General features: G+C 47.9%; 8 protein-coding genes across 19 annotated transcripts; 3 read left to right on the forward strand and 5 right to left on the reverse strand.

Annotated features, from left to right (window-relative positions):
* Nucleotides 1-31,149: 31,149 nt before the first annotated feature.
* PC (pyruvate carboxylase) lies at nt 31,150-58,661 on the forward strand. Its single transcript, XM_064287726.1, has 20 exons — nt 31,150-31,285; nt 31,420-31,604; nt 32,064-32,229; nt 32,373-32,518; nt 32,701-32,818; nt 33,382-33,533; nt 34,940-35,058; nt 37,363-37,525; nt 39,618-39,800; nt 54,235-54,379; nt 54,617-54,706; nt 54,795-55,016; nt 55,380-55,536; nt 55,878-56,118; nt 56,268-56,517; nt 56,748-56,992; nt 57,085-57,264; nt 57,339-57,587; nt 57,761-57,901; nt 57,978-58,661. Exons 1-20 carry the CDS (start codon nt 31,150-31,152, stop codon nt 58,224-58,226), a joined length of 3,537 nt encoding a protein of 1,178 aa, XP_064143796.1. The 3' UTR covers nt 58,227-58,661.
* On the reverse strand, nt 43,679-46,412 carry LRFN4 (leucine rich repeat and fibronectin type III domain containing 4). Its single transcript, XM_003419555.3, has 2 exons — nt 44,763-46,412; nt 43,679-44,240 (listed from the first exon to the last, which is right to left on the reverse strand). The coding sequence occupies exons 1-2, from the start codon at nt 46,109-46,111 to the stop codon at nt 43,679-43,681; spliced, it is 1,911 nt and encodes a 636-aa protein (XP_003419603.2). The 5' UTR covers nt 46,112-46,412.
* Nucleotides 58,121-63,301, reverse strand: RCE1 (Ras converting CAAX endopeptidase 1). 2 transcript variants are annotated; one of them, XM_064287724.1, is made up of 8 exons: nt 63,117-63,301; nt 62,906-63,008; nt 62,732-62,815; nt 62,420-62,498; nt 61,710-61,877; nt 61,517-61,588; nt 60,504-60,566; nt 58,121-60,220 (listed from the first exon to the last, which is right to left on the reverse strand). In XM_064287724.1, exons 1-8 carry the CDS (start codon nt 63,299-63,301, stop codon nt 59,985-59,987), a joined length of 990 nt encoding a protein of 329 aa, XP_064143794.1. In that variant the 3' UTR covers nt 58,121-59,984. The 2 variants fall into 2 exon arrangements, with proteins under 2 accessions (XP_064143794.1, XP_064143795.1); XM_064287725.1 differs by lacking the exon at nt 63,117-63,301 and having other exon boundaries at nt 62,732-62,811; nt 62,906-63,002.
* A 1,775-nt stretch (nt 63,302-65,076) lies between these two features.
* Nucleotides 65,077-156,244, reverse strand: TOP6BL (TOP6B like initiator of meiotic double strand breaks). The gene is made up of 14 exons (XM_023559554.2): nt 156,169-156,244; nt 153,842-153,983; nt 141,796-141,849; nt 114,772-114,881; nt 108,529-108,612; nt 100,610-100,665; nt 100,173-100,244; nt 97,341-97,536; nt 93,944-94,091; nt 86,933-87,079; nt 82,984-83,105; nt 81,107-81,217; nt 77,166-77,261; nt 65,077-71,667 (listed from the first exon to the last, which is right to left on the reverse strand). The coding sequence occupies exons 1-14, from the start codon at nt 156,196-156,198 to the stop codon at nt 71,401-71,403; spliced, it is 1,635 nt and encodes a 544-aa protein (XP_023415322.1). The 5' UTR covers nt 156,199-156,244; the 3' UTR covers nt 65,077-71,400.
* Nucleotides 156,245-156,387: 143 nt separating this feature from the next.
* SPTBN2 (spectrin beta, non-erythrocytic 2) lies at nt 156,388-228,288 on the forward strand. 4 transcript variants are annotated; one of them, XM_064287728.1, is made up of 39 exons: nt 156,388-156,721; nt 157,619-158,033; nt 174,548-177,638; nt 186,052-186,230; nt 192,319-192,470; nt 192,904-193,077; nt 194,327-194,418; nt 194,921-195,001; nt 195,336-195,451; nt 197,354-197,466; nt 197,596-197,783; nt 200,449-200,566; nt 201,446-201,604; nt 201,938-202,240; nt 203,711-203,864; nt 204,093-204,963; nt 206,433-206,570; nt 208,378-209,134; nt 209,644-209,846; nt 210,223-210,313; nt 210,553-210,699; nt 212,619-212,882; nt 217,304-217,528; nt 217,824-217,913; nt 218,226-218,486; nt 218,568-218,698; nt 221,020-221,224; nt 221,818-222,192; nt 223,667-223,911; nt 223,991-224,129; nt 224,386-224,470; nt 224,742-224,938; nt 225,245-225,387; nt 225,478-225,553; nt 225,629-225,679; nt 225,859-226,079; nt 226,278-226,451; nt 227,071-227,113; nt 227,429-228,288. In XM_064287728.1, exons 4-39 carry the CDS (start codon nt 186,074-186,076, stop codon nt 227,660-227,662), a joined length of 7,173 nt encoding a protein of 2,390 aa, XP_064143798.1. In that variant the 5' UTR covers nt 156,388-156,721; nt 157,619-158,033; nt 174,548-177,638; nt 186,052-186,073; the 3' UTR covers nt 227,663-228,288. The 4 variants fall into 4 exon arrangements, with proteins under 4 accessions (XP_064143798.1, XP_064143799.1, XP_064143797.1 ...); XM_064287729.1 differs by lacking the exons at nt 156,388-156,721; nt 157,619-158,033; nt 174,548-177,638 and adding an exon at nt 178,364-179,094; XM_064287727.1 differs by lacking the exons at nt 156,388-156,721; nt 157,619-158,033; nt 174,548-177,638 and having other exon boundaries at nt 178,364-186,230.
* An 8,229-nt stretch (nt 228,289-236,517) lies between these two features.
* Nucleotides 236,518-246,722, forward strand: LOC100676082 (RNA-binding protein 4B). Of its 5 annotated transcripts, none has more exons than XR_010322393.1 (4): nt 236,518-236,624; nt 237,278-237,701; nt 243,014-245,452; nt 246,079-246,722. XR_010322393.1 is itself a non-coding variant. In XM_023559556.2 (4 exons), the coding sequence occupies exons 2-3, from the start codon at nt 237,290-237,292 to the stop codon at nt 243,679-243,681; spliced, it is 1,080 nt and encodes a 359-aa protein (XP_023415324.1). In that variant the 5' UTR covers nt 236,518-236,624; nt 237,278-237,289; the 3' UTR covers nt 243,682-243,690; nt 245,232-246,721. The 5 variants fall into 5 exon arrangements, 3 of the variants coding, with proteins under 3 accessions (XP_023415324.1, XP_003419604.1, XP_064143805.1); XR_010322394.1 differs by having other exon boundaries at nt 246,160-246,721; XM_023559556.2 differs by having other exon boundaries at nt 243,014-243,690; nt 245,232-246,721.
* A 76-nt stretch (nt 246,723-246,798) lies between these two features.
* On the reverse strand, nt 246,799-266,460 carry LOC100676365 (RNA-binding protein 4). Of its 3 annotated transcripts, XM_010599014.3 has the most exons (5): nt 265,825-266,460; nt 264,457-264,880; nt 260,636-261,329; nt 250,976-258,794; nt 246,799-247,917 (listed from the first exon to the last, which is right to left on the reverse strand). In XM_010599014.3, exons 2-3 carry the CDS (start codon nt 264,866-264,868, stop codon nt 260,644-260,646), a joined length of 1,098 nt encoding a protein of 365 aa, XP_010597316.2. In that variant the 5' UTR covers nt 264,869-264,880; nt 265,825-266,460; the 3' UTR covers nt 246,799-247,917; nt 250,976-258,794; nt 260,636-260,643. The 3 variants fall into 3 exon arrangements, with proteins under 3 accessions (XP_010597316.2, XP_064143802.1, XP_064143803.1); XM_064287732.1 differs by lacking the exons at nt 250,976-258,794; nt 260,636-261,329 and having other exon boundaries at nt 265,825-266,442; XM_064287733.1 differs by lacking the exons at nt 246,799-247,917; nt 260,636-261,329 and having other exon boundaries at nt 255,967-258,794; nt 265,825-265,941.
* A 7,049-nt stretch (nt 266,461-273,509) lies between these two features.
* Nucleotides 273,510-281,999, reverse strand: RBM14 (RNA binding motif protein 14). 2 transcript variants are annotated; one of them, XM_064287731.1, is made up of 3 exons: nt 281,552-281,999; nt 274,609-276,073; nt 273,510-273,834 (listed from the first exon to the last, which is right to left on the reverse strand). In XM_064287731.1, exons 1-3 carry the CDS (start codon nt 281,886-281,888, stop codon nt 273,627-273,629), a joined length of 2,010 nt encoding a protein of 669 aa, XP_064143801.1. In that variant the 5' UTR covers nt 281,889-281,999; the 3' UTR covers nt 273,510-273,626. The 2 variants fall into 2 exon arrangements, with proteins under 2 accessions (XP_064143801.1, XP_010597317.2); XM_010599015.3 differs by lacking the exon at nt 281,552-281,999 and adding an exon at nt 281,072-281,330.
* Nucleotides 282,000-284,935: the final 2,936 nt, after the last annotated feature.

The following is a 284,935-nucleotide window of genomic DNA, read 5'->3' on the forward strand; positions in this document are numbered from 1 at the left end:
AATTTTTTTTGCCTCTCGTCTCCCCACACACTCAGCTCCCTCCGAAGAGAAGGCCAGCATAGGAATGTTAACGGCAGACTTGGTTCTCGTGGATTCGAGGCATGGTGCCACGTTTCCTTCCCTTCCGCAGAGAGCTGGTGGCGGGGGGGGGGGGGGGGGGGGGAGGAATTCTCAGTGCCTTGCACATGGATTTTTCTTTACTGCAACGTTCTTTACGAGGAGGAAGAGGGTTTCACCTGCTGTTTCTCTCAGGCAGCTGTGAGGGAAGGAACTTGGGCGTTTTGACTACAGATTTTGCGCTTGTTGGTAGGAGCTCCATAAGGGGTAAGGAAACGGCTAACTTAGGACAAAGCTGCCAAGCTCCCAGTTTCTCCCCTTCCTGTAGCAGGAGGTCCTTCTGTACAAGTCTAGGCTCTGGGCAGCCCCTCAGTGGATGTCCCCGCGCCCACCCTTTGCTGGGAGTGCTGCAGGCCCAGAAGGCTGAGCTCACCGTGTTGGCACGCTTGCTTCAGGTTGCCCAAGTTGGAGCCAAACAAATCTCTCCCTGACTGCACAGAATGCCACCAGTGTTCCAGACCCTTTCCTCTCGTCGGTGACTCTCTCATTCCCACCAGAGCAGTTTATATGCATTTATTTATTTAGGTGTTATATGCTCTGAAGTTTAAGTCTAGCTCAGGGAAAACACGCACATATACGACTAAGCCTGAGAACAATGTGCAGAGCAACAAACGCAACCACTGTGAAATGTCATCGGTCCTCCCTGCCTGTTCTGGTTGTCCTTGGAGCTTAGTTCTGAAATTTCAAACATGATCTTTTTTCTTAGCTTATCAATTCTCCATACCCTTAAACTCGTTTATCCCAGGTGGGAAAAGGCGAGGGCTACCTTTGCGAACCTACACCTGTTTGCATCCATCCTTAGGGAAGCAGAGTATTAGCACACACACTCAGGCCTTTTGACACTCCTGACAGCTGTGAAGGGGGTGGTGGTCGGTGTGTGCCGTTGAACCCATTCTGACTCATAGCGACCCTATGGGACAGAGTAGAATTGCCCCATATGGTTTCTCTGGCTGTCATCTCTATGGGAGCAGATTGCCAGGTCTTTCTCAGAGCCACTAGGTGCGTTTGAACCAGCAGCCTTTCAGTTAGCAGCAGGCATTTGACCTTTGCGCCACCGGGGCTGGTAGAATAAGTTTTAACAGACTGGAGTGGTGGTTTAAAGACATGCGGTGCGTTTGTTGGTAGGGCTTGAGGAGGAGGCCTCTAGCAGAGATGGGTGGGTGGTGTGCAGAGCATGGAGGGAGGACTGAGCCAGTGGGGGCAGAAGGCTAATTAGTGCTTTGCTTGGAATACTAAGAGGTGTGGGCAGTAACTGGTGTCTAGGAGAGGAAGAGGGAAATGGAAGCCCATCGGGGGGCCTCCCAGGATTGCCATCAGGTGCACCGCCCCCCCACACTTGTGCCTCAGGGCCTGGGCTCCTGCCTAGTACCCTCTCTGGTCATTTAGCATGAGACTCCAGAATGTTTGCCATGGAAATCCAGGAGCCTGGCACATTGCCTCCAGAAGACTAGCTTTCTGGGAGGCCTGCTGAGGTGTGACCCTCGGTCAAGGCATGGGCGTGCCACTGGGCCATGAACGTGCCCCTCTCCCAGCAGCACCTGCTCTGAGGGATGGTGCTCAGTCGCCCTGGGACCCTTGGCCTCTGTATGTTGGCTGGGCACGGAGTGGTCTGCAGCTGGCCCTCAGACGTCCCTTTCATCTGCTTCACAACTATCCACTTATCAGCCTCCCTGTTCCGGGCCCCATGCGACAGGCCAGAGACACAGCAGGGAACAGGAAGGACCAGCCAGGACTTCATGTCATCAGGGGAGCAGGCAGAAGGCCACTGCTGTTGGATTACAGCTGTGATAAGGGAGTAGAGGGAGAACCCAGTGGGTGAGGAGGGTGCCTTAGCCACGGGGCTGGCAGGGCAGGGGGCCTCCCTCCCTCTGGCGCAGTTATCTGCCTCCACAGCAGGCAGCGTGGGGTGTGGATCTTGGCAGAACGCAGGGAACCTTAGGCACGTTTCAGAGTCTCAGACTCTTTCCCAGAAGTGGGGCAGAGAACTATGGCAGCCACCTCCTCCTCCCTCCCTGGCTGGAGTCAGGTTGCTAAGCTGTTTATCTGGTGAGCCCCTTCCTATTGGCGTACGCTGTTACCCTGAGTCGCACTACTATTAACCAGCCCCTTATAGTGTCCTTGGGTGGCACAAGAGGTTTGCTCTCAGCTACTAATCTAAAGATTGGCGGTTTGAACCCACCCAGCGGTGCCACTGAAGAGAGGCCTGGCTATCTGCTCCCGTAAAGATTATGGCCAAGAAAACCCTGTGGAGCAGTTCCACTCTGACACACATGGGGTTGCATTAGCCCTGGGCATGGGTGGCCCTGCTAGGACTCTGTGCCTCAGGTGCCCCCACACTTTGGAGTGCCTTCCTCAAAAATGTCAACGTCCCCCACCAGTGCCTGGCACCAGCTGGGGCTCCGACCAAGGTGTGGGATCCACATTGACCTCTTTGGGGTGCTCTCCAGCCCTCCACCCTGTGCAGGGGCAACCGGATGTCTTCTGTGGTTCTCCTGGGGCCCCGTGTCCAGGAGGCCAAGTTCCAGGAGGCAGGCCCTGCTGAGATCGGACCACTGGCATGGTGCTGACACACTAATTTTGAGTGACTCGTTTTTTAATGTAGACAGGGCCCCCACATCCAGAGATGGCCCTGCCCAGGGGCTACCCATTGGGCCCTCCAGCTTTGCTTTGTAGCAGTTGGCCTGGATCAGGAAGGAGGATAAGGGCTTATTGTGTGTCCCTGGGGCCTGAATGGCACTTTGTTTTCTGCATTCAGCTACACGGGCCGAGCGGCCCCACTGCTGCTGCAGTTGTAACAGTCTCGCCTTGGTGAAAAACTGGCTCCCACCCGGCTCACCCACTTCACATTGTTTCACCAAAGATCCTGGAGGACAGGCTCTGCGCCAGCAGAGGGGCTTAGGTTGGTCGCTGTCGTGGGGGCTAATAACTGCGGTGCTGAGAGAAGGGCCCTCCCTACCAAGAGACCTTTGCTATGGGAGAAGGAAAAGGGGGAAGCCCCTTTGCTAAAACTGAACAAAGGGATTGCTTGATGAGAATCTAGGCCAGTCTGCGTTGGCTGGGAGGGAATGTGAATTGGTGGGAAAGCCCCTCTCCCCACGCCAGGGGAGCAGCTGGGCAGAGGGGGTAATGATAGTGTTTGCTGCTCTCTTCCCTTCCCCTGTCACCTTCTTGCTGTCCTCCAACGTTCTCCACTTGCCTCTCTTGGGTATGGTGCAGGAAAAGACTCCCGAGAGTTGAAGGTGACTGTTTTGTGTGGAGAGGTCCCTAGGTGGCGCAAACAGTTGGCTTTTAGCTACTGACCAAAAGGCTGGTGGTTTGAGCCTGCCCAGGGGTGCTGCAGAAGAAAGGCCTGGTGACCCACTTTCATAAAGATTACAACCAAAAAAACCCTATGGAGCAGCTCTGCTCTGTCACACATGGGGTCACTGTGAGTCAGAATCGACTCCCTGGCAATGGGCTTGGTTTTATTTTGTGTTGAGGCCGAAGGAATGGAAAGGTGGCGTAGGGGTAGAGAGAAAACAACCAGTGAGCTTGTTTGTTAGCTTTTGACACTCCAGGAAGCAATCTGTTCAGTTGAAACTACCAGGCCCTTTAAGACTGTTAAGAGCTGAGGTCAGCCCTCTGACCCTAGTCAGTCCAGGGATCACATCCTAGTCTCCACTTTCCGCTTCAGATGTCACAAAGTGAAGAAGGTTGTTGTTGGTGTCCCCCCCCGCCCCCCGCTTTAAGATGGATCTGTCTTGCCCCAGGCCAGCAGGGAGCGCCCTCTGAGATCAGTAGTTCTCAGGTGTGTTTTGGCTCCTGAGGGTCCATGACCATTTCAAGGGCGTCTGTGAGTTGAAATGACCTTCAGAATAATACCAAGATGTTACTTGCCTTTCCTGCTGTGTTGACGTTTGCACGGATGGTGCAAAGGCAGCGGTGAGCAAAACTGCTGGCGCCTTAGCGGGAATGGGGCCGTGGGCCCAAAGTACCCGGTGGTCATGGAGCCCATCACCTCCACACACTGGCAGTGAAGAATGTCCTTCACTGGACGGAGGTAACAATTACTAATTTTATTCAGTCTCTATGCTTGAGTATGTTATCAGGAGGGAGTATGTTATCAGGAGGGACCAGTCCCTGGAGAAGGATATCATGCTTGATAAAGTGGAGGGTCAGTGAAATAGAGGAAAACTGTCAATGAGATGGATTGACACAGTGGCTGCAACGATGGGCTGAAACATAGCAATGCTTGTGAGGATGGCGCAGGACCAGGCAGTGTTTTGTTCTGTTCTACTTAGGATTGCTATTGGTTGGAACCACCTTGACGGCACCTAACAACATGCTTCAACATGTCTTTTTAATATTCTCTGTGAGATGGGAAATAAATATACTACATACTGAAGATAGTGGTTGTCTCAAAGGAGAGCATTTGTGGGATAGTTTGAATCAAAAGCTGAACTAGCCTTTTTTTTTTTTTTTGCTCGTTTTGTTTTGTTTGTTTCAGGGAAAACTATTTTTACTTGAAGACAAGTGACAGACAAACTCTGGCTATTCAGACTTGGATCTGACAGACATTTTCCTGAAAACGAACATAGTCTGTCATTTCAAAGGGAACAACAACAAGGTAACAGTATTTGTTGCCAGTGGTAAAATTAGAGCTTTTAAGAAAAAAATTAGGATTTTTGAAAACCTGAATCCACCCCTGTGAGACTATTGTTTCCCCACTGAGTAGACCACAGATGTATGGGTTTATTTTTGGACTCTCAATTCTATTCCTTGGAGGTGTACGTGTATCCGTATGCCAGTACCACACTGTCTCAATAACTGTAGCTTTGTAGTAAGTTTCGAATTTGAGAAGCGTGAGTCCTCCAACTTTGTTCTTTTCCCCAGAGATGTTTTTGGCTGTTCTGGGTCCCTTGTATTTTCATATGGATTTTAGGACCAGCTTGCCAATTGCTGGAATTTTGATTGGGATTGGGTTGAATGTGTTGATCAATTTGGGGAGTATTGCCATCTTAACACCATTAAGTTCATGAGCTTGGAACGTCTTTCCATTTATCTAGGACTTCTTTAATTTCTTTCAGGGACATTTTGTAGTTTTTAGTTTACAAGTCTTATGCTTCTTTTGTTAAGTCCATACCTAAGTATTTTATTCTCTTCGATGCTGACATTGATTTAACTTTATGCTGTTTAAACCTCTTCCCCACCTCCTCCTCCTCAGCGAGACAGGACAGGAGGGTATCTCCACAGAGCACCTCCATGAGACAGTGCACTGCAGTACATGTTTTGTGGTTTTATTTTGTCTGCACTGCCCTGTGCAGGAGCCACAGTAGCCGTTAACCTACGGTGGTGGTGACCTGCCTCTTGGTGCAGCGCCGGTTAATGGTAGCAGCCTAGGGAGGACCTGGCTTCTGGTCTGATTCACGGCTCCCTGTTCCTTGCAGTCATCATCCTGCAGGGGGCAGACATGCTTCTTGACTTCCCTGGGCTTGTATCTGGGCCTTTGCCTCCCTCATATTGAGGCCCAGGGCTTGACGGGAGGCGAGAAGGATTAAGGCTGCTATCACAAAGGGTGACCCTGGGGGTCATTTCTCTGGGTGTCCGTAATTGCCAGCCTCTCTGAGGTATTGCAGAAATACACCACCTCCTGGGTTCTCATAGCCACTTCACAAGAAGACACGCGAATCCTTCTGCGTTGTAGAGACCAGGAAACTAAAGCTCAGGTTACGTAAATCCCCAGGTCAAAGACTGAATCCGGTGTTGGAGCTGCAATCCACACAGTTTCCCAAGCTCACGGCTGTGGTGCTGGAAGAGGGGAACAGGGGCTGCACGTGAGCTGGCAGGAGAAAGGGAATGGGGCTTTCCTGGAAACTACAGGGCTCTGTCAACACCAGTTGCCATGGAGTCGATTCCGACTCATGGTGGCCCCACATGTGTACTCCACAGGGTTTTCAATAGCTGTGACCTTTTGGAAGTAGATCACCAGGCCTTTCTTCCAAGGTGCCTGGGGGTGGATTTGAACTGCCAGTCTTTCGGTTAGTGGCTGAGTGCTTAATTGTTTGCACCACCCAGGGACCCCCTGTTAACACTAGAGTTGGATCAATCCAGGAAGAGCTGCTTATTGGCCATAGCTGGTATCACAAAGTAGTTGGCTTGTTGCATCTTTCTGGGGGTTGTGAAGAGACAGTGGAGGCCTGGAAACCTTAGCCCATGTGCCCCTTACCCTGTGGCGTTATCCTGTGGAGGTTTGCTCTGGGGGAGGCAAGACCTGCATGTGGTCCCCCAGCCACTTGGTGAATTCTTCACGTGTAGGACCCATCACCCTCTCTCTTCATTTGTCCATAGCTAGAGCACCTCACATTCTGTTGCCTAGTGGCCCTTCCTTATAAGCTTTCTGAATACATGAAAGATGGCCTGTCTGCCTGTTTTGCTTCATAGAAGTTGTACAACTTCTTGGCCTCCATGGCTGGGTCCTGAATGCTGAGGAGAATGAGGGAGCAAGGCCCTTAGGGGGTCCCGATGCCCTGGTGGTCAGAGTGCTTACGTGGGATGGACCATTGCCAAGACAAGGGAGTCGTCTGGGGTACACGGACTGCTGTTTGTCATCTATGTCCCCTACCCGGGAGCCAAATGCAGACCAATGTCATTCTCCACTTGGAATCACTAACTGGAAGATGGCCTGTCTGTCACACCCAGGCTAACAGCATTGTTTTAACAGCTGAGCAACCCGTTAAACAGGACAGCCAGGAGTAACTTTGCCCCGTGGCTGTCTCCCTCCTCCCCACTTCGTGATAATTGTTGGCTTTGAGGGTACTTTACAACCGCGTACAAAACTAATTGCTGGGCTTTTTCAGGGCTGGGTTTTCTGCACCGACCATTAAGTTTCTGTATGATGCTGTCAGTGGTAGGGGCCCTGCCCTCCTCCCCAGCCTGGTTCTCGCGCTGACACTCCAGCGCACCAAGCCGTGCAGTTTGTGAATACCCCATGGCCAGATGGCACCCCTGTGATGCCGCCCCTCCTCCTGGACTGTCCCCCTCGTGTCTCTCCCCCAGCCCACCTGTCCGTCCCCTTCTCATCTCTGAGTTCCACCTCCATGCAGCTTTCCTGGCTACCCCCAACTTGGAGCCGCTGGTTGCCTCCTCCAGGCCCTGGCTCTACCTGCTGTTTCTCCTTTCACTGTTATTGACGTGTTGGCCTCTTCCCACCTGAGCTCCTGGAGGGCGGGACCAGTCAGCTTTGTGTCCCCAGTGGCTGATGGAGACTGAGAGCAGCAGCCCTGGACTAAGCAGACATGTGGCATTGCCCCTGGTGATGCTGATGGTATCTTCGGTACAGTCCACATCTAGGCAGTGCCCACTCTCGGCAGAGCTGAATAAGGTAGGGCCCAGCTCTCCAGCAGTTTCTAATCTAGGGGGAGGAGTAGAGACACCTGTTCAGAAGGTAACTGTTCTCTTGTGTGATCTCCATGAAGTGAAGCATGAACGGAGCTTGGGCTGGCCCATGAGGAGGGATCCATGGGGAGTGGCAGTGCTGTTGTCCCTGGCCCCCTCCAAGCACTAGGGAGCTCCAAGCAAAGCCTATCCGCTCAAGGACTTCCACCCTCTCAAAACACAGGTGGCTGTGTGCTTCCTGGGGCTGTCCCAGCTCCAAAGCTGGCGACTTCCTTCATTGATCTCGTCCCAGACGCCAGGTGCCATGGGGAAAAGTACCAGATTACGCAGCGTCTCTGGGCTGCCAGGAGCAGATTATGAGGACAGGGTGCGTGCCCAGCCAGCTGAGCCTGTTTGGCCACAAAACACTCTCGGCCTCTCACTTCTTTGAGTTCTCCAGGGCATGGAGACTTACCACAGTCAGGAAACAGTACAATCGTAGGGCCTGCTTCTCCTTCCTGTCTGAGCCCCCACTCACGAGGAAAGTCCTACTCCTAGGAGAAAAATTGGGAGCCATTGGGAATGGAAACTGGGCATTGACAATCATCTTCCTCATTTACTGAGCCTTCACACACAACCCTGAAAGGTATGTGTTATTCACCCCCATTTCACAAATGAGAAAATTCAGACCTGGAGGTTAAATGACTTGCCCAAGGTCACACACATACGTCAGAGTTAAGACCCAAGCCCAGGTGTGCCTGACACCAAAGCCGTCCTCTTTACTCTGTGTCCTCCATGAGCACTGAGTGTCACCAAGTGTTGCCAGCATATTGAGAGCATCTGGGAGGGATTCCCACCCTTCTGGATGTAGGCCAGTTCCTAACCCAGGGATAGCCACCCCGTAGCTTGTACCTTTTCCCAAGTAGACTCAGAGTGTCAAGTCCTTCTCAGACCTGGACTTTGGGTAACCTGTTTTCTATGCTCATGTCTGAGGACCCTAACACTCCTCTGCACCAAACCCAAGAAGCAAACCCACCGTTGTCAAGTCTGTTCTGATTTGTAGCAGCCCCATAGGATTTCCAAGGCTGTAAATCTTTATGGAAGCAGACTGCCACATCTTTCTCCCGTGGAGCCGCTGGTGGTTTCGAACTGTGGACCTTTCAGCTAGCAGTTGATTGCTTTAACCACTGAGCCACCAGGGCTCCTTCTCTTCTGTACAGTGGGGACAAGTGTCCCTCCTCTCTTCTTCCCAGTGGTGAAGGGAGATGGAGGTAACACGCCTGAAAGTGCTTTGAAGAAATAAACTAAAATCTCATGCCACAGAAATGTCTCCCAGCTATGGCCTTCCTCTCAAGCTTGGCTCCAGGCTCGCCCCTGGAGGAGACTTAGACCTGTGTGCAGGCCTGATGCTGGCAGTTCCCTCTGGCCTATCCAGCAGTTCACCAGACAGATGGCGAGTCTCGGTGTGGGGGATAGGGAGCCAGTGGGACCTCAGCCTCCAGTTGGGGAAACAGCACCGATGCCTGGCCGGATGCCGGGGTGATGACGAGGATTGTCACAGCTCAGAAGGTGTGGCACTTGGAGCAAGGAGTTTATGCTGGCTTGTCACCTCAGTGTTCTAACTGACCCCTGTACTCTCCCTGTTCCTGGTAGGAGCCTCTGGTTTGTGTACCTGTCTGGCTTCCTCTTCCAGGACCTCCGGCCACCCGCCTGTATCAGAATTACTAGGGGCCAGCACATCCTTGGTGGGCTGGAGGGGTGGCAGAAGGCTGCCTGTTGTCAGCTCTGGGAAGAGATGGGGAAGAGGTGGAAACGGAAGTGCCTGTGCAAATAGGGGTATGCAGGCTCCTCCCAGGCTCAGGAGACTCATTCGCATAGAGACCCCAGCCTTAGGAGCCCTACCTGGGTCAGGCGTACCTGTATTCCATTAGCAGGCTCTGACCCGACTTCCTGGATTTTGCCTCCCTATCCTGCAGTGATGGAAACCCTGGTGGCATAGTGGTTAAGAGCTACAGCTGCTAACTAAAAGGTCAGTAGTTTGAATCCACCAGGCATTCCTTCGAAATCCTATGGGGCAGTTCTAGTCTGACCTATAGGGTCACTATGAGTCCGTATCGAGTCAATGGTAATGGGTATGGTTATATGTCCTGCAATGAGTGCTCTGAACTAAGAAGGTCCCCTTTGAGTGATTAACCTTGGGTGCAGGAGGCTGGGAGTCCCTGGGTGGTACAAATGGTTAATGTGGGCTCAGCTGCTAACCAAACAGTTGGATGTTCCAGTCTACCCACAGGCACCTCAGAAGAAAGGCCTGGCAACCTACTTACAAAAAAAAGCAGCCACCGAGAACGCTGTGGAGCACAGTTGTACTTTGACACACATGGGGGCGCCATGAGTTGGCTTGGACTTGACAGCAGCTGTTTTGTTTTTTTTTTTTCTTTTTGCAGGGGGCTAAACAAAAGGTGGACAGTGACTTGTTCCAGGTGCTTCCTCCCCTCACAGCTCAGCCTGTTTCGTTGGTGGTGGTTGGGGGGTGGCATCCAGTGGGTGGGAATTTTATTCCTGTCCTTGACCGAGTGGCCTTCAGGCTGGCTCTACATTAAACTAAGTGAACTGGGTGGGTTTAATAGTACGTCTGAGCGTTTAAAAGCCTACTCGCTAATGGAATTATAGCAGGCCAGCAGCTCAAAGGAGACACTAGTCACATACACCTTCAGGAGGAAATCGGTCACCTGTTCCTGTGGGGAAAGAGACCACACGGTGACCAGTTTGTTGGTGGACAACCTGAGTGTAGGGAAGTCTTGGCAGGAAGGAGGAAGACAGTCCCCTCCTCCCACTTTTCCTTTCTGTCAGATCCTCTGCTCCTTCCTGGGCCAGACGCCCCATCCCTCTCCTAGCTGGCCCTCCTGGCCTGGCCCTCCCTGCTCTGCCGACACCCAAACACACTGCCCTTTAATCCTCCACCAGTGGGTTTGGACTACCTTTCTCCCAGCTTACCCCTGACCTGTTTTGTTTGTTTGTTTTTTCCCTTCCCTCAAACAAATAGTCTGCCTGAGGCCCGCCCTGAGCCGTAGACTGGCTTATGAGCAGCCTCCCTCGTGAGCTGCAGGGGTGGGGGCAGTTCTGGAAAGTCGTTGACAGGGGCTTAACCTGGAGCATCAGTTATAAACAGGCAGTTGAGGGGGGCCCACATTTGGGTGTTCCAGCATCGGGAACAGCATGGCCTCCCGGGGACTTTCCAGACCAACTGGCAGGGTAAGAGGGGTGGCTTTTAGGGGCCCCTAGGCACATTGTCCTGGGCAGGGAACATGCATTGCAGCTGTCATCCCTCTTCCCTTGGAACCTGGCAGCCTTCTAATACTTGGAAAAGGAGTGGACAGGGATTCTGGGAATAGGTCCTTGGGAAACGTGAACCCAGTGGAGGATGGGGTCGTTGCTCTAGTGCCTTTGTGGACAGTCTGATTAGGGATGGGCAGAACCAAGGACCATGAGTTAGGCAACCCCTGCTCGGCAATGAAAGGGGTTCCACCAAGACCTGGGGACAGAGCAAGATGGGCCAAACATGCCTTTGCGTGGTGGTGGCAGGGGGCTAGGGGAGAGGCCATGTGGTTCCCTGTGACCGCAGTCCGCTGTGAAATGGTGAGGCTGCCAGTGGTCAGAGGAGGGTCTGCTGTGAGTTCAGGACCAGGCCGGGTGCCCGGGGTACAGAGGTGCCATGCCCCAGCTCCACGGCCAGCTTCGGCTTTCACGAAGTGCCTCGGAGCCCCAGGGCAAAGGCTTGCCTTTCCTTTAGGAACCTGGGAGATGGGAGGGCCACAGTCAGCTGTCTTCAAGATCTGGATTTGTGATTATATCCTAGAGGGGATGTGGGGAAGCACGTAACTGCCTGTGTTTTGGGAAACAAGCGCCTGACATTTGAGTAGAGTCACTGCTCAGATCTAAAGGGAGAGAATTTCGCTTGTTTGCTTAGAAGGAAACCTTTCCCTCAGTTCAGGGGGAGGAGGAACTGAAAAGGCCCCGAAGGGCTCCAAATTCTTTATCTTAGAGGCAAGCAAGCCAGGCCAGACTCTTCTCCAAGTCATGGGATAACGCCTCAAGGAGAAGGGAGGCTCTGGCTCTGAGTGTGTGCTTGGGGGGCAGGGCAGGGGGACACCGGTGCTTCCACTGTATTTTCCTCTGCCTGGTCCCAGCTTTCTCTGAGATCAGAAGTTGACAAGGAGTGTGCCTTTTACTCCCTGATATATTTCTAGACGAGGAGATGGGCACTGAGCTGGAGTTAGCCCCTCAGTCAGCCCTGCTGACTTTGATCTCCGTAGGTACCTTTTCTCCCAACACCAAGGGGGACGTAGCATCAGGAAGGCTTCTGAGTCGAGGAGACGACCACACCCGCTGATCCGGGTGGATCGGGAGCGATCCGATGTGCGCACTGGCTTTTTTCCGGCTGCTCCGCCTAGGAAGTCAGTTTCATGAGGCCAGGGAACTCTCTTGTGTCCAGCTTATCTCCAGTGCCCAGCAGCACCTGGCATGTGGCAAAGGCTCAATCAATATCACATGAAAGAAGGAAGGAAGCTAAGGATTGGTTTTTTGCTTATTATTCCATTAAACCTCTCCAACCATGTCTTCTATTGGTTCCATACTAGTCTTCCAAGCTGGTCATCATCTACTTGGTGCCACCTTCCCATGGCCTTGAGAGTTCCCATTACCACAGGGGGCACCACCCTGGTTCCCACCTGAATCTTCTCCTTTGAGTTCCTGGACTATATCATACCAGTTCTATTTGTTCCCCCTCCTCAGACTGTACCTTCGGTTTTGTTACTGACTCTGTTCGTCCTCCTCGCGTTTCTATGGGTCCATCCTTACCCTCTGCTCTTTTCTCGGAAGGGTTTTGAGAGAGGGCATGCCCGGTAACAGTTTGGTTTGGGGCCTGTGGGTTTTCAGACTCTCAGGGAAGTTAGTTCCCCTGAGTCACCAGCTAATAAGCTTCACGGGGCCAGGACCAGGATTTGAACCAGGTCCACCAGGCCCTGACACTAAATAGAACCAGGTTAGACCACATTCCCAGGGAAGGGTGGTGGGCCCTGCTGTTCCCACTCACCACCCATCCACATCACCGTCACTGTGAACGTGAATGTGAACAAGAGTGTGGGGGTCCTCTGGGCCTCCATGACACTCTAGTTGACGCTCCTTCACTGCTCTACCCTTGCTTGGCTTCCTTTGCTTTCAGAGGTCTACTTTTGGGTATAAAAAACACGTTGCCTTTGAGATCCTTCTGACTCGGACTCACAGTGATGCAGTAGGACAGAGTAGAACTGCCCCATTGGGCTTGCAAGGCTGTAAACCTCCACAGATGCAGACCGCCACATCTTTCTCCTGCGGAGCAGCTGGCAGGTTCGAACCGCTGACCTTTCAGTCAGCAGTCAAGCGCTTAACCACTGCACCACCAGAGCTCCTCTTTTGCATATACTAGGGGCTTAATGTTGACTGAGTGATTGATACCTTAGGTTTTGAGCATACTCATCTTGCCTTCTCAACCAGGTGTAAGTTTTTGAAGACAGAGACCACTTTTTATATTATCCTTCATCCCTCAATGCATGTTACTGCCTATAGGTACTCAATAGGCACTTTATGGCTTTGACTGATAGCCAATCACAATTCTTGGAGTATGTCTTGTGGTGTACAGTTTATGAAACCAAAGGGAGAACCTGAGGCTTCACATCTAACAGGCTCCCGGTTGGCAGCCCTCTGGGCTGGGTGACTGTAAAGTGGTAGTAGCATAAAAAACCTGCCGAACTTCATGGGGAGAGAGGCGAATCAATATCACCATCATCCTAAAGCTGATTCCTGTGAGGCAGGGGTCAGACATACCTCCACCCTCCAAACTTTACACCATTTCCGACGCCAGCCGTCCCTTGCACGGCACTCTGTACGTCTTTGCTGGTTGGGCAGTTTGTTGCAATGGCCACACAGAACTCACAGAGTATCCTCAACAATTATGGGATTTATTAGGGAAGTAACAGGTTAATCTGAAGGCAGTTGCAGCAGTACATCGATAGGGAACTGCCACAAATTCCAGCTGGATTCAGAAGAGGACATAGAATGAAGGATATCATTGCTGATGTCAGATGGATGCTGACTGAAAGCAGAGAAGACCAGAAAGATATTAACCTGTGTTTTATTGACTATGCAAACGCATTCGACTGTGTGGGTCATAACAAATTATGGATAACTTTGTAAAGAATGGGAATTCCAGAACACTTAATTGTGCTCATGAGGGACCTGTCCTTAGATCAAGAGGCAGTCGTTTGAACAAAACAAGGGGATACTGCATGGTTTAAAGTCAGAAAAGGTGTGCACCATACCTATTCAGTCTGTATGCTGAACAAATAATCTGAGAAGCTAGACTATACGAAGAAGAATGTAGCATCAGGATTGGAGGAGGACTCACTGACAAGCTTCGATATGCAGATGACACAATCTCGCTTACTAAAAGCGAAGAGAACCTGAAGCACTTACGGATGAAGATCAAAGACCACAGCCTTCAGTATGCATTACACCTGAACATGAAGAAAACAAAAATCCTCACAACTGGACCAATAAACAACATCATGATAACCAGAGAAACTACTGAAGTTGTCAAGAATTTTGTTTTGCTTAGATCCACAGTCAAAACCCATGGAAGCAGCAGTCAAGAAATCAAACGACATACTGCATTGGGCAGATCTGCTGCAAAAGACCTCTTTAAAATGTTGAAAAGCAAATATTTTACTGAGGACTAAGGTGCGCTTGACCCAAGCCATGGTATTTTCAGTCGCCTCATATGCATGCAAAAGCTGGACCGTGAAAAAGGAAGATCAAAGAAGAATTGACACTTTTGAATTATGGTGTTGGGGAAAAATATTGACTATCCCATGGACTGCCAGAAGAATGAACCAATCTGTCTAGGAAGAAGTACAGCCAGAATGCTCATTAGAAGCAAGGACGGCAAGACTTTGTCTTGCCTACTTTGGACATATTATCAGGAAGGACCAGTCCCTGGAGAAGGACATTGTTCTTAGTAAAGTAGAAGGTCAGTGAAAAACAGGAAGACCCTCAACAAGATGGATTGACACAGTGGCTGCAACAATGGGCTCAAACAGCAGCGATTGTAAGGATGGCACGGGACCGGGCAGTGTTTTGTTCTGTTGTACGTAGGGTCACTGTTAGTTGGAACTAACTCGACGGCCCCTAACAACAACAACAGTGTCCCAAATATTGCTGGGGAAATATTTATGCTAAACAATTTTACGTTGTTTATCTCAAATTCAAATTTAACTTAGCAGTCTGTGTTTTAATTTGCTAAATCTGGCAACCTTAGAACAATAGCTTTATCTTGCTTGAGAAGAGAGTTCAGAAGCATTGGAAAGGAATTCTGCAGCTGATTTATGTGGGAAGAGATTCAAGTAACAGCCTTGCCGTTCACATTTCTCTGGCCAGGTTGTGCTAAAGAGTACAAGTCTCTGATTCCCGGTACATTTTTTTTTCCTCCCTAAAGAAAAAATATTAAAACGACATTCTGTAGAAACTTGCCAAAACACAGCTTGAGAACTGCCTCGTTTCTCGTCCTCTGAGGTTAGGTAATCACAACAGAAATTTAAGAAATCTCTTATACCATCAGTCTAACATTTTGCTATTCCAGGAGAAATCACTTGCCCTAAACCAACTCATTCAGAAAACTAAACTCTTTAAAAATTCCCTCGGAGGGAACTTCCACTGTGTTTTTTCATCTGTGCCTTTTGCTGCTCTGAGTGGCCAGACAGTTTTCTTAAAGCTTGCTCTCAATCCTCTTTGATGCCACGTGAACTCATTCCTTCTGGTTCTTCTTGGAGCAGCTGTGGCAACCCAGTAACCTGGATGTCAACAGGAGGCCTTGCCATCTCCAGATTAACCTTCCTCGGGCCGCCGGCTTTGCTCTTTGGGTTGTGCCTCCTGGGATGTGGTGGCTTCTCGGCCCTGAAGAGTCGGAGCGAAAAGCTAAGCGTCATTTTGGGCTTTGGCAGGCAGTGTCTGTATCCCAGCCAGCTACGTCTTTGAAGTTGCCTGTATCCGAGCACGGGCTGTTTTAAACTGGGGCTGTCCCGGAACACCTGGGCTCTTCGGTCTTGGAGGAGTGAGTGTACCTCATTCAGTTTGAGGCCAGGCTTTCACCTGAGCTGGAGCCTCGACTTGGCTCCATCCCGTGTCCTCTTCCCTCACTTCTTAGGCCTCTTTCCCCTTCTTCTTCCTAAACAAATAAACAAACCCTGTTGTCATCAAGTCGATTCCGACTCATAGCAACCCTGTTAGAGTAGAACTTCCCCATAGGGTTTCCAAGGAGCAGCTGGTGCATTTGAACTGCCAACCTTTTGGTTTTCAGCTGTGCTCTTAACCAGTACACCACCAGGGCTCCTCCTCCTTTCTATAACTTGCTAAATGCTCTCTCATGTAGGGTATCTGCCACACTTGAATGGATTCATATCTGGTATACATAAAGAATGATTACAATTCAGTAAGAAAAAGACAAAGGAGCCATGATAGCACAGCAGTTTAAGTGCTCAGCTGCTAACCGAAAGGCTGGCAGTTCGAACCCACCCAGCAGCTCTACGGGAAAAAGAGCTGGTAGTCTGTTTCTGTAAAGAATAAAATCTGTTGCCATCGAGTTGATTTCAACTCATAGTGACCCTTTAGGACAGAGTAGAACTGCCCCGTGGAGTTTCCAAGGCTGTAAAGCATTACAGGGGCAGGTTGCCTTATCTTTCTCCTTTGGAGGGAGAAAGGGTTCAAACTGCCGACCTTTTAGTTAGCAGCCAGTCACTTAACCACCGTGTCACCAGGGCTCCTTTCCATAAAGATTACAGCCTAGGAAACCCTATGGGGACAGCTCTACTCTATCACATGGGGTCACTATAAGTCAGAATCTATTTGACAGAATCCAGCCACAAGAAAAAGACAACCAACTCAGCAGAAAAATGGGCAAATGATATGAACAAGCAGTTCACAGAAGAGAAAACCTAAAAATATATCCTCGATTTTGAAGAAATACCCAACTTCACTAATGATCAGGGAAAGGAAAGTTAAAACAAGATACCATTTCATACCCATGAGATTGAGGAGAAATTAAAGTCTGACAATACAAGGATCGGCAAAGATGTGGGGAAGGAAAAATTCTGTGGTATTACCCGTGGTGCAAGAGTTAAGAGCTTGGCTGCAAACTGAAAGGCTGTCAGTTGGAACCCATCAGTATCTCTGTAGGGGAAAGACCTGGAAATCTGCTCCTATAAAGATTTCAGCCTAGAATAGCCTATGGGGCAGTTCTACTCTGTCACATGGGTCTCTGTGAGTCGAAACTGACTGGATGGCCGCCAACAATGACCACCAGTGGCTGCAGTAATAGTAAGAACAACTACTTTGGCAATATTTGACAATATTGACATTTAAAACACGCCCACTATCTGATGCAGCAGTTCTAATTCTATGTCTATACCCTGGAGAGATCCTTGCACATTTTGTATATAGGGCCACAGTTATTTGTTTTAACCTTTTTAATTGACTTTTTATCATGGCTGTTTTCAAACATACACAGAAGTGGAGTGAATCGTATAATAAACTCCACGTGCCTGTCACCACCCTCAACAGTGACCATTTCCATAAGGAAAAAGGGTTTTTGCAGATGTGATTAAATTAGAGGTCTTGCCATGGGGAGATTGTCCCGGATTGTGTAGGTGAGCCTGAAGTCCAATCAAGCGTCCTTAGAGGGTCAGAAGGGGAAGACACGAGGCGACGACAGGCAGGCATTAGAGTGATGTGGCCACAAGCTAAGGAACCTGGGCAGCCACCGGAAGCTGGAAGAGGCCAGGAACGGATTCTGCCCATGAGCCTTCAGAGGGAGCACAGCCCTGCCGACACCTCGATCTTGGACTTCTGGTCTCGAGGGCTGTGAGAGAATAGGTTTCTGGTAATTTGTTACAGCAGCCTTGGGAAATGCATAGAGGAAGCTGATGGGATGCCTCCCAGTCCTTTCCAGGTGGGACTCTTGTCATCACGCGGAACCCTCAGGGAACCTTTCAGCGCAGGAGTGCCTGTCCCTCAGTTCCAGGAACCTTTGGTTGATAGCTCTCCTCCTCTCTCTTCTCTGTCTCCTCTCTTTCTGGGGCTCTCTGCTAACTGGATATTGGACCCTTGGGCCGAGTCTCTTATTTTCTTACCTTTCCTCATATTTTCCATGTTTTAGTCTTTGAGTTCTGTTCTTTTTTTTTGATGATGTCCTCAATTGTCTTCTCATTCTTCTGTTTATTATGTTTAAAACGTCTACAACTCTATTTTTAATTTCCTAGAGCTGTTTCTTGTTGCCTTTTTAAAGTAGCTGCCACCTTTTACTTAGTGGGTATCATAGCTTCTCTTCAGTCTCTGAAGAGATTATAGTTCCTTCCAGTATCTTACTTTTCTTCTCAGCCCCCCCACCCCCATTTGTCTTGGCGTCTATCTTCAGGTCAGAGGCTTTCTTTCTTTGGGTACCTGGTGATTTGGGGCTGCTCGCTCCTATGGGGGAGTGCAATACTAATGCACAGGTGTGGGAGCTGAGGTGCCAGGCAGGCTTGTTTTGTGGGGATTCACTAAAGGCCAGTGACTGCAGGACTTCTGTCTTGGGTTAGTGAGTTTCCCAGAGAGGAGTCCTCTGGCTCACTGCCTGGCTGTGCTTTGTGGAAGCTCAGGGCCTCTCAGTCTCCCAATTCAGTTTTATCCCGTGTCGTCTGGAGCCTCACTCCCCGAGCCGGGCCTGATGGCCGTCCTTGGACCTCTGCAGGGACCGAGACTTTGTCTCCCGAGAGGTGCCAGTGCCTGATGGTAAACAGCAGGCCTGGACCCTGGTGGCCGGGTGTGCACCTGGCTCTGATACTTTCTAACACAGGTGACTTGGCCCGACCTGTCTGAGCCTCAGTTTCCACAATTGTAGAGCCGGGAGCAGCAGGTGTGCCCATTGTAGAGGGTGATTGTGAGGATTCAGATAATTAAAACAGAGAACGGCCAGAGAACCTCGCCGGCCGAGCCGTGGGCGTTTGCTGTGGACCTCTGTGGGGCCTGGTGCCAGCTGGCCACCTGCAGAGAGGGGCCTGGGGGGCTAGCTCCCTTCGACTCTGACCGGTCTTCTGCCTGCAGCCCCACCCCTCACTCCCACCATGTGAGGCACCCTAGCCGATATTTCTGAACTTGCCAGCAGTCTACAGCTTCAATCAGCTTCTTCCTCCACCGTGCTCAGCCATTGCCATGGGGCCGCTTGCTGGCCATCCAGAGTCTATTGCCCTCTCTCATCTGCTGCTGCCCTCGTTCCCATTCTTTGTTCTTGTGGGTTCCTACTCTTAAAAAAAAAAAATTCGTTTACCGGATGTTTCAGTGGGATTTCGGAAGGGGTGAAAATCAACCCCCCTCTTCAATCCATTACGTCTCAGGGGACCTGTTTCTTAACATAAAATGTGAAGCAAATGTATCAACATCCTGACATCTGTTTATTCTGGGAGAGAGGCGTGGGTGATATATTGATAGCTGTATTGTCTGTAGTTTTCAAATGTTTTACCCCAAAACAGAACATTCCATTTTTTGGGGGACCAAAAAAAAAAAAAACCAGTTGCTGCCTGGCGACCCCACGTGAGTCAGGGTAGAACCATAGGGTCTTCAGTGGCTGTGTTTTCAGAAGTAAATGGCCAGACCTTGCTTCCGAGGTGCCTTTGGGGGACAAAATAGACTGAGGTCCTCACAGTGTCTGCTGAGGGAGGCAGCTGGGTCACTAGAGCATCGTAACATTAGTGCTGTTTGCTGAGGACACGGACGTGAATGTGATAGTCCCTGGCCTCAGGAGAGCCCTTGTTGGGACTTGGACAATGGGACATGGCAAGGACAGTGACAGTGCTGTCCCAAAGGGAAATGGCTGCCTTAGGCCTTCCTGAGCCGAGCCTAAAAGGAGAGAAATTAGGGCAAGTGACCTTCCCATGGTGAGCCTTCCCTGTCTTGAAAGGACCTGGATGAAAAGAATCAGCCAGTCCTTCCATGGATAGTCGCCTTTTGCACCAGGGGGCAGTGTCGGCACTGAAATTCTTGCTGCCTTAGAATGGGGCTGGGCTGGAGTGGCCAGGTCCACACAGTGAGCCGCTCCTGTCCCATTACTCCCCTACAGGCTCCGAGAGCCTTCATGCACCCCCTTTCCTGAGGCACTGCAGCCCCCTAATCCACAAACCCTGCTTTCTCCAAGGCGCCAGTTGTCAGAATATCCAGCCTCCCCCACCGCCTGCTGCCTTTGATCCGGGGTTGCCGGGGTGATGTGGAAACCAACCACTGGCAGTACTGAGTCATCACTGGGGTCCGGCTCAGGGAGAGCAGGGCCCAGGCTGGGGAGGCCCAAGAACACCTGGCCTCCGCAAGCGCCCCTGTTTCTCCTCTGTGTCTCCACTCTTTCTTTTCTTCTTATCTGTCATCATGGTTTCTCTGTTTCCTACTTCAGCTCCCCCTCCCAGAAATCTCATCCTTCTTCCGGTCTCTCGTGGGTGTTTTCATGTTGCCTGTTGAGCCCTGAAAGTCTTGACGTTTTTCGCCGTCATCTGGTCCTCTGGCTGCTGGCCCGGGCCCCCATGGGCCACGTTTAGACCACATAGCGCGGCATGGAGAGAAGGCTCCCTGAGCCCAGCCCCTCCACCAGTCTCTCGTCGGCCATACTGCGGAGGCCTGTGCCAAGAACTTGTGCTTTCTGACTCTGACCTGCTTTTGCTGGCATCTGCTGAGGCCGTGTGTGTGTGTGTGTGTGTGTGTGTGTGTGTGTGTGTGTGTGTGTGTGGAGGGGTTTTGGATGGAGGGGCATCTGGGTCTAGGGGGCTAGGGTTGGGTCTGGGGGAGATAGTAGGAAGTAGATATAGAGGAGCCTTGCTGGGGTTCTTGGGGCCTCACCCCTCAGCTGTTCTCCAACATCGCCACTGAGCTGTGGAGACTTGGGGCCATGGATACTGACGCACTGCCCACCCTGCCCCCAGCAGGCATCCCGCCCACAGCTGCCCCGAGGCTGCAGGAGACGCTGTGGGCAGAGCAGGGAGATGAAGGGTGGAACCTTCCAGGGCCTGCCGCTTGGCGTCCACAGCACTCAGGTGGCTGCTCTGAGAGCAGCTACTGAAAGCACAGTGGCCTTATTTCCTGGACCAGAACCTGGACGACGAAGGCCTGACAAAGGGATTTTGTGCTGCATCGGGTTGCAAGAGACAGCGCAGGAGATGTAGTTTAGGCCTGAAATGGTGTGGTTTCCAGTAACATCTTGATGATTTATTGGGAAAGTTGAAACTGCCCATCAGGCACACATGGCAGCCAGCTCTGTGAGCCTGTCCTTGCATGGAAATCTCAGAGCCCCCAGTGACCCTATCGGAGCCCCAGTGACCCTACCTGAGCTCCAGTGGCCCTGCTGGAGTTCAGACAGTGACAGTTTTTATCAGAAATGGGTTGGTTTTGATCTAGAGTTTTTGGTTTCCAAGTGCCTCTCAAGGTGTTCTTCTGATGAGAACCAGGGTGTATTCCTTTCAGTGGGGTGATGACTCCCTTTGTGCGAGTGGGTAAAGGCACCCACTCTGGAAGCCTACAAATTCAGCTCAAGCCTGGCTCTGCCGTGCTTTAGCTGTGCGGCCATGGCTGTGTCACTCAGCCCTGTATGCCTTGTTCCTTACCTGTAAAAGGGAGGTGGTACGGGAGTCATGAGGATTACATGAGGTAGTCCACATATAGCATCCTGTCTGGAGCTCAGGGCCCCTCGGTGTGTCCTGCTGCATCACCCCCTGCTGGCCCCGCACGCAGGCATGTGGGCAGAGCTCGGTATGTAGTTTTCTGTTGTAGAAACCCAGGGTCTCAGAGACCGGCAGGTAGTGCCAGGACCTCTCCCCTGCCTTGTGCACAGGTTGGGGGAGCACTTACCTGCCCCAGTTATCGTCACTTCTCTGGAAGGGAGGATGCTGTGCGCATTGATCCAGTGCTGCAGGGGAAAATAGTAGCTGGAAGAGAAGGAGACGCTATCTGTGGAGTTACACTGAGAGGTGGCAGGAAGAACACAGGTGTCCCACACGGCCCTCGCTTCGCTGAGGCTCCTGCTCACACAGAGCTGTCGACACGTCCTGAGTGAGAGGCGAAGCAGCCTTATTTCCTGACTCCTCCAGCGCACCCGGGAGGCCCAAAAGGGATCTGTCAGCTGACATTTGCAAAAAATAGCAGACAGGCCTCCCAGTGAACGGGGCTGCCAGCTCTCTGGGGGAGGAAACCAGGGTGTCTTTGGGGGGTGGTGCTCGGTGATCTTCCAGCCACTTCCCCCGTCTCGGAAATTAAACTTTTGCATATGTGTATTGTCAGAACCAAGCAGGTGATGTGGTGCCCCCCAAGGCTGAGACCAGAGCGGGTTGCTGTGTCTGGCTGGGGGAGCTGCAGCCCCTGGGAGGGCTTCCTGCTGAGAGTGCTCCCGGGTGCTGGGGTGAGAGGCTTGCAGCTCAGCACCTGGAACAGGTACAGTTTGGGTCAGTTGATGAAACAGAATATGAGAGGTTTCCATGAATGAGACCCTTGGAGTTTTGAAGGAAGATTGTTAGCCAAACTTGCAACAATTTTGAAGACTTCTTGGCTACCACCTGCCAACCCACACCCCGAAATCTGGGCATGGAGGGGGCAGCCACAGGAGTCTGGCCTCTGGTGGCAGGCTGCTCTTTGTGACTGACACTTCCCAGTGTGAGGAAGGGGAGGAGCCACCGGGAGCCGCCAAGACATGGGCCAGTGGTCTGGAGGGTCTTTATGGGAAAGTGTCATGAGGAAGAAGCTGGCGCTCTTATCACTTCGCACATGGGCTCAGCGTCACAGGCTGGGAGCAGGGAGACAGCTGTTAGTGCCTGAGCAGGCCTTCTAGGGGGCTGTGGAAGGGGGGTTGTTGCTGCCACGAGACAGCCTCACCACCTGCCCTCCGACCTCAGGCACTTCGTTCCCTGGGCTCTGGCCTGGGGCTTCTCTTGGGCTTCAGCTGTGGAGGGGCCTTCAGCAGGTGTTTCCTCCTCCCTCCAGCTTTCCGGGTTGGGGTGAGATTTAGGGAGCAGTGGGAGTCGGCCCTCTCAACGTCTCCCTTTGGACCCCTCAGACTCAACACCCCCAGAATGAGCTCGTCACACACCCCATCACGAAGGCTCTGCTCCTGGGCTCTGTGGGGCCGCAGCTGCCCTGCAGGCTCCTCCAGTGGAAGTGGATTCTGGAAAGGCCTTCGGAAGCCCTGAGTCTCAGGTCTGGCAGGGAGGGGGGTTAACAAGGGAGAAGGCTGGGTGCTGGGTTCAGCAGCTTCTGAGAAGGGAGGGGAAGTCCTGGGGGTAAGGCTGTGTTTTGAGCCATCTTTGTGCCCTCAGGGCCTGGTCCAGGCCTGGTGTCTCCATCTAGGCCCAGGGCTGGTGTGACCTATGACCTCCACATTCACAAGCTGGCTCCTCCTGGCCAGCCCTCCTGTCTCCATGCACCCTGCTGGCTGACTTTTGTGTGCCTTCACCCTCGAGCAGCACGTGTCCTGAAATCAGTCACATGTCTGCACCCCCTGCGCTGCACCCCACCCGCCTCCCAGCCTCAGACCTCCTCTCTCACAGCCCACAGCACCTGGGGTCAAGGGAGCGGACTTTGGGGCTGTGAGTCACTGCTCCCCGAGTAACCCAGCCTCCCCTTCTCTCAGGTGGCAGCAGCACGCCAACCTCCTGTGCCCGCCTCAGGAGGGGAGGAGACAGGAGCAACTCCGTGCCCCTTCCCCTGATTTCAGCCTTGGCTGCAGCCCAGGCCTTCAGCAGTCGGTGCAGAGAACTTTGTGTCCTGGGGCCAGTGACCTCCTGGAACAGCAGTGCTGGTGGGCTGGCTTTGTGGCTCCCTCCTTGGCTCGCCTGGACAGAAACAGCTCTGAGCTCCTGGGAAGGCACGCTGTGACTCCTGCGCGCCCTGGGGTTTGGATCTGCATCGTGGAGCAGCTCCGCTAGAAGGCAGGTCTCTGCATGTGGGGAGCTGATGTCTGGGGCCTGGGTGCCTGGGCCGGGCTGCGGGCGCCTTTGGCTGCAGACTCACCCAGTATTTGGTGCAGCGAGGCCCAGAGTCCCTGCACGGAGCTGCAGGATGGTCACAGTAGGGCAGTGTATGCTGGGGGAGAGCCGGGGGGCTGGGGGGGCGGAGAGTGGGTGTCGACACGGCTCTTGTGGAATCGGGGTTGGCAGCTGGGGCTGTCACTGAGGCTGGTTCCTTCTTGAGCCGTGTGTTCACCTGGGAGCGGGCAGAGCCTGGTGGCAGCTAACACTCGCAGACAGCCCCTACGCCTGGGCCCTGTCTCAGCCAGTCTCTGGGATGACCTGCCAGGATGGGGGTGGTGGTACCCAATTTTACAGATGAGGACACTGAGGCCCAAGTGCATAACTGGGGAGCGTGGAGTGGGGTCACAGGCAGGCCTGCTGTGGGGGCACAGGGAGGGAAGTGGCTGCTTTATGCTCCACTTTCCCCCGTTTGCCCTGCAGTGGAGGGCCCTGACCTTTCCCCATCTATCAACACTTGCCTGGACTGCTGCCCACCGGCTCCAGGCCCTGGGATGGCAGGTCTCAAGTCCAGGCCTGCTTTGCTGCCTCTGCATGGGTCGTGTGAGCTCCTGTGTGTACGTGCACCCCCACTGTCCCAGCTTCAGCTTCTTCATAAAGCGGGAGCGCCAAGGAGCCCTGCCCGCCCAGCATGCAGTCACGGGTGGGTGGGTCACACGGCCCACATTCTGCACCCACTCATGTTCCCCACTGCAGACTAGAGCCCCATGGTGGCCACACCGTGGGGCGGGGCCAGACTTCCCAGGGGCTCAAGGTGCCCAGCTGTTTGACAGCTCCCTCGGGATTCTTTCTTCACCCAGAAAAGGAAGTGAGGAGTGTGTGTGGTGGGAAGAGGAGCGGGGGAATAGAACCGATATGTTTACCCACAGACGAGGGGTAAGTAAGTGCCCAAGTGGTGGCAGGAGCCAGCCCACCCAAGTAGGAGAAAAAAGATTGTGTCTCTTTGGAAATAGTTTGAAACTTCCTTGGAGGTTCTGGAATCTTGGTGCAATGGGCCGGGTGAGCTCCGAGGCTTCTCAGGCTTCTTGTGGCACCAGGTGGAGAAAGTGAGGTGCAGTGCTATGTGGGGGCCCAGGATACCAGCTTCCCCCAGACCCTGCCTCACGTGCAGCCCAGCCCGTTGTTGTACAAGATAGAAGTCAAGTCCTCTCAGTGAGGGCGAAGACCCAAGAGTCTCGCACAGGCTTTTCTGCAGAGGTCTTCCAATCCCCTCTGTATATTTGTTTTCTGATTATAAATAGCACGCCCGATGTGGAAAACCTGAATGGTACAGAAAAGCATACAGAAGACGACAGAACCCACTGCCCAAGCCAGCACACAGTGGGAGCAGTGGTGACCTGCCGGCGTGTTTCCATCCAGCTCTTTTCCTCACTTTTAAAAAATGCACTGAGATCATGTTATCTGTGCACTTTTGATCTTTTTAAATTTGGGCATCATGTTATATAGCATAAGCGTTTCCCATACTCTCAAACCCTGTGCAGATGTGTGGGTTATATTATGTCTGTGTGCATAGGTGACCTCGTGTTGGACCTTCAAGCTGTTTCCGATTATTTGCTACTATAAATAATGCTGTCTTGAACATCTTTTTGCATTTACCTTGGTTCCCATTTTAGAATGTTTCCTTGGGTTGGATTCCTAGAGTGGCAATGCCTGGGCCAAAGGGCATAAATACTTTAAAGGCTTTTGATAGGTTTTGCAAATGACTTTCCAGAGAGGTGCCCCTGATATCCCTCTGCCCCCAGGGCCCTGTGGGTCTATCTCCCCAAGGCCTTACCAGCACTGTTGCTAATATAGTAGGCAAAGGTGGCACCTCATTGTTTTGTTTTGAAACTCTTGCTTTCTAGTGAGGTGAAATGGTTTAAGGTTTATTAAGAAAAAATGAAGATTAAGAATAATCTTCATTTCCCAAGAATGAGGATATTCTCTAACACACACTATTCAGAGTGTCATTGTTGTAAAGTGCCATCGAGTCGATTTTGACTCATGGTGACTCCATGTGACAGAGTAGAACTACCCCAAAGGGTTTTCTAAGCTGTAATCTTTATGGGAGCAGATCCCCAGGCCCTTCTGCAGCACTGCTGGGTGAGTTTGAACTGTCAACTTTTGGATTAGTAGACGAGTATAAACCATTTGTGCCACCCTGGGACCTGGTAATCACAGCACAGTGATCAGAATCAGGAAATGAACGCTGATGTGATCGTGTTATTTAACACACTTACTGTTTGGTTGCTGTGCGTGACCTGAAGCAGTCCTTCGCCTCTTTTTGGTTTTACCATCCGCACGGTCCTCTCCTGGCCAGCTGCAGACCTCTCCTGGGGCCCTGAGCAGGATAGGCATTGGGTCCCCAGGACAGTGGTGAGATTACTGGGTGGGGGCCACAGACCCCCAGCACCTGCCCTATTCCTAGCTGCTCCAGCCAGGAAAAGCTGTCCTGCCTTCATGGGTGGCTCAGATAGCCCACTCAGCAGAGTGACAAAGGATTAGAACAGTCGTTTGTGGATTTGCGAGTGGTAGATAGCAGGCTGCAACATCTGGAGTTGATTAGCTTTCAGAATAATAAGGTGAGAAAGTTACGTGATGCCCCACCCCGAGCTCCTAGCGGGTACCCCCACCTGTGGTGTAGGCAGTGTGCTGTGTCCCCGCTAACAGGATCAGCTACAGGCATGATTCTTTTCTCACTTGTTATTTGGAAGTAATTTCAGACTACAAAAGTTGCAAAAGTAGTACAAAAAACTCTCTTTGACCCTTCACTCACATTCCCCCAATACTCGTATTTACCACGTCCACTTTGTCATTTCGTAATTTTCCTGGAACCCCTTGAGCTTAAGTTGCAGATACAATACCCTTTTACTCCTAAATACTCCAGCGTTTGTTTCCTCTGACATGACCACAGTACAGTGATCAAAGTCGGGAAATCGACACTGATAATGGGACTGCCGTATAATCTACAAACCTGATTTAAGGTTGTCGCATAACGTCCTTTAGAGCAACAGAAACCCAGCTCATCTGGTTGTTGTATCTCTTTAGCCCCTGGAATCTGAAGCTGTTCTTCAGTCTCCGTCTTTCATGACCTTGACATTTCTGGAGAGTGCAGGCCAGTTACTTGGTAGAATTTCCCGTCATTTTGGCTTGTGTGATGTTTTCTCCTGATTAGATTCAGGTTTCTGGAGGGAGGACCACACAAGTGCTGTCCCCTTCTTGGTGCGTTGGATCAGGAGGCACTTGATGCCTGTTGAATGCCAGTGACGTTACCCTTGACCACGGGGTCGAGGTGGTGTCTGCCAGGTTTCTCCACGTTATGATTAATAAGTAAGGACCAGGTATAGGTATATTGTTGTTATTCTCTCTACTTTATAGATGAGGAACTCAGAACCCTGCAAGGTTAACAGCCCACATGTAGCTGGGATTTGACCCAGCGTATCCACCTCAATGTTGAGTGTACTACCTTCCCTTGTCACCGGCAGTGGCCACCTCTTAGTCTTCGTCCGGTTCTGCCTTTCAGCAGTTTTCAGCTCCATCCTCCCAAGAGCACATGCTTTTGCTGACTACTGTGACTCTATGCTCCTGGGCCTTCCGCCTTCCTCCAGGTGGCTCCTTTTCAGCCTCCTTTGCTGGCTCTTCCTCCTCGTCCAGACTAAACGCTGGTGAGTGACCTGGCTGTCCTTGCCAGCTATGTTCTTCCCTCGTGGTCTCCTCCAGACCCATGGCTTCACACACCGTCCGCTTGCCAAGATCACCCAGGCTTTTACCTCTTGTTCCTCTGTGGACCCCATCCCTGCTCCCTGGGGCGGGAAGGTCAGCCTTGCCCCAACCCTGGATTGCTGCCTTTCCTTGCCTTCTATAAGGGCTCCCTCAGCGAATTTTGCCTATTGTACCCCAGGCACCTCCCGAACCCCGGCCCTGCTCCCTACAGCTCCCACGCTTTTCAGGCTGTGCATCCTCTCAGCCTCTCTGTGGCCCACCCAGGTACCTCTTGCAGGTCTTGCTGCTCTGCAGTCCACTCCTATCCCTCAGAGCAGCCGGGAGAGCTTTCCCAAATGTGCGTCAGATCGTGCCTCCCCGTCCCCCCACCCCAACAGCTCCTGAGGTGCTTAGAGCAGACTCCAGTCCTGCCCACGCCCAAGACAGGCCTCCACTATCCCACCGCCCACACTTTCAGTCTCACCTTGTGCACGGGCTCCCGGCCCTCCAGCTCAGGATCCTGGCCTGTTCTTGACCCCACCCAGCTCGTTCTTCTCTGGAGACCCCACGGTGGTTGTTCCTTCTACCTGAGTGCCTCCTGGCAGATCTGGACCTGACCAGCTTCAGTCCCGCTGTGTGGTCCCCCTCTGAGAGGCCTCCTGGAATGTCCATTCTCAACCACTCCCCTCCCGCCCCCGTTCACCAAACATTACTTCCTTTTCTCACCTTCCAGTCACTTGTCTCCATCTGAGATGACCTGCTTCTGTCTCGTGTTTCCCCCACAGGCAAATGTAAAAGTAGAGGCCTTGTTTGTCTGCTTCTCATGCTGCCCAAAGCCCAGAGCTGTGCCTGGAGCAGGGCTAATGCAGTGGGGGCTTTCCTGTCCTCTTCCCTGGCCTGCAGGGTCCTTGGATAGCACAAACAGTTAAGCACTTGGCTACTAACAGCAAGACCGGTGGCTCGAATCCACCGAGAGGTGCCTCAGAAGAAAGGCCTAGTGATCTACATCCGAAAGGTCATAGCTATTGAAAACTCAGTAAGCAACATTGTGATAAACGGAGAAAATATAGAAGTTGTCAAGGATTTCATTTTACTTGGATCTATAATCAATGTCCCTGAAAGCAGCAGTCAGGAAATCAAACGATGTGTTTGTTGCATTGGGTAAATCTGCTGCAAAAGACCTCTTTCAAGTATTCAGAAGTAAAGGTGTCACTTTGAGGAAAGTGTGCCTGACCAAAGCCACGTGTTTTCAACCGCCTCACACGCATGCGAAAGCTGGACAACGAATAAAGAAGACCAAAGAAGAATTGACACATACGAATTATGGTGTTGGCAAAGAATACCGAATATGCCATGGACTGCCAGAAGAACAAACAAATCTGTCTTGGAAGAAGTACAGCCAGAATGCTCTTTAGAAGCAAAGATGGCGGGAGTTTGTCTCAGATGCTTTGGACATGTTATCAGGAGCGACCAGTTCCCTGGAGAAGGACATCATGCTTGGTACAGTAGAGGGTCAGCAAAAAAGAGGAAGACCCTCAATGAGATGGACTGACACAGTGGCTGCAACAACGGGCTCAAACACAGCAACAGTTGTGAGGGTCGCTTTGAGTTGGAACTGACTTGACGGCACCTGACAACCACACTGAAAACCCTGTGGAGTGCAGTTCTGCTCTCCTCACATGGGGTCATCATAGTTGGAATTGACCCCATGGCAACTGGTTTTTCCCCACCCTGGCCTGTAGGCTTTCTCTTTTCTTCTACCTATTTCCTTGCTTCTTCTCTTTTTACTCTGTCTTTATTTCCCCTCCTTTACCATGTTATTGGCCATAATATGACACTGAAGGTTTTTGTAGTGTTTTATTTATTGGATACATTTTCATGTCCCTTACTTAACACAAAATGGCCAAGTGCTTTAAAAATTTTGCTAAGAAATAAATAAAATGTTTAGATAAAGACACTGAAGCAGGGTGAAGACCCTGCTGGTGTGGGCTCTACTGTGCACAGCTGTGTGACTTTGAATAAATCTTCTCTAACATCTGGGACTTGCTTCCCTTCATTCATAAGGTAAGGGTGGTTGACCTCTGAGGCGTCTACGTTTCGGGGTATAAGTGATCCTCGGTAAAAATTGATAGTGATACTTTATACAGTGAACCTTTTGTGGATTGAATTGTGTCCCCCCAAAATGTGTGTCAAACTGGCTAGGCCATTATTCCCAGTAGAGTGTCCACCATTTTGTCATCTGATAGGATTTTCTTATGTGTTGCAAATCTTGCCTCTGTGATGTTAATAAGGCAGGAATAGAGGCAGTTATGTTAATGAGGTAGGACTTACTCTATAAGATTAGGTTGTATCTTGAGTCAGTCTCTTTTGAGGTAGAAAAGAGAAGTGAGCAGGAAGGGGGGTGGGGGGAGACCTCATACCACCCGGAAAGCACAGCCAGGAGCAGAACACGTCCTTTGGACCTGGGGTCCCTGAGCTGAGACACTCCTAGACCAGGGGAAGATGGATGACAATGACATTCCTCCAGAACTGACACAGAGAGAAAACCTTCCCCTAGAGCTGGCACCCTGAATTCGGACTTCTAGTCTCCTAAACTGTGAGAGAATAAAATTCGCTTTTTTAAAGCCATTCACTTGTAATATTTCTGCTGTGGCAGCACTAGATGACTAAGACAGACCCTCACTGAAAAGAAGAGTCTGACCATGTCTGAAGATACTTGCATTTTAACTGAAGGAGGCTTAGCTTTCTTAGAGAGTACATTGGGGAGGATTGGTGGTGCAGTGGTTAAGTTCTTGGCTGTTAACCGAAAGGTTGGTGGTCCAAACCCACCCAGCAGCTACACAGGAGAAAGCTGTGGCAATCTGCTTCTGTAAAGATTCCCCCTCCACCAACACACACACACACACCCCCACACACACACCCCCCCCCCACACACACCCATTATGTCAAGTCAATTCTGACTCATAGTGACACTGTAGAACAGAGTAGGACTGCCCGTAGGGTTTCCCAGGCTATAATCTTTATGGAAAGCAGACAGCCACATCTTTTCCTTGCAGAGCGGCTGGTGGACTTGAGCCACGAACCTTGTGGTCAGCAACTGAATGCTTAACCACTGCGTTACTAGGGCTCCTTCCTGCGAAGATTATAGCTTAGAAAACCGTATGGGGCAGCCCTGCTCTGTCACGCAGAGTTGCTATGGATCAGAATCTACTCAATGGCACACAACCACCACCACCACCACCACCACCAAGCCAAAACCAAATCTGTTACCGTCAAGTCAATTCCGACTCACAGCGACCCTATAGGACAGAGTAGAGCTGCCTGATAGGGTTTCCAAGGCTGTAAATCCTTACAGAAGCAGACTACCACATTTTCCCCCTCGGAGTGGCTGGTAGGTTTGAACCACCGACATCTCAGTTAACAGCCTAGCGTTTTAACCATTGCACCACCAGGGCTGTTTCATGACAACAGCGTCTGAGAAGTCCATTCTTCCCTAGATACCTAGCCAGAGCAGAGCCCAGAGGGGACAGGACCCACGGGGGCAGTTTCCACGGGGGTGGGGGCGTTGCGAAGCCTGGGCTGTGGGTGTGCCCGCAGTGGGATGCCAGCTGAGGGCAGCGAGGGGTCGGGCAGATACCACTAGTGGACACAAAGCTGGGGCGTCTGAAGTGCCTTTAGGGCTAAATGCTGGCCTTGTTAATTAGGGCGTGTTACAGGAAGCATGGATTGAGTTCCGTTGTGTTTGGATTTGCTCCCTTAACTCCCTGAGGGGATGCTGGCCTTGGCTGGGAAGTAGGGTTAGAGATGGTGATTGTCCCCCTTTCTAAGGAAGCTCACGGTGCTGAGCCTCCTGCGACCTGGGCCCTGATTTTCATCCCAGATGCTGAAGCTCCGCCTGGTCCATGGGGGCCTGAGGCTCCTGAGTATTCGCCGAGCCTCCACCATCTCCGCCGCCTCCCCAAATGTCCGGCGCCTGGAGTACAAGCCCATCAAGAAGGTCATGGTGGCCAACAGAGGTGAGTGCTTCCCTGGAGCGCGTAGGAACCAGGCAGCCAGCCCTCCGCCTTTCCTTTCTCTCCATTACCTCCTCAGGCCCCAGCTCCCTGCCCCGCTCCTTCTGACTCTCTTAGGATCTCTCGCACCCTCCCAGGTGAGATTGCCATCCGCGTGTTCCGGGCCTGCACAGAGCTGGGCATCCGCACAGTGGCCATCTACTCCGAGCAGGACACGGGCCAGATGCACCGGCAGAAAGCAGACGAAGCCTACCTGATCGGCCGTGGCCTCGCCCCCGTGCAAGCCTATCTACACATCCCAGACATCATCAAGGTGGCCAAGGTGAGCCAGTGGTGGGGCTGGGGCTGGGAGCTCGAGGGTGCCCGGGGGCTGCTGTGCCTGGGGGCCACTGCTAGCTGGGGTTTCCTGAGGGCAGGAACTGTGTCCCGTGCCTTTCTGTCAGTGGGTGAGCCGGGGGAGCCTGCTCAGGGGAGGCCCTAGGGTTTGGTCCAGGCCCTTGAAGGGTTTTGAGGAGAGTTCAGTAGCCCCAGGAGCCCCTGGGTGGCACAGTTAAGCACTCAGCAACAAAATGCAGAGCATTTTCTCAGCAGTTTGAACCCACCCAGAGACGCCTTGGAAGAAAGCCCTGGCAATCTGCTTCCCCAAAATCACAGCCATTGACAACCCTGTGGAGCATGTCCTACTCTAAAACACACGAGGTCGCCATGAGTTGGAATCAACTTGACGGCAGCTGGTTTGGTTTTTGGTTTTCAACATCCCTGACCCACCCTCCCCTCACAGGAGAACGGTGTGGACGCGGTGCACCCTGGCTATGGGTTCCTTTCTGAGCGAGCGGACTTTGCCCAAGCCTGCCAGGACGCTGGGGTCCGGTTCATTGGGCCGAGCCCCGAGGTGGTCCGCAAGATGGGAGATAAGGTGGAGGCCCGGGCCATCGCCATTGCCGCGGGTGAGTGTGGCAGGCAGCTGTGTGCCCACGCAGCTCCTAGATGGCGGCCTCCAGGGAGGAGGCTGGCTGTCGTGTTTGTTCCTTGGTGGGCTTTGGCAGGGCTCCAGCCTGTTTAGAGCCCCCACACACGTATCTCCCCACAGGTGTCCCCGTGGTCCCAGGCACAGACGCCCCCATCACCTCCCTACACGAGGCTCATGAGTTCTCCAACACCTACGGCTTCCCCATTATCTTCAAGGCTGCCTATGGGGGCGGGGGGCGTGGCATGAGGGTCGTCCACAGCTACGAGGTGAGCAAAAGGCAGGGCTGGGAGCCAGCAGGGGAGCCTAGGTGTGGGGTGCAGGAGGTCACGCCACCGCAGAGCAGACCCCGGCAGTGCTCAGGAGGCCCTGGCAGGGGAGTGGGCAGGGGTCGTAGCAGAGGGAGAGACATGGAGCTGGGGCCGACCTCTGCCCTCGCCCGCCCTCTCAGGAGCTGGAGGAGAACTACACCCGGGCCTACTCCGAGGCCCTGGCTGCCTTTGGGAACGGGGCACTGTTTGTGGAGAAGTTCATCGAGAGGCCGCGCCACATCGAGGTGCAGATCCTGGGTGAGTGGGCGCATCGGTGATAGGGGTGCTTACCATCACCCTGGGCAGCTGAGGCAGGAGTGGCAGCCCTGACCTTTCTTCGGGACAGCCCAGGGTGTGTTGGGGCTGGGATGGGAACCCGGCAGCATTTCTGCCCCACTGCTGGAGGCAGATGCTAGCCGCACCGAGGCAGACGCTAACCGCACCGAGGCAGACGCTGGCCGCACCGAGGCAGACGCTGGCCGCCCCGAGGCAGACGCTAGCTGCAGGCAGACACTGGCTGGCCATGCTGGTCACTTGGGGCTCTTGGGGGAGTCCAGGAGGCATTTGTTCTCGCTGCTGTGTGCCGTCCCATTGATTCTGACTCAGCCTCCCCGTGGGATAGGGCAGAACTGGCCCCTAGGGTTCCTAGCCTGCAGTCTTTATGGGACTAGGTCACCAGGTCTTTCTCTTTACCAGTCCGCTGTTGGGTTCGAACCTCTGACCTTTCAGTTAGCAGCTGACCACTTAACGACTGTTCCACCAGGGCTCCTCTAGGTGCATTTAGGTTCCAGGCACAGCTGAGCCTGTTTCTCTCCCCCCAGGGGACCAGTACGGGAACATTCTGCACCTGTACGAGCGAGACTGTTCCATCCAGCGGCGGCACCAGAAGGTGGTGGAGATCGCGCCCGCCGCCCACCTGGACCCCCAGCTCCGGACTCGGCTCACCGGTGACTCCGTCAAACTCGCTAAGCAGGTGAAGGGCCGGGGCTTGCCTGGCAGGGTCATGTGGGGACAAGGAGCCTGGGCCTGCAGCGCCCGGTGCTTTTGCAGCACTGGCCCCAGGGCTGTTGGTCGCCCGGGGTGTAGAGTGGACAGTGGGTGGGAACAGGGAGGCTGAGGGTGATGGGCTCAGGGTGGGAGGAGGACAGGGCTGCAGCAGGATCCTTGGGTCCTTTCTGGGTGCTATCAGACACTCCTGGCCCAAAGGCTAAGCCGAGACAGCTGAGAAGAAGGAGGGAATGTGACAACCACTCCTCGGCACCTGCTGCACGGGAAGGGAAGGACATTCAGTGGGTCCTATCAAACTAGGGATGTGTTCAGGCACTTCTTCCTCACTCGTCTTGGCTGCCTCCTCCATCCCGGTCATTACCAACCAGTCCTCATGAGGCCATCCTGACAGCCTCTGCTCACTGGAAGGCACAGCTGGAGTGGATGGCAGTGAGGAGATGACCTGCCCAGGCCTGGCCCACAGAGTACAGCTATCACAGGAGGCCTGGGCCTGGGGTCCTGCCCCCTCTTCTTCCTGGGCCTCCTTCCTTAGAACCAAGCCATGTTATCCCTGGGCCGGGGCCTCATCTCCCATCCTGTCTCCTCAGCCCCCACCTTCACCCTCCCTTCCCTGAGCCCCCAGCACCCAGGCATGTCTGCACCCTCTTCCTTGGCGTTATCCTGCGCCCCTTCTGAGGTGTGCCACCCACCTCAGCCTGCTCAGGCGGCGTGGGCCTGAAGGGATGGCCAAGAACTGCTGCTTCTGTCCTGTTCTCATGCTGAAGGCTGGGTTCGCTCTGGGCCTGGGCCCCAGTGCAGTGAATGCCAGGCCTTGATGAGGGCCTCGTCTAGAGCGGAGGCTCACTTACTTCACCTAAGAGTGGTCTTACCCTGAGTGTGCTCTGTTGGTTCAGGCCCTGTCTCATTCCAGCACAGATTTGAGGGAGCTGATTGAGGCCTACCCTGTGGTTTGGGAAGGACCAGAAATGAAACTGGAATTGGGTGAAACTGCAGTTAGAGTATCCTCTCCTGGTTCCTTTCAAATGATATCTCTTCGGATGGTTGCCAGGGGGGAATGACATGGTAGAGTGAGAAGGGAACTTTCCTCCCACCCTCTGAGGATAAAACAGGGCCAGGAGTGGCTGAGGTATGACGGGTGGGAGCTGTGCTGGAAAGCTGAGTAGGTGACAGGCAGGGGCTCAGCTGGGGGAAGGGACGGGGTCTTGGCATGAGGGGCTCTGGGCACTTGTCACAGCAGGGCAGGGGCGAGGGCTGGGGGTCGGCCTGTCTGCAGGGGAGAGGTTGGCAGCTAGACTGCTCTTTTGTGGGAGCCGACCTGAGGGTGAGATGGAGCCCTGCCTTCCCCGCCCGCTGACCCTCCCTGGCCCACAGGTGGGCTACGAGAATGCGGGCACTGTGGAGTTCCTGGTGGACAAGCACGGCAGACACTACTTTATTGAGGTCAACTCGCGGCTGCAGGTGGAGCACACGGTCACCGAGGAGATCACGGAGTGAGCACTGGCCGGGTTCGGGGTGACAGAGAGGAGCAACCTCAGTGGGAAACTCCAGGAGCTACAGATGGCTGGGAGAGCCAAGAAGGGCGTCTCCTCCTGTGCGGCGTCCACATGATGTGCCGCTTAGGGAGCGGGACCAGGGGCCCAGCATCTCTCCACCTGGGGAGGGAGCACTTAGAGCCCGGTGCTCAGTTTCACATTTGTTATTATGAAAGCTCTACACAGTCACCGGGAGAATTAGTACAAAGGAGGAAGTAAAACGGTCCGTGGTCCCACCCTGAGATAAGGATGCTGGCGAGAGCTCTTGAGCCGGGCTCCATGCTAGAGCAGACGTTTCCTGGGACCCTCACAACAGCACTGTGAGAGGGAAACCGAGGCTCGGAGAGGTCAAGAGCGTTGCCCAAGGTCCCACAGCTGGACTGGCACCCAGGCCTCTCTCTAGTCTTGGCTCCAGCTGTGCTGTCAGCCATGCCCACACTTAGTGGCATGTTTCTTTCCACTTTTATTTCATTATACAGCCGTTTCTATAAAACCGAGATGTTTTACATAGGATTTCTGGTCTGTTTTTCTAATATTTGTTGGTGGCATTTCCCCATGCCGTCGTTTCTAAATACTTTTGTCGTCGTCATTAGGTGGGATTGAGTCAATTTTCGCTCCTGGCGACCCCGTGTGACAGAGTAGAACTGCCCCGTATAGTTTTCTAGGCTGTGATCTATGGAAGCAGATCGCCAGGTCTTTGTCCTGCAGATTCGCTGGGTGGGTTCAAGCTGCCAACCTTTCAGTTAGCAGCCGAGCTCTTGGCGGCTACAGAGTATTCCGTTATCTGTATATTTCATAACTCATTTTCGTAGTCTCTGTTGTTAGACAGTGAGGTTGTTCCCAGATTTTGTGATTATTGAGGGTGCGTCACTTCTTTGATGTGAACAGACCCAAGGAGACGCCTAGGAGAAGATTACTGGGTCAGAGGAGACACGGTATCTTGCCTGTAGCTTTCTAGATAGGTTGTTCCAGTGTGTTCTCCCACAAGCACTGAGTATTGACATTTTTAGAAATCTGCCTCTTTTATAAATAACAATTAAAATAGCCTTTTACTGTTTCAAGATGTGTGTTTTGAGCCAGTTTAGTGTCAAGTCCTGGCTTCGGGCCAGTCCTTCCTAGCATGGAACACTCCTGACTCTCTTTGCTTCCCCAAGCCCCAGGTGAGATGGCGGCTATGGCCAGGCCGCCTGCCTTAGCCTCTCCTGCAGGTGTGTGGAGCCCCCAGGTCCCTCACCCTCTCAGGTAAAGGTCTGAGTGGAGGTGGATGGTCCATGAGGCCTTGGCACTTTCCCCATGACGCTGCTGTGAATCGTTCAGTCTTGAGCTCTCCCCAGCTGCTCTGCTAAGCTAGAAATCTCTGCTGCTATGCACAGGGGTTTGTAGTCAGACAGGCTGGGCTTCAGGTTCCTCCCGGGTAAGCATGTGTAGAGCCCTCCTCTGCTGGGAACCACGGTGGCTCTCAGACAGAGCATCACTGTGCAGATAAAGGGCCCAGCCGTGGGCCATGGCGGAGGGGAGACGTGCGATAAATGGCCCTTATTGTCACTATGAAGTAAGGTTAGCGGGAGATAGAAAACAGCAAAATCGCCATGTACTTTCCAAGCCCCCTCACCGCAAGCTTCAGTGACAATAAATTTGAAACCTCAAGGGGGTTATGTCGTTTGTAACAGTTGTTCCTTGGATGTGTGACTGTCCTCCGTAGTGTGGCAGGCAGCAGGGCTAAACGGGGGAAACCAGCTCCCCTCAGAGAGCCTTGTACGTGGAAATCTTCTCTGGGGAGGGTCTCCGCACCCGCCCGGCAGAAACCGGGGACAGTGGCCTGGCTACTGCGTCTCCTTGCGCTGGCCCTCACAGCCCCCTTCTCTGGCAGACCACCCCTAGAGAGTAGCACCTATGAGAATGTGTGCCTGCCCCTCAGACCTAGAGAGCTGACGCTGCAAAGCTGGGCCTGCAGGGTGGTGTGAGGGCCAGGAGGACGGAGGCCCCGCACCCCAGGGAGGGGTGTTTGAGTATCAGGCAGAGCTGTCAGAGTAGGTAGAACAAGCTGGAGCATTGGCCCCTCAGCGGTGGCTGTGCCCCTGTCATTTAGATTCTGCAGTCTCCCACCGCCCCGGGGGGCAGCAGGGGAGGGAATGGGGGGTGGGCAGCACTCAGGTGGGGCAGGCCCTGTCTGTCTGTGGACCAGCCCCTTCTCCGTCCCCAGCCTCTGCTGTCAGGCCTTCTCCTGCCCTCTCAGCCCTCCTGTCTTCCTCTCACCTGCAGTGTGGACCTGGTCCATGCCCAGATCCACGTGGCCGAGGGCAGGAGCCTGCCCGACCTGGGCCTGCGGCAGGAGAACATCCGTATCAACGGCTGCGCCATCCAGTGCCGGGTCACCACAGAGGACCCTGCTCGCGGATTCCAGCCCGACACCGGCCGCATCGAGGTAGGCGGTGTCCCTCCAGGGGGGTGCAGATTCTCACAGGCCAGTCTGCTGCCCAGGGCTGTAGCACCCAGGAGCTCGTGCACCTGTGGTCAGGGGGTCCCCGAGCAGGTGGATCTTAAGCTGGCTTAGAGTCCATGGGAGCCAGGCACTGTCGACGGTGAAGGACAGAGCGTTCCCAAGAGAAGAGACTGCCACTGCGAAGGCTCAGGAAAGCCAGTGAGCTAATCACGTGGGGAGGAGCCCACTTCGCACAACAAAAGAGAGAGGGTACAGCGTGCCCAGAAACAAGCCCAGGCTCCTGGGCCCAGCAACCCCTCACAGGAGGCCAGAGCCTGGCTTCCTGGCCTGTCGCTGGCATCATGGAGGGCTAGCAAGGGCAGGGCAGAGGGGGTGCAGCAAAGGATTGGGGCACAATGTCCCAGGGGAGGGGGCGAGTTGGCCCACGGGGTAGCCAGGAGGAATGGGGTGTCAGGAGATGGTGGGGCAGGGAGGAGATGGGCAGGCCATAACAAGATGTGTGAGGGACTGCTGAGTGTGGCCAGGTGGGCGCCCCTGGCCTCTCTTCTCTCTGGGCCTCTGTCCGCCTCCCCTGCCTTCTCCAGCCTCGGAGCCCTGCTCAGTGTTCCTGTCCCTCCCACTCCGCCCCTCCTGCTGGCTAAGGTGGTTCAGCTTGGGCGGAGGCACTGCTGGCTTAGCACCTGCCCACCTGGCCTGAGCCCCCGAAGGCAGGGCCCCTGGAGGAGCTCAGGGAGAGGGCCAGGTGACCAGGCGAGGAGGATCTGGGACAAGATACCAGCCTTCTCAGACAGTGATGCCAATGAGGGTGGGGCTGGGTGGGTGGGTGCTGTCCGCATTGAGCTGGGGCTTGAGGCAGGGAGCTGACTGCCAGGTTCAGATTCTGGAAGGATCGAGGCTATAGGTGGACTCCATCCATAGGCCTTGACTCCTCTGACCTCGGCCGGCAGGGCGGTCCAGGGCCTCACACTCCCGGGTCGTGCTGCTGTGTGTCTGCACCTCCACTGCCAAGGCCCGGCTCCTCAGAGCCTGGTTTACCACAAAATATTTTTAGCTGACAGCTCCTGCTCACGGCTGAGTGTTCACCCTTAAATATTTTATTAAGTTCCTTTTTATCGAATACAGGCCTGTGCCCCTCAGAAATGGAAGTGAGGCACAATGGGTGCCCCAAGCCCCTCAGGGTGTCCCTCTCACTCCCCGTCTTCCTTCCATGGACCTTCCATGTACTCCCCATCCTGCTCTCTCTCCAGGGGCAGGCTCTCCCTGCTGGAACTGCCCCTGCCAACCGTGGGGGTACGCGTATGCTCCTGTGTGTGTGTGCGCGCGCGTGCGTGCACGCGTGCTTATGTGTGTGTTGGAGTTGCCCACCTGTTCCCCGAACCCCTCTCCCACCCCCAGGCATCCTCTCTGGCGGCCTCTGAAGCCCTCACCCGCCTCCACCAGGCTGCCTCTCACCCATTCATTCTTTCCTTTTTGTTTGCATCTCATTCTTGGGGGTGTGTGCATGTGTGTGCAAGCCTGGCTTTCTGTTTCCCTCCTTGCATCATGTAATCATTTTTCCTTTATCGAATTCTTAGCATTTCTATCTGCTTGCCTCCTTCTCTTCACTTCCTCCCCTCCTTTCCTCCCTCTCCTCCTTCTGGAAGGAGAGGAAAATGGGTGAAAGGTGAGGCCTTCCTCATGGCCGTGTGTTCTAACAAACACACAGACTAAAAGAAAAGCCCTCCTTGCCCTGCCTGCCTGGCGCCGTTCCTTGCTTCATTGTCCCTCAGCATACCTGTCACCATTTGCCACCTGGGGCTTTCCCTGTCTGTCTGTCTCCACCCCAGCACATCGGAGCCCGTGGGAGCAAGGACTCTGCTTCAAGTGCTCGATCCCCAGTGCCTGGCATATAGTGGACGCCCCTTAAGTGTCTGTGGAATGAGTGAATGAAAAATGAATGAATCCAAAAGACATGGGGTGGTCAGGCAGGTAATCTGTGGGAGCCTGGTGCCCACATCCATTGTGCCTGGGGCAGAGCCACGCCTTGACTCCAGCTCCTGACCCGGATCCAACGTCCACACCTCTCTCCTGGCAGGTGTTCCGGAGTGGGGAGGGGATGGGTATCCGCCTGGACAACGCCTCCGCCTTCCAGGGCGCTGTCATCTCCCCCCACTATGACTCTCTGCTGGTCAAGGTCATCGCTCACGGCAAGGACCACCCCACGGCCGCCACCAAGATGAGTAGAGCCCTGGCTGAGTTCCGAGTCCGTGGTGTGAAGGTGAGGGACCGCAGCCCCTACCTGCCTATGCTCTGGTCACATGGTGTCCACGGTCGCTGCCCACCACAGCCCCACGGTGGGGCGGGGCTGGGTTCTGCCTCAGTCCCTCTCTGGCTTTGGCTTTGCTGGGTCAGTGGTTTTCCCAGCTGCTTTCAGATGTGGCCAGGGCCCCCTCAGCATCCCCTGGAGTCGGCCTGGGCCCCAGGCTTTACCCTCAGAGGCCGTAAGTTTGCAGCGGGCTGGAGAGGTACCACCTGGAGTCTTGCCCAGGGCAGACTCGGTTTCCTGCCCACGTGTAACAATCACCTGAGTGTGTAAACCCACACGTTGCCAGCCTTCCCTTCTGGAAGCTCCAGTCCATCAGGTTTGGGTAGGGGCCCAGAAGCCTGTGCTTGGGGCAAGTTCTCCAGGGTATCCCTGTTTCCTGGGAGAGAACCCAAGCTCTGAGGGGAGAAGGTCACATTGTATAGTGTAAGTCCCTCTGCCAGTCCTGCTGCTGCACGACCTGGCTTGGTCAGTGTTGGTGCCTGGGGGACAGGCAGGCGTGGGGCTGCAGCCGGGTGCAGCAGCGTGGGCCAGGGAAGCATGTGGCTCACCCTCTGGGGCGCAGCTCGGCTTACCCGCCTGGCAAGGACTAAGTTCCTGTTGGCCTCTCTGCTAGGCTCCGTCACAGCGTCCATAAGTAGATGTGAACTCACAGCTAAGAAGCGTCGTCTTGTCCTCTGAAGCCGACACCTGCCCACGCAGCCGATGGGCATCCCTGGGGCCAGTGCCACCACCAGAAACTCTGGCAGGGCAAGGGGAGCAGGAGGAGGGGGGCCTGGGCCCGTATGCCCACTGTCCACCTGCTGTGGGGGCCAGCTGCTAGACGGACCGCTCCTCTCCCTCCCTCCTCTGGGGGAGCCCCCCGCCCTGCACGCCATCCCCGGATGTGCAGGGACAGCTGACTGAGCCCCGGGTGGCCTGAGCCTCTTCCCCGTGTCTCCTGGTCACAGCATCACACTCAGCTGCCGAGGTGGGGCATGTGGGCAGCGCCTGGGGTGCTTTCTCACATCTACGGATATGGCTCTGTGGCATGTCCTGGCAGTGGCCCTGGTGGGTACAGAAGCATTTTGGAAAAGCGTGGGCAGGAGATGGGCCCTGGGGCCTGTGCCTGCCATGTCGATGGCCGGCGTCCTGGGCCCTCGCCCACCCCTGGAGGGAGCCCTGTGTCTGGCTGTTCCCTGGTTGCTGAGTCTCCCCACTCTCCCTCTTTCCCGTCAGGCCCCGCCCTGGCAGCAGAGGCGTGTCGCGACTAACATCCAGGGTGTTTGTGCTCAGCCCAGTCCAGCCACGGGGGCTTGCTGTCCCCACACCTGGATGTCCTGTAGCTGCTTCAGTGTCAGGCAGGGCTGTGTGCCCAGGGCGTACGTGACCCCACGGGGTCATGCCGGCCCCGCCCGCGGCTCCGTGCTGCCTTGCTGGTGATCCCGGTCAGCTCCCCTGTGGCTGTGCCCAGGTACTCTGTTTCCTCCTCAGCCACGTGCTGGGCGCATCCCCTGGGCCAGAATCTTCCACCTGTCCCACCCCTGCAGGGCCCAGAAGTAGCCACCCCCAGAGGCCCCACTGCAAGGTGGGAGAAAGGGACACCTGTGCTCACAATGTGGGGACCCAGAGGAGAAGGGGGGCAGCAGCAGGTCATGTGTTTCTGGTTTCTGGGGGTGCCAGTATCTTCCGCAAATGTGACCCTAGACCAGGCCACTGCCTCCCCGCCCCCACAGAGCTCCCCTGTCCACCCCCCGCCCTGCTGTACCTGCTTCCGCCCTGCAGCTCCCAGCCCACCTGCGCTCCCTCACTCTCAGCACCGCCACCCCCTGTTGAGGCTTTGCCATCATCCTCTGTCGAGACTCTGGTCTCCATTCACTTAATCTAGGATCTCGGTCCACCTCCGGGTATGTGCTCCGGGGCTGGGAGGCCAGAGGCACGTGTGACACCGTGTGGAGTCACATGTGTGAGCACAGCCTGAACACGTGTCCACATGCACCTTCGAGCCCCAGTGCTCAGCCCTGCTGCTCTTGGAGCCCCTGTGGCCCTTCACAGGGAAGCCGCTGGGTACCCAGGCAGCATGCCTGTTATGGTTGCCAGGGCCAGGCCCCTCGGCAGGCCTTGGGACACCAGAGCCCAGCCTCTGGAGTGGGGCCCAGGCACCTGCACAGCTGACAGTCAGCAGGGTCAGAACCTCACGTGAGCACGTGTGTAGGGAATGCCGGTTCCTCCAGCTGGGTACCCAGGAGCAAGTCCTGTTCAGAGGCTGCAGGGACAGGCTGGCAGTCCCGGCAGAGAGGCCTTGCCCCGGGTGGTGGCTCACAGGGACCGGCGGGGGGTCCTGGCAGAGAGGCCTTGCCCCAGGTTGGGGCTGGCAGGGACCGGCTGGGCGTCCTGGCAGAGGGCCTGAGCTCTGGGTTGGGGGCTCGCAGGGACCTACTGGGGGGTCCTGCCAGAGGGGCCAGGCCCCAGGTGGTGGCTGGCAGGGACTAGCTGGGGGCCTGGCAGAGGGGCTGAGCTCTGGGTTGGGGGCCTGAGCTCTGGGTTGGAGGCTGGTAGGGCATGGCCAGGAGTCCCAGCAGAGGGACCGTGCCCCAGGTTGGGGCTGGCAGGGACCTCCTGGTGGGGGTCCTGGCAGAGGGGCTGAGCTCTGGGTTGGAGGCTGGCAGAGGGGCCAGGTCTTAGGTTGGGGGCTGGCAGGGACTTGGGCCCAGAGGAAAGCTGTCCTCTCAGGGGTGGGACTACGGCAGGGGAACGGTGATGCATGCGTGTACACACGTGTGCATGCCCCTGTGATGTCTGCCCCCAGTGTCCAGTGCCCAGTGCACCCCCACTGTCCAGCTGTCTCTCCTGCACTTGCGGGAGGCCTCACTGACCGACTTTCCAGGAATGCCCAAAACAAAGCCACAGGGACCTCAGTGATACAGTTGGGGGCAAGCATCCTCGCTCAGGTCCTGCAGTACTGACTGGAACCTTCCAGGGGCTCCCAGGGGAGTGAGATTCCCAGCCCTTTTCCACTTGGGGTGGCATTTTCAAACCCAGAAGATGCGTTGAGGGGGGAGGAGGTGGACAAGGGTGTCACAACAGGAGCCAGGTAACGTTATTACTGAGTTGCATGAAGATGCTGCCAGTCCAGGTTCCTTCTGTCCAAAAGGGCTGTGCTGTCTCCCACCTCCTCCCATCACTAAGTCCAGATGTGCTGTTCTGGGGACTGTGATGCTCCCTGTGGCTGGGCATGTGCCTCCGGCTTCACCTATGTGGGCACCACGCCCTCTCCCCACCCTGCACCTGCTGGGGAACAGGGCAGAGTACTCAGCTCGCCCAGCTCCAAGCTACTACAGGGGCCCTGAGGCCAGCAGACACCATACCAGGCATGTCCCCTGCTCCCCACAGTCCCCTTAGGCCATGTGAGGGGCCCAGGATGCTCAGGCGCCTCCACTGGGCCTAGAAGCTGCTCCCTGACCCCTGTCCTAGTCTGTCAGCCTGCATGTCCCACTCCCCAGCCCTCCCCTCAGGAAGACTGGCAGGACGAGACCAGAGACCAGCATGAGGTATCCTCAACATTTTTATTATAAATAAAAACAAGACTCCCGCTTGTTGGCTGCAGCCCCTGCCGCGGTGGCTGTGAGCACCTGTCAGAGGGACTGCTCCCCCATCCCCGTCTGGAGGCCAGGACCAAGGAAAGGGTCCTTGTCCGGCCAAGAGCAAAGGGGAGCCTGAGGTACCGAGAATAAAAACGGAGGGGCTCCAGGCAGCGTGTACTTACCCAGGCGGGGCCTGCCTGCCGCCTTCCTGCCCCTTGCTCGGGCCCTGTTCTGCACAGTGGAGGGTGCCCCTTGCTGCCCCCCATCCCCTCACACCACACTCTCCTCCAGCCGTTCTGCACTGCCTCCCACCCCCCGGCACCCCACCCCAAGCAGCCCCCCGTGCACAGAATGGCTCCGTCGAGCCCAGGCCCCTCCCAGGCGCCTGGCGTAACCATAGCACCCTCCCGTGTCACCCAGGTCCAGGGAGCAGCTGCGCTGGGGGCGGGGCGGGGGGCTCCGCGGTGGGTGGCTCTTGGGCGTGGGGCTGGGGCCCCCGTTGGTCTGAGATTGGACATGGCTAAGCTTGAGGGGTAGGCGGCCATTCCCGGCCCCCCGGCCCCGAACCAGCAAGGCCACAGTGAAGACCAGTAAGGCGGCCACCAGTACTCCCCCGACGGCCACAGTCAGGGTCCCGCCCAGCACGTGGGCCTGCAGGGCGTGGCACAGGGGCGTGGCTGGCAGTGTGGAAAAGTGGGCACAGCCCAGCAGCCTGGTGGCGGTGAGGTCAGAGGGCCCTGTGGCAGGTGACAGGGCCAGCAAGCAGAGGTCATAGTCTGCGCCGGGGACCAGGTGCTTCAGCAGGAATTGGTGACTGGAAGCTGGGACAATCCTGGGGGCAGGGGCGGGCGGTCAGAGTGCTGGGCGGAGGTCCAGGCCCCACTGTGCGCTCCCACGCCCAGCTCTCTGCACAGCCTCCCCACCCGCGGCACCGCCCACCTTTGTGGGTTTACTTGACAGGGTGCAGAAACACGACAGGCACATGAGCATGGTGACAGTGCAAGGGGGCAGACAGGGTGTGCACTGACACGCGCCCCAGGAGCCGAGACGGGAGGCATGCCAGCAGATGCAGGGGTGGCGTGTGTGCAGGCCTGCGTGCCTAAGCTCAGACAAAACCACCCCCAGACCAGATCAGGAGGGGGGCACCTCGGGCAGGAAGATCTCGCAGGGTGGGCCATCTGCCCCTCTCCCCCCGGTGCCTGACCGCCCTGCAGGCCCAACAGCCAGGCAGCTGGGCAGCCTCTGCCCTGCGCTGGGCCTGCTGCTCCTGCAAGCGCTCAGGAGCCAAGGAGGGATGGGTGGAGGGCCTGAGGGGGACGAGGGGCGGGGTCGGGGCTGCAGGGCGCGTCCTCACCGGTAGATGAGGGTCTCGTCTTCACTGCTGTTGTACTGGATTTGGAACATCCACACCGGCTCGGCTGGCCGCCCAGGCCCCCAGCTCACCAGACCTGAGGTGGCAGTCACCTCGGTCACCTGCACGGCTGCTTCGGTCTCTTGAGTCCCCTCACCCTCAGCGGCAGTGCGAGCTGATGCGGCGATATCCGAGGGCCCGGGGCGGCCACCGTCAGTGCTGCCGTTCCCACCGTGGGGCAGGGCCAGCACCCGCAGCTCCACGCGTGCAGTGGCCTCTCCAGCAGGGTTGGTGGCGATGCAGGTGTAGCCCCCTGCATCCCCAGCACCTGTCACCCCAAGTTCCAGGGTCCCATTGGGGAAAGCCCGGGCCCGAGAGGAGTTGCCAACTAGCCGGTCGTCGGGGCCGACCCAGTGCATGGTGGGCGCAGGGTCACCCAGGGCCCGGCACCTCAGTGTGGCCCGTTGGCCCTCCAGCACCCAGAGGCGCTGTGTGTGGCGGGCAATGAGGGGCGGCTCACAGGAGAACTCGCCCTCGGGCACAGTCCAGAAGTAGCGGCCGGCCAGGCCAGGAGGTGAGGCGCATGTCTCCAGGTCATCAGGCCGCGCCAGCCGCCTCAGCCACAGCAGCTCACAGTTACAGTGCAGCGGGTTCCCGCTGAAGCTCAGCACCAGCGGCGCAGGGGAGGCCTCCGCGTCACGGCCCCGTGAGAAGAGTGGGTCAGGTGCCAGCGTGGCCAGGCGGTTGGAAGTGAGGTCGAGGCGAGAGAGCTGGCCAAGTTGGGCGAAGGCTCCCGGAGGCAGCGCATCGATGAGGTTGTGGTCCAGGTTGAGTGTGTGCAGGGCGGGCATGGCCCCGATGCCAGCCCAGGGTACCTGCCGCAGGTTGTTGTAGGACAAGTCCAGGTCTTCCAGGCTCTCAAGGAAGTCGTCGAAGGCGCCTGGCGCGATGCGGCCCAGCTGGTTGCCACTGAGGATGAGGTGCTGCAGGTTGGCGGGCCCGCGTAGACTGCCGGCACTGAGCTCCACCAGCCGGTTGCCGTCCAGGTGCAGCGAGCGCAAGCTCTCCAGGTCCCCAAAAGCGCGGGCGCCGATGCGGGTGATGGCGTTTCGAGACAGCGTCAGGTCCACCAGCCCCGTCATGTTTCGGAAGTCAGGTGGGCCTAGGGCCTGGATGAAGTTGTCTGCCAGCCGCAGCTCCACCGTGCGCCGGTCCACGTTGGGCGGCACAAAAAGCAGGCCTCGGTGGGCGCACAGGGTGCTAAGCGACTCAGACAGGTTCTGGCAGACGCAGGGCAGCGGGCAGGCGGCCGCACCACTGGCCAGCAGCAGCAGCAGGAGTGGTGGGGCCATGGTCAGCGCCCTGCGGGAGAGAGGGCCACAGCCCAGGCACAGGTGGGGCTGGCACAGGTGCCACCTGTGCCCGGGAGCAGTTCCAGGAGGCGGACCTGGGGAGGGGTGGGGTCAGAGGCCCAGGGCCCCCTCCCCACCCGGGCTGAGGGAAGGCTGGGGCCTGCACGGCCAGGCCCCTCAGGGTAAAAGTCACATGTCCCAGGGATTGGAGGAGTCCAGGCACTGGGGACAAGGTGAGACACGAGGCAGGAAGCGGAGGTGGGCACGCGAACAGGGAGGGTCCCGGAACTTCCTCTCCCAGGCGTCCGCGGAATCGCCGGCCTCCCTTCCCCCGCCCGGGAAGGCCCCCCCCCCGCCTCCCGGTCCCGCGCCCCTCCCGGCGGCGCCCCGCGGTCCCTCACCTGGTGTTCATCGCTCAGGGGGCGCGGGCCGGCCTCCCCCCGGGCCCGGCCAGCCCCCGCCGCCTCCAGGCCGCTCTCCCGCGGGGGCGAGGCCTGGGGCTGCCCGGCCGTCCGTGGCGCGCCCTCCGGCCCATGGCGCTCGGGCCCGCGGCCCCGCTTGCTGCTCTGGCCCCTCTTTCCGGCGCGGCTCTCGGCGACGGCGGCGGCGGCGGCGAGTGGGCGAGTGCGCGCCGGCGGGCACGCGCGCCGCGGACACGCACGTGGAGGGCAGGCGAGGAGGGGCGCGCGGGGTCCTGAGGGGCCCGGCTCCGAGGTCACAGGGACACGCGGCCGCTGCAGCGCCCACGGGTGGCACCGGTCACGCCCGAGGTCCGGGCTCGCAGCTTCCCGGCGCCGCCGCAGTGCACTCACCCTGGCCCAGGCGCGCGCGCCCCCGGCCACCCTGGCGCCCAGGCATCCTGCGCCGCGCGAGCCGTCACTCTGCAGACACTCAGACAAAGCGCCAGCTCGCGGGCCGCTTCACCATCCGAGAGACGGGAGCCTGTGTCACATGTCGCTGGGCATCCTCCCCGCACACCCACACACACCCACACGGCCCCTCAACGCAGGCAGGGCCGGGCGCAAACTGCACTGTTGCCAGGACCCTCGCGATCGCAGACACTGAAGGTCATAACCGTTCTGCATCACTGAGTCACGTGGAGGGTCCCCAACAGTAACGGGGCTGGGGGGGGTGGGCTGGGGTGACGCCCCCGACGGGGCTGCCGGGGGTGGGGGCCGCACGGGTGGGGCCGTGGGGCTTGGCTCCGGGCAGGCATACCCGCCCGCCGGGAGCGACCGGGCTCCGCCGCCGGCTCGATTGGTCCTCACCCCGAGTCCCAGTGAGCGGCGGCGGCGGCACCGGGTTGCAGCCGCGCCTGTGGGCCTTTCCTGCCCACCCGCCCAGGCCGGCCTTATCCCTGGAAGGGTGGTCCGGGGTGAGCTCGGCTCCCCGCGCCCAGCTCCAAGGGCTTCCGGTGGTAGGGAGGACGTCATGGGGCTGGGGTGGGAGCGCCGAGGGCTTGGACCCGGGCAGCCACTCCGGTCCTTCGTTTGTGCCGCTACCGCTGGTGGTCTGCCCATTTGGGAAGCAAGAAGTCCCACCTCTTGCGGGTACTCCTTCCTTGGCTACCCAAAGCCACCCTGCCGTGGTCACTTCCCTCCAGAGTGTTCCGGTCTTGGGTAGGGGTTAGGGTGGAAACTCAGCGAAATGGAGACAGAGTTCATGCCGAGGCAAGGTCGTTAACTTCGGCCAGAGTTTTCCCGTTTAGGCCAGTGGGCACTCACTGCACCTCATGGGGATCAGCTGCCCGGAGGAGGTCACCTGTGTGAGGGTTTAGCTACCAGCAGCTGGAAGCTAGTTTCTTTGCCCCTCCCTGGGCCTCAGCGGGACATTTGTAAAATGAGGGCTTGGAACCTGCTCAGGTCCACTCTGTTGTTGCTCAGTGGCTTCAGATACTTCGTTGTTTCTCAACACACCTGTTTTAGCACCAGGCACTGGCAGCCCTGTGCTGGAGTGGGGTCCATAGTGCGGCCCCAGAGCTGACAGCACAGAGAGGGGAGGTGGGCTGGGCTGGGAGGTCCCAGAGGAGCCGGCTCCTGGTGGGCAAGGCGGTTCTTCAGGTGAGTTAACCAGGCTTTATTTCTCCTTTCAAATGTCCAGTTGAAATGCCCCTATTTCTCTTTTATTATTGTAAATATACATAACATGTAATTTGCCATTTTAGCCTTTATTAAGTGTCCAACTCAGTGGCATTAGATATCACCGTGTCATGCAGCCATCACCACTATCTGTCCAAACATTTTCCTCAGCCCAACTTCAAGTCCCCACTTCCTCCTTGCCAGCACCCGATGACTGCCAGTCTACTGTCTGTCTCTAGGAATTTGTCTCTTCTAGGTGATGCATGCCAGTGGAATCATACAGAATTTGTCCTTTGGCCTCTGGCTTCTTTCACTCAGCACCGTGCTTTCAAGGTTCATCCAGGTTGCAGTGTGTGTCAGAACCTCCCTTCTCTTCATGGCTGAGTAACATCCCCTGGTGTGCGTGGACTCCATGGTGTTTATCCAGTTCAGCTGTTGATGAACACTGAGTTATTTCCACTTTTTGGCTGTTAACGTTGCTATGAACATTGGTATATATAAGTATCTGAGTCTCTGTTTTCAGTGATTTTGGGCATATATCTAGGAGTAGAATTGCTGGTTCGTATGGTAATTTTATGGTAATTCTAAGGGGCTCTGGTGGCACTGTGGCTAAGTGCTTGGCTGCTAACCGAAAGGTCAGGGTTTGAACCCACCAGCCACTCCGTGGGAGAAAGATGTGGCAGTCGGCTTCCATAAAGATGATAGCCTTGGAAGCCCTATGGGCCAGTTCTACTCAGTCCTGTAGGGTCACTGTGAGCCAGAACCCAGGGTCACTGTGAGCCAGAACCGACTTGACCAGCAATGGGATGGTAATTCTGTGTGGGACATTTTAAAAGAAACTGCCAAACTGTTCTGCACAGCAGCTGTACCATTTACGTTCTTGTCACCAGCATCCTGGGTTCCAATTTTTCTACATCCTCACCAACACTTGTTATTATTCTTGGTTTCTCATTGGCGACAGTGAGAGTTTTATTTTCCTCTTCAGAATATTAGTGTTCAAAGACCAACATGTTAATGTTTCAAACGTTAAAAAATTGGCATTCAGGGTAAAGGGAATGGTGTTGTTGTGTTCATCTCCAGTGATACCTCGAGAAAAGGAGCTTACGTGGCAGCTTAAACAAGACATTTGTCACCTTGAGTTACAGGAAATTCTCCAGTGGGCTGGGGCAGACCTTGGCATTTGTCTTCTTCTGGAGTCTCAGAAGCAGAGAGATGTGTCTGGGATGATCTAGGTGTGAATTTAAGACAATTAACTTCATTAATCTTCTTAAACTTGAGTCTAAGCAATGTCCTACAGACCCTAAGGCAGGCCCACAAGAGCCGCGGGAGCACGTAGTTAAACATTCTCTAGGAGAAAACGTTCTTTTTCCCATCTTTAAAAGCAAGCCATCCCCGTGACTGGCCGTCCACTTCTCCTTACCTCCCCATTTCTCTGTCCCCTTTAATGAAAAATGTCCTGAAAGAGTTGTGGAGATCTCTCATCTAATAGCCATCCTAGTGACTTTGAAGTGGTATGTCCTTGTGGTCTTGATCTGCATTTCCCTAAAGGCTAATGATGTTCAAGATCGTTTCATATGTTTATTGTTGTTATTGTTGTCAGGTGCCTAGAGTCAAGTTCTGACTCACAGAGACCCCATGACAACAGAACAAAACACTGCCAGGTCCTGTGCCATCCTCACAGTCGTTGCTATTTTTGAGCCCACTGTTGCAGCCACTGTGTCAATCCATCTCATTGAGAGTCTTCCACTTTTTCCTGGCCCTCTATTTTACCAAGCATTATGTCCTTCTCCAGTGACTGGTCCCTCCTGATAATATGTCCAAAGTATATGAGACAAAGTCATGCCATCCTCGCTTCTAAGGAGCGTTTTGACTGTACTTCTTCCAAGACAGATTTGTTCATTTTTTTAGCAGTCCATGGTATATTCAATATTCTTCGCCAGCGCCACAATTCAAAGGCATCAATTCTTCTTCAGCCTTCTTTATTCACTGTCCAGCTTTCGCATGCGTGTGAGGCGACTGAAAACACCATGGCTTGGTCAGGCACTCCCTTAGCTCTCAAGGTGACATCTTTGCTTTTTAACACTTTATAGAGATCTTTTGCAGCAGATTTGCCCGTTGCAATGCATTGTTTGATTTCTTGACTGCTGCTTCCATGGGTGTTGATTATGGATCCAAGTAAAATGAAATTCTTGACAACTTCAGTCATTCCTATTTCTCCATTTATCATGATGTTGCTTGTTGGTCCAGTTGTGAGGATTTTTCTTTTCTTTGTGTTGAGGTGTAATCCATACTGAAGGCTGTGGTCTTTGATCTTCATCAGTAAGTGCTTCAAGTCCTCTTTGCTTTCAGTAAGCAAGGTTGTGTCATCTGCGTAACGGAGGTTGCTAATGAGTCTTCCTCCAATCCCGATGCCCTGTTCTTCTTCATATAGTCCAGCTTCTCAGATTATTTCTTCAGCATACAGATTGAATGATACAAGGATACAACCCTGACGCATACCTTTCCGGATTTTAAGCCACACAGTATCCCCTTCCTCTGTTCGAATGGCTGTCTCTTGGTCTACATACAGGTTCTTCATAAGTATAGTTAAGTGTTCTGGAATCCCCATTCTTCACAATGTTACCCATAATTTGTTATGATCCACACAGTCGAATGCCTTTGCGTAGTCAATAAAACACAGGTAAACATTTTTCTGGTATTCTCTGCTTTTAGCCAAGATTCATCTGACATCGGTAACAATGTCCCTAATTCCACGTTCTCTTCTGAATCCGGCTTGAATTTCTAGCAGTTCTCTGTAGATGTACAGCTTCAATGACTCTTGAATTATCTTCAGCAAAATTTTACTTGTGTGTGATGTTAATGATATTGTTCGATGATTCCTGCATTCTGTTGGATCACGTTTCTTTGGAATGGGCACAAATACGGATCTTTCCCAATCAGTTGGCCAGATAGCTGTCTTCCAAATTTCTTGGCATAGATGCGTAAGCGCTTCCAGCATTGCATCGGTTTGTTGCAACACCTCAATTGGTATTCTGTATTTTTTAAATACTGGTGGCATAGCTTCCAGCGTCACAGTAACACCCAAGCGGCCACAGTAGGAAAAACTGACAGGCGAGTGGTGGGTATGCTTATTAGCCATCTGTATACAGGTAGTCCCAGACTTACAAAGACACTGATGATAAAAAGCAAATAATAATGAAAACTGAAAAGAAAAAAGGAGCTATTCGACAGACATCAGAACTCACTTACGATGGAGCTGTCGGAATGGGACCCTGCCCTAAATCAGGGGCTACCTGGATTTTCTCTGGAGAAATGGTCATTCAAAGTCCTTTGCCCATTTTTTGACTGAATGGTTTGTCTTTCTGTTGCTGAATTGTGGGAGTTCTTTATATATTCTGGATATTACAGCCTTCTCAGATAAATGGTCTACAAGTGTTTCCTCCCATTCTGTGGGCTGTCTTTTCACTCTCTTGATAGTGTCCTTTGATGCACAAGTTTTAAAGTTGAATGAAGACCCGTTTATTTTTTTCCTTTGGTGCCTGTGCTTTTAGTGTCATGTTTAAGAACCTATTGCCAAATCCAGGGTCATGCAGATTTGCCCCTTGTGTTCTAAGAGTTTTATGGTTTTAGCTGTTTTATTTAGGTCTTTGATCCATTTGAGTTAATTTCTGTATATGGTGTAAAATAAGATAAGGGTCCAACCTCATTCTTTTCTTATGGAGATCTCGTTTTCCCTGGCAGCGTTACTAAAAAGACTGTCCTTTCTGCATTGAGTGGCCTTAGTACCCGTGTTGGGAATCAGCTGACCATGCAGGTGAGGCTTTATTTTGGGGCTCTCTATTCTATGCCATCGATGGTTAGTCCTTCTGCCAGAGCCACACCGTTTTGATTACTGTAGTTTTGGAGGAAGGTCTGAAGTCAGGAAGTATGAGTGCTGCAACCTTGCTCTTCTTTTCCAAGGTTCCTTTGGCTCCTCAGGGTGCCTTGAAATTCCATATGAACTTTAGGATGGGTTTTTCCATTTCTGCAAAAATCGCTGTTGGGATTTTGATCGGGACTGCACTGAATCTGTAGATCGCAGTATTGTCATCTTGTCTGCATCTCTTTGGGAGGGCAGGAGCTAGTCTCAAGGGCAGGAAACATCCGGGGGTGTTTTCTGTTCCCGTCATACCTGACACAAGGCAATGCCGCTGGGTCCCCCAGTGGAACACTGGTGGGGGCACCCTTCCATCCAGGCCACCAGGCGATAGGAGCCCCCAAGGGACAGGTGGATGTTCTTAGAGTAGCTAGGCCTCGAGTCTGGTGAAGATGCACGGAAATCAGGACTGGGCGACAGGTGGAGAAGACTCCTCTGAAGTGAAAGCTATGGCTGGAACAACATGGCCTCCATCAAGGGCCAAGAGGCCTCTGGGTTGGATGTGCCTTGGCCCAGGCTTATGCCATTCACCCTGCCGTTTACTGAGCAGACTGAGGGCCCCCCGGCACAAGGCATGGGACACAGGCACTCAGTGCCCTTGACCCCAAGCTTGTGAGGAATGCAGACTAGTAAACCATGATGAGGCCCTGAAAGACTGAAAGCAGGGACTCAAACAGAAGCTTGTAAACCTGCACACCACAGCACTATTCACAGTAGCCAGAGGTGGAAATAGCCCAAGTGTCTGTCCATCAACAGCTGAACGGATAAACACAATGGAGTCTACACAATGGGCTGTTGTTTAGCCATAAAGAGAAATGAAGTTCTGACACGTGCTACCACATGGATAGGCCTTGAAAACATTACATTGGGTGAAATGTCATCCATAAAAAAACAAATATTGTATGGTCCCATTTATGTGAAATATTTAAAAAAGGCAAATGGATAGAGACAGAAAGTAGAGTAGTATTTGCCAGGGTGGGGTGGGGAGGTGGGCGGAATGGGACGCTGAGTTTCTGTTTGGGGCGATCAACAAGTTGTGGAAATAGATTGTGGTGATGGCTGCAAAACACGGTGAATGTAATTAATGTTACTGAATTATACACTTAAAAATGGCATATTTTGTCATATATACTTTACCAGAATTAAAAGAAAGATTGGGGCTGAGGAATGAGTTTTCCGGAAGCTTCTGCCAGGGGTCTACTTGGGTGGGAGGTGAGGGCAGAGAGCCTGTGGTTGAGACTTCAAGGAGGCACTTAGCAGGCAGGTGGAGGTGTGGTAGAGGTGGCCATGGGAGGGAGCCCAGCAGAAGTCAGGCTGGAGGTGGAGATGAGCAGGAAGAGTCTAGGGACGGCTGCTGGCAGAATCACCCACCCCGACTGCTTCACAGGAGGAGCGGGTGGCACGTGGTGGAGTGTGGGTTTGCTCACAGGGCAGATGGTGAGGTGACAGGGAAAGGAGAAGGCAAGAGGTGGCCATGGGGAGCAGCAGGGAGAGCTGGGTTGGAATTGGGGGCATCCCAGGAGAGATGCCCGCAGGCCTTCCCACCTGTGGGTCTTGGCTCTGCAGACCGGGGCTGGTCACTGGAGTTGGAGGCCCGGGATGAGATCGGGGCAGAGCCCCGAGAGCACCATCTTCAGAGGGGAGAGGAGAAAAAAGCGTCCTGTGGGGACTAGGAAGGAGGAGACTAGAGGGAGGAGAGGCACAAGGGAGAGGGTCCCCAGTTGGGTGCTGTTTGCAGAAGGGTCGAAACGTGCCCACTGATTGAGTCACCGGGGTGACCCTAGTGAGAGTATGAGGGGCTGTGGGGCGGACTTGTTGAGGGTGATGCCTCTTCCCAGGCATTGTGGCTGAGAGGGAGGGAAGGGGTGGCTCTATGAGCACAGAGGTTTCTGAAGGGACGGCGGCTGTGGGGACGGGGAGGAGGTGTCGCCTTAGGGCCTGGGCAACTCAGGGGACGCTGCCTGGGCCTCAGGGTCAGGGAGGAGGAGGGGAGATGCCCTCTCGCAGGGCCTCTGCCTCAATCACACACTGGGACTTGGGGAAGCCGTGCAGCTGGGTGGCAGCTCCAGGTTCCCCTTCTGCCCCATCTGTGCCTCACGGTGACACCCTCTCACACCTCTGTCCTGCAGACCAACATCCCCTTCCTGCAGAACGTGCTCAACAACCAGCAGTTCCTGGCAGGCACCGTGGACACGCAGTTCATTGATGAGAATCCGGAGCTGTTCCAGCTGCGGCCCGTGCAGAACCGGGCCCAGAAGTTGCTGCACTACCTGGGTCCGGCCTTGCTTCTCACCTGCCTCTTACCTGCCTGCCTGCTCCTAGCCCCTCCCCCACCCAGGAACTTTCCAGCACCCCGCCCCACCCCCATCCTGGTCCTGCCCCCTCCTGCTGTGCTTCTGCCCCCCGACTCTAGCCAGCCTCCTTGCTCCTGACCTTAGAGACCCCCTTTCCATCCATATGGCCCTCAGTGGGTGCCCAGCTGCCCTGACCCGCTGCCCGTGGTCTCCACAGGTCACGTCATGGTGAATGGCCCCACCACCCCGATCCCTGTCAAGGCCAGCCCCAGCCCCGCCGACCCTGTGGTCCCCACAGTGCCCATAGGTAGGTGAGCTTGACTCTGCCAAGTCCTGGGGGATGGAGAGGAGAGTGCGGCCTGCAGGCTGGGTACCAATGCCCCCATCTGCCCCAGGCCCGCCCCCGCCTGGCTTCAGAGACATCCTGCTGCGAGAGGGGCCCGAGGGCTTCGCCCGAGCTGTGCGGCACCACCGGGGGCTGCTGCTCATGGACACGACCTTCAGGGACGCCCACCAGTCGCTGCTGGCCACTCGTGTGCGCACACATGACCTCAAAAAGATCGCCCCCTATGCCGCCCACAACTTCAGCAGCCTCTTCAGCATGGAGAACTGGGGAGGTGAGCTGGACAGCGCCTGGCGAGAATTTCTGCATGGTGCGTCCCTGGGTCCCCACCGTGCGGCCAGCGCTGCAGGCCTGGGCTGCTGAGACATCCGGGGAGGAAACGCTGGGGACATGAGCCTTGGGGTGAGGCAGTGTCCGCTCAGTGCTCACTCGTGGTGCCTGCCCTGAGCGAGACGGTGAGCAGCCATTGGCCTTCGTGTTAATCACAGCACAGCTTGGGGCCTGTGTGAGGGGCGCAGGGAGATCACAGGCAGGCCAGAGATTGGAGGAGCAGAAGCCTGCAGGGGTGGGAGGGAGCCTGGGGGAGCCTGAGGAGCAGGCCGGGTGTTGGGCTCTGACCTGGGCTCTGGTCCCTCAGGAGCCACGTTCGACGTCGCCATGCGCTTCCTGTATGAGTGCCCCTGGCGGCGACTGCAGGAGCTCCGCGAACTCATCCCCAACATCCCGTTCCAGATGCTGCTGCGGGGGGCCAACGCCGTGGGCTACACCAACTACCCCGACAACGTGGTCTTCAAGTGAGTCCAGGCCCCGTGGCCGCACCCTGCAGGAAGTGGGGGGGGCCCCTAGATCGTTCGACATGTGGGCAGAGGAGACCCCCGGAGGGAGGTGACTTGTCCCAGGTCGGCAGTGTTGGACAGGCCTTCCTTGTAGCCCAGGCCTCGGGACACCTTGCCCGGTGCCCCTCTGCCCAGGAAAGGCTGCTGAGGCCAAGCGGCCCTGGAGCAGACCTTATGCGACACCCTCCACACCGGTTCTGTGGGCACCAGGCCCCCACCAGGCCAGCCCCTCAGATTCCCCAGGAGCAGGGAAGGGTGTCTGGGGGGGCGCCTAATCCCTCGGGCTCTCCTCACGCTAGGTTTTGCGAGGTGGCCAAGGAGAACGGCATGGATGTCTTCCGGGTCTTTGACTCCCTCAACTACCTGCCCAACCTGCTGCTGGGCATGGAGGCAGTAGGCAGTGCTGGGGGCGTGGTGGAGGCCGCCATCTCTTACACGGGGGATGTGGCGGACCCCAGCCGCACGAAGTACTCCCTGCAGTACTACATGGGCCTGGCGGAGGAGCTGGTGCGCGCTGGCACTCACATGTTATGCATCAAGGTGCGCGGCTCTGCCCCCACCTGGGTCTCCCCTCACCCCACTCTCCCCCTCACCTCCACCCCCACCTGGGTCTCCTCTTGCCCCTCTCTCCCCATTGCCTCCTCACCACACACACACCCCTGCCTGCCTCACCCCGTCTGTCCCCCCAGGACATGGCAGGGCTGCTGAAACCTGCGGCCTGCTCCATGCTGGTGGGCGCCCTCCGCGACCGCTTCCCTGACCTCCCACTGCACATCCACACACACGACACATCAGGCGCGGGCGTGGCCGCCATGCTGGCCTGTGCCCAGGCCGGGGCTGACGTGGTGGATGTGGCAGCTGACTCCATGTCTGGAATGACATCACAGCCCAGCATGGGAGCCCTGGTGGCCTGCACCCGTGGGACCCCCCTGGACACAGGTAGGAATGGCGGGAACCAGGAGCGTCCCCTTCCCAAAGCAGGAGCCACAGCAGGCCCTACGGTCTGCCAATCCTGGTGCCCAAATGGCTACCCGGCCCTGGCTACCACCACAGACTGCTCCCCATCCCCACGCCTGAGATGGGACCTGAGCTGGTCTGGGGGGACCCGGGAGGAGGGCCTGGGAGCTCGGCCCATCCCCGGGTCTGCCCCTGACGCTGGCCTCCCACAGGGGTCCCCCTGGAACGAGTGTTTGACTACAGCGAGTACTGGGAGGGGGCCCGGGGGCTGTACTCAGCCTTTGACTGCACGGCCACCATGAAGTCCGGCAACTCAGACGTGTACGAGAATGAGATCCCTGGGGGCCAGTACACCAACCTGCACTTCCAGGCCCACAGCATGGGGCTCGGCGCCAAGTTCAAAGAGGTCAAGAAGGCCTATGTGGAGGCCAACCAGATGCTAGGCGACCTCATCAAGGTGAGCCAGGCCCCACACTCCCACCCCACCACCCTCCCGCCTCTGGGCCTCCCTTGGCGCCTGGCACCTCACCACCAGGCCCTTCTTCTCAGGTGACACCCTCCTCCAAGATTGTGGGGGACCTGGCCCAGTTCATGGTGCAGAATGGGCTGAGCCGGGCGGAGGCCGAAGCCCAGGCGGAGGAGCTGTCCTTCCCCCGCTCCGTGGTGGAATTCCTGCAGGGCTACATTGGGGTCCCCCACGGGGGCTTTCCTGAGCCCCTGCGCTCTAAGGTAGGCAGGGGCCACCCCAACGGAGGGTGGGCTGGGACAGGAGCAGGAGCAGGCCTGACCTGTCTCACTCCCAGGTGCTGAAGGACCTGCCGAGGGTGGAGGGGCGGCCTGGCGCCTCCCTGCCTCCCCTGGACCTGCAAGTGCTGGAGAAGGAGCTGATCGAGCGGCTTGGGGAGGAGGTGACCCCTGAGGATGTGCTCTCAGCAGCCATGTACCCCGACGTCTTTGCCCACTTCAAGGACTTCACTGCCACCTTTGGCCCCCTGGACAGCCTCAACACCCGCCTCTTCCTGCAGGGACCCAAAATTGCAGAGGAGTTTGAGGTCCGTGGCTAGCTCTGGTGCTCACCCCCATGCCACCCCCACCCCCTGCCCACATCACTGAGGACCCCAGCACTCCTGCCTTAGCACCTCCCACTTCAGGGGCAGGAAGGACCTTGAGACCTGACCGGGGAGGCTTGAAGGGGAGGGGTCAGTAGAGCCTCTGCCCTCCGCAGGTGGAGCTAGAGCGGGGCAAGACACTGCATATCAAGGCCCTGGCCGTGAGCGACCTGAACCGCGCCGGCCAGCGGCAGGTCTTCTTTGAGCTCAACGGGCAGCTGCGCTCCATCCTGGTCAAGGACACGCAGGCCATGAAGGTGCGGCTCCCAGGGCCGGTGGGTGGTGGGTGGGCGGGCATGGCTGGGTCTCATGTCCCCTCTGCCCTGTCTGCAGGAGATGCACTTCCACCCCAAGGCCCTGAAGGACGTGAAGGGCCAGGTTGGGGCGCCCATGCCAGGGAAGGTGATCGACATCAAGGTGGCGGCAGGAGCCAAGGTGGCCAAGGCCCAGCCCCTATGTGTGCTCAGTGCAATGAAAATGGAGACTGTGGTGACAGCGCCCATGGAGGGCACCATCCGCAAGGTCCACGTGGCCGTGGATATGACACTGGAGGGCGACGACCTCATCCTGGAGATCGAGTGACCTTGCCCAGATGCAGCCCTGATGTTCCCACCCCAGGCTTCACCAGAAGCTGTGCTGACAGGCAGGCGCAGGCCGGCCAGTGCCAAGGGCAGGCAGGCCCCACCCTGGAGGCCCTGTCCTACGCCACAGGCGGCAGGGATGGGCCCGGCCTCCAGCCACCCTTCCAGCCCTTGTCCTTTCCCATTGGTGGACCACTCACCTCCTCATCTCTTGCCAAATATGGGTCCCCCCGCCCCCACTGGAGACTACAGCTGGTGGAGAAATGGGCCTGGGATCTAGAGAGAGGTTTGGGGGTCCCGCTCCTGGGGGGAGAAGACCTCACCCCCAGGCCCTGGGAACATGTTCAATAAAGCTGGCTTCCCTCTGCCCTGTCTGTGCCAGGCTGGTCCTGTGCAACCCTGTGCCATGGGGCCCAAGGGCCTGTTCGTCTCACAACCCCGAGGGGGCTTGGAGGGTGGTGACAATGACAGTAGTTCCCTTGATTTTAGTCACTCTTCAGTACCTATTGTATACACACCCAAACAGGGTGAGTTACTTGTTACTGAGCTTCGGAGTGGGAGGGGCTGTTCTAAGCGCTTAACATGTAACTCAGGGAGCCCTCATGTCATCCAGTCTGCAGAGCAGGCAGTGAAATGACTTGTCAGGGACACCACAGCTAGTGGGGGCAGAGGAGGGTCAAGCCCAGGGTGCCACCTTCTAGGAAACAGGTGACTCCCGGGATGTGGTGAGATGGTAAATTACTGTGAATGCCCTGAGAATGAGGATGTTGATGGGAGTTAGAAACGGGCAGGGAATAAGAACCCACAAGGAGGTGCAGGTAGAACACGAGTAGGTTCCAGGAAAGAACCCTAACACCAGTGTTCAGCAGGCCCTGCTGTTCTTGGGGCTGCCGCCTAGCCAGTGTTCAGGTCTCCCCAGAGGGGCAGGCAAGTGGAAGTCTGGGGTGGCAAGAACCAGAAAGCCGCTACCGGGGGTGCCCCCGAGCAGGGGCCTCTCCTATTTCCCGTGTGAGGGAGACAGACTCCATGGAAGTCGTGGTGGAGGCCCCAGCTGAAGTTCTGTCACTGGGCCAGGGCCGCTGGCCCCACTCCGACCCTGGCAGCCACAGAAGACCGCAGGATGAGCTGGGCCCACACCTGCTATCTGCACAGCCTCAGACCCACCTGGACTAGGAAAAGGCTCGGGAGGATTACAAACCCAAGGCAGCCAGAGGTCCCCTCCTGTGCCCTGCTCCAGGGACCTCTGCCTGCTGGGGGATCAGCCAGACATTTAGTGTTCAGGCAGCTGGGACAGGTATGGGCAAACCTCTGAGACCCCTAGTAGGCTGATTCTTAAAGGTCCGAGGCTGTATTACCCAAGTTAAATCTCTTTAATATCCCAGTACAAAGTCCTGATGCAAAAAGAATGAGAAAACCCTGGGAAGATGGGGGGTCTTAGATTCAACCCCTGAGCAGCTTTTCAGAGGCCAAGGGAGCGGAGGGCCTCAGAGAAGGAGGCAGTCCGAGTGAGGGGGGGCACGGCTCTGGGACCTGCCCATCTCCTCACTCCCAGTAGCTCTTCAACCCCTCTGAGTGGGGATGCCCCTGGGGACATCTGCTCCTTCTCTTGGTCCCTGGGAGTCAACTTGCTCTGGCTTCAATCCCCTACAAAAATTCCTGAGATCTTGGGGACCCCAGCCAGCCCTGCCCCTGCAGGGCTTCTTGGCAGGGAGGGGCCGGGAGCCCATTAGAGTTCGTGGAGTGTGAGCTGCAGTGTAGGTCAGGAGCACAGGGGAGCCTCTGAGCCCCCTGCCCGCTCCAAGAGCACACATAAAGGAAGGCTGCCGTAGAGCTTGGGGTCCGTGAGGGGCTGCAGCAGAAGCAGGAAGAGTCCCACGCCCAGGGCATAGCCGGCCAGCAGGTGCCGCCGCTGTGGGTGCTCCAGGGCTGCGCACACAGCGGGGAAGCCCATGTAATTGCAGAACGAGTGGCAGAGAACTGGCCCGATCAGGTGTCCTGAGGAGGGAGATAGCAGCAGCTCACGGCGTGGCCTACCTCCTCCCTGAACCCCTCTACGGCTAAACCCCCTCATTGAAGATCAACGCTCCCCGCCACACCCACCCACCCAGGCCTCTGGCTCCTTCCGCCTCTCAGGACTAGGGCCCAGCTCAGCCTATCTCAAGAACCGTGGGAGAAAAAGCCTCTTGACAATGGCACCTGCTATGAACAGTGCACCCAATCTCCCACCCACCCTGTGGCCCCTGAGCCCCTGGGGACCCATGAGAGACTGAGGACCTACCTGTGCGGATGAAAAGGAAAGCAGTGTAAGCACCGAAGACAGCAGTATAGGAGAACTGGAACGCTGGAGACAGGAGACTGCAAGTGAGCACCCCTGCACATGCTTCCCACCCCACCCCTGCCTGCCCTTCCCGCCCACCCCTGCACACCCTGCCCCAGCATGCATACCCTTCCCACCCCACCCCTGCACACCCTTCCCACCCCACCCCTGCACACCCTTCCCCAGCATGCACTCTTCCTGCCCCACCCATGCACACCCTTCCCACCCCAGCATGCACCCTTCCCGCCCCAGCCCTGCACACCCTTCCCCAGCATGCACTCTTCCTGCCCCACCCATGCACACCCTTCCCGCCCCACCCCTGCACACCCTGCCCCAGTATGCACTCTTCCTGCCCCACCCATGCACACCCTTCCCGCCCCACCCCTGCACACCCTGCCCCAGTATGCACTCTTCCTGCCCCCACCCCTGCACACCCTGCCCGCCTCATCCCTGCACACCTTGCCCCAGCATGTACACCCTGCCTGCCCCACCCCTGCACACCCTGCCCCAGCAGGCACACCCTTCCCACCCCACCCTTGCACACCCTGCCCCAGCATGCACACCCTGCCTGCCCCACCCCTGTACACCCTGCCCCAGCATGCACACCCTTCCCACCCCCACCCCTGCACACCCTGCCCCAGCATGCACACCCTGCCTGCCCCCACCCCCCACCCCAGCACTGCACACCCTTCCTGCCCTAGCATACACACACTCCCTGCCCCAGCACTGCACACCCTTCCTACCCCACTCCTGCGTACCCGCCAGCCAGAGGCCACCCCCTACCCTAGGGCAATGACTACCCACTGCCCAGAGCTGTCTTCTGCACCCCACCATGGCCAGTGGCCCTGCCCTAATGCCCCAGCAGCCCCTCCAATCCCACAGCCCTGCTCCCGAGTCTTCTTTCAGAATGGCCATCAGGAACACCCTCACACCCCCCCAGCCCAGAACCACCCCAGGCAGGCTCCAGGACTCACCCGCAGACAAGACGATGCTCCCCACGCTGCTCTGGCGGAACCGCAGCTGCTCAATAATGTGGTGGAAGTGAGCTGAGAGGAAGGCAAGAGCCACGTCACACCCTCCTGGCCTTCTTTAGGCCCTCCCCTCACCCAAGCCCCATCCTCGACTCTCATGGGAGGCTCTCAGCAAGTCTAGGTTGCACAGACTCACCGACTCCAAAGAAGAGTGGGCAAGTGAACACGGCAGGGCCCAGACCTGTGCACGGGGCTAACATGGGCAGCATGCAGGCCCGGAACACCAGTTCCTCTGTCAGGGGTGCGATCACTTGATTCCGCAGCCAACGCATGTCTGTGAGGCAGCGGGCCCAGGAACGGGGAGCTAGGGAGATTTAGAACAAGCAAAAAGTCACTACCTTGTTGACACTGAAGCCCCAAAGTCCCCTCTCCCACAACCCTTCCCTGGTCAAACTTAGTTAGGCGTGAATACTCTTAAGGTGAAGGTCATCCTTTGTTTATCAAACCTAGCATAAAACAACGTCTCAAGAGAACTGAAAGGGATGAAGACATCAGTAGTTGAGGCAGGAAATGCTGATAATAAACTCTGAAAACATCAACTTGCCCCAAAACAGCTCTGGTTTGGGGGAGCCAAAAGTTAGGAAAAGCAGAGGACAGTGCTCTCGGGTCCACAGCAGGTCCTGCCAGATGCCTAGCAGAGCCTCCTCAGATATCCGGAACCAACACTCAGAGGCCACCCAGCTTTGCATTTTACTGATGACAAAACACACCTGGAGGGACAACTCCTGTCTCACGTCCAACTCACACCATGAGGCCCAGCGACACCCTGGCTGCACCCCACTGGATCCCTTTCCCCTCGATGCTGGAAGGCCTGTGCCCACTTTTTCCTTGGCCCTAAGGACTCACCCAGGACAACCTTCAGCCCATCAGCCAGGTCACAGGGGCAATCCATAGAGAGCTGCATCAGTGGGCCCAGGAAAAGGATCTGGGGGCAGACAAGTGGGAAGCCTTCCACCATAGTCCTCCGCCCAGGCACAGGGCTTCCAACTTCCTGTTCTAGCCAGATTTTCCCACACATGCATACCCGAGGGCCATCTCACAATTCCTGTCTTCCATGAGCCAAAAGCCAGACACAATCAGGATGAAAAAAAAAAACGCCACGAAAGTCATATGATCCTGTACCAGGGCACAGAGGACAGCTCGAGCGGGAGCACTCACCATGGTCAGCAGCAGGGGCAGCAGTGCTGCTGGGAAAATGCCCTCCAGCCTGAATCCCATCAGGGTGAGCAGGGATGTGCCTGGCTGAGCCACAGGAAGGGGGCATCAGTATTATTCCCACCCCAGGCACCCCTGAGAGCGCGCCCCGCAGCCCTCTGCCCCGCCCCTTCGCACCTGGATGCCCGTGAGTTCCCGCCAGAGCAGCACGCACAGGGGAGAGAGGCTGGACACCACCAGCACGCTGGTGAAGCGCCGCTTGATGACGGCGGGGTGGTCCCTACGGAGGGGACAGTAAGTTCAGGGGGCCCGCCCGCGGTCCGCCCAGGCTCCGCCCGCAGTCCCGCCTCGCGGAGGCGCGGGTCCCGACCGCGCGCAGCCCCCGCACCTGGGCAGCTCGCTCTTCCAGACGTAGAGGCTGCCCACGTAGGAGCAGGCGAGGCTGAGGCAGGAGAACACTGACACCCAGCAGCACAGCCCGGGGCCCGGCCCGCCCAGCGCCGCCGACTCGGGCTGCCGCTCCGGCCGCGACACCGACAGCAGGCGCAGCCCATCCCCGCCCAGCGCCGCCATCACGCCCGGACCCCCGGACCCGGCGCGGCGCGCACCAGTGACGTCATCCGCCCCTGCACCGCCCGCGCCTGCCGGAAGCGCGGGTGACGTCGGCAGACCGCGCGGCCCCGCCTCGGCCCCGCCCCCGGACACAGAAGCAGACGCTGCGCGCGCAGAGCGGGTTTATTGAACGACAGGCGCGGCGCCGCGGCTCGGGCGGGCCGTGCGCTCGCGGGGAAGGGTGGCTCAGGGCTGGGGGCCGGCGCTCAGCCACTCGGACAGGTTGGAGACCTCCTGCAGCCACAGCGCGTCCTGCGGAGGGAAGGGCCGGGTGAGGACCCGCGGCGGCCGGGCCGTAGCTCCCCGCCCCGCGCAGCCCCCGTCGGTACCTCCAGTCCGCTCCCGGGGCTCGCGCTGCCCGGCGCCGGGGCCCTCCGCTGCTCCGAGCCGGCCTGCCTTTCGCTGGGGCCCAGGGAGACCGCGGCGGGCTCCGGGCGGCGCGGGGCGGTCTCTGGAGGGCGGGCGGCCCGGGTGGAGCGGAAGGCCCGCATCTGCGCCGCGCCCCTCTTGCGTCTCTTGCTCTCGGCTTGCGCGCGGGTCTCTAGGAGGAAACCAGCCCGCTTCGTCTTACTCCCACGGCCGTGCTGGGAAGACGCTCGGGCCGGGGAAACCCGGGGGAAGGGCGCGGGGGAGCTGGGCTCGGCTCTCAAGCCTCCCTCCTCGGAGCTTTTCATCAGGGCTTGTCCAGATCGAACCCGGCAACTCCGCGGCCCTCTGGACCAGGCTGAGGCTGCAGACCGGTTTCTGTCCCCGCTCCCGTCCCCCCCCCCCGCCCCGGGCCTGGAAAGGGGTTCGGGGATATGTGCCAGGCCCACACCTGGCGCTCACGCCCACACCTGGCGCTCACACCTGCTCCCTCACTCCCAGTTCATTCTTCCAGGAGTCTGAACTGCCAAGCCCCACCCTCCCTGCCAACCTGAAGCCAGACCAGAAAGCTGGCCTCCCTCTCCTTGTGTTGCTCGCGCTGCTGGGCAGTGCCAACAGGCGGCCTTCCTCCTGTTAACTTGCTCAACTGTGCACATTTAAGCCCAGTTGGCATCAATCGATGCTTCCTGAGCAGGTCCTGGGGTGCTGGGAGCAATGCAGAGGGTGTGCAAAGCCCAGGGGTGGAGCAGAGAAGGACGCTGATAACCACCTCTGGGGTGAGGAAAGGATCCCCTGAGGAGATGCCGGAGCTTGAAGGATGAAGAGCAATAGACAAGGGAGGAAGGGAATTTCAGGCTGAAAACACCACGCAAATACCCAAAGGCATTAAACAGCATTCTACATCAAACCCTAGGAGATGAATCTGAGGGGTCAGTAGGACTCAAAGCCTAAGAAACTTGGGCTTTTATCTGTAGGAAATAAGCAGTGAAGAGTCTGGAGTAGGGGAGGTGCACCATCAGTTTTGAATATTCTGATTTTCTGTCACAGGTATGGCTGACTAGAGGCATAAGGTGACAGGGGACAGGACAGCTGTGGGGATGGAGGCCCAGCCGGGAGCCAAATCAACAGGTCGGGTGACTGACTAGATGTGGACTGTAAGTGGGAGAGGCATCACCAGCAAGTCCCACATTTCAGATGTGGAAAGTAGGACAGTGGTGCTATTCCTTGACTGACTAAAGGAAGGAGAGCATATCTGGGGGTGGGTGTGGGTGGAGCCAGGCGTCAGGAGAGAGCTAACAGGTACCAGTGTGCCTCCACGCGGAGCTGCCTTTTAGAGCAGATAAATCTCCATCTGGAGCTCAGGAGAGGCCTGGGCTGGATATGCCCAGAGGCAGTGGTCAATGCCTCCATGGCAAAGCAGCTGGGGAGGAAGTGCAGTGTGAGCGCTGCTTGGGGGTGGCCAGAGGAGGCTGGCTGAAGAGGAGGTCAGAGAGGGAGGAAGCAGAGGAGTCACAGCCAAAGCCAGAGAATTCTTTAGACAGCGTCAAGCTCTGCATGTAGATATGATGAAGTTGTTGCTGTTGTTAGGTGCCATCGAGTCGCTTCCGACTCCTAGTGCCCTTATGCATGACAGAAGGAAACACTGCCCAGTCCTGTTGCATCCTTACAATTGTTGCTTTGTTTCAGCCCACTGTTGCAGCCACTGCATCAGTCTGTCTCGTTGAGGGTCTTTTTTTCGCTGACACATACCTTACCACGCGTGATATCCTCCAGGGACTGGTTCCTCCTGAGAACATGTCCAAATTACCTGAGACAGAGTCTCTCCATCCATGCTTCTAAGAAGCATACTGGCTGTACTTCTCCCCAGACAGACCTCTTCATTTTTCTGGCAGTCCAAAAACCCAAAACCCATTGCCATCGAGTCAATTCCAACTCAGAGTATAGAACAGAATAGAACTGCCCCATAGGGTTTCCAAGGAGCAGATGGTGGATTCGAACTACCCACCTTTTGGTTAATGGCTGAGCTCTTAACCACTTCACCACCAGGGTTCCTCTGGCATTCCATGGTATATTCAATATTCTTCGCCAACACTATAATTCAAAGGCATCAATTCTTCGGTCTTCCTTATTCATTGTCAAGCTTTCCCATGCATATGAGGCGATAGAAAATACCATGGCTTGGGTCAAGCATACCTTAGTCCTTAAAGTAACATCTTTGCTTTTGAACACTTGAAAGAGGTCTTTTGCAGCAGATTTGCCCAATGCAATGCATCATTTGATTTCTTGACTGCTGCTTCCATGGGTGTTGATTGTGGATCCAAGTAAAATTAAATTCTTGACAGCTTCAATCTTTTCTCTGTTTATCATAACATTGCTTATTGGTTCAGTTGTGAGGACTTTTCTTTATGTTGGGGTGTAATCCATACTGAAGGGTGTAGTTTTGATTTTCATCAGTAAGTGCTTCCAGTCCTCTTCGCTTTCAGTAAGCAAGGGTTGGTCATCTGCATAACGCAGGTTGTTAATGAGTCTCCCTCCAATCCTGATGCCCCATTCTTATTTGTATAGTCCAGCTTCTCGGATTATATGCTCAGCATGCAGACTGAATAAGTATGGTAAAAGGATTCAACCCTGATGCGTACCTTTTCTGGTATTAAACCACGTAATATCCCCTTGTTCTGGTCAAACAATTGTCTCTTGGTCTATGTATAGGTTCCACATGAGCACAATTAAGTGTTCTGGAACTCCCATTCTTCACCAAAAAACCCATTGCTGTTGAGTTGATTCCGACTCACAGCGACCCTATAGGGCAGAGTAGAACTTTTGGTTAGGAACAGTAGCTCTTAACCACTGGTGGATTCAAACTTTTGGTTAGTAGCCGCAGCTGTTAACCACTAAGCTACCAGGGCTCCCACCTCCCTGTTCTTCACAACATTATCCATAACTTGTTACGATCCACACAGTCGAATGCCTTTGCATAGTCAATAAAACACAGGTAGACATCCTTCTGATATTCTCTGCTTTTAGCCGAGATCTGTCTGACATCAGCAATGATGTCTCTCATTCCACACCCTCTTCTGGCAATTTCCTATCAATGTATTGCTACAACCATTTTAATTATCTTCAGCAAAATTTTACTTGTGTGTGATATTAATGATATTGTTTGATGATCTCCACATTCTGTTTGATCACCTTTCTTTGGAAGGGACACAAATATGGATTTCTTCCAGTTGGTTGGCCAGGTAGCTGTCTTCCAAATTTCATGGCATAGACGAGTGTGCACCTCCAGCGCTGCATCCATTTGTTGAAACATTTCCATTGATATTTGGACTTCCTCCTTCAATACCATCAGTTCTTGATCATATGCTACCTCCTGAAATGCCTCAACGTTGACCAGTTCTTTTTGGTACAGTGACTGTATTTCTTCCCATCTTTTAATGCCTCCTGCATTGTTCAGTATTTTGCCCATGTTGTGGTTAGGTGCCGATGAGTCAGCTCCAAATCATAGTGCCCTGTGTACCACAGAATGAAACGCTGCCTGGTCCTGCGCCATCCTTACCATCTTTGTTATGCTACAGCCCATTGTTGCAGCCACTGTGTCAGTCCATCTCATTGATGGTCGTCCTCTTTTCTGCTGACCCTGTACTTTACCAAGCATGATGTCTTTCTCCAGGGACTGATCCCTCCTGACAACATGTCCAAAGTATGTAAGACACAGTCTTGCCATCCTTGCTTCCAAGGAGCATTCTGGTTGTACTTCTTCCAAGACAGATTTGTTCGTTCTTTTGGCAGTCCGTGGTATACTCAATATTCTTCGCCAACACCACAATTCAAAGTTGTTGATTCTTCTTCAGTCCTCCTTATTCATTGTCCAGCTTTCACATGCATATGATGTGACTGAAAATACCATGGCTTGGGTCAGGCACACCTTAGTCTTCAAGATGCCATCTTTGCTTTTCAACACTTTAAAGAGGTCCTTTGCAGCAGATTTGCCCAGTGCAATGTGTCTTTTGATTTCTTGACTGCTGCTTTCATGTGAAGTAAGACGAAATCCTTGACAACTTCAGTCTTTTCTCCATTTATCATGATGTGGCTTATTGGTCCAGTTGTGAGGATATTTTGCCCCCATGCGTCTGTCAGTTTGTCATACTGTGGCCGGGGTGGGGGAGTTGTGTGTTGCTGTGATGCTGGAAGCTATGCCACCGGTATTCAGATACCAGCAGGGTCACCCATGGAGGACAGGTTTCAGCTGAGCTTCCACACTAAGACAGACTAGGAAGAAGGACCCAGCAGTCTACTTTTGAAAAGAATTAGCCAGTGAAAACCTTATGAATAGCCTTTTGCCCATAGAGTCCTTCAATATTGTAACTCGAGGCTTGAATTTTCAGTTCTTTCAGTGTGTTCTTCCCTTTTGGTTTTCTAACTCCGGGTCTCTGCACATTTCATTATAATACTTTGTTTTCTCAAGCCACCCTTTGAAATCTTCCGTTCAGCTCTTTTACTTCATCATTTTCTCCATTTACTTTAGCTACTCTATGTTCAAGAGCAAGTTTCAGAGTCTCTTCTGACATCCATTTTGGTCTTTTCTTTCTTTCCTGTCTTATTAATGGCCATTTGCTTTCTTCATGTATGATGTCCTTGATGTCATTCCACAACTCAAATCTGGTCTTCGGTCATTAGTGTTCAGTGCATCGAATCTATTCTTGAGATGGTTTCCAAATTCAGGTGGGATATACTCAAGGTCATATTTTGGCTCTTGTGGCCAGGGGCTGAATGCAAAACAGACCATCAGTGGCTCAAGCGATGAAGACAAGCACACAATTAATTTAGAAATTAAGAGGACTTCCCTAATGACAGACTCTTCATTTTGGAGCCCACCAAGCAGGTTAGGGCAAGAATGAGAGGAAGAAGGGGAGACCAGGGTGCCTCTTGCTTTGTTGAGAACCTTGGCTGAGATAAATAGAGAGAGATTGGAGACTGGGGATGTGTAGAGGAAGTTTCATGGTCATGGGGTCCTTTATTTTTTAATTATGGTAATATATATATTACAAAACATTTACCATTTGAATCATTTTTACATGTACAATTCCGTGACATACGTTCACCATGTTGCACCATGTTCATCATCACCTCTTCATTTCCAAATTTTTTCATCACCCTTAACAGAAACTCAGTGGAAATTTTCCTTCTGAAGAAATGAGAGAGTGACCTAGTGAGGGACAAAATTCAAGAGAGGCTGGAGGGGCAGAAGAAGGGACACTGATGCAAGCAAGTCCCAGAGAAGGCAGGAGGGATACTACCACCCCTGAGCCTGGAGGGACGGGCCAGGCTAATGAAAGTCTGCTGTGAGGGTGTCCGGTTTACTGAAAGAGATGAGTGAGTAGACAGCAGAGGCTGAGCCAAGAGGAAGAGGCTGGGGAGATTTTTAAAAAGAATAGAGTAGCCACCGAGGAGAGGGGGTGAGGAAGACAAGGGGCAAGGTTGGTGAACTGAAGGCCAGTCAGCGAGTGGATCGTGGCCAGGCAGTGGTTTTCCCAGCAGAGGTGCCCATGTGGGGTGTGGGACTGATTAGGATAAGTTTCAGGTCTGTAAGGTGGAGCAGGTCAGGCAATTGATTGGGGTCCCACCAGATTATAAACACCTAGGTTTTAAGGCACACGCTGCACAGTGGAGAATGCACGGGCTTTGGAGGTAGCAAGCTGAGATTCAGATCCTGGTGCTAAGCACTCTTAACACCTGACCTCAGCCTGGGCGTGGAGCCACCCACACCCAAGGGCCGATGAGGACTAGACGCCAGGAGTCTGGAAGAGCCTAGCAACTAGATGCCATAGAGGGTGCTCAGTTCAATGTTGATTTCCTTCCTTCCTGACTCTTCATCTCTCCCCACTGCGTAAATGCTGAATTGAATGTTGTACAGATATGCTTCCATTTTTTTAAATCCCCAAATCTCAGTTTATAAGAACAGATTCTTTGCTTCATACAATTCTTCACTGCAGGATTCTGTTAAGTAGCAACAGCCCCCTCGACATCTGGAACCTGGCTCTGCTGGCCGAGTGGTTTGGGAATACATCTTAGGCCTAAGCACAGACAATATGCAGCCTGCTGTAGTTGTGACCTCGAAGAGTGACTTTACAAACACAACAGCTGAAGTCACAGTTCCTAAATTCCCCCAAACCCAGTCACTGTTTGGGTGGGAGGACTGTGGATCCATAGGAGGGCATCCTTGCTAATTGGGCTCTGCTGCGGCTAAGCGGCCTGAGTTTGAATTCTGGCGGTTGCTTGTTTACTAGCTATGTGACCATGGGCAAGTTTATTAACATCTCTGGGCCTCAGTTTCCTCATTTGGAAAATGCAAATAATACCTACACTTCAAAAAACTGCCGTGTGAATTAGGAGAGTTAATACACTTAAAAAGCCCGGAATGGCGCCTGGCACCTGGCACCTGGCAGAGGCTGTAAGTGCGACCTGCACTATGGTTGCCAGCCTTGCAGGCTGAGGCACCCATGGCTGTGGCTGTTCCCAGCCGCACGCCCTGCCGCTGCTGGCCCAGAGGCTGTTTAGTGTCTGTGTCAGGGGAGGGCGTGTGTGGGGAAAAGACTTCAGCATCATTGCCATCAGAGCACACACACTTCCCCACAACACATATTGAGGCTCAGGTAGTGTCTGCATCCGGCAGCAGCTTCTAGAGCCCAACGGGAGAGCAGCTGCATCAGCCCTGTTGTCAAGTGCTGTCAAATTGATTCTGACTCAACGAGAACCACCTCATGGGGTTTTCTAGGCTGAAATCTTTATGGCACATTGCCCAGTCATTTCTCCCACAGAGCTGCTGGTGGGTTCACACCTCCGACCTTTTGGTTAGCACCTGAGCGCTTAACCACTGCACCACCAGGGCTCCTTATGTATCAACCCTAATGACCAAGAAAAGGTGTGAAGGAACCACCTGCATTCAGGGCTGAGTCAGCCTCCTACCCCTTCCCAATCACATGCAGCTACCTGTGACTGCACAAACTGCCTTAGAAAATTCTAGTCCTACACAGCTTATAAAGAAAATGCTCTACATTCTGTTTTGGAGAGTAGAGTCTGGGGTCTTAAAAGCCTGTGAGCGGCCATCTAGGATACTCCACTGGTTTTATCCCTTTGGGAGCAGGAAAGAATGAAGAACACTAAAGACACAAAGGAAAGATTAGTCCAAAGGACTAATGGACCACATCTACCACAGCCTCCACCAGACTGAGTCCAGTACAGCTAGATGGTGCCTGGCTACCACTGACTGCTCTGACAGGGATCACAGTAGAGGGTCCTGGACAGAGCTGGAGAAAAATGTAGAACAAAATTCCAACTCACTAAAGAAGACCAGACTTACTGGCCTGACAGAGACTGGAGAAAACCCTGAGAGTATGGCCCCAGACAGCCTTTTAGCTCAGTAATGAAGTCACTCCCGAGGTTCACCCTTCAGCAAAAGATTAGACAGGCCTATAAAACAACAAAATGAGACTAAAGGGGTACACCAGCCCAGGGGCAAGGACTACAAGGCAGGAGGGGACAGGAAAGCTGGTAATACAGAACCCAAGAAGGGAGAGTGTTGATATGTTGTGGGGTTGTTAACCAGTGTCATAAAACAATATGTGTACTGTTTAATGAGAAACTAGTTCTGTAAACCATCTAAAGTACAATTAAAAAAGAAAATTCTAGTCCTATCAGAGCAACTTTTGGGAGGGATGCCTGCTGCTGTCCCAGAAGGCCCACAGAGGCACTAAAAAGCCACTAAATCCCAAAGGGACACTGCTGTGGAAAAAGGCAGTGGGACAGTGGAATGCTGAAGTCACGGTTTTTACTTGCACTCCTCCCCAACTGAGTCCAGGGCTCACCCGCAGAGCGAAAACCTCACCTGGAAGGTGCTCCGGGCTGCAGCTCTCACACGCATCCTCAGTGTTCTGGGCCACATCATGTTTCTCGGGGGGTAGCTGCTTAAAAATCAGGAGTGCTGAGTGGGTTTTACCAAAGCGTGAAAGCACCCTAGTGAGACTGAAGAGTGGCTGGCCAGCTTCCCTGGCCTCGAGACTGTCCTCCCTCACCGGGAACACCCTCTTCTTCCTCTTGGCTCATACCAACGCCCCCTGGCCCTGGCCCTGGCCCCAGTCTGGGCCCCAACCTTCGAGGCGTCCTTCCTGTCTACACCGTTGGCAGCTCACTCAGGGACACTTGGCATATCGTTCCTTCTCTGAACTCATCCTGGCCCCTGTCTGCCCGCTCCCTGGGCTCAGAGCCATGTACTGCAGGCACGTGTCCATCACCATGTCGTGTGTGCATGTCCATTCTCTACACTTTAAATTCCTTGACAGGTAAGCGCCACTGTGCCTTTGTCTCCCTGTAGCTAGCCAACTCCTTACACAAAGTACCAGCGAAACATGGACAGGGTCAAACTTGGGAAAGTACAGGTCACACCTGTAGTCCTCTACCCTTTCAAAGCCCTGTCACACTTGTTACTTCAATTTGGACAGAACAGAGGTACTTACTCAGACCTCAGCCAAAGCCTCCACTTCCTTGTTTTCAAGAATATTTGCCCATAACACACCATGCATACCCTGCACAGGCTATATATACATATGAATATATATCCCTCTGTTTAAAACTGTGTGTGTTTCAAAGGACAATGGAGAAAGTGAAAAGTCAACCCACAGAACAGGAGAAAATACCTGCAAATTATATATCTGGTAAGGAACTTGTATCCAGGATATATAAAGAACTCTTACAAGTCAGTAATAAAAAGACAACTCAATTTTAAAATTGGCAAAGGACCTGAATAGATATTTCTCCAAGAAAATATATAAATGACTGGCTATAAACACATGAAAAGATGTTCAACATCGTTAGTCATTCCAAACCAAACCCGTTGTTGAGTCCATTCTGACTTACAGCGACCCTACAGGAAAGAGTAGAACTGCCCCCTAGGGTTTCCAAGGGGCAGGTGGTGGATTCGAACTGCCAACCTTTTGGTTAGCAGCTGAGCTCTTAACCACTGTACCACCAGGGCTCCCGTTAGTCGTTAGGGAAATGCAAATTGAAACCACAATGAGATCCACTCCACAATCTAGGATGGCTATGTAGTAATAATACTAAAAGAATAAAAAGTATTGGTGAGAATGTAGGGGAAAACTGGAGCCATCATCCACTGCTGGCGAGAATGTAAAATGGTGCAGCCACTTTGGCAAACAGTTTGGAAGTTTCTCAAAAAGTTAAACATGGCTTTATTTTCTGTTACTCAAGAGGTCAGCTATCCTACCCTTCCTGTTTTGAAACGGAAACCGAGGGACTGGCCTAGAGGTAAAATCATTTGACCTATCATCCTTGATCTTGTAGTTTTTAGCTGAAGCCACTGGGTGCCACTCTTGTACCATCAGCAGGTCAATCATCACCAAACAGCCATTAACAGAAGGAAACTAAGGATCTTGAGTGGAGAAACGTGGGTGCCACTCAGTGACTGCCAGCTCGTCACTCACCATCCCTGGGCTCGTGACACAATCCTGTACGGTAACAAGTCACTAGACCTCGAAACCAGGAGGCCTCAGTACAAATGCTGTGACCCTGATCAGATTATGAAAGTTCTCCAAACCAGTTTCCTGATCTGTAAAATGGGAAAACTACAACTACCTCATAGGATCTTTGTGGAGATTAAAGTGGAAAAACTTGGCACAGATCAGGGGTTCAATAAATGTTCCTCCTACGACCTACGACTACTGGGGTAAGATCCTGAATTTATCTAGCCATCTGCCAAGTTAACTGGGTTAGGAATGGTCCTGAGGCTATGAGCCATCACTATAGCAACGAAATGGGACAAAAGAGGTCAGATCATTTTTACTTGAGATCTCACAGGGTTACTAGAGAGGGCCAAGCGACAGGACTTTGGAGGCTGAAACACCCCTGGATCCCGAGAGGCCTTTCTGCCCACGTATTCTGGGCCCTGTGATAACGGCACACACCCCCTGAACCTGTCCCTGGAACCAGTACCCATTTGCCAGTTTGTCATACTCTAGTGGCTTGAGTGTTCCTGTCATGCTGGAAGCTATGCCACCGGTACTGCACATACTAGCAAGACCATCCGTGGGGGACAGGTTTCAGCACAGCTTTCAGATTAAAACTGAGCAGGGACAAAGGCCTAGCAATCTACTTCCAAAAATTAGCCAGTGAAAACCCCATAAACAACAGAATATCGTTGGACTCACTTGCTATGGACACGTTATCTGGAGGGATGAACTGCTGGAGGAGGACATCATGTTTGGTGAAGCTGAGGGCTGGCAAGGGCGAGGGAGACCCTCAGTGAGATGGTCTGGCACACTAGCTGCAATGATGGCCTTGAACATGCCAGCGATTGTAAGGATGATGCAGGACCTGGCAACATTTCATTCTATTGTATATAAGGTCACCACGAGTTGGAGTCGATGCAATGGGAGCTGTCTAAGGCATCTATCTAATCTACCTGTTCAGCCATCCATCCTAGAAACTTGGAGCTATACATGGTTATTAGCTTAATAAAATTCATGGGCACCAACTCTTCATGTTGGAGGAAAACGGCAAGAGTATCTGCAGTGAACCAGCTTAAGGGACCAGCAGACAGACTCCTGGGAAGGTGCTTCCTAGAAGCCCAAGTAGCTGTGAGAAAGGCTGTGGAGAAGGGACAGTTACAGGTTTTCACTGTGGCCCTGTGCCTTTCTAGCCACGGAGCAGGGAAGGATGGACAAATCCATGAGATGCCATGATCTGTGGACACCTGGCACCAAAATGTTCCCATCCAATCAGACAGAGGTGGGAGATGGAGACAAGATGCAGAGAAAACGCTGAAGGCTCTGTTATTCTCCCAGAAGCAGTGTCCCTAATCCTTTTCTATAAGAACTTCATTGAGGTATAACTGACATACAATAACTGCACATATATAAAATGTACAATTTATAAATTTTGACATATATACATACATGTGAAACCATCATCCCAATCAAGATAATAAACATATCGCCCTCAGAAGGTTCCTCCTGCCCTTTATCATCTGTCCCTCCTGCTCTTCTGTCTCCCATTTCTAAACAACCACTGACCTGCTCTCTGTAACTATATAGAATTTTATATAAATGGAATCAAACAGTACATATCCTCTTTTTTTCTAGATTTTTTCATTCATCATAATTATTTGAGATTTTGTTGTGTGTGTCAATAGTTCATTCCTTCCATTACTGATTAGTATTCCATTGTACAGATAAACCACAATTTGTTTATCCATTTGCCTGTTAACATTGGACTGTTTCCACTTTGAGTCCATTACAAATAAAGGTGTTATGAACACTCATATAATCTTAGTATGGACACATGGTTTTATTTCTCTTGGGTAAACATCTAGGAGTGGAATGGCTAGGTCATAGGAGAGGTGTATGTTTAACTTTTTAAGAAACTGCCTCCAGCGATTTCACTCCTGGGCGTACACCCAGAAGACTTGAGAGCAGGGACTCAATCAGACGCTTGTATACCAACCTTCACTGCAGCACTAGTCGCAGTAACCAATAGGGGGAAACAACCCAAGTGTCCATCAACAGAAGAATGGATAAACAAAATGTGTCAGATTCATCAACGAAATATTATTCAGTCACAAAGAAAAATGAAGTTCTGACACATGCTACAGCATGGATAAGCCTTGAAAACATGCTGCTGAGTGAAATCAGATACAAAAGAACAATGTAAAAGTGACACAGAGGAGGAATCACCAGCTGCATCAGCCCAGGGTGGACTCCTACGAGGCGGGGGTCAGACATACCTCCTCTCTCCAAGCTTTTCACCAATTCTGACATGACCCGTCCCTCCCACGGCACTCTCTTCTTTGCTGGGTTCAGTAATTCGATGCAATGGCCACACAGAACTCACAGGCCATACTCAGAGTTTGGGGTTTATCAGGCGAGTAACAGGTTACAACTCAGGATTAGGAATGCTCAGTATACAGTTCTTTGACCAGGATGGTTTCCTCTCAGCAGTGCTGCAGGCAGGTCTCTCTCTGGCCCTTGGCCCCTTGGCCTGGCCTCTGCCTTGCTCAGGCAAGTGTTACAAAGCTCTTTAGCTCCACCAATAAGTGCCCAGGAGCACCAGGCTCCACCGGTGAGCCTCGGCCCTAAGGCGCTCAGCTCTCTCACTCTGTGGTAGGCATGCTCACTGCAGCCACCTTGCTCTGTGGGCCGGGAAGTCCACCGCGCCGTCTCATGCTGGTTTTCTGGTTTTGCTGCCGCCATTTCTCTGCCACTGCTTCTCGCTGTCTTGCGCCATCCCCAGTGTTACAGCTTTCTCTGTATCCTGGGCTTAGGAGGTTCTTAGTGCAAGGACCCTGGTCCAAAGGATGCGCTCTGCTCCTGTCTCTTTTTCTTGGTGGTAGTAAGGTCCCCCCTTTCCACCTCTGGGATGGTTCATTTTAAGCCCAGCAGGACGGCAAAACTGACCGATCCCCTCACTAGGGCTCCATACACCTTATTTGCATGGCCCTACCCCCACAAGGGTGCCATGCACAAGACCATGACGAGAAAGCCACATAAAAGCGGACTATCTCACCATAGACAAATATTGATCCCACTGATATGAAATATCTAGAATAAGCAAGTACATAGAGACCAAGGTTTATTAGGAGCTAAGAATATGGGGAAATGGGGAGTTCCTGCTTAAGGGGTGCTGAGTTTCTGACTGGGGAGATGGAAAACATTTGGAAATGGACAGTGGTGATTATTATACAACATGACAATGTAATTAATGTCACCTAGTTGTACGCTTAAAAATGGTTAAAATGGTAAGGGTTTTGTTATATACATTTTACCACAATTTAAACCTCCACATCCTTGCCAACACTTGGTATGGTCAGTCTTTTTAATTTTAGCCATCCTAGTGAGTGCAAAGTGGTATCTCATTGTGGTTTTGACTTTGTATTTCCCTGATGACTAGTGATGTTGAACATCTTTTCTTGTGTTATTTCCCCCATCTGTACGTCTTTTGTGAAGTGTGTGTTCAAACCTTTTGCCCGTTTTCTTAATTGGGTTGTTAATTAAGCAAAACTTAACACTAGAATTCCATCATATCATCACCATTATAATAGTAGCTACGAGCCTGGCACTTTGCATACAACAATCGCAACAATCTTTAGTTGTGTATCATTCCTATTTTACTGATCGAGAAACTGAGGCTTCGATAGGTTAAATAACTTCCACAATAACGCCACACAACTCGTTAGTGGCAGAAATGGAATCCAAGTCATGTCTAACCACGCCCTTAACCACTCTATAATACTGTGGTCCATGAAGTTCTTTCACAACCACAGCCTTCCTCGCTGAAATGCTAACCTCAGACTGTGCCATCTAAAGCGCTTGCACCTACCACCCCGTCTCAGGTTTCCCTCCATCAGTATGGAATATTTCCACCAGAGTTCTGATAGGTACTTTACACTTACCTGCTTTACCCCACCTAAGCAGTGAAGAAATCGGTGCTGGGTAATCTCGTTAAATGCTTTGTGCAGTTTGGTCCCAAACTCTCGTGTGTCAGCTGCCTAAAATGGGCCAGAGATAGAATGTGCTGAGTTCCAGTACTGGAGACCAAGGGGGAAGCGCCCTCAGGAAGTTAATATGGGGAGAAGATGAGGCAGATAGGAAGGCAACCCCCTGACATCTCACATGCTGGGAGGAGTTTCCTTACTCCCTGTGGAGACAGGAGAGGTAGAAAGGCCTGGGACACTTGGTATGAGACAGGTAGTTGTGGCTCCTAGGTGTCTTTCTGTTTCTGTCATCTGAGCAAGGCCTTTCAAACAAGGTCTTTATTTCCCTGTCCCTACAGGAGATATCCCCCATGCGTCTGTCAGCTTGTTGTACTGTGGGGATTACGTGTTGCTATGATGCTGGAAACTATGCCACTGGTATTCAAATACCAGCAGGATCACCCATGGTGGACATATTTCACCCAAGCTTCCAGACTAAGACAGACTAGGAAGAACGACCTGGCAGTCTACTTCTGAAAAGAATTGGCCAGTGAAAACTATATGCATAGCAGCAGAACATTGTCTGATACAGTGCTGGAAGATGAGTCCCTCAGGTTGGCATTGCATTTGTTGTCAAAAAGAACATTTCAAGATCTACCCTGAAGTACGCACTGTCAGTGATAGGATAATAGCCATACGCCTACAAGAAAGACCAGTTAATATGAATATTATTCAAATTTACGTACCAACCACTAAGGCCAAAGATGAAGAAATTGAAAACTTTTACCAACTTCTGCAGTCTGAAATTGATCGAACATGCAATCAGGATGCATTGATAATTACTGGTGATTGGCATGTGAAACTTGGAAACAAAGAAGAAGGATTGGTAGTTGGAAAATATCTCCTTGGTGATAGAAATGATGCCGGAGATCACATGACAGAATTTTGCAAGACCAACAACAACTTCATTGCAAATACCTTTTTTTCCACAACATAAATGGCAACTATACACATGGACATCACCAGAGGGAATAAATAGGAATTGAATTGACTAGATCTGTGGAAAGAGACGATGGAAGAGCTCAATATCATCAGTCAGAACAAGATCAGGGGCCAACTGTGGAACAGATCATCAATTGCTTATATGCAAGGTCAAGTCGAAGCTGAAGAAAATTAGCACAAGTTGGCGAGAGCCAAAGTCCTTGAGTATATCTCACCTGACTTTAAAGATCATCTCAAGAATAGATTTTTGACATGTTGAACACTAATGACCAAGGACCAGACGAGCTGTGTAATGATATCAGGAACAACATACATGAAGAAAGCAAGAGGTCATTAAGAAGCCAGGAAAGAAAGAAAGACCAAAATGGATGTCAGAAGAGACTCTGAAATGTCGAGTAGCTAAAGCAAAAGGAAGAAATGATGAAGTAAAAGAGCTGAACAGAAGATTTCAAAGCGTGGCTCAAGAAGACAAAGTAAAGTATTTTAATGACATGTGCAAAGGCCTGGAGGTAGAAAACCAAAAGGGAAGAACACGCTCGGCATTTCTCAAGCTAAGAGAACTGAAGAAAAAATTCAAGCCTTGAGTTGCAGTATTGAAGAATTCTATAGGGAAAATATTAAATGCAGAAAACAACAAAAGAAGATGGAAGGAATACACAGAGTCACTGTACCAAAAAGAACTGGTTAACGTTCAACCATTTCAGGAGATGCTGTATGATCAGGAACCATGGTACTGGAGGAAGAGGTCCAAGTTGCACTGAAGCCATTGGTGAAAAACCAGGCTCCAAGAATTGAGAGAAGACCAATTGAGATGTTTCAACGAACAGATGCAGTGCTAAGAGTGCTCACTAGTCTATGCCGAGACATTTGGAACACAGCTACCTGGCCAACTGACTGGAAGAGATCCATATTTATGCCTATTCCAAAGAAAGGTGACCCAACTGAATGCGGAAATTATCAAACAATATCATTAATATCACACATGAGTAAAATTTTGCTGAAGATCATGCTAACATGCCTCCAGCAAGTACATTGACAGGGAACTGCCAGAAATTCAAGCTGGATTCAAAGAGGACATGGAACGAGGGATATCATCGTGATGTCAGATGGATCCTGGCTGAAAGCAGGGAATACCAGAAAGATGTTTACCTGTGTTTCATTGACTATGCAAAGGCATTCGACTGTGTGGATCATAACAAGTTATGGATAATGTTTCGAAGAATGGGAATTCCAGAACACTTAATTGTGCTCATGAAGAACCTCTACATAGATCAAGAGGCAGTTGTTCGAACACAACAAGGGGATACTATATGGTTTAAAGTCAGGAAAGGTGTGCATCAGGGTTTTATCCTTTCCCCATATGTATTCAATCTGTATGCTGCACAAATAATCCGAGAAGCTGGACTGTATGAGGAAGAACGGGGTATCAGGATTGGAGGAAGACTCATTAACAACCTGTGATATGCAGATGATACAACCTTGCTTGCTGAAAGTGAAGAGGACTTGAAGCACTTACTGATGAAGATCAAAGACCACAGCCTTCAGTATGGATTGCACCTCAACGTAAAGAAAACAAAATTCCTCACAGCTGGACCAATAAGGAACATCATGAAAAATGGAGAAAAGATTGAAGTTGTCAAGGATTTCATTGTACTTGGATCCACAATCAACACCCACAGAAACAGCAGTCGAGAAATCAAAAGATATTTTTTTGCCCATTGCATTGGGCAAATCGACTGCAGAAGACCTTTCTCAAGTGTTAAAAAGCAAAGATGTCACCTTGAAGAGTAAGGTGCACCTGACCCAAACCATGGTGTTTTCAATCACCTCCTATGCATGCAAATGCTGGACAATGAATAAGGAAGACTGAAGAATTGATGCCTTTGAATTACAGTGTTGGCGAAGAATGTTGAATATACCATGGACTGCCAAAAGAATGAACAAATCCTGCTTGGAAGATGTACAGCCAGAATGCTTCTTGGAAGCAAAAATGGCGAGACCACGTCTGACATTCTTTGGATATGTTATCAGGACGGATCAGTCCCTGGAGAAGGACATTGTACTTGGTAAAGTAGAAGGTCAGCAAAAAACAGGAAGACCCTCAAAGAGATGGACTGACACAGTGGTTGCAACAATGGGCTCAAGCATAACAAGGATTGTGAGGATGGTGCAGGACGGGACAGTATTTTGTTCTGTTCACCATGAGTCAGAACTGACTCGATGGCTCCTAACAACAAGAATTTTAAGTTTTGTGTGTGTCAGACAATGTTTTCAAGAAAAAAAGTACATAAAAATGGAATCGATGGGTTAAAATACTGATAATATCAATCGATCAGCACACGCTTCTAAAAGAAGCTAAAGGAACAAACATTTATCGAGAACCAACCATGTGTGCCATGTGCCTTTATGTTCACCCCTCACCCTCACGATAGCCCTATCATGTTTTCCAATTTGTAGATGAGGCTAGGGGAAGTACGGGCCTAAGTTCTTGTAGCTAGTAAGTCAGTAAGGCAAGATTTGAGTCTAAGCCTTTGATTCCAAAACTCTATACCATTCAATACTGTAGTAATTGTAGTTGCTCAGTTATTTCTAAAGTATTCTGTCACCACAAGGTCGTAGCAGAACATCTTTTGACCAGAAATTGGAATCACTGCTCTAATCTTAGCTCTGGTCTTAACTAGCTGTGTGACCTAAAGGAAGTAGGAATTATAAATAGCTTGTTTTCTCATTTATAAAATAAACACGCCACTATTCATTCAACAAATATTTCTTAAACCACCACAGGCCTAGTACTACGTAGGGTCAGAGTAGGATCCAATGAAATAATGTTTCTGAAACCACTCTACTTATTATGAAGATGGGAACTAGAATGTCATTCAAACATTGGCATTTTTAAGCATCCCCAACCTCCTCCTAACCTGAAAGGCCTGGAGACACATCTTCCGGAAGGTGCTGTTGGTGCTTCCGACCACAACACTCATGATGGAATTCACAGCCACAGCATGGGAGGCCTGCAGTTTCTGATGAGCCTGGGGAACATAAAAGGGGGTGGGGGCCTGTATTTTACAGGACAACAATCCCAATTGCTGGCTCAGAGTTTCCTAAAACGGCTGCAGTGTGATGGATCACTCCCGTGTGACTTTCCTCACCATAGCCTTGTAACCCCCACCCAAGTGGTTGGATGGGACTGTGCAAATACGGCAATTGTGGCCCACCAAGGGAACTGGTCAGTTTTGCCTTAAAAGAGAGCCAATTCCAGAGCAGAGGAAGGATCCCACCACCAACAACAAAGGATAGCCAGGAGCAGAGAGAGCCTCCTTTGGACGTGGGATCCTTGTGTTGAGAAGCTCCTGGACCCAGCAAACAGAGAGTGAGCTGTAACCCTGAAGAAGGGGAGAGGCATGGCAGGAGACCACACGGTAGGTTTCCTGGCCCAAGGAGAGAGGAGGCTGAGTGCCTTTGGGCCAAGGTTTACTAGAAGAGTGGTGTGCCTCTGGGCATATATATTGGCAGGGGCTATAAGAGCTTTGTAACACTTCCCCAAGCAGGGCAGAGGCCTAGGGCCAGAGAGGTCAGCCTGGGACCACAGCTGAAAAGAGGCTGTCCTGATGGAAGAACTATATCCTGAGTGTTTCTGAGCCTGAATTATAACCTGTTAAAAAAAAACCTGTTACTTCCCTAATAAACCCCATGATCATGAGTACGGTCTGTGAGTTCTGTGTGGCCATTGCAATGAATTATCGAACCCACAGAGAAGTAGAGAGTGCCGTGGGAGGGACAGTTGGTGTCAGAATTGGTAAAGATGGCAGAGAGGAGGCATGTCTGAGCTCCGCCTCTCAGGAAGCAGCTTGGGTCTGTTGATGTTGATTCTCCTTCCCCCTTGTGAAGAGAAAGGAGGTCAGACTCCACCCCTACACCATTTTTACAGAGGCCTAAGATTTCAGTCAGAGAAGGGTCTCAACACTTCTTCCTCCTCCACCAACAATACTTACTGAGATTATAGCATATACATGACATTTAAGTCTTGAAATAAATCAAAGAAATGTTCTCTCCTTTCCTAAAAATGATGTGTTGACACAGACACATCCAGAAAAGACAAGCAAAAAGGGACTGGGCAATAAAGCAGATACACTTACTACCTAAAAACTAAAACCTTCATGTTTTGCTTTTAATGTGGTTGTTTTTACCCTGGAGAGGGGGCCGTACGGAGTAAGAAATGTGTTCCCAAAAGTATGCAACAAAACCAAACGTGTTGCCATCAAGTCAATTCTGACTCATAGAGCACAGAGTAGAACTGCCCACAGGGTTTCCAAGGACCCACTTGTGGATCTGAACTGCCGACCTTTAGGCTGGCAGCCATACACTCAACCACTGTACCACCAGGGCTCCACAGGAGTACACAGGATGGAGGAATTCAGAAAGCCAGCTAAGAAGAAAGTGAAAGGGGGAAGGATGTGAGATTTGGTGAAGCAGTAGCCCCAGAAATGCATGTGGGAAGGGAGATGGCTAGGTAAGGAAGGGGCACATTACTAGTCATTTTTCTCTATTCTTTCTTTCCCTATTTACTCAAACTCACCTGCTAGGAGGTAAGACTAAGCAAGCTAGTTAGAGTGACCCGTGTAAGTTTAGGCTTGAGTTCACAGGCTGGATGCAGGAACAAGATCATCCAGGTGACAGACAGGGAGAGCTTCGAAGGGGCATTAAGGGGGCAAGGGCTCTGGGGCCCTGTCTGCCATGCCCTCTAGCTGTCTTCTCATCAGAGTGAGTAGGGAAAGGAAGCTGTAAGCCTCATTACCTTAGCAACCTGGTGATGCTGCTCTAAGGCCTGGTCCACAGCGATCCGGACAGAGTCTTGTACCACTCGATGGCTCTCCAGGAGGATGGCATTGAGATGAGTTGTGAGCAAAGCATAGACTCCTGAAGGGAGGGAAGTGAGCCTAGATGACCACTCAGGACTGCTGCTTATGTGCTCTGAGTCAGGGCTGGGACTGGGGAAGAGGCCTTATTGAAGGAGAGGTCACTTCTACTGGTCCACAAATTACTTTTTTTAGACTGAAAAAATAAAAAGCACCTTAAAAACCCACACAATTCTCACTTACGAATGAAAGCATGCTCAATTAGAGAATATTACTTTTGAAGATACAAGTGAGGGATCTTGTTTAATTCATACCAGAAACAGAAATATATACCACATATTTTGCTGTGGATAAAATATCAAATAATAAAATAATTTTTAAAAATCAAAGAATACAAAAACAGCTGCTGCTGAGTCAGCTCTGACTCATGGCAACCCCACATGTGTCAGAGTAGAACTGTGCTCCACAGGGTTCTCCATGGCTAATTTTGCAGAAGTGGATCACCAGGCCTTTCGTCTGAGGTACCTCTGGGTGAACGCCAGCTTCCAATCTTCCAGTCAGTAGCCTGTGTCCAACGTTTGCACCCCCAGGGACTCCCACCAGGTAACAGGCTACCTTTTAATGATTCCGATGCAGGAGACACAGGAAGACAAATTCACTTTACAGGGCACCTGAAGAAAATGCTATTTAATCAAACTTTCTTTGTTCCAAATTTTTCTGTTCTCCTGTGGATAGTGTGCTCAAAGGTACTATGATGAGGCAGCCTACCAAAAAACCAAACCAAACCCATTGCTGTCGAGTCGATTCCGACTCACAGCGACCCTATAGGACAGAGTAGAACTGCCCCACACGGTTTCCGAGGAGCACCTGGTGGATTCAAACTGCTGACCTTTTAATCACTAGGCCACCAGGGTTTCTGAGGCAGCCTAAGGACTACATTAAAAATGATGCTCCCCTGGTAGGGAAGGTAACATGCGGTCAGCTCAAAAGGAGTCTGCAACTGGAATCAGGAGAGCATAGGTCCTTGGGTCAATTCTAGCATCAACCAGTGGTGGTCACTTTTGTTCCTCTACTTCAGTACAAAAAATGGCTTTAAACCACCTGCTCTCACAGGTATCCTGTGTGGAGAAACTGGTATAATGTATGAGGTGTTCTGAAATGTACAACACAATATTTTAAAGCAAAATATTGCTATTGCTATAATGACAGCATCTAGATTATTGTATCCTATAGTCCTGTCCTAAGAATGGCCTCAAGAAATCAGTTGGCCTGAGACAGTTACTTGTAGTTCCTAGACATCTTCTCATTTCTGTCATCTATGCAAGACCCTTTAAACAAGGTCTTTACTTCTCCGCCTCTAAGGAGATAAACACCCCAGAAATCCATGGTGAAGAGGTCATACAAACTGTTCCCTCTAAAACCAGTTCAAGAAAGGAGAGGTTCTACTGAAGGACTGACCACACTACCTTCTAAATAGGCCCCTCTGAAAGCAGACATATAATTAAGAAGCCACCAGTTCATTCCTAAAATGGCTGATACCACCAGATGCTTTTGACGCTGCAGCAAAAGAATGAGTTAATCATAGAAAAGTTACCATGACAAGGTGGGCAGAAGGCCAATTAAGCGATTTTTTAAGACACATGGAAACAGACTGTAGTTCCGCACAATCTGTTTCCTAAAGAAAGAACTTGGAGAAAGCTTTCAAGGATATAAGAAGAGGGGAAGGAGAAGGTGAAATTACTGTATCTTTATCTATCCATCTACCTCACACCTGCTGACCCTCACTGTGCGCCTTCTTCAGAGGCCGGTCCTAGACGGCCAGGTGTGTGAGCAGATTTTGAAAGACTGTGTTTACCAATGCAGCGACAGGTTTCTTTTTAATCCAGTCCTGCGTACAACCACAGAGATAACACAGGCCTTTGGAGTCAAGCTACACAGAAGCTGTAAAAATTATCACAGGACTACAAGAACGATACGTAAAACTGGTTTCTGAAGAATCAGGCTTCAGTAGATTTCAGAACATGCTATCAGACTGTGTAGTAACCTAGGGAAGAATGGTTGAGCTAATGTTCCCTCCGGCAGGCCTCAAAAAAAACGCCTGCCGGAAGACAGCAGATCTTAAGTCTTAAGAGAGCCTTTAGACTTGGAAGGGTCTTTGATATCATCTGGTTTGACAATCAATCGCATGTTAAAGATATGAAAAGGGAGGCTCAGATGACATATGTGACTTGCTTCCCAAAAACCACTCAGGAAGCTGGCAGCAGAGCTAAAATTAAACGCAGGTCTCTCGATTCTATCCTGAAGTCCCTTCTACAAATACTAAGCCGACTCTCTCATCAGCTTCTGCCTGTGAGGGCCTGGGCCTGGTAACAACCTTAGGCACCCTCACCTTAGACCCCCTTGCTGGAAGCCTCGTTAGTTTGGGTCTAATCACCGATCTCGGAAACCCTGGTGGCACAGTGGTTAAGAGCTACAGCTGCTAACCAAAAGGTCGAAAGTTTGATTCCAGCAGGTGCTCCTTGGAAGCTCTATGAGGCAGTTCTGCTCTGTCCTGTAGGGTCACTAGGAGTTGGAATCGACTTTACAACAGTGTGTTTTTTTAATCATTGACCTTTATCAATGGAACAGCGGGAACACCAGATTCTCTAATCAAGAGCCGCAAGCCAGAGTCCAGGAAAGCAGGGCTCCTCTCCAGAAGAGTGTGTATGTGCTGGGGAAAGGGAGGCAAGGCATGGAAGAATCCCACAGCTGACGACGGTCTGTTCAACAAATAGCTGGCACCAGTCAGTGGGGGCTCTTCTGATGCTGGGGTTGGAAGCCATCTCACTTCTCCTACGGCTCAGTGGGAGCAGGGCCCCATCAAACAGCACTGCCATGCCTGGAGAGCAGGGTCCCCAGAAAACTCCTCGGCCCACAGAGAAAGGAGAACACAGAAACATTTCAGGAGCTTATGACCCCTTCCCCAAACTGTTATGAACGCCACTTCTCCCCGCCACTCCCCTGAAAGTAACATTTCAATTTATGTCCCAGAGTTTATTGGGTTAAAATGCATAAACCAACTTCACTCACACTCAGTAGTTTTCAAACTTTACTATCTTTAAGGATCACCTGGGAATCTTGTTAAAAATGCAGACTCTTGAGCTGCACCAAATTCTGACATTATAAAAAATACTCATGGGCCCAGGAAGCTGCAGACATTTCAGGTGATTCTGTCGTATATGCTTAAACCATTGCTTTAGCCTTAACACAGAGAACCTTTCTGATAACAGATTGTCCCCCTTGCATGTCTGAGCAAGAACAGTTTGCCCTTTCCAGAGGTCTGTGTGACAACCACATTATGCCATTCACGCCAGCGCACTCCCACACCTCCTCACGCTGTATTTGAGATGTAGGCCCAAGGCCAGGACAGGCTGATGACATTCCTTGATTCCACCTGGAAGGGCAGTATGGTCACAGGTAGTCGTTCTCAAACCTGGGTGCACATCACAATCACCTGGAAAGCTACCAAAACATACCAATTCCTGAGGCCCAACTCGGTCCAAGGAGATCAGAATCCCTGGGATTGGGGCCTGGGCATTTTTAGAAGCTCCCCGGGATTATACTGTGCAGCTAAGGTTGAGAACCACTGGTCTAAGGTAATATACTCCTAGAGAGCACTGTAGGAAGTATCTGCCAATCAAACTGGAATGTCACTTAAGTGTTGGACCAAGTTATATATCTTTTCCATATGCTTTGTTTATTTAAGCAAGGTTTTTCATTGAAAGGTGTTATTTTACAGGAATATGTACAGCAATAGTTCAGATATATGCATCATGCAATGTCTCCCTTTCTTTATTCCCTTAACATGTAAGGACACCCAAGCTGGCAGCCCTATTCTCTTATACCTACCCCAGAGTTCCATTTGCTGGACTGGAAATCCACTGTGGAAATCCACAAAGAGGAAGAGCAGCAGAGTGTGTCCCTGAGGGTCAATGATCTGAGACTGGTCCCCATCACAGGATTCCACTCGATAACTCACATCTGGAAGCACCCAATCTAGAGGACAAGATATTACACAGTATTCTAAGTACCACACGAGAAACCCATTCCAACTCATAGCAATCCTACAGGACAGAGTAGACCTGCACCACAGGGTTTCCAAGGCTGTAATCTTTACAGAAGCAGACTGCCACATCTTTTTGCTGTAGAGCAGCCGATGGATTTCAACCACCAACCTTTCAGTTAGCAGCCAAGGGCTTAAACCACTGCACCACCAGGGCTCCTCTCTAAGATAAGTAAAGCCCTCTAAATGCTAAGTAACTAAAGAACCTATGTCCTGAACAAAGAGAATATGAGATCTAAATTCAAACACTCCCTTCTCCTCCTGAACCTGATTCTCCAGCCACATGATGGAAGCAAGGAGCAGTGACCCACAGGAGGAACAAAGTAATAACTGGGCTTCACAGACCTAACAATGCTCCTTTTGCATTTACTGAGCAAGAATTATATATTAAGTTCATTTATTCCTCATATAACTTTCTAAGGTAGATCTTACTTAGATAACAGGTAATTGCTAGTAAAAGGCAGAGGTAAGGTTCAAACCTGAGTGATGATGATGATAACAGCTAACTTGTACTGAAAGCTTACCACATGCCGTATTAAATTCTTTGCATGTGCTCTTCCATCTTGTAGACTTTTCAGCTACATTATGGGGTAAGATCTATTCTCATGCCCATTTTACAGATAAGAAAAGAGGCACGCATAGGTTAAATACCTTGCCCAATATGAGATAGTAAGTGGTGGGACTGGGTTGCAGACTGACTCTTAACCATGTGTTCTTAACCGCTGTGGTGCACCTGACCCAGCTAGCTACGGTGTTTTCAATTGCCTCATATGCATGTGAAAGCTGGACAATGAATAAGGAAGGCAGAAGAAGAATTGATGCCTTTGAATTATGGTGCTGAAGAAGAATATTGAATATACCGTGGACTGCCAGAAGAATAAACACATCTGTCTTGGAAGAAGTACAGCCAGAATGCTTATTAGAAGCAAGGAGCAAGACTTCATCTCACATACTTTGGACATGTTATCAGGACGGATCACTCCCTGGAGAAGGACATCATGCTTGGTAAAGTAGAAGGTCACCAAAAAAGAGGAAGACCCTCAATGAGATAGATTGACAAAGTAGTTGCAACAATGGGCTCAAGCATAACAACGACTGTGAGCACGGCACAGGACTGGGCAGTGTTTCATTCTGTTGTACACAGGGTTGCTATGAGTTGGAACTGACTCGACGAAACCTAACAACTTCTTTATGACACTACATGCTGTTTACACTCCCAAGTAATCCAGTACCTTACAGTAGCGTTAGAATGCAATCAGGACAGCCCAAAATTCCAGATTCATACAGAGAAGTACCTCCATTTGGATCCTGATCCTGTCTTTAGAGTAATGAGGGAGGGAGACGAGGGGACATTCTCTACATTATTCATTTCTACAGTTAACTGAGCAAGTTCAGGCTCACAAAATGGCGAACCATGAAGGAAAGCAATGAAGCTTGAAAACGAAAATGAAAAAGAGATATGGAAAGCCCTGGGGATTCAGAAGCAAGACTGAAAAACAACTAATGCGTTTGAATTATGATGCTGACAAAGAATACTGAATACACCATGGACTGCCAAAGAACGAAAAAATTTATCTTGGAAGAAGTACAGCCAGAATGTTCCTGAGAAGTAAAGATAGTGAGACTTTGTCTCCCGTGTTTGGACATGTTATCAGGAGGGACCAATCCCTTAAGATGGACATCATGCTTGGTAAAGTGGAGGGTCACCAAAAAAGAGGAAGACCCTCAGTGAGGTGGATTGACACAGTGGCTGCAACAATGGGCTTGAGCATAACAATGATCATGAGGATGGTGCAGGACTGGGCAGTGTTTTGTTCTGTTGTATATAGGGTCACTATGAGTCAGGCCTCCACACAGCATCTGTAAGTTTGTCTTACTGTGGGACCTTGTGTGTTGCTGTAATGGCGGAAGCTATGCCATTGGTATTCAAATGCCAGCAGGGTTACCCATGGCAGACAGGTTTCAGCTGAGCTTCCAGACTAAGACTAGGAAGAACGAACAGGTGGTCTACTTCTGAAAAGTATCAGCCAGTGGAAACCATATGAATACCGGCAGAACCTTGTCTGATATAGTGCTGAAAGATGAGCTCCCCAGGTTGGAAGACACTCAAAAGACGACTGGGGAAGAGCTGCCTCCTGAAAGTAGAGTCAACCTTAATGACATGGATGGAGTCAAGCTTTCCTGACCTTCATTTGCTGATGTGGGATGACTGAAAATGAGAAGAAACAGCTGCAAACATCCATTAGTAATCAAAACCTGGAATGTACAAAGTATGAATCTGGGAAAATCGGAAATCGTCATAAATGCAATGGAACACGTAAACATTGATATCCTAGGCATTAGTGAGCTGAAACGGACTGGTATTGGCCATTCTGAATTGTACTTTTTTTTTTTTTTTATGGTCTACTACACCTGGAACTACAACTTGAAGAGGAATAGTGTTGCATTCATCATCAAAAAGAACATTTCAAGATCTATCCTGAAGTACAACGCTGTCAGTGATAGGATAATATCCATACCTCTACGAGGAAGACCAGTTAATATGACTATTATTCAAATTTACACACCAACCACTAAGGCCAAAGATGAAGAAACTGAAGATTTTTACCAGCGCTGCAGTCTGAAATTGATCGAACATGCAATCAGGATGCACTGATAATTACTGCTGATTGGAATGCAAAAGTTGGAAACAAAGAAGGATCAGTAGTTGGAAAATATGGCCTTGGTGATAGGAACGAAGCCGGATATCGCATGATGGAATTTTGCAAGACCAACGACTTCTTCATTGCAAATACCTTTTTTCACAACATAAACAGCTACTATACACACAGACTTTGCCAGATGGAATATAAAGGAATCAAGTCGACTACATCTGTGGAAAGAGACAATAGAAAAGCTCAAGATCATCAGTCAAAACAGGGCCAGGGGCCGACTGCATATCAAACCGTCAATTACTCATATACAAGCTCAAGCTGAAACTGAAGAAAATTAGAGCAAGTCCACAAGAGCTAAAGTATGACCTTGAGTGTATCCCCCCCCCGAATTTAGAGACCATCTCAAGAATCGATTTGACGGGCTGAACGTTAATGATCGAAGATTAGACCAGTTATGGAATGACATCAAGGACATCATACATGAAGAAAACAAGAGGTCATTAAAAAGACAGGAGAGAAAGAAAAGACCTAAATGGATGACAGAAGAGACTCTGAAACTTGCTCTTGAATGTTGAGTAATTAAGACAAAAGGAAAAATTGATTAAGGAAAAGAGCTGAACAGAAGATTTCAAAGGGCAGCTCCAGAAGACAAAGTATTATAATGACATGTGCAAAGACCTGGAGGTAGAAAACCAAAAGGGAAGGACACGTTCAGCATTTCTCAAGCTGAAAGAACTGAAGACAAAATCCAAGCCTTGAGTTGCAATAGTGAAGGATTCTACGGGGAAAATATTAAACAACACAAGAAGCATCAAAAGATGGAAGGAATACACAGAGTCACTATACCAAAAGAATTGGTCGATGTTCAACCATTTCAGGAGGTAACATATGATCAGGAACCAACGGTACTGAAGGAAGAAGGCCAAGCTGCATTAAAGGCATTGGCAAAAAATAAGACTTCCAGGAATTGATGGAATACCAACTGAGATGTTTCAACAAACGGATGCAGCACTGGAAGTGCTCACCCATCTATGCCAAGAAATTTGGAAGACAGTTACCTGGCCAAGCTACTGGAGGAAATCCATATTTATGCCTATTCCCAAGAAAGGTGATCCAACCAAATGTGGAAGTTATTGAACAATATCATTAATATCACATGCAAGCAAAATTTTGCTGAAGATCGTTCAAGAGCAGCTGCAGCAGTTTATTGACAGGGAACTGACAGAAATTCAAGCCAGATTTAGAAGAGGACATGGAACCAGGGATATCATTACTGATGTAAGATAGATCCTGGCTGAAAGCAGAGAATACCAGAAGGATGTTTACCTGTGTTTTATTTACTATGCGCTAAGGCATTCAACTGTGTGGATCATAACAAATTATGGATAACATTTCAGAGAATGGGAATTCCCGAACATTTAATTATGCTCATGAGGAATCTGTACATGTATCAAGAGGCAGTTGTTTGGACAGAACAAGGGGATACTACGTGGTTTAAAGTCAGGTAAGGTGCGCGTCAAGGTTTTATCCTTTCACCGTACCTATTCAATCTGTATGCTGAGCAAATAATCTGAGAAGCTGACGATGAATGCGACACTATTCCTCTTCAAGTTGTAGTTCCAGGTGTAGTAGACCATATGACTGTACAATTCAGAATGGCCAATACCAGTCCATTTCAGCTCACTAATGCCTAGGATATCAATGTTTACGTGTTCCATTGCATTTATGACGATTTCCGATTTTCCCAGATTCATACTTTGTACATTCCAGGTTCTGATTACTAATGGATGTTTGCAGCTGTTTCTTCTCGTTTTGAGTCGTCCCACATCAGCAGATGAAGGTCAGGAAAGCTTGACTCCATCCCCGTCATTAAGGTCAACTCTACTTTCAGGAGGCAGCTCTTCCCCAGTTGTCTTCTGAGTGCCTTCCAACCTGGAGGGCTCATCTTCTGGCACTATATAAGACAGTGTTCTGCTGCTATTCATAAGGATTTCACCGGCTAATTTATTTTAGAAGTAGACTTCTTGGTCCTTTTTCCTAGTCTGTCTTAGCCCCCACGCATCTGTCAGCTTGTCATACAGTAGAGGCTTGCATGTTGCTGCAATACTGGAAGCAATGTCGCTACTATTCAAATACCATCAGGGTTACTCATGGTGGACAGGTTTCAGCTGAGCGTCCAGACTAAGGCAGACTAGGAAGAAGGACCTGGCAGTCTACTTCTGAAATGAATTAGCCAGTGAAAACCTTATGAAAGAATCAGTATGGATTACACCTCAACATAAAAAAAAAAAAATCCTCACAGCTGGATTAATAAGCAACAACATGATAAACAGAGAAGAGATTGAGGTTATCAAGGATTTCATCTTACATGGATCCACAACCAACACCCACAGAAACAGCAGTCAAGAAATCAAAAGACGCATTGCATTGTGCAAATCAGCTGCAAGAGATCTCTTTAAAGTGTTGGAAAGCAAAGATGTCACCTTGAGGACTAAGATGCATCTGACCCAAGCCATGGTGTTTTCAATCACCTCATATGCATGCGAAAGCTGGGCAATGACTAAGGAAGACCGAAAAAGAATTGACACCTTTGAATAGTGGTTTTGGTGAAGAATATCGAATATACCATGGACTGCCAGAAGAATGAACAAATCCATCTTGGAAGAAGTACAAACAGAATGTTCCTTGGAAGCAAGTATGGCAAGACTGCATCTTGCCTACTTTGGACATGTTATCAGGAGGGATCAGTCACTGGAGAAGGACATCATGCTTGGTAAAGTAAAGGGTCAGTGAAAAAGAGGAAGACCCTCAACGAGATGGATTGACATAGCGGCTACAACAATGGGCTCAAGCACAGCAACAATTGTGAGGATGGTACAGGACCTGGCAGTGTTTCGTTCTGTTGTGCATAGGGTCGCTATGAGTCGGGATGGACTCAGCAATACCTAACAACAACACAGATTCACCTAGGTCACCCCTCTATTACAAAATCCTTAAGGCATGATATCCCATCTGTTAAGGTCAAACATTCTTTCCTCACAAAAACCACTTACCTCCAGAGACCCCGTCCCAGGGAAGCCTTCTCTCATACCCACCCTCTGAAATAACTGCCGCTTATGGGAAAAGAGCCTTGCCCTGAGGGCTACCTCCTAGATGAAGAGTTGATTATTTCCCAGAGAGGCTGCCTGCCCTAGTAGGTTCCATCTTTTCAGAGCAGTCACAGCCCTACTGGTCACCTTCTTCAGGATTCAAGTGACCACACTACCTTCTAAATTTCAAAGGATTCTGGCTAGCTAGAGTCAAGCTCAAAACTGTAAACCTCCTAGATATCAGCCCATGGCGGCATACTCCTTTTTCTAAGTTTTATCTGATGGTCCAGTTATTAACCATCCAACTTTCAGCAAGATTCACCCAAAACTAATGTGGTTAGGCCCTGTGTGAATATTACACACAAGCTTCCAGGTTTATCACCACAGTGAGAGCCCAGACTTGATGCGACTGCCTTGTCTTTCTGGGTCTCGCAAGTTTTCCACCTTTGACAGGGTGCAGTCTTATCACTTTTCTATCACTTGTTTTAGTGGAAAACATTTGAGTTTTCCTTCTGACAGGTTTCCACCTAACATAGGTTTTGGCTTTTGCAGGTTTTACTGTATTATGTTTTATACTCCCACCTGACATTTATGCAGTGTTTTAATTTTTCATAAGTAATTTTATGTGGATTTTCCCATTTTACTAGGAAACGTGATATCATTTCTCTTCCACAATAGTTAAATGGAGTCATTGCTCCCTTATCTTTCTAAAACCCTGAAGTTGAGAGATTAAGGTACAACAGAAAGCCCCTGAACAAGTCCCTAGCAGATGAAGGCCCACGGACTTCCCCCAGGAGTACAGGTGGCAGCCATGGGAGTGAGACGAGAAGCAGCATCAACCTGCCATGCCCAAACAGCTAGGCTCTGATGGGGCCTCCACACCTGTCTGCTTCACTCCAAGTGGACTCTCAAACTCATCTAGACGTCCCCGCCCCCAACTTGAGCCATCAGACCACTGGGTCCTATTTTTATATATAGCTCCTATTCATATTTCCTCACATTTCTCTGATGTTTCCCAAGTTTCTTCATTCTGTGCAGAGACAGTGAGATATACCTCTATCCAAATTGGAATCCAAATTGGGCACCACACATAAGTGGTATTTCTTCCAGTCAATGAAACAAGAGATGTCTGCGAAGACAGTAGTTGGCTGCTCCCTACTTGGCAATATCAGAGGCAGACCTGAAGGTCCATAGAGAAATACGTATAGATGCTAAAGAAAACTGCCAAATTTTAGTTTCTAATGACTACATATTCACTTGTATAAAACAAACAACACTGACCTGGTTTACATTCCTGGAAATAAACAAATGTGCCAGACAGTTACGTATTAAGCCTTGTCCACACTGAAGCTAGGTGCGAAGCATCAGAGTTGAATCCACCGGGATTCCTAGAAATTGATTCTGGGTTTAATGAGTGTGATTTACAAGTACAGTATTGGGACAATGAGCTTATTTATTTATTCTATTTATTCAACTATAGATTTAAATGGTGCCATGGGCCAAACACTGTGCTAAGTTCTGGAGATATCAAGAGGACTATCCAGATTTAATAACCTACCTTCTTTTATCTTCACCACACTTATCACTACCTGATATACATTTATTTGTTATTTTTTTACCACTAAAATATAAGCTCAGAGAGGACAGAAAATCTGTCTGTCCTATTCCTTCTAGAGAGTGGGATAAGGAGGAAGAAACTTTTACTTTACACTCTTCTGTACTGTCCAGATGTTAAGAAAGAACATTTTTAAAATATAAAACGTCCACACAGTCTTTACTAATGCCCTGTTCCTTCTGCCTTCCTAAAAGATATTCTCAGCTGACATCTATCCTAAAATAACCTTGGCCCTCTTCTGTTCTTATTCTTTATACTCTCCTATAACTTCATTTACTCCCATATCTTCAATACTCTAATACCTGATATTTATGGAGCACGTATTATGTGTCAGGCAGCATCTAGGACCTTCACATAGGTCATAAACCCGTTAAACCAAACCAGTTGCTGTCGAGTCGATTTCAACTCATAGCAACCCTACAGGACAGAGCAGAACTGCCCCATAGGGTTTCCAAAGAGTGGCTGTTGGATTTGAACCACCGACCTTTCAATTAGCAGCCGAACACTTAATTACTGTGCCACCAGGGCTCCACATAGGTCACAGTTAATCCCTAAAATAAACAAGAAACCTTTGCGAGGGAAAATAGATACATTTACGAGGTAGGTATTATTATCCCCATTTTAAAGCTGAGGAAATAAAGGGTTAGACTGGCTAAGTAAGTTGCCTACAGTCACACATCTAATCATCCCTGTGAATCCAGCATTAAACTCCAGTGCCATGGCCTTCACTATCGCACAGTACTATACTGACCCAGAGAGGAAACTCTGAGACTCTAAAATCTCAGTCTCTAGGTCTGACCACTTCCAAGTTTAGACCAGAATTTCTACACAGCTGCTTGCATCTTCAAAGGTGGTCCCGTAAGCACCATAAACTCAACATGCTTCAAGCCAAACTCATCTTCTATATCTCCAAATCTGCCATTTATGTTTTGTATCTTGCTTGGCAGCGTTATGATTCTGTCAGCCATCAATGCTAGAAATTTTGATATCAACTTCAGCCCTTCCTTGCCCCTCACTATGTTGATTCCTTCCGGCGATAAGTCTCTCCTTTCCATTCCCACCACACTTTTAATTTAGATACTCATTATCTCTTGCCAAGCTCATTTACTTATTTACTTACTCATTACTGGTTGCTCTTTCCCATCCATCCTCCACAATGCTGCTGGAGACTCTTCCTAAAACATTCATGTACATTCACCTCCCACTATGCTCTACAGGCACTCTAGCTCTACCGTACTCAACTGCAAGTACTTTCCCAGCCTCCTTTTTCCCTCCTGCACCATTCACACTTCAGTAATATTATGTTTTTTATACAATCATACATATCTTGATGGAAACCCTGTGGCATAGTGGTTAAGAGTTCAGCTGCTAACCAAAAGATTGGCAGTTCGAATCCACCAGGCACTCCTTGGAAACCCTGTGGGGCAGTTCTACTCTGTCCTATAGGGTGGCTATGAGTCAGAATTGACTCAACAGCAGTGGGGTTTTTTTTGTTTTTGTTTTATACACATCTTTGTACATATCATTCCCTCTAACAGGAATACCCTCCTCCTTTCAAAATCCTATTTATTCTTCAAGACCACCTAAAATGTTAACTCCATCATTTAACCATCCATGATGCTCTGCTAGTCAGTCTTGTGATTGTTACTCCCTCTTCTAGGCTTTCAAAATACTTTGCCTGTCATAGCACTTAACAATATATACACCTTCTTTTTACAGTTATTTGAGTACGTGTGTTTCTTCTATTAGTCCACAGACTTTTTAAAACACTGCCTGCCTCAGCACTAATAAAGTCTTACACATACTAGCCCATTGCCATCGAGTTGATTCTCATAGCGACCCTATAGGATAGAGTAGAACTGCCCCATAGGGTTTCCAAGCGGCACCTGGTAGATTCGAACTGCCGACCTTTTGGTTAGCAGCCGTAGCTCTTAACCACTGCACCACCAGGGTTTCCTTACACATATTAGGTATATAAAAATGTTTGTTACACAAATGTTTATTAAAAATAACAATTCAAATAATTTAAAATCAGAAACATGGAGTTTTTAGAGCTTGAAGCTGAGGTTCAGAGAGGTTAAGTAATAAGTTCAAAGTTAAACAGCAAGCCCTCTGATTTCAAATCCAGTGCTCCTTCTACTACCTACAAAGTTAGGTGTTTATTGTTCTCTTCCTATAGAACTTTTAGTCCCTTACTACAGCTAACATTCTTAGGCTAGTATGATCCATGAGATGAACCCATATAGTCTCTGGATAATAAACCAATTAATCCTGATTAACCTATAATTTAAAGGAATTTTCTCATATTTTCTTAAGGAACTAAGGCACTCATCGGATGAGCTGTAACTCATCAGTATTACACTTTAATGAATTAGCCTTCAAATATATGAGCATTAATGGTCCAACAACCCTGAGAAGTTGAACAATGAAGGTCAAGCAGAGGGGTCACTGAATAGAAAATGGAAAATATGAGTTCTGTTTCCACTTTTACCACAACAAACTTTTTGTGCTTCACTTTCTCTGAATTTCATTTTACTTCCTTGTAAGTAATGTTAGAAATTTGTTCTCCCAAATGTTATAAAGATAAAATTTTATATGTGTCTGGCTTTCTCACACCTCATAATATCAGAAAGACTGCATTATTTCCTCCATGTACAAAGAGAAACTTGGGCCAACAGAGCACATGTCAGACTCTGAAGGGAAACCTGGTAAAATCCACGGGGTCCTGTGCTATATGCATCTAGACACAGAGTTCATATTCTAAAGGCTTTCTCAGAATTTGGAAATAAAAATCCATTTTTAAAGACAACTGGACAGACTGTCATCAAAAGGATATGGAAACTGAAGAAATCCTGTTCATCTGGTTGGAAAAGGCCTTCGGGCAGGGGCAGAGAGCAGCAGCTGGTGTCAGTATCAGTTCCCCCAACAAGCCCACGGCAGCCACGTCATCAGGGATGGAAAGTGTTACTGGTTGTCCTGGCACAGGGTGAATTCTGCCGCAGAGTAATTCAGTTACACCAAATTTTGGTCTACTGTCAGAAAACAGGGGAGACAAATTTAACCTTTTTTCCCTTTTAAGAAATTACTTAATGCAAATCATACATTTAGTAAGAACATAGTATCCAGAATAAAGATCTGTTACAACTCAACAACAAAAAGGCAAACAACCCAATTAACAAACGAGCAAGGGAGTTGAATATTCTCCAAAGACGAGGTATGAATGGCCCAAAAGCACATGAAAAGATGCTCAACATCATTAGTTATTAACCTGTTGCCGTCGCGTTGATTCCAACCTATAGTGACCCTATAGGACAGAGTAGAACTGCCCCATAGGGTTTCTAAAGAGTGGCTGGTGGATTCAAACTGCTGACCTTTTGGTTAGCAGCCAGATGCTTAACTACTGCACCACCAGGGCTCCCTCATTAGTCATTACACAGACACACACACACACAGACACAGACACACACACACAGAGACACACACACACACACCCGTTGCCGTCAAGTCGATTCCAACTCAGTGACCCTACAGGACAGAGTAGAACTGCCCCATATAGTTTCCAAGGAGCACCTGGTAGATTCGAACTGCCGACCTTTTGATTAGCAGCCGTAGCACTTAACCACTAAGCCACCAGCGTTTCCATCATTGGGTGTGAAGTGGTGGTATCTCATTGTGGTTTTTTGATTTGCATTTCCCTAATAATTGGCCATTAAAAAAACCAAAAAACCAAACCCAGTGCCATCGAGTCGATTCCAACTCATAGCGACCCTATAGGACAGCAGAATTGCCCCACAGAGTTTCCAAGGAGCGCCTGGTGGATTCGAACTGCCTACCCTTTAGGTAGCAGCTGTAGAACTTCACCACTATGCCACCAGGGTTTCTAATTAGCCATTAGGGAAATGCAGATCAAAAACCACAACGAGATACCACTTCACATCCACTAGCGTGGCCGGCATGGGACCACTAGTGTTTTGCTTGGCTGTGCACAGGGTCACTATGAGGCGGAACCGACTTGACGGCACCTAACAACAACAGTACGGCTATAATAAAAGTAATACAGTAAAACTCGCAAAAGCCGAAACCTTGTGTAAGGCAGAAAGCTGTCAGAGAAGCACTCATACATTTTCCACTAACAGAGAGCAGTAGAAAAATGGTAAGACTGTACTCTGTCAAAGGTGGAAAACTTGCAACACCTGGAAAAAAAACGCAGTCCCATCGAGTTCCCGCTCTCACAGGTTTCACTATAATAACAAGTATTGGTAAAAAGGTGGAGAAATTGAAGCCTTCGTGCATTGTCTTGTAGGAATGTAAAATGGTACAGCCACTGTGGAAAATGTTTGGTGTTAAGTAAATTAAATTTACATAGAAAGTTAAGCAGGTCTACCATATATCCCAGCACTCTTAGGTGTATACCCGAAAGAACTGAAAATGGGTATTCAAACAAATACCGTACAAAAATGTTCAGAGCAGCACAATTCACAATAGCCAAAAGGTGAAAACCATCCAAATATCCATCAACAGGTGAATGGAAAAACCAAATGTGTTATATCCAAACAATGGAATATTATTCACCCATAAAAAGGGATAACTTTCTGATGCATGCTACGACATGGACGAACCTTGAAAACAGTATGTTAAGTGAAAGAAGCCAGACACAAAAGGCCACATATGTACGATTCCATTTATATGATGTATCAAGAACAGGCAAATCCACGGAGAAGCAGATTAGTGGTCGCCAGGGGCTAAGGCAGGAGGGAATGGGAAGTGACTACATGATGGATACAGTGTCTCTTCTGGGGGTGATGAAAACATTTTGGAACTAGATATTGGTGACGGTTATACAACATTGTGATAATGAGCTACCTACCTGTAAGGACTGTATGATACTAGAGGAGTACTAAAGAAAGGTATGGGGTGGGGACTTTATTATCTGTATACATAAAAGAATAAAAAATATTCTAATCTGAGGTGCAATTTTGGGCAAAAGCGAGAAAACAGACTAAAAGGCCCCGCGCAATCTCTTCAAGCTTTAAGATCTTATGAGACTGCTGGTGTTGAATCTGGGCATCTAAATGGAGGCAGAAACTATTGAATAAAGAATAAATTAGTTGGACTTATGCATAAGCTAGGCCTTTTCTTGCTATAATTCAAGCTATTTGAATTCTGTGGTAGCTGGATAATACAGGAAGGCAAGGCAGTAATTACTTGCCACCTCTTCCATGGATTAAGTTTTTAAGAGTCTGAAGAAGGTGCAGGTGGGAAGAGAGATGCTGACGCATAACAAATCACATACATAGAATTCCTTTGTGGTCACAGTATCTCTCTAGCCAAGAGTTCACACACCTTTTACCTTCACAGTCCTCTCTCCTCATGTCTAAGTGGAATGGGAATTGGCAGGGTTTGTTTTATTTCCTTTACAGAAGCAAATAAGGCTTGGAGAGGAGAAGGAACATGTCCTTCAGTCAATTAGAATAAACTCAAGGAGCCAGGAATAATAACAGCTTTTAACACAAACAGCTTAAAAGTTTTACTTTTGCTATTCTTACAGAAAAATTGACACCTGGAACTAAGCAATGGCAAGTGAGATCATTTCCAACTTCTACCCAAATGAATACTCATAACAGGAGAGTAAAAAATGGAGAAGCTTGACAATTCTTTTCCCCTTCACCTCACATAACGCTGATAGTTTACGACAAGAGCAATTCCATTTGGTTGGTTCAAAATGGGTTCATTCTCTGCCCTGCAAAGCAAAGAAAAGTGAAGCCAGGTGTTAAAGATTCTAAAAATCCATCTCTGCCTGATAAAATTTTGGCCCATGAGCCACTACCACACCCCAGAAATGACTGGAATTCAGTACCCTATTCACCAAGCGAAAAAGGGCAACTTTTAAGTTCACCAACGCCAGTGAAAGGGAACACATGAAAGGTTTGGGTGAATCTGCTTATTTATTAAAAGCTAACATAGAATAAGACAGTGTGCAGTCTCCATAAATTGGTTTCAAGGTGCGTTTGGGTCAAGAAATCAAACAGTGAACCTACTGGCAAATGGCCGATAATGGCTGAGAAAAACAGCAAAGCCGTGGTGTCATCTCAAGCTAGGACTTACCCAAAGATCTCCTCAGAGAGGGTTCCATTCACCTTTACACTGAAATGAAATCTGATCTGCAAAACAATAAATGGGTGTGAGAATTAACATAAACCAAGACAGACACTGAAAACTTCCACACCCAGTTCCTAAAGGAAAAGATATTCTTTATCATCTTTTAAAAAATCTGTATTTGTTTTATTGTTGTTGTTGAGGATAGACACCGCAAAACATACTGCAACTGAACAGCCTGTATGCGTACATTTTGCCAACGGCATGTGCTCATATCCTGTTCTCTGTCACGTTTTGGTAACTCTCACGATATTTCAAACTTTTTCATTATTATTATATCTGTTATGAGGAATCTGTTATCAGTGATCTTTGATGTTACTACTGTAATTGTTTTGGGGCACCGTGAACCACGCCCATATAAGATGGCAAACTTAGTCGATAAATGCTGTGTGTGCTCTGACTGCTCCATTGACCAGCTGTTCCCCTGTCTCTCTCCCTTTCCTTGGGCCTCCCTATTCCAGGAAACACGACAATTTTGAAATTTGGCCAATTAATAACCCTAAAATGGCCTCAAAGTGTTTAAGTGAAAGGAAGAGTCGCACATCTCTCATTTTAAATCAAAGGCTAGAAATGATTAAGCTTAGTGAGGAAGGCATGTCTGAAAGCCAAGGTGGGCCGAAAGCTAGGCCCGTTGTGCCAAACAGTCAAGTTATGAATATGAAGGAAAAGTTCTTGAAGGAAATTGAAAGCACTGCTCCAGTGGGCACACAAATGATAAATAAGTACAACAGCCTTACAGCTGACATGGAGACAGTTTGAGTGGTCTGGATAGATGATCAAACCAGCCACAACATTCCTTTAAGCCAAAGCCTAATCCAGAGCAAGGCCCTAACTCTCTTCAATTTTATGAAGGCAGAGAGAGGTGAGGAAGCTGCAGAAGAAAAGTTTGAAGCCTGCAGAGGTTGGTTTATGAGGCTTAAGGAAACAAGCTGTCTCTATAACATAAAAGTGCAAGTTGATACAGCAAGTGCTGATGTAGAAGCTGTGAGCTAATTGATGAAGGTGGCTACACTAAACAACAGATTTTCGGTGTAGACGAAACAGCCTTATATTGGAAGAAGATGCAATCTAGGACTTTCATAGCTAGAGAGAAGTCAATGCCTGGCTTCAAAGGACAGCTGAATCTCTTGTTAGGGGCTAATGTGGCTGGTGACTTTAAGTTGAAGCCAGTGCTCCTTTTCCATTCTGAAAATCCTAAAACAAAAGCAAAAACCAAAACCCATTGCCGTCGAGTCAATTCCGACTCAGCAACCCTACAGGACAGAGCAGAACTGCCCCATAGAGTTTCCAAGGAGCAACTGGTGGATTTGAACCACCAATCTTTTCGTTAGCAGCCATAGCTTTTAACCACTATGCCACTAGGGTTTCTGAAGGGCCCTTAAGAATTATGCTAAATCTACTCTGTCTCTGCTCTATAAACAGACAACAAAGCCTGGATGATAGCAAATCTGTTTACAACATGGTTTACTGAATATTTTAAGCCCACTGTTGCAAACTACTGCTCAGAAAAAAGCTTCCTTTCAAAATATTACTGCCCATTGACAATGCACCTGGTCACCCAAGAGCTCTGACGGAGATGTACAAGGAGATTAATGTTGTTTTTATGCCTGCTAACACATCATCTGATGAAGTAAAAGAACTGAATACAAGATTTCAAAGGGCGGCTCGAGAAGACAAGGTAAAGTATTAAAATGACACGTTCAACGAGCTGGAGATAGAAAACCAACAGGGATGAACACGCTCAGCGTTTCTCAAGCTGAAAGAACTGAAGAAAAAATTCAAGTCTCGAGTTGCAATAGTGATTCTATGGGGAAAATAGTAAACAACACAGGAAGCATCAAAAGAAGATGGAAAGAACACACAGAGTCATTATACCAAAAAGAATTAGTCGATGTTCAACCATTTCAAGAGGTGACATATGATCAGGAACCGATGGTACTGAAGGAAGAAGTCCAAGCTGCTCTGAAGGCATTGGTGAAAAACAAGGCTTCAGGAATTGACTGAGTATCAATTGAGATGTTTCAACAAACAAATGCAGCGCTGGAGGTGCTCACTCGTCTATGCCAAGAAATTTGGAAGACAGTTACTTGGCCAACTGACTGGAAGAGATCCATATTTACGCCTATTCCCAAGAAAGGTGATCCAACCGAATGTGGAAATTATCGAACAATATAATTAATAACACGGAAGCAAAATTTTGCTGAAGATCATTCAAAAGCGCCTGCACCACTATATCAACAGGGAACAGCCAGAAATTCAGGCTCGTTTCAGAAGAGGACGTGGAACCAGGGATATCATTGCTGATGTCAGGTGGATCCTGGCTGAAAGCAGAGAATACCAGAAAGATGTTTACCTGTGTTATTGACTATGCAAAGGCATTTGACTGTGTGGATCATAACAAACTATGGATAACATTGCGAAGAATGAGAATTCCAGAACATTTAATTGTGCTCATGAGGAACCTTTACATAAATCAAGAGGCAGTTGTTCAGACAGAACAAGGGGATACTGAGTGGTTTAAAGTCAGAGAAGGTGTACGCCAGGGTTGTATCCTTTCACCACGCCTATTCAATCTGTATGCTGAGCAAATGATCCAAGAAGCTGGACTATATGAAGAACGGGGCATCAGGACTGGAGGAAGACTCATTAACAACCTGTGTTATGCAGATGACACAACCTTGATTGCTGAAAGTGAAGAGGACTTGAAGCACTTACTGATGAAGATCAAAGACCACAGCCTTCAGTATGGATTACACCTCAACTTAAAGAAAACAAAAATCCTCACAACTGGACCAATAAACCACACCACAATAAACAGAGAAAAGATCAAAGTTGTCAAGGATTTTATGTTACTTGGATCTGCAATCAACACGCATAGAAGCAGCAGTCAAGAAATCAAAAGATGCAGTGCGTTGGGCAAATCTGCTGCAAAGGTCCTCTTTAAAGTGTTGAAAAGCAAAGATGTCATCTTGAAAACCAGGGTGCACCTGACTTAAGCCATGGTATTTTCAATCACATCGTATGCATGTGAAAGCTGGACAATGAGTAAGGAAGACCAAAGAAGAATTGACACTTTTGAATTGTGATGTTGGTGAAGAATACTGAATATACCAAGGACCACCAAAAGAACGAACAAATCTATCTTGGAAGAAGTACAACCAGAATGCTCTTTAGAAGCAAGGACAGCAAGACCGCATCTTACATACTTTGGACATGTTGTCAGGAGGGATCAGTCCCTGGAGAAGCACATTATGGTTGGTAAAGTACAGGGTCAGCGGAAAAGAGGAAGACCCTCAATGAGAGGGACTGACACAGTGGCTGCAACAATAGGCTCAAGTATAACAACGATTGTTTAAGGATGGCACAGGACCGGGCAGTGTATTGTTCTGTCGTACATAGGGTCGCTATGAGCCGGAACCAATGGCACCTAACAACAACAACATCCATTCTGCAGCCCATGGATCATGAAGTAATTTTTTTAATTGTACATTAGATGAAGATTTACAGAACAAACTAGTTTCTCATCAAACAGTTAGTACATGTTCTACGACTTTGGTTAACAACCCCACGACATGTCAACACTCTCCCTTCTCAATCCTGGGTTCCCTATTACCAGCTTTCCTGTTCCCTCCCGCCCTCCAGTCCCTGTCCCAGGGCTGGCGTGCTCCTTTAGTCTTGTTTTGTTCCATGGGCCTGTTCAGTCCTTGGCTGAAGGGTGAACCTCAGGAGTGACCTCGTTACTGAGCTGAAAGGGTGTCCAGGGGCCATATCAGGGAGTAATTTTGACTTTCAAGTCTCTATTATTAAGAAATACATTTTGTATGGTTATAGCTGCTATAGATAGTGATTCCTTTGATGGATCTGGCAAAGTAAATTGAAAAACTTCTGGAAACGATTCACCATTCCAGATACCATTAAAAACATTCGTTATTCATGGGAGGAGATCAACATTAACAGAATTTTGGAAGAAGTTGATTCCAACCCTCATGGATGACTTTGAGGGGTTCAAGCTTCAGTGGAGGAAGTAACTGCAGACATGGTGCAAACAGCAAGAGCACTAGAATTAGAAGCAGATAGGACTGAATTGCTGCAATCTCATGATAAAATTTAACAGATGAGACGTTGCTTTTTTTTTAAATATTTTTTATTGAGCTTTAAGTGAACGTTTACAAATCAAATCAGCCTGTCACATATAAGCTTATATACACCTTACTCCATACTCCCACTTAATCTCCCCTTAATGAGTCAGCCCTTCCAGTCTCTCCTTTCATGACAATTTTGCCAGTTTCTAACCCTCTCTACCCTCCCACCTCCCCTCCAGACAGGAGATGCCAACACAGTCTCAAGTGTCCACCTGATACAAGTAGCTCACTCTTCGTCAGCATCTCTCTCCAACCCATTGTCCAGTCCCTTCCATGTCTGATGAGTTGTCTTCGGGAAGGGTTCCTGTCCTGGGCCAACAGAAGGTTTGGGGACCATGACCGCCAGGATTCCTCTAGTCTCAGTCAGACCATTAAGTCCGGTCTTTTTATGCGAATTTGGGGTCTGCATCCCACTGATCTCCTGCTCCCTCATGGGTTCTCTGTTGTGCTCCCTGTCAGGGCAGTCATCGGTTGTGGCCAGGCACCAACTAGTTCTTCTGGTCTCAGGATGATCTAAGTCTCTGGTTCATGTGGCCCTTTCTGTCTCTTGGGCTCATAGTTATTGTGTGACCTTGGTGTTCTTCATGCTCCTTTGATCCAGGTGGGTTGAGACCAATTGATGCATCTTAGATGGCCGCTTGCTAGCATTTAAGACCCCAGACGCCTCATTTCAAAGTGGGATGCAGAATGAGATGTTGCTTCTTAGGGATGACCAAAGAAAATAGTTTCTTGAGATGGAATCTACTCCTGGTGAAGATACTGTGAACACTGTTGAAGTGACAACAAAGAATTTAGAATATTACATAAACTTAGTTGATACAGCAGTGGTAGGGTTTAAGAGGATTGACTTCAATTTTGAAAGTTCTACTGTGGGTAAAATGCTATCAAACAGCTTCGCATGTTGCAGAGAAATCTGCGAAAAGCAGAGTCAATTGATGTGGCAAACTTCATTGCTGTCTTATTTTAAGAAGTTGCCACAGCCACTTCAACCTTCAGCAACCACCCTCCTGACCAGTCAGCAGCTATCAACATCAAGGGAAGACCTTCCATCAGTAAAAAAGACTATGCTGAAGGCTCAGATAATAGTTAGCATTTTTAGCAATAAGGTATTTTCTAATGAAGGTATGTACTTTTTTTTAGATATACTGCTATTGCATACTCAACAGACTACAGTATAGTGTAAATAACTTTTATATGCACTGTGAATCCAAAAAATTCTTATGACTCTTAATTTCGATATTCACTTTAATGCGATGGTCTGGAGCCGAACTCGCAATATCTCCCAAGTATGCCTGTACCACGGACAGCCAGAAGAACAAACAAATCTGTCTTGGCAGAAGTATAGTCAGAGTGCTCCTTGGAGACAAGGATGGCTAGACTTCACCTCACATACTTTGGACATGTTATCAGGAGGGACCAGTCTCCGGCGAAGGACCTCATGCTTGATAAAGTAGAGAATCAGCCAAAAAGAAGACCCTCAACAAGATGGATTGACACAGTGGCTGCAACAATGGGCTCAAACATAGCAGCGATTTTGAGGATGGCGCAGGACTGAGTAGTGTTTTGTTCTGTTGTATATAGGGTCACTATGAGTAGGAAATAACTCAATAGCAACTAACATCAACATATAGCATATTTAACTGTGTGTACCTTTATAAACATATCTAAATACAGACAATAAAATTTTAACACTCCAAAGTTCAAAGTATTTTATCAAAATTTCCTTATTTGTACTTACAGTCCATTTAGAAAAGAAGGCAATCAGCAAAGTTTATTACTCAAGTTGAGACCATAAAGCAGTAACAGAGTGAAAATGAGAACCCAAAAGAAAGTTTTCTCTATATTCAGGGGCCTTTCAACTATGTCACATCACCAACATTAAAATTGCCTCAGGGATATAGAAATCAAATCAATTCAGTCTTAAAAGTTTTAATCATCATCACTGAAAGGAAACTAACCAGATCCTTCCAGGTCTCACAGAGTAGCTGTTACAGTTGTTAGGTGCCATGGAGTCAGCTCTGACTCATAACGACCCTATGTACAACAGAACGAAACACTGCCCAGTCCTAAGCCATCCTCACAATCATCGTTATGCTTGAGCCCACTGTTGCAGCCATTGCGTCAATTCATTTCATCAAGGGTTTTCCTCTGTTTTGATAACCCTCTACTTTATCAAGCATGATGTCCTTCTCCAGGGACTGGTCCCTCCTATTAACATGTCCAAAATACATGAGACGAAGTCTAGCCATCCTTGTTTCCAAGGAACATTCTGGTTGTACTTCCAGGACAGATTTGTTCATTCTTCTAGAAATCCATGGTATACTCAATATTTTTCAGCAACACCACAATTCAAATGCATCAATTCTTCTTTGTTCTTCCTGATTCATTGTCCAGCTTTTGCATGCATATGAGGGGATTGAAAATACTATGGCTTGGGTCAGACATGCCTTAGTCTTTAAAGTGACATCTTTGCTTTTCATACTTTAAAGAGGTCTTTTGCAGCAGATTTATCCAATGCAATCCGTCGTTTATTTCTTGACTGCTATTTCCATAAGTGTTGACTGTGGATCCAAGTAAAATGAAATCCTTGACAACTTCAATCTTTTCTCCGTTTATCATGATGTTGCCTATTGGTCCAGTTGTGAGGATTTTTGTTTTATGTTGAAGTGTAATCCATCCTGAAGGCTGTGGTCTTTGATCTTCATCAGTAAGTGCTTCAAGTCCTCTTCACTTTCAGCAAGCAAGGTTGTGTCATCTGCATAACACAGATTGTTAATGAGTCTTCTTCCAGTCCTCATGCTGATGCCACATTCTTCATACAGTCCAGCTTCTTGGATTATTTGCTCAGCATACAGATTGAATAAGCATGGTGAAAGGATATAACCCTGATGCATACCTCTCCTGATTTTAAATCACAGAGTTTCCCCTTGTTCTGTTTGAACAACTGCCTCTTGGTCTATGTCCAGGTTCCTCATAAGTACAATTAAGTGTTCCAGAATTCCCATTCTTCTCAATGTTATCCATAATTTGTTATGATCCACAAAGCCAAATGCCTTTGCATAGTTAATAAAACACAGGTAAACATCTTTCTGGTACTCTCTGCTTTCAGCCAAGATTCATCTGACATCGGCAATGATATCCCTTGTTCTATGTCCTGTTCTGAATCTGCCTTGAATTTCTGGCAGTTCCATTGAGGTATTGTGGCAACCATTTTGAATCACCTTCAGCAAAATTTTACTTGCATGTGCTATTAACGATATTGTTCAATAATTTCAGCATTCTGTTAGATCACCTTTCTTTGGAATGGGCACAAATATTTGTCTCTTCCAGTTATTTGGCTAGGTGGCTGTTTTCCAGATTTCTTGGCATGGACAACTGAGCACCCCCAGTGCTGCATCTGTTTGCTGAAACATGTCAATTGGTATTCCATCAATTCCTTGACTCGTCTGTCAGTTTGTCATACTATGGTGGCTTGCATGTTGCTGTGATGCTGGAAGCTATACCACTGGTATTTCAAATACAAGCAGGGTCACCCATGACAGTCAGGTTTCAGCAGAGCTCTCAGACTAAGTCAGGCTGGGAAGAAAAGCCTGGCGGTTTACTTCTGAAAAAATTGACCAGTGAAAACCTTACAAACAGCAGCTACATAGTAGAAAGTGGTGTAGAGGCCTCTGGAAAACATACGACTTAACAAAAGAAGCACTGCTGTGCAAAAGAACAGCTCACCTTAGGGTGCACCATGGTGATTTTGTGTAAAAAATTCTTTATAGCCAGACAATCTGTCATCAAAGTTCTGGGCTTTTCATCAACCTGCAACAACACAACAAAAACACCACCAAACATACACAAACCCACGAGCACAAATGAATCAAATTATGGTATTGCTTCCATAAAGTAACTGCATCTCAGAAAGGTTTCTGGATATCCAAGGGGAAGAAGCATCTTTGGGGATAAGAATTAGACACAAAAGGGAATCTAAATAGCCATCATTTCTTAGGTTAGAGTAGCCTTTTCATGGACCTTCAGGAGACACTTGAATAAAGATCAGAGTATACCAACAATCTCAGAACCACCTTTTGGAACAAATTCAAAGTACTTCAGATGGGAGCTGAGAACAGTATCTCTGTCTTAACTCTACTATCTTAATGTGTTTTGGGACAATCTGTATTAAGGATCTGAGTGGAGTCAAAGGAGCAGACACTAAAAGGAATCTTATTTTTTAACATCAACCCATTCATTCAAACATTTATTTATAAAGAAAAGCTGCAGAGCAAAAAGCTCCAAAGTCAGAAGGCCTGTGTTCTAGTAATGACTCTGTAAAAATCAGTTAAATAACCACGAAAAAAAAAAATCACTTAGCTGCTCCGGTCCTCATTTCCTAATCGGAAAAGCAGGGATTAACGTACCCTTACTACCTCATAGAATTGTTTTAAGGATCAAATAATATTATGTAAGTATGGTGTATCTTAAACACAAGAATATCACCTGTTGAGTGCCTACTATAATACCACTTGTTGAATGCCTGATATGTGGTAAGAATTATGCAGGTAAAGAAAAAAATTTATATATATATATATATATATATATATTACCTCATGACAATCTTGGAAAGTAGCTATTACTAGTCCCTCTTTATAGATAAAGAAAAATGAGGCTCAAAGTAGCTAGGCAACTTGCCTAAGGTCACTCAGCTGCTCAGCGGTAGAGCCAGAATTCAACTTTATTCTACATAATGCCAATTGCCCATGCTCTTTCCAATATACTATGCTACTTCCCCACAAATACAACATACTCATACCCCCCATTTTATAGATGAAGGAAACGAGTCTCAGAGAAGGTAAACAACTTGCCCAAGGTTACCCAGGTGGATCTGGATCCAAAACCTTAGTCTTAACCACTTTCCCATATTGCCTCCCTCCACTTAATATAAACCAAAAACCAAACCTGTTTCCATCGAGTCGATTCTGACTCATAGTGACTCTGTAGGAAGGCAGAACTGCCCCATAGAGTTTCCAATGCTGTAAACCTTTATGGAAGCAGACTGCCACATCTTTCTCCCTCAAAATGGCTGCTGGGTCCAAACTGCCCACCTCTTGCTTAGCAGCCAAGTGCTTTAACCACTGTGCAACCAGGGCTCCTCCTATTTAGTACAGTGCCCATAAAATAAATGTTAGAAAGAATCTCCTGGAAAACAGAAAAGTCCAGGAGAACGAGAAGAAAGGAATTACGAAATACAGTCAGAAATCAGTAAGCTCTTAATAGTGGCTCAGAGAATACAGGGCCGTGTACTAGGTACATGTTGAAGAAAAGAAATGATCTCAGGCCTCAAAAGCTTCTAACACAATAAAGAAGAAAGATACAAATATCTAATAATGAAGAACAAACCATTACAATACTTTTTAAAGTACACTGAAGAAGTGGTCAAGTACTGTGCAATTATTAGAAAAAATATTAGAAAAATAGGTCAGAATTATGAGAAAATTCCTAAAACAAGTCTAGGTTTATTCATGCATATAAATAGCACTAATCAAGGAGTAACTGCAGCATGCATATCATTGTCATATCCCTCATTAAAAAATTTTGGTATAAACTGTTCAGTAGTAGAAAAGCAATGGTCTCCTACAGGAATTTTCTGTACTTGTAACACTCCCAAAACTTCTTGGAACGGTTTCAAACCTCTGTAACTTTGGTGATTACAGGGTGTGTTATAGAACAGGCTAATTATATCTTAACAGCAAGGCAACCAAACGAGTGAAAATTCCTTGAGCATCTACTGGAGAAGGGCTGCAATTACTAATGATTTACTGAACACCAAGCAGTTTATATGCATTCGTTTTCTTAAAGCTCTCACCAATATTGTAAGTAAAAAATAACCTCATTTTATAGATGTGGATAATGGGACTCAAAAAAGTTAATTTGTCCAAGGTCACACAGCTAGTTAAATGGCAGAACTGGGACTCAAACCTAGATCTGACTAACTCCAAACCCCCATTCCGTTATGTGTTGCTGCCTCTCCAAGTACCATCATTTTCTGGGCACTGGGTTGTTTTTTTTTTATGGAGTGTGACAGGCAGTGCTTATGTACGTCTACTGAATATGTTTTTATTTGCTTAAAAAACAGTTAATGTGGCTTATTATATACATGGGCCTACAGAGATAAACAAGACAATCTCTGAATTCGCGGAGTTAACAGTTCAGTAGAAGAGAAAGACAGATGGTGACACTGTGGTTAAGAGTTTGGCTGCTGACCAAAAGGCTGGCAGTCTGAATCCACCGGGCACTCCTTGGAAACCCTATGGGGCCGTTCTACTGTTCTACAGGGTTACTATGAGTCAGAATCAACTTGATGGCAATGGGTACAGGTTTTATATGACAACGTGAGAAGTTTTATGATTTAGAAGGACTGGAGAGGATAAAGTGACCACATGTTACACAGAGTAAGGAGCTCCTTTCAAGGTCTACTAGTAGGATTATAATAAACAACTAAAGAGATACTACAAAGCCTTTTACAGTTGGGTGTTAGAAACCCAGTAACTCAGCCTGACATGCTACCAAAGCAATGAACCTTCGTAAGTGATCTTATGAAAAAAATAGATGCTGCTAGCCCTGGGCAACGGAAACCACAATTGAATCACATGGTTTCAGCCTTCACCTTGGACTACGAGCCTAATTATTTGATGGGATATATAACTGTTTTATATCTACAAACATGAACCTATACAGTCATGGGCCCTATATCACTTTCCAGGAGAAAGTATCCATTCATCCACCCATCCATTCATCCATCTATCTACTAACTATACTATCTACTTACGTATTTACAAAAAACACACAGTTGCGGTTGAGTTCTGACTCATGATGACCCCATGTGTTGCAGAGTAGAGCTGCGCTCCACAGGGTTTTCAAGGCTGCAACCGTTTGGAAGCAGATCACCAGGACTTTCTCCTGAGGTAACTCTAAACAAAAAAAAAAACTGAACCCATTGCCATCGAGTCAATTCTGACTCACACCGACCCTACAGGACAGAGTAGAACTGCCTCACAGGGTTTCCAAGGAGCGCCTGGTGGATTCGAACTGCCGACCTTTTGGTCAGCAGCCACAGCACTTCACCACTACGGTGGGTTCAAATCGCCAGCCTTTCTGTCAGAAGTTGAGTTTTTAATCATCCGAGCCACCCAGGGATTCCTCACTCACACACATATACACATGCACAGGTATATACACACAGATATGTATGTGTGTTTACATGCAAGGAGCCCTGGCAGCACAGTGGTTAAGCCCTTGTCTGCTAACAGAAAGGTTGGCAGTTCAAATCCACCCAGCAGCTCTACAGGAGAAAGACCTGGCAATCTGCTTCTGTAAAGATTACAGCCTACAAAACCCTGTGGGGCAATTCTCCTCTTTCACATGGGGTTGCTATAAGTTGGTATCGATTCAATGGCACCTGACAACGTTGCTGTTGTTGTTAGGTGCCGTCGAGGCAGTTCCGACTCATAGCGACCCTATGCACAACAGAACGAAACACTGCCCGGTCCTGAGCCATCCTTACAATCGTTATGCTTGAGCTCATTGTTGCAGCCACCGTGTCAGTCCACCTCGTTGAGGGTCTTCCTCTTTTCCACTGACCCTGTACTCTGCCAAGCATGATGTCCTTCTCCAGGGACTGATCCCTCCTGACAACATGTCCAAAGCATGTAAGATGCAGCCTTGCCATTCTTGCCTCTGAGGAGCACTCTGGCTGCACTTCTTCCAAGACACCCAACAACAATATATACATACACATCTCTATCCTTATTCTTAGATAGCATTATTGTAAAAATAAACATAAAACAGATAAAATGGTCAGAGAACCTTGTAAAGTCAGAATGATTTTGGAGAGACGTGTTAGTCAGCCTGGCATCCCTCCTAAATGAGGCTCTCTTCAGTCTTCCAGGGATTAGCTCTCCTCACATGTCAAATCATGGCTGATTTACTATAGCTTTTTCACAGAAGTCTCCATTCACTAGACTTTGCTATGAACCTTGCCACTCGACCTTTCTCCCCAACTGAGCCATATATGGTGAACACTTTCACCATCTCTTTTTCTATTCTCACTCTCTTCATTCAAATACCTGTTAAATAGCTGCACAGTACTAGAGACAGTGAGACGCAGTGTGCAAACACTTTAAGGACATTTTTGTTCCCTCGAAGTTCATGCTTTCTGGCTGTACCAGTCTTTTCTCTCTCCTCATCTCCATCACAAGCTGACCCCTGGTCGCTCAGCTCCCTAGTACTCCTCTGTACTCCATCATCTTGGGAGACATCCACATCCAAGTAGATGGCCAATCTAAGAAACAAGTCTCAGAGTTCCTTGACCTCTTCAACTCCAATGACCCTGATCTTCACTGCATTCCAGCCATATTTCCATGGCCACAACTTGGAGCTGTTCCATTCTGGAAACCTTAAACCGAAATGTCCCACTCTAATTTTTTTTTTTTTAATTTGAAAAGATATACACCAAAGTGTTAATGCTGGCTACCCTGAGAGGTGGAGCTAAGTGTGCTCTACATGTTGCCTTGGGTCATACTTTGAATTTCCTTACAGCTTTTTTGCAATAAGGAAAAAAATAGTAAGAGCAACCTTAACACTCCGATAACAGCTCCTATTCTTTCAGTCTCTGACCCCCTTAGATCCAGTAAATTGGTTTTTCAGTTTCATCAAGACCTCTAGACCTTGTCGCCTTCCCACTGGGTTAGGTGCCCTTCCTCTATGCTACCAGAGCGTTCAGTGCTTACCTTCATCACAACACATAACTACACTGTATTATAATTATTTGTTTACTTGTCTTTCCCTTTAGATTTCAAGTTCCTTGGGATCAGGCAACATGCCTTAGGCCTTCTGCCTCCAGTACACAGTCCAGTGCCACTGCCTGAACAAACACAGGTTTCTGAATCTATGAGTGAATAAATATTGAAGCAGCACTGATGTATATGAGTATATGAGACACTGTTTCAAGTTCTAATTCTGCCAATTACTTTCATATGACCTTGAGAAAGTCAGTCCAATTCCCTGAATCTCAGGTTTCTCAGCTGCAAAATGGAGTGATAATCCCTGCCCTAGCCACTTCATGGAGTCATCAGGAGCCTTAAATAATATATATAAATGTTAGGTAAGACAATTATCATTACTTGTTCAGACTGGCTAAAACACATGACCTCGTTTCCTTGAATTGCTTGCTTTGGTTTACCAGAATAACCTTTTTATTGCCACTTGACATTAAAAGTTTCAGAGCTGACTAGCCATGAATTGTTCCAGATTGTTTACCCACCATTCCCCTAAAGAAGATAAGGCACAGCCAGGAATACCTGTTGTCCCAATACTGTACCCGTTCCTTTCAGAAGGAGCATATCATTGTTCAGACGTGGAGAAAGGCCTCCCAAGTGCTTCCTGGGAGAATGTTTTAAGTATTCTAATTCTTTACGTCTCCACCGACTCAAAGGAAGGAAGGAAAGGGGATCGGAAAATCGTTAAAGGAATGAAGAACTCACATATCTCTCTCATAACTCTGGGCTAGAAATAAATCAACAAACCCACTAACCACCCAAAGACATCTGTAAACCAACTTAATAAAAATGGACCCAAGTAGGATCTGCACTGGGAATCAACTTTTATTTTTCTGGAGCTCCAAATTCAAAGAAGGGCTTATTTCAGTGGTTCCTAAACTTATCTGCACATTAGAGTCCCCTGCAATTTTTTAAAAATGACAAAGCCCAGGCCACTTCCCAGACCAATTAAATCACAACCTCTTGGAGTATAGGACACAGACATCAACACTTTGGAAGTGTCCAGGTGATTCAATGTGTGCAAAGGGAAGTCTGAGAACCAGTGCCTTATTTCATTTCAACTTCAGGCAAGCTTTTCTTTCCTGCTACCAGATTTGTAGAAAAATGATCAAATCATCAGTAATTTACAGACCACAACAAAACTTGCCTCAAAAATCATCTGGAAGGGTGATACCCCTGATGTGTTCGGGGAAGAGCTGGTTTCCTCTAAAGTCCACATCAGCTTCGCAGACAATCCCGGCAGTATAGACTGTATTTCTGCGTTGAGAAGAAATGGCCATAAAGTAAAACATAGTTTGGATAAGCACCAGAGTTTCTAGAATTGTTCATAAAACTGATGAGCCAAGAAAGCTTTTCTCTGATGAAAAGATTATCTTCAAAATTTAAAACATGATTTGAAATGGCTATGCATCAGCAAACTGCTTAAACATTTGGAATTATATTATGAGGTTAAGACATTTAATCTCATGTTTTCAATTTTTCACATTTGCTAAATCAATTTGCATTCTCAGTTAATTTCCACAAGGTCACATCCAGTGCTGGAAATCTCCAGGGTTGATAGCTTTAGCTGATATTCTTTGTTTTTATTTATTTTTTTAAATAAATCAGTTCATTATTTAATAAGCACAAGTTTAGTAAGTGAGCTAATTGAAAGCTGAAAACAAAAATTCAAGAATGATCCTTTAAGACCTGTACCTAATGAATATAATGTATTCTTTACTGAGGTAGTCTTTAACAAAGAAAAGCAAGCTCTTGCCAATTTAATTCATGAATTAGCCACTTGGTACACTGTTACATGTTGACACAGAATTTCCCACAAAGCACCAGCGAGTCCTGGGTCATCAACAACAAAAAGGACATCAACGTATGCACCATCCTTCTTCCGCGTCATATTCTGGGACTCATATAATAAAGGAGAGAACAAATCTACCATTTTACAAAAGCCCTGCCCCTTCATTTCCCCCCTACACTAGAATAACAATGGAAAACTAAATATTAATGTTGTTGTTAGGTGCCGTCAAGTCAGTTCCGACTCATAGCGACCCTACCTACCTACCTACGACAGAATGAACCACAGCTCGGTCCTGCACCATCCTCACGATCATTGCTATGTTTGAGTCCACTGTTGCAGCCACTGCATCAATCTATCTCATTGAGGGTCTTCCTCTCTTTATCATCGACCCTCTGCTTTACCAAGAGAAGATGTCCTTCTCTGGGGATTGGTCCCTCCTGATAACACGTTCAAAGTACGTAAGACAAAGTCTCACCATCCTCCCTTCTAAAGAGCATTCTTCCGAGACAGATTTGTTCATTTTTCTGGCAGTTCATGGTTGCCTTAGTCACCTAGTGCTCCTATAACAGATATACCACAAGTGGATGGCTTTAACAAACAGAAGTTTATTCTCTCACAGTCTAGGAGGCTAGAAGTCCGAATTCAGGGCGCCAGCTCCAGGGGAAGGCTTTCTCTCTTTCAGCTCTGGAGGAAGGTCCTTGTCATCAATCTTCCCTGGTCTAGGAGCCTCTCAGGCACAGGACGTGCTCTGCTCCTGACACTGCTTCATTGATGGTATGAAGTCCCCGTGCCTCTCTGCTTGCTTCTCTCTTTTATATCTCAAAAGAGATTGACTTAAAATACAACTTAATCTTGTAGAGTCTTGCCTCGTTAACATAACTGTCTCTAATCCCACCTCATTAACATCATAGAAGTAGGATTTACAACACATAGAAAAATCACATCAGATGACAAATGGTGGGCAATCACACAATACTGGGTACGTGGACTAGCCAAGTTGACACACATAATTTTGGGGGACACAATTCAATCTATAACAATAAAAAAAAAAAGTATGTTCGATATTCTTCGTGAACACCATAACTCAAAGGCATCAATTCTTCTCTGGTCTTCCTTATTCATTGTCGGGCTTTTGCATGCATATAAGGTGATTAAAAATACATGGCTTGAGTCAGACGCACCTTAGTCCTCAAAGTGACATCTTTGCTTTTTAACACTTTAAAGAGGACTCTTGCAGCAGGTTTGCCCAATGCAATAAACCCCCACCCACTGCCCTTCAGTTGATTCCAACTCATAGCAACCCTACAGGACAGAATAGAACTGCCCAATAGAGTTTCCAAGGAGCACCCAGTGGATTTGAACCGCCAACCTCTTGGTTAGCAGCTGTAGCACTTAACCACCACGCCACCAGGATTTCCGCCCAATGCAATATATGGTTTGAATTCCTGACTGCTGCTTCTGTGGACATTGATTGTGGATCCAAGTAAAATATAAATATATATATCCAAAACCCAAACCCAATTCCGACTCACAGCACCCCCATAGGACAGAATAGAACTGCCCCATAGGGTTCCCAAGGCTGTAACGGAAGCAGACTACCACGTCTTTCTCCTGCAGAGCAGCTGGTGGGTTCGAACTGCTGACCTTTTGGTTGGCAGCCAAGTGTTTTAACCACTGCACCAGCAGATTTGAAAATTCTACCTTGTAAATGAGGCTGACAACGTTGATGCTAATCAAGAATTCAACTTTAACAACTTAATACCAAATATATCCTAAAATAATGGTACAATTTTTTCCTAAGGTTTTCATACTACAGATCTAATAATGCCTTAGTCATCTCAAAAAAGTATGGACAATCCCAAGATCAAGCTTTAGTTGTCAGTGTTAATGGGTAGTATTGTTCTCGCCATTAGTTTGTTTTTCCAACCTAGTTCAGTCACAAAGCCCCAGATCATGTGAAAGCGTGGTTATGCTGCAGCTAAGTTTAATGAACTTGATGCTGAATCAGGAATGTCTTTCATCAATCTTCAGTTTTGCCACTGACTGATTTTCTGACATAAGGTAACCTCCCCTCTTTTCTGTTATTCAATTACCTTTCTGTGAAATAAGGAAAAATTGTTCCTGAATCCTACTTCTTTTCGAAGTAATAAAATAGTACAGAAATGGGGAAAGCATGTGAATACATGAGGAAAAGGTTTGTAAATTAACTTTGAATTCTTCAGAAATTTTAATAATAATTTTAAATCGTGTAGTTGTGGAGGGGGATCAATTTCAATTGTCTTACTCTGTATACCAAAAAAAAAAAAAAAAAATCCTTATGGACCAAATAGAGTTAAATGTAAAAAGGTGAAACAAGAGAAATATATAAAAGCCTTCTACTTCAAGATAAACTGAGCACACGCTGAAATCCCCTCTTTCTATTCCAACACATAAAATGAGAGAACAAATATTTTTTAAATCTTAATAAATGATCAGAAAAAAACAGAAATCTTTATAGACCAGGAATTGGGAGGTATTCTTCCCCCACCCTCAGAAGAAAAAAAAGAAAGCCCATGTCTGGGGACCATAGTTCCAGGGGACATCTAGGTCAACCAGCATAGCAAAATGTATTAAGAAAACATTCTGCAACCCACTTTGGTGAGTGGCGTCTGGGACAGAACACCAAAGACACAAGGTAAATATGAGTCCGAAAGACAGAAAGGGCCACATAAACCAGAGACCAGAAGAACTAGATGGTGCCCAGCTACCACCAATGACTGCCCTGACAGGGAACACAGCAGAGAATCCCTGATGGAGCATGAGGACAGTAAGACATCAAATTCTCATAAAAAGACTAGGCTTAACAGTCTGACTGAGACTAGAGGGACCTCAGAGGTCATGGTCCCTGGACCTTCTGTTAGCCCAAGACTGGAACCATTCTCGAAGCCAACTCTTCTGACAAAGTTTAGACTGGACTAAAAGACAGAAAATGATACTAGTGAGGAGTGAGCTTCTTGGCTCAAGTAGACACATGAGACTATGTGGACAGCTCCTGTCTGGAGGCAAGATGACAAGACAGGGATAGGAGCTGGTTGAATGAACACTGGAAATACAGGGTGGAGAGAAGGAGTGTGCTGTCTCATTAGGGGGAGAGTGGCTGGGAGTACACAGCAAGGTGTGTATAAGTTTTTGTATGAGAGACTGACTTGATTTGTAAACTTTCACTTAAAGCACAATAAATAAAAAAATAGATTAAAAAAAAAAAAGCCCATAGTTGCAAGCAAGGATCAAAGATGTACCACATTTGGGGCCTGCGCTGGGAAAAAACATGGAACTAATATTATAATGCCCATAAGTTTAAGAGCAAGAGCCACACAAGCCTTGTACACATAGGAGATCTAAACAAGGGACCAAAACATGAATGAAGACCAGAGATGGGTCACCTGGCTACCTGAGGGTCACGTTAAAGCCCAGTGATATACTGGTAGCTGCATCACTCAAGCAGGACAAGGGGCTCAGAATCAGGTCACACAAGTGGAGACAGGACACAGAACTGTACAATTTGTGAAGATGCAGGAGCTTTGTGTCTGTTACCCAGGCAAAGTCTAAACCAAAGATAACACACCATGCAGGGCTAGGGCTTAGCAACCCAGAGAACCTCCTACTGGAAGGCTGTCATGTGTTTGTGTCCAGGAGAAACAGATCATGGACAATTAGCTCTTAAATAAAAATTACCAAGCAACAAAGATCAATATCCTTAAAAACATATTTCAATAGAAATTACACCTGAGGAAAATGATCTAATAGAGAAATCTGAAAAGAGACTTTAAAATAAGTATTTTATATTTTATAATCTCAAAGAGAAAAATAAAACAAGAATATGCTGTTATAAATCAAACAGAAAATAATGGGGGATGGGGAGGAACACACAAAGAAAATAATGGGGGGGAACTATTGGAAATCTTGAAAATTAAAGATATAGTGTTTCAAATTTAAACTCTGTGGATGGTTAGAGGACACAAGTAAAAAGCAAATTTAAAAGAAAAGTAATACGTGAATGTTCATAGCAGCAGTACTCATAATAGCCAAAAAGTGAAAACAACACAAATATCTATCAACTGATGAATGGATAAACAAAATGTGGTATATCCAAACAATGGAACGAAAATACTGATACATGCTACAACATGGATGAACCTTGAAAACACTGGGGCTGTCCAGTCAGTTCTGACTCACAATGACCCTCTGTACAACAGAATGAAACACTGCCCAGTCCTGCGTCATCCTCACAATTAATGCTATGCTTGGGCCCATCGTTGCAGCCACTGTGTCAGTCCATCTCATTGAGAGTTTTCCTCTCTTTCGCTGACCCTCTACTTCATCAAGCATGTTTTCCTTCTCCAGGGACTGATCCCTCCTGATAACATGTCCAAAGTACATGAGATGAAATCTTGCCATCCTCACTTCTAAGGAGCATTCTGGCTGTAGTTCTTCCAAAACAGATTTGTTCATTCTTTTTTTTTTTTTCTTATGCTTTAAGTGAAAGTTTACAATTCAAGTCAGTTTCTCATACAGACACTTAAACACACACTGTTATGTGACCCTAGCTGCTCTGCCTACAATGTGACAACTTACTCCTTCTCTCCGCCCTATATTTCCCGTGTCCATTCAACCAGCTCCTGTCCCCCTCTGCCTCCTCATTTCACCTCCAGACAAAAGCTGCCCAAAAAGTCTCATGTGTCTACTTGAGCTAAGAAGCATACTCCTCATACCATTTTATGTCTCATACTCCAGTCTAATCTTTGTCTGAAGAGTTGGCTTCAGGAATACTTTCAGTTCTGGGCCAACAGAGAGTCCAGGGACCATGACCTCTGAAGTTCCTCCAGTCTCAGTCAGACCATTAATTCTGGTCTTTTTACGAGAATTTGAGGTCTGCATCCCACTTTTCTCCTGCTCCATCAGAGACTCTCTGTTGTGTTCCCTGTCAGGGCAGTCATTGGTGGTAGCCAGGCACCATTTGTTCTTCCAGTCTCAGGCTGATAGAGTCTCTGGCTTAAGTGGCCCTTTCTGTCTCTTGGGCTCATATTTTTGTGTCTTTGGTGTTCTTCATTCTCATTTGCTCCAGGTGGGTTGAGACCAACTGAGTGCATCTTAGATGGCTGCTTGCTAGTGTTTAAGACCCTAGACGCCACTCACCAAGGTGGGTGCAGAATGTTTTAATACACTTTGTTTCTGATCCAAACTCCAATGACATTTTTAATGAGATGGGGAAACAAATCACAAATTTCATATGGAAGGGAAAGAGGCCCCAGATAAGTAAAGCATTACTGAAAAAGAAGAACAAAATAGGAGGCCTCACACTACCTGATTTTAGAACATATTATACCGCCACAGTAGTCAAAATAGCCTGATACTGGTACAACAACAGATACATAGACCAATGGGACAGAATTGAGAATCCAGACATAAATCCACCCACATATGAGCAGCTGATATTTGACAAAGGCCCAAAGACAGTCTCTTTAACAAATAGTGCTAGCATAACTGGATATCCATCTGTAAAAAAATGAAACAAGACCCATACTTCACGCCTTGCATAAAAACTAACTAAAAGTGGATCAAAGACCTAAATATAAAATCCAAAACAATAAAGACCATGGAAGAAAAAACAGGGACGATGCTAGGAGCCCTCATACATAGCATAAATAGTATACAAAATATTACTAACAATGCGTAAACACCAGAAGAAAAACAAGAAACTGGGAGCTCCTAAAAATCAAACACTTATGCTCATCCAAAGATGAGGGGTTTTGGAGACCATGGTTTCAGGGGACATCTAAGTCAACTGTCATAATAAAATCTATTAAGAAAACATTCTGCATCCCATTTTGGAGAGTGATGTCTGGGGTCTTAAACGCTAGCAAGCAGCCATCTAAGATGCACTCAGTTGGTCTCATACTACCTGGACCAAAGGAGAATGAAGAATACCGAAGACACAAGGTAATTATGAGCCCAAGAGACAGAAAGGGCCACATAAATCACATACTGCATCAGCCTGAGACCAGAAGAACTAGATGGTGCCCGCCTACAACCTATGACTGCCCTGACAGGGAACACAACAGAGAACCCCTGAGGGAGCAGGAGAGCAGTGGGATGGAAATCTCAAATTCTCATAAAAAGACCAGACTTAATGGTCTGACTGAGACTGGAAGGACCCCCAAGGTCATGGTCCCCAGACCTTCTGTTAGCCCAAGACAAGGAACCATTCCCAAACCCAACTCTTCAGACACAGATTGGACTGGACTATAGGATAGAAAATGATACTGGTGAGGAGTGAGCTTCTTGGATCAAGCATACACAGACTATGTGGGCAGCTCCTCTCTGGAGGGGAAATGAGAAGGCAGAGGGGGTCAGAAGCTGGCTGAATGGACACGAAAATAGAGAGTGGAGTGAAGGAGTGTGCTGTCTCATTACAGGGAGAGCAACTACGAGTATATAAAAAACCGAAACCCAAACCCGCTGCCATCAAGTTGGTTCCGACTCATAGCGACCCTATAGGGCAGAGTAGAACTGCCTCATAGGGTTTCCAAGGAGCTCCTGGCAGATTTGAACTGCTGACCTTTAGGTTAGCTGCCGTAGCACTTAACCACTACACCACCAGAGTTTCCAGGAATATATAGCAAGGTGTACATAAATTTTTGTATGAGAGACTGACTTGATTTGTAAACTTTCGCTTAAAGCACAATAAAAATTTTTAAAAAAAAACAGAACATTTTGTTATGCCAGTTGATCTAGATGTCCCCTGAAACCACCGTCCCCAGACCTCCGCCCCTGCAACTCTGTCCCTTGAAGTGTTTAGCTGTATTCAGGAAAGTTCTTAGCTTTTGGTTTAGTCCAGTTGTGCTGACCTCCCCTGCACTGTATGTTATCCTTCCCTTCACCCGAAATAATTCTTGTCTACTACCAATTAGTGAATACCCCCTCCCTCCCTCCCTTCCCACCCTCATAACCATCTAAGAATGTTGTCTTCTGTGTTTAAACTAACACAAACAGAGATAGAACAACTAAATAAGCCTATAACAAAAGAAGAGATTGAAATGAAAAAAAAAAAAATAGGTAGCTTAAAAACCCCCAACAAAAAAACGCCCTGGCCCTGACGGCTTCACTGTAGAATTCTATCACACTTTCTTGTCTACTAATTAGTGAATACCCTTCTCCCCCTTTCCCACCCTCGTAACCATCTCTGTGTTAGTTAAGGTAGGTAGTGTGTTTCTAGAAATTTGTCCGTTTCCTCTAGGTTTTCAAATTTGTTAAGAGTACAATTTTTCATAGTATTCTGTTATGATTATTTTAATTTCAGTTGGGTCTGTTGCAATACTGCCCATTTCATTTCTTATTCGGGTTATTTGCTTCCTCTTCCGTTTTTCCTTTGTCTGTTTGGCCAGTGGTTTATCGATTTTGCTGATCTTTTCAAAGAACAAGCTTTTGGTCTTGTTAACTCTTTCAATTGTTTTTCTGTTCTCTATTTCATTTAATTCGGCTCTAATTTTTATTATTTGCTTTCTTCTGGTCCGGTCCCCGAGGTCTTCTTTTGCTGATCCTTCTATTTGTTCGATTTGTAGAGATAATTCTTTGATTTTGGCCCTTTCTTCTTTTTGGATGTGTGCATCTATTGGTATAAACTGACCTCTGAGCACTGTTTTTGCTATGTCCCAAAGGTTCTGGTAGGAAGTGTTTTCATTCTCAATTAATTCTATGCATTTTATTCTGTCCTTGATTTCTTCTATAACCCAGTAGTTTTTGAGCAAGGTGTTGTTCCGTTTCTATATGTCTGATTTTTTTTCCTTGCTTTTTCTGTTATTGATTTCTACTTTTATGGCTTTATTGCCAGGAAAGATACTTTGTAATACTTTGAAGTTTTGTATTCTGTTAAGGCTTGCTTTATGACTTAATATGTGGTCTATTCTGGAGACTGTTCCAAGTGTGTTGGAAAAGGAAGCATATTTGGCTGCTGTTGGGTGGAGTGTTCTGTATATGTCTACGAGGTCAAGTTGGCTGATTGTGGCATTTAGATCTTCCATGTCTTTTCTGAGCTCCTTTCTGCATGTTCTGTCCTTCACCAAAAGTGGTATATTGAAGTCTCCTACTATTATCATGGAGCTACCTCTCTTTTCAGTGCTGTTAGAGTTTGTTTTATGTATTTTGGAGCCCTGTCATTGGGTGCGTAAATATTTATTATGGTTATATCCTCCTGGTATATTGACCCTTTAATCATTATATAGTGCCCTTCCTTATCCTTTGTGGTGGATTTTACTTTAAAGTCTATTTTGTCAGAAATAAATATTGCCACTCCTGCTCTTTTTTGATTGTTGTTTGCTTGATATATTTTTTCCATCCTTTGAGTTTTAGTTTGTTTGCGTCTTTAAGTCTAAGGTGTGTCTCTTGTAGGCAGCATACAGACGGATCTTTTTTTTTTTTTTTTTAATCCATTCAGCCACTCTCTGTATCTTTATTGGTGCATTTAGTCCATTTACATTCAGTGTAATTACAGACAGGTATGAGTTTAATGCAGTCATTTTGATGTCTTACTTTTTGTGTTGTTGACAGTTTCTTTTTCCCACTTAATTTCTGTGCTGAGTAGTTTTTCTTTATATATTGTCTTTTCCTCTTTTTCACTGTCATTGCTTTTGTAGTTGCTGAGTCTTTATGTTTTTTATTCTGATGCATAGGATTGTTAGTTTCCTTTGTGGTTGCCTTAATATTTACCCCTATTTTTCTACGTTTAAACCAAAATTTTATTTCTTTATATTGCCTTGACTTCCTCTCCTTAAGAAAGGTCTATGACTACATTTTTTAGTCCCTCTTTTTTGATTTAATGTTGTCATCTTTTACTTAATGACGTCTCTGTTTCCCTGTTTTGAGCATTTTAGCTTTGATTTATTTTGCTGATTTCCCTGTCTGGATTGATATCTGGTTGCTCTGTCCTGTGTTCTAGTCTGGAGTTGTTATCTGATGTTATTGATTTTCTAACCAGAGGGCTCCCTTTAGCATTTCTTGTAATTTTGCTTCGGTTTTTGCAAATTCCCTAAAATTCTGTTTATCTGGAAATGTCCTAATTTCGCCTTCATATTTGAGAGACAGTTTTGCTGGATATATGATTCTTGGCTGGCAATTTTTCTCCTTCAAGGCTTTATATATGTCAGCCCATTGTCTTCTTGCCTGCATGGTTTCTCCTGAGTAGTTCGAGCTTAGTCTTATTGACTCTCCTTTGTGGGTGACTTTTCATTTATCTGTAGCAACTCTTAAAATTCTCTCTTTATCTTTGGTTTTGGCAAGTTTGATTACATGCTGATGACTTGCTGTTGGGGTCTACCTTGTGCGGGGTTTGATGAGCATCTTAGATAGATATCGTCTCATCTTTCACAATATCAGGGAAGCTTTCTCCCAACAAATCTTCAACAATCTCTCTTGTATTTTCTTTTATCTCCCAGCCCACGCCCCATTCTGGTACTCCAATCACTCGTAGGTTATTTTCCTTGATAGAGTCCCACATAATTCTTAGGGTTTCTTCATTTTTTTTTAATTTTTTTAAACTGATTTTTCTTCAAATATGTTGGTGTCAAGTGCTTTATCTTCAATATTACTACTTCTGATTTCTATTGCCTCAATTCTGCTCCTATGACTTTCTATTGCGTTATCTAATTCTGAAATTTTATTGTTAATCTTCTGAATTTCAGATTACTGTCTCTCTATGGATTCTTGCAGCCTATTAAATTTGTCCTTATGCTCTTCTCTAATCTTCTTAAGTTCCTCTAATGCTGTATCTGTGCATTCCTTGGCTTGTTCTGTGTTTTGCCTGATCTCTTGGAGAGTTCTGTATATTCATCTTTTGTATTCTACCTCTGGTAGTTCCAAGAAGTTCTCTTCATCCAGAAGATTTCTTGATTATTTGTTTTGGTAGCTTGCTGAAGCCATCATGGTCTACCTCTTTATGTGATTTGATATTGACTATTGTCTCGAGCCACCAATAAGTTATTGTATTTATTTATTTTATGTTTGCTTAGTGTGTCCTAGTTTATTTTGTTTTGTTTTGATATGCCCAAATAGGCTGCTTTTTTTATTGTCTCGAGCCACCAATAAGTTATTGTATTTATTTATTTTATGTTTGCTTAGTGTGTCCTAGTTTATTTTGTTTTGTTTTGATATGCCCAAATAGGCTGCTTGAGTGAGCTAGTTTGATTACTTGTGCCTTTGAAGCTCTAACGTCCTGTCACCAGGTGGTTAGAGCTATTACTAGGTATGTAAGCCCAAGAGTCCATTCGCTTTTCTTGTATGGATACAGCTCAGGTGTCCAGGTACTTGGTCACCAAGTGTGTGGTGCAAGTTCTCACCTACAGAGTTGGACGAGTAGGGGTGACTGCTGTAGCACAGGTATCTGGCTACTGTAGGGGGTCACGCACTGAGCAAAGCAGGGGACTGAAAATTGCCCGAGTGTCTGTGAGGAAAGTGTGTCCCTGTTCCAGAGAGCACCTAGGTGGGTGGGTTTTACAGCTGGACTATTGGCATGCAGTGCTGCTGGCTGTAAGGACTGGGAGGCACCACTTATCCTTGGATATCTGTCAAGGGCAGCTAGGTGGCATGGGTGAAGCCATCAGTCCTCAGGCCCCTGATGTGGGTAGGCAAGGACCCCGCTTTATAGGCAGAGCAGTGTCAAACATCACAAACTTGCCTCTCCACCATATAGCTGAAACAGTTGAAGTTAGACTTCAGGTATGTACCCTGTCCTACTCTGCTAATGAGGGCCTATGCTGTTGAAGTAGGCCCATACAGGTCTATGCAGGGGTGAAAGGCATTCAAAGCTCGTGGACTGCCTATACCTTTACCTAGGCAAAGGAGCTGTTTCGCCCTGAGTTCCCAGCTTATGGGAGCCAGTAGATTACTTTTCCCCCACTTGTTAATTTGTTCCTTCTCTGAGGCTGGGAGGATGGCTCAGGGCACAAGACAGGTCTTACTTCCAGCCTAGGGAAAGTGTTTATCACTGAAACCAGCTCAGGATCTGGTGCAGAGTGGGGGGAGTCAGTTAAACAGGAGAGAGTTTTTTCCAAAAGGGTGTTTTTTTGTCCATACAGTAGATTAGACACAAGCACTTATCTTATGTCAAGAGCACCGCTCTTCACTGACCCCGGAGGCATGAGTAAGCTCTCCACTGCTCGGTCTCTCTGATGTGGAAAACATTTCCTGAATGCCACTGCTTGTCACTCCTCACTGCTTCTGAACCATCTCTTCCTCTCCCTGCCACTGCGTCCAATTCCTCAACTTTGCCTTTGATGTTCAGGGCTCCTAGATTGTCATATATAATCGATTCACTTGTTTTTTCAGGTCTTTGTTGTAAGGGGGACTGATGGAAGCATCTGACTACTCTGCCATTTTCACATTTGTTCATTCTTTTAACAGACCATGGTATATTCAATATTCTTCACCAACACTATAATTCAAAGGCCTCAATTTTTCTCTGGTCTTCCTTATTCGCTGTTCAGCTTTTGTATGCATATGAGGCAACTAAAAACAACACGGCTTAGGTCAGGTGCACCTTAGTCCTTAAAGTGACATCTTTGCTTTTTAACACTTTAAAGAAGTCTTTGCAGCAGATTTGCAGGTACCAATTCTATAGACTTAGTCAACTCTTGATGTGAGAGTGAGAAGTTTTCAAGGGAAGGGAAATTAATATCTGTTCATTCACAGAGAATAAATGGAGAGCTGGTTATAAATGGAGCCCTGGTAGCACAGCAGCTAAATGCTCGGCTGCTAACCTAAAGGTTGGTGGCTTGAACCTGTGGGAGGAAGACCAGGTGATCTGATTCCATAAAGATTATAGCCTTGGAAACCCTATAAGACAGTTCTACTCTGTCCTATAGGGTCACTATGAGTCAGAATTGACTTGACGGCAGTGGCTTTTTTTTTTTTTTAATCTAAAAAGCTAATAAAATTGGTAGACCTCTAGCAAAACGGCATACTATAGAGCAACCAAAATACTATGGAACAGTGGTTAAGAGACAGCCTCTGCAATCATTCCGTCTGGGTTCCTAAACTCTACTTTACATCTAGATTTATGACTCTGAGCAAGTTACTTAACCTTTTTATGCTTCAGTTTCCTTAGCTATAAATTGGAGATGATAATAACCTACTTCATAAAATTGATGTTAGGATTAAATAATCTATTGCATATAAACTGCCAGAACAAGTCTTGGCATATAGTTTATGAAATTAAAAGTAAATGAAATGTTTGCTATTAGTATTATCACTATACCACCATCAAGAAAAAGAGAAGACATGAAAACAAAAGAAACCCAAAAGAGATATGAGTATAAATATTTTTAAATTATGGAAGAATACTATAAATAACTTCACATCAATTACTTTGAAAACTAAGAGCAGGTACTCAATAACTGAACTGAATGAATGAACCGAGGAATGAATGAAAAGGAAGGGGAGAAACAATTCCTAAAACGTATATATATTGCCAAAATTAATTCTAGGAGAAAAAGAAAACTTAAGCCAAACACCATTAAGGAAAACAAGTTAGTAATAAAAAATACTCCCTTCTTCACCTCCCCCCATGCCAAGATATCAGGTTCAAATGTTTTTTACAGGTTGGCTGTACTAAATCTTCAAAGAAGAGATTAAAAAAAAAAAAAGTTCCAGAGAACAGAAATGGATAAATCTACCCAACTCATTTTATAAAGCTAATATAATCTTAAAACCAGGATAAGGACAATATAAACCAACCTCATTAGGAACACAGATGTAAAAATTCAGTCCAGAGTATATAAAAATTATACCATGACTTAATTGTGATACAAGTGTGGTTCATTAGGAAGTCTATCATCTTACAGACTAAAGGAGAAAAACCATATTGTAATCTCAAAAAATGTAGGAAAGGACATTTTAGAAAATGCAAACTCATTCATAACAAAAACTACCAGCAAATTAGGAATAAAAGAGAATTTCCTTACCCTGACAAAGAGCAGGTACCAAAATACTATAGCAAATATCATACTTAAAGGTCAACTTTCGTAAGTAATCTCATTAAAGGAAAGCAAGACACAGATGCTGAACATCACCCTTGCTATTCTACAAATACTCATATTGTTCTATCCAATGCAATATGACAAAGAAAGTAACCCGTATAAGGGCTGAAAAAGATAAAACTGTCACAATTTAGAGGTGCTTTGATTGCTCATATAGAGGATTCAAGAGAAACTACAGATAAGCAATCAAAATTTTTAATAAGAGTGCAATGAATGCCATTCAAGAGGATTCAAGAGAAACTACAGATAAGCAATCAAAATTTTTAATAAGAGTGCAATGAATGCCATTCAAAACAACAACAAACACCATGAGACACCAGGAATTAGTATAACAAAAGCTATATATGTAAAACCTTTATAAAAAGAATTATAAAAGAATCGAATAAATGACAAGATAGATCAACTCATAGAAACAATGAAATGTCTGAATACCTCGAAAATGTTCATTACTACACCAAGTTAACATATATAAGTCCAATGTAATACCAATCAAAATCACAGCAGGATTTTTCAGGGAATTTAGCTAATTATAAAAATCACAGGCAAGAGTAAAGATTTTAAAAACCAAAGACAATTCTGAAAAAGAAAAACAAAATATTAGACAGCGAGATTTATTCTAAAGCTTTAGGAAATAAGACTCTATGGTACTGGCTCAGCAACAGACATAAAGACTGGAGCATACAGAGACAGACCTAAGCATATACAGAACCTCAGTTATTGATATAATAATAAGACTAACTACTGAGGAAATGACTATTCAATAAACTGAGCTAGGATAAGCAGCCATCTACTTGGGAAAGATTTAAGTTAGATCTCTAATTTGTCCAGAAATAGAAGTAAACTCCAGATTAATTGTAATAAGTATAATTTTTAAACTTCAGAACTATTAAAAGAATTACATAAAAAATATCATTATAGCCTCAGCGTAGAAAAGAAGAAAGGTCTCAAATCAATGATTGCAGCTTCCATTTTAAGAAACTAGAAACCGAAGAGCAAATAAAACCCAAAGTAAGCAGAAGAAAGGAAAGAGTAAAGATCAAAGTGGAAATCAATGAAATAGAAAATATCAATGAAGCCAAAAGCTAGTTCTAGCCAGACTGATCAAGAAAAAAAGAGAGACATATACTACCAATACCAAGAGTGAGAGAGGTGGTATTGCTAAAGATCCTATAAACATCAAGAGGATATCAGGTGATATTATGAAAAATTTTATGACAATAAATTCAACAACTTAGACGAAATGGGCAAATACCTTCAAAGACATAAACTACTTATGGTCACTCAACAACAACGACAACCAGATAATTTGAAAAGTTCTATAATTATTAAAGAAATTAAATTTGTAGTTAAAATATTTCCCACAAAGCAAAAATCAGGCCCAGATGGCTTCATTGATTAATTGAACCAAATATTTAAGTATAAAATAATTCTGATTCTATACAAATACTTCCTGAAAATTGAAGAACAAAGAATACTTCTCAACTCACTCCATGAGGCCAGCATTACTCTGCCATCAAAACCAGGCAAAGACCTTATAAGAAAAAACTACAAATATCCCTATGAACATAGATGCAAAGCATCTAAATAAAATTTTAGCAAATTGAATCCAGTAATATATAAAAAGGATAATACAACATGACCAAGTGGGATTTACCCCAGAAATGCAAAGTTGGTTTAATATTTGAAAATATTAATTAATAATTCACCATACTAACAGACTGAAAAAGAAAAACCTTATGATCCTCTCAACAGATGCATAAAAAAGCATTTGACAAAATTCGACATCAATGCCGGATAAAAACTCTCGGCAAACTAGGACTAAAAGAGAATTTCCTCAAACTGATAAAGACTATCTACAAAAACATCTAAAGCTAACATCAGACTTAATGGTGGAAGGTGGAATGATTTCCTGTGAAGGACACCGTTCTCACTACATCTAATCAACATTGTACTAGAGGATCTAGCAAAGGCAATGAGGGAAAAAAAGAAACAAAAGGCATCCAGACTAGAAAGGAAGAAGTAAAACTCTATTTGGAGATGCTATGGTTGTCTATGTACAAAATCCTATGAAATCTAAAAAAAAGCACTTAGAACTAAGAAATTAGTAAGGTTGCATTTCAAATACCAGCAACAAACAAATGGAAATTGAAATTTTTTTAAATACCATTTATAATAGCATCAAAAATATTAAATACCTAAGAGTTAAATCTGCAAAAGAGGTGCAACGCCTGTGCAATGAAAACCACAAAACACCGCTTAGAGAAAATAAAGAAGACGTAAAAAATGGAGAGAGATATTGTGTTCATGTATCAGAAGACTCAATATTGTTAAGATAAATGTTAATTCTCCCCCAAATTGATCTACAGATACAAACCGACTCGATGGCACCTAACAACAACAATACAACAGCCAAAACAACTTTTAAAAAGAACAAAGTTGAAGGACTTAACACTGACTTCAAGACCTATTTTGAAGCTACAGTAATCAAGACAGTGTTGGCATCAAAGACATATAGATCACAGGAACAGAATCCAGAATCCAGAAATAGACCTACACACATACGCTCAATTAGTTTTCATCAAAGGTGCAAAGGCAATTTAGTGAAGAAAGAATAGTCTTTTCAATAAGTGGTAGGGGAACAATTGGGATATTCATATGCGAAACAACACACTTCAATCTATACCTTACAATGGAAACCCAGGTGGCTTAGTGCTTATAAGAGCTACAGCTAAACCAAAAGGTCAGCAGTTTGAATCCACCCAGCGCTCCTTGGAAACTCTATAGGGCAGCTCTGCTTTATCCTCTAGTGTTACTACGAGTCGAAATCGACTCAACGGCAATGGGTTTGGTTTTTGGTTTTATACCTTACACCATACACAAAAATTAACTCAAAATGAAACACAGACCAAAATGTAAAACCTAAAACTTCTAGAAAAACACACAGAAGAAAATCTTTGTGACCTTGGGTTAGGTAAAAATTTCTTAGATGATGACAGCAAAACACAATCTCTAAAACAATAAATTAATAAATATGACCTCATAAAAATTAAGAACTTCTGCTCTTCTAACGACACTCTCTAAAGAATGAAAAGAATAAGCCAAATATCAAGAGGAAATATTTTCAAATCATATATCTGATAAAGGACTTATATTCAAAATATATCCTTTAAAACCCTCAAAAGTCAATAAGAAAACAAAGACCCAATTTAAAAATGGGCAAAAGATATAAATATACACTTCATCAAAGAAATATATGGATAGAAAATAACCACATGAAAAATTCTTAACATCATTGGTCATTGTTGTTGTTCTTAGGTGCCATCGAGTCGATTCTGACTCATAGCAACCCCATGCACAATAAAACGAAATACTGCCCGGTCCTGAGCCATCGTTACAATCGTTGTTATGCTTGAGCTCATTGTTGCAGCCACTGTGTCAATCCACCTCGTTGAGGGTCTTCCTCTTTTCCACTGACCCTGTACTTTGCCAAGTATGATGTCCTTCTCCAGGGACTGATCCCTCCCGACAACATGTCCAAAGTATGTAAAACACAGTGTTGCCATCCTCGCTTCTAATAAGCATTCTGGTTGTACTTTTTCCAAGACAGATTTGTTCGCTCTTTTGGCAGTCCATGGTACGGTCAATATTCCTCGCCAACATCACAATTCAAAGGTGTCAATTCTTCTTTGGTCTTCCTTATGCATTGTCCAGCTTTCACATGCATATGATGCAATTGAAAACACCATGGGTTGGGTCAGGCGCACCTTAGTCTTCAAGGTGACATATTTGCTTTTCAACACTTTGAAGAGGTCCTTTGCAGCAGATTTGCCCAATGCAATGCGTCTTTTGATTTCTTGACTGCTGCTTCCATGGGTGTTGATTGTGGATCCAAGTAAAATGAAATCCTTGACAACTTCAAATTTTTCTCCATTTATCAAGATGTTGCTTATTGGTCCAGTTGTGAGGATTTTTGTTTCCTTTATATTGAGGTTCAATCCATACTAAAGGCTGTGGTCTTTGATCTTCATCAGTAAGTACTTGAAGTTCTTTTCACTTTCAACAAGCAAGGTTGTGTCATCTGCATAACGCAGGTTGTTAATGAGTCTTCCTCCAATCCTGATGCCCCATTCTTCTTCACATGGTCCAGCTTCTCGGATTATTTGCTCAGCATACAGACTGAACAGGTATGGTAAAAGGATACAACCCCGACACACACCTTTCCTGTCTTTAAGCCAAACGGTATCCCCTTGTTCTGTCCGAACAACTGCCTCTTGATCTACGTAAAGGTTCCTCATGAGCATAATTAAGTGTTCTGGAATTCTTGTTCTTCACAATGTTATCCATAATTTGTTATGATCCACACAGTTGAATGCCTTTGCATAGTCAATAAAACACAGGTAAACATCCTTCTGGTATTCTCTGCTTTCAGCCAGGATCCATCTGACATCAGCAATGATATCCCTGGTTCCACATCTTCTGAAACCAGCCTGAATTTCTGGCAGTTCCCTGTCAGTGTACTGCTGCAGCCGTTTTTGAATGATCTTGAGCAAAATTTTGCTTGTGTGTGATATTAATGATATTGTTCTCTAATTTCCACATTTGGTTGGCTCACCTTTCTTGGGAATAGGCATAAATATGGATCTCTTCCAGTCAGTTGGCCAGGAAGCTGTCTTCCATATTTCTTGGCATAGACGAGTTGGTTCCATGTCCTCTTCTGAAATCAGCCTGAATTTATGAATATATCCATACATTATGAATATATCCATATATTGCTGCAGACGTTTTTGAATGATCTTCTGCATTCGGTTGGCTCACCTTTCTTGAGAATAGGTATAAATATGGATCTCTTCCAGTCAGTTGGCCAGGAAGCTGTCTTCCATATTTCTTGGCAGGACAAGCGAGCACCTCCAGTGCTGCATCTGTTTGTTGAAACATCTCATTTGATACTCAGTCAATTCCTGAAGCCTTGTTTTTCACCAATGCCTTCAGAGCAGCTTGGACTTCTTCCTTCAGTACCATCGGTTCCTGATCATATGCTACCTCTTGAAATGGTTGAACATTGACTAATTCTTTTTGGTATAATGACTCTGTGTATTCCTTCCATCTTCTTTTCACGCTTCCTGTGTCATTTAATATTTTCCCATAGAATCTTTCACTATTGCAACTTGAGGCTGGAATTTTTTCTTCAGTTCTTTCAGCTTGAGAAATGCCCAGTGTGTTCTTCCCTTTTGGTTTTCTATCTCTAGCTGTTTGCACATGTCATTATAATACTTTACTTTGTCTTCTCAAGCTCCCCTTTGAAATCTTCTGTTCAGATCTTTTACTTCATCATTTCTTCCTTTTGCTTTAGCTGTTCAACGTTCATGAGCAAGTTTCAGAGTCTCCTCTGACATGCATCTTGGTCTTTGCTTTCTTTCCTGTCTTTTCAATGACCTCTTGCTTTCTTCATGTATGATGTCCTTGATGTCATTCCACAACTCATCTGGTCTTTGGTCATTAGTGTTTAACATGTCAAATCTATTCTTGAAATGGTCTCTAAATTCAGGTGGTTCTCGTGGACTTGCTCTGATTTTCTTCAGTTTCAGTTTGAGCTTGCATATGAGCAATTGATGGTCTGTTCCACAGTCGGCCCCTGGCCTTGTTCTGACTGATGATATTGAGCTTTTCCATCATCTCTTTCCACAGATGTAGTCAATTTGATTCCTGTGTGATTTCCATCTGGCGATGTCCATGTGTGTAGTCACCGTTTACGTTGCTGAAAGAAGGTATTTTCAATGAAGAAGTCGTTGGTCTTGCAAAACTCTATCATTTGCTCTCTGGCATTGTTTCTATCACTGAGGCCATATTTTCCAACTACCGATCCTTCTTATTTGTTTCCAACTTTTGAATTCCAATCACCAGTAATTATCAATGCATCCTGATTGCATGTCCGATCCATTTCAGACTTTAGCAGCCAAAAAAAATCTTCTGTTTCTTCATCTTTAGCCTTAGTGGTTGGTGCGTACATTTGAATAAGTCATATTAACTGGTCTTTCTTGCAGGTGTATGGATACTATCCTATCACTGACAGCATTGTCATTAGGGACATACAAATTCGAACCATAATGAGATGCCACTGTACAACTAGAAGAATGGCTAAAATTAAATGATGGACGATTCCCAGTGTTGGCAAGGATGTGACAGAACTAGAATCCTCATACACTACTCACAGAAATGGAAAATGGTACAAACAATTTGGGAAACAGTTTGGCGGGTTTTTAAAAAGTTAAAAATACACCTACCCTATGATTCAGCTACTCCACTCCTAGGATTTACCCAAAAGAAATGAAAGCATGTGTCCATACTAAGTTGTTGTTGCTGTTGTTGTTAGGTGCCATAGAGTTGGTTCCAACTCATAGCTACCCTAGGTACAACAGAACAAAACAGTGCCCAGTCCTGCGCCATCCTCACAATCGTTATTACGCTCGAGCGCATTCTTGCAGCCACTGTGTCAATCTATCTCATTGAGGGTCTTCCTCTTTTTCGCTGACCGTCTACTTTACCAAGCATGATGTCCTTCTCTAGAGACTGGTCCCTTCTGATAACGTGTGAAAAGTACATGAGATGAAGTCTCACCATCCTTGCTTCTAAGGAGCATTTTGACTGTACTTCTTCCAAGACAGATTTGTTCATTCTTCTGGCGGTCCATGTTATATCAATATTCTTTGCCAACACAATAATTAAAAGGCATCAATCCTTCTTCAGTCTTCCTTATTCACTGTCCAGCTTTCGCATGCATATGAGGTAATTAAAAACACCATAGCTGGGGTCAGGTGCACCTTAGTCCTCAAGGTGACATCTTTGCTTTTTAACACTTTAAAGAGGTCTTTTGCAGCAGATTTGCCTAATGCAATGTGCTGTCTTATTTCTTGACTGCTCCTTCCATGTGGGTTGAGTCCATACTAAGACTTGTACATAAATGTTTATAGCTGTTTTATTTGTAAAGGACCCAAACTGGAAACAACCCTAATTGTTGTTATTTCCACTTTACCAATGACAAGACTAAGGCACAAGGAAGATTATATAATTTGCCCATAATCACAAAGCTGGTAAGTAGTTAATCAGCAGAATGACTCTAAATCTTACAGTCATATATTCTTCCTCTAAATGTTTCTGCCCCTTAAGCTATCCATTAATTCATTCAACAAATAGCTCTTGACTACTATTGTGTACAAATCATAATGAAAGGTACAAAACTCCAGAATAAGACACTAATTTTAGTAATTACAAAAAGTGATAGAAAATGCTCACAATATGTTAAAAGTGAGAAAATGTATGCTACAAAGCTCTATATACAATGTGAATCTAATTTTACAAAAAAAGAAAACCAACCGTTTTAGATATATCTCATATTTCGTTCGGGTAATCTCTCATCTATCCAAGTTCAAAAGGAAAAGAAAGATGTCCGGGTTGAGTATAAATCCTTCTATTGTCCTTCCTATCCTCTTCCCTTTCATATCAAATCTTGAACATACTCCCAATGATGCAGTGCAATAAATACAATGGGGTGAAAAGGAAAGAAATATTAAGGAAGCAAAAGTAGACAAATCCATTTCCTTTAATGTCTTTTGATACCCAATTAACTTCTCTTTATAAAATCTTGCCACATGTTAGGTAAATTTGGCTTGGGCATTTCATATAAATGGAATCATACAAATGTGGACTTCTGTGTCTAGTTTCTTTTGCAAAAGACTGTATAAAAAACTTGAGAATTAAGTATGATCTCACAGGGTTTAATGGATAACCAGTGAACTATGAGTCCACCAACTCTTCCCTTACTTCTAAATTGTCTATGAAGCTTAAATAAGTCTCAGTTGCCTCATCTCTGAAGCAGAAATGCTGATAGCATTTATGTGTGATCCCTCAGAAAAGAATGAGATCACGTCTACAAAATGTATCCTGAGGGAAAAAAGTGTTAAATAAGAAATGAGCCTTAGTTTTGTTGATCTTGTAAGATATAAAATTATAACAACTTTTTATTCTTTGAGTACAAGAATCTCAGATTAAAAAAATTTTTTTGTTGTTTTTAATTAAGGCAGACATCACTCAAGTTGAGCAAGCCTGGACCTGTCAGTCTCTCTAATCCTCCAAAAGCACCACTCCTCAATACCTTCCCCAACAAATTAACAAAGAAAATAAAATTAAAAAAAAAAAAATCTCCCTGACACCAAAAGGGTGGACTACAGGGAAGAGGCAAAAACTGAATTATCGTACTAACCATATAACCACATATCAGTAGCAAAGCAGTCTTTCCTATGTTCAAGGACCGGCATTATTATCTGAAGAAAAAAAATGGCTGTAAATTTTCTGACTTGGGAAAAATACTTGAACGTTTTGTTAAGTGACTGGTAAAACTGAACTTTATTAAAGGGCTAAATTATGTCAATAAACATGGGAATGAGGAGGAATTATAACACAAGATAAAAATAAATAAACCAAAATAATACAACTAGAAGATACAGGAAAGAAACAGAAAATAAATCCAAAAACCAAATACATCAAGTAGACCTCAACTCATAGCAACCCATAGGGTTCCCAAAGCTGTAATCTTCAATGAAGCAGACTGCCACATCTTCCTCCTGCAGAGCAGCTGCTGGGTGTGAACTGCCAACCTTTCAGTTAATGGCCAAGTGCTTAACCACTGCCCTACTAGGGCTCCTATATATAAAAAAACCAAATGGGGCTTTTTTCATAGTCCCCCATCTCGTCACTCTCTTCCTTCATTTTTTTTCTCCTTTTCTTCACTCAAGTAAGAGCACGATAGGAAGTAGCTCCTAGACTTGGGTAAGGAGGATGAGTTGAAATAATCACAGTTCACCAAATAGATATTTATCAGTGAGGTGGTTCTACATAAATGGTCATGTCCACTGTTGTAGATAATGCACAACAGTAGTAGATAAATTAATATGAATTAATGAGAATTGTTCAGATGCGTAAGGATTTATCTATCTTAATAGACGTCATTCTTCAAAATCAGGAGGCTTAGTCTAATTGACAAAGGGTCTCAAATCAGATCTGAGGAGATTTATTCTAAGAAAGAATACAGAGTTATTAGGAGAAGAACAGAAAAGCTGTGTTTAAAATAACATATAATTTAATGAACAATTCTACACTGTAAAGGCAGAATTCATAAAAATTTGAAGTACAGTAGATAATTGAGGAAAGAAAAACAAGAAGCTCCTCCCTCCCCTCACCCCCGCAAAAAAGCCAAGGTTTTAAGCCTGGAGAATGATGAGAATGTTAGCATTAACGAAAGGAATGGAGACATTACACCACAATTTAATTTCAAGAAAATAAGCCCCATTTTAGATGTGCTGCACGTGACATTTCAGAGGAACCCTCAAACGGAATAGTCTAATAGACAACTGAAGCTATTCCATTGGAGTTTAGGAGATATGTCAGTGATAGAGGGGGAGATAAGTCTCATCAACATATAAATGATAGTTAAAGCCTTAGAAGAAGAAATGCTGTGTGAGGCAAATATAGGATAATGATGCAGAATAATGAAAGGGAGAAAGGTGCGTGGGTGACTGAATTTTAAGTAATGCTCTCTGGGTTACCAAAGAAGCACCCTGAACACACCTCCATGTGAGTACTTATCACACCATATTTTATTTGCAGACCTGTCTCTCCTTCCTATGATCTCCTGGTGGCAAAGTTTATTGAATATAGGTTTATCAAATAAAAGCATGAATAGTTAGTGGCCAGAGAAAAAAAGAAAATGAAAAATAGAACATGAGCCATCAGAGAGGAATGAGAATAGAGAAATGACCTTGGTCATTGTTTATTAATCCAGCCTAAATAAATTATTCCAAAATCTGAGTCTGTATTTTATATAAGAACTGATCTGAGGCATTCCAGTTCCAGAGAAAAAGTACGTTGATACAACCTTGATCAAACAAATTGAAGAGTAAAGACTGAAGCTAGAAGGTTCTGCATCAGTCCAGTTGCCATAAAGAGAGAGCAGACCTTATGTTAGGCACTGAGAGAGACCAACCAAGCAATAAAGACAAAAACATCATTAAAAAATTGAATTCAGAGGCATTCTATTAATTTTGTGCAGATACATAATTCTTTAGCATCTGGAAACCTAATGGCTAGTGAATCAGCCACCGAAGACTCCTTGATGAAGCCAATTAAACAGTGTAAAGACTAATGAGTGGACTAATTTAAAGCACTTTACTAACAGTGCTACAAGAAAGCTAAACAAATGATGATAGTAATAAAGGCATAATTAATGGTGCATAAACCAGGGAGCTAAGGGATTCAAGTCTTAGTCTTGCCCAATTTCCTCTGTGAGCTTCACTGAGTCACTTTTGTTACTAATCGGCAAGAATAAATAGCATTGAGTGGAGGTTACTATTATGAGCCCTAACAGCTAGAGAGGAGACTCAGGCTAAAGTTGGCTGCTAAATGTGATTAACCATGATCAAATGAATCAATTTGTATTATGTTTCCTCTTTGTACAAAGAATCAGCCATCCCCACTTTATCACAAGGATATAAAAAGACTAAATAAAAACGCATAACATTGCTCTGAGTTTTTCAAAGGACTACTCAGATAACATTACATTAAAACTAAGTCATCATGAAACAAATTGAAGTTTGTATTGGCTTAACAAATAGGTGATAATTCAATAAATGATACTCAGCTCAATACCTCCTCCCCAGTGTTAATAACGATAATAAAACCATTCCCTTATACTTACATGGCTTTTCGCTTTTTTCAAAACACTTTCACAAATATTCATCGGAAAAGCAGCATTATGTAGGATCTGACCACTCCTTGCAGAGGCATGTTAAATACAGGTTTATATTGCAGGAAATACTCCTATCTCCACCCTAGTGCTAATAACATACTCTCTTTTCTTAATACGGATTTTCACTGCTTTCAAAGCACTTACATGCTTATTAACTGGGGCAGTGGCATTATTAATAATATTTCCATCCTTTGCACCATCCCAAAGGTATAACTCAAATAAGGAGAGTAACTAAAGATTGCTAAATAGGCTAGATGATTGACGTAGTCAACTCATGATTCTAGAACTTGGATTTAAATCTCCCCAAAGTCTCAGAATCAAAACAAACTCACAGACAACAAGCTGATTCTCCCCTTCTAATAGGCATAGGCATAGTTCTTTATTTGTAGAATAGAGCGATTACAATACAGGCATAAGGGAAAAAACCACACCTATCTCGTTCATCACTATGTGTCACTGGATGACCTGCATGTCCACTGCAAGGTCTAGCATGTACTAAATGCTCAATAAATCATCATTGCGATCATTACTAAAAGGAGAATATTCTACCAAAGCTCCCATAGAATTTCTGTTATGGAGCTAAGAACAGAAACTGGATTTTTTTTTTTTTTTTTACTACTCTCCTCCACAATTACTGCTTTGAAATGTGTGCACACCAAGCAGAACCTAAACAAAAATTAGGGTCACTGAGCAAAAGCTGAGATCTATCAAGGATCCAAGGATATAGGCAGCTGGCAGGTAGACTTAAAGCCAAGACAGTTGCAAAGGCAAAGGGAATTAGAACTGATGCATCTTCATCAGCAAGGAAGCATTTTTAAATCCTCATGTTTAAACTAAAAATTAGTTTAGGAGTTTCAAATGGTAGAATTGTTTCCTACAGGTTTGTGCCTTTAGAGTTACTCATCTTATAACTGAGTTGTAGAAATTGTTTCTTCTTTTTCTTTGATATAATTAAGACAAAGAAATGTACTTTGGCTCACGCAAGCACTCGGTTCCTGGAAATTTGGGTATAAATCAAAAATTTTCATTGATTTGCATATTACAAGGCACTAGGAAACTTGTCATTTAAAGGAGCCCCTTATGGTAATACATTTCATAAACATTTATTTTATAACATTATTACCTTTCTAGCGTAGTTTTTTGGTTAAGTTTCCATATTTAATACACAGGATGTTTTCTTAAGGCAAGGACAACTGTGAGTTAAAACAAAAAGCCACAATCTACTTTCATGTTTCAGATTTAGTTGGGGGAAGTTTCTATAAAAACAATTCTGTAAAATGTGTAAATTAACCACTCATTAGGAAAAAAGAGACACATCCGCGTTGGATAGTATTTATGAACTACAGAAAACAAAAAGGAAGGCACATCGTTCTCAGATCCTTTCGGTCTCCTTAAAATAAAAATGTTAAGTCCTCCAGTTTAAAGAGTATTCTCAAGTCAAAGGGAAGAAGAAATTATTAAAACCAAGGTCACCAAAAGATCTTAAATCATACCAAGTTTGGCTTGTAACGTGGAAAGAAGCATTAACACTAGACGAAATCATTTACAGTAAAAGCATTTCCCACACATTCTTGCTCTGAGGTAGATGAGACCCGTATCTGGGACAATTTTGCCTGAGGTTGTGTAAGAGTATCCAGAGAAGCTACGGCGACCAGGTAGCTCACCCATTTCTGCATTTACACATACAACAGCACCATCTCCTAAATGATCTCGTAGGAGGGGTGCCAGGTCAAGTATGGGATAAAATATTGCACGGGACATACTAATAGTAAAAAATTATCTGTTTATCTCCAATTTAATTTGGCATCTTGTGTTTTTATTTGATGTTATAGATTGAACTGTATCCCCCAAAAACATGTGTTGCAAATTCTAACCTCTACGTCTATGACTGGAAACACTGGTGGCATAGGGGTTAAGAGTTCAGCTGCTAACCAAAAGGTCGGCAGTTCCAATCAACCAAGTGCTCCTTGGAAACCCTATGGGGCAGCTCTTCTCTGTCCTATCAGGTCTGTATGAGTTGGAATCGACTCAACGGCAACAGTTTTTTTATTTTTATTTTTTTTATGTTTGTAGTTATAATTCCATTTGGGACTGGGTTGTCCTTGTTATGTCACTAAGGCAGGATTAGTGTAGGGTGTATCTTGAGCCAATCTCTTTTGAGATATAATAGAGATTAAACAAGTGAGGAGAGGAGAGATGGGGTAAGACAGATGATGAGACACATGGAGATTTCCAAGGAACCAGGAAACAGAAGCTGAAGAGACAAGGTCCTTCCTCCAGAGCCAGTAGTGACCGAAAGCCTTCCCATAGAGCCAGCACCCTGGGGAATTCGGACTTCTAGCCTCCTAAACTGTGAGAAAATAAATTTCTGTTCGCTAAAGTCATCCACTTGTGGTATTTCTATTACAGTAGCACTAGATAACTAAGACATTTCCTAAATCTGGCAATCATATCAAATACCAAATTCATTGACAGAGAGAGATTTCATCTCACAAGAGTTGGATAATTCTTTACCTTTTAGGAAGTTCTTGAGGACAAAGCCATCACAATGGCTTCCTGCAGAAGCAACTGTAAAAAAAAAAAAAAAAAAAAGAACACAAAGAATTACCACAAATAAAATAATTAAATGGATTTTACTTAAAGAATCAAATGGGAGCCTGAAAACATTACGTATAGATACAGAACATAAAAAAGTTGACTACTACTGTAAGTTCAAGGAGCCCTGGTGGTGCAGTGGTTAGGCCCTTGGCTGCTAACGAAAAGGTTGGCAGTTCAAACTCACTAATCGCTTCATGGGAGAAAGATGTGGCAGTCTGCTTTTACAAAGATTACAGCCTAGGAAACCCTATGGGGCAGGTCTACTCTGTCCTGTGGGGTCACTACGAGTCACAATTGACTCAATGGTAATGGGTTTTTTGTTTTGTTTTGTTTACTATCAGTTCAGTAGAAATTAAAGTACCAAGGAAGTACTATGGTGATACAATGACTGCTTGGGGCCAGAACACCCTCTTAAGAGATAGTAAGCAAAAAGCAAGCATCTTGACCTATACTGAACACGAGGACTACCTCTTTAGATACTACTATACCTGACAGAAAAGGATCACAGGAAGACTGCAATTTACAGCCAGTATCCAGAGTCTACCATGCCAATAACTCATATTCCAGCACAAGATTCAATTGGAATTTCAGCCCTTCTTTTAACCAGTTTTACTCTTAACTGGAAAATATTTTACTAGACAATCAGGTAAGAATTCTCGAGACCCAGAGTTCTAAATCTGAACATTCAATGCAATAATTCTTGGGGGCAGGGAGAGGAAACAGGCATCAAAGAGGGAAAAAGATCAGAACCATCTGGGGACTATTTTTCAAATTGTGTGTGGCCTCCCTGAGTGGGCTGTGACCCCACAGTTGAGAACCCAAGGATCACGGCCATAAGGAACCAACAGAAATATGTCTACGCCTCAGGTGTGTGATGCAGGGAGAAAGGCTGAGAATCACTGAATTAGAGAGAGACAACATGCTTCCCTAAATGTGTGCTGTCCAACGCAGTAGCCACTAGCTACATGTGGCTAGTTAAATTTGTTGCCGTGTGCCCTGCTGATTCTGACTCATAGCAATCAGACTGAGTAGAACTGCCCTATAGAGTTTCGTAGGCTGCCATTCTTATGGGAGCAGTCTGCCAGGTCTCTTCTCCCATGGAGTGGCTGGTGAGTTCAAACCACCAACCCTTCTGTTAGTAGCCAAGCATTTAACCATTGTACCACCAGGGCTCCTTCATTCAAATTTAGATTTCTTAAAATTAATTTAAAAATTCAGTTCCTCAATTACACCAGTCACATTTCAAGTGCTCGATAGCTACATGTAGCTAATGGCTACCGTACTGGACAGCACAGATACAGGACATTTCCATCACCACAAAAATTTCTATTAGATAGCACTGCTCTAGAGTCTCAGACTTTTGAAAGATTCTGAACGTATGATACATACTTCAAATGGCCTGAGCCCAAGTAGCATAAAACATGTAACAAAAGGCTGTCATCTTTTTTTGTTTAGTGTTCTCCAGAGGCATACACTGGCCCTAACATAAAGGAGAGTGGACCATTAGGGCTGGGATGATGGGTGGTGGCAGACCTGCTCCAGGGTTAGGGAGGAGCTAGAACATTGGCTACAACAATGGACTCAAACATAGCAATGATTGTGAGGATGGCACAGGACTGGGCGGTATTTGGTTCTGTTGTACAGAGGGTTGCTATGAGTCAGAACCGACTCAACAGCACCTAACAACAGAACATTGGGGAAAAAAAGCACAACCTCTACGTCTCACAGTGTGTCCATAATGTTTCTCAATTGCATATTTCATACTGTTTCCTCTAACATCGTCTCACCTTAGTTTTAACAACTATCAAATCATATCAACAGTTGTTGAAAACAGGCCACTTTTTGTGAATGTGCTCAAGGAAAGCATCACTCTGAGTGCTCCACATCCCATCCAGCCCCTAAGTTTCAGCAAAAGTTCTGATGTTGCTGCGCCAGAGTAATAAAGTGCTATCCATCAGATAAGGAGCCCTGGTGGCACAACATTCGCTCACCAGAAGGTTGGTGGTTCAAACCCACTCGGCAGCTTCTCAGGAAAAAGAACTGGCAATCTGCTTCCTTAAAGATTACAGCCTAGAAGACTCTATGGGGCTGTTCTGTTCTGTCACATGTGGTCGCTATGAGTTGGAATAGACTAGACAGCACACAACAACATACTTTAGATGCAAAGATGACAGTAGAGACCTATCTACAGAACACACATTTTTAAAACAACAGCATTCCTCAAAATGTCCAAAGAGCTGTAAAGTCAAATTATATTTGGTAAGTGTGGATTCACAGTCTACACTGGCATATTAAAAGTTCTGAGAAGATCTACTGCAAATAAACCCAGTTTATTTTAACCAAGATCTCCCAGCTTGAAGGACAACTTGAAGAGGAAAGGCATTGCATTCATTGCCAAAAAGAACATTTCAAGATCTATCCAGAAGTACAATACTGTCAGTGATAGAATAATATCTATACACCTACAAGGAAGACCAGTTAGTATGACTATTATTCAAATTTACACACCAACCACTAAGGCCAAAAATGAAAAAATTAAGATTTTTACCAACTTCTGCAGTCTGAAATTGATCAAACACGCAATCAGGATGCATTGATGATTACTGGTGATTGAAATGTGAAAGCTGGGAACAAAGAAGGACTGGTAGTTGCAAAATATGGCCTCGGTGATAGAAACGATGCTAGAGATCACATGAGCAAATTTTGCAAGACCAACGGCTTCTTCATTGCAAATACCTATTTGCCACAACATAAATGGCGACTATACACGCAGACCTCGCCAGATGGAATATAGAGAAATCAAATCGACTACATCTGTGGAAACAGACAATTGAAAAGCTCAATATTATCAGTCAGAACAAATCTAGGGGCCCAATGAAGAAAAGACCATCAATTGCTCATATGCAAGTTCAAGGTGAGGCTGAAGAAAATTAGAACAAGTCCACGAGAGGCAAAGTATGACCTTGAGTATATCCCAGCTGAATTCAGAGATTATCTCAAAAACACATTTGATCCGTTGAATACTAATGGTCAAAGACCAGAAGAGTTGTGGAATGACATCAAGGGCATCGCGCATGAAGAAAGCAAGAAGTCATTAAAAAGACAGGAAAAAAAGAAAAGACCAAAATGGATGTGAGAAGAGACTCTGAAACTTATTCTTGAACATCGAGTACCCAAAGCAAATGGAATAAATAACGAAGCTGAACAGAAGATTTCAAAGGTGGCCACAGAAAACAAAGTAAAGTATAATAATACATGTGCAAAGACCTGGAGATAGAAACCCAAAAGGGGAGAACATGCTCGGCATTTCTCAAGCTGAAAGAACTGGAAAAAAACAAAAATTCAAGCCTTGAGTTGCAATATTGAAGGATTCTAAGGGAAAAGTATTAAACGATGCAGGAAGCATCAAAAGCAGGTGGAAGGAATACACAGAGTCACTGTACCAAAAAGAACTGGTTGACGTTCAGCCATTTCAGGAGGGAGCATATGATCAGGAACCTACCGTAGTGAAAGAAGAGGTCCAAGCTGCATTGAAGGCACTGGCAAAAAAACAAGACTCCCAGAATTGACAGAAAACTAATTGAGATGTTTCAACAAACAGATGCAGCGCTGGAAGCGCTCACTCATCTATGCCAAGAAATTTGGAAGACAGCTACCTGGGCAACCAACCGGAAGAGATACATATTTAGGCCTATTCCAAAGAAATGTGAGCCAACTAAATATGGAAATTATCGAACGGTATCATTAATATCACACACAAGTAAAATTTTGCTGCAGATCATTCGAAAGTGGCTGCAGCAGTATATTGACAGGGAAATGCCAGAAATTCACGATGGATTCAGAAGAGGACGTGAAACCAGGGATATCATTGCTGATGTCAGATGGATCCAGGCTGAAAGCAGAGAATACTAGAAAGATGTTTACCTGTGCTTTATTGATTATGCAAAAGTATTCACCTGTGTGGATCATAGTAAAATATGGACAACATTGAGAAGAATGGGAATTCCAGAACACTTAATTGTGCTCATGAGGAGCCTATACATAGATCAAGAGGCAGCCATTCAAACGGAACAAGGGGATACTGTGTGTTTTAAAGGCAGGAAAGGTGTGCATCAGGGTTGTATCCATTCACCATACTTATTCAGTCTGTATGCTGAGCAAATAATCCAAGAAGCTGGACTATATGAAGAAGAACAGGGCATCAGGATCGGAGGAAGACTCATGAACAACCTGTGATAGGCAGATGACACAACTTTACTCGCTGAAAGTGAAGTGGACTTGAAGCGCTTATCAATGAAGATCAAAGACTACAGCCTTCAGTGTGGATTACACCTCAACATAAAGGAAACAAAAATCCTCACAACTGGACCAATAAGTAACGTCATGATAATGGAGAAAAGATTGAAGTTGTCAAGGATTTCATTTTACTTGGATCCACAATCAAGATCCATGGAAGCAGCAGTTGAAAAATCAAATGGCACATTACATAGGCAAATCTACTGCAAAAAACCTCTTTAAAGTTTTAAAAAGCAAAGATGTTAGCTTGAAGACTAAGGTGTGCCTGACCCAAGCCATGGTGTTTTCAAACTCCTCATATGCGTGAGAAAGCTGGACAATGAATAAAAAAGACAGAAGAAGAGTTGACACCTTTGAATTATGGTGTTGGTGAAGAATACTGAATATCCCAGGGACTGTCAGAAGAACAAACAAATCCGTCTTGGAGGAAATACACATAGAATGCTCCTTAGAAGCAAGGATGGCAAGACTACGTCTCACATACTTTGGACATATTATCAGGCAGGATCAGTCCCTAGAGAAGGACATCATGCTTGGTAAAGTAGAGGGTCAGCAAAAACGAAGAAGACCCTCAACGAGATAGACTGCATCAATGGGCTCAAACATAACAACAATTGTGAGGATGGCGCAGGACCAGGCAGTGTTTCATTCTGTTATACAAAGGGTCGCTACGAGTCGGCACTGACTTGAAAACACCTAATAACCACACATTACCATTTTCTCATAAGCCATATGCACACATTTTTAAAAACAGTGAGTTAAATAATCATACTTGTTAAGGCCTTCAACAATTTATGATGGAAAAAACGATATAGTCATCTCTAAGTTTTTTATGGATGGATTATTCCAGTAATAAAATTTGCTGGTTTTTCATTATCACAGATATAAAATCAAATTTTAAAACATCATACTTCCAGGTAAAGATGACAGACTGAACACACACATATCTACTTTACTGTTTCCTGAAATCTCAATAAAACAATAGTAAAGAGGTATTTTTTAAGGCACAAATACACAACGACAGAATAAAAGACAATGATAAAAAACCAAGCCAAGCCCACTGCCATCGTGTCGATTCCAATTCATAGTGACCCTACAGGACACAGTAGAACTGCCATAGGGTTTCCAAGGCTGTAAATCTTTATGGAAGCAGACTGCCACATCTTTCTCCTGCAGAGCAGCTAGTGGGTTCCAACTGCTGACCTTTTGGTTAGCAGCTGAGCACTTTAACCACTGTGCAACCAGGGCTCCTGAGATAATGATAATTGCAATAAAATTCTAGAAAGTGAAAAGCAGGACTATTGGAAAACCACTTAGCAGACCTGAGAAACTGAATTGTAAACCAGAAAATGAGAAAGGCGAGAAATAACCCAAAACACAGCAAAAGGCTCAGGAAGGGCAGCATCAGGAACCTCTGCAAGTAGGAGTGGGTGGGAGCTAAAATAAGGAGAGACAGTCTGTTGAAAAAAATAAATTAGAAGTAGTTAAATCTCTAGATTCCCTCCCCACTCAGAATTCTAGGGACTGGCTCTCCATAACCTTGAGGGGAAGGGGAAGGTTAGTCTTTGAAAATGATAGGAAGATGGGTCTCTGAACTGAGAACCAAAGCTGTACAAAAACAGGTGAACTGAGTGAACATAACAAAGTGAATGCTGAGATACCCAAAGCCGTCTGTTCGCCCATTCCCAGAACGCCAGCAGCCTGGCTTTTTACCCGTTGGCGAAGAAACCACAAGATCTAATCCTCCCAAGAGCAAAGACCTAAAGACATTGATATTGAAAGGAAGAGACGTTTTCCCCCAATGAAAAGCCTGTCAAATCACTCTTCGATGACACCCACAACATCTAATCAGCTTTTTAGTCTCCAATTATTAAAAACAAGCAGACAACCAAGAATTTTAAGAAAGCTTCTAACATGAAAAACAGAAACCAAACTGAATTTAAGAAAAAAAGCAATATAAAGGAAATAGGAACTAGGCAGAGAAAAATACAGCTTCAAAAATAAACCTTTAATATGCTCAGAAAGATAAGAGCAGGGTGCTATAAAAAAAGAAACATTAAGAGAGAGAAAAAAAGAGCTCTTGGAAATAGAAGCTGTGATAGCAAAAATGAGAAGCTCCATGGAAGGCTGGAAGAAAAACTTGAGGAAACTGCCTAGAAAGTAGACGAGATAAAAAATGGGAGAGAAAAGATTTTAAAAAAATAAAATAGAGGTCCAATATCTAAATAATTGAAGTTCTAGGAAAACAAAACGGAGAATGCAAAGGAAACTTCTAAGAACCAAAGGACATGCGTTTCCAGATTGAAAAGGCCCACTTCTATTTAATCAGTAGGAAAACTTTGGTTGTTTACTCACCTGCTCCCTCTCCCTTCCTGGCTCAAGGTGGTCATCCTAAAGCTGAAGCACCCACCCACACTCCCAGAGAGGGAGCTGAGTCTCTGGCTTTAGAGGATGCAGGGCAGACTTTATTCGCAAATTATTCTGTATGTCTGTTCTAACCTCTCTGGGGGCTGCCTGAAGGACTGAAATGCTTTCGACTCAGATATACATTGTCCTGTTTTGGCCCTCAAGAAGGGCTGAGGGGCAGCAGGCAACACCCAAAGATTGCAATTGCCTGTAGCCACTTGGGGCTAGAGTATAATTACGGCAATCAAGAGGTGTCTAAAGGTGGAAAGGAGAAGCTGAGGGAAGAGTTTCCTTTGAAAATTATGGCTTTCAGAAGCACTGTACATACAGAGGAATTGAGAAAGCCATACATATGCCTAGGGCAAGATGCATGCTCAGATATTACCTGAGAAGGCTCTACATTTTTATCTTGAGCTGACCCCTAGGCTCACTGCAAGCCTGGCAAAAAGTTGAAGGAAACCCCCAGCACAGAGCCAATTTTCAAAGACTGAGAGAGGCTTTTTTATTTTGTTTTTAAATTATTATTTTTTCCCCTGACATTTAAGTAAATCTCTATTAAAACAATAGCTGAACACAAGCTAAGGAACAAAGACTTCAATGTCCATACACATCCAGAAAGGCAGTCTTTGCAAAAACAGTAAAAAAACAGACTACTACAGCCTTCAACAATTTAAAAATGAAGGGGAAAAAGAAAAAAACAAAACTGCAAACCCTGGGAAAGAGAAAAAATCTGATTTCCAGAGGTACCATACTGTAATAGCCAAATGTCCTGGTTTCAACAACAACAAAAAACCCAAGGCATACAAAGAAACAGAAAAGATGGTCCCTTCAAAAGAACAAAATAACAGAAACTAGCCCTATCGGGTCGCTATGAGTCAGAATCTACTCAATGGCAACAGGTTGGTTTGGTTGGTATCCCTGTGGAAGCTGAGATAATGGGCTTAGTCGACAAAGACCCTAAAACATCAGTATTAAATATGCTCAAAGAGCTAAAGGAAAACATAAACAAAGAACTAAAGAAAATCAAGAAAGAGATGCATGAATAAAACGAGAATATCAATAAAAACTGAACCTGTTGCCATCTGGTCGATTGGAACTTATAGCGACCCTAAAGGACAGAGGAGAACTGCCCCATAGGGTTTCAAAGGAGCAGCTAGTGAGTTTGAACTGCTGACCCTTTGGTTAGCAGCTGTAGCTCTTAACCACTATGCCACCAGGGCTCCAAGAGAGTATCAACAGAGAGAAATTATAAAAAAGAGCCAAATAGAATACTGGAGCAGAAAAGTACAACTGAAAGGAAAAATTCACTGGAGGAGTTCAAAAGTAGATTTGAGGTGTCAGAGAATCCATGAACTTGAAGATTGGACAATTAAAGTTATCGCATCCAAGGAATAAACAGAAAAAGGAACAAAGAACAACAACAGGCACATAGACCAATGGAACAGAATTGAGAACCCAGATATAAATCCATCCATATATGAGCAGCTGATATTTGACAAAAGCCCAGTGTCAGTTAATTGGGGAAAAGATAGTCTTTTTAAGAAATGGTGCTGGCATAACTGGATATCCATTTGCAAAAAAATGAAACAGGACCCATACCTCACACCATGCACAAAAACTAACTCCAAGTGGATCAAAGACCTAAACATAAAGACTAAAACGATAAAGATCACGGAAGAAAAAATAGGGACAAAGTTAGCAGCCCTAATACAAGGCATAAACAGAATACAAAACATTACCAAAAATGATGAAGAGAAACCAGATAACTGGAAGCTCCTAAAAATCAAACACCTATGCTCATCTAAAGACTTCACCAAAAGAGTAAAAAGACCACCTACAGACTGGGAAAGAATTTTCAGCTATGACATCTCCGACCAGCACCTGATCTCTAAAATCTATATGATTCTGTTAAAACTCAACCACAAAAAGACAAACAACCCAATCAAGAAGTGGGCAAAGGATATGAACACACACTTCACTAAAGAAGATATTCAGGCAGCTAACAGATACATGAGAAAATATTCTCGATCATTAGCCATTAGAGAAATGCAAATTAAAACTGCGATGAGATTCCATCTCACGCCAACAAGGCCGGCATTAATCCAAAAACACAAAATAGTAAATGTTGGAGAGGCTGCGGAGAGATTGGAACTCTTATACACTGCTGGTGGGAATGTAAAATGGTACAACCACTTTGGAAATTTATCTGGCGTTATCTTAAAAAGTTAGAAATAGAACTACCATACAACCCAGAAATCCCACTCCTCGGAATATACCCTAGAGAAATAAGAGCCTTCACACGAACAGATATATGCACACCCATGTTTATTGCAACTCTGTTTACAATAGCAAAAAGCTGGAAGCAACCAAGGTGTCCATCAACGGATGAATGGTTAAATAAATTGTGGTATATTCACACAATGGAATACTACGCATCGATAAAGAACAGTGACAAATCTGTGAAACATTTCATAACATGGAGGAACCTGGAAGGCATTATGCTGAGCAAAATTAGTCAGAGGCAAAAGGACAAATAGCGTATAAGACCACTATTATAAGATCTTGAGAAATAGTATAAACTGAGAAGAACACATACTTTTGTGGTTACGAGGCGGGGAGGGAGGGAGGCTGGGAGAGGGTTATTTACTGATTAGTTAGTAGATAAGAACTACTTTAGGTCAAGGGAAGGACAATACTCAATACACGGAAGGTTAGCTCAACTGGACTGGACCAAAAGCAAAGAAGTTTCCAGGAGAAACTGAATGCTTCAAAGGTCAGCGGAGCAAGGGCGGGGGTTTGGGGACTATGGCTTCAGGGGACTTCTAAGTCAATTGGCAAAATAATTCTGTTATGAAAACATTCTGCACCCCACTTTGAAATGTGGCGTCTGGGGTCTTAAATGCTAACAAGCGACCATCTAAGATGCATCAATTGGTCTCAGCCCACCTGGATCAAAGGAGAATGAAGAACACCAAGGTCACACGGTAACTATGAGCCCAAGAGACAGAAAGAGCCACAGGAACCAGAGACTTACATCATCCTGAGACCAGAAGAACTACATGGTACCCGACCACAACCGATGACTGCCCTGACAGGGAGCACAACAGAGAACCCCTGAGGGAGCAGGAGATCAGTGGGATGCAGACCCCAAATTCTCATAAAAAGACCAGACTTGATGGTCTGACTGAGACTGGAGGAATCCCGGCGGTCATGTTCCCCAAACCTTCTGTTGGCCCAGGACAGGAACCATTCCCGAAGACAACTCATCAGACATGGAAGGGACTGGACAATGGGTTGGAGAGAGATGCTGACGAAGAGTGAGCTACTTGTATCAGGTGGACACTTGAGACTGTGTTGGCATCTCCTGTCTGGAGGGGAGATGGGAGGGTAGAGATGGTTAGAAACTGGCAAAACTGTCACGAAAGGAGAGACTGGAAGGGCTGACTCATTAGAGGGAGAGTGAGTGGGAGTATGGAGTAAGGTGTATATAAGCTTATATGTGACAGACTGACTTGGTCTGTAAACGCTCACTTAAAGCTCAATAAAAATTATTAAAAAAAAAAAAAGGAACAAAGAAAACTGAACAGAGCTAAGACTTATGGAATACCATCATGTTATGCATTATGGGATCCTCAGAAGGAGAAGAGAGGATCAAAAAATAGCTGGAGAAATAATGGCCAAAACCTTCCTGAATTTGATAAAAGACATGAATCTACACATACAAGATGCTCAATGAACTCCAAGTAGAATAAACCCAAAGATATCCACACCATGTTTATGTATAATTTTGACAAGGCCTAACATTAAATGTGTGTAAATATATATGTATACACATGTATGTATACGTATATATTTCTTAAATACATATTTTCCCAGAAAAAAAGAAAAAAGCATATCTCTATATGCTAACATGAAATGCTGTCCACAAAGTATTAAGTTACTAAAAAGCATATCCCTAAGTATAATTTCATTTTTTAATTGGTAATAACTATAATCATATGCACATGAAATTCTAGAACAATATATACCAAATGTAAATAATGGCTATCTTTAGGGGTGAGGTTACTGGAAAGTCTCATTTTTTATAATACATGTTTCTATAACATTGGTATGTTTTATAAAAAACATGTTTCATCTTTTTTCTGCCAAAAAAATTATATAGATAACTATATAAAGATCAGAGACAACAGAGAAGGAGAGAGATGTCTCCTATACTAGACAAGCTAAAGAAGTCCATTAGGGCTCAAAATGCCTGAAGAGCTGGATTTCTTGTCAAGAGCTATTGTGACTCAAGCTCTTCGCTTTGGGTGAAACCAACCCCCGGCCACAGTTTATTGGATTAGCTTCAATGCACAAGCTAATACAGCCATATACAGACCAATCATAACCCTAGCCAGGTAGCTAAGCATCTCTCTAATGAATGGTGGGAACTCTATAGTCAGGTGGATTTCATGTAGAGTAACAGCAAATCAACCAATCATACCTTGCTTTGTGGATGTTTAATGCTAAGTACACAAAGAGAAGACAGGTCATTACAGTTAAGGTGTTTAAATATCTTGTAGGGCCTGATATACTGCCTCATCTCAACTGGGACCCATGGTGACTCCTCTAAGGCTGAGTATCCAAAGTATCCTTCAGTAAAGCTACACACACACACACACACACACACACACACACACACACAAAGACAAAAGAGCTATCACTAGTTCAAGAAAATTAGGTATTCCAGGGCAACTGAATGCATCAGCTTCCCCTCAAAAGTATAGGCAAAAATGGTGAAAGAATATTAGCTAAGAGCCAAATGAAAGACGTATGTATCTTCAAACTAACTGTAAGTCAGGATAACCAAAACATGCACCATTTATCACTTTATTTATTTTCCTCTCCCTTATTTCTCGGTTCTTTTGCAACCACCAAAATCTGGACAAGAAAGAAAAAGGCGCTAAAACACAATGTAATACAATTTTTCTGTGAAAGAGGAGATGGTTAAAATCAACAGCAGGAGTGAGATTGTTTCTGAGTGATTTTGACTTAAGCCAGTAAAATAAGTGATAAGAGTCATTGTACTCACCTTTCCTATGTGACACATTTGTAAATCTATCACCAGATACTTATTACATAATCACTTAAGTTTTCACACTATCGAGCAACCCAGAATGATGATAAAAGATTATGACTAATTAATTTTTTTAAATAAACTATAACATAAATCATCACAAAACAAAGACAGAAAATGAATAATTTTTCTTCCTCCACTTACTAGTTGTTACACAATGAAGAGCATTTGCCTGGTGCTCAGAATTTAACGCTTCTGTAGAAATCACTAGCTCTCCTTCCAACAATGCCCCCTTTGGTAGTCCTGCTGTTTCACATTTCCAGTGAATTATTAAGTATCTCAAAATCTGAAAAGGGCACAATTCAAAGAAAACACAATCTTCTTTAGAAATCAAGGTAATAATAAATCTGTGATACAGTTAAATTAATAACTCTAGTTTCCAAAAAAAATAGTATTATTGCTTGCAAAATGTCAGAATTACATTTGTGCAGAGCAGAGCATTGTGTCTACACAGAAGGAGTAACTAGGGGAATGACATAAGAAAGGAGACTGGAATTCAACACAATGCCCAACAACACAGGAAATGGGGACGATAAATTGACTTATTCAAAGGATAAGTTCATCTGGAAATAATAATTATGAAAAAAATTAAGTGGGAGTTTGTTCTTCCTTTCTTTTTTTTTTTTTCCTCCCCAAACAAAAGCCAACATGAAGACTATGAACAAGAGTGACATCTGGTTGTAAATAATTTTATCTTTCATTAAATCAACGTACTTGAGAGTCAGAATACCAGTTAAGAACAATGGCTCTGGAGGCAAATGTCTGGGTTTGAATCCCTGCTGTGCCAAATTCTAACCTCTGACACTGGGCAAATTACTTAACCTCTCTGCACCTCAGTTTCCTCATCTATAAAAATGGAGAGAAACCTACCACATGTGGCTGTTGCTGAAAGTAAACAAAACAATATGTGCAAAATGCTTAACACAGTGCCTAAAAAAAAACCATATAGTAAATGCTTGATACATATTAGCTATACTCCTAATAATAATTTCATCTTCAGTAAAGACTGCAAACAATATTTTTAAGTTGAACAAGTCTCCAAGATGTCTAGATAAAATACTCGATCTTGACAGGGCAAGTTTAAAATAAAACATATTTAATTCCCATTATTATTCCTGGAAAAAGTAAACTCTCACTTTCACACTAGGGTACCACAAAGAAAATTAGCTTTTTTTTTTTTTTTAAGGTAGGGAATCTGAGCTAAGAGAACTTGGGGATTAAGACCCCAGTATGTACCAGAGTTCATATGGATGGCTTGCAGGCTTTCTACATACAACAGTATTTTTACAGTACAGCAAGTTCCCTCATATACTCTCTGCCTTCCTATGCTCCCAGTCAAGATTTTCCTGTAGTTTCTTTACCCATAATGAGAGAGCACTGACCTGTAAGTCAGAAGCCCTAGATTCTAACCTAGGTCTGTCGTCTGGAAAAATCTAATCCTCCAACTTTCTTCCATCATAAGAAAGCTGGAAGACTGGAAAGTCTTGAAGGTGCCCATAGAGCCAATGGTTCTATTTTATCTGCCCAGTATGGCTCACAGGCCAGTAGCTAAGAATTCATTTCAGGAATGGCTGTAAAAGCAGCTCTGGTGGTGCAACAGTTAGGTGCTCAGCTGCTAACTCAAAGGTTGGTGGTTCGAATCCACCCAACAGCTCCATGGAAGAAAGACCTGGCAATCTGCTCCCTAAAGAAAACCCTATGGAGCAATTCCACTCTGTTGCATGGGATCAGAGTCACCATGAGTTAGAATCAACTCTATGGCACCCAACAACAAGTGTGACGTGTTTAGTGTAACCTTCCACAGCAGAGAAGCTCTCTCTGGTCAGAGGTGGGGTGGGTGTTTGGTGAGGGCTCTGAACCTCACCCTTTGATCACCCAGCTGCTCCAGAGCCAGAGCTTGGCCCCAGGACTCTGCACTTGGTTGACCCGAGGGCCTAAAATGACTTTTCCTCGCTCCCACTTTGCACTGCTGGGTCCCTCCTTGGTTGAACTTTGCTCTGGGTCCGATTGCCCCACAGGGTTGCCCATGTCCTTTCCTTCTTCTGGCGTCTTCTCCCGGCACGGGCTGGGTGACCAACCTCCTCAGCAGACCTTTTGGCTCTAACCCTAACTGTCTGGTGACATCTAAGCCTCAGTTTTCTCAGCTGTCAAGTGGGGGTGGTGTCATCTACTCCTGTGTGTGAGAGAGAAGGCACTTGGCGCTCAGGTATGGTCATTTCCCTCAACTGAATCAACACTCCTCACAGAGGACCCAGGCAGCTTTACTTCCCAAAGCATTTCCGCGCACCGGGCCTATCCTTCCTCACACCACCACTGAGGCAGCTGATTTTCACCGAGCCACGTCATTTCTGAGCCTTCGGTCTCCACCTCAGGCCACGCGGGACCCCTCTGCCCAAACTTCGCGGTCCCCTCACGAACCCCCTCTCCACGTAAAGTCTCCTTCTCTGCTTTCTCTCCCTTCCCGGCATCACCTCGCAGACGGCCAAGGCCGTCCCCTCCATTGCGCTCGGGAGCAGCAGCAACGCCTCGTCGAGAGCTGTCAGCCCGCAGCCGCCACCGCGAGGCGGGACTCGACCTGCGCCCTCGCCCGGCCGCGCCTGCGCGCACGCCCCGCCCACCTGCTCACCGCGCCTGCGCGTTGGCGTCGCCCCGCCCCCAGCGGGCGCACTCCGGTGCCTTCAGGAGCGGCGGCGACCGTGGGCAGCCAGGTGGCGGTGAGGGAAGGGGCCGCCTGCGGCGAACGGGACTGGAGGCGTGGGGAATGAGGCCACCATTCCTCTTGCCTCCCGAAAGAGCCTTTCCCACGGTCCCGCTTTCATCCCTGCTCAGAGCGCTTTGGCCGCCCTCAACGCCTTCCAAGACCCTTTTTCCTCAGCCGGGAGAAGCTGCCCTGCTAAATCCGAAGCTGCCTCTTGACTCCCGAGTCTTGGTTCCCTGCGGGGCGCCAGAGTGCCCTAGGCCAGTCTCCCTTTCCCAGACTTCTTAACTGAAAATACAGAACACCCAGCTAAATTTGAATTTCAGGTAAACAACAAATTATTTTTTTTAAGTATGTCCCATGCAATATTTGGGGTATAAACCAAAAAGCCCACTGCTTCCTGCTCCTAGGACAAGGTAGAACTGCCCCGTAGGGTTTCCAAGGCTGTAAATCTTCACCGAAGCAAACTGCCACATCTTCCTCCCCAGGAGCAGCTAGCTGCTGGGTTCCAGCCGCCAAGCTTCGTGTTAGCAGCCGGCGCCTCAACCGCTGCCGCACCAGGGCTGCTTATTTGGGGTATACTTGTACTTTAAAAAAAAAAAAAAAAGATTTGTTCACCTGAAATTCAGAACTAGGTGTCCTGAATTTTATTTGACAACCCATCCCAACCACACCCCCCCACCCACCTAACCCCAGGGGGCCTAGCCAGCTTCTCCCGACATGTGCCTCTGTGCTAAAAATGCCAACTGTGGGAGCAGCTTTCCTAGGCTCCCTCTGACGGGAGACGTTCTGGGATTTTCCAGGAGTGTTCTCAGCTGAGAGGAAGGTAGTCCTGCAGACTCCAGCTGCTAACTCCTGCTGATCTGGGGGGTGGGGGGAGGGGAGAGACATGGTGAGAGAGACTTGAGCCCATAACTGCTGATCATCTTGCAGCTGTTTCCAGCAACCAAAATAAAACTGGTGAGAGGTTTCTGCCTGGCAAAGAGTTGCTCAAGGAGAAGGGTGGGACAGGGTGTTGACTGCTCTCCTTCAGAGAAAATTTTTCCACCCCAGCTCTAAGGAGCTAGGATTGGACAGAACAGCCTGGGGAGCTGGCAGAATGCCTGCCCAGTACACAACACTTGGTACTACTCCAAAGGACATGTTAATTGAGACCTGAATCATACTCTTATTGAGTCTGTGCTCAGTGCTGATTACCCCCTCTCCACCTCTCCTACTCACAGGTAGACCTCTTGGAGAAAGGCAGCCTCCATTTCTGGAAAATTCGTCATAATACCATCTCAGACTTGGCAAGAGAGCTGGCATTTGGGGAATCATTGGAGCTTTCCTCTCCCCATCACTATCTCTCGGGTGTCCTCTTTAGGAAGCAGAGTTGCCAGGGAGAAGGAAGCTAACATTTATTGAATGACTGCTTGTTGTTGAACACCGCTGGCTCCTCACATGAACTTTTTCACTCTCATAACTGTACTGTGAGGTATCGTTATCTTCACTATTTGGTCAGCGAGAAATCAAGGTGCTGAAGATGGCTCTTGAAAATACTCCCATTGAGAGTGGTGGCTCAGCGGAAAATGCCCCACCTTGAGAATGGCATTGGGAATGAAGGGCGGAGGCACAGTTACCACTGGAGAAGTACCTCAGGTGAGTCGGTTGACCTGGCTTCCAGCCCTTGTTCTTGGAGTGAGCCTCAGGGATGAGGTGAATGCAACATTCAGCACCATCCTAGAGGCAGGTGAGGCCTAATAAAGGTAGCCGGAACACACCCACCCTCCTTATCGGATGTAGGCAGAAGTGAGGAAGGGAGCCTTTGATGTGGATTGTGTTATGGGTTGAATTGTGTCTTCCCAAAATATGTGTTGTAAATCCTAACCCCTATACCTGTAGATCACTATGAGTCGGAATCAACTTGACAGCAACGGGTTTGGGGTTTTTTGGGTTATACCTATGGATGTAATCCTGTTCAGGAATAGAGTTTTCTTACGTTAATGAAGCCATATTGGTGTAGGGTGTGTCTTAAACCAATCAATTTTGAGACATAAAAGGAGCAGATTAGGCACACAAGTAAGCAAGCTGTCATGAATTGAATTGTGTCCCCCAAAAGTACCTGTCAACTTAGTTGGGCCATGAGTCCCAATATTGTGTGATTGTCCACCATTTTATGTGATTTCTCTATGTGTTGTAAATCCTATCACTATGATGTAATAAGATGGATTAGCGGCAGTTATATTGATGAGGTCTGCAAGATTAGGTAGTGTCTTAAGTCAATCTCTTTCGAGATATAAAAGAACCGAGCAGAGAGACATGGGGACCTAATACCACCAAGAAAGCAGTGCCAGGAGCAGAGCACGTCCTTTGGGTCTGAGGTTCCTGTGCTGAGTTGCTCCCAGACCAAGGGAAGACTGATGCATCACAAGGACCTTCCTCCAGAGCTGACAGAGCCTTCCTCCGGAGCTGGCACCCTGCATTTGTACTTGTAGCCTACTCAACTGTGAGAGAATAAACTTCCCTTTGTTAAAGCCATCATTTGTGGTATTTCTGTTATAGCAGCACTAGATGACTAAGACACAAGCGCATAATGGAGAAAAATTGATGCCACATGGAGATCACCAAGGAACCAAGGAAGAGAAGCTGAAGAGACAAAGACTTTCCCCCAGAGTAGGCAGAGAGAGCCTTCTCCTAGAGCTGGTGCTCTGAATTCAGACCCCTAACCTCCTAAACTGTGAGAAAATAAATGTCTGTTTAAAGCTACCCAGTTGTGGTATTGCTCTTACAGCAGCACTAAGAAACTAAAACAGCCTGCCCTCAGCACTTTCCAGAGCGTAAATCCTTGTCATCCTATATTGTGCCTTTACGGGACACTGGAGTCAATTGTCAGGCAGGATTTGATGCAGGCTTGACATCTGGTATTTACTCTATGCTAAGTGCTCTTCACATTGTCTTATTTATCTTCAGTAATCCTCTCAATCTTGTAAAGAAGGTGTTATACCTTCATTTTATGAATGATGAAAATGAGGCTCCAAGAAGAGGTTGCACGACCCTCATTTTGTGAAGGGAGAGCCAGGATCTGAACCAAGATCTCCTAACCCCTCCTTCTGCTCTCCAACCCAGTCCATTTCCCACCTGGATGTGACCTGCCTACCTATTTGTCTCAAGGTTCTGTAGTATGGGAGCATTAACCTTACCATCAGAAGCCAACCCCTTCGTGTAAAAGCCAAGAAGCCAATGAACTCAGACACCCTCATCTCCTACAAAGTAAGTCATAAATGAGCCATAGCCCCCAGCCCTTCTTTCACCCATCCGTGTGTGTCTCCACCCTGTTTGGGGTCTCGTGACTAACATACTATTGGACTCTATGTTATTAAATTGATTTTTACTTAGACCCCATTCTCAGAGCAATGGAATGTGGGAGCCAGAAAGGACCGTGGAGGTCATCAGACTCAATCCTGTTATCAAAAATAGATGAGGAAATTTAAGGCCCAGAGCAATTAAATGACTTCCCCGACGTTAAGAGCTACCAAAGTCAACCAAGAAGCCTTTCAATGTTGCTCTAGATTTTTCAGCCTAGGCCTTCTGGGTCTTAGTGTCTTCAGGCGCCAGTTCTCTCCAGTCTTAGACTTGGTGGCTTGACAACGCAAAGGCATTCAGCTGTGTGAATCGTAACAAACTATGGATAACATTATGAAAAACGGGAATTCCAGAACACTTAATTGTACTCATGAGGAACCTGTGCATAGACCAAGAGGCAGTCGTTCAAACAGAACAAGGGGATACTGCATGGTTTAAAGTCAGGAAAGGTGTGCAGTCAGGGTTGCATCCTTTCACCGTATTTATTCAGTTTGTATGCTGAGCAAATCTAAGAAGCTGGACTATATGAAGAAGGAAGGGGCATCAGGATTGGAGGAAGAGTAATTAACAACCTGCATTATGCAGATGACACAACTTTGCTTCCTGAAAGTGAAGAGGACTTGAAGCACTTATTGATGAAGATGAAAGACTATATCCTTCAGTATGGATTACACCTTAACATAAAACAAAAACCCTCACAACTGGACCAATAAGCAACATCGTAATAAATGGAGAAAAGATTTAAATAGTCAAGGATTTCATTTTACTTGGATCCACAATCAACACCCATGGAAGCAGCAGTCAAGAAACCAAACAACGTATTGCACTGGGCAAATCTGCTACAAAAGACCTCTTTAAAGTGTTGAAAAAGCGAAGATGTCACTGTAAGGACTAAGGTGTGCCTGACCCAAGCCATGGTGTTTTCAGTCTCCTCATATGCATGCGAAAGCTGGGCAATGAATAAAGAAGACCAAAGAATTGATGCCTTTGAATGATGGGGTTGGCAAAGAATATTCAATATACCATGAACTGCCAAGGGAACGAACAGATCTGTCTCGGAAGAAGTATAGCCAGAATGCTCCTTAGGAGCAGTGATGGCAAGACTTTGTCTCATACTTTGGACAAGTCGTCAGGAGGGGCCAGTCCCTGGAGAAGGACATCATGCTTTGTAAAGTAGAGGGTCAGTGAAAAAGAAGACCCTCAACAAGCTAGATTGACACAGTGGCTGCAACAGTAGACTCAGGCATAATAACGACTGTGAGGATGGCTCAGGACTAGCAGTGTTTTGTTCTGTTGTGCACAGGGTCACTATGAGTCCGAACCAACTCAATGGCACCTAACAACAACAACAACCATTCCTCTACCTGCCTCAGCATTTGGATGACTCCTTCATATGCAGTTTGAACATCCTGCTTAGTCTGAGAAGAAATCCTCTGGGACAGACCCCAGGTTCTGTGCTCCAGGTGGAGAAGTCCTCGAGATAATCTGAGTTTCACAGGCCCATTTCCAAGGGGAGAGAGAGCTCCAGATTGATTTTTTTTTTTATTATGGTAAAAATATATATATATAACAAAACATTTGCCAATTCAACAATTTTTACATGTATAATTTAGTGGTATTGATTGTGTTCATCATGTACAACCATTACCACTATCCTTCTCTAAATTATTCCACCACCATGAACAGAAATTCTAAGCAATGACTCCTCCTTTTCTCCTTCTTTGCACCCCTGGTAACCACTAGTAAGCTTTGATGTCTCTACATTTGCATATTTCATGTAAGTGGGATCACGCAGTATTTGCCCTTTTGTGACTGACTGATTTTACTCAGCATAATGTTTTCAAGATTCATCCCTGTGATAGCATGTCTCAGGACTTCATCTCTCTTTATAGCCGAGTAATATTCCATTGTATGTATGCACTGCGTTCTGTTTATCCATTCATCTGTTGATGGACATTTAGGTTGTTGCCATTTTTTGGCTATTGTGAATAGTGCTGCAATGAACATTGGTGTACAGGTCTGTTTGCATTTCTGCTTTTGTTTCTTTGGGGTGTATACCCCAGACTGATTCTGATCCAAATCCAAGAGTTTGAGTGGAACCAGAGCGTTGTAGGTAGTGTTGCCAGTTGAACAGCAACATTAGGGACTGTTTAATTGTCTTTCTCTTTTGAGTGTGCCCTCTCTGTGCATATTGTTCCTAGGCACTTCTTAGGCACCACCTTATTCTCAGACTCGCCTAGAGCATTTGAAAGCCCTGAAGAGATTGATCCTAGGAGTTTAGGTAGAAAACATCTTTGCAGTCTGCTTAGCTAGGCTGATGGAAAACTAAGTCATTTTGAGGAGATTCTTTCCTGGGCGCAGAGAATCAGGCAGCTATTATAGGAGGCTCTTTCCAGTTCTGATTTATCACTCTGTCCTAGGATCTTTCCTGTGGATATTCCCTTTGATAAAGAAATGATGGGGATTGTGAGAAGCGATAAAGACAGCTTAAGGTCTAATTGTCAGCCAAGGACTCTGGAAATAGACTCACATGAAGGAATAGAAGGGAAGGAGCAGAAAGGCCACCCTCTGGTGTATTTAGATGTACCCTGGCTAGGCAAGAAACCCATCCCCAAGTACCTCCTTGGGGAGCTAGGTAACTTACGCAGGAAAATAGACTTACGAGTATACTCTTTTTAAAAAATATTTTATTTTTGGTGGCGTTATACACAACCGAACAAAAACCCGTTTACAGTTCTTACATGTACAGTTCAATGACGTTGGTTAATACTTCACGTTGTGTCACCATTCTCACTATCTCCACCTGTATTGTTTCATCATTAATTTAGGCTCTCTGCCCCTTCAAGTTCTCATCTGTGCTTTAGATTAACTGTTGTCAGTTTAAACTCATATAGATAATTCTTAATGCAAGCGCAATGCTGAAGGCAGGGTATACTCACGTATATATCTTCATTCATATGTCTTTAGCTCCAGGGAAATGTATTCCATGTTCCTCAGGATGGGGGAAGGGGAGACCAGAAGACAAAAGAGAAAAATGAAATAATTCCAACGTTACAAATGAGAATACAGGGTCACCTGTTTGGAAGCCTAAAAATAAATAGTTCAAAACAGGGGAGAGAGGAGACCTCACCTTCACTAGAGAATGTATGAGGGCGAAGCCATAATGACCAGAGAAAGAAGTGGATGGGAAAGAAATTACAGCAACTACAGACAAGAGGGTAGAAGAGCACATGTAAAAAAAAAAAAAAAAAAAGTATATATTTATTATACATATATATATATTTTTTAAGAGAGTGTTTCCCATACAGACAATAGGAAAGGGTTAACTGCTTCTTCCGGGTCCTGAGCCAAATCTGTCCCCCACCAGTTCCCATAACCGGGTTTCCTGAAATGGAACAGGTCCCAGATGCTTCTCCACTAATCACATCCTTGGAAATGGGGCCATGAAGCTCAGATTAGCTCATCCCCTTCACCTTCTTGAGGCTCTCTCCACCTGGAGCACAGAATCTGGGGCAGCTTCACCACTCACCTCTCTCTGTTTTCTTATCAGGGGTCAAATAGTACTATTCTTGCAGACGAATGCTAGGTTATGGGGGCTCTAGAGGCCATAGTGGTGCTGACTTTTGTGCCAATTCTTGGACTACAGCATTTGTTCTTTCCCATTCTAAGACGCATGGGCAAAGGAAGGATTCTCTCTCTGGGACAATACCAAAGTTTGTATAACAAGTATTCTAGGGTAGTTTCTCCTTCTTTGCCCCCATTCATTATGTTTTCTTCGTCTCTTTAGACTGACTGACTATAATACTGGATAACTTCCTGTTTCCCCTGGCTGACAGTCGCCCATTGCGCAGCCTCTGATGTCTTATCCATCGGTAGCACGTGCAGGGGCCAGCCCAGGAGATTTCATTCCTTCCCTGTTAGTGTCCAATTTCTCCTCTGTCTGGATAACCAATAAAATCTGTATCACAAAGTGGTTCTGCTCTCGGTAATTAGCTTTTTACTTTCTCTCTGAGCAGGGCTGGGTTTGTCCTGCCAGCTGATATCCACTAGAAAGGAAATATTGTTCGTGGCATTGAGGCCCTGGGAGTGGAAACAGCGCGATAATCTGGCTGCATATGGCCAAGAAAACTTATTGATCCAAAGGCCAGAAGATCAGTGTTATCTGAAAGAAAAGTAGGCTAATTGGGACACAGATCCTGGTAAAAGCCCCATTAAAGAGGACGCTGGCTCCATGTTCAGTCTTCTTTCAGCCTTGGTATGAGTACCGTGCTCTGCTGTGCTTTACCAGGAATGCTAGTGTATAAAGACTTTAAAGCTATTACCATCCACTGTTGTGTTGATTTTTCACTGTTTTCTGAAGTTGACTTGATTTTCCTTGGTTCTAGCTTTAAGGCCACGACTATCTTCTGTTTCCCCAACTTTCATTCTCACCTAGAACGACCAGCTGAAAAGAGGCTATGAAATCAAAAGTCTAAAAGGGTCAGAGTGCTTGAATTATTTTTCCCACTTCACCACTTACTTTAGGCGTCATGTTCTAGTTTCCCACAACTAAAAAAGGAAAATTCTCCCAGGAATATAGTTAAAATAAATGTCTGTGAAACAGTTTGAGAGTTTTAGAAATCTTTAAATTAAAAGAAATCTTAAAGGTCATTTAATCCAGGATTTCCCAACCAGAGAAACAACATTTCTTCCAATTCATTTTCTTTCTCCCTACTCTTCCTCCTAAATAGCTTCTCTCTACCTCCTTCCTCAGCCTCTTCCTGGTATCCAAGGTAGAGAATGTATTAGTTTGTATAGCATATTTGGTATATTTAGGCTTGGGAGACACTGACGTAGTTCACCTCCCTGTTTCATGCAATTCAAATTCAAATCCACCGGCATCGAGTTGATTCCAACTCATAGTGACCGTATGGGACAGAGTAGAACTGCCCCATAAGGTTTCTAAGGCTGTAAATCTTTACAGAAGCAGACTGCCACATCTTTCTGCCATGGAGCGGTTGGTAGGTTCAAACACCGACCTTTTAGGTGGCAGCTGAGCGCTTTAACCACTGTGACACCAGGACTCCATGTCATCGTCATTCCAATAGTCCTAACACATTGAGATCCAGCTTTTACTTGAAAAACTCAGGTTGGGGAAGTTGCAACCCATTCCAGTTTTGGACGGCAGTAATTTGGTAGTTTGTCATTATATCAAGCTGATAAAATGGGTATATCTTTCATCCATTGGTCCTAGCTCTGCACTTGAGACCACAGAGAATCCATCTAATCCCTTTATAAAGGGGCTTGGAGAATCCTCAGGACTGTTATTGTTAACCTGTCCCAGTGGTTCAGACCTGGCCTGACTGAGTATATTACAGATGTCTTGAGGTTTGTACACTCACTGGATCCCTAAACATTGTAGAAAGCAAATTTTATGTGAATCAAATCACTTTTGATATACAGGTAGTCCCTGACTTAAAACAGGGTTCCATTCCGACAACTCCGTTGCAAGTCAGTTCTGATGTGAGTTGAGTACCTCTTTTTTTATTTTTCATACCCTGCTATATGGCAGTGTTTTGAACAGTACATTATAACATGGAACATCTGTGAGTGAACAGCTGAGAATGATAACATCAGCAAATTACGTGCTGCAACTTTGCATGTAGTATATATTACTAGCGATAAGATGTACAAAAACAAAAAACCGGATGGTCGTAAGTGTAGTTCGTCATAACTCGAATGCGTCATAAGCCAGGGAAGTTGCTTGTTTAAAGAAACTCTTATTTTCTGTTCTTTCATAAATAGAAGAATCCTTTTGTAATACAAGTAATCTCCGTATTAACCTTTTATGTAAATCTAGATTCTCATACAATATGTTTTGCTTAAGGCAAGATTTTCCCACATGCAAAATCAGTAAAATAGTGATGGTCCAAATTGCTAGTGTTTATTGAGTTCTTATCTGCCAGCAGGTGTCATACACCTGACATGCCTTATTTCATTCTCACCACAACTTCCTGCATTAAAATTATCTTCTATTTATGAAAGAGGAAACTAAGGCTTAGAGGAGTTAAATAACTTGGCCGAGGTGACACAATTAGGGGGTAATGAGCCAGAATTTAAACAAGGTCCTAAGAATCCAGGTGTAGTTTCTCAACTACCAAGAAGCTTTGGATGCCGGTAATAGTTGAAATGGTGAGCTAGCTACCACAGTGCAAGTAAATTAGGGAAGATGCAGAAAACTGACCTCAGATGTCTACAGCTTCAAAGATGTCTACAAAGTCTACTCTTTCAGGGTCCTGACACCGTATGTTTCCTGGCACAACTCAAATCGTCCAGTGCAATTTGATCACGGAAATCAAAGACTTCTCCTCAGCTAATTAGTATTAAGCAGATGCTGCCATTTCAGCCACATGGGCGTGATCAGGTGCTTTTTCAAAGGGTCTGTATGTTCCCAGGGGTTTGAGGCATGGGCTTCTTATGAGAGAAAAGGGGTTCACTTATTGACTGGTAAAATTAAAAGTATTGAGGGTCATGGTTGATGTCAGCCTGTTCCCAGGTGGGTCAGAATCATTCAAATGGGTTTTTAGGCCCAGTTTTGAGCGGTATTTAGGTTTTCAAGTTAAAAATAGTTTGGGAGGGGCAGTCCATAAATAAGTGCTGTTTTGAATCCAAATTGGACGAAGATAAATGGATGTGATACTTCTGTGTCCCCAAACAAATCAGTTCCAGTTTCTCCAGTTTAGTCAACAACAGCATGCACTCACAACATTGCTTGGCTCCTGGAACCCCCGATTTTCCTCACTGTGTAATGGAGCTTGAGGTAGGACTCTCAAGCTGTCTTCCATGCCCCATCCCCACCTATCAAAATGCCCCACTGGACATGAGGCTTTCATTTTTTCCCATTTTCAGATTTTGCTTTGAGATACATGTTCATCCTTTACGAGTCATATCCCGAGCTGGTGTCCCACTGGTGTCCTGGTCTACAGTAGAACAGTACTCACCAGAAATTGAGTTGGTCCCCACAGGGCACTAGAGCTCCCTTACAAGCCCACTATTCTGACCCTTCTTGTGCAGCAGGTTTATTTGCAATTTCAAGTCATAGACTCAGGTGAGAAAATAGGTAATTGTCTTTATTTCTCAACTTAGCTCTTCAGCCCCCATTTCTATCTGTGGCAGAAAAAGAATGCCACAGTTTACTAGTTGCCATGGAGTTGATTCTGACTCATGATGACCCGTGCGGGTCATGATAGAACTATGCTCACAGGGTTTTCAGTGGCTGTTTTTTCAGAAGTAGATCACCAGGCCTTTCTTCCAGCGTGCCTCTGGATGGACTCAAACTTTTGGTTAGCAGCCAAACACATTAACCTTTGCACCACCCAGAGACTTCCAAGAAAAGAATAAACCTAACCAATTCAAGACAACTCAGTCATTTCAACGATTTAATTCAGACTCTTAAGATTCTCCACCCAGTCCCTTCTCCTCATGATGTTTTAGGTTGGGGTTCAGGTATCATCCTGACATCAGGAAGGAAGCATCAAGACCACGTGCCACCTCCTGTCTTCCTGGCCTAGCTGATGAAGTGTAGCTTCCTTCCCTTGATCTTGAGCATTGGGCTCTGTTGCTACTGCATTTGCTGCACAGTTTCCTGGCAGGTGGGACCTATGGTCTCGGCGTAGGCAAAGCAAGCAAATGCTCCGTGGGAAGCTCAGTGGCTCCCACCTCAGCTCTTCCGGGTACTCCTGAACTCCTACCTGGTCCTTGGCTTGGGGCATCCACCCCTTACCTCCACTGTGTGGCGCTCACCCCACTCCCCAGCAATCCCTAAAGGTACCTTGGCTTTCCATTCTCAAGTAGTTCTTACATTCTTCTCAGGGACTGGGCACCAAGGAACATTTCAATGTTCCTTGGAACATCTCCTCCTAGTGTCAAGGAGCCAGGGGAGACTCAGGGGTAGAGGGGTGAGAAGGCTGGGCAAGAGGATGGGAAATTCATCTCAGACTCGCTTTGCTTGCACTGGCCATTTCTATTCTATGGTGATTGCTCCTTGTTAGCACAGGGCACTTTAAAAGGCTGTGAGTTTTCAGAGTTCCAGGAAGAAAATGGAGTGTAAACTACTTCTGCCTACCCCTGGGTTACTATCATTTGCTGGTGCAGACAGAGAACAGAGTCCCACAGTTGCTCTAAACTCTCTTGCTCTCCCCTCCCAATCCTTTTCAACTGTATTTCAAGCCCAAAAAGGGATAATATTTTCTGTGTGGAGGAGAAACTCATAATTTTCCTAATTCAACAGTTCAAGGCATAAACTCTGAACTTTAGATTTACCAGTTCCTGTATCTTGATATTTAAAGAGAAGCTTCTGAAGAGGAAAAAAAAAAAAAAGTCCCTCTCACGTACCTGACTCCTACAATTAAAAAAACGGGAGCCTTCAAGAACATTGGCTACTGTAGATTTTAAAAGCTGAAGGACATCATGTTTGGTAAAGTACAGGATCAGTGAAACTGAAGAAACTGTCACTGAGATATATTGACGCAATAGCCCCAACAATATGCTCAAAAATACCAGTGATCATAAAGATAGCCCAGGACCGGGCAATTCCTCCTTCTATTACATGTAAGGTCTCCATGAGTCAGAGCTAACTGGACGGCAACTAACAATAACAACAAGTTAAGAGCTCAAAAGCCAAGCATTTGGCTCTGATCTTTCTGTATCATCCCTATGTAGAGGGCAGTGCATCTAGAAGGCCCTCGCTGGTGCTTAAGTGATTGGGGTCGGGGGTGGTGTGGGGGGTGTAGGTTAGCGGTAAAAGAAATGGAAAACACATTATTTGATATGAAAACATCTAGTTTCATCTATCCATTACAAGGCTTCACCTTCTCTCTCTCTCTCTCAGGGTCTTTTCTGTCATTCTTTGGTTTATTGCAGAGATATCTATGTCTCTGTGCTCTCTTCACCCATGGAACTCACACTCTAAGAGGGAACACAACCACTAGGCAGTGGCGATCCAGTGTGGCGCACTGTCAGAAAGCTCTTGACCTAGGCTTGGACCCAGGAAGGCTTTCCAGAGGAAGTGATGTCTAAACTGAGACCTGTAGGATGAATAAACATTGGGTGAATGAAAGAGGAGGAGTGTTTCCAGCCAGAGAGAATAGCATGTTCAAAAATCCCATAAATATTGGGAAAACTCCAAGAGATTCCTTATGGCTAAACACAGAGTACCAAGGGAGGGCTGGTGAGACAAGAGGCTAAAGAGGTCAGCAGGGCACAGATCACAAAAGGTGTGTGAACCTTGTGAAAACTTTAGACCCTATCCTAAGGGCAATGGGAGCCATTGAAGGGTTTTCAGCAGAAGAATGATCTGTCAAATTGTTGTTTTAGAAAGACCACTCTAGCTCCAGAGTGGATAAGATGACCCAAGAAGAGTGCATGGAATGAATAAAGGGCTAGGACAAAACATCACCACCACCAACAACAGCAAAGTTAAGTGACAAGCAGAACAGAAACCCACAAACGATACTGAGAAAGGAGGGGCCACAGGGATTGAAGAAAAACCAGAAGAGCGTGGCAACCCTAAACCAAAGGAAGAACAATTCAAGAAGCAGGGCATAATTATAGTCAATTGCTGCCAAGAGGAACCATAGACAGCAACTGAAAATTCACAGCTGGATTCAGCAAAAGGATTATTGAATAACCTTAGCAAAAGCAGCTTCTGAGAAGTGGAAGTTACATTGTGTTGGATTAAATGATTTGCATCATTGTTCATCTATACCCTTGAATTACCACCTGTCTCTACACTGATGTCTTCCAAATGTATATCTTCGGCCCACACCTCCCCTTTGAGCTCCACACCCATGCACAATTGACTACTTAGTATCTCCTCTTGAATGGTTCCAAGGTAACTAAACCCAACAGGTTCCGATATTGACAATCTCTCCACTCAAGTTTGGTCTTCCTCATCTCAGCAAATGGTACTTCCATTCTTCTAGTTGCATGAATATCCTTTACAAATCCTTTTTCCTCACTACCGCTCCAATGTCTCACCCATTGTCACATCCTGTCAATTCTTTCTACCTGCTGCAAATGTTTTGTGCTCAACTGCGACTAAAGGTTGGCAGTTTGAACCCACCCAGTGGTACCCATAGAAGAAAGGCCTGGAGATCTGCTTCTGTTAAGATTGTTGTTGTTATGTTGTTGTTAGGTGCTGTCGAGTTGGTTCTAATAGCTACCCTGTGTACACCAGAACTAAACACTGCCTGATCCTGAGCCATCCTCTCAATCGTTGTTATATTTGAACCCATTGTGGCATCCACTGTGTCAATCCATCTCACCAAGGGTCTTCCTTTTTTTTCCTACCCTCTACTTTAACAAGCTTGATGTCCTTCTCTAGGGACTGGTCACTCCCAATAACATGTCCAAGGTAGGTAAGACAAAGTCTCACCATCCTTGCTTCAGAAGTGTACGCTTGCTGTATTTCTTCCAAGACTTGTTTGTTCTTCTGGCAGTCTACAGTATATTCAATATTCTTTGCCAGCCCCATCATTAAAAGGCACCGTCTTCTTCCATCTTCCTTATTCATTGTCTAGCTTTTGCATGCATATGAGGCGATTGAAAATATCATGGCATGGGTCAGGTGCACCCTAGTCCTCAAAGTGACAACTTTGCTTTTAAATACTTCAAAGAGTCTTTTGCAGCAGATTTGCCGAAAGCAAAGTTACATCGTTTGATTTCCTGACTGCTGCTTCCATGGGTGTTGACTGTGGATCCAATTAAAATGAAATCCATGACAACTTCAATCTTTTCTCCATTTATCATGATGTTGCTTATTGGTCCAGTTGTGAGAATTTTTGTTTTCTTTATGTTGAAGTATAATCCATATTGAAGGCTGTAGTCTTCCATCTTGATCAGTAAGTGCTTCAAGTCCTCTTCACTTTCAGCAAGCAAGGTTGTGTCATCTGCATATCGCAGGTTGTTAGTGAGTCTTCCACCGGCCCTGATGCCACATTCTTCTTCATACAGTCCAGCTTCTCAGATTATTTGCTCAGCATACAGACTGAATAGGTATGGTGAAAGTATGTAACCTTGATGCACACCTTTCTTGATTTTAAGCCATGCAGCATCCCCTTGCTCTGTTTGAATGACTGCCTCTTGGTTTATGTACAGGTTCCTCATGGAATTCCCATTCTTTGCATTGTTATCTATTTTTTTTTTATGAGCCACACAGTCGAATGCTTTTGCATAGTCAATAAAACACAGGTAAACACCTTTATGATATTCTCTGCTTTCAGCCAAGATCCATCTGACATCAGCAATGATATCCTTTGTTCCCTGTTCTCATCTGAATTGGCTTGAATTTCTGGCAGTTCCCTGTCGATATACTGCTGGAGCCATTTTTGAATTATCTTCAGAAAAATTTTACTTGTGTGTGATATTAATAGTGTTCAATAATTTCCTCATTCTGTTGGATCAGCTTTCTTTGGAATGGGCACAAATATGGTTCTCTTCTATTAGATTGGCCATGTAGCTGTTTTCCAAATTTCTTGGCACAGATGAGTAAGTACCTCTAGCGCTTCATCCATTTGTGGAAACATCGCAATTGGTATTCCATTAATTCCTGGAGCCTTGTTTTTTGCCAGTGCCTTCAGTGCAACTTGGACTTCTTCCTTCAATGCCATCCATTCTTGATCACATGCTACCTCATGAAATCGTTGACTGTCAATCAGTTCTTCTTGGTACAGTGACTCTGTCTTCCTTCCATCTGCTTTTGATGCTTCCTGTGTCATTCAATATTTTGCTCATAGAATTCTTTAAAATTGAAACTCTAGGCTTGCATTTTTTCTTCAGTTCTTTCAGCTTAAGAAATGTCAAGTGTGTTCTCCCCTTTTGGTTTTCTAACTGCAGGTCTTTGCACGTTTCATTATAATATTTTACTTTGTCTTCCTGAGCTGCCCTTTGAAACCTTCTGTTCAGCTCTTTTACTTCATCATTTCTTCCATTCACTTTAGCTACTCTACATTCAAGAGCAAGTTTCAGAGTCTCTTCTAACATCCATTTCGATATTTTCTTTCTTTCGTACCTTTTTAATGACTTTTTGCTTTCTTCATATATGATGCCCTTGATGTCTTCCCACAGCTTGTCTGGTCTTCAGTTATTAGTGTTCAGTGCCTCAAATCTATCCTTGAGATGGTCTCCAATTTCAAGTGGGATATACTCAAGGTATTTTTGCTCTCTTGGACCATGTTTTAATTTTCTCCATCTTCAACTTTGAACCTGCATAGGAACAGTTCATGGTCTGTCCTGCAGTTAGCCCCTGACCTTGTTCTGACTGATGACATTGAGCTTTTCCACTGTCTCTTTCCACAGATGTAGTTGATTTGATTTCTGTGTCTTCCATTTGGTGAGGTCCACGTGTATAGTTACCATTTATGTTGTTGAAAAAAGGTATTTGCAATGAAGAGGTCATTGGTTTTGCAAAATTTTATTGTGCTATCTCCAGGGTCATTTCTATCACCAAGGCCGTATTTTCCAACTACAAATCCTCTTCTTTGTTTTAGCTTTTGCATTCCAGTCACCAGTAACTATGAATGCATCCTGATGGCATGTTTGAGCAATTCCAGACTGCAGAAGGTAGTGAAAATCTTCAATTTCCTCATCTTTGGCATTAGTAGTTGGTGCATAAACTTGAATAATAGTCGTATTAACTGGTCTTCCTTGTAGGCGTGTGGATATTGTTCTATCACTGACAGCACTGTACTTCAGACTAGATCTTGAAAATGTTCTTTTTGATGATGAACTTGACACCATTCCTCTTCAATTTGTTATTCCCAGTGTAGTAGACCATGATTATCTGATTCAAAATGGCCAAAACCAACCCTTTTCAGCTCACTAATGCCTAGGATATTGATCTTTATGCATTCCGTTTCATTTTTGACGACGTCCAATTTTCCTAGATTCATACTTCATACACTCCACGTTCCTATTATTAATAGATGTTTGCAGGTATTTTTTTCTCATTTTGAGCCATCCAACATCAGTAAGTGAAGGTCCTAATATCTTGTCTCCATACGTGTCATTTAGGGCAACTCTACTTTGAGGAGGCAGCCCTTCCCAGTCATCTTTTGAGTGCCTTCCAACCTGAGGGGCTCATCTTCCGGCACTATATCAGACAATCTTCCACTGCTATTCCTAAGGTTTTCACTGGTCAGTTTTTTCAGAAGTAGACTGTCAGGTCCTTCTTCTAGTATCACAGCAACACACAAGTCACCACAGTATGATAAACTGACAGACACATGGTGGCCATTAAGATTAGACCCAATAAAAACCCTGTGAAGTAGTTCTATTATGGAACAGATGGGGTTGCCATGAGTCAGAACTGATGGCAACTAACAACTATATGCACGTCTATCTCCACTGCCAGCACCCGAGTTCATGCTCTGATCTTCTCTCTCACTCAAACCACAAGGTTAGCCTACTAACTGGTTTCTCACGTCAACTTGCACATCCCTCCAACCCGTTCCCCCCACGGCAGCTACAGTAACCTTTTTCAAAATACGAAGTTTATCATTTCACTTCCTTGCTTCAAACTCTTCCATGGTCTCCCAGGGCTCGAAAGGTGAAAACCAAAATTCCTAAGATGACCTACAACGCCCTGCATGATCTAGCCCTCGCCTATCTTTCCAGCTGCAGTTCACCACCCATTCGTTCTTGCTCTCCTGTTTTCCCTCCACACTGGCCTTCTCTCAGTTCGTCACATGCACCATGTGTCTTGCAGTGTCAGGCCTGGTATCCACACATGCTCTGTCCCCATGGTTATGGACACGGGCTAGTGTCAGACTGTCCAGGAGAAAACCCCAGCTCTGCCCCTGCTTGGTTCAATGACCCTGGGTAAGTTGCCTAATCTTCATTTACTCTTTTGTCAAATGGAGTTAGTACCTGCCTCTTAGAGTTTTTAAGATAATTAAATGAAATATGTAATGTGCTAGAAATATAGTTTCCAATTAATGTTATTAACTGCTATTATTATTCTCCATTTTCTGCCTGGTTAACTCATCTCATATTTCGGATCTCAGCTCAAATGATCTGAGGGAGGTCTTCCTTGACCTCCCCACTTCCTGACCAAGTTAGGGCTCCCTGTTAAAGTCTCTTGTAGCATCCTGAACTTTTCATTCATACCACTCATTATGCTTTATGATTATATAGCTGACAGGTTATTTTATTAATGTCTGTCCACCCCATGACTTGCATTTAAATTACGGTGTTGGTGAAAAATATTGAATATACCGTGAACTTCTAGAAGAATGAACAGCAGGTCACTCTTACAAGAATGAACAAATCAGAACGATCCTTAGAAATGAGGATGGCGAGGCTTCATCTTGCTTACTTTGGCCATGTTATCAGGAAAAACTAGTCGCTAGAAAAGGACATCGTGAGGGAAACCCTGAATGAGATAGATTGACACAATACCCTTAACGATGGGCTCAAATATACCAAAGATCACGAGGATAGCGTAGGACCAGGCCATGTTTCATTCTGTTATTATACATGAGGTCGCTATGGGTTAGAGCCAACTCAACAGCAGCCAACAACAACAACAACCCCAAGAGGATAGAGACGGTGCCCGTTTTACTCATCATTATATTCCTAGACCCCAGCACAGTGCCTGGCACATAATAAACCCTCAACAAATATTTTTTGGATGAGTATTTGACTGAATGGGAGTCAAAAACGTGGAGACAGTGAGTGTAAATGATTGAAGAACACGGTCAACACAGAGTAAGGGCAATACATAGAGGGGATCAGGGCTGATAAGTGTTTTCACTTATTTTTTGTGCCAGCAGATACTTGAGCCTGTTTCAGTGCTGATGGGAAGAAGCACGCCAGGAGGAGCGAGGGCCATGAAGCTGCAGGAGGGGACTGGACTTGGAGCAGAAGCAGAAGAATGATCACCAGGCAGGAGGGACATCTCTTCCACGGTACACGAACGGGAGCTGAGAATTCACTAGATGTAGTGGCATGAAGTCCCACAAAGACCTTTCCACGCATCTTGATCACGTAAGCAGCAAACCTAGATGCTCCAAGAAGCTCAGTATACTCAGTGAACGTCATTCCATTCACTTTGCAACGCAAGTAAAAAGAAAGCAGGCGTGTTCTTCATCATTGATTGGACTGACGCACTACAGAGCAAAATAACAAGTTTCCAAAGCAACTTACTGAGAGAACTGAGACAAGAGATCTGAACGTTCTCTTTACCGAACACGCTTCCTTTCCAAATTAGGAAACAGTATGGTAAAATAACAACGGCTGACACAGGTTGTGAGCTTACTCTGCACCAGGCACTGGTCTAGAACTTGACCTGCAATAACTCATTTGATCCCCACATTATGATACCATTTTACAGGTGAAGAAAGCAAAGCTTGGACAGGGTAAGTCCCACAGCTGGTAGGTGGCAAAACCAGGTTTTAAACCCAGAGAGTCTGGCCTTAGAATCCCTGCCTTTAACTGCTATACTTCTCTAAAAAAAAAAAAAAAGCCGCCTGCCATCTAGTTAATTCCGACTCCGAGGAATACTATAGGACAGGGAAGAACTGCCCCATAGGATTTCCAACGCCGTAAATCTTTAGGGAAGCAGACTGCCACATCTTTCTCCCGTGGAGCAGCTGGTGAGTTCGAACCGACAACCTTTTGGTTAGCAGCCGAGCACTTTAACCACCGTGCCACCAGGACTCCTTCTCTAGCAGAGGGGAAGAAGCACGTTAGGCGTCAGAAGACCTGGCGTCTCGAGCGTGAATTAGCCACGGAACCTGGGCATTCACCTAAGTTTCTGAACAACAGTTTGCTCATCAGGAAAATGGGAATGCTAGGGATAACATTTGCCCTCCAGGACTCTTGAAAGGATCATGAAACGCCAAAAATTTGAAAATTACTATTCAAATGGTATTATTATTATGCTACTCATAGGAGAGGAGCCCTGGTAGTGCAGTGGTTAAAGCGCTTGGCCGCTCACCAAAAGGCGTGCGGTTGGAACCCACCAGCCCTTCTGCGGGAGAAAGATGTGGCAGTCTTCTCCGCAAAGATAACCAAAACCCACTGCCGTTGAGTCGATTCTGACTCCTAGTGACCCTGCAGGACAGGGAAGAACTGGCCCATTGGCAATGGGTTTGTCTCATGGGATACCTGATACCCTTGTCTTCTACTTGGGTCACAGTCTAACAGGCAGCTGCTGAGGCCCTCAGTTCCCATAGCCAGTGCAGCAACAGCTTGGTGGTTCCATTCCGGTTACTGGGTAATTCTCATCCCACCAGCTATAACGTCCCTGACCAAGTCTTCTGTCGTTAGGTGCCGTCCAGTCAGTTCCGACTCATAGCAGCCCTGTGCACAACAGAGCCAAGTCTCCTCGATGACTGTGACGCACACCTTGGTGCCTCCATCCCCGAGCCTAGAGACACGTTCACTCCTACCTCTGGGAGCGGTTGCAGCTTCTGCCCTCGTTCCTTTGATTCCATTTCATTTGACTGAAGGAGCTACTGTTAAAATATAAACAAATAATCTGAATCGCAGCTAATGGTGAGATGCACCCCAGTAGGCCGAGGCAAACCCGTTCCATTTTAGTGGTAGAATCAGAGGCTATCAGAGTTAGAATGAAACTTCGAGGTCATCTTTTAGAGCAACTCCTCAAGCCCCTCTCGAAACCGATTCTAGGAAAATCGAGGCCAGGCGCGGTGAAAAGACGCAACTAGTGTTGGTAGCAGGATTTTTTAATTTGAAAAGTGTTTTCAAATAGGCTTGACATGAGTGATTTCACCTTGTTAAAATCATATCTGGAAGGTATTTTAATTATTTGTATATTTCAGTATGTGTACCTTTTCAGAAAGGAGCAAAATCCTGAATTTCCAGTACCCACAAAGCCGTAATAAAACTTTAAACCCAATAATTCACCCAAAGCTCATTCTTCAGGTTGCCTTCACTTGGCCGTCTTAGGCATTCTCCAGGTAGGCAGCCACATGGTCAGGGGCAGTATAGCCTAATGGTTAAGCCTCAGACTGCTCAGTACAAAGGCCAGCCTGTTATCAATTCCTGAGCATAGTTTCCCAGTCTGGAAGAATTGTATCTACCTCACAGAGCTGAAGGGGTGAGGAATGGGGATCACAGGAGATAATGCATTTCAGCACCTACCCTCGAGTACTCTATAATAACAACCCTGGCAGTGCAGTGGTTAAGCTCTGGGCTACTGATGGAGAGGTTGGTGGTTCCAACATACCAGCTGCTTCTCGGGCGAAAGATGTGGCAGTCGGATTCTGTAAAGATATGCAGCCTTGGAAACCTACGGAGCAGTTCTACTCTGTCCTATGGGGAAACCTACGGAGCAGTTCTACTCTGTCCTATGGGGAAACCCTATGGGCAGTTCTACTCTGTCCTATAGGATCGCTGTGAGTTGGAATCAACTCGGTGGCAATGGGTTTGGTTTTTTTGTTTTTTGTTTAGCACCCTATAATTTTGTTAGTATTTGCATAATTTCTGCCTCTCCTAAACAGATAACAGTTTACCCTCGGTTTAATGACCTTAGACCTTAGATCACTCAGGCGCTAAGAAAGCAAGGAGAAACCCAGCGTGCCAGGCTCAGGAATGTCCATCCCCACCCCCACTCCCCCTGAAAACAGTGACTAGGCCGGAATTCTTCTGGTTGATAAATGAGGGGCGCTGAGAAGCTGCAGCGATGACTGTTTGGAGAACCTGATTTGTGAAAAGCGCCTCTCCTCCACACATACCATGGAGATGCTCTAGGAAAGAGAGCCCGGCCTACCTGCCCGAGGGAGGACGGGGGCGAGGGGGAGGCTGAGAGAAATGCTCGGGGGAAATGGACCAGACGTGCCCAAAAAGGAAACTTTAAGAAGGCAAACGGAGGCTGCATCTCGGGAAGCCGCCTCGCTGGTGAGTGCCGTGAACGGAAGGATGGCGTGTCCGGGGGATGCGGGTTTTGGATGAAAAGAGGGATACGCACAAAGGTGGGGTGTCCAGACTGCCAGAGACGGAGCCCGGTAATCTGTGGGGGGTACCCAGACGGCCCCGGGGTGGCCGGAAGCGGGGTTCTGGGGGGCACCGACAGGGAAGGTGTTGGGGCTGCGGACCCGGCCGTGGAGCCGCCGCCGCGCTCGCCCCGGGGAAGGTCAGCGACCTCGGGGCGGGGAGCTGCGGGGACAACCGAGAGGGGCCCTGGTTGCCATGGCGCCGGGCAGGGAGGGGGTGACTCGCCCCGCCCCGAGCCCCGCGGGGCCGCCGGCTCCAGATGGTCCCGGTCCTCCCGCGGGAGCCGGCGGTCTGCGGCAGGGGGAGGCCATTGTCCTCGTTGCGCGGCGCCGCAGTCCCGCCGCTCGCGCCCGCGCCGCCACGCGCCCTGCCTCTGCCGCCGGCCCGCGCGCCACCCGCCCGCGCGCCCCGTGACAGCGCCGCTGCCGCCCGCAACCGCTCCTCGCGCTGGGCTGGGCGCGCCACGACCGGTGCCCTCTGCGCCCAGGTAGGTGCCGGCGCCGGGGCGCTTTGTCCGCTTTGTGCGGGCGCGGGCGGGCAACTGGGGCTGGAGTCGGGATGGGCCCGGAGGGCAGGGAGCACGGTGATGCCGGCCCGCTCCCGCCCGGTTCCGGGGACACCATGGAGAGTCCTGTGCCACCCACCCAGGTACCGGGCTGCGGGCTGTGGGGCCGGGGCGAGTAGACGTGGGTCTCTCCAGAGCCGAGAGAAGAGTCTGGAAGAGTTCGGGCTGACCAACGCATCAATGAATGGGGTCGCCCGAGCTCGGAGCGGTGTGACAGCGCTGCTGTCCCCGTCAGGGGGCTGCACGGCAGACAGGCCCGGCCTGCGCCGGGCCGGGAGCCGGCGTCAGCGAAGCGTGTTGAGGGCTCTCTCTGGAGCCGAGTGGGCTACTCGCCTCGGTGGCAGCCCCACGGTCTTCCTTATCCCCCTCAGTATGTGGGAGAGTGGGGGATACGGTTGCCTGTGGGGACAGCAAGGGCTGGCAGAGGAAGCTCGAAGCCCCTTCCCGTGGTGGGGAAGCCGCTGTAAGGTGTTTCGGTGGCCGGGACATCTAGGAGGCTGTGTGCTCCGCCCTGCACTGAACTACAGGGCTAGGCTTCCTCCTGGGGCTTTCCAACTCCAGCCCACCCGGCCGGCAATTACCAGCCACTCCTGCTGGAAAGATTGGACTCCATTAACCCCATGACATTGCATGCTTGTCTGAGAGGCACGCTTGCCCCTGTCCAAACCTCTACCTGGCCTGCTACCTGGCCAGGTAGGTTGTTTCTATTCCCAGCGCTGCTGGAGAGCCCAAGCAGGGCCAGGGTGTCCACAAGCCAGTTTTCCTTAAAGGTGAAGAGGACGGAGTGAATTCCAAGTAAGTGTCTTAGGTTGGGGTGCTGGTGACCTCTTGACATATTCAGCAGAGCAAAGGATCCAGGAGAGGAAAGTTAATATAGATCTTAATACAGCCCTTGGAGAAACTGATGTAACCCAGGCCTAGAGGAGGTGCGTGGTAAGCAGGGGAGTGAAAATTAGCCTGAATAATTCTGCCTGTAGCATAGGATTCTAGAGGAAAAAAAATCTGACAAAAATTCAGCCAGAACTCCTTTTCAACCCAGTTCCTAAATTCCTGGGAGAGGAGTTTTGGTGCTTTATCAGGACCTCAGTCTTGAGAGGAATGGGCTGGGGTTTTGTTTCTCTTCCCTCCTCTGATTCTCTGATTGCCCTCTGTGCATCTTTCTCTTGCCTTCCTAGTAGGCCCGAGTTTATTATTTTTCTGTTTATCTCTCTCCTCGCCCAGCCATTTATACTTCAAGTCAAATGAGAGATTTTTACTTTGCCAAAGTCCCCATTTCTTCTCATGTATTATTCATCCGGCTGTCATCTGTTCAACTCTGCTTCTCCTAGCTCTCTAGCCAGATCGGCCTCCTTCCACACATCTGTGATGCGCGGTGTCGGGACATCAGCTCTTTGTCTCATTAGACCTAGCCCCCACTCTGTCTTCATTTTCCTCTCTCAGCGTTTGAGGTTCCTGGTTCCTTGTGGGTCTCGGGGTCTCCGAGGGAAAGTTCTGTTTGAATTTAGCATGGGGCTAGGCCTGAACAGTTCCAGGAGCTAGTCCCAGGTCACCCTCACCCCTGAAACTTTGTGTCTTTTCAATCCTCATAACTTCTCTAACCAATTCCAGCTCCTCTTGGTCTTCCTGCAACAGTTTCTCAAAGTGTGATGGAGTATGCAGAGGGGAGTATTGAACAGGAGAGAGGAAAATTAGTCTGGGTAATTCTCTAAAGGAAATTAAAAAAAAAAATCACTCCTCCTCTTCAATCCAGTTCCTAAATTCCTAAGAGGAGGGTTTCTGTGCATGACCTGGGGAAGAGTTAGAAATGCAAATTTTCAGGCCCCCTCTGGGTCTACTGAATCAGAAACTCTGGGGGCAGGGCCCAGCAAGCTGTCTTTTAACCAGCCTTCCGGGTGATTAAATGATGTGTGTGAGTTTAAGAACCCCCGGACCTGAACAACAATGCTCAACCTGAGAGTTCTCCTGCTGAGGGGCAGAAGGTCTTCTCTGATCCCATTTTCCTTCCTCCTCTAACCCTAAGAAAGACATAGAGCCTTTCGCGTGCAAATGTTTAAGCACATGACTACCCAGAGGCACCTCGAAAGAAAGACCTGGCAATTTGCTTCTGAAAGGTCAGTCTTGAAAACCCTATGGAGCAGTTCTTCTGTGTACCCACAGGGTTGCTATGAGTTGGAATCGACTCAATGGCAACTGGTTTGAGTTTTTTTTTTGAAGAAAGACATTAATTTGATGGTTAAAAAAAAAAAAGAACTATGGTTAATTCATTCAGTATCTCTTTATTGAATATCTATGGTACTGTTGTTGTTAGGTGTTGTTGAGTCCATTCTGACTTAATAGCTATCCTATGTACAACAGAATGAAACACTGCCCGGTCCTTTGCCATCCTCCCAATTGTTGCTGTGTTTGAGCCCATTGTTGCAGCCACTATGTCAGTCCATCTCATCGAGGGTCTTCCTCTTTTTTGCTGACCATCTACTTTACCAAGCATGATGTCCTTCTCCAGGGTCTGGTCCCTCTTTATAACATCTCCCAAGTATGTGAGATGAAGTCTTACCATCCTCACTTCTAAGGAGCTTCCAAGCCAGATTTGTACTAGGCTCGGCAAATGCAAAAAGGAGTAAGACACAGCCCTTTTCCTTCGGGACTTAACAGTGGAGTGGCAGAGAGGCACATAAACAACCAACTGTAATACAATGTGATATGTGCAGTAATTGTCGAGCATCTGGAGGGCTGTGGGAGCAGAGAGGCAATGATCAATGTGTTCTCTGAGGGAAGTAAACAATCAGGAGCAGGAAGCCGTGAGGGAAGGAATTAGGGACCAGGCAGGCTTGAGCAGGGGGACAGGATTTCCAGCTTTACCTGGCCAGCAATAACGGAGGGAAGGGGAAGGGGTAGCTGTCCTTGAGGATCGGTTGGGGGCTGAGCTGAGTCTGCATCCAGCCTGCACGTAGATCCCAGCAGGACCCCAGGCCTGCAGCTGGCAGGAGATGGCATGATTCTAGCACTTACGCTGTACACTCCTTGGGCCTGGCCTCGAGGTCAGTGGCTAAGAATAAGGTGCTAGTGAAGCTGTAGTCTGGATTAGCGGTGGCACCTCCTGTCGCCGGTGGAAACCCATTGCTGACTAGTCGATTTGACTCATAGCGAACCTATAGGACAAAGTAGAACCGCCCCACAGGGTTTCCAAGGCTGTAATCTTTACGGAAACAGACTGCAGAGTTCAGGAATCCACGGGGGAGGATTAGGCTGAGAGCTCTCTCATGTAGAGAGATGTCATGGGGCTGGGGGAGGTGGACAGGCAGGTGTGGGAAATGTGAGCAAGGAGACCCAGTGACAAGAAACCAGAGCAGGAGCTGAGTGGAAGACACTCAAATAGAAAACCACGGGGGTCAGGATGGCAGCAGAGAACGTGGAGAAAGAACACAGCGTGTTGTCCAAAAGGCCAGGGGCTGCAGAGCCAGAATGCTTGGAAACCAACACACAGAAACAGGACCTAGAGCCACTTCGTTGAGTGACCACAGGGGGCACCATTCACATGGGAGCCTATGGGAATAAACCCTCTGAAGCTGCAACAAGGTGGCCCTATGGGGACCCATGATCTAAAGGCACCAAGGCCATGTCAATTCCTTATTTGTATCCCTGGAAACTTAGGACACAAAGCATGTGTGTCTCGAACCGGATTTGGCCAAAGGAGCATTTAAGCAGCTGAATTTTTATTTGGGAGAGGGAGAGGTTCCATTTCCATACGTTCTTCAAATTAGAGAACTCTGTGGAGAGGTGGTAAGAACCGGACCTTCCTTCATTCAGTATCTCTGAATCCAAAAAGGCCCGAGTCCCATAACTGGGCCCCACTATGATCCTTTGGGTTCTGTGCAGTTTATGGGGGTGTCAGGACACACAGTAGTTTGGAGACAGGATCAGAAAGCCCACTTCTTTAAGTTTCTGCTCTTTGTGGAGTATAAAATACATGAAGCCTGTGAGAGCCGGAACTTGACAGGACTGCCTGGTTTTCCAAGTCTTGCAAGTTTTCTGCCTTTGACAGGGTGCAGTCTTACTACTTTTCTATGGCTCTCTATTAGTTGAAAATATTCGAGTTTTCCTTCTCTGACAGGTTTCCACCTTACACAGGTTCTGGCTTTTGCAGGCTTTACTGTATGAGGCAGGGTGTGAAAACCTCAAATGCCCTCAAGAGCCAGGAGGGCGACATAAATGTAAGGAGTGTCTGGGTAGGATACAAAAGGGAATGATGGGGCCTGTGGAGAAATGGAGAGCAGGCCCACCTTTAAAGAATCCAAAGTCACTTGTTTTTAACATGTTATTGGCCAAACAAAACATTCCTGGGGGCAGGTTTCAGCAGGTTTCAGACTCTCAATAAAAAGCAAAAAGGTCACAGGAACAGAAGGCCAGGGGACATTTTATGTAGGTATTTTTATGGAAGGGTCTGTGCAGGGAGAGGGGTCCCTGAGTGGCACAGTTCCCTCTTGACTACTAACCTAAAGGTTGGCGGTTCGAACCTACCCAGTGGCACCACGGACGAAAGGCCTGGCGATCTGCTTCCATAAAATATTACAGCCAAGAAAACCTTATAGAGCAGTTCTACTCTGTAACGCGTGGGGTCACCACGACTTGGAATCGATTTGACAGTAGTGGGTTTGTTTTTTTGTTTGTTTGTTTTGCACAGGGAGAGTGTAAATGCTGGATACGTCCATCCCAGAGCTAAGTGTGAGCACGGCTGCTGGTTAGGAAGCCCTAATCAGAAAGGCCAAAATGAAAGGGACTTAGAATTTATCCTGGGGCTTGGGCTGGTTCCTATCCAGTGGCTGAGAGTAGTAGGTGATTCTAGTTCAGGTCATGCCTTGCCCACAGCACTCTTTGCTCAGAGTGGCTCAACCCTGCCCTAGAATTTATTTTTATATAAATGTTTACAGGGCAACTTCAGCGACTCTGCTGGGGGTGAGGGGAAATGATGGATTTTGAATGGGAAAGGAGTCCTGGGTCTAGTGTCAATTAAGCTCCCTTTTCTTACTAACCAAACCAAACCCATGGCCGTGGAGTCGATTCCAACTCATGGCGACCCCAAGTGTTACAGAGTAGAACTGCTCTATAGGATTTTCTTGGCTGTAATCTTTTATTGAAGCAGATCCCCAGGCCTTTCTTCTGCAGCACTGCTGGGAGGGTTCAAACTGCCAATCTTCTGGTTAGTAGTTGAACACAAACTGCTACAGGAGAGGAAAAGCCCAAATCTAGGACCTTTATACCTTAAACCTTAGCTTCCTGGCACCAGATTAATGCTACTCCCAGGGCAATCCTCATGTGTGTTTTTCCCTTTGGGAGAGAGAGGAGGAACAGACATGCCCTGTCCTTCATGCAGGTCAGGTTCAACTTCATGGAACCAGTTAACGACAAAAGCCAAGTTCTGCCTTTGTGTGCCCATGGGAACACGCCTCCCTCCCTCCCTTCCCATATCTCACCACCATCACTCCTTCCCTCCCCAAACCTCATGAGAGGTCCACCCTGCCTCTTTCCTTCCAGAACCAAGACTGCTAAGATCACAGCCCTGGCCCTAGGAAGTGCCATTGTATTTGAGAGGTGCTGGGAAAATGAGAGACGTAGAATTGGGGGGTTCTGATAACTTACAGACCCAGCCCCCTCCATTCTGTGGGCTAGCTGCTGCAAGCTGAATTACAGTGAGAACTTTGGACGGGAGAGATTTTTTTTAAATCCCCAGCAGCTAATCTGAAGCTCATTTGTTAATTTTGAGAAGGACGCTGTTTGTTTGCGTAACAGAGGCGGGTCGGAACTGCAAGTGTGCTTGGTCCTACTTTCCCTGGCTTGAGCCTGAGAAGGTAGCTGTGGGGGCGGATCTCTCAGGAGGAGCTGTCTCTGTCTCCTGTGAGCCCTGGGGGCCTCTGGAAGTTAGAGGAACACTTAAATGTCCTCCATCCAGGAGGCCAAGATTAAGAATTTGTCCCTTAGAGCCAAAAAGAACCCAGCTTGAAACCCAGCAGTGCTCTTTCCACCTGCGTGACCTTGAGCCAGTGGCTTAACCTCTCTGAGGTGCAGCTTCCTCACCTATGAAATGGGGATGATAATGGACCCAGGCCTCATGGGGTTGTGATGAGGTGATGATGTAAATGCCAGAGACACATATTACAGCTGACATTTGTCATTGTTAGTTGCCGTACAGTCGACTTCAACTCATGGTGACCCCATGTACAACAGAACAAAATCATTGCCTGGTCCTGCACCATCTTCGTGATCAGTGGTGTGCTTGTGAGTCCACTGTAGAGTGCGTTCTAACCTAGGGGGTGCATCTTCCAGTGCTCATAACAGGCAATATTCTGTCGTGATCCGTAAGATTTTCACTGGCTAATTTTGGGGCATGGATTGCCAGGCCTTTCTTCCTAGTGTGTCAGTCTGGAAGCTGTAGTGAAACCTGTCCACCATGGGTGACCCTGCTTATATTTGAAATGTTGGTGGCATAACTTCCAGCATCATAGCAACATGCAAGCCACTGCAGCACAATGAGGGGTGGTGTAGCTAACATTTATCCGGCAGTATTCTCTGTATCAAGGAGCCCTGGTAGTATACTGGTTAAGCTGCTAACCAAAAGGTTGACGGTTGAACCTACCAGTTGTTCCTTAGGAGATAGATGTGGCAGTCCGCCTCCATAAAGATTTACAGCCTTGGAAACCCTGTGGGGCAGTCCTACTCTGTCCTGTAGTGTCACTGTGAGTCAAAATCGACTAGATGGCAATGGTTTTTTTAATTACCTGTAGTAAAGTCCCTGAAACCCTGGTGGCATAGTGGTTAAGTGCTACGGCTGCTAACCAAAGGGTCAGCAGTTTGAATGCACCAGGCGCTCCTTGGAAACTCTATGGGGCGATTCTACTCTGTCCTATAGAGTCGCTATGAATCGGAATCGACTCCACGGCACTGGCTGGCTGGCTGGCTAGTAAGGACCCTAGGTGATGCAAATGGTTTGCACTTGACTACTAACCTAAAGGTTGGGGGTTCAAACTCACCCAGCAGTGGTGCAGAAGAAAGGCCTGGCAAGCTGCATCTGTAAAGATCACCCCCCCCCAAAAAAAAAACCCTGTGGAGCAGTTCTACTCTGTAACGCCATGAGTCAGAGTCCACAGCAATGTGTTTGGTTTTGTTTTTTATTCCCTGTAGCAAACGAAAAGAAACAAAGGAGAGAGAGCCATACCATGTCCTCCTTTGAACTCCTGGGCACTTGCCTAATAGTGCATCACCGTCTTCCGGTGTAGGGAGATCTGGCTTAGCTGGACAGCAGCATCTGGGACTTTTCACCTCAGACCACCCACGAGGTGTAGGAGGCGCCTTGTGTGGAGTAGGGACTCAGAACAGCCTGTAGAATGGCGGAAGGGGTTGGGGAGAATTCCCATTTCTAATCCCTATTGCCCCAGGTGCCCACATCTGCCACCACAGTCTCCTGGTCTGCACACTGCTGTCCTGGGCCACGCCAAAGCCACTTTTAGCCCTCCCTCTGCCCTGAGCCCGTGGAACCCTTCCTGTCCAATGCACTCCCTGTCTGTGCGTCTGTCTGTTGTATTCCTGTCCCTCTGCTCCCCCAGGGTGGCTTCCCCCTCCCTCCCTGGGGGCTGGTTGGCATCAGCACAAAACCCAACCACAACCTTTGGCCATAGGCAAGTGGGGCAGAGATAGAGCAAGGAGACCGAGGGCCTGGTGAGTAGTGATGGCCCTCACCAGCCACCTTCCCCCTTGCAGGAGCAGGAGGCCACCCATCACCATGAGCAGCACCCTGTCACCTACAGACTTCGACAGCTTGGAGATCCAGGGCCAGTACAGCGACATCAACAACCGCTGGGACCTGCCCGACTCCGACTGGGACAATGACACCAGCTCCGCCCGCCTCTTCGAGAGGTCTCGAATCAAGGCCCTGGCAGGTGAGCCCGCTATTCCCATCCCACTTGGCCTATTCTGGACCCCCACTACCACCCCGCCCTCCCACTGCCCACAAACCTGCTGGGCCAGGGGAGAGTCTGTGGTGGATGGAGGGGAAGCTCGAGACGACGAGTCTTTGAACTTTATGGGCAGACTAACTTTCTTTTTAAGCTGCTGCACTTAGGTGGGGGACCTAGATTCTCTCCCAAACCACTGCTCCCCACCTCCAGCCTCAGAACACACTAAATGCAGTCCGGAACTTTCCCTGGCTTCGCTTTCCCCAAGCATAGGGAAGATGTGCTAACCACTGGGCTCAGCTGGGTTCCCCTGCGTGCTGACTGAAACGGTTTCCCTTCTGGCCCCAGTCAAGTCCTTTAGTCTAGTTCACTCTTGCTCTTGCTGGTCCTGTGCTCCACCCCCCTCTGCCTTACCTTTCAGCCCTTGCCCTGTCTTCCTTGAGTGCTGCTGTCATCCCCACACCTGCTCCTCCCCTCCCCAGCTGTTCCTTCCACCTGCCACCTGCCTGTCACTCCCTTTATTTCACCTTCCTGTTCCCTGAAGCAAGTTCCCTCCACTCGCTGCTGGTTTCCGCAGCCGCCCATTCTCCTGAGTGAGATTCGGGGTTCGCTCTTTGCCTGCCTCCGCCCCTGCCCTCCCCTACAGCCAAACCCGTAGGACGGGCCTCCCAGCGTTCCAGGAAGGAGTTGTCACCGCGATGGGAGTGCAGCTGCCACCTGACACCACCAGCTGCTGGCATGGGGCTGAGTCACCCACACACCCCAAGGCCACCCACCCCGCCTGGCTTCCCTCCTCCGTCCCACCCTCGTCATTTCCACTGGCCTCCTGGCCCTACCAGCCCAGTGTGAGAGGTGGCAACTGCTCGCATCCAGGAGGGAATGCTGCCACCCGAGGGGTGGTGCTCCCACCTGGGAAGTGGTGCTTCCTGTGTAGGGTTGGCCTCCTGGAGGAAGAGAGACACGGAGAGTGATGGTTCCCAGCCTGGCCACACCTTTTACAGCATCATGGGGCTGTTTTACAGTCCCGGTTCCCAAGCCCCTCCTGGGATGTGCTGAACTAGAACCCTTGGATGTACAGCTCAGAAATCAGGGTTTTCACCGAGCTCCCTAGACAATTCTTTTCCGCCAGCCCAGCACCAGTCTCAGCACCCGTGTGTGTGGCCGTAGCTCCTGGGGATTTGTCATTTTCTCATGGGCCCCTCCGTCCTGGTGGGGTCTTCATGGTGGCTCGTGAAATACTCGCACCGCGCTTCTGTGGATCAGAGCAGACAGAGACTCGAGGGTTATGGAGCATGTCAGCTCTTTGGGGGAAAGCTTCCTTAGCCCCCCACTCGGGCTACCAGTACCAGTTGCCGTCAAGTCAGTTCCAACTCAGGGCGACCCCACATGAGTCAGAGTAGAACTGCGATCTGTAGGGTTTCAGTGACTGATTTGGGGGAAGTAGATCATCAGGCCTTTCTTCTGAGGCACCTCTGGGTGGACTCAAACTGACAACCTTTTGGTTAGTAGCCAAGTGGGTTAACCGTGTGCACTGCTCAGGTATTCCATTCAGGTCAGGCCCTCTGATTTTGGGCTCAGGTACCCCCTAGCACATGTGTGTACACATAACACACGTCCCCTGGCATTGTTGTAGTGTTTGTGTACAAATGACATGCGTCCCCGGCACTGCCCTGCCATCTCTGTGCACATGACATGTGCCCCCCAGCACCGTCCAGATGTCTGTGTGCACACGACACGTGCCCCCCGGCACCGTCCTGATGTCTGTGTGCACACAACGCATGTCCGTTTTCACTGTCTTAATGTCTTTGTGCACACAACACTTGTCTCCAGCGCCGTCCTGACATCTGTGTGACACTTGACCCCCAGGACTGCAATGATGGCTGTGTGCACATGACACATTACCCAGTGCTGTCACGTGTTTGTGCACATGTGACACGTGTCACCAGGACTACCATTCGGTATTTGTCTCCACCACTAAACTGGGCCTTCCTGAAAAGGCATCTCTGTACCCTGATACTGCGCCTGACAGCAGTAGGTGCTGAATAATTACTAAATGAATGAAGATGGAGAAGGAGAAGTGTAGGCTGTGTGGGCCAAAAATCCAGAGGGCGGTAGGAAGGGAACCTAGTGGACGTGCCAGGCGGGGTGAGGGGGCCTGAGATGGTCTGGCTGAAGGAGGCCCGGGGGCCTGGGAGGCGCAGCTGAGGGAGGTCTGGGGGGCCTGGCTGAGGGCCCCTGCAGGGAAGGGGCTGAAACCAGAAAAGGTGACCATGATGCAGTGGAGTTGGCTATGTTGTTAGGTGCCATCGAGTTGATTTTTGATTATTAGTGACCCCATGTGACTGAGTAGAACTGCCCCATAGGGTTTCCGAGGCTGTAATCTTTAGGGAAGCAGATTGCTTTCTCCTGTGGAGCCTCTGGGTGGGTTCAAACTGCCAACCTTTCGAGTGCTTAACTGTTTGCACCACCAGGGCTCCTTTGACATGGCGGGGGCAGATGATGCAATAAGCAAGGTAAGCACAGGCTTACTTGTGCTGACTTCCTAATCTGTAGTGACCCATTTCATCTGTTCTTCACCACCTCTGTGGTGAAAATTGGTCACTACAGATCAGGAAATCGGCCCAAGTAAGGGTTTTTTTTAAGCCCATGCTTACCTTGCCCACTAGATCATCTGCCCCTATCAGGGACTGTAAATTTGAAAAGAGGCTTTGATTCTGTAGGAAGGTGCTGTGGGGTTGGGAGAGAGAGAGATGCCAGCCATACTTAGAAGCAGAATCTTTGATGTGGTGAAAAAAACATGACATTGGCTCACTACAGGTAATCTGTAAGCAAGGTAAGCCCTGTGTTTACCTCTATCCGCCCTGCTCATGTCCATGACAATGCCTAGCTCACAGGCTTCCGTGTGGCTACATAAAGATTCCTCGTTTCCAGGCTTCTCTTTCTCCACTTTCTGAGCTGGGGAACAAAGCCTGCCTAGGTCCTGGAGACCTTGGAGAGGGTCTTCTAGAATTACCCGGAGCGGAGCCATCCCTGCCCAGGCTACAAGCCTTAGGAAGCGGGGACTGGAAGCCCCTCTCCCGGACCCTTTGTGTTCCCTGGCAGCGGGGCCTGCCAGGCAGGTCTGGAAGGCCTGCCTGCTCCTCCGCCCCCGCGGCCTGGCCCTGCCCCACGGCCGCCCCGCCTCTCCCCTCCCCACCACCGTCCAACCTGTTTGTCTGGAGAGGCCTCTGTCAGCCAGGTGCGCCCAGACGCGTCTGAGCTGAGAGCGTCCCGGAATCGGGAGTTCCGGCATCCCAGAACTCTTCTCCCCCTTCTTGAACCTTCCATCCTCCTGAATTCCCACCATCCGGGACCTCAGTCTTTTGGGATTTTAGCACAGGCTCCAGTGGGGACCTTACACACCATCCTGGTCCCGCCTGGCGGGGTTGAGAATGAACTCAGGGCCCTCAGCTCTGTAGCAGTCAGCGGCACCATGAATGGCAATGGCTTGGCCAGGGCGCACAGCAACGGCCTGAACGGGGCTAGTGAGTTTTACTACGAGGCTGTGGAAGGGGCGCAGAACCCCGGGGGCCTCCTGCTCTCACCAGCTGCCTTCATCAACCCCGCTCAGTATGCCAGCGTGCTGGAAGGACGCTTCAAACAACTGCAAGGTGAGCCCCTGAGCCAGGGGAGCGCACAGGACAGAGCGTGGCGGGGCAGAGGGGGCTCCGGAGCAGAGAATGAGGGGCAGCGGCCAAGCCTCAGATGTTTCTGCTGGAGACAATGTGTTTGGAGGTGCTTAGAGAGGGAATCAGTAGAGCGGCCAGAAAACACACGGATGGGGGCAGGATCAAATTGGTTTGGAGCCCTCTGGAAGGGAACCAGTGTGAGAGCTGGGAGCTGGTGCGACCCAAGGCACTGTGCTGGGTGTTGGGTGCTCTGTGAAGACAACCTCTTGTGTGTCAGCAAGTCGGGAGGTGTCCAAGGAGGCACTTCCCTTCTAGTGGGTTTGGGGATGGAGTGTGCGAGGCCCGTTTGGGAAGGAAAGAAGGGTCGTGAGCCCCTGGAGCAGGTTTGTGTTTCCCTAGGTTTCTGAGTGGGTGTCTGAAAGTGTGGGAGGATGCAGTGGGTGTGGAAATTGAGGAGAGTGCATCAAAGGGAATTTGTGCAAATCCATTCAGGTATAAGTCTGAGCTGGCAGGTGTTTACACGGCCACAAATGTTTATGAGTATTTCTGGGAATCACTATGTTTTGTGGTGAGTATGTGTGTGTGTGTGTGTACCTATGGGTGTTGTAGATAGATGCCTTGTGAAGCTGCACTTTGTCTCTGGTGCTTGGTTCTTGCAAAGTTTCCTCCTAGCTACCACTATTTCCACATCTTCCCCTTTCATTTTGCCTGTGTGCCAAGATGGCCCTCCCTAGTGTGCCTGTGGAAGTAGGGTAGTGCCTGCTGGATCCTGGAATGGCCAGTGATCCAGGCAAACCCCTGCTCAGGCCGTCACTCAGAGTTCCATAGGTGTGACGGAGGAACACCAGGCATTCCCACGCAGCCATTAGGACCCTGGAGTTGGTCCTGGTGATAGGGGCTGGAGGGTGAGAGAGTCAGGAATAGACATGGGTGTGGCTCCCTGTCTTGTGGGTGAGGCGCATAGGAATGTGAGATTAGGGATGAGTCTTTTAGGTTTCTGTGATGCTGGTGCTGAGGAGGAAGTGAAAGTGACTCTCGGGCCCTGGCCACTTGTATTTTGACCTTGTACCACCTCCTCTGGAGGGAACCAGCAGAATCCTAGTGACTAAGGCAGCTTCCAACCACCTGAGCCTCTTCCTTCATTTTGCACCTTTGAGTTTATCACATCTTTCAGTCTTATTTTTGCATGGGTTCCAGCAGCATCCCCCCATCAGCTGCCCCTCCTGCGGACTAGGCACAAAGCACCTTCCCTAAACTGTTCTGAGGTTAGTCCCTAACCCTGCCTGGCTTTTTTTTTTTTTTGCCATGTTTTCTGAGTTCAGTGTTTTTCTAGTTGCCAGCTTTCAAGATCTTGTTTTCCTTCTTAGCATTTGTGTGCCTTAGAATATCCATAACCTGGGCCTGGATCTCCTTGCAGCCAGTTGAATTAACCCCAGACGTAGAGTGGTTTCGTTGGGTGCCATCGAGTCAAATCTGACTCATAGTGACCCTATATGACAGAGTGGAACTGCCACTTTGGATGACCCAGGCTGTAATCTTTACGGGAGCAGACCACCAGGTCTTTTCTTCCATAGAGCCCCTGGTGGATTCGAACATCCAACCTTTTGGTTGGCAACCAAGCACTTAAACACTGTGCCACCAGGGCTCCTTAGAAGTATAGTCACCTGTCTTTTTTAAAACTGTCTAAGGAGAGCCTCTAACTGACTCGGGTGCCGGCAGCCTGTGTAACATCCAGTCCTTCTAATGAGCACTTGAAAGGCCCGCTGCTGTAGATAAAGTCGACACGCTGTCCTCTGTCCACCACTGAAACACAACAGCCATCCCTGGTTGACCCTTGGTCTTTCCTTTGGGTTCGATTTCTCCAACCACAGTGACTCCTACAACCGCCACTCACTGGGGAGCCATTTTGTGCCAGGCCCCAAGTGAGGTGTTTTCCACCCGTTGTCTCAATTAGTCAACACAGTGACTGGGTGAAGTAGAAAGTAATGTGTCCGTTTTACAGATGAGGAAATTGAGGCTCTGAGGAATGAAGTCATGTGAGAGAGCCCTGGCCGTCTGACTCCAGCCCCAGAGCCCTTCCCTCATGTCCCACGCCCTCACAGTCTTTATCCGTTCTTCTCAAAGCCCATTTTCTGTCTCTCATTTTGGTTCTTCCCCTTACTCATGAGTTCTTTCTGATTTCTCTATTTCCCAGCTTTTCAAGTTAAGTTACAGGTTTTCCTGTCAGTCATCTTCCATCCCCTCATGCTCCCTGGGTCTTACTTCCTGCCTCTCGCCTCCCCCATCCTTCCACTTCCCCCATACCGAATCCTCTCTCCTGACTTGGGGACAGTCACACCAACTGGTATTTAGAATCAGGGGTGCTGTCCTTGAAGGCCAGGAATGACCCCATGTTGCTGCCACAGATGAGCGAGAAGCCGTACAGAAGAAAACCTTCACCAAGTGGGTGAACTCGCACCTGGCCCGGGTGACATGCCGGGTGGGAGACCTGTACAGTGACCTCCGAGATGGACGTAACCTCCTGCGGCTGCTCGAAGTGCTCTCTGGAGAGACATTGGTGAGCCACAGTCACAGGGGCCATGGGGCGCGGGGCCTAAGAAACGACGTTCAGGCGAATGGTCCTTGGAGAGCCGAGAGCAGCCACAGAGTGAAAAGCAGTGCTTCTGTCTGCTCAGGGGACGGCTTCACTTTGAGCAACTTTGCTGCATGGATTAAATAGGAGCGTTCCTTCATGGAGACAAGAACAGTGGCCCCATTGAGAACATTTATTTTCCCACCCACTCTAGGTGCAGTTAATTCCCTTGGGAATCTTAATCTGCCCCAACCCTCATCTGGATCCTCAGCTTTGGTTCCGTGACCTTGGGCCCAGCCCCGGGGCTGTCCCTGTGTTCCCAAGAAGTGTCATGGGGAGGAGTGGAACAGGGAAGGCTGGGCAGGAAAGTGGAGGTGGCCCACGGCCCCATGCCCTCGTGTCCCCTGTCTCTCAACAGCCCAAGCCCACTAAGGGCCGCATGCGGATCCACTGTCTGGAGAACGTGGACAAGGCACTGCAGTTCCTGAAGGAGCAGAAAGTACACCTGGAAAACATGGGTTCCCACGACATTGTGGACGGGAACCACCGGCTGACCCTGGGGCTGGTCTGGACCATCATCCTCCGCTTCCAGGTACTCTAGCACAACGTCGCCTAGAGCACAGGCCACGGGCAGGTTCCACGCCACCAACTCTGACCACGGGTCCACGGCACCACAAATACGTCCAGAACCTTGGATAGCAGTTTGCCGTTGCTGCCATTGGTGTGACATCCAAGCAGGGGTCACTAGACAGGGAGCGAGATCAGCTGACTCTCCTCACTGAGCGGGGGAGGGACCCGCTTGGGTGTTGTTGGACTTGTGTGGTGAGTGCCCTGTTGCTGACCTGTAAGCTAATGTATGCAGTAGGACCACACGTTGCTCCGCAATGGACTGGAAATTTGAAAAACTACTCCTCCATCCGAGAGAGTTTAAGAACTGCGGTAGAGGTCTGGTCACAGGCTGCACGTCTCCACCTCCAACTCTGCTAGCCTCCTTCAAAAGAAGTCACCCAAATCCTCCTTATACTCTGAGCATACCTGTTGCTATTGAGTTGACTCCAACTCATGGCAACCCCATCTGTGTCAGAGGAGAACTGGGCTCTGCAGGGTTTTCAATAGATGATTTCTCGGAAGTAGATCACCAGGCCTTTCTTCCGAGGTGCCTCTGGGTGGACTTGAACCTCTAACTTTTCAGTTAGTAGCCAAGTATGTTAACTGTCCACACCACCCAGGGGCTCCTCTCTGAGCACGTTGTTGTTGTTGGGTGCTGTCGAACTGTCGAATTGCTTCTGACTCATAGTGACCCCATGTGACGAAGTAGAACAGCCCATTAGGGTTTTCTTGACTGTAATCCTTATGGGAACAGATCACCAGTTCTTTCTCCCTCGAAGCCGCTGGGTGAGTTCTAACTGCCAACCTTTCAGTTAGCAGCCAAGTGCTTAACTGTTGCGTCGCTAGGGGGCCAGTCCAATATCCTAATGCCACATGTCTCCCGATTGCCCTTCTACTCCCCCAGTGTGGCCTCCTCTACTTCCAGCCCGAAGCCGAGCCCTGTCAGTTTCACCTCCCAAACCAAGCTCCGGGAAAATGTTCACCCATCCCCCTGTGTTTCCCCCCTTGGAGGCACCAGCGCCCCTTACCTAGAGGCACTTCCACTCCTCCGATTCCCTGCGCCATTCTGCTGCCTCAGATGCCTGTGACCCGGTGTGCTGTGGCCACTAGCTCGGACTGAAAGGGCCCAGGCTCTGTCCCTGCACCCCTGTTTCCTGTATGTGCCTCTGAGTCTCTAGTTCCGCCAGGAGCCCTGCCCAGGGAATGAGGGCCCGCCTTCCTTCCTTCCTCAGATCCAAGACATCAGTGTGGAAACAGAAGACAACAAGGAGAAGAAGTCCGCCAAGGACGCCCTGCTGCTGTGGTGCCAGATGAAGACCGCAGGGTGAGTACCCAGGGGTGGGCAGTAAGGAGCCACCGCTGGGAGCTGGCCTTGAGTCCCAGGCCAGGGCTTGGCCCTGTTGGGTGCTGTTGAGTCTATTCTGACTCACAGCAACTCCATATGGCAGAGTAGAACTGCCCCGGGGGGTTTCTGGGCTATAATCTTTACTGACGCCGACCACCAGCTCTTTCTCCCATGGAGCCGCTGGGTGTATTAAAACCACTAACTTTTCAGTTAGCAGCCAAGCACTTAACTGTTGCAGCATCAGGGCTCCTTGGGCTTGGCCCTACTCACTGTTTTTCCCAGTCTCTGCCTGTCGTTGTTAGCTGCCCTCAAGTCGTCCCCTGACTTATGGTGACCCCATGTACAATAGAATGAATTGTTTCCTGGTCCAGCACTATCTTCATGATTGGCTGGAGATCCAACTATTGTGATCCACAGGGTGTTTGTTCATTGGCTTATTTTCAGAAGCAGGTTGTCAGATCTTCCTCCTCTCCATTGATAGGTATCCCAATGTCAACGTGCACAACTTTACCACCAGCTGGAGAGATGGGCTGGCCTTCAACGCCATCGTGCACAAACACCGGTGAGAAGACAGGGTTAGCCAGCACCTCTAATCTGCGGGATCGGCTAACGGCCCAGGGCCACAGGCGCGTAGAGGAGGAGACAAGCTACCTAGCGGTTACTAGGAGTGAATATTCGGGGAGAAACCAGGGTGTGGGGGTAGAGTACTGCAGAGGGAACTTGGGAAGGAGTGAGAGGGGTACAGGCTGGAGGAGGGACCAGTGGGTGTGGGTGTGGGTTGCCTAGCTATGTTCAACACTGACTGGTGATTTAGGGATAAAGACAGGAGTGGACTGACTTGCCCTCTTTAGAACCTCACATGCTTTGGGTACCTTCTCTCTTCCTTCCCCTCCCAGGCCAGACCTGCTGGATTTCGAGTCCCTAAAGAAGTGTAATGCACACTACAATCTGCAAAATGCTTTCAATCTGGCTGAGAAGGAGCTGGGGCTCACCAAGCTGCTGGATCCTGAAGGTGGGGGCAGAGCTGGATAAAGAGGCTGTAGGACAGAGACAGCACATGGATTGGTGGCTGCTGGGGGCCAGGTGGCAGGGGAGGTTCAGAGCGACTCTTGATGAGTATAGGGTTTCTCTTTGGGGTGATGAAAATGTTCGGGAATTAGTGGCGATGGCTACACAACCTTGAGAATACACTAAAAACCACTGCATTGTATGCTTACATAGTGAATTTTATGGTATGTGGATTATATCTCAATTTAAAAAAAGCTATAGGAGAAAGGCAGAAGGAACCCTGGGAGTTAGGGTCTAGCCCGGTGCTACCATGGAGCAGTTGTGTGACTTAGAACCATCCCTTGGCCTCTGCGTGGCTCAGTTTCTTCATCTCTAAAACATGGGGATTGGTCTACATGGTCTCTAAGAGCCCTACTTATTCTGAAGATCTAAGCTTCTAAAGGAAGCTCCATGACCTGGAGGCGTCACCAGTAACTGGCCTTATGGTCCACTGCCCCACCGACGGGCTCCAGTGGTGCTGATCCAGCGCGATGGTATCAGCAATGCACGCTGAGTTCTTATTTTGCACCTGGTGCTGCGCTGGATACTCCTTATCTAATGTAATCCTCACAACAGCCCTTTGGAATAAGTGCTGGTATTATCCTCTGTTTACAGAAGAGGAAATGGGGCCTATGAAGGTTAAGTGTCTTGCCCAAGGTCAAACGGCAGGTGGAGCTGAGACTTGAACTCAGGCCACCTGGCTCCAGAGCCTGTTTTCTCCATCATCTCTCTGAGAGAGTGGACAGCAAACTTGGTATGGCCAGAAAAGGGAAGGCAGAGGGTCGAGGGACCTTCTCAGGCTCATTGGGCAGATTGTGGACTGGGTCGTTTTCTCCCTGATTTCCATCCCACCCATGCCCCATCTCCTCTGCCTCCTTACTCCACAACAACAGAAATCAGTTAAGGGGTGATGGAAGTAGACTAAAGAGCACATAAGCCCAGGATTCTCTAACTTTCTGACATGATTTAAATGGCTCTTGCCTGTGTGTTTTCAGAGCTAGTCAAGAGGCCTTCCAGTCTCCTAGGCTTCCCTTAAAAAAAAGAAAATGCCAGGGGTTCAATTTTGACTCATGGCTACCCCACGTGTGTCAGAGTAGAACTGTGTTCCATAGGGTTTTCGGTGGCTGATTTTTCGGAAGTAGATCACCAGGCCTTTCTTCCACGGTTCCTGTGGGTGGATCCAAACCTCCAGCCTTTTGGTTAACAGCCGAGCGCGTTAACCACTTGCACCATCCAGGGGCTCCCTGTCTTGCCTTCAGGTGGGATAGCCTGACTTAACTAAGGGAGTCCAGGGATTCAAGTCATAGTCTGCCCTGTGGGGGAGCCGAGATTCAGCTGCAAGGACATGCACCTCCAGGGCCCACGGCTGGCCTTTGGGTCGAGGTTAGAAACAGAGCTATGGCTGAGCCCCGAGATGCCTGGACCCCCCAGACCTGTCACTCTGAACATCCCAGGTTCAGGAAGCTTAGTTTGTACCTTGTGTCTTGCTGCCCCTGAATTGATTGACTCTTTAGACATCTTTCCAGCCCGTAAGTCCACAGTCCATCCCCACTGGGAATGTGGTTTCTTGCCTCTCTTCCCCAGACAGCTGATCTTGGTCTCCCTTGGGAACACTGGGTGAGACTTTGTGGCTGTCTAGGTTTTATGCGATACTTGACGGGCCCTTCCCATTTCTAGGGGTAAAGTGAGCTTTTCCATAGCCTTTCTTTTAGTCTGAATGGTTTAGTTGTTTTGCTCTGACAGAGGCCTTGGGAAGCTGGGGTGGGATGGGGAGGGGCCTGGGATTGGAGTGAGCCCAGTTGTAGGTATACTTCTGGGAGGCAGGTTTCTAACCACCTTGCCTGACCTGAGGGATCATTCTTCTCAGATGTGAATGTGGACCAACCAGATGAGAAATCAATCATCACCTACGTGGCTACATACTACCACTACTTCTCTAAGATGAAGGCCCTGGCTGTGGAAGGCAAAAGAATCGGCAAGGTACTTTCCACCTGGGGGCAGTAGGCGTAAAGGCCTAAGGAGGCCTGACCCAGGGGTCTTCCTCCCCTCGATCGGGCCAGGCCGGGGGAAGCTGCAGGACCAGACCTCTCAGTGGTCCTCGTCTGGCAGGTGCTGGACCACGCCCTGGAGGCAGAGCGCCTGGTGGAGAAGTATGAGTCACTGGCCTCAGAGCTGCTGCAGTGGATCGAGCAAACCATCGTGACCCTCAATGACCGGCAGCTGGCCAACTCCCTGAGCGGGGTCCAGAACCAGCTTCAGTCCTTCAACTCCTACCGCACTGTGGAGAAGCCACCCAAGTAGGTGCCCTGGGCCACACTCTGCCGGGGTGTGCCTGCCCAGAGCTGGGCTCACGTGAGAGGAACCCCACATTAGGGCAGCCTTTTGGGAGGAAATTTGGCAGTCCAGGATACAATGCACTGCAGGATCATTTTCCCTGGCTCAAAATACCAGAGGTATCCAAGCTACATAATGGTTCCAAAATAATTTTTTTTTTGTAATATTTATTTTGTTTTTGGTGAAAATATACAGAGCAAAATATGCATCCATTCAACAATTTCTACACATACAACAATACTGGGGAAGTCGTAGGAGCTCCATAGACACGTTTAGACTCCCTGAGGGACTGAATTACTGGGCTGAGGGTTAGGGACCATGGTCTTGGGGGACTTCTAGCTCGACTGACATAACATGGTTCATAAAGAAAATATTCTACATCATACTTTGGTGAGTGAAGTCTGAGGTCTTAAAAGTGGCCATCTAAGCTACTCCACTGGTCCCGCCCCATCTGGAGCAAGGGAGAATGAAGAAAACTAAAGACACAAGGGAAAGATTAGTCCAAAGGACTAATGGACCACAACTACCACAGCCTCCACCAGACTGAGGCCAACACAACTAGATGGTGCCCAGCTACCACCACCAACTGCTCTGACAGGGATTACAATAGAGGGTCCCTGACAGAGCTGGAGAAAAATGTAGAACAAAATTCAAACTCACAAAAATAGACCAGACTTACTGGTCTGACAGAGACTGGAGAAACCCCGAGAGTATGGCCCCTGGACACATTTTTAGCTCAGTACTGAGGTCACTCCCAAGGTTCACCCTTCAGCCAAAGATTAGACAGGCCCATAAAACAAAATGAGGCTAAAGGACAAGAAGCAGGAGAGGACAGGAAAGCTGGACAAATGGAAATGGGGAACCCAAGGCTGAGAAGGGGAGAGTGGTGACATGTCACAGGATTGACAACCAATGTCACAAAACAATATGTGTATTAATTGTTTAATGAGAAACTAATTTGATCTGTAAACCTTCATCTAAAGCACAATAAAAAAATTTTTTTTAAAAACAACCAGGCATGAGAAATGGAAAACTGGGCAAAGGAACAGAGGCAGGAATAAACTAGGCATTCTGAAAATAAATAAACGTGAAGCTGGAAAAAAGAATCTCTACACCTACAGTTCCGTAACATTGGCTACATTCTTTGCTTTGTATCAACAATTTACTCATATTTCTACTCAAATTGTTTCCCCGCCTTTAACTTAGACTCACCACCCCCTAGCCTTTTCATCTATGCTGTAGAGTTACTATTGTCAATTTGGTATCACATACATGATCTTTTAAGAGTGTGCAATACTCAGGGTATACATCCCTTACTAATTGAGCTGAAGATGACTTCAAGGAATAGTTTTGGTTAAAAGTTTAAAGAATATCTCAGGCAGTAGTTTTGTGGGCTCCTCCAGTGTCAATGGGTCCAGAAAGTCTGGAATCTTTAAAAATTTTGAAGTTCTGTTCCACATTTTTCTCCCTTTTGATGAGGATTCATCTACTGTGTCCATGATCAAAACGTGTGGTCAATGGTAGCTGGATACTATCCAGTTCGTCTCGTCTCGTGGTAGAAGAGACTAATGGGATGCAACTAGTCCCATGGCCTACCTTTACAAAATCATTCATGCTGTGAAATCGACTGCTGGAGTTGGTGCGATCAGATACATAATTAGTTGAGGAGTGTCTCAGCAACCCATGGCCAGCCTATGGACAGGAGGGATTGGACCTGACAAGCAGGTCACAACTGGCAACATGGCAATATTGCTAGGTAACTTGCATGTTGCAAAGGTTGTTAATTGTCACTATATTTTAACAAAGAACTATTTTGAAGTTTGGAATTGCACTTCTGCACAGTACCTGGTCAATAAGCTTCTGTAGTTTTTCTATCATTGAGCTCTTTTGGAGTTAGTATGTTTAAGCTCCAAAATGAATATTAATTCAGAAAACATCTGTATGCATTCCAGGGGTTGATTTGGTGTGTGTCCTTTGACCCAGAAAGTTCTCCTCTGGGCATCGAACAAAGATGTAGCTTCAAGGACATTATACGAGAAAAATAAGACACGATGTAGCCACTGAAAATAATGTCAAAGAAATGTGTTTATTGACATGAAAAGATATTCATGATAAAATTATCGAAAAAGCAGGTTACCAGTTATTTGTGGCAGTAGAGTGCTACACACACAGGTTCTAGCTTCCTGAGTTCAAGTCTTGACTCTGCCACTTAGCCGTTGTGAACCTTGGGCAAGTTATTTAGCCTCTCTGTGCCTTGGTTTTCTCATCTGGAAGATGGGGACAATGGAAGAGACAGTAGATAACAGAATTAAATGGGTTCATGCATATAAAGCCCTGAGCACAGCGCCGGCCACACAGTGAGTGAGCCCTTGGTAAACGTTAGCTGTGGGTGTGATAGGATCCTGTGTGTGTAAAATAAAAAGCATAAGTGCTTATGCACCAGAGTCCTGGCAATCATTTCTGTGTAGTTTTCGGTTATTTTGGATATTGTATTGTTTGGGTTTTCTAGTATTTTCTAGCTTGTACACAAACAGCATGTAGTATTGCTTTTGTAAGAAAAGCAACACGGGACACTTGAAGTGGACAAGTGGCCTTCGACCCTGACTCCGACCTGGCCTCCTCCCTCAGGTTCACCGAGAAAGGGAACTTGGAGGTGCTGCTCTTCACCACCCAGAGCAAGCTGCGGGCCAACAACCAGAAGGTCTACACGCCCCGTGAGGGCCGGCTCATCTCTGACATCAACAAGGTCTGCAACCCCTGTCCTGTCCCAGGGCCACCTTGGACCTCCACCAGTCCCCACCACCTGAACTGGAACTCCACTGTCCCTGCTGCCCACTCCCCTCCCCAGTGCAGACATAACTCACGTGTCCTGCATGTCCCCCTTTCCTTCCATCCCTTTCTCTCCACACTTGTTGATAGCAGTCCTCAACTCATGGTGACAGAACAAAACGCTGCCCGGTCCTGCACCATCCCCCGATGGGTTTCAGATCAGACCCTCGTGATCCACAGGGTTTTCACTGGCTGATTTTCAGAAGCAGATCACCAGGCCTTTCTTCCCGGTCTATCTCAGTCTGGAAGCTCCACTGAAACCTGTTCAGCAACATAGCAACATGCAGGCCTCCACTGACAGACGGGCTGGTGGCTGCGCGTGAGGTGCATTGGCAGGGAATCGGACCCGGATTCCCTCGTGGAAGGAGAGAATTCTGCCGCTGAACCACTCCCCTGTCTCTCCACTTAGTACACATAATAAAATTCTACACCAAATCCTTTTCCTTGCTCTACACGTCCCTAACTCATTACCCCTACTTTTTTTTATTTTCCCAAACATTATAAGATTAATAAATAAATAAATAAAGTTCACCCACAGTTCTGCCACCATGACAAACCAAATGGTTTCCATGTTCCCTGTCCCCCTCCGGTCCTTGTCCATAAACGTGTTGTTTTTGCATGGCTTTGTGGCACTCACAGCCCCACCCCTGTGTCTCAGGAGTCTGACTGACCGCATTCCCCACATCCACCAGACCAAGCTTCCTGGGGCTTACCCCGTGCCCCACCCTGCTGGCCCCTCCCTCCCCTCCTGTCCTGAACCTGGCCCTCCAGCACTGATCCGGTCCCCATCCCGCAGGCCTGGGAGAGGCTTGAGAAGGCCGAGCATGAGCGTGAGCTGGCCCTGCGCACAGAGCTGATCCGCCAGGAGAAGCTGGAGCAGCTGGCCGCTCGCTTCGACAGAAAGGCCGCCATGCGGGAGACCTGGCTCAGTGAGAACCAGCGCCTCGTGTCCCAGGTACCATGTGGAGACTCTTGAGATATCCAGACTGGTCAGGAGAAATGGGGAGAGACCCTGGTGGATAAGGAGCCCTACCGTGTGGGGCTAGTGAAACAAATCCATCACAGAGACATGAATATGACCACGAAATCCAGGGGCCAGGGGCTGGAGGCTGGAGCAGGAGAAAAGGCTAGCAAGACTGGAAGGGAGGTGGCAAGAGAAAGGAGGAATAGGAAGCCAAGAACTACCTCCTGGAGGGCACCTTGCAGCAGGAGTACTCTGGGGACAGAAGGGGCGAGCAGAGAGGCTGTCCCTTGGTCCGCGAACCTGCCATTCCTGACCCCACCCCAGGACAACTTCGGGCTGGAGCTGGCGGCAGTCGAGGCGGCGGTGCGGAAGCACGAGGCCATCGAGACGGACATCATAGCCTACAGTGGCCGGGTGCAGGCGGTGGACGCCGTGGCCGCGGAGCTGGCAGCCGAGCACTACCACGACATCAAGCGCATTGCCGCGCGGCAGCACAATGTGGCGCGGCTCTGGGCCTTCCTACGGCAGATGGTGGCCGCCCGGCGGGAGCGGCTACTCCTCAACCTGGAGTTGCAAAAGGTGTTTCAGGACCTGCTCTACCTCATGGACTGGATGGAGGAGATGAAGGTATGCAGAGGTGCTCATGGTGGGTGTGCTGGGTGGGGGCTGCGTTAAGATGGAGCAGGAGCCGCAGGGCACAGCCGTGGGGGACATTCCATTCAGAGTAGGTACCCGTGCAGGGTCCTGTGCCCAGTTCTGACGAGCACAACAGATAGGTCCCTGTTCTCATGGGGCTACGTTCTAGTGGGAGGAGGCTGAAACCTGCTGCCGTCGAGTCCATTCCAACTCGTAGCGACCCTAGAGGACAGAGTAGAACTGCCCCACAGGGTTTCGAAGGCTGTAATCTGTATGGAAACAGACCACCGCATCTTTCTCCCAAGGATTGGCTGGTGGGTTGGAACCGCCGACCTTTCAGTTAGCAGGTGAGCGCTTTAGCCACTGCACTACTAGAGCTCCTTGGGCGGAGACTGAGAACATGTGAATAAACAAGGTGCCGGTGAGCACAAAGGCTCTGAGGAAACTGGAGCAGGGCCATGTGATGGGGTGGTCAGAGACCAGGATCATCACAGCAAGGAGCCAGCAGCGGGAGAGCTGAGGAGAGAACATTCTGGAAAGAAGGAACAGCTAGGTGAAGGCCCTAGGCTTGACCGGGTGTGGCATGATCAGGGTCAGAAGAAAGGCCAGTGGGGCCAGAGTTGTGTGGAGAGGTTGGAGGCAGTGGCATGAGATAAGGGGGCAGCAGCCGGCTTACTCGGGGCCTTACAGGCTGAGTCTGGATCTTGTCAAAGTAACAGGGAGCATTTAAAGTGAGCGGAAGGCTCTGAAAATGGAAGAGAGGTGATTCTGACTTAATATTGTTTAAAAAAAAAAAGTCACTTTAGTTAGTACGTGAAGGATTGCAGGCAGCCGGAAGTGGAAGCAAAGAGACCAGTTAGAGGCTGGGCCATCATCTAGGCCCAAGAAAGGGACCAGGACGAGTTGGAGATGCTCTAAAGATGGCCAGGATGCTGGAAACTGAGCCCCTGTGATAGGACGGCAGCCGGACAGCATGCCAGAAGCTGAGCCCCAATGACAGGAACCAAAAAAAAACCAAGCCCGTTGCCATCGAGTCGATTCCAACTCATAGCGACCCTATAGGACAGAGTAGAACTGCCCCATAGGGTTTCCAAGGAGCAGCTGGTGGATTCAAACTGCTGACCTTTCGGTTAGTAGCTGTAGCTCTTAGCCACTGCGCCACCAGGGTTTCCCAATGATAGGAGGGCAGTGATAATTCTGGGGCCGAAAAGATGGGTCACAGCAGAGATTCCAGGAGCAGGGTTTAGGAAGAAAGTCATTCCAAGGGAAGGGAATTGAGGACAAAGAGGCCAATGTGCCAGGACAGAACTGGCGGGAGCAGGTGTGCTCACCTGGTGAACACCTAGAGCCGTCCAGGAAAATGGGGTGAGGTTAGCCGCATCTGTGTGCAGGGCTGGGAGGTCCGGCTAGGAGGGGACTGGGCAGCTGCGAGGCTCACTGGCTCGCCACGTGTCCTGGCAGGGCCGGCTGCAGTCTCAGGACCTGGGCAAGCACCTGGCTGGAGTAGAGGACCTGCTACAGCTGCACGAGCTGGTGGAAGCCGACATCGCTGTGCAGGCTGAGCGGGTGCGGGCGGTCAGCGCTTCTGCACTGCGCTTCTGCGACCCGGGGATAGGTGAACATCCGGGAAGGGCTGGAAAAGGGAGGGCTGGAAGGAGACCATGAAGAGTTGGAGCAGCAAGACTGGGAAAGCCTGGGGACATGGAGGGTGAGGGGTGGCCAAGTTAAACCAGGGAGGGAGGGCTGTTTGTGTTTGTGGAGTGGAGATTCCTATCAGGGGTAGAGGCTGGGGGCAGCCAGAGGACTGGGTCCAGCTCTCAACCCCCAACCGTGGCTTTTCCAGAGTACAAGCCATGTGACCCTCAGCTGGTGTCAGAGCGGGTGGCCACCCTGGAGCAAAGCTACGAGGCACTGTGTGAGCTGGCCGCGGCACGGCGGGCCCGGCTGGAGGAGTCGAGGCGCCTCTGGCGCTTCCTCTGGGAGGTGGGTGAGGCCGAAGCCTGGGTGCGGGAGCAGCAGCACCTCCTGGCCTCTGCTGAAACTGGCCGAGACCTGACCGGCGTCCTCCGCCTGCTCAACAAGCACACAGCCCTGCGAGGTGAGATGAGCGGCCGCTTGGGGCCCCTGAAGCTCACCCTGGAGCAGGGCCAGCAGCTAGTGGCCGAGGGCCACCCGGGAGCAGGGCAGGCGGCTGCCCGCGCTGCCGAGCTCCAAGCCCAGTGGGAGCGGCTGGAGGCCCTAGCGGAGGAGCGGGCCCAGCGGCTGGCCCAGGCCGCCAGCCTCTACCAGTTCCAGGCAGATGCAAATGACATGGAGGCCTGGCTGGTGGATGCGCTGCGCCTGGTGTCCAGCCCCGAGCTGGGGCACGACGAGTTCTCCACGCAGGCCCTGGCCAGGCAGCACCGGGCCCTGGAGGAGGAGATCCGAGGCCACCGGCCCACACTGGACGCCCTGAGGGAGCAGGCTGTGGCCCTGCCTCCCGCACTGAGCCGGGCCCCCGAGGTGCAGGGCAGGGTGCCCACCCTGGAGCAGCACTACCAGGAGCTGCAGGCCCGGGCAGGCGAGCGGGCACGGGCCCTGGAGGCGGCCCTGGCGCTCTACACCATGCTTAGCGAGGCTGGAGCCTGCGGCCTCTGGGTGGAGGAGAAGGAGCAGTGGCTCAACGGGCTCGCTCTGCCTGAGCGCCTGGAGGACCTGGAGGTCGTGCAGCAAAGGTAGGGCTCCCACCAGCATGGCCACAGTGTGCAGTGGCGGCTCCCACCCTAAACCGCCAGCTCCTGCTACATCCCTTTGAGCCTTAACGGTTGTCTGTTTTTGTTTTCGGAGTCCCTGGGTGGCAGAAACGGTTAACACCCTCAGCTACTGACCAAAAGATTGGCAGTTAGCGCCCACCCAGAGGCACCTCAAAAGAAAGGACTGGCAATCTGCTTCTGAAAAATCAACCATTGAAAACCCTATGGAGCACAGTTCTACTCTGACACACGTGGGGTAACCATCAGTTGGAGTCGACTTGTTGGCAACCAGTGGTGTTTTTTGTTTTAACAAAAAATATTAAACATAAGCAAAAGGGGGTGAATTATGCAACAAATTGCTCAGATTTAATACTAGTCGAGATCTTGCTCCGTTTGATTCACCTCCCTTTCTTAAAGCAAATTCCCACTATTGTCATTTCACCCCTACATTCTTCTGGACGCATCCTTTAGGACATATTAGGAAGTCTTCTTAAATACAACCTGTTATTTTTTAATTGTATGTGCAGACTTAAAATGGCTGCGGAATTGAAGTTATAAATCTTTAAGACCAAGACACTTGTTTAACCGCTCCCGAAAATGTTTTGTTTGTAGACTAATCTTAAAATCATTTAGAAAGGACGTCTTTCTCTTAGAGCCAGGATGCCATCATCATACAGAAAAAAATTGGCCATGCCTTGGTATTGCCTACCACTCAGTCTATAATCAGATTTTCCTAGTGGTTTTACAAATGATTTTCTGAGTGTTGAAGCTCTCCTATTACAGGGATCAGCAAACCAAAGCCCTCGGGCCAACTCCTGCCCCCTGCCTGTTTTTGTAAATAAAGTTTTATTGGAACACGGTCATGCTCATTCATGTCTACATTGTCCATGGCTGCTTTTGCTCTACAACAGCAAAGGTGAATAACTGTGTCTGAGACCGTATGGCCCACAACACCTAAAATATTTATTATCTGACGCTTTACAGAAAAGGTTTATCGATCTCTGTCCTATTAGAATGTAAAATACTCCCAGGAGAAGTTATACTTCTCATTTTTACTGCTTTAACAGATACTTTTTGGTTATTACTTCATTCTTTGACACTTATTGGTAGGATGGGACTCAGGTAGGCAGCTAAGGGGTAAGTTCCAGGAGGGAAAAGAGAGGCTTCAATAATGCATGGGGCCCTAAGCCAGGGACTAACTTGACCTGTTGTGCAGCTGTTCCTGGCCTTGAACTTTGTCTATGTTTTTGAGCAACTCTAGAGATGATTGTTTTTCAGTTTGTTTGTGGGGAGGGGGGGCCTCTTCCTTGACCCACAGATACCATGAATCTTGTAGGCTCCAAGGGGCAGAGAATCCTAGGAATAAGCCTCATGTGCAAGTAGAGGAGTTCTCATAGGCGTCCAAGGGAGATGCTTCACACCATTCACACCCAGCTTTGCTACCTCATCAGGTTCGAGACCCTGGAGCCCGAAATGAACACCCTTGCAGCGCGAATCACTGCTGTGAATGACATTGCTGAGCAGCTGCTGAAGGCCAACCCCCCGGGCAAGGGCAGCATTGTGGACACCCAGAAGCAGCTCAACCACAGGTAGGGCTGGGGAGGGCAGTCCTAGAGAACTGAGAACAGATGCAGCAGGTGGGGGTGGCAACTGGAAGAGTTTTGTAGGGCCTGGAATAGTAGCTAAAACTAAGAAAGGAAACCCATTTAGAACATGATGGGGAAGGAGAAATGATGAAAGAGACAAAAGCAGACGCAAAGGTGTCTGAAGAGGCTGGTGACTGGACAGAAGCAATCAAGAGGAGAAGGGGTAAAGGGCAAGTGAGTGGACAGCAGCCTTCTTTTTTTGCGTTTTTTTATTATTATTATACTTTATTGTGTTTGTGGTAAAAGTTTACACAGCAAGTTAGTTTCCCGTTTAACAATTTCTATACATATTTTTGAAGCTCTGATGACACAGTGGTTAAGAGCTCGGCTGCCAACCAAAAGGTCGGTAGTTCAAATCTACCAGCCACTCCTTGGAAACCCTATGGGGCAGTTCTACTCTGACCTATAGGGTTGTTATGTGTCAGAATTGACTCAACGGCACCTAACAACAACATACATATTGTTTGGTGACATTGGTTACATTTTTCACGATGTGTGAACATTCTCATTATTTCCATTCTGGTCATTCCATACCCATTAATCTAGCTTCCTTGCCCTCTCCCCTTACCTTTTCATCTTTGCTTTAGGGTAAATGTTGACCATTTGGTCTCGTGTAGATGATTTTTTTTTTTTTTTGGTAGATGATTTTTTAAAGGCGCACAGTACTCATGGGTGATACTGTTTATTTTGTGCACCAATTTGTTATTTAGCTGAAAGCAACTTCTGGGTGTGGTTTCAGTACATAGTTTAAAGGGCAAAAGTCTCAAGGATTCCTCTAGTCTCTACTGGTCCAGTAAGTCCGACTTTTTTCAAAAATTTGAGTTTTGTTCTACGTTTTTCTCCCATTCTCTTGTGTCCTTGGTCAGAATGGCTGGTAGTGGTAGCTGGGCACTATCTAGTTCTTCCAGTCTCAGGATAGATGAGGCCGTGGTTTGTGTAGACTATTAGTCCTGTAGACTTAAAACAGCCTCTTTAAAAGTAGAAGCATTTTGGTGGGTCCTCAATAAGTTAAACAATAATTCCACTTCTAGGTTCATACCCAAAAGAATTGAAGACAGGGAGACAGACAGACACTTCTATGCCAATTTTCATAGCAGCACTGTTCACAATAGCCAAAAGGTAGAAACAACCCAAATTTCTATCAACTAATGAACAGATAAACAGAATATTGTCCTCCATACAATGGACTATTATTCAGCCATTAAGAGGAATGAAGCTCTAATACATCCTACAAGATGAACCTTGAAAACATTATGCTTGAGTGAAAGAAGCTAGACACAAAAGGTCACACATCGTATGATTCCATTTCAGTGAAATGTCCAGAATAGGAAAATCTATACAGACAGAGAGCAGAATCATGGTTTCCAGGGGCTGGGAAGGAGAATGGAAAGTGACTGCTTAATGCATGTAGCATTTTCTTTTGGCGTGATGAGATGTTCTGCAACTCGATAGTGGTGTTGGTTGCACAACATTGTGAATGTACTAAATGCCATTGAAAACAAGGGAGTGAAAAAAAAAAGATGACTATAACTTGCCAAAACTGACTTAGGAAGAAATAGAAATCCTGGCTAGTCATATATATTTCAAAATGCTTAAAGTGGTGAATTTTATGTTATGTGCATTTTACCACAATTAAGAAGAAGCAGGTGGGCAGAACATAGCAAGGGAGAGAGAAGCCAGAAGAAGCTTTCAAATGTATATGGTCAGGGCAGGGAAGCTGAGCAACTCCAAACTCTCCCACTGCCCTCAGGTGGCAGCAGTTTCGGTCCCTGGCAGATGGCAAGAAGGCAGCACTGACATCAGCCCTGAGCATCCAGAACTACCACTTAGAGTGCACAGAGACCCAGGCCTGGATGAGAGAAAAGATCAAGGTCATTGAGTCCACCCAGGGCCTGGGCAATGACCTGGCTGGGGTGCTGGCACTGCAACGTAAGCTGGCTGGCACAGAGCGGGACCTGGAGGCCATTGCTGCCCGGGTAGATGAGCTGACTCGAGAGGCAAATGCCCTGGCCACTGGCCATCCAGCCCAAGCCCCCGCCATCAATACCCGTCTTGGAGAGGTGCAAGCCAGCTGGGAGGACCTAAGGGCCACCATGCGACGTCGAGAGGAATCACTGGGTGAGGCACGGAGACTGCAGGACTTCCTCCGCAGCTTGGATGATTTCCAGGCTTGGTTGGGCCGCACACAGACCGCTGTAGCCTCTGAAGAAGGGCCAGCCACCCTGCCTGAAGCAGAGGCCCTCCTTGCCCAACACGCAGCCCTGCGAGGAGAGGTGGAACGGGCCCAGAGTGAATACAGCCGGTTGCGGGCCTTGGGTGAGGAGGTGACCCAAGACCAGGCTGATCCCCAGTGCCTCTTCCTACGGCAGCGACTGGAAGCTCTGGGAACTGGCTGGGAGGAGCTAGGCCGCATGTGGGAGAGCCGGCAAGGCCGCCTGGCCCAGGCCCATGGCTTCCAAGGGTTCCTGCGGGATGCTCGCCAGGCTGAGGGCGTGCTCAGCAGCCAGGTGAGAGCCCAGAGAATGGGGGCAAAGTCCTATCCAGGAAGAAGAGGGAAATAAGAACCAGGGGAAGCATGAACTAGCAGAGTGATGGACTGGGCAGGGAGAAATCCTAATGGGTAGAGTAGCTGAGGAAACAGAATGGGCAGGAAGAACATGTTAGAAAAACAAGGGAGTGAAGGGAAAAAAAAAGATGTAGCTATAACTTGCCAAAAGTGACAGGAAGAAATAGAAATCCTGGCTAGTCATATGACTCTTAAATAAACCTAATCAGTAACTAGAAATAAGATGGAACGGGAATTTGGACTGTTAAAAGTCTCCCGCCAAGCTCTCTTGTAACTTTTTGAGACTCACACATAATCAGGCACCCTCACCCCCTCCATCTTCAGAGCTAGATGCTCTACTCCGCCACTCTTCCGATTGGCCTCTGCTCCTCAGATATGTCCTCTGGTTAGGTCCCTTCTGAGTCACTCTGCCCTTTGAGAAGTGAGCTCGATATCTCCCCTCCCACACAGGAATATGTTCTGTCTCACACGGAGATGCCGGGGACACTCCAGGCTGCTGATGCTGCCATAAAAAAACTAGAAGATTTTATAAGCACCATGGATGCCAATGGGGAGCGAATCCGTGGGCTCCTAGAGGCCGGGCGTCAATTGGTGTCTGAGGGCAACATCCATGCCGAGAAGATCCAAGAGAAGGCAGACTCCATTGAGAGGAGGTATGATGAGGACAGTGGGTAAATGAGGGGCCTGAAAGGGAAATACATGAAAACAGGATGGCCTCGAAAGTCGAGAATGTGGCCCAGGCAAACTGACAGATGGGGAGGGATAGCTGACAAAAAGTGGAAGCAGAAGAACCAAATAGTTAGAGAGGAGCTAAACCTTGCATTAGGAAACTCTACCTCCTCACACTAGGGCCAGATGAAGTCTATAGGGGGAGCTGGACACTGGAATCAGGACTCCTGGGCTGTCCTGTGGTGCTTCTGGGAGGGATTATCCCTATAGTAGGAGGACTGAAGGCTTCTAGGGTTAGTTAGAGGCTCATAACCCTTCCACAGCCAGTTCAAGGGTTTTCACAAGGTACTGTCATTGCAGACACAGGAAGAATCAAGAAGCTGTGCAACAGCTTCTGGGCCGTCTTCGGGACAACCGTGAGCAGCAGCATTTCTTACAAGATTGTCATGAGGTGAGGCTCCCAGCTCTGACATCCCCTGGCATCCCTTTGCCACAGTGCCTTCACTCTGAGCCTTAGATAAATCCATCGTGATGTCCCCTGAAGCCCCTTCATGGCTTCTTCCCACATCCCCGCCCACCCAGGTCCACCCTGCTCCCAGTTCACACTCAGCCCCTGCAACACCTCATTCTTCCAGTCCCTCTGAAATATTCTCTGTACCCTTCTCCACTCCTGTTTTACGCTTGGTCCAGTTGAAACTCTGGATTGACGAGAAGATGCTGACAGCCCAGGACGTGTCCTACGATGAGGCCCGCAACCTGCACACCAAGTGGCAGAAGCACCAGGCATTCATGGCCGAGCTGGCTGCTAACAAGGACTGGTTGGACAAGGTGGACAAGGTGAGGGGTGAAATGGGAGCAGCAGGAAGGAAGCCTTAGGGGCCTCTTCCAGGCAGGGTCTTGGACACGCTGTGGGGTCGGAGATCAATGAGACCTCTGGTGCCACTGCTCCAAGGTGGAAAGTTACGGTCTGGGGACAAATGTCTCAGGTCTGTGGAACAGTAGCTCCAGTACTTTGAGAAAGTACAAATTAGTAGGGAGCCAAACTGCAGCTTTGGGTTAACACGATGACTGTTCTGGGTCCAGAGCAGGATGACACTGTCCAGCAGGGGTCAGCAGACTTTTTCTGTAAAGGGCCAGTTCGTAAATATTTTAGACTACAGGCTTACAGTTTTCTTGACAGCCACTCAACTCCACCATTATAGCGCAAAAGCAGCTGTCGACAATACCTAAACAAATGAGTGTGGCTGTGTTCCAATAGCACTATTTACAAAAACAGGCAGGGGGCTGGATTCACCCCCAGGCTGTTCCTGTGCTTGGCCTGCCACCCATCTCTTCCTCAGGAGCTGAGGCCAAAAAAAAAAAAACTTTACTTCTGATCAGCGGGGTTTCCTGGAGAAATTGCCTGCACTCAGCACTCTTCTAGGTCCTGACAGGTGTATAAAAAGACACTTTCCTTCCCTCGAGGGCATGATGGTTGGGGAGAGGAGGAGACCGGTGTGGGGTCCATTTTTCCATTTGTTCAGCAAGTATTTACTTGGGCGGTGCAACAGTTAACACACTTGGCTGCTAACTGAAAGGCTGGCAGCTGTAGTCTGCCCAGAGGGGACCTCAGAAGAAAGGCCTGGTGATCTACTTCCAAAAAATCAGCCACTGAAAGCTCTGTGGAGCACGATTCTACTCTGATGTGAGTGGGGTTGCCGTGAGTCCGTTTTTTGACTCTGTGAAAGGCGTTGTACTTGCAATTGAGAGGAATGAAGGTGAGTCCTTGGAAGGCTCCACCCTCAAGGAATGACATCATGGCCAGGGTATGAGACATATATACAAGCAGTTAGAGTAAATCCAAAGCAGAATATGATGAACGCCATAAAAAAGACCCTAATACACCTGGGCGCTACAGAGAGAGGAGAGGTGGGAATCCCAGAAGCAGGAGCGTTCAGGGAAGTCCATGAAGGATGCGTGGGATTTGGACAGGCAGAGTTTTGGGAGAACGATGTTCCTAGGTGGAGAAAACAACGTGAACAGACAACCGGAGGTGTGGACATGGGGTGCCTTTGTGGAGAGCAAAGGGGTAGGTCAGCCTGGCAGGGGCGTGGAATGTGTGAAGGGACCTCGTGGAAGAAAAGGCAGGAAGGGCGTGCTGAGCCAGGCCATGGAAACCTCGGATCGTGACTTAAGGAGTGTTCACTGAAGCATGGATTGGGCTTCAGTGAACACTCCTTGTATCGCCAATAATATAAGACCTAGGCAACATCACACTGAACCACAGCACTAAGGTCATTCAGGAAGGAGCCCTAATGGGGCAACAGTTAAGGGCTCCACTGCTAACTGAAAAGTTGGCAGTTCGAACCTATCCAGCTGCCCCATGAGAGAAAGACCTGGCAATCTGCTTCTATAAAGATTACAGCCTAGAAAACCCTGTAGGGTAGTTCCACTCTCTCACATGGGGTTTGCTACAGTCAGAATTGACTGCACAGCACCCAACGGCAACAATAACAGGGAATTCAAAATAAGGAAAGATTTCAACGGCTTCTTAATTGAGATGAGGTTCAAGCTAGACCTTGAAGGAGGAGTAGGGTTTAGATCAGCAATGAGGTAGGGCAATTTAGAAAGAGCTTACAACCTTTGGAAAGAGTATGTTGATGACAACACAGAAGGATGTGGAATTATTGCCCATACTTTAGGTCCCTGGGCTGCTGTTGGCCTGTAAATTTCAGTGGTATCTAATCCTGGCACTCCTTCTTTGTCCTACTGCCCAGGAGGGGCGGGAGCTGACCCTGGAGAAGCCAGAGCTGAAAGCCCTGGTGTCAGAGAAGCTGAAAGACCTGCACAAGCGCTGGAACGAGCTGGAGACCACCACCCAGGCCAAGGCCCGAAGCCTCTTTGATGCCAACAGAGCTGAGCTGTTTGCCCAAAGCTGCTCGGCCCTAGAGAGCTGGCTGGAGAGTCTGCAGGCCCAGCTGCACTCAGACGACTACGGCAAGGACCTCACCAGTGTCAACATTCTGCTCAAGAAGCAGCAGGTGCGCAGTGGGCCTTCGATGGGGGTGGTAGGAAGTAAAAGAGGAGGAGGAAGCCGATAGCTCTTGAGATTGCAGATAATATCTTTACTGGTATTTACAAAGTGATAGCTATGGGGCCACCAGTATCAGAGTCGCTGGGAGCGTGTGTCATTCAATTAAGTCAGGAGACAGAAACCACACTAGTAATTTGAACAGGGAAACTTTAATTAAAAAAAAAAAAGAAGTATTAGTAATTAGTGAGCTAAAATGGACTAGTATTGGCCATTTTGAATTGGACAATCGTATGGTCTACCATGCTGGGAATGACAAATTAAAGAGGAATGGCATCGCATTCATTGTCAAAAAATAACATTTCAAGATCTATCCAGAAGTACCACACTGTTAGTGATAGGTTAGTATCCATACACCTACAAGGAAGACCAGTTAATACGACTTTATTCAAATTTAAGCACCAACCACTAAGGCCAAAGATGAAGAAATTAAAGATTTTTACCAGCTTCTGCAGTCTGAAATTAATCAAACATGCAATTAAGGTGCATTGAAAATTGCTGGTGATAGGAATGCAAAAGTTGGAAACAAAGAAGAAGGATCAGTAGTTGGAAAACATGGCATTGGTGATAGAAATGACTCCAGAGATTACATGATAGAATTTGCAAGACCAACGACCTATTCATTGAAAATACCTTTTTTCAACAACATAAATGGCAGTTATACATGTGGACCTCACCAAATGGCATACACAGGAATCAAATCGACTATATCTATGGAAAGAGATGGTGGAAAAGCTCAATATCGTCAGTCAGAACAAGGCCAGGGGCCAACGGCAGAAGAAACCATCTATTGTTCATATGCAAGTTCAAGAAAATTAAAACAAGTCCACAAGAGTCAAAGTAAAACCTTCAGTATATCCCACCTCAGTTTAGAGACCACCTCAAGAATAAATCTGACGCATTGAACACTAACGACTGAAGACCAGATGAGTTGTAAGATGACATCAAGGACATCATACATTATGAAAGCAAAAGTCATTAAAAAGACAGAAAAGAAGGAAAAGACCAAAATGGATGTCAGAAGGGACTCTGAAACTTGCTCTTGAATTTAGAGTAGCTAAAGTAAAGTAAAAGAGCTGAACAGAAGATTTCAAAGGGCAGCTCAAGAAGACAAAGTAAAGTATTATAATGAAATGTGCAAAGACCTAAAGTTAGAAAGCCAAAAGGGAAGAACATGCTCAGCATATTCCAAACTGAAAGAACTGAAGAAAAAGTTTAAGCGTAAAAGGTCAACTGTTTGAATCCACCAGCCATTCCTTGGAAATCCTATGGGGAAGTTCTACTATGTCCTATAGGGTTGTTATGAGTCGGAATCAACTTGACGGCAATGGGTTTTTTTGTTTGTTTTTGGCTTATGGCAAAATATTGAATGACAGAAAGCATCAAAAGAGGGTGGAAGGAATAAACAGTTACTGTACCAAAAAGAAACAGAAAAAGAAATACAACCAGAATGCTCCTTAGAAGCAAGGATGGCAAGACTACATCTTACATACTTTGGCCATGTTGTCAGGAGGGATCAGCCCCTGGAGAAGGACATCATGCTCGGTAAAGTACAGGGTCAGTGGAAAAGAGGAAGACCCTCAGTGAGATGGATTGACACAGTGGCTGCAACAGTGGGCTCAAGCATAATGACTGTGAGCATGGCGCAGGACCGGGCAGTGTTTCATTCTGTGGTGTATAGGTTCGCTATGAGTCAGAACCGACTCGACAGCACTTAACAACAACAACAAAAGCCAAAAAAATTGGTCAATGTATAGCCATTTGAGGAGGTAGCATGTGATCAAGAACCAGTGGTATTGAAGGAAGAAGTCCAAGCTGCACCAAAAAAAAGCACTGCCAAAAGCAAGGCTTCAGGAATTGACGGAATGGCAATTGAGATCTCTCAACAAACAGATTCAACTCTGGAAGCACTCACTCATCTATGCCGAGAAATTTGGAGGACAACTACCTGCCCAACCAACTGGAAGAGATCCATATTTGTGCTCATTCCAAAGAAAGATGATCCAGCAGAAAGCGGAAATTATCATGTAATATCACACACAAGGAAAATTTTGCTGAAGATCATTCAAAATAGGTGGCAGCAGTACATCCACAGGGTACTGCCAGAAATTCAAGCTGGATTCAGAAGAGGACATGGAACGAGGGATATCATTGCTGATGTCAAATGAATCTTGGCTGAAGGCAGAGAATACCAGAAAGATGTTTACCTGTGTTTTATTGATGTTGTAAAGGCATCCGACTGTGTGGATCATAACAAATTATGGATAACATTTCGAAGAATGGGCATTCCAGGACAGTTAATTGTGCACATGCAGAACCAATACATAGACCAAGAGGCAGTTGTTCAAACCAAACAAGGGGATGCTGCATGATTTAAAATCAGGAAAGGAGTGTGTCAGGGTGGTATCTTATCACCATACTTATTCAATCTGTACGCTGAGCAAATAAACTGAGAAGCTGAACTATATGAAGAAGGATGCGACATAAGGATTGGAGGAAGGCTCATTAACAACCTTTGATATGCAGATGACACAACCTTGCTTGCTGAAAGTAAAGAGGACTTGAAGCACTTACTGATGAAGATCAAAGACCACAGCCTTCAGTATGGATTACACCTCCAGGTAAAGAAAACAAAAATCCTCAAAACGGGACCAGTAAGTAACATCATGATAAATGGAGAAAGTTTGAAATGGTCAAGGATTTCATCTTACTTGGTTCACAATCAACACCCATGGATGCGGCAGTCAAGAAATCGAATGACATATTGCACTGGGCAAATCTGCTGCAAAAGACCTCTTTAACGTGTTGAAAAGCAAGGAGGTCACTTTGAGGACTAAGTGTGCCTGACCTACTCCATGGTATTTTCAATCACCTCATATGCGTTCAAAAGCCAGACAATGAATGAGAAAGACTGAAGAACTGATGCCTTTGAGTTACGGTGTTGGCAAAGAATACTGAATATATCATGAACTGCCAGAAGAACGAACAAATCTGTCTTGAACAAGTACAGCCACGACATTCCTTAGAACTGAGGATGGCGAGACCTCATCTTACTTACTTTGGACGTGTTATCAGGAGGGACCAGTCCCTGGAAAAGGACATCACGCTTGGGAAAGTAGAGAGTCCGTGAAAAAGAGGAAAACCCTCAACAAGATGAATTGACACAGTGGCTGCAACAGTGGGCTCAAACGCAGCAATGATTGTGAGGATGGCTGAGGACTGGGCAGTGTTTCATTCTGTCATACATAGGGTCGCTGTGAGTTGGAACTGACTTGATGGCACCTAACAACAACATGAGTTGGAATTGACTCGACAGCAACAGGTTTGGTTTATGGGTTTATTAATAAGTATTAATTACGAAAGGGGTAAAAGGGAACTCTAAAGCAGAGGATAGAAACTTTTTTCTGTAAAGGTCCAAATAGTAAATATTTGGGGCTTTTGGGGCCACATAGGCTCTGTCACAACTATTCAGCTCTGCCCTTGTAGTGTGAAAGCAGCCATAAACAACACATAAATGGATGGAGATGGCTGTTTCAAAATCAAACTCAGCTTACAAAAACAGGCTGCAGGCATTCTTATGTAAAAGAACGGGATGGCTTTGTTCCAATAAAACTTTATTTACAAAAGTAGACAGTGGGCTAGATTTGCTGATTGCTGCTCTACAGGAAAGCAAATGCAGGGAGCAGCTAGTACCTTAGGGTGGAGGGAGAGTCCCCAAGGGAGAAGCCAGTTGGCAGATACCCTTCCCACACCAGAAGGCTGAGTTTCAGACCTGGTTGGAAGGGCAGAAGCTCACGGATGATTGAGAAGTATGGGCCAGAGCTGGTCTGAAGCTGGTGAGCCAGAGCTGGCAGGCAGGAAACACCTGCCCACTGGAGTGCCAGCAAAACTTGCTGGAGGATGAGGGCCAGCATTGCTGTAGGAACAAGAAGAAAAGCATACTGGAGCCAGGAGTAGAAGCCCCTGCCTCTGCTCTGCATTGTGGTGTCGCTCCATTGCCCTCTGCTGACAAAACCTAACATTGCGCCAGCTGGCAAAGGAGAAATGTTTGCAGGGTCTGGCTCCAGCATCTTAAAGCAGGGCAAAGGGTGGGTTTGGAATTGGGAGACCATAAATTGATAACTAGCACAGGTGGGACATGGGAACCTTCATTTTTAACAACATGCTCCCCTGGGTTTCTTATGTATACTAAGGTTTGATATCTACTGATCTAGGCCATGAGGGGATGCCCTCTGTGGGGTGAGATCATGCAGGATGGGGTGGTGAACCCCGGAGAAAAGAAATCATGATTGGCTTGATCTAGACCAGCAACTCTCCTGAGTTTGGAGGTGGAGTGCGATGCTAACGTCTCCTTCCCCCCGGGACTGGCAGATGCTGGAACGGGAGATGGCTGTGAGAGAGAAGGAGGTGGAGGCCATCCAGGCTCAGGCCAAAGCTCTGGCCCAGGAAGACCGGGGTGCAGGGGAAGTGGAGAGGACCTCACGGGCTGTGGAGGAGAAGTTCAGGGCCCTGTGCCAGCCCATGAAGGAGCGCTGCCAGCGCCTGCAGGCCTCTCGTGAGCAGCACCAGTTCCACCGGGATGTGGAGGACGAGATCGTGAGTCAGCCAGGCCTGGGACAGGGCCGAGTCTTGGTTACAGGCGATTGTTCCCCGCCCCGTGGCTCCCTAGCTTTCCTCCTGGGTGGTGGGGAGGGGCCAGTAGTGCTCTGCACCCTCCTCCCTCTAGGGACACCTGGGAATGCCCTGCACGTCCCTTAGCCCCAGAACCAGAGATGACTTTTCCCTACACACTCACCAGTAGCCCTAGAAGGCCTCCTCCCAGGTGTCCCCCACCCAACCCCTAGCATCCACATTGCCATCTGGACCTCTCCGACCCCTCTTTCTCATCCAGTTGTGGGTGACAGAGCGGCTCCCCATGGCCAGCTCCACGGAACACGGCAAGGACCTGCCCACTGTCCAGCTCCTCATGAAGAAAAACCAGGTGAGACAGAGGCTAAAGACAAAAGCCATGTCCAAGAGCCTCCCCAGACTTGGGAGTTTGTTTTTTGCTTAAGACCCAGGCCGTCTCAGGTTCCACTGGATGCCACGTGTCATCCTAGATTTCAGTGGTTCACCTCAGGGAGGTGGGCTGTCTGTAGGTTGAAGGGGTTGTTACCATCCTATACCTGAGCCAGAAAAGAAGGGAGGTGAAGAGGACTCAGGAAGGGAGGGAGGCAACAGTGTGAAGGGAGGTGGAGTGTTGAGAAGGATTACTAAGGGCCGGTGCCTTAGCAGCCTTCTGTGCTGTGCTCAGACCCTGCAGAAGGAGATCCAGGGCCATGAGCCACGGATCGCAGACCTGAAAGAGCGGCAGCATGCCCTGGGGGCGGCTGCCGCAGGCCCGGAGCTGGCCGAGCTGCAGGAAATGTGGAAGCGCCTGGGCCGTGAGCTGGAGCTCCGAGGGACGCGGCTGGAGGAGGCCCTGCGGGCTCAGCAGTTCTACCGCGACGCGGCTGAGGCAGAGGCCTGGATGGGCGAGCAGGAGTTACACATGATGGGCCAGGAGAAGGCCAAGGTGAGCACCCAGGTGGAGCCCTCCTGTGTGGCTGATCTATCCTCCCCTGACTTCCACTCCCTGATACCACTGTCCCCCCAGGACGAGCTGAGCGCCCAGGCCGAGGTGAAGAAGCACCAGGTGTTGGAACAGGCCCTGGCTGACTACTCCCAGACCATCCACCAGCTGGCGGCCAGCAGCCAGGACATGATTGACCACGACCACCCAGAGAGGTGAGCACAGCAGGCCCACGGGAGCACCGGGGAGAGGGAGCTGGGCGCAGGAGGCAGCAGACAGTGCAGAGTCTTCCATACCACCTATGTACAGAACCACCTAGAAAGCTGACGAGAGGGGGCTGGGCGGGCAGTTGAAGACTGAGTTTCCTAGCGCTTGTTGTTGTCGTTAGCTGACGTCAAGTTGGTTCCGACTCATAGCGACCCTATGGACAACAGAACGAAACACTGCCCAGTCCTGCGCCATCCTTACAATCGTTGTTATGCTTGAGCCATTGTTGCAGCCGCTGTGTCAGTGCACCTCGTTGAGGGTCTTCCTCTTTTCCGCTGACCCTGTACTCTGCCAAGCATGATGTCCTTCTCCAGGGACTGATCCCTCCTGACAACATCTCCAAAGTATGTACGCAGTCTCGCCATCCTTGCTCCTAAGGAGCATTCTGGTTGTACTTCTTCCAAGACAGATTTGTTTGTTCTTTTGGCAGTCCATGGTATATTCAATATTCTTCCCAACACCACAACTCAAAGGCATCAATTCTTCTTCAGTCTTCCTTATTCATTGTCCAGTTTTCACATGCATAGGATGTGATTGAAAATACCATAGCTTGGGTCAGGTACACCTTACTCTTCAAGGTGACGTCTTTGCTCTTCAACACTTTGAAGAGGTCCTTTGCAGCACATTTGCCCAATGCAATGCATCTTTTGATTTCCTGACTGCTGATTGTGGATCCAAGTAAAACGAAATCCTTGACAACTTTAATCTTTTTTCCATTCATCATGATGTTGCTCATTGGTCCGGTTGTGAGGATTTTTGTTTTCTTTATGTTGACGTGCAATCCATACTGAAGGCCGTGGTCTTTTATCTTCATCAGTAAGTGCTTCAAGTCCTCTTCAATTTCAGCAAGCAAGGTTGTGTCATCTGCATAAGGCAGGTTGTTAATGAGTCTTCCTTCAATCCTGATGCCCTGTTCTTCTTCATATAGTCCAGCTTCTCGGATTATTTGCTCAGCATACAGATTGAATAGGTACGGTGGAAGGATACAACCCTGATGCACGCCTTTCCTGACTTTAAACCAATCAGTATCCCCTTGTTCTGTCCGAACAACTGCCTCTTGATCTATCTAAAGATTCCTCATGAGCACAATTAAGTGTTCTGGAATTCCCATTCTTCGCAGTGTTATCCGTAGTTTGTTAAGATCCACACAGTCGAATACCTTTGCATAAGCAATAAAACACAGGTAAACATCCTTCTGGTATTCTCTGCTTTCAGCCAGGATCCATCTGACATCAGCAATGATATCCCTGGTTCCACGTCCTCTTCTGAAACCGGCCTGAATTTCTGGCAGTTCCCTGTCAATATACTGCTGCAGCCATTTTTGAATGATCTTCAGCAAAATTTTGCTTGCGTGGGATATTAATGATATTGTTCTATAATTTCCACATTCGGCTGGATCACCTTTCTTGGGAATAGGCATAAATATGGATCTCTTCCAGTCAGTTGGCCAGGAAGCTGTCTTCCATATTTCTTGGCATAGACGAGTGAGCACCTCCAGCGCTGCATCTGCTTGTTGAAACATCTCAATTGATATTCCATCAATTCCTGGAGCCTTGTTTTTCACCAATGCCTTCAGAGCAGCTTGGACTTCTTCCTTCCGTACCATCGGTGCCTGATCATATGCCACCTCTTAAAATGGTTGAACATCGACTAATTCTTTTTGGTATAATGTTTCCTAGCGCTGCTGGAACCGAAATACCACATAGGGGTGGCTTTAACAAACAGAAATTTATTTTCTCACAGTTTAGGAGGCTAAAAGGCTTTCTGTCTCTGCCAGATCTGGGGGAAGGTCCTTGTCTCTTTTCAGCTTCTGTTCCTTGGCTCCTTGGCCATCTCCACATGGCGGCGTGGCACCTATCTTCCACCATCTTTGCTTTCTTGCTGCTTCTTTAATCTACTCTTTTCTATGTCAAAAGAGCTTGATTTTAGACACAATACTGCCTCATTAACATAACAAAGACACCTTCATTCCTATTAGAACCACAAAGCAAATCAGTTGCCTTAGATTCCGCCTCATAGTGACCATATAGGATAGAGTAGAACTGCCCCGTAGGGTTTCCAAGGAGCACCTGGTGGATTCAAACTGCTGACCTATGGGTTAGCAGCTGTAGCACTTAACCACCATGCCACCAGGGTTTCCATTAGAACTGCAGATATAATAGAACTGACAACACGTATTTCTGGGGGACTGAAAGGGACAGGGCTCTTTGGGATGGGCTGGGATTAGAGCTGTGTCCTGAGTCCAGCGGTGCCCTCCCCCACCCCACAGCACGCGGCTGTCCATCCGCCAAGCCCAGGTGGACAAGCTGTACGCCAGCCTGAAGGAGCTGGCAGGGGAGCGGCGGGAACGCCTGCAGGAGCACCTCCGGCTGTGCCAGCTGCGCCGCGAGCTGGACGACCTGGAGCAGTGGATCCAGGAGCGCGAGGTGGTGGCGGCCTCTCACGAGCTGGGCCAGGACTATGAGCATGTGACTGTGAGTGTGCATGGACAGCGGGAGGGCAGGGGACCCACCCGGACGGCAGGGAGGGCGGGGTACCCACCAGGATGGCAGGGCCTCACCCTGAGCAGAGCACCCAGGCAGGAAGCCACAAGACCCAGGCCGAGCAGCCTCTGTCCTCCTGGGCTTTGGGGAGTTTGCAGAAGTGTGCAGAAAGGAGGACCCGGGTCTGAGCACAGGCAGGGGCAAAGGAGAGTGTTCCAAACGCTGTTTGTCATCAGAACTCAATAGTACAGGAGTGAGCTGTAGACTCCCTACCTCAATTTGGGGTTTTGGACTCGATGGGTACAGGTATGGGGCCATAGTTAGTCTCCTTGTCTGAAGGCTGAGGGTTCCAAGCGCCCCAAAACACCTTTGCAGGGGGTGGAGAAGGGATCAGTCAAAACTACAGAGTCAGTGGGAATAGCTGCATCAGCTCATGAACTCAGACTTGTAGAGAAACCCATTTGGACCCAAGTGGCCCAGGGAGAGGCAATGGGCTGTCAGTTTGAGGTGAGAGGACTCACGTCCCAAGGCAGGGCCACCTTCCCCAGAGTCACAGCGTTGTCCCTGCAACTCTTCCTCCCCAGATGCTCCGGGACAAATTCCGAGAGTTCTCCCGGGACACGAGCACCATCGGTCAGGAGCGCGTGGACAGCACCAACATGCTGGCCAACGGGCTCATTGCCGGTGGCCACGCCGCCCGGGCCACAGTGGCCGAGTGGAAAGACGGCCTGAACGAGGCCTGGGCTGATCTGCTCGAGCTGCTGGACACGCGGGGCCAGGTGCTGGCGGCCGCACACGAGCTGCAGCGCTTCCTGCACGGGGCCCGCCAAGCCCTGGCGCGGGTGCAGCAGAAGCAGCAGCAGCTCCCCGACGGGACAGGCCGAGACCTCAACGCCGCTGAGACCCTGCAGCGCCAACACTGTGCCTATGAACACGACATCCAGGCCCTCAGTGCCCAGGTCTGACCCAAGCACGGAGGGGGAGGCTTAGAGGAGACTTCGAGGGAAATGGGGGGACTCCTGGGAGCTGAGGGGCAGTTCTCCAAAGTGCTGAGGCAGCATCGTCTGGAGGGTCGTTTTGGGGTGAGGTTAGGATCGTTGCAGTAGCACACCACTGGCCCGGGTACATCTAGCCACCACGTTTACACCCGTTAGCCACCACGTTCAAGCCCTTTAGCCGCCATGTTTGTGCCCTAATGACAAGCGTCGTGGAGGGCCCTCGCAGTTCACAGATGGCTCCAGCACCTAGAATGGAGGCAGTGGTGGCCTTCCGCATGGGAGACCCGGGTTCCATTCCCAGCCTCATACCCCTCATGTGTAGCCACCACCCGTCTGTCAGTGTTTGCGTGTTGCTATGATGCTGAACAGGCTTCAGGGGAGCCTCCAGACTAAGATGGATGAGGAAGAAAGGCCTGGTGACCTACTTCTGAAAATCAGCCAGTAGAAACCCTATGGATCACAACGGTCCAATCCGCAACCCTTCATGGGGATGGCGAAGAACCAGCCGTTGTTTTGTTCCCTTGTGCGTGGGGTCGCCATGGGTCAGGGGCCAACTAAACAGAACCTAACAATAAAAACAGCCAATGGCTGGAAGATTCTGCCTGTTGGGTTAAGATCTGCCTGTTGGGCCCCTCAAGTTTGAGCTGTGGACCCACACAACATGAGCAGAAACTCGTCCTGCAACTATTTAAACCAAATCTGCACCCATCCAAGTCCTTCTTCGGGCTGAATACAGGCAGCCCCCGGCTTGAGGCGGGGTTCCATTCCGATGGCTCCGCTGTAAGTTAGTTCTGCTGTAAGTCAAATACCTCGTTTTGTTTTGTTTTGTTTTCATTATTATTGCCTTTTATTATCAGTATCTTTATCAATCTGATCTTCGTTTGTTCTTGGGGGCTGGCACAAGAACGATAACATCAGCAGCTTACATACTGCAACACTGTATGTAATACATGTTACTGATGATAAGATGTACAGATAAAAGAGAGTTGTAAGTGCGGTTCGTCGTAATTCAAATACGTAGGCCGTAAATTGGGGACAACCTGTATCTCATTCCTTTTTTCGGGGGGGGAAATATACACAACAAAACATACACCAATTCAATCATTTCTATATGTACAGTCCATGAATATCTCATTCCAACAAATCTGAGAGGTCCTTCCTGTCCTGGGCAGGCCTCTGAAAGCTGGTCAGTGGCCCTTTTGAAGGGCCACCCCAGGGCTAAGCCCCGCCCCCCAGGTGAGGCTGCAGAAGAGTGTGACCAGGCTTTCTCTGGGCACAGCCTTGGCTTCCCTGCCTCCCCCCCACCCCTGCCTTGTTCCTCCCTCTGCTGCTGTAGCTGCTAACATGGGCAGAGGGGCGGAGACTGGCAGCCAGGCCCGAGGGAGCTGCACTCTTGCATGGGTGGTTCTCCCTGACTCTAACCTGGGCCCTGCAGGTCCAGCAGGTGCAAGAGGACGGCCAGCGGCTCCAGAAGGCCTATGCCGGTGACAAAGCCGAGGAGATTGGCCGCCACATGCGGGCCGTGGCCGAGGCCTGGGCCCAGCTTCAGGGAAGCTCTGCCGCCCGCCGCCAGCTGCTGCTGGACACTACGGACAAGTTCCGCTTCTTCAAGGCCGTCCGGGAGCTGATGCTGTGGATGGACGGGGTCAACCTACGGATGGACGCCCAGGAGCGGCCCCGGTGAGCCCGCAGGGCCGGCCCCACCCAGGATTGTGACGGACTGTGGGCAGCACATGATGCCATGTCTGTGTCCCTCCAGGGATGTGTCCTCGGCAGACCTGGTCATCAAGAATCATCAGGGCATCAAGGCCGAGATCGAGGCCCGGGCAGACAGCTTCTCCACTTGCATCAACATGGGGCAGGAGCTGCTCGCCAAGAGCCACTACGCGGCCGAGGAGGTAGGTGAGGTGCAGCTGGGCCATTCTTGTGTGGAAGGCTTCGCTGAGTATCCCTAAGTCTGTCTTCTCTTCTCGTTCTTTCTTGGCAGAAGTCTGTCACTCGCTCCCCCTTGGTGTTGTTTAGGGATTTCCCACATTCCATCTTTCCCCCCTGACATGTCTGCCTCTTGAAATCAGAAATCAGTAGATGCCCTGTGTGAGCCCCCAGGGACGCTGGGAGGTGCCCCTGGTTGCTGACTCCCACTTCTGCCCCCAGATCTCGGAGAAACTGTCTCAGCTGCAGGCCCGGCGCCAGGAGACGGCTGACAAGTGGCAAGAGAAGATGGACTGGCTTCAGCTTGGTGAGCTGCTGTGGCCTGTGTCCAGGGGATGGGCAGCAGGCACTGGGCCCAGGGAGGGGTGGAGGGAGCGTACCCTGCAGTCTCCAGAGTCGGTGAGACCAGGAATCCTGGGTGAGGCTGTCAAGGTGCCTGCCCCTGGCACTGCCCGGCCCACCCTGCTGCTCCTGCTCTGGCAATGGCCTTCTCTAGACTTCCTTGAAGTCTCTGTGGTGACAGTACCCGGCCAGTCCCTTCCCTGACCTGCCATCTCCCTGTGCCCCATCCCCTGCAGTCCTGGAGGTATTGGTGTTTGGGAGAGACGCAGGCATGGCAGAGGCCTGGCTGTGCAGCCAGGAGCCGCTGGTACGGAGTTCGGAGCTGGGCTGCACAGTCGATGAGGTCGAGAGCCTCATCAAGCGGCACGAGGCCTTCCAGAAGTCAGCGGTGGCCTGGGAGGAGCGTTTCAGCGCTCTGGAGAAGCTCACCACGGTGAGGGCTGCTGGCCTGGGATGTCCAGCCTGGCCACGCCGCCCAGTCCTGCACCCTTCCACTGCACCGGCATCCCCCAGGTGCACCCTGCAAGCGCCTTGATGCCACAACTTGGGGAGCCAGCAGCTCCCCCCAGGGCGGTGTGCTTAGTGGCCCAGCTCCCCCACTGGCTCTGGTCCCCCTTCTTTTGGACTTATAGTCTCCATCCTTTCCATCTCATCAGACTAGAGGGTGTCCACCTGCCCCAGGCCCCCCGGTCCTCTTCAGTGTGGCCTTCTGTGCTCTGACCTCAGAATTTCTTGACAGCTGGAGGAGCAGGAGAAGGAGAGGAAAAGAAAGATGGAGGAGGAGGAGCGAAGGAAACAGCCTCCAGCCCCAGAGCCCACAGCCGGCCACCCTGCAGGGGACCTGGTGGATGGCCGGACGCCTCCCGATGCCAGCTGGGATGGGTGAGAGCCGGGACAATTAGGGTGCAGGGCTGAGGGCTGATCCCAAACCACCCAACGTTTGACTGCTCTGAGCCCCTTCTGTCATTCCAGAACCCACCCACGGCTGCCATCATCCGCACAACCGCCCACCGTTAACGGGGTCTGCTCAGATGCGGAGTCCTCCCAGGTAACCTCACGGTTCTGGGTGCCTGTCAGAACCTCGGCCTCCCTGCAGACCTCTTACGTCCTCTTGTCCTTGCAGCCCCTGTTGGAACAACAGAGACGGGAGCAGGGCAGCTTCCCGGAGGGGCCGGTGGGTGTCTCCTAGCAATGGGAGTGTTGATAATTGGGAGGTGAAGGGGGAAAGGGGTGGTGAGCTGGGTGAGAGGAGCCAGGGAAGGCGGAAGGCAGGGGCGGGAGGACCATCTCATGGACATCCAGGGCAGGTGTCTGCCATCTCCTCCCTTGTCACTGATTTTGCTTTCCCCACAGGTGCCTGGAACAGGGGACGAGGCCAACGGGCCACAAGGAGAGAGGCAGAGCCGGCCCCGGGGCCCAGCCCCTCCTGGGATGCCCCAGAGCAGGTCATCTGAGCCAGCGCATGTGTCCACCTTGCCCCCTCGAGCCCCAGAGCCCTCTGCCCAGGAACAGATGGAAGGAATACTGTGCCGCAAACAGGAGATGGAGGCCTTCGGCAAGAAGGCCGCCAACAGGTAAACGGGTCTGGCCAGCACAGCCTGTGCCTCTCCTGTCCCTGCCGTTGAAGCGGCCTCCCCGGTGCCCACCTAGATAGGAGAAGTACCTTCTGGTAAAGGGATGGGGCTCCGGACCAGAGACAGAGCCTCAGGTGAGGGCCACAGAAGCCCGGTCCTCCGCCTGTCTCACCCCCGACCTGCCTCTTGCCCCCCCAGGTCATGGCAGAACGTGTACTGCGTCCTGCGCCGCGGGAGCCTCGGCTTCTACAAGGACGCAAAGGCGGCCAGCACGGGAGTGCCCTACCATGGAGAAGTGCCTGTCAGCCTGGCCAGGGCCCAGGGCAGCGTTGCCTTTGATTACCGGAAGCGCAAACATGTCTTCAAGCTGGGGTAGGAATAGGGCACCATCTCACAGGGCAGGAGGGGCATCAGGAATGACACAGGTGAAGGGGAGCTGGGAGCCAGGGCCAGAGGGAGTGGGGTTCTAGGGCTGGGCCTCTAGAGACAGGCAAGGGGGAGATTCTGGACAAATTCCATGCGAAGATGGGGAAAAAGAACACCAAGCCCCAGGCTGAGGTTTGGCAACGTCCAGGTGAAATGTTATTCTGGGGGCAGTATCGGAAGGCTGGGTGCTGCCACTCCCCAGCCTTCAGGGCCTCCAGGGGCCTGCCTCTGCCTACCAGCCAGCCGCCCAGAGCAAGAGGCAAGGCCTGAGGTAGAGGTGAGCTCGACTTGGCCCTCTGCAGCCAACCAGAAAGGACTGGCTTTTTCTGAAGTCCAAGGAACCTGAAAAAAAAAAAAAAACAAACCCAGTGCTGTGGAGTTTATTCCGACTCATAGTGACCCTATAGGAACCTGAAGAATGTACAAAACCTGTTTGATCAAGTTCTGGAGCTGCCGCTGGGAAGTCCTCCCAGCCTGATTCCATGTTACAATGGCACTCTGGCCAGCCCTGATCTGGCAAACCCAGACTGTCAGCTCTGTCCTGAGACTTCTCTCTCTCCCACAGCTTACAGGATGGAAAAGAGTATTTATTCCAGGCCAAGGATGAGGTGAGCAGCTCCCTCCTCTTCCCCGTTCCCCCTTGGAGAACCCTGCCACTCAGATTCCCCTTTCTTCTTGCCCCGCTTTTTCCTCAAGCATCTCATTCTCTGTAATAAGGCAACCTTGAATGTGCCAATGGGATGCCTGTGCAGGCCACACAGAATGTGCTCCCGATCTTGCAGGGGCTTTTTCTCCTAATGAGATGAAAGAGTCCAGTTGTTTCTCTGCCTCACCCTTTCACTCTTCCTGCCCACTGTCCACCTGCCAGCCACCCAGCACAGCTTCCTGAGGGCTGATGGGTTCCCTTTCCATCCACCCTGCAGGCAGAGATGAGCTCATGGCTGCGGGTGGTGAATGCGGCCATTGCTACCGCGTCCTCCGCCTCTGCAGAGCCCGAGGAGCCAGCGGTGCCCAGTGCCAGCCGGGGCATGACCCGGGCCATGACCATGCCCCCAGTATCAGTGGTCGGGGCTGAGGGGCCTGTCGTACTTCGCAGCAAGGATGGCAGAGAACGAGAGCGAGAAAAACGCTTCAGCTTTTTCAAGAAGAGCAAGTAGTTGGGGGCAAGACTCCCAGGACAGCTCCCTCCCTCTGTTGGGGAAACTGCCAGGGACTGTCAAAAGGGACTACCCTCTTGTCAGGACAACTGCCTGCTGCTAGGGTCTGTTGCCAAGGTCAACCCATCACCAGGAACTGTCACTGGGGGCACGTCAGTGTTCCCGAAGGCAACCCTTCTCTTCTGCTATTTAATTCCAGACTGGTGGTGGGACCCAGGCAACCCCCAGTTCCACTCCCCACCCTTACCTTTTCCTTCATCCCCTAGCCTTATGCCTCTGCCCGCCCCCCCCCACCACCACAGTGCGGACAGCACCCTCAACACAGGCCATGTGGGGAATGGCTGCCCCTGCCTCAGGGTTGTTCTCCCGACACAGCTAGGGCACCCCTTCTGGTTCCTCGCTCCTGGGGGGCCAGCCAGGAACCTCCCAGAGCCGAAGCAGGACCTGAGTGCCAGAGTGCCAGAGCCAGTCAGAGACTCCGAAGCTCCCCCTCCCCATCCTGTCCTCATTCTCTGCCCCAGTGGCCACTCCATCTCCAGCGACTCTAACAGCTTCCAGGTGTGAGTTTTCAGGGGCAAACACAGCCTTGAGTTTGGCCAAGGAGGTGATTAAAAAGCTCAGCTTCTCTTACTGCCTCTGGGTGTCCTTGCTTTCCCGACCACAGCCCTCTATGCCGAAGCCCACGTTCTTTCCTTTGGCTCCAGTTTCCTGCGTCAGGGGTTTCTACTCTGCCCCGAGCCTTCAAGCCCTCAAAGAACCACGTTTTTCTGAGAGAGCCTCCCTACTTCCGTCTCATTTCCCCATGACAATGACCTCCAGTTTTCTGGACTGACCAATGCCAAGTATCTCCTTAGGCCAAAGAAGTTCCTTATGGGTCAGGATACCTCAACAAACAGTATTGATGCTAAAAGGCAGTGAGTGACTACTTTCCTGATGCACAACTTTCTTCACTCTAGAGTCTCAGCTGTTTTCAAAAACGGAAAAAGCAATAGAAAACTCCACTCCTCTATTTTGATATTGAGTGCCCACACCCTCCTGGATACATGGCAATGAGTGCAGAGTGTGGCCACAACCTGGTCTCCGCCATTGCTCAGCTCGATAATGGAGAGTTGAGCACATATGGGATGACTGCTGAGCTTCCACCTCCTACCTCTTCTCTAACAGAGAACCAAGGGAGCTCAGAAAAAGGTCAGAGAAATGGTAGGTTCCCAATCTACCAACCGATAGAATGAAGTCACCCCGGGCAGCCACCAGGTACATCCTAAGTGTGTAAACACACACAAACACACAGAGGAGAACAAGTTCCAGGTTTGATAAAGTATACAAAAAAGGAGCACGTCACATCTCCCTTATCTCCAGCTTGGCAATTACAGGTTTCAGGGGAATAGGATTTGACTCTAGCACAACACTCAAGATCTTAATGGAGGTGACCACCCCTCGGTAGCCTCCTACAGGAAAAGCTTTGTTTTAATAGTTTCACACACACATACACACCCACCACTCCCAAAATTTCTCTTCTTGATTTTGTTTCAGAGCTCAGAGAAGGTCTTTCCAGGAAAGTAGCTCCATTTTTAGCAAAACCAGCCAAGGGCCCTGGCTGAGCAGACCCCTGACTGACATCACCAGTCTTGATAGAAATAGACTAGTCAGGTGTGTGCAGGCCCAGAGCTAGGACAACACGGCCCAGAATGGTCTTTGAACATGTGATCCGGTAGACCAGATAGCCCACAGGATAAACCCCGTTGCCACAGAGTTGATTCTGATTCATAGTGACCCTACATGACAGAATAGAACTGCCCCTAGCCCTAGGGTTTCGAAGGAGCAGCTGGTGAATTCAAACTGCTGACCTTTTGGTTAGCAGCCAAGCTCTTAACCACTGCATCGCCAGGGCTCCGCCACAGGACAGTCATCCCTTTATCTTGAGGGGGCAGATTCAGAAGTGTTCCGTGGTAAGCATGGGCATCAATGTCACTAGAACAATCTGTCGTTGGATTAAATGGAATAATGTTTAACGTATCAGCTCTACACCGACATCTTCTCTTTTTCCTTGGGTATAATTGTAAAATCCCCACTGTCCGAAGGGAAGGGAAAGTATGCGTTGTGGGCTGCCCAGGGGATCCGGGTATTTGCACTCCAAGGTGGCAAGCCTGGGGGTTACAGGGAAAATCAGTAACAGGAAATTTTGGAAGGCAATGTATACAGAGGAGAGAAATGATTATTTTTAATACGTAAAATGTTAGTAGGGCATCCCAACAAAACAGCCCTGTCAAATGCCGCCATGAATGGAGAGCTAAGGGCTGACAATGTGGCCAGACATCATCTACAAACATGGGGCAGTTGAACCTACCTGAGTGCATGAATCCCTAAGGACAGGATGTAGAAGAGGACAAGCATAGTGTCAGGAAGTAAATCTTGGGATACGGACAGAAGAAAGAAAATATTCCAGGAAAGATGACAGCTGCAATGGAACAGTGAGGGATGTGAGAAGCATTACAGCACAAAAACGCATCAGTGAGGCAAGATGGACATATGAAAATCGATTACTTAGAAAAAATATGTTAGAATTCTTACCTGATACCACCCACAAGAGTGGACACTAGATCTGTGCTGTCCAGTATGGTACCCCTGAGCCACGTGTGGCTACTGAGCACTTGTGATGTGGCTACTCCAAATTGAGATGCACCGTAAGTGTAAAATACATACCAGATTTTGAAGACATAATTGGAAAAAATGTTTAAATATCTCATTAATAATTTTTATATGGAGGTTGGCGAGACTTAGGTTCATTTATTTTAGACATGTCATCGGGAAAGACCAATCGCTAGAAAAGAACATCATGCTTGCTAAAGTAGAGGGTTAGCAAAAAGCAAGAGAGACCCTTAATGAGACAATTGACACAATGACCAAAACAATGGATTTAAACATACCAATAGTCATGAAGATGACACAGGACCCAACAACATTTTGTTCTGCTTTACCTAAGGTCCCCATGAGCCTGAGCCAACTCTGTGGCACCGAACAACAATAACAACATGTGTTGACATAATATTTTAGCCATGCTGGGTCTCAGGTATATTATTAAAACTAATTCCAACTGTTATTAATATTATTTGTTTATTGGATTTACTAGAAAATTTTTAAGATTCTAATCTGGCTTACATTATATTATTATTGAATCATGCTGCTCAAAATGGAATGAAAGACCTAAATGTGAAAGGTAAAAACTATGTGAATAGAAGAGAATGTAGGGGAGTATCGTTGTGACTCAGGGGGTTAAAGAAGGACACGTTAACAATATTCGAAAAGCACAGATTTTAAGGTGAAAAATCCATGAAATCTGATTACATCAAAAGTAAGGATCTCTGTTCCATCACCATGGACAAAGTTAATAACTGGTGGAATGAGAGAAGATGTTCAAAACCACTAAGAAATTAGTATCTAGAATATACAAGAAAATTCTGCAAATCAACCACAAAAAGGAGACTGCAACCTGAAAAGAATATGGGCAAAGGATAGGAACAGACTTTTTACAGGAGAGTAAACCCAAAAAACTTAACTAGAAGAATTGTTTAAAATCATTAGTACTCAGAAATGCAACTTAAAGTGATAGCGAAATATTTTACATCTACCTATTAGATCAGTAAAAATTAGTCAACTGAATAACGTCAACCATCGGCACAGACATGGAAATACAGGGTCCCTTGCGTGGTACAGGTGGGATGGTAGACTGGACAGCTTTTCCAAAGAACAACTTGGCACTACTTAGGCAAATTAGTTCTGTTGTTAAGTGCTGTCCAGTTGGTTCCAACTCGTAGCAATGAAACACCGCCTGGTCCTGCGCGGTCCTCACAATCATCGCTATGTTTGAGCTCGTTGTTGCACCCACTGTGTCAATCCATCTCTTTGAGGGTCTTCTTCTCTTTCGTTGACTCTCTACCTTACCAAGCATAATGTCTTTCTCCAGGGACTGGGCCCTCCTGATAACACGTCCAAAGTATGTACATTCAATGTTCAAAGTACATATTCAAACGCATCAATTCTTTTTTTGGTCTTCCTTGTTCATTGTCCTGCTTTTACACGCATAGGAGGCAATGCGAAATACCGTGGCTTGGGTCAGGTTAGTCCTCAAAGTGACATCTTGGCTTTTCTAGATATAACTTATGACCCAGCAACCAAGCTATTCCACCCCGGTCTTATAATAATAATGAAAAAAAAATGCCATCAAGTCTATTCGGACTCGTGGTGACCCTATAGGACAAAGTAGAACCTCCCCATGGGGCTTCCAAGGCTATGATCTTTACAGAAGCAGATTGCCAGTGGCTGATGGGTTCAAACCGCTGACCTTTTGGTTAGTAGCTGAGCGCTTAACCACTGTGCCACCGGGGCTCCTTCCTGGCTTTAGAGCCCCCGTCTTAGTTATCTAGTGCTGTTATAACAGAAATACCACAAACCGATGGCTTTAACAAACAGAAATTAATTCTCTCACAGTTTAGGAGGCTAGAAGTCCAAATTCAGGGAAAGTCTTTCTCTCTCTGACAGCTCTGGGGGAAAGTCCTTGTCATCATTCTTCCTGAGGAGTGTCTCAGCACAGGGACCCTGGGTTCAAATGACAAGCTCTGCTCCTGGCTCTGCTTTCTGGGTGGTAGGAGTTCCCTCTGTCTCTCTCAAAGAGACTCAGCGGACACTGACTCTAGATACAACCTAATCTTGTAGAGCGAGTCCTACTCATTAACATAACTGCCTCTAATCCTGCCTCATTAACATCATAGAGGGAGGGTTTAAAACACAGAGGAAAATCACTTCAGATGACAAAATGGTGGACAATCACACAATACTGGGAATCATGTCCTAGCTAAGTTGACACATATTTTTGAGGGACACAATTCAATCCATAACACCCCCCAAAAAATGTGTACACAGCTCTATTAGGGCACATGAACATGGATGCTAACTGCAGCATTGGTGAGAACGGTGGGGCCTTGGAGGTAACCTGAGTCCTATACCCAGAGATGGTGGTTGCACACCACGGAGGTAGGTAACACACAGCGAAAGAGCACTTAATGAAAAAAGTAAGAAATGGTGGGCTATAAAACACAAGATCACTTAAATTAAATAAATTTACACAAATGCACAACGGGTAGACCTTGTTTAGCTCCATATTAGAACAAACTGTAAAAAGACCTATTTGAGACAATCTAGGGAAATTTTGAATATGAATATTAGATGACATTACCAGGTACTAGTTGATATTACGAGTTGATTCCAACTCATGGTGACCCCTTGTGTGTCAGAGTAGAACTGTTCTCCACAGGGTTTTCACCGGCTGATTTTTCAGAAGTAGATAGCCAAGCTTTTCTTCCAAGGAGCTTCTGGGTAGACTCAAACCTCCAATCTTTTGGTTGATGAAAAACCAAACCAAATCCAGTGCCATCGAGTCGATTCCGACTCACAGTGACCCTGTAGAACAGAGTAGAACTGCCCCATAGGATTGTCAAGGAGTACCTGGTAGATTTGAACTGCTGACCCTTTGGTTCACACCCGTAGCACTTAACCACTATGCCACCAGGGTTTCCCTCTTGGTTAGTAGCCAAATGCATTGTTAACTCTCTGTACCACCCAAGAGCCCTGGTGGTGCAGTGGTTAAGAGCTATAGCTGCTAACCAAAAGGCTGGCAGTTCGAATCCACCAGCTATTCCCTGGAAACCCTATGGGGCAATGACTGCAATGGGTTTTTGGTTTTTAAGAAAATCTTAGGTGTGATAATGGCATTGTGCTGTTCTAATTAGAGACAGATAGTGAAAGTATTTACAGATGAAATGACATGATGACTGAGATTTGCTTTAAAATACTCCGGTTCAAAATTTAAAAAAAGTAGAGTGACTAGATGAAACAAGGTCAGCAAAAAGTTGATAATTGTGGAAGCTAGGCAAGGGTCCATATGAGTTCATCAGAATATTCTCTCTATATTTGTGCCTGTTTGAAATGTTCCATAACAAAAGCAATTTTTAATGGAAGAAAACATTTAAAAAGACATATTTTTTAAGCACACAGATAAAACAATAGACATTAAACTCATTAGAATGGTAACCTGGGGGGAAGGAGAATGGAGGTAAGAGGGAATAAACAAGAGTGTGAAGAAATAGATGGCAGACGAAGAGATGGAATGGTGCAGAGAATAAACGAACAGTAAAAAAGAGAGGAGGAGAGGATGGTGGATGAAATGAGAGATTTAGAAGAATGAAAACTAAAGAGGCCATTACTTTGGGTGACCTCAGAAATTTTCAGGAATTAAAATGGTCAGAACCCAAAATGCAATGTAAAGGTGGACGATGGCAGATTCAAAGTCTCCATCTGAGAAGTCTGACCTGGAACACAACGGAAGAAACTCAAGTCAGGGGGAAAAAATAGTGACGATGAATGAAAGCTATTTCAGAAATGGGGGAGGAGGCCCTTACACATGTTTTAAAAGCTTGAGCGTAGACAGAAACCGGAAATGCCCAAAGGAGAAGGGAAGGGGAGAGGTGGATGGAATCAGGTAGGAAGAAATGAGTGCGAGATCGTTTATTAAAAGCGGACAGACGATGCCTCTTCTGAAATGGCTGGTAATCAAGAATCCAGTGAAAGAAACATATCGATGTAGCCGGGGCAGAGGAGGGGCAGCCTGGGGAACTTGGGCCTGGGTTTTTTTTTTTTAGTATCAGAGACTTGGCTGAAAGCACAGAATACCAGAAGGATGTTTCCAGCGTTTACCTGTGTTTTATTGACTTGCAAAGGCATTTGACTGTGTGGATCATAACATGCTATGGAGATAACATTGCGAAGAATGGAAATTCTAGAACACTTGTGCTCATGAGGAACCTGTACACAGATCAAGAGGCAGTCGTTCAAACAGAACAAGGGGATACTGCGTGGTTTAAAATCAGGAAAGGTGTGTGTAAAGGTTGTATCCTTTCACCACACTTATTCAATCTGTACACTGAGCAAATAATCCGTTAAAATAAACTATATGAAGAGGAACGGGGCATCAGGATTGGAGGAGGACTCATTAACAACCTGTGATATGCAGATGACACACCCTGGCCTGCTGAAAGTGAAGAGAACTTGAAATACTTACTGATGAAGATCGAAGACCACAGCCTTCAGTATAAATTACACGTTAACACAAAGAAAACAGAAATCCTCGTAACATCATGTTAAAAGGAGAAAATATTGAAGTTGTCAAGAATTTCATTTTACTTGAACCCACAATCAATACCTATGGAAGCAGCAGTCAAGAAATCAAAGAAATCAAACGACATATTACATTGAGCAAATCTGCTGCAAAAGACCTCTTTGAAGTGTTAAAAAGCAAAGATGTCACTTTGAAGACGAAGGTGTGCCTGACCGAATGGTATTTTGGTATTTTCATGGTGTTTTCAATCGCCTCATAAGCATGTGAAAGCTGGACAATGAAAAAGGAAGACTGAAGAATTGATGCCTTTGAATTATGATGTTGGTGAAAAACATTGACTACACCACAGACTTCCAGAAGAACGAACAAACCTGCCTTGGAAGAAGTACAGCCAGAATGCTCCTTAGAAGTGAGGACAGGGAGACTTGTCTCACATACTTTGGACGTGTTAACAGGAGGGACCAGTCCTTGGAGAAGGACATCATGCTTGGTAGAGGGTTAGAGAAAGAGAGGAAGGCCCTCAAAGAGATGGATTGACACAGAGGCTGCAATGATGAGCTTAAGCAAGGCAATGATTGTGAGGCTGGCGCAGGACCGGGCAATGTTTCCTTCCGTTGTACATAGGGTCGCTATGAGTCGGAACCGGTTTCTCGGAACCTAACAACAACGACTGTCATGGAGCCACCATCAGGAGGAATGGTGACCACCAGAACCCGACTGACAAACACCCTGGCACACTCTATTCAGATAAAGCCAATCTATCAATCTTTTTAAACGTCTAGGCTTTGTTCGAGGGTGACAGTGAGAGATCTAGGCAGTATCTCCCCCTTGGCCAGCAGGAGGTGCCCTTGGACCACAGCTGGATTTTGAGTGCTCGGGGACTCTAGTTGCCGAGACTTCCAGCCGCTTGGTATGAAGTGGAGACCCCGTCCCGCCCCAAAACAAAGCCCCTCTCTGGGCCTCTGCATCAAGCACGCCTTTGGTGCGCTCCCCACGAACCAGGAAGGGTGAGGGCGCGCAAGTAGCGCTGTACTCTAACTAGAGCCAGAAAGGCAGCCCCGCGTACACACGAGCCAACCAAACACGACTGACAGCAGCCTGGGTGGAGAGGCCTCTGAGCTGTCCCAGCTCTGCCAAAGACTAGCTTTCTGCTTCCTGGTTCTCGGTTTTCTCACAATGAATAAAACGTTTGCCGTGAAAAAAAGAATTTTTTTTTTTAAAGCTCCAGAAAGAAAACCAGTTTGCGTAAAATTTGGCGCCTCTGCATGTCTGAAAGGTTGCCCCCAGTTCCTATAGAGAGGCTGGCCAGCCCCCTGAGAAAGCCCCGTTCAGGGGACCAGTAACCCTTTGTCATCCCTCCCACCCGACCCCCACCCCACCCGCAAGCCTCCCAGGGCAACAGCACGACCCATTGTGACGCCTAATAACTCCCTCGGGCTTCTGATTTCACCAAGACAGTGGTCGCGCCCCGAGCGCTGCTGACGCGAGAGCGCGGACCTCCCTTTCAGGGTGGTGATTGGCTGGCCGGCGGCTGGGGGCGGGCCGGCCTCCGCTCCGCAGCGCTCTCACCAGCTAGCCCCGCCCCAAGCCTCAGGCCGTCGTTTGCATGTGGCAGCGGGATTGGTCGGCCGGCTCCCGTCAGGGGAAGGGGAGGTCGGGAGCGCGCACTCGCGCGTGCGTGAGCCGGCGCGCGAGAAAGGGCCCGGTGGCGCCGAGGCTCGAGCGGCCGTCGCCATTTTGAAGGGTTCGCTCTGACGCGGGAGCCGCCGCCAGCGCCGCCGCCACCCGGAGGTACGAGGCGGGTCTTGTGGGGGTGTGGAGAGCCCGGGGGCGGGCCGGGCCGGGACTCCCGCGGAGCGGCACGGCCCAGGCTTTGGGGTTCACTTCTTGCAGCGGGAGGTCCGGGGAGACAGCTGGAGGAGGCGGGTCCAGCTGGAGGAGGCGGGGCGGGGGTCGGCTGGAGCCTTTGTTGGGGCTGAGGGGCTGGAGGTCGGACCGCTGCGGGGTCCCGGGTTGGACCCAAAGGGCGGCTCTTCGTTCGTAGACTGTCTTGAACGGTGATAACGTGCGGAGGAGCGGTACACAGATTTCCCTCCAAAATCTTGTTACCGGGGACGCTCAGACCTGTGTCTCTCGCCTTCTGCTTGGCCTTTCCCCTCTCCCCACCCCCCAAAAAGATTACGACAGGAGACAGCTAAACCTGTTACTTAAATGTGCCTCATTCTACGGAGATGACCTCCGACCTTTTGTTTGCATCTGTCAAACTCAGCTCGTGCTGCTCCACAGGAACAGACCTTTTTCCCTCTGTTGAAAAAGACTAATGGACGCCTGTGCGAGGGTCTTGAAAGCGCCAAGAACTTCTCAGAATGATTAAACTAAAATGCACTGCTCTGAAATTTCTGGTGCCACCCCCAACTTTTGAAGTTTTGTGTCTTCTCTCCCAGGCTGTTGTCAGGATGGTGAAGCTGTTCATCGGAAACCTGCCCCGGGAGGCCACAGAGCAGGAGATCCGCTCGCTCTTCGAGCAGTATGGGAAGGTGCTGGAATGCGACATCATTAAGAACTACGGCTTTGTGCACATAGAGGACAAGACGGCGGCCGAGGATGCCATACGCAACCTGCACCACTACAAGCTGCACGGGGTGAACATCAACGTGGAAGCCAGCAAGAATAAGAGCAAAGCTTCAACCAAGTTACACGTGGGCAACATCAGCCCCACTTGTACCAACCAAGAGCTTCGGGCCAAGTTTGAGGAGTATGGTCCTGTCATCGAATGTGACATCGTGAAGGATTACGCCTTCGTACACATGGAGCGGGCAGAGGATGCAGTTGAGGCCATCAGGGGCCTTGACAACACAGAGTTCCAAGGTGAACTGCTCTGGGGCCTGGGTGGCAGAGCGGGGTGGGGTTTGGCTGAAGACAAGAGCAGAGAACACGAGACTCTGGGGTTGGTGGGCTGATCTCTTTCGTTCTGTTTTAGCTGGAAACAGTAGAGAGTGTTACGTTTACTACGTGAGGCCCTGGATGGCACAGATGGTTAAGCTGCTGGACTACTACGTGAAAAGCTGGCAGCTCAGACCCACCCAGAGGCGCCGCGGAAGTAAGGGCTGGTGATCTGCTTCCAAAAGATCACAGCCTTGAAAACCCCACGGAGCAGTTCTCCCCTGCTTCCCAAAAAACCCAGTGCCGTCGAGCCGATTCCGACTCATAGCGACCCTGTAGGACAGAGTAGGACTGCCCCATAGAGCTTCCAAGGAGCGCCTGGCGGATTCGAACTGCCGACCCTTTGGTTAGCAGCTCTAGCACTTAGGGTCACTAAGAGTCAGAATCGACCTGATCACAGTGAACAACAGCAACGTATTTGCTGCTGCTACAGTTTACTCGGGGAAGCAAACGCTTCTGCTCTCAGGTTTGCTAAGACACTCCTCAACAACTGCTTAGAATCACACATTGGGGGTTACTTTATCCCGTGGGCTTCCTTCATGGTGCGCTGTTGGGAGTTTAATCTGCCCTAGCAAATAAGTCCCTCCCTGGAGAAGGGAGGATGGAGGCTTGTGGCTCTCCTGCTGCTTTTGTCAGGACTGGCAGATTTCTGTCTGAGGGGTTAAATGCTGGGGGCATATGTAGTGGTAGAAAGAGGAAAAGAGACGTCCAGGAGAAGCCTTATGGTATACATTTGAGTGGTGAATCTGGATTTCTGGGTGTATTTTGTGGGTGTTCACATTTGCTCCTTCTTGGGGACTATACAAACAGTGCAAGGAGAAAAACGCCCTAGACTCTTCTCCGCCTGCTATGAATTAACCCTGGGGGAAAAAGCAACACTTCAGGAGAAAAGAGGTATTTCCTATAAGATTAGACTGAGTGGGAATTATGGTGGTGCTGCTGTGGAGATCCCAGCAGGGCGCCAGAAAGCGGGTCATGTACTTTACGTCCATAACAAAGGTACCTGTGTTGTCATTAATACCACACGAGATCATCTGAAGACCCGCTAGAACTGTGCTGAAAACATGGTTACCACTAGCCACATGGAACTAAGGTACATGAAATTTAAGATTCTGTTCCTCCCTTGTACTGGCCACATTTCAAGCACTCAGTAGCCACATGAGGCTAGTGGCAACCATATTAGCGCAGAGACAGAACATTTCTATCATCCTAGAAAGTTCTTTTGGACACCACTACTCTGCAAGTTTTCTGTTGACAGTATCATTTCGGACCACACATTCACATCACTTTTCTGGTATGTAAGTCAACAATGTTTTTGCCCTGAGTGCCACTGAAGGGTTCTTAAGAAGTACATAAGGGCCTTCGGCTAAACTGAGAAAAGAAGTAACGGTGGGAGTAGAGGAAATATGGCCAGAAAAGGGTTAGAAAGTTTGCAGGTAGTTGAGATACGGAGAGGGGCACCACCCAGCACCTCGGGCTGCAGCTCTGGTGCCCTGACTTTGAGCTCCTCTTTGGAGAAAAGGGCAGAGTTGTAGATACTTGCAACTTCACTGGTCGTATGACTTTGGACGAGTGATTTAACCTCTGTTTCATTTTCCCCACTTACAAAGTAGAGGTACCAATTCCTGGTGCCTCCCTCACAGGATGGTAGTGGGGCTAGAATAAGGCAATAGGCGTGGAAGGGTTTTGACAATGACGGCACTATACGATGACAGGTGAGTGCTGTGTGCACAGTGAGTGCTTCCCTTATGGTTAGAAAGTTATATAAACTGTGACAGTTCAGCCTTCCCTGTGTATTCACTTACTTCGTTATTACTGGTATTATTTTGGAATGGTGTTGCACTCCAGGTAGCTTTAAAAATGGTTCTGCAGTATTTTCAGTTGGCGGGGGGCAAGGGGGAGATCCTAAATGAACAATGGAGAAGAGGGAAGACGGATTCTCTCTTAACAGGCAAAGTGTAAACAAAATGCGCTTAAAGTTAGGTACAAACATGGCCTTACCTTTTTAATATACCATTGGATAAAAGGAAAAAAGTATGCATAGCTCTTAACCACTACACCACCAGGGTTTCCAAAAGGAAAATGAGTTAAGCTCATTGACGGGAGTAGCTTGGGAAGGGGGAGCCTGTGTTTTAATGCAACAAGTTTAATTACTTCAGGAAGTGGATATATATCTAAGTAGCGAACTGATCCATGAGGTTTTTAAAAACGTCATTACTTCCTCAGCATAGGCAGTAAACTGAATTGGAAAAGAAAAATCCTGCATTTAATTTGCATATCCTTAGTGTGGCTTCTCTGGAGAGAGCGCTCTGCGCTGAGTTAGAGGCATTTTATGACCAACGCATACTTCCCAGATGACAAGAGAAAGTTGAGCATTGGGTAATAAGTTGCAGTTGTATACAAAATACAGTCTAGATACCGGTTTGTCACATTTTTTCAGTTTAAAGCCTTTTCCATCACCTCCCACTAATGAAGGTGGCCTCTGAAGTGTGCCTCTGGGCATCTTTCGAAACCTTTATTTCTGTATGTTATGATCACCATTTTGTCTTCTACGTTGTGACTTGGAAATGGAAGCACCAGAGTCTGGGTTTACCTGGGTCTTTCTGGATCTCTTTCCTCCCCACAAGCACCAGTGAATTGAACTGCTATTGAATTAGCAAATGATGTGCGTTGGAAGGCCCGAAAGCAGCTGTTCCCAGGTAACAGTTTGGGCAGCTGAGTTGGGAACGGTGTGTAAGCATTCAGGGGGCTCTTGTTCCCTGTGTGAAGAAGCCTTACATGGAGCACAGCTTTGTATCACTGCCCGCCCCCACCCCTCCCCAGCCTTCTCTGGGCCCTGGCACTGGGATGGGAGCTCAGAAGCTGGGGCCCGAAGTTTCTCACCTCTCTCAGCATTTTAATACTCTTTTCTGTTGCAGCTTCAGAAGAAAACAGTTTTATTGGGCTGGTTTTCTGCAAAGTGCTGGCAGCAGATTTCAGTAACTTTTGGAGATCTCAGAAAATCTTTAGGCTTTTAGCCTCTCCACGTGTAGTAGGGTGGTGAAATTTAATCTTCTTTCCCTCTTCTGTGGCTTGATTCCTTAAGATAATGAGTCCAAGTATATTTCAATTGTTATAAGAACTTTAGGAAATTAAAATTAAAACCCCAGTTAATATCACTGGAAAGATGATTGGGGCGGGGTGGGGGTGGGGAAGGAACCTACCATATCTAGTAAAGATCTTTTAATTCTAGGTAAAAACTTTTTTACCAGCATGTTTTTCATAACTACGACAGATAGATTTTGCCACAGGTGGTCACATAAGCTTATGATTCCCCACTGTCTAAATACAGAAAAGTCAGGAGTGAAGATTAGATTTAGTAACAGACATCAAGGAAAAAAATCACTGAACTTTGTTTCTGTAAAAACAAACCCAGAATCTACAGGAGTAAACAAGTACAAGGTTTAATTGGATTTTTTGCCCCTTGAAAATGGACTTCTGTGTCTCTGGATTGACTGCCTTTTAGGTTGGCATAGTCACTCTGACTTCAGAATTGGACTTAATGTCACCCTGCATGTGCGAAAGCCAAGCAACCTTGTCATCCTCTCTTGTAAATTTTAGGGAACTCTGAGTTGGAATTGACTCGATGGCAATGGATGTGGTTTTGACATGTGAGAGAGAAACTGAAGCAAAAATATCCTGAGAAGAGTTAGCGTCGTGGCCTTTAATAACTTCGAAGAGTTGGGAGTATTTCAGTTTCAGAAAAAATGTGACTACATCCACTTACTGAGAGTTTCTCCCGTTTGGTATTTGTTGGCTCTTATCAGTGGTCATGGTGAATGCTGCCTCTGTATTAGCAGCTGGAGGTAAAAAGCCTCAGCACCTTGGTTTCTGCTTAAAAAAGGCAAGTACTAAGAACTGGTGTGGTAGAAATCTTAGCCGTTTTGGCAAAAATGAGTTTGATTACAGTGATACGACTACACTAACCTGCTCCCCACTCAGGCTCAGTGCATGGCTCTGTTCTGGCTGCCGTCCTGGATCGGGCTCTTTCCAGCAGGATGGGGGTGTGCGAGGCCGCATCCAGAACAAGCTCTGTTAGAGAGAGGGCAACTTGCTGATCGTGGTGGGCGGGTCTGTTGTGGGCAGCCCTTCCAGGGCGGGACACTCGGCCCCACTGGTCCCTACATTCTGGACTGGCTGCCTTTTGCTACAGTCAGAAAACACTGGCTTGCTCTCCAAAGTCTTAATGGAGTTTGGGACAAAGTTAATGCCAAGAATAATCCTTTTCCCAAACCACGTTGATAGTACCTTGGATGCTTTCATCAGTGAGGGTCCCTGGGTTTGGTGACACAAGCCCTGGGCAAAGAGCGGTTCTTCTCTTAGCTGTTCTTCGGTGCTGGTCGTTCCTGGAAGTGCAGGTGTGGCTTGTTCCTGTGTTGCCCAGAGGCTGCATTTTCCTAACCTGCTAGAAAGAATATCAGACTTTCGGGCAGGATGAAATGTTGATCATCCCATTACCTGGGACCAGAGGGAACAGCATATTGCCCCTAAGAAACTGGCACTGTTTCAAGATCTAATTTTTATTGGTGTTCAAGTAGTTTTCCACAGTAGGTATGGATTCACCCTTGCTGACAAAAGTGGGAGTGGGGTTGGAATCTGGAGGGTCTCATAAATGCAACGGGTGCTGGAGAAGCAGCTGGTGAGCCAGCTATGATTTGTGCACTCCACCTCGAGCGCCCTCTGGTGACACGTGCCGAAATGGCTGGAAGAAAGAAGCTGGAGAGAAGGTCGCTGCGATTTCTAAGCCGCAGTGAACGCTCCGGCCCTACGTGCCCGTGAGTGGTCATCAGTGGAGGCTGGTAAGGTGCTTTCCAAATCCTGCAGAACTCTGGTTGTGTTGGATATCTGACTAGGAAGTAACGGCAGGTTTTGAATCCTGTTACTAACAGTCCTGGCAGTGAAGTGGAAACTTCCTCAGTTTCTGCGGGGGTGAGGGCAGGAAAGTTGTGGAGAGAGAAGTAGGAGGAAGTCTGGTGTACGGCCGGGCTAAGTGGAAAACATTGACTGGTCTCTGAGGGCTCATGTTTTCTAGCTCTCATATATATTAAAACTTCGTTTCAATGTCCTTTGGAGGCAACTGCTGAAATAGGTTCACAGGAGTGCATGTGTGTCTCATGCCACCTAGTTCGCTTGCATTTGGGGAAGGATAGGGAAGGGTAATGAATTTTGATGAATCTTCTTACATCTGTTTCCTCAAGGCAAGCGAATGCACGTGCAGTTGTCCACCAGCCGGCTGCGGACTGCGCCCGGGATGGGAGACCAGAGCGGCTGCTATCGGTGCGGGAAAGAGGGGCACTGGTCCAAAGAGTGCCCAGTAGACCGCACGGGTCGTGTGGCGGACTTCGCCGAGCAGTACAGCGACCAGTACGGAGCGGTTCGCGCGCCTTACAGCACGGCCTACGGGGAGTCCGTGTATTACAGCGATGCCTACGGAGCACTTGACTACTATAAGCGTTACCGGGTCCGCTCTTACGAAGCGGTGGCGGCGGCGGCAGCAGCCTCCGCGTACAACTATGCAGAGCAGACCATGTCCCATCTGCCGCAGGTCCAGAATCCAGCTGTGACCAGTCACCTCAACTCCACTTCTGTCGATCCCTATGACAGACACCTATTGGCGACCTCAGGCGCTGCTGCCACCTCGGCTGCTATGGCCGCTGCTGCTGCCACCACGCCCGCCTATTACGGAAGAGACAGGAGCCCCCTGCGCCGCACCGCAGCTGTGCTCCCCACGGTTGGAGAGGGCTACGGTTATGGGCCAGAGAGTGAGCTGTCTCAGGCGTCGGCAGCTGTGCGGAGTTCTCTGTATGACATGGCTCGGTACGAACGGGAGCAGTACGTGGACCGAGCGCGGTACTCAGCCTTTTAAAGACTGGAGGTGAGAGTGGGGTGGGAGTGGTTATGGTTCTATTTAGTTCTCCTGAAAGAGACCCGTGCTTGATAGAGGCTAGAGCAACCTGCTTGCTGTCGGGACAGTATCCAAAAGGTACAATTAATAGTCTTAAATATTTCTTCAGCCTAACCCAGAGGTTCATTTGGCCTGTTGAAGTTTTTTTGTGTGACTCCAACCAATTTATTCCTTCTGAGAGAATAACAGCGTACTCAATTTGTTAGTGAGCATCTTGTTCTTTAGTCAGGTGTGAGCAGATCTGGGTTTCAGACCAGTAGATAAGGGAACTAACATTTGTTGCGTGTGCTCTGTGTACATTGTATTATTTAATCTACACGGTAAGCCTTTGAGGTCTTCTTTCTCTATTACAGGTGAGAGAAGTAAGGCTTGTAGAGGTTAAGTATTTTGTACAGAGTCATTTGGTAATCGAGAGGTAGAGTGAAGATTCAGTCAGGTCTGGCTGATTCCAAAACCCGTTCTCCTTGCACTATAAAAATCCTTGGGTTCAGGAGTTAGTAATGGAGAATTTTAACTTGAGACTTCCAGTTTGTTAATAAATTTGCTTCTTGGGTCATTAGCCTTTATCATAGAAAGCTAGTCTTACATCATACGTCTGTAAGCCAAAGAAAGTCCTATAAAGTTTAGGTGGTTCAGTTGAGAGCTCGCTTGAAACCTGATTGTTTTCATGCCTGTCCCATGGAGTCCCTTCTTTATCGGTAATTCGGAGTACCTGTTTGGCATGTGCCCTTCTTTGTAGCCTGTGATGCTATCATTTAGAGCCTGAGGCTTTCCATTTCTTTTAGCAATTTTTGTTTAAGGGAGAAGCACTTAATGAATTAGATAAGCTGGTAATCTTCTGAGGTGTATAAAATTCCACTTGTGGTGACCCTGAAAATTTCATTTTTCATTTCATACCAAAGGTGTTGGAATGGCTAAAATAATTAGCAGTTATTAGAGAGACTGATAAACCTCTTATCTGAGTGGAAATGGCTCAGAACCACTATATTCTCACGGTTTTTCTCATACCTTGAAATTGAGCATTGCTTGAATTGGATGCCCAGTAGTTTACCACTAGGTGTCAAGGATTCCCAACGGATCCCTTTGGTTCGTGTGTAAAAGAAAACAAACTATGGGAATTTGCCCCTTTTTGTAAAGTGAAAAACAAATATGGTGTGAACCTGTCGTAGTTACATCCTATATGACCGTGACGGCAAGACCCGGCATCTCCTGAAACCACTGGCAGCAGCGTGTGCTCATGTGTATATTGCACGATCTTACAACTTGGATGGTTTGTCATTTTGCAGCTGGATCTACCACAAAGTAAGATATGCCTCTGAAGTAAGATGGTATCATCTATCAGATGACACGTTTCTCTCAAATATGTTTCAAAGTTAAACATTAAATTAGTACATTGTGGTGTTTGAAAGAGTACTGTGAGGGTACTTTTAAGTGATTTTTTTTGACTATGAGCAGTGGTTGTTGAACTAACCTCTTTTTAGTGATGACTTTTAAAGAAACTTACCTTCCAGGTATGAACCTCCAACGGACTGAATAACCCTGAGTTGGTTGCAGTCCCAGGAGCCTGATGTTAATGAGGCTGCCAGGATGAGATACTCCACAACTGTTGGGGAGCCAAATCCGGGTCTCGCTCTAGCAGAACTGATCCAAGAGCATCACAACTTTTGAAGTCGATTGGCACAGATCAAGACCGAGATTTGGCCCTTGTCTGTAATAAGTAGAGGAACTTGGTGTGAGTTAACTTTTTTTTCCCCCCAACCATTGGTGTCTGGAGTTCCCATCATCAATGGAAGTAGTAGAAAATTTTAGGAGTGATTTCTTTTGATTTGGAAAGGGAGATTTGGCCAGTTAGGGAAAGTACTGGAGTTAATGGCTCTAAATCTATGACAGTTAGGACATGTAGGTGTGTTGGAGATGGGTGAATGACCACTCCTTGGTACCCTGCCCTTTGGGATTGTCATTTCTGGAAACTGGTGGACTATGAAAGATAAAAATGAAACAAATGCAGAATAGTGCAGTTGACCATTTTTGAGATCTGGGAGTCTTCTGCTATTCTTGGACCCCAAAATTCAATTGTGGTTCTTGGTAATGGAATATTGGTATGCCCTTTGTTGCAGCAGCAGTAGCCCTGTGTCACAGGGCTTGACTTGCCTAAAAGATGGGGAAGAAAATCAGAAAGATGTCTTTATCGCCACCACAGCAGTCTTCCAGATAGACTGCATGCTGTCCTGTGGATAGCTATAAGTAGATTGCTATATAGTGCTTAGTAGATTCCCAGGTAATTACGTGGTAGCAGTTTGATCCACACTGATGTGGTTTTGTTTTGTTCTTTGTTTTTTTTCTCCCCCTGGAATACAGGACGGGACCAGGGCCCTTGTACTCGGAGCCGAGCTGCTCCCCTGGCACTGTGTAAGCCTCTTGTGTTGTGCTCTCTTTCAGGTAGGATAATTGCGGACTGAACCCTCGGGCTGCGGTCATATATGAGAGCTTGCTCAGCGCGGTCCCCTTTGCCGGGATGTTTCCATTGCTTCATGTTTCAGTAAACAAAGGAGTTTGTGACCAACTATGTTTTCTTTCTTAATTCTTCTGTGTTGACTTTTCTTCCTTCCTGATACTAGTCTCTGTAGCCTTTCGCTCTGCTCCTCATATTCTCAGCCTCTGAGCAGCCCTAGGTAAGGAGTATGCTGGCACCCCCCTTTTCCTGTACAGTGGAGCCCCTCTTATCTTGCTTTCCTTCTCCCTGCCTACCCGCCGCACCTCCTTCCCTTTAGAATGACCATGGAGTAGCAAGCAGCCTCTCACTCTTCTGTAAGCTCTGGAATCTAACACTGAAGCTAATCTTCTGACATTGCCAGGACCATTGGGGGTTTTGGTGGGTTTTTGGTTGGTGTTGTTTTGTTTGTTTGTTTTGTTTTTTATGTCCGACCTGTGATCGTGGTACAGCATTAGCTGAAATTGAGCCTTGTTTTTAACTCCACTCCTCCCACTTTTTTTTTTTTTTTTTTTTTTTGGGCAAATAAACGTTTCTAACACTTAAGTATCTTTTTGTGCTTGTGTGATTGTTATTTACCCCCAGTATTTTCTGGTTCCTTCCCACTTGTGCTCAGCCTACAAAAAGTTCAAGTGAACAGATAGAGTAGAAGGAGAACTTAGTGAGGAGAGTACTGTGGCTTCAGCAGTGAGTGGGAAGTTAGCCAACATCTTGGGCCACTGAGAAATACGCTACAGCTGGTGGGCAGACTGCCTTCCTCTGAATACCCAGAGCTGCTGCTGCTTCCAGTTAGAAGGCTGGCAAGCACAGTTTAGTGGGCAAGCCCCCACAGGGAGAAGCCTGCGTCAGGAAAAGGTTACACCGGAATATCTCCAGAGACCTGTTCGGCTGACTCATAGTTTTCTGAGCCAGTAGAGAAACCTACCTTTGGGATGTCATGCTAAAATGAAGACTGCTTAATTCATAATAGTGTACACTGAAACTTAATTATGAACTATTTAAAAAGGTCTCTCTTCCCATGCAAATATGCGAGCAAGAATAGGGTAGTTGGGATATATCAGAAAGAGATGTGTACATCATAATATTTTGAGCCAAAAATAAATAGGGTATTGATTAGCAGTGATAACAATCTAAGTGGGTGTCTGTCCTGTTTTAAAAGACTGTTGTGGACATTGCTTCCCAAAAACCCGTTGCTGTCAAGTAGATTCCAACTCACAGAGACCCTATAGGACAGATTAGAACTGCCTCATAGGGTTTCCAAGGAGCGGCTGGCGGATTCAAACTGTCAGCCTTTTAGTCAGCGACTGAGCTCTTAACCACTGCGCCACCAGAGCTCCTGTCATCACTTAGGTCCCTGTAAAATGAGTTCACTGATGGACTTAACCCTATTTAAGCTTTATTGTACCCTATATGGAAACGTTAGCATGTAAATTCTGACTGCATGTAATATCTTACCAACAGTTACATAGTGTTTCCCCCGCCACACACACATTTCATAGTCCAAATAATCCTGATAGCAGAAGAGTTTTTCCTCCTTTGGGGGGTAGGATAGTACAGTCTAGAGAAGTTCACGTGCCCAAGCACACACCCCAACTAGTGAGGTACACAAAGCCCAGGTTGGCATCAGCATTCCGCAGGGTGGCAGGACTGCCCGTTTCACAGAAGGGAAGATAAGGTAACGACACTGGGATCTGCTTGTGATTGACCTGCAAGGCACAGGAAGACCCAAGGAGTAATTACATGCAGGCTGTGGCTTCGCTGGCCCCACTGAAACCTCTGGGCCTCTGTGCTGGGTTCTGGCCCATTTAACAGAGGACTTCAGAAAAGGTGAAATGGTTTGCGCTCGCCCACCAGTACACCCAAAACCAAACCACTGCTGTCGAGTTGATTCCAACTCATAGGACAAAGTAGAACTGCCCCCTAGGGTTTCCAAGGAGCGGCTGGTGGATTCAAACTGCTGACCTTTCAGTTAGCAACTGTAGCTCCTAACCACTGCACCACCAGTGCTCCCCGTAAAGATTACAACCTAGGAAACCCTGTGGGGCAGTTCTGCCCCAACTCATGGAGACCCTAGGTTGTGTCCAAGTAGAACTGTGCTCCATAGGGTTTTCAATGGCTGATTTTTCAGAGGTAGAGTGCTAGGCCTTTCTTCTGGGGTGACCCTAGGTGGACTCAAACCTCCAACCTTTCCTTTAACAGGCGAGTCAGTTAACCTTTGCACCACAGAGGACTCCCTCCCCAGTGGAGGTATCACCATATTTCCTCCAGGGCTGGGGCGTGGCCTGTGCCCCTCAGTGGCTATTTGTAAATCGGACTTGACCTCTCCATCCAGACACGATGAGAATTTTGGCATAGATCCATTTAGCTAGGAGCATGGTCCACACTCCGGGGACCTCGCTGTGCCCCTCACCTCTAGTGGCACTGTGTTGAGCGGCACAGGGAACTGGGCAGCAGTCCAGGAGCCCCCTGAGGAACCCCTCCACGCCCACCTTACCCCCTAAGCTTGCGTCCTCCATGGATGGCCCAGAAAAGCCTCCTCCAGGGGCCTGCAGGGAGACCTGGGTGAGGCGGGAGAGCTCATGCCCCTGGACTCAGCACACTGGGTGGCCAGGCTCGGGAACTGGACTGGTAGAGTTTCACTTCAGGCCCTGTGTGTCCTTGGGCAAATTTCTTAGCCTCTCTGAACCTGCTGCTCATGTACAAAATGGGGATTATTCCCTACCTTCCTCTTAGAGTTGTTGGAAGGAGTCAATGTAAAGCACTAGGTAAATGGTGATTGCTGTGACAAAGGAACTATATGCCTGGCCCTGGAGACAGCAGTAATGTGTACAAGCAGAAGGCAGGGTCCTACCCTCAGGGAGCTCACCAACTAATGGAGGAGGTGGACACTCAACTACACAAATAAACCTGTGATGGCAATAAACCTATTAAGAGGGCCAATGCGGCAGGGAAACAAGTTTGGGAAGGCCCACCCACAGGTGACTAAAGCGGGGGCCGGGGCCACGGAGGGCTCTGGCAGCACTCTCTCCCCAGTCCTTCCAGGAATCCAGCTCCCAGTGTCTTGCCTAGCTGTGGGAGCTAGGGACAAACCAGCCCAACCTCTGCCCTTAAAAAAACCAAAATCAAGCCCATTTCCGTCGAGTTGATTCCGACTCATAGTGACCCTAGAGAATAGAGTAGAACTGCCCCATAGGGTTTCGTAGGCTGTAATCTTTACTGAAGCAGACTGCCACATCTTTCTGCCACGGAGCAGGTGGTGAGTTCAAACCACCAACCCTTCAGTTAGCAGCCAAGCACTTTAACCACTGTGCCACGAGGGCGCCTTAAAATTGGGATAACTAAAAAAAAAAAAACCATTGCCATCAAGTTGATTTCGACTGACAGCAATCCTATAGGGCAGAGTAGAACTGCCCCACGGGGTTTCCAAGGAGCGCCTGGTGGATTCGAACTGCCAACCTTTTGGTTAGCAGCCGAGCTCTTAATCATTGTGCCACCAGAGCTCAAAAAGTGCCACAAAATACACAAAACTGGGTACAATGGTATGGAATAATGGGAGGGGGGCATCTACTCAGCTACAGGTTGTCAGGGAGGGCACTTCTGATACTTGATCCTGAAGCTAAGACCCAAAGGATATTAGCCATAAAGTAGTCAAGGGAGGAGGTCTTTCCAGACAGAACAGGATGGGTGAGGGCCCTGAAGCAGGAAAAGGGTTTAGGGTGTGTGTACAAGATCTGAAAGGAGAACCAATGTGGTTAGAGAAAGGTATGTGAGGGGGAGAGGGCTTAAGAAGATGTTGTTGGAGAGGTGGGGAGAATTCAGACATCTGAAGGCATTTTCATTTAACTATGGTGGGAAGTAGCTCCATTCTGGCTAGTGAATGGAGAGTCAACCGAAGGACAAGTGTAGCTGGGGGGTCAGGAGAAGGCCCCTCTAATAGTCCTGGTGGGAGATGATGATAAGGCCGTACTGTGGTTGTGGCAAAGACATGGAGCAAAGCAGCAAAACTGATATAAAATGTGCTAATGAACTGGGTGAGGGGGAGTGAGAAAGTAGGAAGATTTCAGGATGACCTCCAGAAATCTGGCTCGAGCAGCTAAGTGGATGGTAATGCCATTTAAAGAAGGGGAGGCTGGAGAAGAAATGGTTTTGGAGTGAGGCAACTCAGGAGTTCTATTTCAGACGTATCAAGTTTGAGATGTATTAGGATTTCAGGTAGGTCTTTGGACCCCTGAACCTTGAGCACAGAATGGTTAGGGACTGGAGATTCCAATTTGAAAGTCTTAGCACCTAGATCATCATCCAACAAAAAATATAACGTGAGTGACAAACACAAGCTATGTATGTAACTGGACATTTTCTTATAGCCACATTAAGTAAAAACAGGTGATGTTAATTGAATTAATTTTAATAATGTGTTTTACTTAACCCAATATACCCAAAATACTTCAACCTATGAACATTAAAAAAGGGATGAAATGTCTTACATTCTTTTTCATACCAAGTTTTTGAAACCCATGGGTATTTTATGCTCACGGCAAGTCTTAATTCAGATCACCCACATCTTAACTGCTCAACAGCCAGATGTGGCTGTGGCTGCCCCATGAGACAGCACAAAACTCTAGGTGTATACAAAGCCAAGGGAATGATGGAATCACCTGAAACAGGTCTCTCAACCTCAGCAATATTGGTATCTGGGGCTGGACAGTTCTTTATTGCGGGAGTTGTTCTGTGCACGTTAAGCAGCCTTCGTGGCCTCCAACTCACCAGCTGCTCCACGGCGGAAAGACGTGGCAGTCTGCTTCAGTGAAGATTACAGCCTAGGAAACCCTGTGAAGCAGTTCTACTGTGTTCTCTAGGGTCGCATCTGCAGTTGTGACAATCTCTTCAGATGCTGTGATGTGTCCAGGGTGGGAGGTAGGAGGGCAATCACCCCAGGGAGAGAATTACTGACCTAGAAGGAGAGTGGAGAGAGACGAGGGCCCAAGAAAACACTGGGGGAACTCCAGCCTTTGCATCTGCCTTGGGCAGTGTGCAAAGGGAATTAAAAGGAATAAATTCTTTGGCTCAGTCTTCCTAAGACTGTTGGTCCTGGGGAAATGCAAGGAAGAAGTAGGGGGGTTTCATGTGAAACTGCAGAGCGTTCCTTTCCAGCAATGGAAAAGCCCTGCCAATGTCTGCAGGGGCAGCATGAAGAAGACTCTCCCCACCAGCGCCTCTTCTATCACCTTCTTCTCCTTTCTGCCCCCTCTTCTTGCCAACCAGTTAACATTTTCCTGCCCTCATATTGTCCTGAAAACTTTTCATCAGCTTTCTTTTCACCTGGAAAACTCAAATCTGCTGTTTAGAGAAAACATGACTTTACTAGGGCTATCTAGGGGGACAGCTAGTGCAAATACCAAAGCCTGACAGTCTTCAAAGATCAGTGTGCAGCATGGCTGAGGCAGTGAGCAAAGGGGAAGGAGTAGGAGCTGAGCTGTGACGTCTGATGCACGTTTTAAAAGGACCACTGTGGCTGCTGTCCTCTGACTAGACATGGGCTTTTTCCTCAAATTAGACTTCAAGACCATTGGCACAATACGTACGTTCTCTAGCTTCCTTAATTAGACCAACACCCAGTTTTTTTAAAAAGCAAAGAATGTGAAAAGACACAAAGGAAATACAAATGGCTTTTAAAAACATAATGATCTTCACTTATTAAAAAAAAAAAATAGCTGCTAATTGTAACTACTATGAGATACTGTTTTTAATCTATCAGGCTAGAAAAGATCAAGTGCATCAGCGAGGGGGCAGGGGAACCCTTTCACTACTTTGCTAGTGGGAGTATAAACTGGATTAATTTCTGAGGGCAATTTGACAGGCAGCAAAGTGTAAGATTCCATCCCACCTCTAGGAACGTAGCCAAACATATCCCTTCTAAAAAACATCACTGATTTTTAGGTGCACCATTACCTTGTGCCACTAGAAATAAAACACCGCCAACTAAATGAAGAGCTGCATGGCGATCAGGGACATTCAAATTTCAGATGTTAAAAAATGTGGGAAAAACACTGGGTCTAAGAATTGATGAAATATACTACTTATTTGATATCCCAAAACCTGCTCTCATTCCATCAATCTTTGGTCCTTACCTGAGGCATACATTCAAAGCCTGGCTCCCTGGCTCCCCTGGGCCTTCCCTCTTTCATATCTGCACCATGCTGACACTCTGTAGGAAATTTGTCTTGGCATCTTAGCTCTCAGGCTGTGGCTTTGGCTTTCCAGAAAAGCTTTTATTGTTCATTACTAAAGTCAGTAATTGGAAAACATGGCCTTATTGACAGAAACAATGCCAAAGATTGAATGACAGAATTTTGCAAGACCAATGACTTCTTTATTGCAAATACCTTCTTTCACCAACATAAACGGCAACTATACACATGGACCTCACCAGATGGAACACACAGGAATCAAACTGACTACATCTGTGGGAAGAGACAATGGAAAAGCTCAGTATGAGTCAGAACAAGGCCAGGGGCCGACTGTAGAACAGACCATCAGTTGCTCCTATGCAAGTTCAAGCTGAAACTGAAAAAAATCAGAGAAAGTCCACGAGAGTCAAAATTATGACCTTGAGTATATCCCACCTGAATTTACAGACCATCTGAAGAACAGATTTGACGCACTGAACGCTAGTGACCAAAGACCAGATGAGTTGTGGAATGACATCAAGAACACCATACATGAAGAAAGCAAAAGGTCATTGAAAAGACAGGAAAAGAAAGAAAAGACCAAGATGGATGTCAAAGGAGACTGAAACTTGCTCTCAAAGGTCGACCAGCTAAAGCAAAAGGAAGAATTGATGAAGTAAAAGAACTGAACAGAAGATTTCAAAGGGCATCTTGAGAAGACAAAGGGAAGTATTATAATGACATGTGCAAAGAGCTGGAGATGGAAAACCAAAAGGGAAGAACACGCTCAGCATTTCTCGAGCTGAAAGAACTAAAGAAAAAATTCAAGCCTCGAGCAGCAGTAGTGAAAGATCCTATGGGGAAAATATTAAATGATGCAGGAAGCATCAAAAGAAGATGGAAGGAATACACAGAGTCATTATACCAAAAAGAATCAGTTGATGTTCAACCATTTCAAGAGGTGGCATATGACCAGGAACCAATGGTACTGAAGGAAGAAGTCCAAGCTGCTCTGAAGGTATTGGTGAAAAACAAGGCTCCAGGAATTGATGGAATATCAACTGAGATGTTTCAACGAGCAGAGGCAGCGCTGGAGGTGCTCACTCGTCTATGCCAAGAAATATGGAAGACAGCTTCCTGGCCAACTGACTGGAAGAGATCCATATTTATGCCTATTCCCAAGAAAGGTAAGCCAACCAAATGTGGAAATTATAGAACAATATCATTAATATCACACACAAGCAAAATTTTGCTCAAGATCATTCAAAAACGGCTGCAGCAGTACACTGACAGGGAACTGCCAGAAATTCAGGCTGGTTTCAGAAGACGTGGAACCAGGGATATCATTGCTGATGTCAGATGGATCCTGGCTGAAAGCAGAGAATACCAGAAGGATGTTTACCTGTGTTTTATTGACTATGCAAAGGCATTTGACTGTGTGGATCATAACAAATTATGGATAACACTGGGAAGAATGGGAATTCCAGAACACTTAATTGTGCTCACGAGGAACCTTTACATAGATCAAGAGGCAGTTGTTCGGACAGAACAAGGGGATACTAATTGGTTTAAAGTTGGGAAAGGTGTGTCTGGGTTGTATTCTTTCACCATACCTATTTAATCTGTATGCTGAACAAATAATCCGAGAAGCTGGACTATATGGAAAAGAACAGGGCATCAGGATTGGAGGAAGACTCATTAACAACCTGCGTTATGCAGATGACACAACCTTGCTTGCTCCAAGTGAAGACAACTTGAAGCACTTACTAATGAAGATCAAAGACCACAGCCTTCAGTATGGGTTGCACCTCAACATAAAGAAAACAAAAATCCTCAGAACTGGACCAATGAGCAACATCATGATAAACGGAGAAAGGACTGAAGTTGTCAAGGATTTCATTTTACTTGGATCCACAATCAACAGCCATGGAAGCAGCAGTCGAGAAATCAAAAGACGCATTGCATCATGCAGATCTGCTGCAAAGGACCTCTTCAAAGTGTTGAAGAGCAAACATGTCACCCTTGAGACTAAGGTGTGCCTGACTCAAGCCATGGTATCTTCAGTCACAGCCTATGCATGTGAAAGCTAGACAATGAATAAGGAAGACCGAAGAAGAGTTGATGCCTTTGAACTGTGATGTTGGCAAAGAATATTGAATATACCATGGACTGCCAAAAGAACGAACAAATCTGCCTTGGAAGAGGTGCGGCCAGAATGCTCCTTAGAGGCAAGGATGGCGAGACTGCATCTTACATACTTTGGACATGTCAGGAGGGATCAGTCCCCAGAGAAGGACATCATGCTTGGCAAAATACAGGGTCAGCGGAAAAGAGGAAGACCCTCAACGAGGTGGATTGACACAGCGGCTGCAACAATGGCTCAAGCATAACGACTGTAAGGATGGCGCAGGACAGGTCAGTGTTCTCGTTCTGTTGCGCAGAGGGTCGCTATGAGTCGAAACTGACTCGATGGCGACGGGTTTGGTTTTGTCAGTAACTCTCCAAATGAACAGAAAATGCTCTCCACATATTGACACACAGTATTTGTCTTGGAGACATTGCCTCCTGGAATTTGACTTTCTCCTCCTTTAACCTGGACTACTGTTCTCCAAGCTGACAGCAGAGAAGTCCTGGGACTTCTCATGGTCATCGTTCTAGGAATCTCCTTTGCCTCTGCTTGAGACTGTTAAGCACTCAGAGTACTGAGCAAACTTGACTCCAGGAGTCTGCAACAACAGCACTCAACACCACAGTCCAAAAGGTCTGCCTCTCAGTACTCTGCCCCCTCGTTCAGTTTACTCCTGATGTCACTCTAGGGTAAGGAGCCTGATTAATTCAGCATTCACCCAAGTCAGCCTCAATTTCGGGGATTGCCTGGAAGACTTTAAGTCAAATTCACGCAGTCTAATAGCAAAATCAAACCCCAAGATCACCCTGAAAACCCTGCCCTCATAGGTCCTCTGACCCTCCTGGAGCCAGACTGAGCCAAAAATCACTACAGAATAGTGACCATTCCCACCCCCTCCAGACTTCCAGGGATACACCAGTTATCTGCACACCCAAGGCCAACAGAAACCACCTTGTAAAGGCAAGGTGAGGACAGGCACTGTGACGGCTAGTTTTGTGCCAACTTGGCTAGGCTACGGCGGCCAGGGGTTTGGTCAAACGCTAGTCTAGGTGTTGCTGGACTTTGTTAACGTGATTAACATTTATAATCGTTTAATTCTAAGTGGACCTAATGCAATCAGTTGAAGGCCTTAAGAGCATAAACTGAGGCTTCCACCTTAGGAGTGTAATATAGATATCCTATCAGTTTCCAGCCTGCCTGACCCCACAGTCACGTGAGTGAATTCCTTATCAAAGGTCTCCTTCTCTCTATATATCCTCTTAGTTGCTTCTCTGGAGAACACTACCTAATACAGGCACCGTGCCTTATTCATCTTTGCATTCTCCACAGGCTGACTTAAACATAGCAGGCAATCAGCAAGTCCTGACCAAACCGCAAACCGGTTTGCTCATATAAATGTTAACTGCGCTTTACTGAACAGAATGACCAATGGCGGAAGACTACGGAAAAGCTGTGCATCAAAAGGGATTATTCTGACTCTTGAGAAGCTACTGTACCATGCCTGAGGTAGACCATGGCAACAGAACCTTGTCAGTTACACAGAGCAGACTGTGTGGACTCAACTCAGAGATGACACCTGATTGGAAAACTTAAAAAGTAGTACTAACGTCAACAAACTTAAATTTTAAATATTGAGGAGTTAAGACCTTTCAAATCACCTCTTAAAGAAACATTTTTAGAATTCACTATTTTTCTTAATGAAGTATTTTTCCTTTCAATAATCAGTAAAGTTACGAAGAGCTACATCGTGAGTGTAGCATTAAGCCAGCCTAGTTTCTGGAAGCCATGGGAAGAACTGCATCTCTGTTACAGGGAGATTGGGCTTTTAAAACACAAGGAAGGACTCCCTTTAATAAAATTAATTTTAACCAGCTTGTTTTATAATGTAAAAATAACATTATTCTACCCCCGTTCAATCTTTTTTTTTTTTTTAATCTACGAGGCGCCCTGGTGGTGCAGTGGTTAGGCACTCAACTGCAAACAGGAAAGGTCAGTGGTTCAAACCCTCCCCCCCGCCCCCCGCTACTCTGCAGGAGAAAGACGTGGCAGTCTGCTTCCATGAAGATTAGAGCTTTGGAAACCCTTTGGGGCGGTTCTGCTGTCCTGCAACATCCCTGAGTTGGAACTGACTTGACGGTGAGCTTTTGGTTTGGTCCATCTACTGAGACATGTCAGCACCACAGAAAAACCTTCACTGACTATCCATCTAAACAGAACTCTCTACTTGACAGTATGTACTTTTCTGTCTGCCCCACGAAAATACAAGCTCCAGACTCAAAAGTTTGACAACTTAATGAATACTGTTGTTAGTCTCCACTCTTTGAAAGTTGCCAGCTCCACCATCAGACCAAGGGGTATGTAAAAGTATAGATCGACGATGGGTCCGAAATAAGGGATCAAAGTAGGTACAGCCCTCCAAGAGAAGCAGCAGTGGCAAAGAGAACCAGCCCAGCCAGGAAGGCAAAAAAGAAGACAAATGCAGGGCAAGGACCTGCTCTAGAAATAAATCATCTGTTGCTGACCACTTTCCATCTGGAAGAGCTAATGGCTCTTCCCACCCCGAATCCCTTAAATTCCTGTAACGCTCATCTTACTCCTGACCTTTCACCAACTTACATGTTCTGCAATGACTTGTATTTGGGGAGGGAGGGGGAAGAGAAGACAAAAAATTGTGAGTGAAAAGGTTGCTAGGATTAAATCAGTTAACACATAGAACACTTGGGAAGGGCCTCACATAGTGAGTTACATGCTGTATCCATTATAAAGCTATTTCCATCTATGAATTAGGCAGGCTCAGTCAAATGCAAAAATCTGAGAAATTACTCAACTAAAGATTTTTTTTTTTTAAATCTCCCACCAAACCCCTTTCCTAAAAGCATAATGCCTACATATGCTAAGTACTCAGTATTTGTTGAGTGAATGTTTCTGGAAAAGTCCTACCTGAACATAGATAGCCCTGTATGTTGAAGTTAAGAGTAAGCTGAAGTAGACAAAAAAAAATCTGGACGACAAACACTATTTTGCTAGAAACAAACAGTGTGGTTGTTCTTCCCTGCATTCAGTCCCCATCCTTATCATTTAATAATCTAGCCTAACGCTCACCTATGGGTCTTCCATCACCTAAACACTGTAAGTGCAAGTACTGAGGTCCATTCAGGTATTCTCTGGATTTTGGCAGAGCTATTTTTTTATACAAATAGGAACCACAGTGGCGTAGTGGTTAAGAGCTACAGCTGCTAACCAAAAGGTTGGCAGTTCAAATCCACCAGGAGCTCCTTGGAAACTCTTTGGGGCAGTTCTACCCTGTCCTATCGGGTCGCTATGAGTCGGAATCGACTCGACGGCAATGGATTTGATATACAAATAGACGATAAGTCATCAAAAGGTGTTACTGGCCTAGAGAAGTAGCAGGATGCTCTGCTGGAGCCACAGCTTCACTTTCCCACATGACATGAGAAGAACGATCGCCCACTTTGGGAAGCAGGCCTCTTCCCTGGAATTAAGTCAGGCTAGATCTGTTAACTGAGTGGGTGACTGAAATGGCAGTCACAAAGGGTGGGTAATGATTGTTTCTCCAGCAGAGAGACTTTTATCTCTGCACTACCAGTAAGCAGTCTGAACTACTAGTAAGTATTTGTTTTATAACAAAAGTAGACCAGTGGGAAGTCTTGCTGGAGTAAGGCTGCCTGCCTGGGTTCTTCCGTTTATAACCTCTTTTCCTGTGTCACCTGAAAATAACTGTACCAGTGTTCACCCAAAGCTAATGTCTTAAAATTTATACCCTCTTCTTCTCTCCCAAGTACAAATAAAGACCCAGAAATAAGACGAAGCAAGAATTCTCTCAAAACACACATACCCCAAGTTGAAAAACCATTTATTTTATTGGAAAGAAAAAAGTGATCCAACTCTATACGTCTACCCGCCACAAGCCTTTGGGCCACAAAGACCCAGAAGCAGTGACACTCTCGCCAAGGTTATTTCCCAAATCCAACACCCCTGGAAGGAGGAGGCAAGGAGGAGACAGCACAGCCCCCACCAGTTTCTGCACACAGTGAGGCCTGCAGGAGAACAGAACATGAATGGAAAGCTACATACTGAAGAACAGGAAAAGGGGCAGGAGAGAGGAAAGGAAAGACAGAGGAGATCTGAACTCAGCAAGTAAATTAAGGTCCACGGTTCCTGAGGGACTGAACGCACAAGGCCGAGAACGTCCCGGAGACAGGGTACCACGATAGGTGTGTTCTCATGCACAACCGCAGCTCGGAATTTCAGCCCACACACATCCCACCTGAAAGAGAGCACAGTACAGGGGCTTTACAGCAGAGCTCCAAAGGGCTTTCTCACTCAGAACTTCAGAGATTAGCTTTACAAAATCTGGTAACTTGACACTCCTATGAAATTCACTTATACCCATCCCCAGTATCACAACAGCCTCCAAAAATGGAAAAAGGATGAAGGCCAGAGTAACTGGGCAGGTTACACAGTACCAAACTGGGGCCTTTCTCTAACTAAACTGTGAATCTTGCTGAATCCCTCCACTGCTCTCGGTGTTAACATTAGCACTCCTCAGAAGGTAGTTCAATATCACAACTGTCACTGAAGAAAAAGAGAAAGGCTCCAGTTAACCTCTCAGGGGTAAAAAGTCAAAAGTATGTTTTAACCTGGGAGTTACTACCAAAGTTTAAGGTAAAAATCATTCAAGGTCTGGGCGAAAGTTGTAACTGAACAAGTTGTTAAGACCTCAGGGCACCTAACTCTGCCTAAGGAAGACAGTCTAACTTTTGAAAGAAGGTACTGGAAGGCATGTGTAAGCTACACATCAAGTCACTCGTTTGTTTGTTCTTCCCAGCCCGATCAGTGATCTTCTATCCAACGACCATACTCTGTCCTACTTGAAAAGATGACAGGCTATCACCCACCCTGTCACTACAGAATAAAGGATCAACGGCAATGTCTGGGTCACAATGGGGGCTACTCAAAACAAAGGGCATTGAGAATTATCCTTTAGTACAACAGCAATCTCAAACACCTAGAGCCCAAAGCTGGCAAGCAACACAAAAGAATATATTCAAGTGGAGCCAAATGGACCATGAGGCTTAAAATCTACGGCAGAGGAAAAGCCAGAGGACTCAAGGTAGAGCTGGTGGTTCAAGAGTATTAAATGCCCCTCAGTGACTAATGGGAAGATGACGGGAGTGATCTGCTTAAGGCAAAGCTCCCAATCCTAATTCCAACATTATCAAAATGAGTAAAAGTAACAGGTGTGTGTGCATATTTATCTTATCACCATCTACCCTGAAGAACTGGAGAGGATGTCAAATCGAGCACTGTGGGAAGTTTGAAGAAAAAAAAAAAAAAAAAAAAAAGCTGAACTCAGATTGAACCCTTAACAGATTTTTAAGGGACAGATTTGAAGATACAGCAATGGGGTGGGACTTTATTTGGGGAATGAATCTGAGCTGAGCTGAGAAGTTGGGTTCTGCAGCCTGTGGAACTCAGTTTTATAAAAGAAGATACCTTTCCTACACCTCTCTGCCCCACCTTACCATCAAACAAGTTCCTTCTAAATAAAGCTCACGGAGGCTCAACTATGCAGGAATGTCAGTACTCAAGAATAAGACGATGCCATTTTGGGGGTCTTCGTAGTAACTGGAACCTGAGTAGTGATGACCAGTTAACTACAGTTATGGACTTTTTTCATTACAGGTCAAATCAGACCTTTCACATAGCAAGAAGCAGAACAGGAAACTTGGAGACCTCAGTAATACTGCACACCTAGGAATCTCAACAAAGGTTCTGAGAAACACCACACCTGAGTCTGAATGCCTGGGTCCCAGGTTCAGTTCAATTACAGTACACACCGCTCTTGGTTTTGTGTGGTTTTCCAGGCACAGACAGAATCAGAGATCAACTCCTACTACCAGGAGCCCTGGAAAAATGGCTATGAGGGCCAAAGATTTTTATAGATTTCAAAAAATCAGGCAGTTATGACTTCTCCCTAACCTCTGAACCAAGCTATTAACCTTACCCTGACCCCGCAAAAGCAAGCAAGCAGGGCAGCCTAACAGGAGCCCTTAGGTAGCAGGAGGGATAGCAAACCAGAACGGGGGGAGACCCCACAGCTCTCACCTCAAGCTTTAAAAGGCTGAGTACCGCGCCCGATCCGCATACTGCTCCCGCTCATACCGAGCCATGTCGTACAGGGAATTCCGCGCGGCCGCCGAAGCTTGGGACAACGCGCTCTCATGCCCGTAACCGTAGCCCTCTCCAACAGTGGGGACTGGGGCTGTAGCGCGACGCAGGGGGCTCCGATCCCGCCCGTAATATGAAGAGGAAGCTGCAGTAACAGCAGCGGCAGCTGCTGCTGCTGCAGCAGCTGAGGCAGCAGCAGCTCCTGAGGTCGGCAACAGGTGTCTATCGTAGGGATTGAGAGAGGTGGAGGAGAGGTGACTGGTCATGGCTGTGTTCTGGACTTGTGGCAGCTGAGACAAGGTCTGCTCTGCGTAATCATACGCGGAGGCAGCTGCAGCCGCCACTGCCTCATAGGACCGGGCGGCGCGGCAGCGCTTGTAGTAGGCATCGAGCGCTCCGTACGCGTTGTTGTAATACAACGAATCCCCATAGCTCATGGCGTAAGGCGTACGCACTGCTCCGTACTGCTCATTATACTGCTCGGTAAAGTCTGCCACGCGGCCCGAACGATCTATCGGACACTCTTTGGACCAGTGCCCCTCTTTCCCGCACCGATAGCAGCCGCTCTGGTCTCCCATCCCGGGCGCAGTCCTAAGCCGGCTGGTGGACAACTGCACGTGCATTCGTTTGCCTTGAAGAAACAGACGCAAGAAGGGTTGCTATCACTCTTAGTCACAGCCCCAGCCCCTACCCCAGACACCAGTCATGGCGATGGCTTTACGTAGACCACTCCGATGCGGGACTGATCGACTGCCAGAGGTTTACGGGGGCGGGGGGCCCAACGTATAGATTCAGTACAAGGACCTGATTTCAGGCAAAGATCAGTCCAACGAAGAACTGTTCCAGCTATACACCCGTCTAATGCTTAAGAGGAAAACTACTCATATTCAGAAACAAGCATATCATCCTTTGCCAAGTAACTATGGGCAAAAATCTACTCCAGACAATGCCCCAACGTCAAAAGAAACCACAGTAAGTTCTGATACCTCTGGTCCATCTGCACTATCGAGATTCTGATTTCATTAAGCCAGAGAATGCAAAAGGCCAGTTTCTCCCCCCAAAAGCAAGATAATGGAGTAAGACTCTTGAAGTTAACACTGACAGAGTGGCTGAGCGTGGACAGTCGGTTTCAAGGTAGATCTCTGGAAAAAAACACTCATGAATTGGCTGGCGGGGGTGGGGGCGGGGAGAGGCAGCAAATAGGAGCTGAAAGACTGCCTTCCCTCTTAACTGGATCCTTTAAATTGCTTTTCCTAATATCCACTCTGACAAAGATTCTTTGTAATCTGACGGCTAACTTTAGTGGCCCCTAGTTGGGTGAGAAGTAACAGGGCAGTTCACAAAATGTTTGAATTTTTTTGAAAGGTGACTATTATGAAAAATACAAAAAAAAAGAACAATGAGAAAAAATTTGAGACTAACCAGTAGTACTAGTCAGCGGACCACACTACCATTTTAACAGGAGTAAAATACCTCTTCTCCCTAAACTAGGAATCTGGTATCTTAAAAACATGCATTCAATACTATTTTAATTTGTATTCTGGAAATGAAGATTACTTCAAAAAAATCTAACAAAAGGAGCAGCCACTTACAATAGAAAAATCGAGATTCACAAGTTGTAAACCTGTTCACAGAAGCAGTTTCCACGTAACGTGACCTATCAGTTTTCTGATACGCAAAATTTAGAAGGGATCCAAAGCCAGCAAAAGCTTTCCAATGCAACTGGCAACAATGCCCTCAAACATGCGGATGTCAAAGAAGTGAACAGTTAAAGCAGGGGAGAGTCGATAGATGGGTTGGCTACTCATCTAACTTACAGTGGGAAATACACAACTCTACCTGCAAAATTAAAATCAGGTTAGGGAGGCTAGAAAACACAATGAGAGAAAGGGAATGCAGGGACCAGGACAACAACAGAGTCCTGGTTTAACAGTCACGCCTGTTAAGTTGAGGTTGTAAGTTATCAAGAGTTAAGATAAGCAACTAAGTACTTAAGTATCTTACTATACTAGCTTGTACCCCTCTGGCATTTGCCCACAGGGCCACCGTGACACCTAACAAAACCAATGAAAACAAACGGAACCAAAAAACCAACCATGCAAATGCAAGACATAAAGATCGTTTATAAACAACCTAATAATTTAACACTTCTAATGATGCAAGAAAAAGAAGTTGAATTTTTAGAAACTAAAACAGATCTTCTTTAAATGAACGGACAGTAAAAATTATGGCCTGGAGTTCGTGGAGAATATACTCAATACTGAGAAACTGAGAAAAAAAAAGGATTACTTATCATATACATAGAACTCTACTAAAACAGTAGAACGGCTAATACAAATGAAAACAGGACATAAGATAACCTCACCTGGCGTTCAAATGCCCACAGTTACACAAGAATCTCTCCTGAATCACTCCACACTGTCCTTCCCTTCCGCATGATGAAGTGTCAACAGGGTTCAAGATAAGGTACCGTACCACAAACCCTCCACAAGAGCAGCCTTTGCTCCCAATTAAGTTGTTGACAAAATAATTCTCAACTTGCCAATTAAAAACAGAAAACAAACTAGCCCTGAGAGACCTATGAGGCCTTTCTGCACACAACAATACCCATGACACAGGACACCCATTACTTGGGGCCAAGATGATCAGACCTCCAGGTATTAGAAAAGGCCCAATCTAAGGGCAATAAAAACACTGGGGATAGTAGCAATGACCCGTAACAAGAGGAGCACTCAGAGCAGCAGCAGCCACTGCCTTCTTCATTTCAATAAAGCTGGAACCCAGGTAGCAGTGAGTTGTGCCACCATCCTGTAATATGGTAGTAATCACAAAAAAAGGAAAAAGATTCTTTCTGACATCCCAAAGTGGGAAAATTTAGCTGGCAACTCACCATGGTTATCACCCCTTCAAAACTGCCACTCTTGCCCCAGGAAGTTTAGAACATCAATCAAGAAAAAACGGTAACTTCCAAATAAAGGGACAATCCACACCACCCATGCTGCCCCCCAGGCACTATAACAGGCCTTAATCCAAGATCAGGCTCATCTATGTAACTGCTCTACTCACCAATATTAAAGACCATCCCCCAAATCAATGAAAAGGCATTGCTATTACTGCCCCCCAAATCTCAGCACCTCTTCCCAAGAAACTCCTATAATCAGCCTTAATGCTACAATAGCCTGGTCCTTGAAACAGAACCTCTTGGTACAAGAATAATACAAAAGCAACAAGGGCGAGCAACAAGGCCTATAGCCCTTTAAAGCCACTAGTTATCTCTATGGGGGAGTGGGGGGGTGTATAATGAATTGGTGTGGGGTGAGGAAAGCTTAGCTGGGATTCTTCTGCTCCTAGATGTGTTACTTATTATGCTTCTGCCAGGTTCTTAACATGTGAAAGAACATGTGATGCTGAGATTGCAATGAGACTAAATAAATTCAGAACAAATCACTCTGCAATGAGCTACCCCACCAAGAAAAACGAGGGTGGGAGGGGCCAAGATAACTTGGGAAGTCTCCAAAGGCAAAGATTTCTGCACTGAGAAGGAGAAATGCCTTAAGGGCTCCAAACCAGAGCCCAGGGGCCTTCCTACAGGAGCCTCTAAATCCCATGCACTCTGCATTTTAAAGCCATCACCCAAACTCAATTCTTCACCACTACCCAACAGCTGTTATCTCTACTCCAACTTCTTTCTCTACTAAACCAACCTATTCTCTGCACACAGCCTTGTGTTCAGCCCTCTATCAAAGAGGATGGTTCACCTTGGAACTCTGTGTTGTCAAGGCCCCTGATGGCCTCAACTGCATCCTCTGCCCGCTCCATGTGTACGAAGGCGTAATCCTTCACGATGTCACATTCGATGACAGGACCATACTCCTCAAACTTGGCCCGAAGCTCTTGGTTGGTACAAGTGGGGCTGATGTTGCCCACGTGTAACTTGGTTGAAGCTTTGCTCTTATTTTTGCTGGCTTCCACGTTGATGTTCACCCCGTGCAGCTTGTAGTGGTGCAGGTTGCGTATGGCATCCTCGGCCGCCGTCTTGTCCTCTATGTGCACAAAGCCGTAGTTCTTAATGATGTCACATTCCAGCACCTTCCCATACTGCTCGAAGAGCGAGCGGATCTCCTGCTCTGTGGCCTCCCGGGGCAGGTTTCCGATGAACAGCTTCACCATCCTGACAACAGCCTGGGAGAGAAAAAACAAAGATTTCTAACAGACACCTTAGGCTTACCACTTAAAACAACAAAACCCCGCCAATGCCTTTCACTGTCACATACTCCTCCAGTTTTCTTTCTCACACACACCCACACCTCTACACAATAATCAAAGGACACGAAAATGGTATAAGGAGGCCTGGTACAGTGCCCACTACACAGCATGTGAGAATGAGCAGACATCTGTAACAGAGAAGTCCCTTAGTAAACAAAGAGACTTTAAGAGGTGGATTCGGAAAAGGGATGAAAGGGAGACCATAAACAACGGGCTGGGGTTACTAGGCTTTTCTAACCACTTTAAATACAATCAGAAAATAAAGGTCTAACTACTGAGCTTGCTGGACTGGCTGTCTAATTCACTTGAATTTTGAATTGGATTCTTCCTCTCGTACTATCAGACGCAGCAGCCATTATTTCCGGAAAAGTGGGCCCTGACAGCTATGTTTTAGGGTTTTCCTTGGAAGTAACGAACCAGTAAGTTGGCCCAGAAAGGGAGGTGTGGAGAGCACAGGGAAAGCCCTGGAGTGGGGAATCCTCTCGGGTACGAGCTCCTGTAGAATGGAGGAATGAGTGGCCAGAAAAGGGAGCTTCAGACATGGTCTGAGTGCCTGATATTTCTTCGAAATTACGTTCCAATTCCTAAATGTAAGAGCAACACGGTCACCTCACTGAGACCTCGAGACAGGAAGCTGCGCCAAGCCCGGTGGAGAGCAGCCTGAGGGGGAAGCAAAGTATTCTCGGGGGAGACCGTGGGGGAAGGGCTGCTCCAAGCTGGCGCGCAATGCCGGACTGAGGTCGGCTCTCAGTCACGGACGCGAAGGCTACAACTCCACTACGTTGCCCCAGAAGCCCATGGACGTGAAATAAGATTTACAGAGCAAAAGAAAGGAGGAAAAGGGGCTCGAAATCGCTCACCCGCACGCGGAAACCACCAAGCGCTCTCCCTCGCGGCGCGGACGCTTCTGACAAAACGCTAAAATGGCGGCGGCCGCAGCAGTGACTCTGGGTAGAGGGGGAGGTGAATCTACCGCTCGATTGGCCGCCCAACAAAATAGGAGGCAGGCGTTCCTGCAGATCCTCCTCCTGATTGGTCCTCACGAACGCCAACTACTTGGGAGGCCGGGAAGAGGTGGAAACGTCAGTAACCCCGGAGCTTTTATGTGAAAACCAATGAATACCAAGCTTGCGAAGTCGGAGTCACGGACTGGCTAAGACGCCGGCGTAAGGGAGGAACTACAAACGTGCGCTTTGCCGGCGGGGTGCGGCCCGCCATTAAGCCGCGAGAGCGGGGGCTCCTGTGTAGCAAGCTTGAGCTTCAAAGCGCCAACTTTGTTAAGATCCCGTATTTCGCCACTTCCACGTGCACATCTTGACAGTATTCAGCGCTCCATTTGCCTTCTACAATTCCGTCTACTCCAAACGTCTCCCTCTAAATCCTGCACACCAGCCCCCTCGCGCCCGTCAGTGCGGACAATGGCTTCCGCCAGACACAAGCGCCAGGTGAGAAAGCTGCGAACTCCCCACCTGAGGCAAGCAGCTGCCTCCTTGGCCAATACTACACTGTACCCCTGAGACATCCCCCCCTACACAACCCCCGGAGAGTCCTAGCAATTAAAACTACTTTCACAGTGTGGAAGGAACGCTGAGATCGAGTCGTGGGCTCAGCCTGGATTAGGGAACAATGGCTCCATGGAAGGTAGCATTACCCAGGAAGCGCTGAGAAGCCCTCTAGGAATCACCTTCCGGGGTCCACGATGAAGAGATGGCTCCTCGGTGTGACCATGGAAGTTTAAAACGGCTCCCTTGCCCCATCCCACCCCGAGAAAAAACTAGAGCAGCAAAGCTTTTTTTATTTTATTTTATTGGGCACCATCAGCCAGAGCTGTAGGTTTAAACCTCTACAACCGACCTTAGAGGGAAGAGCCAAGTCACAATCCGCTATGAACAAAGTACAATCAGATTAACGTTCTCCAGAGGTTCCGGCTCCCTCATCACATTTTCTTTCTCTTCCGTTAGCTTCTTGGCACAATCCCATACTCACTGAGCAAGCAATTTTAGCATCAAGAAGACTCTTTGCAAACCTTTAGTAGTAGTCAAAAAAGGGGAGGGGCGCTGGATGAACAAACTTAAAAAACGAACCAAACAAGCTAAAAGCAGCAAATTGTGTGAGGAAAGCGATCAGGAGAAGGCGTGGAGCTTACTACCTTCTTCCAAAATGGGGAAGGACTGGCGGGGAGTGGAAAGAGAACGGTGAGGCCAGAAAAAAAGGAGGTCTGGAAACCTGCTATGATTCAGGAATCCAATGGTAGAAAACTGATCAAGAGCTTTTTCTAGAGTGGAAAAAGATGAGGACCTAAGGAAGTCAAAATATTCAGTGTGTGGTCACTGATCTTGGTCCATTTCATTGTGGGCGCTACGGAGGGAGTAAAGGGCACAGGATCAGTGATGAAGAAAAGCAGTTGTGTGTTACAGAGTCAGCTCCTTGTGCCCTTTTAAGGGGGTAAGCATCAGGAAATGGTCACAAACCAACCTGCACGGGGAAGCACACCTGCTACAGAAAGCTCTCCGCTCCTTTTGGTTTGAGCTTCCAAATTTTTTGTCCCCACAGCCCTGGAGATAAACTTTCTTCCACAATAAAAAAGCATACAAAGTCAATTCATTCTATAAAACTAGTTATCCCTTGGTCTGAAGGAGAGAGACTGGGAATATAAACCTCCTCAGGATTACAGATCAAGTCAGCGTGCAGACATCAAGACAACTGATGACCTTCCTACCCACCCACCCACCCCCCCCAAAATCTAATGGCTTGATTTGCCTCCTGAAGTACCACTAACTAGGTCGAGTTATGTTTGTGTCACTTTGCAAGCGTATCCGACTGAGTAAATTACATGGCATCATCCCCCTGGCTTTTTAAAACCCACTACAATTGGGAAAAAATACACAGCTCCTCTCCCCGAATGGTAAGAATCCAACTAGGTTCTTGCTGGAGTCTCCCAATCTCTTTAACATCCCCAGTATCCTCCAGGCAAATGGCTTTTTTTTTTTTTTTTAACCCCATCTAAAAGACATCCCCCATTCCTGCCCTATACCTTGGGATTCTATCCCCACGGCTTTTTCAAATACTTACCACCACTTAAAATTCTATTTGTTTATTCCTTCTCTGCCACTCCCCTCCCTGTAAATACTTGTCCTGGGTCTTGATAACCAAAAGGAGAGGACAGGTTTTTCAGTCAATATCAGCCTAAGGAATCTGGGCACTTGCTAATACTGAAAATAAGCGCCTTCACCTGTATCATCACTTAAGTACACTTTCCAGTCTCCATCAAACAAAAACGCAGGTGCCCCCAAATCAGGAGGTAACCTATGCTAAAAACTTTTGATCACCAGCATTACAGCTTGACTGGTGCCGCAAAATGAAGCATAAGGTAGATGTGTAGTGTCTCCACACCGGTGGTCACCTACCCAACTGTACTTTACCTAAAGGAGCTTAATGCTGTATTTTTCCTAAAGAACCATAACCTGTTACCATTACAAGTTGGAAAGGCCAATTAAAGATATCTGGTCCAAATCTTCTTAAGTCTCCACCTCAACTACAGAGAATGTGACTGACTGGAGTGTTTAGAAGCCACCTTGTCTGGAGCACTGTAGGTGCTGTTTTGGGATTAATTTGCCCACCAGGTTACCAAGGCCCTCAGAGGTACAGTGACTTTCCGATGTCAACCAGGTTGTGCCAGAGCCAAGCATAAATGTATATTCTGGCTGCAAGTTTTGGACAAAAGGGGTAACATACTTGTGTATAACTGAGAGAGCACCTAGACTCTTGAAAGCAGAGAAATGAGGGAAAAATCCAAATTTAGGGGTAAACATGGATGTCAGTGAAAACTAGTTAGACATAAGTATTCTGTATTAATTTCATGCCCTGAGAGGTTGTCCTTTAATATAATTTATACAACTAATAAAAAACTGGTTTCTGGAGCAGAAATGAGTTACTGTTCTAATAAAGGCTCAAATTAAAAGCCAGTATTCTCCAGGGACATTCAGAGAAAGCTACTAGACCAGCCAAGCAGGCGGCTTCCTAGACCTCCACTTATATTGCCAGCTACACCCTCCCCCCGCCCCCAAGTTGCTCCAGTTGACCCTGACTCCTGGTGATCCCATGCGTCTGAATAGAACTGTGCTCCAAAGGTTTTCAACTGCTGAATTTTGGGAAGCAGGCTGCTAGGGCTCTCTTCTGAGGCACCTCTGGGCAGACCTGAACCTCCAACCTTTCAGTTACCACCCAGGGACTCCTACACCCTCTTGTTGTGTGCTGTGCAGTCGATTCCAACTCATAGCGACCCTGTATGATAGAGAAGAACTGCCCCCATAGTTTTTCACAGTGTCATCTTTACAGGAGCAAATCACCAGGTCTTTTCTCCCGCAAAGCAGCTGGTAACCCTTCAGTTAGCCGAGTGCTTACCACTGTACCACCAGGGCTCCTTTACACCCTCTTACCAACCCTGCAGGTACCTACTCTGTATAGTAAACTTTCTTTTCTATACCTACAAGAGTTGCCTGGAACGGGGGGTGGCTCAAGCTGGTATGCTCTGGTGGCCTAACAGTCACTCCTAGGTACCAGTCATTACAACAGTTCACCCCCTTTGCTGTCATTCACATGTGCTGAACTCATGTCTACATCCGAAGTTCTATGCTCAGCTGTGTGCTGCTCTTTAAAAAAAAAAAACACTGTTGATTCTGATTCATAGCAACCCTATAAGACACAGTAGAACTGCCCCACAGGGTTTTCAAGGAGCAGATGGCGGATTCAAACTGCTGACCTTCTGGTTAGCAGCTAAGCTCTTAACCACTGTCCCCAGAATGTTCTAACTTGTTTCTAATAATGAGATGGCTAGCATTTAACGAGCAACGACTACACAAGGCCCTTTGTGTCACGTGTTCTCATTTGATCCTCCCAACAGGAGCACGGCATGATTACAAAGCCCTGGATGATTCAAGGGCTGGTTCAAATCGTAGATTCCCCGCTTTTTAGCCATATGAACTTAAAAAAGTTAGTAACTTATAGCCTCAATTTCCCCATTTGTAAAGCAGGTTTAAAAGAATTACCTAACTCATTTGGGTTGCTATGAAGATTACGTAAATTAACGTATGAAGAGCACTGTTAACAGTGCTTTAGCATATGTTCAATAAATGTTATCTATTATCCCCATTTTAGAGACGAAAAAACTGAGACAGGGTCCCTGACATGCCCAAGATCACACAGCTAAGAGGTAGAGCCAGGATTCAAACTCAGAGGACATCTGATCTTAGAGCCAATAGTCTCAATCACATTACCCGTGCCAAGGCAGTCTTCAAATCAAACAAATCCCATCTCCAGGAAGTGTTTTCTAACTACTGGGACTGGCCCATCCTCTCCTCTCTTACCTATCACTTTCTAGCACTGTTTACTGACTATTCACTGAGCTAGGTCCTGCCTCCCGCGACTGTAAGCTCCTCAAGGTTCTCGGCCCAAGGACTTGGCTATGTAAGCCAACCAACCCACTGCCATCGAGTAGCTTCTGACTCGTAACAACCTACAGACTCAGCATTTCAAATGATTCAGAGCTAGACCTGAAACACTTTTTTCCTGGGAAACTCTACAAAATCTAACCCTTCACGACTGTAAAGGCCCCTTTATAGTTTCGGTGAAGGTAATTCTCCATATGCTATCCATCTTCTCTATTACTCAAACTCCTACTGCATAGCATACTAGTCCATAAAGCTAGGGGACCTGCTTTCATTAAGACCTCATCCATCCCATGTTTTGGTCCACTCACTTGGCTGTATAGGGCTTGGCAGGGCAAAGTGCCTGGAGAACCAGTAGTCTGGGCACAGACTCGCAAGAGCTGAATTAGGCTTGACTAGACAAGGATCCTCTCCACCGACGCTGACCCCTCAGTGATAGTCCCAACACCTCCAGAAGAGGAAACAAGGTCCAAACCTCAGGAGACAGCAGGTTGATGAAGACTGGAAGCTTCTACTTAGTCTTGTTCCAGGAACAAACCATTTAAAACTCCTCCAATGCAGGCCAAGTTGTAGAGATGATAAGTGTAGAAGTTGCAGGAGCCTGAAAGGACACTAAGAGCCTACATTCCTCACCCCTTTTCCCCAAAATGCATATGAAAAAGCTGTCCTCTCATCACTCAACCCAACCTTCCCCAAGTTTTAGGACCCTGGAAATCATAAATCTACAGAAAGCAAAGTACTGAGAATGAACTACAGAATTCACACAGGTGGCATAATTTAAATAAAAAGAAGGGAAGGGAGATTTTAAAAAACAATCTGGGAGAGAGAAAAAAATCACAGAAGATTTCACTTTGTAGCTCCTCCTGGCTTGAAGAAGCCGCCTGAGGGCTGAAGCAGCCAGGACATCAGGACTGAGAAATGACAGGCAGTTAGTGATCACGTAAGCCAAGTCACTAAGAGCTTGGACGGCAATGAAAAACCATGAACACTGGCCCAGAGAGCACATTAAGCTGTTGCTCACAGGGACTGGGACAGTTGCAAAATCCTCAAAGAAAGATGACAGAAAGCCACGCTGACAAATATTACAAATACACAGGCCACAATCACCGCCCTACAATCAACCCTCAATTTTCCAGGGTAGTAACTTAACTAACCACAGGTAGGCTTATTAGCTTGGCCAGTCCTCACTGCAGGAAAGTGACAGGAAACCTATCAAACACCCCCTCCCACTCTTCCCCAGTGCTGCAAAAGAAAAGATAAGGAGCAGCAAACACCTGGAGGCAAAGCACTGAACAAAAAAGCAAACGAGCTAAGGTCCCAGGACTCCCTGGGCTTGCTCCACTTAGCATCTACAAGAGGTCAGTTATAAAGACAGTATGCTTCTGCCCACTGGGCAGAGGGAACAGACCATCTGGGCAAACTACCTGTCACAAGCATGTTCACAAGAAGCCAGTGAAGGAAGCAGAAGAGAACCCACCAGAATTCCACTTGATTTACACACTACCCCCCTGGAAAGCTATCTTGCCCTGACAGCCTCCCAAATTGAGCCTCTAAACCCCCTGTACCCAACGGTACACTCGGGAGGTTTTTCTATTACCACCCCATCCAACCCGTCTTCTTCCATTTGCCCATCATTAAACCCAAACCTCCATCTTGTCCCCGCTTGGAATTGCCATATATTTTTGTCCTGGTTCTCTTAACCCCAAACCTGGAATAAAAGCATAGGAAGAATCCTTAATTCCTCACCCAACCCCAGCACCCCTACTTGGTTATGCTTCCACCTCAACTCCCTTCCCAGAGTCTATTGTGACATTTCAAATATAAACCCAGCAAGATATCTGAAAGGTCCTATCAACAGAGATAGGGAAAGAAGTCTCAGGTGACAACGATGGCAGGGGTTGGGTTGGCAGGACGCAGGAAGGATGCTCCACAGTGAAGTTCAATAGGCAAAATATGAGGTCTGTGGCCAGAATCCCCCATACCTGCTTCCAACTGCCCCTGCCCCTTCTTCCTCCAAAGACAGGGCAGTACCAGATGCTGACATCACCCCCACCCCAATATTGGCTCCTTTTTGGGTCCCAGCCCCAGCACTCACTCGGCCCACTGCCTGCAAGACCCACCAACCCAGGCAAGCACCAAAACAGCCCATTCCCCACGGCTGGCTGCCTCACTTGAGAAGCCAAACCCCGGAACCACCCCCCTGGAAGCACAAGTTGTTTCTGACCAGGAGACAAGTCAGGAAACATGGTCAAGCATCAGTAGAGGAAAAGGGGCGATACGCTTACTGCATTTTCATGTGGTTAAGTCAAGCTGAGGGCTGAGAAGTCTAAGCAACTTGATCTGGACTCTCCAGCCCTAAGGATGGCAGGCCAGTAGGATGACGATGAGTTAAATTCCTGGGGGTGGCAGAGACATCATTCTAATTCCCACATTCAAACCTTTCCTCACCCACCCTGGGCTCTCTGGCTGTCTCCCCTCAGCTGTCACGTCTTCCTGGATATCATAACTGGCTCCTCTGAAACTTGAGTGCAATTAAGACAATGACGACCAGGTTTCCAAACTGCAAATTGCCCCAAGTTTTATTGTAGTCCATACAAAATGAAAAAGAAATTAAAGTTTTCTAACACCACCTACTTGGGGAGATGGGGAAGTGGGACTGTGCCATTCAACATCAGCTAGAACATCAGTGGTCAGCAGGGATTTGGATCTAAACCAACTGACTGTCCCAACAGGAACCCAGTCTCAACAGTCTATAGCGGGACAAAGTCAGGGCCCCTGGACTGCTGGCACAGCTTGGCACAGAGGAAATGGTTAAGTGAACCCTTTCCTGGCCTCCCTCACATCTAAAAAGAAAAAGGCGCCGCCGACCTCAGTTGCAGGTTGCTTCCCCATCCAGACGACCTTAAATATCGCGCACAAAAATAAAAGGGAGCCGGGGAAAAAATAAAAACAAAAGGAATTCCCATTCTGGAGAGATGGGAGGCAGGGGAGAGGGGAAACCGCAGATCTAGAGCCAGTGGCAAGATACGCTGCTGAGGCAAAGGAACAAGGTAGATTACTGCTGAGCACTCAAAAGGATCGTCTCCAGGAAGGCCCACAGGCAGAGGGGATGAAAAACCGCAGACAGGAGAGGTGCGGGCCAAGCAGTTATAACCTGGGTCTGTGCCCTGTCCCACCTCTCCTCCCCTCCCTGTGGTGCCCAACCCCGGATGGCCCTACATGCGGCGCTGGTACCCAGAATGCATCTGAGCTGCCCGCAGGTAATCATTATAGGAGCCCGAATAGCGTGCGTAATCGGAATGGGCATCGGGCAGGCGACGGTAATCCAGCGAGGACTTTGTCGGCGAGCGGCGGAACGAGAGCTGCGACTCTGATAAACGGCGGTAATCAGAGAGCTCGGCTAAACGCCGGTCGGAACCATACCTAGTCAAGAGAAGAAGACAGTTGGTGAATGAGACAATTGAGGCGAGGGCTCCAGGTGGGCATGGGGGAGATGCCAATGGGGATCGGGAGGGTGTGATCAGATTGGTCTCCAACAAACAAGATTTTTGTCAGAAGGCTCATCACCTTATCCAGGCCACGAAATCAAGCCTGGGCTCAACTCAGTGGGAAACCAAGCCCTCCACAGAAGCCCGCCCTTCTGAACTGGCCAAGGTGGATTTGGTCTACATTCCCAAACCACAAGCAAACTACCCACCCCTGGGCCCTGCACAGAAAGACCTTGGTTGTTTATCAACAGAACGGCGGATGAAAGCAAGGTCCCAGCTTCCCACCAAGTGGACGCACCTCATACGCTCTGCCTTCAGCCAGGGAGCGCTATGGGATTACTCTTTCATACCCACCCCTGCCAAAGCCGGGACAACCACGTGACAGGCTTAAGGACACTTGAGATGGTGGGAAAAGCTATAAAGTCACATCCTGCAGGCAGTAGCTCCAATGGCTGGGATAGCCTAGACAGGTGACTCTTTTCCCAGGCTGACTGGTTGGCCCCGCCCCAGGCTGAGCCCTGTGCTCCACCTAAACCCTCGTGACCACAGCAGTTCACAGAAACCACCCCCCTCAGCCTCTGGACATCCCACAGGAGTAGAGGCAAGAAGAGAGAGGGAGAGGCCGATGGCTCCAGTTTCCCTCCCCTGCCAACCTCAGCCCCTTGCCCTAAGCCCCAGCTGGGGGCAGAGGCGGAGGGGCATACAGTACCTTTTCGACATGGCGACAGCCTTTTTGTACGGATCGTCGTAGCTGGCCCGGGGTGGGGAGAGGCGGGTACGCTCATAGGGCGGCGGGGTGCTGTTGGCGTTGGCAACGGCCCCCTGGGACATGGACAGGTAGGCTGCAGACGGCTGACCTGCCCCATCGTAGGCACTGCCCGGCTGGCCACGGTAGGAGGCAGCAGCCTGGGGATGCTGCTGGGCAGCATAGGAAGCAGCCAAGGAGGCTGACGACTGCGTGCGGTAAGGAGCTGCCAGGGTGGCAGAGGGCTGGGCCCCATAGGCAGCTGCAGCCCCATAGGAGCCTGTGGCCGCAGCAGCCGACTGAGCCCCATAGGAGCCTGACAGCCCCAGTGATGCTTGAGCCCCATAACTATTCAGCTGGGTCTGGACAACCGGCTGGGCCCCATAGGAGCCAGCCATTGGGTTAGTGGCTTGTGCAGCGTATGCGGCGGGTTGGCTGGCATAGGCAGCCGCTGTGGCTGGCTGTGCCACATAGGCAGCAGGCTGGGAAGAGTAGGAAGCAGCTTGTTGTGCAGCATAGGGGGCAGACTGGGCATTGTAGGAGGCCGAGGGCTGGGCATTGTAAGATGCTGCCTGGGCCCCATAAGCTAGTGAGGAAGCTGCAGACTGGGCCCCATAGGAGGCTGCCTGGGCCCCGTAGGAACCTAGGGAGGAAGCTGCTCCCTGGGCATTGTAGGAAGAGGCAGCTGCACGAACTCCATAGGAAGAGGCAGCCTGGGCGCCATAAGAGGATGGCTGGTTACCGTAGGAGGCAAGGGAGGAGCCCTGAGCCCCATAGGAGTTGAGTGAAGACGCTGCAGCTGCCTGACCCCCATAGGAGGAGAGGGCCGAGGCTGAGGCCTGGGCTCCACCGTAAGGGCCAAGTGAGGAAGCTGCAGCAGACTGGGAGCTAGGGCTGGCCAGCTGGCCCCTATACGGGGCCCCGAGGGAGACAGAGGGCTGAGCACGGTAAGAGGCTGCCTGGGCTGTCATGGGCTGAGTCCGATAACCGACACCCAAAGAGGCAGAAGGCTGGGCCCTGTAGGCAGCTCCCAGCGACACTGAGGGCTGGGCCCGGTAAGTGGCTGGCTGGGCCGTCAGAGGAGCCACATAAGAGGCTCGGGGAGGTGAACGGCGCAGGGGGCTGCGGTCGCGACCAAAGAATGGCGGCGTGGGCTGACGGGCTTGCCCATCAAAGCCACCAGTGCTGTTGCCAAAAGCCTGCTGGTAGTCGAAGGTGGCAGAGAAGCCACCAGTTCCAGGGAATGCCGTATCCCCAGCCCCTGGTTTCTTGGTCTTGTCCCCAGACTGGATAGCCAGGACAGGCCCCTTCTTCTGACCCTTGGTTGAGAGTTCCACGTTGATGCGCTTGCCCTTCACTTCTTTGCCGTTGAGCTGCGCGATGGCGGCTTTGGCATCTGCTTCGTTCTCCATGTGAACAAACGCGTAGTCTGATAAAGCAGCAGACAGAGGGTTAGCAATTAGGGGGGCAGGGCATGCTACCTGATGGGTCCCAAACTGGACACACAACAGCACCCAGCTGTTGCCAGCTATCACCAGGCCTCCAAACCCTTCTCTTGAGGAGTAAGTCATAAACGTAGCTCCCACATAACAAAGGTTCTGACTGCCCTACGCAGTCCTCTTTGCCTATGGTCTTCTCCACATTCTCCCTATTCCCCCTGCCACCTCACCCAACTTCCTGGTGAAAGAAGAAAGAGCAAAGATGAACTGCGACACAGGACAAAAATCTTCACACCTCCTTTAAGTATAAACCAGCAGACAATATGCAGGAAAGGGTGCTGGACCACTCGATCATCCGGTGTTCTCTAACCCAAGCTCACAAACACTACTGCTCGCCCGAGGCTTCGCTCTCAAACACTGCAAATGACCACTCATGGCTTGGCATGGCCCATCTCTCAGCCCAGTGTCCAATTAAGACAAGAGAGCTAGACTTCAACGAGCAGGTCACAGAATTCCAATATCATCACTCTCTTTTTTCACAGCACTTCACAGTTCTCACAACAATCCTATAAAGTAGGCAGAACAAAAAATTGTTATCCCCATTTTACAGATGGGCAAACAGGCTCAAGAAATTTATACGGTTTACCCCAAATCGTAACACTAGTAAGAGTCAGAGCCAGGACCAGAATCCCAGCTCTTCAGCGACACCTCATTACACTGGACTAGTCCTCAGAAATCAATATATAAGGCAGCACTCTGTAGTATGACTGAGAATTTAAGCTCAGAAGGGGTGAAGCTAGACCCCATGTAAGCCAATGAGGTGTAGGAATGGAAACTAAGGCTCCTGATGGAGTTCCGACCAAGCCCCCTCCACATCGGGCCACATTATATCCTCTCCCATTTCCTCATCAAGGGACAGAAGTGTACCTTATCCCTTGGGCTTCTGTCCACAGAGCAGGCTGTTTACACGGAAGATTTGGTTTCACAGCGACAGGGGAGAAGCTGCGTTATTACTACAGCTAGCAGGCTCCGCTGAGCAGGTTACCCCTGAGGCCCTCATGCTTATTTCCTCAGCAACCCAGCTCCAAAGCAGAGGCTCTCAGACAGGGTGTTGATCTCAAAGTCCTACTTATCTACCACGTAGGGTGAGAAAACTTTAGGACAGAGAGGAGCAGGAAGCAATTTTTGGTTACTTCCATACTCACAATCTACAATGGTACAAGGAAGATGTGAAGACAATGGGAAGTTCCTGCTCGTGGGACATAAGGCCATGCACCTGACCCCACTCTGGACCTGTGACTACATGAAGATGGACTCCAAGTATCGGGATCCCATCTTTCTCATTAAAGATCAGCTTTAAAAAATGAACAACTACCTGGATAAAATTATTAACGTTGCATTCTCAAGGAGAAGAAGCCCTTTTAATAGCCTCCAAACAAGTGTCCTATCTTCTAGAAGCTTTCATAATGGGATGTACTCACTAGCTACTCCTATAACGCAAGTCATTTCTCTGGATTTGAGAGCTATGCCACCAACTCAAACTCTCATACTAATAGGAACAAAAGCAGTCAAGTATAATAAGTCAGAAGTGTGGCACAGAAGAGATCCTGGGCTAGGAGTTAAAAGGCCTCATTTCTAGGTCCAGATTTGTATCACTGACTTGCTGTAAGATTTTGAGGAACTTAATCTGCCCTACCTATCTCAGCATTAGGAGATTCAAATAAGAAGACAAAAGTACCTTGGAAAATATAAACAGCTATATAACAACAAGGAACTCCACAGAACTCTAGGAATAACCAGAGGCTTATTACTTCCCACAGAGTATTATCTCTTGCCTCCAGTAAAACACTAGAGACACAATGCCATCTATACATGCAAACTTGGAACTTACCAGAGATAACAAAAGATCAAAATGACTATCACAACTGTGTCCTCACACCCCCACAGCCAGAACCTGATTATCTATCAATGATGCAAAGCGTAAGTGTTCCTTCAGCCAAGCCACAGGGCACTAGACCTGTCCTCTGATCTCTCATCTACCTTGGGTGGAGTGAGCTTAAAACAGGTGCTGGTGGTCTGAGATCTCTTTAAAAGCAGAGGCTGAGCTGACCTTCAGGGAACCAGCAATACCACCTGGAAAGCAATGGCAGGAAGGCGGTCCTGTTCAAAGTAAAGAAAGAACAAAGACGTGCAGAAGTTTGTAGAGAGACAAGGAAAAGGGTAAGTGGAAGCTCCAGGCACTCAGAGAATATTAAGGAACCATGCCATATTCCTGAGACTAGAATAACCTAAGGAAAAACATCCAAAACAATTTCACTGAGTTTACAGGAGCACAACAACATCCCATTGTCTATTCCCTACTACTTAGTTACGTTTTATTAAGACACCAAATGATAAAACACTTTGAAAACCAAGATTTCACATATACAAGTCAACTGACTACCCAGATGAGCTATATAACCCCCCCCCCCAAAGTAATCTGATACAATTATAACCAAATTCTATCAGGAAGTTCCTAAGCCTGACTTTGGAAAGAAGTGCGAATAGGTTGTCCAGCTGACACAATGACATCAAGGCTAAGTGCCAAACTCAGACCTAGGTGATCAACTACCGCCTAAGGTGCTATCAATGATGCCTGGAAACCTAACTACTCCTAGGAGAATGAAGAAAAATCAGGGATCTAGGGAACTCCAGGGATCCACATGCCTAGAAAGCAGGTTCAAGAAAGTGAGCTCTGAAAGAAACCCGATGCAGGAAAGGGACTAGAAAGCAATATTTTGCAGAGATCTCCTAACGGTCTGGTGGCATCACAATTCCTCCAGTACCAAAGTTAAGAGAATCCAGTAAAACAAGCTCTCCTATTCCAAGAAAAGTAAAAATTCTTATTTGAAACTATAAAGCTCTGTGTAAGAAAAAGAACGGCTGGCCACCCACCAAAAAAAAAAAAAAAAGGCAGAGACAGTTTCCCCTTCTGCCTTTCAGAGCTACCCTGAAATCTGAAATGGTTCCTGAAGCTGCCAGTGACTTTCCTACTTGATTTTTGAGTACCCTATAGAATGTAGCTGTGGAGAGCAGTCACAATCTGTTACTGCTATGGAAATTTCTGCTGTACAAATCTAATCTTACCGTAGCTGCTGGGGTAACCAAGCAACAAGGTTTTTTTCCTCTGAAATAGAACTGGTTGTCCTGTACAGTGCCAAGCTTTTGTGCTTTTCAAAGACCTAACAGTCAACACTCAATCAAATGCCCGTTCTCAATCCCCAAACGACAGAGCGATACACTCTCTCACTGCATTCTCAACTTAAAAACCTCACTTTCCTTCACCCCAAAGAGACAGAAAGGCGTCAGTGAAGAACAAGATCCCCAAATCTTCCCCATCATCAAAGTGCATCAGAAGCTGTGATACACTCCAGCATGACTACAAACAACAGCTCACCACCACTCCACCACGAGAGGGTCAGTGCGTTTCTGCACACTCAAGCGCTTAGACAAGAGGCACAGAACTCTCCCTCCAGCTCCCCCAGGGAGTCAGCCAGGAGGCCTAGAAGCCATGCCCGAGTACACACTTCACCCCGTCACCTGGTGGAGGTCCTGAGCAAACGCAGGCCAACGCCCGGCTTTCTCTACCACCCAAAAGCAAACTTCTTGACCACATGAATTCCATGGAGACTGCCCTCAGCTGGTGGATTCTAGTCTCCCAATCTAGCAGCCACCCTGCCTAAAAACCACAAAAGAAACATCGGCCAGTTAAATACAGAACACTAAGTCTCATACACCATCCATTTCCTGGCCAGGTGCCTGATCTGAAGCTCCTCTCACTTACTCAAAAGCAAAAAATTTTAACAAAAACCAAAATCCACGCACTCTACAGCCTGCCTCAGAGCACCCAGGAGGAAAGCCTGATTCCAGATAGTTGTGGACTCGCATACCCTGAGCTGAGGGAAACAATGAAGTGGTAATCCACCACACCTACACTTTCACACTTTCCCTATTTACAGAAAAGACAAGGAACGGCCCAAAAGATGTGTCTTTCCAGAACAGCAAATCAAGTATCTCGGTAGGAATAAGCACCTGCACCCACATTTATTTCCTATCTTCAAAATTTCTCACACAGGGAATGAGCAGGTATAACTCCAACGCCAGAAGCAGGGGAGGAGAAGCTGGCAGGGCAACGTTAACTCTGATCTGTTTCCATTGGAATGCAGGCTGACCACATACACAAGCGCTGTGCCACCAGATCTTGCCAGCAATTAAAAAAAAAAAAAAAAGGCGCCCCGAGGGTAAAAGAACCCAGATTATGAAAAAAGGCAACTGGGTCTGAAAAAGGAAACCAGAAAAACCCATTGCCTTGAGCGGATCCCGACTCACAGGGACCCCATTAGACAGAACTGCCCCATACAGTTTCCAAAGAGCACCTGGTGGATTCGCACTGCTGACCTTTTGATTAGCAGCTGCAGCACTTAACCACTACACCACCAGAAAAAAAAAGTCAAACCTAAATTACGATACATTTTGTTTTTTTAAAGGCAAACTAAGGACCTAACCTAAGGATTAGATTACTAAAGCATTACCGCTAATAAGTAAATCATGTTTAGCCAATGTTTAACGAAGACCTATGGCACGCCCCCCGCCCCCCGAGGTTCCCCCAAACACAAATTGTGCCCCTTGCAAAGTTACCAAGTTTATAATAGACTAGACAAGGGGCACTGGCTTGGCACGGAGAAAATGCCCTCCTAAAACAAGCTTCCTTCCACATGCAAGTGGCCGGGGTTTCCAGCTTAGAGATTAGGATCGAGCCCAAAGAGAAAAATCCAAGGTTGAGGGTCTGGAAAGCGCAGACCTGCCACGTCTAACCCACCTTACAACAGTCAAAGGCCAAGGTAGTTCGGAAAGGGCCCCTTCTATACCCGCGAGTAACTGTTCTGGTAGACCCAGGCCAGACAATACCAACAGATCCCAGCCCGAGAAACGTCCAAGGGCCCCGTTACCTTCCGCTCGGGAGCATTCATCGGGAGGGAACGCGAGGGCGGCCTTGGGGCGTGAGCCCCCACCTTTTCCCTCTTCCCTCGCTCTGACCGACGTCTGCAGAGGAAGTGGGGAAGTGGAGAAATCTTCCCCGCTCCATGATCCGGCTTGTGCCCGTCACTTCCCAACTTCCGCTCGGTGCCCGGCCCGGGAGACGACGGGAAGGCGCGCCCCCGGAACCCTCGCAAGTCTCGCAGGCGCGTCCCCGGCCCCGCAGCTCGGCTCGCAGCGGCCGCCGCGCCCACCCAGAGCCGCTTCCTCCCGCGGGGTGAATGGTGCCCCGGCCGCAGGGAAGGAAGGGGGCTCTGCCCAACGCGCCCCAACACCTCCGGCCTCGCTCCCTGCGGGCCCCACCCCACCGCGCAGTGGCCGACCCCCGGGACAGGGGCGTGGCTAACAAGCAGTGCCCGCGCGCGCCCGCCCCGAGCGCGTCCCCGCGTTACCTTTCACCACGTCACACTCGATGACGCGTCCGCGGCGCTCGAAGAGGCTGCGCAGTTCCTGGCTCGTGCACGCAGCCGACACATTGCCCACGAAAATCTTCCAGGTGTTCAGCGGCCGTGGGCGCGACATCTCTACCACGAGCGCGCGCCCCGGCCGCAGCTCGTGGCCGTGCAAGGCCTCGATGGCACGCAACGCGCCCGCGTTCTCGCGCATGTGCACGAAGGCGAACTGTTTCATGACGGCGCAGCTCATGACCGTGCCGTAGGGCGCGAAGAGGGCTGCCAGCTCCTCCGGCGTCGTATCGGCCCCGTCGACATTGCCCACGAATATCTTCATTTTACCGTCGCAGCCGCCTTCCCGGAGAGCCAAGACCTCTCCTCCAGCGACAAGCGAAACGTCCGGCCGACCGGCAGTCCTCCCCAGGAATGGCCGGCGACCGAGAACCCCGCCGCGCAGGCGCGCTAATCCAGCCAATCGGGACCCGCATTCCGCTCAGCCCTCAGCCAATCAGAAACGCTAAAGGGAGAGGCACTCAGGCGCAGCCAATCCCAGAGGGCCTGGAGCCCGCTCGTTAGGTGAGGGGGTGGGAGAGAGAGGACGGCGCGCGACCAACCGCCACTGTCGGGGGCGGGGGGGGATGTGGGGGGACGGAGACGGGGGGTGCGCGCGGGCCGCGCCGGAGGCCAGAGGCCTAGTCCTAGAGTCGGCCTCTGGCCCGGGTGGGGCCGAGCAGTGGGCCCCGAGGAAAAACTTTATTCAGTTCAAGTCAGGGCTCGTCCCATTCAGGCAGCCGTGGTCATATCCGGGCCCAAAGGTGGCAGGGGGGGTGTCCACGGAAAGGCCTGGCCAGGCAGGAGAGTGCAGGACGAACGCCCTCCGTCGGCAAACGGTTCCCGGAACTGCCGCCCCCCACCCAGCCTCCTTTGGGCGGCAAAAGCCCTGGAGAAGCCCTCGTGCCATGAGTTCATTCTTAGCAAACACATTCCTGAGGTTGCTTAGGTCCTGGCAGAAGCTGGAGACGGTGTAGTGTCAGAGCCCGTTTCTGCCCTTACGGAATTTCCAATAGAGAGATAATGAGATGATTCTCCTTTGTGTATGTTTGACATTTTCCACGATAAAAAGTTTAATGAAACAGAAAATTATATGAAAACAATGATCCTTGAGGGGGCCAAAATCGAGCCTTAAAAAACCATGAAACAAGGCAAATTTAAAAACGTATAGGTTTGAGTGTGTAGATAAAGATTTTTGCATGGCAGAAGACATCAAAGACAAAGCTGCTTAACTCCAGGAAGACTTGCCTACATTTCATTCAACAGATTAGAATTGAGCACCTACCATGTGAGCAGCAACCAGAATATAGCAGTGAACAAAAAATGACGAAAATCTCTGACTTCTTGGAGCTTATAGTCTGGTGAGGAGAAACAGACAATAAAATAAGTAAAACATACAGTAAAAAAAAAAAAAATTTTTTTGAGAGGCAAATTAGGCCGATAGATGTCTGGGGGAAGATCAGTCCAGTCAAAAGGTCCTGGGCAGGAGCAAGTCTGGGCAGTTCAAGGACTAAAAAAGAGTCAGCATGGCTGGAGCCTGGATCAGAGTAAATAAGGAAAGCAGAAGGTCCTGAAGTGTCCAAGGAGGGAGGTATGTAGTACCGTGTGGGACACTGAAATGACTCTGGGTTTCACTTTGAGTGAGGCTGGAAGTCCACGGCAGGCATGAGCAGAGGGGCTGATCTGACCTGAGTTAACGTTTTACCATGTTACAAGGATTCTGGCTGCTCTTCAAAAGCGGGGAGAACAATGGTTTGCCCATAACACTTACTGCTACTGCAAAAACCCAGGAGGGAGATGATGGTGACATGGACCACAGTGGTTGTGGTAGAACTGTGAGAAGTGGTCAGATTTGGATACAGTTTGATGTACTGTAGTTTGACAGAAGAGCCAACACAATTTGCAATTGGATGTGGGTCATGGGAGAAAGAGAAGATTTCAGGATGACAACCAAGTTTTCAGCCTGAGCAGCTGGAAGGATGAAAGTGCCGTAGACTGAGACGGGGAACGTTGCAGGCTAAGCAGATTTTCTGTGGAAGATCAGAAATTCAGTTCTCTAAGTAAGTTTGAGATGCCTCTTTAGTCACCTAAGTGAAATTCCAATAGGCAATTAGATTTGTATCTAAAGTCAGTGGCATCACCAGGGGTGGTGTCACCTAGTGGATAACTCATGGTGTTACATCCCCATGCTAATTAGCACAATATTGTAGCCAAAACAAAACCCGTTGCCATTGAGTAGATTCCAACTCATAACCACCCTACAGGACAGAGTAGAACTGCCCCATGGGGTTTCCAAGGTTGTAATCTTTATGGAAGCAGACTGCCACATCTTTCTCCCTTGGAGCAGCTGGTGGATTTGAACCACCAACCTTTCAGTTAGCAGCCCAGTGCTTAACCACTACGTTACCGAGGCTCCTTATTGTAGCTAAAACACCAGGAAATTTGACAAAATCAACAACTATAAAAACACCCACAGCAACGAAAACAACAGCACATGTTTGTAGCATGTGCAGATGAAACCAATAATTCAAAATGTCATTGTAATTGGGTAATAAGGACAGCTCTGACTGGAGTGCATTAGAGGTTCAAAAGTAAAGTAGCAGAGTTTAGCCTTGTAGGTATATTGACACATGTAAGCTGGGCTTACAAAAAATGTTTTGTAACTAACTACAGGTATATATATATTTTTTTAATTGTACTTTAAAAACCTAAAAACCAAACCTGTTGTCATTGACTCAATTCTGACTCATAGTGACCCTATAGGACAGAGTAGAACTGCCCCATAGAGTTTCCAAGGAGTGTCTCGTAGATTCAGACTGCCAGCCTTTGGTTAGCAGCCGTAGCACTTAACCACTATGCCACCAGAGTTTCCAATTGTACTTTAGATGAAGGTTTATAGAACAAACTAGTTTCTTATCGAACAGTTAATACACACATTGTTCTGTGACATTGGCTAACAACTCCACGACATGTCAACACTCTCCATTCTCAACCCTGTGCTCCCTATCACCAACTTTCCTGTTCCCTCCTGCCTTCCAGTCCCTGCCCCAGGGCTGGTGCGCCCCTTTAGTCTTGTTTTGTTCCATGGGACTGTTCAATCTTTGGCTGAAGGGACAGGTATATTTTTATTAAAAAAATAATAAATTTCTGCTGAAATAAACGCTGCACAAAAATTTTATAGACAGTCATTTTGGTGTCACCCCCTCTGACAAAATAGCCCAGTGTGGTCTGCACCCCCCCCCACACACACACACATACCACTAGTGATGCCACTGTCTAGAGTTTAAGGGAGAGAACTGGGCTGAAGATATAAATTTGGGAGTCTGAACAGTT

Source organism: Loxodonta africana, chromosome 7 (genome assembly GCF_030014295.1).
Source record: "Loxodonta africana isolate mLoxAfr1 chromosome 7, mLoxAfr1.hap2, whole genome shotgun sequence".
Taxonomy (NCBI): Eukaryota; Metazoa; Chordata; class Mammalia; order Proboscidea; family Elephantidae; genus Loxodonta; species Loxodonta africana.

What these genes read in the sequence shown, in the direction of transcription:
- PC (XM_064287726.1), top strand. Translation starts at nt 31,150, where the DNA reads ATGCTGAAGCTCCGCCTGGTCCATGGGGGCCTGAGGCTCCTGAGTATT. An exon ending in ACATCATCAAGGTGGCCAAG is followed by an intron (nt 31,605 to 32,063) that starts GTGAGCCAGTGG and finishes CTCCCCTCACAG; the next exon opens with GAGAACGGTGTGGACGCGGT. An exon ending in GGGTCGTCCACAGCTACGAG is followed by an intron (nt 32,519 to 32,700) that starts GTGAGCAAAAGG and finishes CCGCCCTCTCAG; the next exon opens with GAGCTGGAGGAGAACTACAC.
- LRFN4 (XM_003419555.3), bottom strand. Translation starts at nt 46,111, where the DNA reads ATGGCCCCACCACTCCTGCTGCTGCTGCTGGCCAGTGGTGCGGCCGCC. An exon ending in GACGAGACCCTCATCTACCG is followed by an intron (nt 44,241 to 44,762) that starts GTGAGGACGCGC and finishes CCCTGCCCCCAG; the next exon opens with GATTGTCCCAGCTTCCAGTC.
- RCE1 (XM_064287724.1), bottom strand. Translation starts at nt 63,301, where the DNA reads ATGGCGGCGCTGGGCGGGGATGGGCTGCGCCTGCTGTCGGTGTCGCGG. An exon ending in GGGAACTCACGGGCATCCAG is followed by an intron (nt 62,816 to 62,905) that starts GTGCGAAGGGGC and finishes CCTGTGGCTCAG; the next exon opens with CCAGGCACATCCCTGCTCAC. An exon ending in TGGGCTGAAGGTTGTCCTGG is followed by an intron (nt 61,878 to 62,419) that starts GTGAGTCCTTAG and finishes AAATCTCCCTAG; the next exon opens with CTCCCCGTTCCTGGGCCCGC.
- TOP6BL (XM_023559554.2), bottom strand. Translation starts at nt 156,198, where the DNA reads ATGGAGGGGACGGCCTTGGCCGTCTGCGAG. An exon ending in TCACCATGGTGCACCCTAAG is followed by an intron (nt 100,666 to 108,528) that starts GTGAGCTGTTCT and finishes ATTGTTTTGCAG; the next exon opens with ATCAGATTTCATTTCAGTGT. An exon ending in ACAGGATTTCTTCAGTTTCC is followed by an intron (nt 94,092 to 97,340) that starts ATATCCTTTTGA and finishes TAGCATCTATAC; the next exon opens with GTATTTCTCTATGGACCTTC.
- SPTBN2 (XM_064287727.1), top strand. Translation starts at nt 186,020, where the DNA reads ATGGCCCTCACCAGCCACCTTCCCCCTTGCAGGAGCAGGAGGCCACCC. An exon ending in ACTGTGGAGAAGCCACCCAA is followed by an intron (nt 197,784 to 200,448) that starts GTAGGTGCCCTG and finishes CTCCTCCCTCAG; the next exon opens with GTTCACCGAGAAAGGGAACT. An exon ending in GCAGACTCCATTGAGAGGAG is followed by an intron (nt 209,847 to 210,222) that starts GTATGATGAGGA and finishes CTGTCATTGCAG; the next exon opens with ACACAGGAAGAATCAAGAAG.
- LOC100676082 (XM_064287735.1), top strand. Translation starts at nt 237,290, where the DNA reads ATGGTGAAGCTGTTCATCGGAAACCTGCCCCGGGAGGCCACAGAGCAG. An exon ending in TGACAACACAGAGTTCCAAG is followed by an intron (nt 237,702 to 243,013) that starts GTGAACTGCTCT and finishes TGTTTCCTCAAG; the next exon opens with GCAAGCGAATGCACGTGCAG.
- LOC100676365 (XM_010599014.3), bottom strand. Translation starts at nt 264,868, where the DNA reads ATGGTGAAGCTGTTCATCGGAAACCTGCCCCGGGAGGCCACAGAGCAG. An exon ending in TGACAACACAGAGTTCCAAG is followed by an intron (nt 261,330 to 264,456) that starts GTGAACCATCCT and finishes TGTTTCTTCAAG; the next exon opens with GCAAACGAATGCACGTGCAG.
- RBM14 (XM_064287731.1), bottom strand. Translation starts at nt 281,888, where the DNA reads ATGAAGATATTCGTGGGCAATGTCGACGGGGCCGATACGACGCCGGAG. An exon ending in CGAGTGTGACGTGGTGAAAG is followed by an intron (nt 276,074 to 281,551) that starts GTAACGCGGGGA and finishes CTGCTTTATCAG; the next exon opens with ACTACGCGTTTGTTCACATG. An exon ending in GCTGTCGCCATGTCGAAAAG is followed by an intron (nt 273,835 to 274,608) that starts GTACTGTATGCC and finishes TCTCTTGACTAG; the next exon opens with GTATGGTTCCGACCGGCGTT.